Below are 288358 nucleotides of genomic sequence, written 5' to 3'. Positions count from 1 at the left end.
ATGTTAACGCAGAATCCAGCTCTTCTCAGTGCTGCATTTGATGGAGAGACCTAGCCTGGGGGACCTTTACCAGGATGTCAAAAGGTAGGTGCATGGTCTCTGACTTGACAAGCTGCAGTCTGTGTGGGCTGCTTTTGTACCACAAATGCATATGCCTTGGAACATTCTATGCCAGCATTTGCTATCACTGCTGTCTGTTCAGCAGCACACAGTACCAAACCGTAAGCCTGGAGAGTGAGAGAGAGAGAGAGGATGCACTATTGTCTCTGCACCATCCTTACAAACTAGAGTCACGCTCAGCTAAAGGAATCCATCCCGAGCGCTAGACTGAAAGCTAGGCTGATGGCAGCAGCACATCATTCAAGGAGTTCTGCCTCCAAGTGCAGATGTTCATTTCCAAATGGAAAAAAAGAATCGTCATACTATTCTGAAACTATTCAGAGTAGATTCCTCATGGAAAGAGCAACTGGAGTAATTTCCTGAAATAAAATAAGTTTAGGTTTATAAGGTTGACACTCCGGAGGTGTTCTTCCCCTCCCTTAGTTTACTATTTCTCTAAGTGAGGTACTAGGCCACCTATGTGGGACTCATATGCGGTTATTAATCAAAATGGAAATTTCTGTGCTGCCCTACCTTGTGCCGACTGAGTCAGAATCTCTAGGTGGACCTAGGAATCTTAATTTCTATTCTTGTCTGAGGTCATTCTTATGCATACTAACATGTGTGAGCCACTGATTTAGTAACTGCCTGGAAGTGTAGGAGGGGCACCACCAGGTGAGTAGTTTTGCCTGATCCACCAGATTTCCCATGGATGTGGCTTGCCAAGACTCTGAGAGACTCAGACAGCCACGAGGCCAGTGCCTGGTAGAAGGGTGCCACCAACTCAGCTCCTGATGCACTCCAGAGATCTACCCACAGCTCCATTTTCTCTCTCCTCCCTTGGTTCTTCGAAGTCACACCTTGGATGATCCCTCATTTAAAAAAAGAAGTGCCTAAAAGTTGTTTAATCCTGATATTACTCAACATTGATGATGGCGTGGTTAGTAGAAGGGAACTCTCACACCCAACTGCTGGGAGTGTAAACTGGGAGGATCCTTTCCAGAAGGCATTTTGGTAATCTATAGTGAGAAACTATGAATTCTATTTCTAGAAATGAGCCACAAGGGAAAAACTCTATTAAAGGAAAGATTCTATTGAAGATTTACATTCAGAATATTCATCAGAGCATCATTTATAATAGTGATACATGTTCAACAGACATGTAACTGGTCAAATTCAAAAAATTAAGATATTAGGAAGTCATCTAGGTTGTCACAAGTTACCTAGCAGGTGGAAAAATACATTTTATTGAGCTTTAAAAAAGGTTAAAACTCTATATATAATAATTTTAATTTTTTAAAAAATTATTTCTCTCTGAGGAGAAATGTACCCAGGCATTAAAAATGGCCATCACCAGTCAGGGGTTTCTACAGGGGAAAGGGCAAGAACCAGGAGGATGCCACGACCCAATTCTTCAGTAAAATCACATTAATTTGTTGCTCAGCCAGCTGGAGTGAATAGGAATTTGGATTTGGGGTGGAGGTCAAAGTATGCAATTAGAAACTAAAATTCCTGGGACAGTGGTTCTCAAACCTCAGTGTGTTAAAGGATCACCTGGGGGAATGGGTTAAAATGCAGATTTCTCATCCCCACTTCTAGAAATTTCTATTTATGAGATTGGGCTTAGTAGTCTTCATTTTAATAAGTTCCTGGGTGCCACCAACTTAGCTGCAGGTGGCCTGAAGTAGTAGTTCCTGAGGGAAGCACAGTCAGAGAGAGAACCCCAGGGGAGACCAAGGGAAACAAAGGGCTCTAGGAAGCTGGGTTGAGGGGCAGAGACAGGGGTGTCAAATTTCAAAATCTTTATTTTCTCTATACCCTTTATTAGGACTGAACAGTACCGTCTGAAAGCCTTTTGTAGGCTAAATTTGAAGGCATGGCTATTAATTTGAACATGAATTCCATTGGAAGTTATACTTCAAGTTTTAAACAACTATCTTGTAAACTTTTGAAATGCAGTGTGTTCCAATCTGCTATGGCCACCGAGTTGTAAGACTCCCAGCTGGAACATGGGCAACCACTCCATCCCTAATGTAACTGACTCTATTTGGAAATCCTTCAATTTTCAGATGACATTAGCTCATGTATTAAAATAAAATAGAGAAACCTGGTTTTGAGAAGAGAGGACAGGTGTCTGCTGTTAAATAGTGGATTACATTGCATCTCAAGCCCAAAAGTTAACATATGAGATTTGAGCCTCTACTTCTTTTCATAAAGACATTTGGATTCTTGCCTTTTGAAAGAGGGATGGTATGAGAAATAGGGGATTTATCTGTTTTGGTGAGCTTCTTTAGATTTAGTTTCGAATTTGGAATGGTCTCTTTAAATTTTATAAACTTCAAATTCAAAAAACCTAAAGAATAAATTATTGAACAAACCTCTTTTGACAGGCATGGAATAGAAAATAATAAAATTTGCTAACATTAAATATGTACACAAGCAAATGTGCCATTGTACATTTACAACTTGGTGACAATAAGTTTTTTTTGTTTTATTATTATACTTTAAGTTCTAGGGTACATGTGCACAACATGCAGGTTTGTTACATATGTATACATGTGCCATGTTGGTGTGCTGCATCCATTAACTCGTCATTTACATTAGGTATATCTCCTAATGCTATCCCTCCCCGCTCCGCCCACCCCACAACAGTCCCCGGTGTGTGATGTCCCCCTTCCTGTGTCCATGTGTTCTCATTGTTCAATTCCTACCTATGAGTGAGAACATGCGGTGTTTGGTTTTTTGTCCTTGTGATAGTTTGCGGAGAATGATGGTTTCCAGCTTCATCCATGTCCTTACACAGGACATGAACTCATCCTTTTTTATGGCTGCATAGTATTCCATGCTGTGTATGTGCCACATTTTCTTAATCCAGCCTATCATTGTTGGACATTTGGGTTGGTTTCAGGTCTTTGCTATTGTGAATAGTGCTGCAGTAAACAAATGTGTGCATGTGTCTTTATAGCAGCATGATTTATAATCCTTTGGGTATATACCCAGTAATGGGATGGCTGGGTCAAATGGTATTTCTAGTTCTAGATCCCTGAGGAATCGCCACACTGTCCTCCACAATGGTTGAACCAGTTTACAGTCCCACCAACAGTGTAAAAGTGTTCCTATTTCTCCACATCCTCTCCAGCACCTGTTGTTTCCTGACTTTTTGATGATCACCATTCTAACTGGTGTGAGATGGTATCTCATTGTGATTTTGATTTGCATTTCTCTGATGGCCAGTGATGATGAGCATTTTTTCATGTGTTTTTTGGCTGCATAAATGTCTTCTTTTGAGAAGTGTCTGTTCATATCCTTCACCCACTTGTTGATGGGCTTGTTTGTTTTTTCTTGTAAATTTGTTTGAGTTCATTGTAGATTCTGGATATTAGCCCTTTGTCAGATGAGTAGATTGCAAAAATTTTCTCCCATTCTGTAGGTTGCCTATTAACTCTGATGGTAGTTTCTTTTTCTGTGCAGAAGCTCTTTCGTTTCATTAGATCCCATTTGTCAATTTTGGCTTTTGTTGCCATTGCTTTTGCTGTTTTAGACATGAAGTCCTTGCCCATGCCTATGTCCTGAATGGTATTGCCTAGGTTTTCTTCTAGGGTTTTTATGGTTTTAAGTCTAACATTTAAGTCTTTAATCCATCTTGAATTAATTTTTGTATAAGGTGTGAAGAAGGGATCCAGTTTCAGCTTTCTACGTATGGCTAACCAGTTTTCCCAGCACCATTTATTAAATAGGGAATCCTTTCCCCATTTCTTATTTTTGTCAGGTTTGTCAAAGATCAGATGGTTGTAGATGTGTGGTATTATTTCTGAGGGCTCTGTTCTGTTCCATTGGTCTATATCTCTGTTTTGGTACCAGTACCACGCTATTTTGGTTACTGTAGCCTTGTAGTATAGTTTGAAGTCAGGTAGCATGATGCCTCCAGCTTTGTTCTTTTGGCTTAGGATTGACTTGGCAATGTGGGCTCTTTTTTGGTTCCATATGAACTTTAAAGTGGTTTTTTCCAATTCTGTGATGAAAGTCATTGGTAGCTTAATGGGGATGGCATTGAATCTATAAATTACCTTGGGCAGTATGGCCATTTTCATGATATTGATTCTTCCTATCCATGAGCATGGAATGTTCTTCATTTGTTTGTATCCTCTTTTATTTCATTGATCAGTGGTTTGTAGTTCTCCTTGAAGAGGTCCTTCACATCCCTTGTAAGTTGGATTCCTAGGTGTTTTATTCTCTTTGAAGCAGTTGTGAATGGTAGTTCACCCATGATTTGGCTCTCTGTTTGTCTGTTATTGGTGTAGAGGAATGCTTGTGATTTTTGCACATTAATTTTGTATCCTGAGACTTTGCTAAAGTTGCCTATCAGCTTAAGGAGATTTTGGGCTGAGATGATGGGGTTTTCTAGATATACAATCATGTCATCTGCAAACAGGGACAATTTGACTTCCTCTTTTCCTAATTGAATACCCTTTATTTCCTTCTCCTGCGTGATTGCCCTGGCCAGAACTTCCAACACTATGTTGAAAAGGAGTGGTGAGAGAGGTCATCCCTGTCTTGTGCCAGTTTTCAAAGGGAATGCTTCCAGTTTTTGCCCATTCAGTATGACATTGGCTGTGGGTTTGTCATAGACAGCTCTTATTATTTTGAGATACGTCCCATCAATACCTAGTTTATTGAGCGTTTTTAGCATGAAGGGCTGTTGAATTTTGTCAAAGGCCTTTTCTGCATCTATTGTGATAATCATGTGGTTTTTGTCGTTGGTTCTCTTTATATGCTGGATTACATTTATTGATTTGTGTATGTTGAACCAGCCTTGCATCCCAGGGATGAAGCCCACTTGATCATGGTGGATAAGCTTTTTGATGTGCTGTTTGATTTGATGTGCTGGTTTGCCAGTATTTTACTGAGGATTTTTGCATGGATGTTCATCAGGGATATTGGTCTAAAATTCTCTAAATACCTGCCAAGCTTTGGTATCAGGATGATGCTGGCCTCATAAAATGAGTTAGGGAGGATTCCCTCTTTTTCTATTGATTGGAATAGTTTCAGAAGGAATGGTACCAGCTCCTCCTTGTACCTCTGGTAGAATTCGGCTGTGAATCCATCTGGTCCTGGACTTTTTTCGGTTGGTAAGCTATTAATTATTGCCTCAATTTCAGAGCCTGTTATTGGTCTATTCAGAGATTCAACTTTTTCCTGGTTTAGTCTTGGGAGAGTGTATGTGTTGAGGAATTTATCCATTTCTTCTAGATTTCCTAGTTTATTTGCGTAGAGGTGTTTATAGGATTCTCTGATGGTAGTTTGTATTTCTGTGGGATTGGTGGTGATATCCCCTTTATCATTTTTTATTGAGTCTGTTTGATTCTTCTCTCTTTTCTTCTTTATTAGTCTTGCTACCAGTCTATCAATTTTGTTGATCTTTTCAAAAAACCAACTCCTGGATTCATTGATTTTTTTGAAGGGTTTTTTGTGTCTCTCTCTCCTTTAGTTCTGCTCTGATCTTAGTTATTTCTTGCCTTCTGCTAGCTTTTGAATGTGTTTGCTCTTGCTTCTCTAGTTCTTTTAATTGTGGTGTTAGGGTGTCAATTTTGGATCTTTCCTGCTTTCTCTTGTGGGCATTTAGTGCTATAAATTTCCCTCTACACACTGCTTTAAATGTGTCCCAGAGATTCTGGTATGTTGTGTCTTTGTTCTCGTTGATTTCAAAGAACATCCTTATTTCTGCCTTCGTTTCATTATGTACCCAGTAGTCATTCAGGAGCAGGTTGTTCAGTTTCCATGTAGTTGAGCGGTTTTGAGTGAGTTTCTCAATCCTGAGTTCCACTTTGATTGCACTGTGGTCTGAGAGACAGTTTGTTATACTTTCTGTTCTTTTACATTTGCTGAGGAGTGCTTTACTTCCAACTATGTGGTCAATTTTGGAGTAAGTGCAATGTGGTACTTAGAAGAATGTATATTCTGTTGATTTGGGGTGGAGAGTTCTGTAGATGTCTATTAGGTCAGCTTGGTGCAGAGCTGAGTTCAAGTCCTGGATATCCTTGTTAACTTTCTGTCTCAGTGATCTGTCTAATGTTGACAGTGGGGTGTTAAAGTCTCCCATTATTATTGTGTGGGAGTCTAAATCTCTTTGTAGGTCTCTAAGGACTTGCTTTATGAATCTGGGTTCTCCTGTATTGGGTGCATATATATTTAGGATAGTTAGCTCTTCTTGTTGAATTGATCCCTTTACCATTCTGTAATGGCCTTCTTTGTCTCTTTTGATCTTTGTTGGTTTAAAGTCTGTTTTATCAGAGACTAGGATTGCAACCCCTGCCTTTTTTTGTTTTCCATTTGCTTGGTAGATCTTCCTCCATCCCTTTATTTTGAGCCTGTGTGTGTCTCTGCACGTGAGATGGGTCTCCTGAATACAGCACACTGATGGGTCTTGACTCTTTAACCAATTTGCCAGTCTGTGTCTTTTAATTGGAGCATTTAGTCCATTTACATTTAAGATTAATATTGTTATGTGTGAATTTGATCCTGTCATTATGATGTTAGCTGGTTATTTTGCTCGTTAGTTGATGCAGTTTCTTCCTAGCCTTGATGGTCTTTACAATTTGGTATGTTTTTGCAGTGGCTGGTACCAGTTGTTCCTTTCCACGTTTAGTGCTTCCTTCAGGATCTCTTGTAAGGCAGGCCTGGTGGTGCCAAAATCTCTCAGCATTTGCTTGTCTGTAAAGTATTTTATTTCTTCTTCACTTATGAAGCTTAGTTTGGCTGGATATGAAATTCTGGGTTGAAAATTCTTTCCTTTAAGAATGTTGAATTTTGGCCCCCACTCTCTTCTGGCTTGTACAGTTTCTGCCGAGAGATCAGCTGTTGGTCTGATGGGCTTCCCTTTGTGGGTAACCTGACCTTTCTCTCTGGCTGCCCTTAACATTTTTTCCTTCATTTCAACTTTGGTGAATCTGACAGTTATGTGTCTTGGAGTTGCTCTTCTGGAGGAGTATCTTTGTGGTGTTCTCTGTATTTCCTGAATTTGACTGTTGGCCTGCCTTGCTAGGTTGGGGAAGTTCTCCTGGATAATATCCTGCAGAGTGTTTTCCAACTTGGTTCCATTCTCCCCGTCACTTTCAGGTACACCAATTAAGCGTAGATTTGGTCTTTTCACATAGTCCCATATTTCTTGGAGGCTTTGTTCGTTTCTTTTTGTTCTTCTTTCTCTAAACTTCTCTTCTTGCTTGATTTCATTCATTTGATCTTCCATCACTGATACCCTTTCTTTCATTTGATTGAATTGGCTACTGAAGCTTGTGCATTCATCATGTAGTTCTCCTGCCATGGTTTTCAGCTCCATCAGGTCCTTTAAGGACTTATCTGCATTGGTTATTCTAGTTAGCCATTCGTCTAATCTTTTTTCAAGGTTTTTAACTTCTTTGCGTTGGGTTCAAACTTCCTCCTTCAGCTCAAAGAAGTTTGACCATCTGAAGCCTTCTTCTCTCAGTTTGTCAAAGTCATTCTCCATCCAGCTTTGTTCCATTGCTGGTGAGGAGCTGTGTTCCTTTGGAGGAGGAGAGGTGCTCTGATTTTTAGAATTTTCAGTTTTTCTGCTCTGTTTTTTCCCCATCTTTGTGGTCTTATCTACCTTTGGTCTTTGATGATGGTAATGTACAGATGGGGTTTTGGTGTGGATGTCCTTTCTGATTTTTAGTTTTCCTTCTAACTGTCAGGACCCTCAGCTGCAGGTCTGTTGGAATTTGCTGGAGGTCCACTCCAGACCCTGTTTGCCTAGGTATCAGCAGCAGAGGCTGCAGAACAGTGAATATTGTTGAACAACAAATGTTGCTGCCTGATTGTTCCTCTGGAAGTTTCATCTCAGAGGGGTACCCGGCCATGTGAGGTGTCAGTCTGCCCCTACTGGGAGGTGCCTCCCAGATAGGCTACTTGGGGCGTCAGGGACCCACTTGAGGAGGCAGTCTGTCTGTCCTCAGATCTCAAACTCCATGCCGGGAGAACCATTACTCTCTTCGAAGCTGTCAGACAGGGACATTTAAATCTGCTGAGGTTTCTGCTGCCTTTTGTTCGGCTATGCCCTACCCCCAGAGGTGGAGTCTACAGAGGCAGGCAGGCCTCCTTGAGCTGTGGTGGGCTCCACCCCTTTTGAGCTTCTGTGCTGCTTTGTTTACCTAGTCAAGCTTCAGCAATTGTGGGTGCCCCTCCCCCAGCCTCGCTGCCGCCTTGCAGTTCGATCTCAGACTGCTGTGCTAGCAATGAGCGAGGCTCCGTGGGTGTAGGACCCTCTGAGCCAGGAGCAGGATATAATCTCCTGATATGCCATTTGCTAAGACTGTCCGAAAAGTGCAGTATTAGGGTGGGAGTGACCCAATTTTCCAGCTGCCATTTGTCCCCCCTTCCCTTGGCTAGGAAAGGGAATTCCCTGACCCCTTGCGCTTCCCAGGTGAGGCGATGCCTTGCCCTGCTTCGGCTCATGTTCGGTGCGCTGCACCCACTGTCCTGCACCCACTGTCCAACATGCCCCAGTGAGGTGAACCCAGTACCTCAGTTGTAAATGCAGAAATCACCTGTCTTCTGCATCGCTCACACTGGGAGCTGTAGACTGGAGCTGTTCCTATTCAGCCATCTTGGAACCTCCCTTCCCGGCCATATTGACAATAATAAGTTATCTAGGCTAGGTGCAGTGGCTCACGCCTGTAATCCCAGCAGTTTGGGAGGCTGAGGTGGGTGGATCATGAGGTCAGGAGTTCGAGACCAGCCTGGCCAACATGGCGAAACCCTGTCTCTAATAAAAATACAAAAATCAGCCAGGCATGGTGGTGGGTGCCTGTAATCCCAGCTACTTGGGAGGCTGAGGCAGGAGAATCGCTTGAACCTGGGAGGCGAAGGTTGCAGTGAGCTGAGATCATGCCATTGCACCCCAGCCTGGGTGACAAGAGCAAGACTACATCTCAAAAATAAATAAATAAGTTATTTAAAGGAAAGTTCAGATGTGATTTGGAAGTAGGTTTGAAAAAGTTGTCAATAGGTGAGTTCAGATGCCAATTATTTCCCAGTCTGTCTCTTGACTGGGTACAAATTGTTGGATAATTAAAGGGATTCCTTAGGTGTCATTTTCTCATTCTTGGCATTTTAGTTAATTTTCAAAATAAATTAGTATAAAAAACAAAATTAAAGGATCTAAGGGCTGGGCTGGATGATCATAATTTGAGCTACCGGAGACTGAGGGTGCTTGAACTAGATTAGTGACTTTTCAAGTTTTTCTTTAATAACAAAACCCTTGGTTCACACAGATCACTTTTGCCTAAGCAGAAATGGGGACCCAGTGTCTTGCTTATCTGGCTCATCAGCCCTATGAAGACCCCAGATTAGTCATTTGCATCAGTAAGGACCTTCACTTGCAAACAACAGAATCTGACTTTGGCCAGTTTTCAAAATTGCTAGGAAAGCTGAAGAATTAAGCTTCAGAAAGGAAACCAGAATCAGGGAAGCTCCTGGGTTTGGAGACACAGGAAATAAAAGGGCAGTCTCTTCAGGAATTGTCATCAGGACCAGACTTGGTGTTCCTCAGTGCTGATTGCCTTGCTTGGGTCACATGTCTGTCCCTTGGTCTGGGGGTGTGGGACGTTTTGATTGCTCATCTGATCAGGCAGGGGATGGTTAGCAGAAAAGAGGGATGTTAGGAGAATAAAAAATCAAGTGTCCAGTATAGTGCCTTTGAGGTCCCCTCCAAGCCCAGGATTCTATGGCTGTTCCATACTTCTACTGTTCCATCATTAAAGAATTCCCATTTGAGAACCAAAGTGATGCCTTGGCTCCAGAGAACTAGCTGCAGGCTCTGTTCTCATTTCAAGATTTAAACTTGTAAAATAGCAGCATTAGCACAGAAGACAAAAAAAATTAAGGATATAATGGCAGTTTCTTTTGTGGTTCTTTTTTATTCAGTATTTGTTAAGAGCCCAGGGTTCCAGTTAGATCACAATTAGATTATGTATGACCTCGATTAAATATCTTAATTTTCCTGAGCTTCTGTTTCCTCATCTGTAAAATATGACCAAAAATATTTTGTTGGGGGTTTTATTGGGTTGTTTTGTGGGAAATGCTTGTTTCAGTGCCTGGCCTTAATAAGTGGCAGTTATTACCATTTTTCTGTAAAGGAATTCTCTCTCACATGTTAATCATGGAAATTTATATGGTCATATTTTAATGAGCTCATTTTCATTAATTCACTGAAGCTTGGAGGCCTGGGAACAGATATATATTCTTGGGTTCTCAACAACCAAGCCCAGGAGACTAACAAAATGAACAGTGAAAATTCAATGAAGCTACAGGTTTTGCTCTGTGAGCCCAAAGGCATCTCACATGGATGTGTCCAGGTATGTAATTGGACACATTACATACCTGGACATTGCTGTATTCAACAGCAACTGGAGAACCATTATAGAAGACGCATTACAAGGCTCACTCTGAAGATTTACCCTAGCTTTTTCTGGAAAGGTTTCCTCCCTGGTGACTTCCATATAATGGCATGAATAGTATATTTCTGTAGAATTTTGATTATATCCTGTCTATTCTCTGTCCTTTGGCAAACTGGAGTGGTTGCTCTGACTCCCTGGTACATCATTGTGATGACTAAAGTAAAAACGAGTTTCAGGGCAAAAATGTGTACTGGGAATTGTGAAACCACATGCTTCCGCAAGCAACGCACTAAAGGAGGATTTTAAAACAGAGTGACTGAAGTCTGGGGAGAGAATTTCACTCAGTTCATCACAAGCACTTTATTAAGAAGGGAAATAGGGAAAAGAGCTGTTTCTAATGCAGATTTACAAATTATCCTCGTGTTACCAGAATTATATCTGAGAGGGGGAGATTCCTGCCCCTTTGTCAACAGAACATCCTTCCTGTGGAGATTGTGAGTTGGAAAGTCTATCTTTCCCTACCGGAAACAAATGCCAGTATTCAGAAATTGAGTCAATCCTTCAGAAGTCTTCCATCTTATTATTTCTTAAACCAATGAACCAAAAGCATTTATTTACCACCTACCTTCCTTTTTATTCATCACCATGCTGCCTGCCTGAGCTCTCAGAAGAGAAGAGTGATTCCAACGCTTATGGACTGTATATTCTACGTGGGGAGACAAGATGTAAACACACAAAATATTAACGCCAAATAGAAATCCATTTGAAATGAAAACTCATTCCTGTGGCTCCCAGGCCTGTTAGAGCAGGATAGCTGGCAAAAATCCCTTGCTCAGCTGGAGGAGTTTTCAATCAGTAAGCTTATCTGTACCTAAAGGAACAGAGTCCAAATTTGTCAACAGATCACGTTTGAAGGAACAGGCAATTTGTTGAAGTCATTTCGGATGCAGGAAATCCTGTGTTTACTACCTAGGAAATACTACATAAAAATTTGGATTTTTTTTCACCTTGTAACGCTCTTTTGAATTGAAATTTGGCAACAGAGCCACTGCTGATAAGAACGTGGCTCAGGAAATGACAACACAGTGATAGCAGATTATACACAATAGACCTTGCTTCTTTGTTTTCACTCTGGTTCTCAAAGATAGTTGATAGACTTCAATCCTTCCGGGAGTCCAGACACTCCCAGGTTCATTCCAAGCCCACATCTCTAGCACTAATGCTTCAGACAGGCATTGCCATCTCCCTGAAAATGTTTCAAGGACATAAAGAAATGTCTTGGAGTTGCTGGCATGATGGCCGAATAGGAACAGCTCCGGTCTGCAGCTCCCAGCAAGATCAGTGCAGAAGGTGGGTGATTTCTGCATTTCCAGCTGAGGTGCCTGGCTCATCTCATTGGGACTGGTTAGACAGTGGGTGCAGCCTATGGAAGGTGACCCAAAGCAAGGTGGGGGAGGTAGCCTCACCCAGGAAGTGCAAGGGGTCAGGGAACTCCCTCCCCTAGCCAGGGGAAGCCATGAGGGACTGTGCTGTGAAGAATGGTGCATTCTGGCCTAGATACTACATTTTTCCCACGGTCTTCACAACCTGCAGACCAGGAGATTCCCTCAGGTGCCTACACCACCAGGGCCCCGGGTTTCAAGCAAAAAACTGGGCTGCCATTTGGGCAGACACTGAGCTAGTTGCAGGAGTTTTTTTTTTTTCATTCCCCAGTGGTGCCTGGAATGCCAGTGAGACAGAACCACTCACTCCCTGGGAAAGGGGGCTGAAGCCAAGGAGCCAAGTGGTCTAGCTCAGCAGATCCCACCGTCATGGAGCCCAGCAAGCTAAGATCCATTGGCTTGAAATACTGTAGAACTTAAAGTATAATTAAAATAAAAAATAATAAAAAAAAATTCTCATTGTCAGCACAGCAGTCTGAAGTCGATCTGGGATGCTTCACCCAAGCTGGGATGCTTCACCCAAGTTGAAGCAGTGTGGGGCATTGCCTCACCCGGGAAGCACAAGGGGTCAGGGGATTTCCCTTTCTTAGCCAAGGGAAGCTGTGACTGTCTGTACCTGGGAAAATGGGACACTCCCGCCTGAATACTGTGCTTTTCCGATGGTCTTAGCAAATGGCACACCAGGAGATTATATCCCGTGCATGGCTCAGTGGGTCCCATGCCCATGGAGCCTTGCTCACTGCTAGTGCAGCATTCTGAGATCAACCTGGGAGGCAGCAGCCTGGCAGGGGGAGGGGCGTCCACCATTGCTGAGGCTTGAGTAGGTAAACAAAGCAGCTGGGGAAGTTCGAACTGAGTGGAGCCCACTGCAGCTCACCAAGGCTGGCTGCCTTTGTAGACTCCACCTCTGGGGGCAGGGCATAGCTGAACAAAAGGTGGCAGAAACTTCTGCAGACTTAAATGTCCCTGTCTGTCAGCTCTGAAGAGAGCAGCGGTTCTCCCAGCACAGTGTTTGAGCTCTGAGAACGGACAGACTGCCTCCTCAAGTGGGTCCCTGATCCCCATGTAGCCTGACTGGGAGACACCTTCCAATAGGGGCCAACTGACACCTCATACAGGTGTGTGCTTCTCTGGGACGAAGCTTCCAGAGGAAGGATCAGGCAGCAATATTTGCTGTTTTGCAATCCTTGTTGTTCTGCAGCTTCTGCTGGTGATACCCAGGCAAACAGCGTCTGGAGTGGACCTCCAGCAAACTCCAACAGACCTGCAGCTGAGGGACCTGACTGTTAGAAGGAAAACTAAAAAACAGAAAGGGATAGCATCAACATCAACAAGAAGGAAATCCACACCAAACCCCATCTGTAGGTCACCAACATTAAAGACCAAAGGTAGATAAAACCACAAAGATGGGGAGAAACCAGAGCAGAATAGCTGAAAATTCTAAACACCAGAGTGCCTCTTCTCCTCCAAAGTATCACAACTCCTTGCCAGCAATGGAATAAAGCTGGATGGAGAATGATTTGATGAGTTGACAGAAGTAGGCTTCAGAAGGTTGGTAATAACAAACTTCTCTGAGCTAAAGGAGAATGTTTGAACCCATTGCAAGGAAGCTAAAAACCTTGAAAAAAAGATTAGATGAATGGCTAACTAGAATAAACAGTGTAGAGAAGACCTTAAATGACCTGATGGAGCTGAAAACCATGGCATGAGAACTACATGATGCATGCACAAGCTTCAGTAGCCGATTCAATGAAGTGGAAGAAAGGGTATCAGTGATGGAAGATCAAATTAATGAAATAAAGTGAGAAGAGAAGTTTAGGAAAAAAAAAGAGTAAAAAGAACAAAGCCTCCAGGGAATATAGGACTATGTGAAAAGACCAAATCTACGTTTAATTGGTGTACCTGAAAGTGATGGGGAGAATGGAACCAAGTTGGAAAATATTCTGCAGGATATTATCCAGGAGAACCTCCCCAACCTAGCAAGGCAGGCCAACATTCAAATTCAGGAAATACAGAGAACACCACAAAGATACTCCTCCAGAAGAGCAACCCCAAGACACATAATTGTCAGATTCGCCAAGGTTGAAATGAAGGAAAAAATGTTAAGGGCAGCCAGAGAGAAAGGTCCGGTTACCCACAAAGGGAAGCCCATCAGACTAACAGCGGATTTCTCAGCAGAAACTGTATAAGCCAGAAAAGAGTGGGGGCCAATATTCAACATTGTTAAAGAAAATAATTTTCAACCCAGAATTTCATATCCAGCCAAACTAAGTTTCATAAGTGAAGAAGAAATAAAATCCTTTACAGACAAGCAAATGCTGAGAGATTTTTGTCACCACCAGGCCTGCCTTACAAGAGCTCCTGAAGGAAGCACTAAATACAGAAAGGAACAACCAGTACCAGCCACTGCAAAAACATGCCAAATTGTAAAGACCATCAATGCTAGAAAGAAACTGCATTAACTAACGGGCAAAATAACCAGCTAGCATCATAATGATAGGATCAAATTCACACATAACAATATTAATCTTAAATGTGAATGGGATAAATGCCCCAACTAAAAGACACAGACTGGCAAATTGGATAAAGAGTCAAGACCCATCAGTGTGCTGTATTCAGGAGACCCATCTCACGTGCAGAGACACACATAGGCTCAAAATAAAGGGATGGAGGAAGATCTACCAAGCAAATAAAAGCAAAAAAAAAAAAAAAAAAAAGCAGGGGTTGCAATCCTAGTCTCTGATAAAACAGACTTTAAACCAACAAAGATCAAAAGAGACAAAGAAGGCCACTACAAAATGGTAAAGGGATCAATGCAACAAGAAGAGCTAACTATCCTAAATATATATGCACCCAATACAGGAACATCCAGATTCATAAAACAAGTCCTTAGAGACCCACAAAGAGCTTAGACTCCCACACAATAATGGGAGGCTTTAACACCCCACTGTCAATATTAGACAAATGAACAAGACAGAAGGTTAACAAGGATATCCAGGACTTGAACTCAGCTCTGCATCAAGCGGACCTAATAGACATCTACAGCCAAATCAACAAAATATACATTCTCCTCAGCACCACATTGCACTTATTCCAAAATTGACCACATCACACAGTTGGAAGTAAAGCACTCCTCAGCAAATGTAAAAGAATAGAAATTACGACACACTGTCTCTCAGATCACAGTGCAATCAAATTAGAACTCAGGATTAAGAAACTCACTCAGAACTGCACAACTACATGGAAACTGAACAACCTGCTCCTGAATGACTACTGGGTAAATAACAAAATGAAGGCAGAAATAAAGAAGTTCTTTGAAACCAATGAGAACAAAGACAACTTACCAGAAACTCTGGGACACGTTTAAAGCAGTGTGTAGAGGGAAATTTATAGCACTAAATGCCCACAAGAGAAAGCAGGAGAGATCCAAAATTGACACCCTAACATCATAATTAAAAGAACTAGAGAAGCAAGAGCAAACAAATTCAAAAGCTAGCAGAAGGCAAGAAATAACTAAGATCAGAGCAGAACTGAAGGAGAGAGAGACACACAAAAAACCCTTCAAAAAATCAATGAATCCAGGAGCTGGTTTTTTGTAAAAATTGATAGACTGGTAGCAAGACTAATAAAGAAGAAAAGAGAGAAGAATCACACAGATGCAATAAAAAATGATAAAGGGGATATCACCACCAATCCCACAGAAATACAAACTACCATCAGAGAATACTATAAACACCTCTACACAAATAAAGTAGAAAATCTAGAAGAAAAGGATAAATTCCTTGACACATACACTCTCCCAAGACTAAACCAGGAAAAAGTTGAATCTCTGAATAGACCAATAACAGGCTCTGAAATTGAGGCAATAATTAATAGCCTACCAACAAAAAAAAGTCCAGGACCAGATGGATTCCCAGCCGAATTCTACCAGAGGTTCAAAGAGGAGCTGGTACCATTCCTTCTGAAACTATTCCAATCAATAGAAAAAGAGGGAATCTTCCCTAACTCATTTTATGAGGCCAGCATCATCCTGATATGAAAGGCTGGCAGAGACACAACAAAAAAAGAGAATTTTAGACCAATATCCCTGATGAACATCAATGTGAAAATCCTCAATAAAATACTGGCAAACTGAATCCAGCAGCATATCAAAAAGCTTATCCACCACGATCAAATTGGCTTCATCACTGGGATGCAAGGCTGGTTCAACATATGCAAATCAATAAACGTAATCCATCACATAAACAGAACCAACAATAAAAACCACATGATTATTTCAATAGATGCAGAAAAGGCCTTTGACAAAATTCAACAGCCCTTCATGCTAAAAACGCTCAATAAACTAGGTATTGATGGGACGTATCTCAAAATAATAAGAGCTATTTATGACAAACCCACAGCCAATATCATACTGAATGGGCAAAATCTGGAAGCATTCCCTTTGAAAACTTGCACAAGACAGGGATGCCCTCTCTCACCACTCCTTTTCAACCTAGTGTTGGAAGTTCTGGCCAGGGCAATCAGGCAGGAGAAAGAAATAAAGAGTATTTAATTAGGAAAAGAGGAAGTCAAATTGTCCCTGTTTGCAGATGACATGATTGTATATCTAGAAAACCCCATCATCTCAGCCCAAAATCTCCTTAAGGTGATAAGCAACTTCAGCAAAGTCTCAGGATACAAAATCAATGTGCAAAAATCACAAGCATTCCTCTACACCAATAACAGACAGAGAGCCAAATCATGAGTGAACTCCCATTCACAGTTGCTTCAAAGAGAATAAACTACTTAGGAATCCAACTTACAAGGGATGTGAAGGACCTCTTCAAGGAGAACTACAAACCACTGCTCAGTGAAATAAAAGAGGATACAAACAAATGGAAGAACATTCCATGCTCATGGATAGAAAGAATCAATATCATGAAAATGGCCATACTGCCCAAGGTAATTTATAGATTCAATGCCATCCCCATCAAGCTACCAATGACTTTCTTCACGGAATTGGAAAAAACTAGTTTAAAGTTCATATGGAACCAAAAAAAAATCCCGCATTGCCAAGTCAATCCTAAGCCAAAAGAACAAAGCTGGAGGCGTCATGCTACCTGACTTCAAACTATACTACAAGGCTACAGTAACCAAAATAGCGTGGTACTGGTACCAAAACAGAGATATAGACCAATGGAGCAGAACAGAGGCCTCAGAAATAACACCACACAGCTACAACCATCTGATCTTTGACAAACCTTACAAAAACAAACAATGGGGAAAGGACTCCCTATTTAATAAATGGTGTTGGGAAAACTGGCTAGCCTTATGCAGAAAACTGAAACTGGATCCCTTCCTTACACCTTATACAAAAATTAACTCAAGATGGATTAAAGACCTAAACGTAAAGCCTAAAACCATAAAAACTCTAGAAGTAACCATCATTACTGGTCTCTACTAAAAATACAAAAATTAGCTTGGCATGGTGGCAGGCGCCTGTAGTCCCAGCTACTCAGGAGGCTGAGGCAGGAGAATGGCGTGAACCCAGGAGGCGCAGGTTGCAGTGAGCCGAGATTGTGCCACTGCACTCCAGCCTGGGGGACAGAGCAAGACACTCTCAAAAAAAAAAAAAAAAAATCTTACTGACGTAACACAGCATGATGATCATGTGCAGTTACATATCTAAAGGAAAAAGACATCAACAGAAGACATTGATGGAGCATCTAGAGTGGTGAGTAAATGCTAAGCTTTATTAGAATGTATCCATCACTGTCCAAAGATCAAAGAACTTGGAATATTACAGTCCCATCAGCAAGGCTGTTACTAGAGTGGGCAAGGGTTTCTTCTGCAAATTAATTTAACTGTGGGAGAGTCCTTTAGATTATTTATATTTGTTTTCTTTCATTTTATTTTATCATTTTCTAAATTTTTCAGTTAAACTTTAGTTCATTTTTAGTCATTTCTCTTTTTAAGAAATGAAGGCATTGACAAACATACCTTTGTCTTAGTACGGTTTTGGCTGTGTTCTATAGGTAGTGGCTATTATTTTATATGTAGCAATCTTATACTTATTATTTTATAAACTGGAATTGCCAGATTTAGCAATTCTGGCAATTCTCCAGTTAAATTAGAATTTCAGATAAACAACAGATAAATGTCTGGTGTAAGTATGTCCTGAATGTTACATGAGACAGACTAAAAAATTACTCAATATTTATCTGAAATTTGAATTTAACTGGGTTCCTATATTTTATCTGGCAGCCTTATAAAAAATAGATCTTAGATGTTGTTTTGGTTAATTTTTGACCCAATATTTTTGGAGAATTTTTTTCCAATTGATTGTGATATTTTTTGTTTAAACTTTTCTTATTAAATTATATATTTTTGGTGTGTATATGTGGCTCAACTTTAGGTATTACCATAGGTGGCTAGTCTCCACTAGGCAATGTCTGGAGACATTTTTGGTTGTCATGACTTGAGAGTGGGAGAGTATTGATTGCACTAGCATCTAATTGGTAGAGGCAAGTGATGCTGCTAAACATCTTACAATGTACACTGTAATATGAAACCCCCACAACAAAGAACTATTTGACATAAAATATAATAGCTGTTGTTGAGAAACCCTGCCATAAACATTTGAAAACAGGGGTTTATCTTTTCAAATATATCTTTGTTTAAAATAGATCTATTAAGTCCATCTCATCAATTGTTTTATTCATATCTTCTCTATTTTTTTCATCTTTGGCCTATCAAAGAAAGAGAATGACATACTGAAGTCATTCATTCAATTTAATAAACATATATTGAGATACCCCAGTATGTCAGACCTTATTCTAACTGGGAATACTCAGTAAATGAAACAGACAAACATTTCTGAATTCATGGAGCTTATATTCTAGTGTGTGGGATAGGATCAGGAGATGTAATAAACAAATTATATGCAAAATATATGATGATAAGTGTTACACAGCAAAACAGAGCAGAAAATAGGGATGGGTTCTGGGATGGGGACATGAATTGTAATTATAAATTGGGTCATGGGGAAGTTATTACTGAGGTCACAGTAGAGCAAAGACCTGGAGGAGATGACAGAGAAAGTGATGTGATATTTAAGAGAAGTATGTTTCAGGCAAAGGAAACAGAAATGCCGAGCCTCTGATGTGGGTCGGTGCTTGGTATGTTCCAGGAAGAAGAGGAAGCCAGTGCGGCTGAAGAAAAGGGAGGAAGAGGGGAAGTGGTGGGGACAAGGTCAGAGGGCTGATGGTGCTACGCTGGTGTTCAGATCATTTAGGGTGGAGGAGGCCATTGTGAGAACTGTGGCATTTGCTTCTGTGTGAGATAAGGAGCCACTGGAGAGTTCAGAGTAACATGGTTTTGTATACATTTTGAAAGCCTCACTTTGGCTGTTGTGTTGAGAATAGACCATTGACAGGAGACAGGAGGGCAAGGCTGAAGCAGAGAGGCCAGTAAGGAGGCCACTGCAATAACCCAAAAAAGAGATGATGATGCTTTAATGAGGGAAGTAACAGTGGAGATTGTGAGGACAGATCAAATTCTGGATTGTAGGTAGAGCCACAAGAATTTGCTATAGGAATGTGTCTGGGCTGTGTGAAGACAGACGGAGTTAGTGATAACCTCAAGGTTTTAGACCAAAGGAAGTAGAAAGATGGAGTTGCTATCATTTAAAATCTAGCAGACTAGAGTAGGAGCAAGTTTAAGACAGATCAGTTCGATTTTGAATGTGTTGGGTTTGAGATATCCACTAGACTTTCTACTTCAGAAATTGAGTAGGAAGTTGGACATATAAATCCAGAGGTCTGGACTGGATACATAAATATGTGAGTTGTGAGTATACATATGAGATTTAAAACCTCCTATGTATAATTTTTTACTCTATAATATAAAAACTTCAAATAAAAATATTTGAAACTCAATTTTTCTGATTTCAAAATGAAAATGAAGCCAGGTGTGATGGCTCATGCCTGTAATCCCAGAACTTTGGGAGGCTGAGGCAGGTGGATCGCTTGAGCTCGGGAGTTCAAGATCAGCCAGGGTAACATGGCAAAACTCTATCTCTACAAAAAATGCAAAAAGTAGCTGGGCATGGTGACATACACCTGTGGTCCCAGCTACAAAGGATGCTTGAGGCAGGAAGACGGCTTAAGCCTTACCGGTTGAGGCTGCAGTGAACCATGATCCTGCCACTGCACTCCAGCCTTGATGACAGAGCAACACCCTGTCTAAAAAAAAAAAAAAAAGAAAAAAATTAAAAAAGTGACAACATATCTCCCAACTATGCCCTATAAAAAATTGGGAAATTGTCTTGCATTTACTTCAAGATTTATTCCTTGAGAGTTTTTTATTCCTTGAAAGTACCTATATTTATCCATTTCAGAATTCTTAAATTTTATTAATGTTTTGGTTGTCCAGAATATACAGAGTATATGTTTAAGAAACTTAGGAGGAAAGGGGCCAGGCATGGTGGCTCACGCCTGTAATCCCAGTACTTTGGGAGGCTGAGGTGGTTGGATCACCTGAGGTCAAGAGTTCAAGACCAGCCTGGCCAACATGGTGAAACCCTGTCTCTACTAAAAATACAAAAATTAGCCGGGCATGGTGGTATGCGCCTGTAATCCCAGCTACTCAGGAGGCTGAGGCAAGAGAATCACTTGAACCTGGGAGGCGGAGGTTGCAGTGAGCTGAGATTGTGCCACTGAACTTCAGCCTGGGCAACAGAGTTAGACTCAGTCTCAAAGAGAAAAAAAAAAAAAGAAAAAGAAACTTAGGAGGAAAGGGCATATGCAGGATTCTAGGGTCTCTAAGGGGATCCCCAATAAGTAACACCTCTTTTTCTCTCTTTCTCTTCTGGGTTTTGAACAAATTGAAGAAAGACAGATGGGAGATGTTATGGACCTAATTTTTTCCTCTCCAAATTCATGTATTGAAGCCCTAAGACCCAATATGACTATATTTGAAGGGAGGGTCTTTTGGGAGATAATTAAGGTTAAATGAAGTCAAAAGGGTGGAGCCTAATCCAACAGGATGGGTGTCCTAATAAGAAGAGGAAGAGACACTGGAGTGCAGTCTCTCTCTCTCTGCACGCACAGAGAAAAGGCCAGGTGAAGGCAGCAAGAAGGTGGTAGCCTGCAAGCGAGGAAGACAGTCCTCACTAGAAACCACCCTGATACCTTGACCTTAAACTGCTAACCTCCAGAACTGTGAGGAAGTAAATTTCTATTGTTTAAGCTGCCTAGTGTGTGGTATTTTTTTTTTTTAATCTTGAAAATCTTTTTTTTTTTAATATTATTATACTTTAAGTTTTAGGGTACATGTGCATAACGTGCAGGTTTGTTACATATGTATACATGTGCCATGTTGGTGTGCTGCACCCATTAACTCGTCATTTAGCATTAGATATATCTCCGAATGCTATCCCTCCCCCCTCCCCCCACCCCACAACAGTCCCCAGTGTGTGATGTTCCCCTTCCTGTGTCCATGTGTTCTCATTGTTCAATTCCTACCTATGGGTGAAAACATGCGGTGTTTGGTTTTTTGTCCTTGTGATAGTTTGCTGAGAATGATGGTTTCCAGTTTCATCCATGTCCCTACAAAGGACATGAACTCATCATTTTTTATGGCTGCATAGTATTCTGTGCTGTATATGTGCCACATTTTCTTAATCCAGTCTATCATTGTTGGACATTTGGGTTGGTTCCAAGACTTTGCTATTGTGAATAGTGCCACAATAAACATACATGTGCATGTGTCTTTATAGCAGCATGATTTATAATCCTTTGGGTATATACCCAGTAATGGGATGGCTGGGTCAAATGGTATTTCTAGTTCTAGATCCCTGAGGAATCGCTACACCGACTTCCACAATGGTTGCACTAGTTTACAGTTCCACCAACAGTGTAAAAGTGTTCCTATTTCTCCACATCCTCTCCAGCACCTGTTGTTTCCTGACTTTTTAATGATCACCCTTCTAACTGGTGTGAGATGGTATCTCATTGTGATTTTGATTTGCATTTCTCTGATGGCCAGTGATGATGAGCATTTTTTCATGTGTTTTTTGGCTGCATAAATGTCTTCTTTTGAGAAGTGTCTGTTCATATCCTTCGCCCACTTTTTGATGGGGTTGTTTGTTTTTTTCTTGTAAATTTGTTTGAATTCATTGTAGATTCTGGATATTAGCCCTTGTGTGTGGTATTTTGTTATGGCAGACAGCACACTAACACAGAAGATTTTTTTTAAATTGTACTTTTATTTGATAGAAGCCTGGTTGGAGGATGTAGCTTAAAATGAGAACAACTAAGCCTGCTAACTGTGCCCTAGAAAAAAGCAGCCCCCCCAGTGCAAGGGGTCATGGGCTCACAGCAGGCCTCTCCATGCGGCAGAGCCCTTCTGGGCATCTTGTTCTCAAGAGAAAAAGGTCAGAATGAGATTAGCGTAACCTGTTGTTATTCTGAAATTTACCAATCCCTAGGGTAGAGTGAGTAAATGGGTAGGGAGAGGTCAGAAGAAAACTCAATCCTCATGGGAACTGGGGGAAGGGAAAGAATTCTCCCTCTAAAAACGTGTGTGCTTTCTGAGCTCTTGTGTGTTTGTGTAACAGAGGACAAAGTCAAAAGGGTTTGGCGCTTCCTGGTGGGCTCCAACTTCTTTTCTTCTTCCAAGGGGAAGGAAACTGCGGGGAGGGCTGGCAGGGTGTTTAAAATCCCTTTAGGGCATAACAGTTTAGAGAACTTTTTTTATAAAGGGTTAGGTACTGAGGAGTATAATACTCGTTCAAATGGTTGTTTATTAGGGCATAAATACTAAGCCATAAGGGCCCCTTAGAGTACACTTGTTTCCATCAGTCATCATTCATATTTCTGTTGTCAGTTAAGTCTCATCCTTCTTCCCCTTCTCTTCTCTCCCCTCCTCACATCACTCATTCTTTCCCTTGGTCCCTCTCTCTCTCTCTCCCACTCCCCGTCCTTCTCCTTTGGAGTCAATCTCCTATAAATGTCTTGTTGTAATAAAAAAAATCAAGAGGTATTTTGGGGACCTTACTTTGCCACCCCCAAATCTTCTCAATTCCTATAAGCCACCCCAAGTATTACACGATTTAAGTACAATTAGTATGCTTGCTCTTCGTTTATTCAGGTATTCATCCATTCATTCCACACACATGGACTGAGGGCCCACACGTACTGGGTACTTTTTCCAAATACTGAATATTCCAATAAACAAAATAGGTTAAAAAAACTGCCTTTGTGAATCTTATACTCTAGTATGGGATGGGGGGACAGATAATACACAAAGTATACAAATTAGATGTGTGTGTTAGAAAGCAAGTCCTATGGCAAAATAGAGCTGCGTACGTGAGATTGGGATTGTGGGGACAGGGGAATTTTAAGTAGGGTGGACAGAGCAGGGTAGGCCTTACTGAGGAGTCTTTTGGATGAAGACCTGATGGAAGCAAGAAAGAGAGTCCCATGGAAAATGAGGGGAAAAGCATTCTAGTCCGAGGGAGATGCAGTGCAAAGGCTCTGAGGTACACACCTACAAACGAAAGTAAGGAAGGCTGGGCTCAGTGGCTCACACCTGTAATTCCAGCACTTTGGGAGGCCAAGGTGGGCGGATCACTTGAGGTCAGGAGTTTAAGACCAGCCTGGCCAACATGGTGAAACCCTGTCTCTACTAAAATTACAAAATTTAGCTGGGTGTGTTGGGAGGCACCAGTAATCCCAGCTACTCAGTCTCAAAAAAAAAAAAAAAAAAAAAAAGAAAGAAAAGAAAAGAAAAAGCAAGCAAGAAGCCCACGTGGCTGGCATCAATGAGCAGAAATGACTCAGGGATGACTTGAGAGAGGCATGGAGCGGGCGGCTAGCTCACGTAGGGTCTTGTTCATTGCAAAGTCTTTGGCTTTTACTCTAAAGTAAATGGGGACTATTGATTGATGAAATGGGAACCTTTGATTGCTATATCAACACATCATAAAGATAAATCCTCTAAGCCCAGTAACTTTCTCTCTCTCTCTCTCTTTCTCTCTCTCTCTCCCCCCACCCCTTTCCCTCTTGCAACCTGATTGCCACGTCTAAGCCTTATTAAATAGATGTGATTAAGCCATCTCTGCTTGGGTTTGAGTCAGAGTCCATGAGATGCTAGAATGGTCATAACCATGTATGCTGGGAGTTTTTGGTATAATAAACATAATCCTATCTGGTTACTAAATTTGTTTTAAAGTTTACATTTGATACTAAAAAGTTTCCTCAAAATATTTAGGTCTTGGTTTCTTTTTACTAATTTTACCTGTAACAGAGATATTTCATTTTATTTACAAACTTAGATCTTTGACTCACTAATAGGAGGAATAATGGCCTTCTAAAGATAACCATGCCCTAATCCCTGGGACCTGTGAATATGTTATTTTATATGGCAAAAGGGGCTTTGCAGATGTGGTTAAGGTTATGACCTTGAGATGGGGAGATTTTTTTAATGGATTTGCTCTAATGAGATGAGTCCTTAAAAGTAGAGAACTTTTTTTACATGTAGTCAGAGAGAGAGATGACCATAGAAGAAGGGTCAGAGAGATGCAATGTGAGAAGGGCTCATGGCTCACGTTGTGATTTATACTTCTTTTAAGCTGCTTAGTTATACTCTTTACCACTTCCAAAGCAGAATTTAATTCCATTATTTGGATTCTTAAACTCTTCACAATTTTTCTTCTTTTTACCAGCAGCTTTTATTTTTAGTTATCTTTCATCCAGATCCATTTTTATTCATCTGATTAGTTTATATTTCATCTGATTTTATGGAGATAATGTTTACTTGCATTTCAGAAAGAATGCAACATAGAAGCCTCTTAAAATTTACGTCTATTTCCTATGGCAGACCCTCTTCAAGAGATGGGCTTTCCCTTTGCATCTCAGTTTTAATACTCCCAATAGTTTATGGTACACAGAATATTTTTCTAGGTCCCAATACTACATTATGAGAATAGTATACCACGATCAAGGGAAGTTTATAACAGGAATACAAAGATGATTCAATGTTGTTAGGAAATGTATTAACATAATTCACTGCATTAATAGGTTATGGAGAACAACCACATGCCTATTTTCATATATAGTAAAAAAGACTTTGACAAAAAATTGATACCTATCCTGAATAAGAACTCTTGGAAAATAGGAATGAATGGTTATTTCTTTAATATAACAATATGCATATTTCAATCCAAAATCTTATATGATGGGGTAACACTGAAAGCATTCACTAAGGCCAAAAACAAGGCAAGGATCCCAACCGTCTCCACTACTATTTAACATTGTTAAATAGCAATTAGACTAGGAAAACTTAGAGGCAAAAGAATAGGAAAAAAATAATAAAATGATTTGTACCATGTTGAGTAGCTGGATTAAAAAAATTATATTTGCAGATGATACGATCATATACCTGGAAAACTCTAGAACTGGGGTCAGCAGACTATGACCTGCAGCCCAAATCTGGCCCACTGCTTGCTTTTATAAGTAAAGTTATATTGGAACATAGTCATACCCAATCACTTATATATTGACTATGACTGCTTTTGTGCATAAATGACAGAGTGAATAATTGTGACAGAGACTCCTTAGCACTCAAAGCTGAAAATATGTTCTATCTAGCCTATTATATAAAAAGTTTGTCAACTCCAACCTAGAAGAGAAATGATAAAAATAATTCAAATAATAACAAAATCCAGCAAGGTATCAGGATATAAAATTAACGTGCAAAAATCAAGCTCTCATATATTCAAATAATGGCCAGGTAGGAGATATAATGAATGAGACAACTTTTATAATAACAACAAAAATGATAACACACATAGGAATAAACTTAACAAAGAATTTTCAAAACCTATATGAAGAAAACTATTTAAGACTTGTGAAAGACAGAACAGAAGAACTGAACAATTGAAAAGATGTCTCTTATTCTTGGTTAGGATGTCTCAACATTATTTAGTCATAAGTTAACTTATAAATCTAATGAGATCTCAATACAAATGCTAGTAAGCTTTTTAATATAGCTAGACAAGTTGATTCTAAGTTCTATATGGAAAAGTAAACACATAAGAATAACTAGGAATGCACTTAAGAGAGGTGGTCACCAGATATTACAACATATTACAAAACATCTTTAAGTACAAGAGTATGATACTGGAGCATAAATAGATTAATGGAATAGAACAGAAAATCCAGAAATAGATCCAACTACATATAAAAATCTAATATATGATAAAAGTGGTCTCTCAAATCACTGGAACAAAAATTGTATTTTTAGTAAACAGTGTTGGGACTACTAGTTTGTTGTATATTTTTCTGAAAAATATAAAATTAGGCACATCCCACAGACCTTATTCAAGAATAAACTCCAGCCTGGGCACGGTGGCTCATGCCTGTAATCCCAACATTTTAGGAGGCCGAGGCGGGTGGATCACTTGAAGTCAGGAGTTCAAGACCAGCTTGGCCAACAAGGTGAAACCCTGTTTCTACTTAAAAAAAACAAAAAAACTAGCTGGGCATGGTGGCAGGCGTCTGTAATCCCAGCTACTAGGGAGGCTAAGGCAAGAAAATCGCTTGAATCCAGGAGGCAGAGGTTGCAGTAAGCAGAGACAGTGCCACTGCACTCCAGCCTGGATGACAAAGCAAGACTTCATCTCAAAAAATAAATAAATAAATAAATAAATAAATAAACTCCAAATGAATTATATATATAAATTTGAAAAATACAACCATATAATAACTAGAAGAAAACCTGGGTGAATTCCTCTTTAACCTCAGTATAAGAATTAGCTTTCCAAGTACAGCAAAAGAGATTAGTAAACCCTTTTTGAGGTGACAAAAAAAAAAAAAGATTGATAAACCTGACTACACAAAACTACCAAATTTTTATATGGGAAAAAACAACCTAAACAAAGTCAAAGGCAAATGACAAACTGGGAAGAAAGTCTTCACTATATATATTAAAGTAAAAAGATCTAATACATTATTTATAAAGAACTCTTAAAAAATGAAAGAAAAAAATACCAAAAATCCCATAGAAAAGTAGGAAACAGGTACAAAGAGACACTTTTTAAATTAAGAGATGTTAAAAATGGTCCTTAAACATAAAAATATACTTAATTCACTTATAAAAAAGAATTGCAAATTAAAACTTCATTGAGATATGTCTTATCCATCAAATTGACAAAAATTCGCAAGCTTAGCAAGGCTATGAGGAAAGGTACACTTATACATTGATAGTGGGTATGCAAAATTGTACAATGGTACCTATGAGGAGAATGTAGCAATATTTAAAAAGAGGACATGTGTACCCATCTACTCTTTGACCTAGTGATCTCACCTCTAGAAATTTATACTGGAAATATACCTCCACCTATAATAAATAGATATGCACAAAGTTGCTCATTGCAAAGTTGTATGTAATTGGAAAATATTGAAGAATGATTGAATAGACTATGAAAATACTATGAAGTACTATGCAACCTTAAAGAGGAATGAGGATGAAGATCTTTATGATTGAATGTGGGCTGATTTCCAGCAGATATTATAAAATATAAAAGCTCACTGCAAAAGAATATATGTAATATGCTACCTTTTGTACAAAAGCATAGGAAGGCTAAGAAAACATATATATTCATTTATATTAATATAAACATATACATATATACATACATACATGCATTCATCATTACACAAGAAACAGGAAGAAAGAAACAGAAAATACTGAGGTTGGATACTTATAAGGCAGGATGGTAGAGTGGGGATGAGGGTAATGGAGAGGAAGAAAGACAAGAAAGAATGAAAGTTCTTTGAGTATACCTTTTCATGCAGTTTTGACTTTGAAAGTACAATCATGTGCCGCATAATGACATTTCAATCAATGCATATACAATGGTGGTCTCATAAGTTTATAATGAAGCTGAAAAACTGCTATTACCTAGTGATATTATAGCTGTTGTAACATAGTAGTGCAGTTACTTTATTTTTTATAAATGTAATGTAGCCTAGATATACAGTGTTTATAAACTCTACAGTAGTGTACAGTAGTGTCTGAGGCCTTCACATTCACTCACCACTTACTCACTGACTTGCCCAGAGCAATTTCCTGTCCTGCAAGCTCAATTCATGGTCTTACTATGTTTCCCAGGCTGGTCTGGAACACTTGGCCTCAAGCAATTTTCCTGAATCAGCCCAACAAAACACTGGGATTATAGATATGAGCCACTGTGCCTGGCCCCAGTTATCTTGTATATCATATTTTTTACTATGCCTTTTCTATGTTTAGATACACAGATACCATTGTGTTACAGTTGCTTCCAATACTCAATATGGTAACATGCTGTACAGGTTTGTAGCCTAGGAACAATAGATTATACCATATAGCCTAGGTGTATAGTAGATTACACCACCTAGGTGTGTGTAAGTATATGCTATGATGTTTGCACAATGATGAAATCACTTAAAGACCCATTTCTCAGAATGTATCTCTGTCATTAAGGGATGCATGACTGTATGTTACTAGCCTACATATTTTAAAAAATCAAATCAATCAATAAGAATGGGAAGAGGTGGAACAATATGGCCAAATAGAAGCCTCCTCCAATTGTCCTCCCCACAGGGACACCAAATTGAATGACTGTCCACACAGAAAATTGTCTTCATAAGAACCAAAATCAAAAACAATAACAACAACAACAACAACAACAACAAGAACCAAAACCCAGGTGAGCAATCATAGTACCTGATTCTAATTTCATATCACTGAAAGAGGCACTGAAAAGGGTAGAAAAGACAGCCATGAATTGCTAATGCCATCTGTCTCCCATCCCTTGGCAGCATTTGCACGGTGCAGAGAGAGAATCTGCGCACCGGGGAGAAAGAGTGCAGTGGTTTTGGGGCATTGTATTTCAGCTTAGTGCTGCCCTGTCTCAGCAGAAAGCAACACAAGGCAGAACTCAGCTGGCACTCATGGAGGAAGCATTTAGACCACCGCTAGCCAGAGGGGAATCTCCCATCCCAATTGTCGGAACCTGAGTTCCAGCAAGCCTCACCACTGTGGGCTAAAGTGCTCTGGGGTCCTAAATAAACTTGAAAGGCAATGTAGGCCACAAGGACTGCAATTCCTGGTTAAGTGTTGGTGCTGTGCTGGATCTGAAGCCTGTGGGCTTGGAGGGCACATGAATTAGTAAGACAACAGTGGGGGCAGCCAAGAGGGTGCTTGCTCCACCCCTTCCCTAACTGCAGGCAATGCAGTTCACAGCTCCAGGGGAGACTCCTTCCCTCTGCTTGAGGAGAAGAGAGGGAAGAGTAAAAAGGAGTTTGTCTTGCAACTTGGATATCACCTCAGCCACAGTAGGATAGAGCACTAGGTAGAGTCCTGAGGCCCCCATTCCAGGCCCTAGCTGCCAGATGACATTTCTAGACATACTTGGGCTGAAAGGGAACCTGCTACCTTGAAGGGAAGGACCCAGGCCTGGCAGGATTATCTGCTTACTAAGGAGCCCTTGGGCTCTGAATATTCAGCAGTGGTACCCAGGCAGTACTTGCTGTGGACCTTGGACAAGATTCAGAGAGGTACTGGCTTCAGGTGTGAAACTACATTCCTAGCTATGGTGGCTCTGAGGAGGGACCCCTTCTGTGGAGAAAAGGAGAGGTAAGAGTAAAGGAGAATTTGTCTTGCAGCATAGGTACCAGCTGGGCCACAGTTGGATAGAGCACCAAGTGGGCTGTTGGGGTACCCAATTCTAGCCCTTTGCTCTTGGACAGCATTTCTAGACCTGCCCTGGGCCAAAGGGAAGCTCACTGCCCTGAAGGGAGAGTCCTTGGCCTTGCAGCATTTATCATAAGCTGGCTAAAGAGCTCTTGGACCTTGAATGAACATTGGTGGTAGCTAGGCAGTACTTGCCATGGGACTGGAATAGTACTGGCCACAGGGAGAGACTCCTCTGCTTGTGAAAGAAGAGGAAGGACTTTCTCTTGTGGCTTGGGTGCCAACTCAGCAGTAGTAGAATAGAGCACCAGGTAGATTCCTAAGGTTCCCAACTTCAGGCCCTGGCTCTGGGATGGCATCTCTGGATCCACCTGGGAGCAGGGGAAACTGACTGCACAAAAAGGAAGGACACAAGCCTGGCTGGCTTCATCACCTGCTGATTGTAGAGCCTTAAGGCCTTGAATGAACATAGGTGATGACCAGGTAGTGGTTACTATAAGCCTTGGGTGATATATGCTGGCTGCAGGTCTGACCCAGCACAGTCCCAGTGGTGGTAGACCACAAGGGGTGCTTGTGTCATTCCTCCCCCAGTTCCAGGCAGCTCAGCGCGCGCGCGCACACACACACACACACACACACACAGAGAGAGAGAAAGAGAGACAGAGTCACTCCATTTGTTGTTTGGGAGAAAGGAAGGAAAGAGAACAAGAGTCTCTGCCTGGTAATCCAGAGAATTCTTCCAGACTTTATCCAACACCACCAAGGTGGTGCCTCTACAAATCTATAAGAGCCACAGCATTATTGGGCTTGGGGTGCCCCCTGAGGCATATATGGATACAGTGCCCCCTGAGGGGCACTTATATCTCACTTAGACTTAGATCACAACACTCACTTCCCTTTGAATAATTGGAAAGCCTTCCCAAGAAGGACAGGAACAAAAAAGCCCAGACTGTGAAGAGTACAAAAAATGCCTAACTCTCCAATGTCCAGAAACTGATGAACATGCACAACCATGAAGACCATCCAGGAAAATATGACCTCACTTAACAAACTAAATAAGGCACCAGTGACCAATCCTGAAGAGACCAAGAAGTGTAGTCCTTCCGACAGAGAATTCAAAATGACTGTTTTAAGGAAGCTCAGTGAAATTTACGATAACACAGGGAAGGAGTTCAGAATCCTATCAGAAAAGTTTAACATTGAAAATAATTTAAAAGAATAAGGCAGAAATTCTAAAATTGAAAAATGCAATTGACATCCTGAAGAATGTATAAGTCTCTTAACAGCAGAATTGATCAAATAGAAGAAAGAATTACTGAGCCTGAAGATAGGCTATTTGAAAATATGCAGTCAGATGAGACAAAATAAAAACTAAAAAAGAATGAAGCACTCCTGCAAGGTCTAAAACATAGCCTCAAATGGGCAAACCTAAGAATTATTGGCCTTAAAGAGGAGGTAGAGAGATAGATAGGGCTGGAAAGTTTATTCAAAGGGATAATAACAGATAACTTCTCAAACCTAGAGACAAATATCAATATTCAAGTATAAGAAGGTTACAGAACACCAAGCAGACTTAACCCAAATAAGACTACCTCAAGACATTTAGTAATCAAACTCCCAAAAAACCAACAATAAAGAATCATATAAGCAGAAAGATAAAAGAAACACATAACCTATAATGGAGCTCCAATACATTTGGCAGCAGACTGTTCAGTAGAGACCTTATAGGCCAAGACAGGATAGTAGCATGACCTATTTAAAGTGCTGGGAAAAAAACCTTTAATCCTAGAATAGTATATCCAGCAAAAATATCCTTCAAACATAAAGGAGAATGACTTTCTCAGACATACAAAAGACTTGTCCTACAAAAAATGCTAAATGGAGTTCTGCAATCTGAAAGAAAAAGACATTGATGGGCAATAAGAAATCATCTGAAGGTACAAAACTCACTGGTGTTAGTACATGCCAGTATACAGAATATTATAACAATGTAATTGTGGTGGGTAAATTACCCTTATCTTGAGTAGAAAGACTAAAACATGAACCAATAAAAATAATAATTATGACAACTTTTCAAGATGTAGGCATGCAAATAGAAACAACAAAAAGTTAAAAAGCAGGGGTACAAAGTTAAAGCGTAGAGTTTTTATTAGTTTTGTCTTTGCTTGTTTATTTCTTTATGTAATCAGTATTATGTTGTCATCAGTTTAAAATAATAGGTGATATTATTTGCAAGCCTCATGGTAATCTCAAATTAAAAAAACATACAATAGATACACAAAAAATAAAAAGCAAGAAATTAAAACATACCATCAGAGATAATCACCTTCACTAAAAGGAAGATAAGAAGAGAGGAAAGAAGAAAGAGAAGACCACAAAACAACCAGAAAACAAATAACAAAAAGGAAGGAGCACGTTGTTACTTATCAATAATAACATTGAATGTAAATGGACTAAATTCTCCAACAGAAAGACAGAGTGACTGAATGAAAAGAAAAAAAAAAGACCCAACAATTTGTTGCCTACAAGAAACACACTTTACCTATAAAGACATACGTAGATTGAAAATGAAGGAATGGAAAAAGATATTCCATGCAAATAGAAACCAAAAAACCAGCAGTAGTTGCTATACTTACATCAGACAAAATAGATTTTACAACAAAAACTATAAAAAGAGACAAAGAAAGTTATTACGTAATCACAACAAGGTCAATTCTGCAAGAGGATATAGCAATTGTAAATATATATATATGCACCCAACACTGAAGCACCCAGATATATAAAGCAAATATTACTAGAATTAAGGGGAGAGAGACCCCAATACAATAATAGCTGGAGGCCAGGTATGGTGGCTCAAGCCTGTAATCCCAGCATTTTGGGAGGCCAAGGCAGGTGGATCACTTGAGGCCAGAAGTTTGAGACCCACTTGGCCAACATGGCAAAACCCTGGGTCTACTAAAAATACAAAAATTAGCCAAGCGTGGTGGTGCGCACCTGTAGTCCCAGCTACTGAGGAGGCTGAGGTATCAGAATTGCTTGAAACCGGGAGGCAGAAGTTGAAGTGAGTTGAGATCACACTACTGCACTCCAGCCTGGGCAACAGAACAAGACTTCATCTCAAAATAATAATAATAATAATAATAGTAATAATAATAATATAATAATAGCTGGAGACTTCAACCCCTCACTTTCATCATTGGACAGATCATCCATATAGAAAATCAGCAAAGAATCATTGAATTTAATCTGCACTGTAGATCAAATGAACCTAACAGATATTTACAGAACATTTCATTCAATGGCTCTAGAATACACATTCCTCTCCTCAACGCATGGATCATTCTGAAGGACAAGACAATATGTTAGGCCACAAAACACATCTTACATTTTTTTAATTTAAATTATATCAAATGTCTCATCTGACCACAATGGAATAAAACTAGAAATCAGTAACAGCAGGAACTTTGGAAACTATGCAAACACATGGAAATTAAACAATATGTTCCCAAATGACCAGTGGGTTAATGAAGAAATTAAGAAGGAAATTAAAAATTTCTTGAAACAAATGATAATAGAAACACAACATACCAAAACCAATGGGATGCAATGAAAGCAGTACTAAGAGGAAAGTTTTTAGCAATAAGCACCTATATCCAAAAAGTAGAAAAACTTCAAATAAACAACCTAACAATGCATCTTAAAGAACTAGAAAATCAAGAGGAAACCAAACTCAATCTTAGTAGAAGAAAAGGCATAATAAAGTCTAGAACAGAAATAAAAAAATTGAAGTGAAGAAAAGAATATGAAAGGTCAATGAGACAAAAAAAATGGTGTTCTGAAAAGATAAAATTCACAAATCTTTTGTGAGACAAAGAAAAAAAGAGAGAAGACCCAAATAAGTAAAATCAGAGATGTCAAAGGAGACATTAAAACTGATGCTGCAGAAATTCAAAGAATCACTGAGTTTAGAGGCTATTATGAGCAACTATATGCCAATAAATTGGAAAACATAGAATAAATGGATAAGTTTCTAGACACATGCAACCTACCAAGATGAAGAAATACAAAACATAAACAGACCAATAACAAGTAAGGAGATTGAAGTCATAATAAAAAGTCTCCCAGAAAGGCAAAGTCCAGGACCTGATGGCTTCACTGCTGAATTTTACCAAACATTTAAAGAATAATTAATACCAATTCTAGTCAAACTATTCTGAAAAATACAGGAGGTGAGATATTTTCAAATTTAGTATGACCCTGACACCAAAATCAAACAAAGACACATGAAAGAAAGAAGGAGAGACAGAGGAAAGAAAGAAAGAAAGAGAGAGAGAAAGAAAGAAAGAAAGAAAGAAAAAAGGCGAGGGGAGGGGAGGGAAGGGAGACAGGAAGACAGGAAGGAAAAAGGGCCAGGTGTGGTGGCTCACGCCTGTAATCCCAGCACTTTGGGAGGCCAAGGCAGATGGATCACCTGAGGTCAGGAGTTCGAGACTAGCCTGGCTAACATGGCGAAACCCTGTCTCTACTAAAAATACAAAAATTAGCTGGGCTTGGTGGCACACACCTATAATGCTAGTTATTCGGGAGAATCACTTAAAATTGGAAGGTGGTCGTGCCACTGCACTCTAGCCTGGGTGACAGAGTGAGATTCCATCTCAAAACAACAACAACAACAACAACAAAAACCATATGATCATTTCAACTGATGCTGAAAAAGAATTTTATAAAATTCAACATCCCTTCATGGGGAAAGCCCTCAGAAAAGTGGGCATAGAAAGAATATACCTCAACATAATCAAAGCCATGTATGACAGACCAACAGATAGTATCATATAGAACAGGGAAACATTGAAAGCCTTTTCTCTAAGATCTGGAACATGACAAGAAAGTCCACTTTAACCATTGTTATTCAGCATAGTACTGGAAGTTCTAGCTAGAGCAATCCAACAACAACAAAAAAGAAATAAAGGGCATTCAAATTGGAAAGGAAGAAGTCAAATCATCGTTTTTGCAGATAATATGATCTTATATTTGGAAAAACCTAAAGATACAATGAAAAGACTATTAGAACTGATAGATACAGTAAAGTTGCAGGATTTAAAATCAACATACAAAATCAGTAGTGCTTACATATGCTAACAGCAAACAATCTGAAAAGATATCAAGAAAATAATCCCATTTACAATAGCTACAAATACAATTAAATACCTAGAAATTAACCAAAGAAATTAAAGATCTCTACAGTGAAAACTGTAAAACATTGATAAAGAAATTGAAGAGTGCACACACACACAAAAGGAAAGATTCCATGTTGATGGATTGGAAGAATCAATATTGTTAAAATGTCCAAACTACCCTAAGTAATCTACAGACTCAATGCAATCCCTTTCAAAATACCAATGGCGTTCCTCACAAAAATGGAAAAAATAATCCTAAAATTTATATGGAACCACAAAAGACCCAGAATGGCCAAAGCTATCCTGAATAAAAAGAACAAAACTGGAGAAATCACTTTCCCTGACTTCAAATTATACTACAGAGCTCAGGTAACCAAAACAGCATGGTACTGACATAAAAACAGACACATAAAAACAGAGGGAACAGAGTAGAGAACCCAGAAACAAATACATACATCTACATTGAACTCATTTTCGACAAAGATGCCAAGAACATATATTAGGGAAAGGACCATCTCGTCAATCAGTGGTGCTGGGAAAACTGGATATTCATATGCAGAAGAGTAAAACTAGACTCTTGTCTCTTGCCATATACACAAATCAAATCAAAATTGATTAAAGATTTAAATCTAAGACCTCAAACTATGAAACCACTAAAATAAAACATTGGGGAAACTTTCCAAGACATTGGTCTGAGCAAAGATTTCTTGAGTAATACCCCACAAGCACAGGCAACCAAAGCAAAAATGGACAAATAGGATCAATCACATCAAATTAAAAAGCTTCTGCACAGCAAAGGAAATAATCAACAAAATGAAGTAACAACCCGCAGAATGGGAGAAAATATTTGCAAAATATCCATCTGACAATGGGTTAATAAGCAAAATATATAAGAAGCTCAAATAACTCCATAGGAAAAAATCTAATAATCTGATTAAAACATGGGCAAGAGATCTGAATAGACATTTCTCAAAAGAAGGCATACAAATGGCAACAGGTGTATGGAAAAGTGCTGAACATCTTTGATCATAAGAAAAATGCAAATCAAAACTGCGATGAGATATCATCTCACCCCGGTTAAAATTGCTTACATCCAAAATACATGCAGTAATGAATGCTGGTGAGAATTTGGAGAAAAGGGAACCCTTGTATATTGTTGGTGGGAATGAAAATTAGCACACTCACTATGGTAAACAGTATAGAGGTTCCTCAAAAAACCAAAAATTGAACCACTATATGATCCAGCAATCCCACTGCAAGGTATATACCCAACAGAAGGGAAATCAGTATATCAAAGAGATATCTGCACTTCCACGTTTATAGCAGCACTATTCACAATAGCCAAGACATGGAATCAACCTAAGTATCCATCAGTAGATGAATGGATAAAGAAAATATGGTGGCCAGTAGCAGTGGCTCACGCCTGTAATCCCAGCACTTTGGGAGGCTGAGGCTGGTGGATCACGAGGTCAGGAATTCAAGACCAGCCTGGCGAAGATGGGGAAACTCTGTCTCTACTAAAAATACAAAAATAAGCCATACGCAGTGGCAGGCACCTGTAATCCTAGCTACCTGGGAGGCTAAGGCAGGAGAATGACTTGAACATGGGAGGTGGAGGTTGCAGTGAGCTGACATCATGCTACTGCACTCTAGTCTGGGCGACAGAGCAAGATTCTGTCTCAAAAAAAAAAATGTGGTACATATACACATTGGAGTACTATTCAGCCATGAAATAGCCATGTCATTTGCAACAACATGGTTGAAGTGGAGATCATTATGTTAACTAAAATAAAGCAGCCACATTTTGGAGATAGAGAGTAGTATGCTGGTCACCAGAGGTTGGGGAGGGTAGTCTGAGGGGAGGGGAGTGGGGATGGCTAATGGATACAAAAATACAATTAGATAGAATGAACAAGATCTAGTATTTGATAGCACAACAGGGTGACTACCGTCAACAATAATTGTATATTTAAAAATAACTAAAAGTATAATTGGATTGTAACACAAAGGAAGGATACATGCTTCAGGTGATGGATACCTCATTTACCCTGATGTGTTTATTATGTATTGTATGCCTGTATCAGAATATCTCAAATACCCCATAAGTACATACACCTACCATGTCCCTGCAAAAATTAAAAATTAAAAAAATCTATAAGAATTAGGAGGGAAAACCTGACTAAATCTGAAAGCAAATGGAAGTAAATTAATCTAACTGCATTTTTTTATGGTTACTATAACCATACTGAAGAGGGAGGACAAAGAAGAAAGAACAAATCCAAGTAACTTATGAAGAGTTGTTAATTATATAATCCTTGTTCTGGACCAGAGTGGGATGTGGGGAGGGGATGCAGAAAGGGGAAGAAGTATGAACAAATTCTGAACTTTTTTTAGTAGGTTAGTTTTTAGTAGTGTTACACAAGAAACAATTTTGAAACTCTTTTAGATTAATATAGAACTGAGCAAATGACTACATGTGTCGATGTGTTGGGAGTTAGGATTCTCGCTGCGAAAGAAGGAACATACAAACATGGAATGGGGTAAGGCAAGGAAGAATGCTGTAGGGATGGGGTAGAATTTGAGGTATCAATGTGAACTCATCATTCCTAAAACGTGTATGCGTATGTGCATGTATATATGTGTGTGTTTATATTTGTGTGTACATTATGTGTATATCTACATATATACATTTTCTTCCTCTGTGGAAAATGTTAGAAGCAAAGTTAATCTTGATCTTTAATACCATTTTCCACTAAAAGGCATCAGAGTTCCTTGGAGAAGTGGCTGACTCCACTACCCTGTAGCAGGGTAGTTATAAGATAAACCTGGAACCTTTTGTTATGCCAGACAGTGAGAAAACGCTTTTCTAAAGATGGGGCATATTATGAGGACACAGGAGAAAGCTTGAAAGGGCTCTGCCTGGTCAAATCTGGAAGCATTTGAGCATAAAATAATTAAGAACATGAATGAATTATAAACTCCTGGGGGAGAAATTCACAAGCTGAGGAATTCATGAGCCCGTACTCATAATAGGTAAATTAATTAACGAAGGAGGTGAGCGGGAACTTGCTTACTGTAGAATGCTGAGGACCAACTGGTAATTGTGGAGAGTGTTGGAGCTAAACAATCATGATTTGCAGCCATCATAGTAAAGATTGGTTTAGACAAGAATCATCGGTGGATGCTAAATCTAGGATAAATTTTAGGTGAGGAGCAGACCACGTGTTAATTGTAAGAATGAAAAAAAAATCATGTAAATCTACACAAAAGAAATTGGGCAACACCTTGACGGAGTGATCAAAATTTATATCACCTATGGGAGACAGATGAAAATTGTGTGTCCCAAGATAGGACACCCTGATACCACCTATGCTATATTCCAGCGGAGAATGTGTAACTTCAAACTAATGAAAAGAAACATCAGACAAACACTAAACAAGGAAAATTAGAGTTTAAAAAAAGATGGGAGGGAGGACTTGTATTCCTTGGCTTGTGGTCCCTTCGCATCTTCAAAGACAGCACTCACATTACTCTCACCTCTGTTTCCATCCTCGCGTCTCCTTCTCTCCTTCTCTCCTTCTCTCCCTCTCTCCTTCTCTCCTCTCCCTCTCTCCCTCTGACTCTCCTGTCTCTTTCTCATAAGGCTCCTTGTGATTACACCGGGCCCACCTGGATAATCCAGGAGAATTAATCTTCCTTTCTCAAAATCCTTACCTTTGTCACATCTGCAAAGTCCTCTTTGCCATATAAGGTAATATATTCACAGGTTCTGGGGATTAGGACATGAACATTTTTGGGGGGCCATTATTCTGCTTACATTGGACTATAATTCAAAAATGTCAATATCATGAAAGACAAAGCCTAGAGAGCATGAGAGGTTACAGAAATATGACAACTAGATGCAATACCTGATTTTGATTAGATCTTTTTCTGGAGCAGGGGAAACGCTATAAAGAATATGCGTTAGTATATCAACTGACATAATTGGAACATGGATGGTATGATTAGATAAATGTATCAATATAAATTTATGAAGTTGATACATGTACTGAAGTTGTATAAGAGCATATCTTTATTCTTAGGAAATGTACACTGGAGTATTTAGGAATTGAGAGCCGTGATGTGTGTAACTTACTCTCAGATGGTTCAGAAAAAAATTATGTGTACACGTACACACAAAGGAAGAGCAAGAGAACAAACGATGAAGTAAATGAATACAAGTTTAAAAATCAGTTTTATCTATAGAACAAAAAAGTGTATCTGGAAAAGTAAAAGGTGTTTGTTGTGCTATTTTTATTTTTGAAATGTTTTGTGAGTTTGAAATTATAAATAAAAAGGTTTTTTTTTAAAATTGTGTATTCAAACTTCTACATACCCCTGAACTTTGTACAACATCCCTGATGTGATAGATGGTCACCCCATCTTGGGCATCCAGTCTAGAGATGTGGATGTCTCTAAGGAAAGGGTACTCAGTATCTTATTAGGCAGCCTGTTCAATCGCTAATTTTAGGAGTTTGAAATTTCTCTATGGGTTAAAAAAATGAAATCAATTGGTTGGTGACTTTTACCCATTGATTATCACCCTGGCTTCTGGTGAAATACATAATACGTTTTCTTTCTTTTTGAATATTTGAGAACAGCTGCTATATCTTTGTAATAATTTATTTTGCAGGCTAAAAGTTTCTTGTCAGTAGATGCTTCTGAATCTGTCTATAAACCTGCTCACCAGGATGCAGTTTCATTTGTCAGCGCTGCTCTTAGAACACGGTATCCATGAGAACACAACACTCCAGCTGTGCTCACGCCAGTGAGGACAGCAGTGGGCCCATCCATTTAGTTTGATTTGTTCCTTCCTCCTCTTCCAACCACACTCTTCCTAGGTCACCACAACGGCCTTTACAGGGTGAAGCCATGTTAATGTTATACATTGATTTTATGACAAAATCAAGGCATTGTGGTTTTAGTGCAGCCCAGATGAGTCCCCGAGGATCAGCGTTACCACAGCTACCTAGTAAAAGGAAACCCTGGAATGAGCCTCATTACTGCTGTAATATAATGTGCTCTAAGCAATTGCCCTTCCACCTTTCCCCTTCCCAAACAGCCAGGGCAAGAAGCCCGAGTTCTTGGCTGTAACTGATAAACAGTGTGATGAGAACAGTTTGTTTAATTCTCATTAATGAGTTGGCTGCAGTAAATTCCCAGCAACTAAGGACTGAGAACCTCAGAGGCAGGGCTATAGCATCCTTCAATGGGAAGTTTTAGGGCTGCTCTGTCCAGCTTCTAAAGTGTGAAGCCAAGATGTGTGGGAGACTGACTGAGGGTCACAGCTCGTGTCTGATAGCAATACAGACAACTCTGGAACTTGGGTCCTAGTGTGTTGCTTAGCTGTTGGTGCAAGACAACAGAATAGGCAGATGGGAATTTGGGAGCCACCTTTTGTGGTGTGTACTTTAATGGCTGTAGATAGTTTCCGGATTGGTCAGGGTCTCCTTTACACAGTCCAGTGGGGGAGAATTCAATGCCAATTGTCCTACAAGCATTACGTGACAGAGGATTCTCTCCCTATTGCATTAATTCTTTAGCAGTGAGCCGGGAAAGATAGTAGGGCCCGCATGACCCCCTCCTAGCAGTGCCTCTAGCAGACATTGGAAGCCAGCTTTTAGTGTGAACTCACCAGCCATAAAAATGTCAGGCCACTGAACAGCTGCGGCTCTTCAGGGTCAAATAGCTCACATTCAAGGCAGAAAGAGAGGACTGTTTTCTGTAAAAGGCATTTTAAGAGAATTCCTAATAATGAGGTCTTCTGATGGGAGAGTAACTAATGAAGGTGGTTTGAGGGAAGGAAGAAAGAGAGGTCGGGAAGGAAGGAAGTTGAGAAGGAGGGAGCAAAGTCTTTTCCTGTGAGCCTTGTAATGACAGTCAGCTTGCAAAAATTATCTTAAAACTTGAAATCCAAAAGGCTTATAATCTGAACTGCTTGAGAGTGACTAGCTCACTAGTGACAAGCCCTCCTTATTATTTCTGCCCTCTGGATCCTCAAAAGTTAAGATATGAATATTAACGTCCTATTAGTCTAAGAGTTAATCAGAGTGTTTTAGGGATGGGGCTGATGTCTTGAATGGTGGCAGTCTGCATGGAAGTCCAAGGAAGTATTGAGAAAAGCCATCCCATAGAGCTGTTTTATCGAGATATATCCAGATGTGAATAAACTGGAAAAGTAGAAAGCATGGAAAGTTACCAGAGGGAGTTTACCTGAGGCAGCCGGTATGTGCAAAGGAGTAGGATGACTTGGCCTGATTGGGTGGGAAGGTTTCTTGGCTATGTATATTGGGACTTTTCTTTCTTAAGTAGACTTTATATTTTAGAGCAGTTTCAGGGTCATAGCAAAACTGAACAGATGGTACAGAGATTTCCCGCATACCTCCCGCCCCCATACATGTGCAGCCTCCCCTATTATCAACATCCCCAACCACAGCTGTCTATTTGTTACAATTGATGGACCGACACCAACACCTCATTATCACCCAGAGTTCATAGTTTACATCAGGGTTCACTCTTGGTGTTATATATTTTATGGGTTTGGACAAATGTAAGATGACATGTAGAGAGTATTTTCACTGCCCTGAAAGTCCTCTGTGCTCTTCATACTCATCTCTTCCTCCTCCTGACCCCTGGTAACCACTAATATTTTCCCTGCCTCCCTAGTTTTACCTTTTCCAGAGTGGAATCATACACTATGCAGCCTTTCCATACTGGCTTCTTTCACTTGGTAAGATGCATTTAAGACTCCCATGTCTTTTCACGGCTTGATAGGTCATTTCTTTTTAGCACTGAATAATATTCCATTGTCTAGATGTACCACAATTTATCAGTTCACCTACTGAAAGACATTTTGGTTGCTTCCAAGTTTTGGCAATTATTAATAAAGCTGCTATAAACATCTATGTGCACATGTTTGTGTTGACATGAATTTTCAACCCATTTGAATAAATTGCTGGATTGTATAGTAAGAGTATGTTTAGTTTGATAAGAAACTTCCAAACTGTCTTTTAAAGTAGCTGTACCATTATGCATTCTTACTAGTAATGAATGAGAGTTCCTGTGGCTGCACATCCTCTCTGGCGTTTGGTGTTGTCAGTGTAGTGGGTTTTGGCCCCTCTAATGAGTGTGTAGTGATATCTTGTTGTTGTTTTAATTTGCATTTCCTTGATGACACATAATGTGGAGCATTTTTTCATATGCTTATTTGCCATCTGTATATCTTCTTTGGTGAGGAGGCTGTTCAGATCTTTGGCCCATTTTAAAAAATTGAGTTGTGTTCTCATTGGGTTTCAAGAGTCTTTTGTATATTTTGGATGACAGTCCTTTACCTGGTATGTCTTTAGCAAATATTTTTTTAACAGTCTGTGGCTTGTTTTATCATTTTCTTGACTGTGTCTTTTGCAGGCCATAAAAGTTTAATGAAGTCCAGCTTATCAATTCTTTCATGGATTGTGCATTTGGCGTTGCATCTAAAAAGTCACTGTCAAACACAGATGACACTGCCAATGTCATCTAAATTTTCAATTTTCTCTTATCTCCAGGAGTTTTGTCATTCTGTTTAAGTCTGTGATCCATTTTGAGTTAATTTTTTGTAAAGAATGTGAGGTCTTTGTCTAGCTTTATTGTGTTTGCATATGGATGTTCAGTTGGTCCAGTATTATTTTTTGAAAAGACTATATTTGCTCCATTGTCTTACCTTTGCTCCTTTGTAAAAAAAATCAATTAATTATATTTATGTGGTTCTATTTGTGGGTTATATTTATTAGTCTATTTTTTTCACCACTACCACACTGTCTTGATCACTGTAGTTTTATACTATGTCTTGAAGTAGGGTAGAATCAGTTCCCCAACTTTGTTCTTTTCCTTCGATATTGTGTTGGCTTTTCTGTATCTTTTGCCTATTTATATAAACTTTAGAATCAGTTTGTCAATAAAAACAAAGTAACTTGCTGGGATTTTATTGGAATTGCATTGAATCTATAGATTAAGTTGAAAAGATCTTGACAATATCATATCTTCCTATCCATGAATATGAACTATCTCACCATTTACTTGGCTCTTCCTTGATTTCTCCCATTAGAGGTTTGTTGTTTTCCTCATATAGATCTTGTACGTATTTTGTTAGATTTATACCTAAGTATTTCATTTTGGTGGTGTGCTCATATGAATGGTATTGTATGTTTAATTTTCAATTCTACTTTTTCTTTGCTGGTAAATAGGAAAACAATAGACTTTTATGTATTAACTTTGTATCCGGCACACTGATTTTCCTAAGCTGCTGGTAGTCACTCCTTTCCTCCCCCGTTTTTTTTGTTTTTGTTTTTGTTTTTGGGACAGAGTCTCGCTCTGTCGCCCAGGCTGGAGTGCAGTGGCACGATCTCGGCTCACTGCACGCTCCGCCTCCCAGGTTCACGCCATTCTCCTGCCTCAGCCTCCCGGGTAGCTGGGACTACAGGCTCCCGCCACCACACCCGGCTAATTTTTTTGTATTTTTAGTAGAGATGGGGTTTCACCGTGTTAGCCAGGATGGTCTCAATCTCCTGACCTCGTGATCCGCCTGTCTTGGCCTCCCAAAGTGCTAGGATTACAGGCTCCTCCCCTGTTTTTGTCTTCCCGTGTCCTTGCTCAGCATCACAGTCATCTCTTCAGACACCTCCTCCCATCCTGGAAGAGTCAGGGTAGCTCTCAACTTAATTTAACTTAGGAAAGGTTTTCTACGCTGGAAGTGATGGTGAGGATATTAACAAGAAATGCTCATGATTACATGAGGGATTGCAGAGTCCTTTGCCCAGAAACGTCCTCACATGACCATAATGGGTGCGAATGAGATAGGATAATGATACTGAAATCAGTACCATTAAACCATTTCCTTTCTTCCTTCTCCCAGCAAAAGAGCAAGAGAATCAGAAAAAACAAATGCTTTATTCAAACAAAATAGAAAAAACTCATATGTAGGAAACTTTTTCCCACGAAAAACGAAAACATATTAAGGTTTGATACAAATAAGGATCTCCTTTGTCTGAAAACCCTGGGGCGCAGTCCTGTGCTCATTTGTTTGTTTGATACCATGGAAACATGCAGTTGATTGCAGTAGATAAAAGCATGTTAGGGAAGAGACCAAAGGGCAGGTCTGACATTTTCCACAGGATTCAGATAAAAAATAATTCTGATTGGTATTTGCTATGGAAAACACAAAATCCTTATAAACAAGAAACTTGTTCCTCCATGGGCCCCAAATTTTCTCAAACATAAATAATTCATAGGCAGGACACGATGGCCCATGCTTGTAATTCCAGCACTTTGGGAGGCCAAGGTTGGAGGATTGCTTGAAGCCAGGAGTCTGAGAACAGCCTGGGCAATAATATAGCGAGGCACTGTCTCTGAAAACATTTTAAAAATGAAAATAATAATAAAAAAGAATTCAGATTTTAAGTCATCTCTTAATTATAGGCTCAACAGGTTTTTAGACTTCAGTTATTATCAATAGGGGCAACAGGGATATAGAGACTTAAAACAGTATATAGACCACACAGAAAATAAGCACATAACTCAACACAGTGATGGTTTATAAACACCCCATGTGAGAAGCCCTAGACCCCCGAATTTAATTCTCTCTATATAGTCTAGTGGTTCTCAAAGATATTGTTTATGGAACTAAATGGTATCAAGTAGCTGTTAAGCCTTGGAAGTTGCTAAATTTAGGTTTTCCACTTGATAGGAAACAGCTGATGTTATTAAAAAACAAAAACAGTCACAGAAAGTTTTACCTTCCAGAACTCAGCCTTTTGAACACAGTAATGCGTCACATAATGACGTTTTAATCAACCATGAACTGCATATATGGCGGTGGTCTCATAAAATTACAGTGGAGCTGAAAAATTCCCCATCACCTAGTGACACTGTAGTGCATTGCATTACTCATGTGTTTGAGGTGATGCTGGCATAAAACAAGCTATTGAGCTGCCCGTTTTATAAAACTATAGCACATCCACATGAACAGTACATAATACTTGACAATGATATGTGTTACTAGTTTATTTACTACAAATGTGTTATTTTGAAGTATACTCATTTTTTTTTAAAAGTTAACTGTAAAACAACCTCAGGCAGGTCCTTCAGGAGGTACTCCAGAAGGCATTGTTATCACAGATGACAGCTCCATGCGGGTTATTGCTCCTGAAGCCTTCCAGTGGGACAAGATGCGTAGGTGAAGACAGCCTCATTCATGATCCTGATCCCATGTAGGCATAGGCTAATATGTCTTAGTTTTTAACAAAAAAAAGTTTAAAAAGTTAAAGTTAAAAACCAAAAAAAGCTAATAGAGTAAGGATGTGAAGAAAATACCTTTGTACAGCTGTGTTTTAAACAGTTATTATAAATCAAAACACTAAATGTTAATAAAGTAAAAGTTATAGTAAGCTGTTTTATTAAATAATTTAAAAAATAAATTTAGTCTAGCATAGATGTACAATGTTGATAAAGCCCACAGTAGTGTATGTCCTAGGCCTTCACACATTCACTCACCACTCACTGACTAACCTGGAGCAACTTCCAGTTCTGCAAGCTCCATTCATGGTAAGTGTCCCATATAGATGCACCATCTTCAATGTTTTATATGGTATTTTTACTGTATCTTTTCTATAGATATGTTTAGATACACAAAAATCATTGTTAAAATTGCCTACACTATTCAGTGCAGTAACATGCTGTGCAGTTTGTAGCCTAGGAGCAATAGGCTTTGTATACCATATAGCCTAGGTGTGTGGTAGGCTATGCTATCTACATTTGTGTAAGTATACTCTATGATGTATGCACAACAATGAAATCAGCTTTTGGCACAATTTCTCAGAATGTGTCCTTGTTAAATGACACATGACTGTAATTGTGTCGAAGGCACAGTATTTTAATAAAGGTTATCCCTTGCCTAACAAAAAAAATGCACATTAGGTTATAGAAAAGGGGCAAAGTTCTGGATGGATCACATAACTTCACCCCTCTGTCAGAAGCACATTTCCTTCAGTGATCATTGTTTTGGGGAAACTGAAGACACTGAAGCATATGATCTGAAAATTTCACATTCTCCCCCCTTTCTATTAATACACCAAGGTCAACTGAAGATCTAGGTGGTTCTGTACATAATTCCATTCCCAAACATACAAATAGGCAGTGGCTGAGTTTGTGGGTGGGAATATAACATTTGTCTAACATGCAGAAGGGTCTCTCCTATCTGAGTGTCAGCTCCACAGAACGTTGTTACTATGAAGCCATGCAGTGAGTTGATAAAAAACAAGATGGTCAGCTATTACAAGAACATCATGAGTTCATTCCAAAGATGATAAGAATTAGTGTTTGGACTGCTTGGGTATTTTATCAGTCAGTGGGGCAGTTTGTTTCCAGCGTGAACTTAAATTGAGCTAAGGGTGGCTAGGCAGCAAATGTGATGTAGGACAAAGGGAAAGCTTCAACTTTCAGAGGATACTGATAAACAAATTTCTTGATCTGTATGGGTGCCATTTCCCATACTGACCCATATCAAATTAATTTTTAATAAGAAAAACATGCCTCAAAACAAAAAAGGCTTTGATTCTAGGAACTAGAGATATTTTCTCTACTCCAGTTGAATAATTTCACCAGTAGCCCTACCATACATGGGTTATAACAAGAAATTGTATAACTCATACATAAACCAAGTATAGAAAGAGGTGGCATATGATAACCTGAACATACTGAATGCTGCCATAATGGAAAACTATATTCTTCTAGGTCCAGTAAGTACAAGTTTAAAAACAGGTATATATTTCTGATTCAGTGAAAAATTTGCAAAACTGAAATTCAATGGTGGAAACTGCAAAGCAGTTTGATGACACTGTTTTAATAATTCATAGAAAGCATATATGTACACCCAATGAATTCATCTCTTTATTGCATATTGCTATTTTTAAAAAAATGTACAGTCTCATAACACATACATTTTTTTTTCTCAGTACTATCTAACAACAGTCTTGCACCTAAAGACTAAGTGGTTCCCACTACTAAGCTAATAAGATACAAGACATATAATTAAGTTTACAAATTATGCATTTTCTTTTTGGCATTAATTTAAAAAAACAAAAAAAGTTTAAAATACACACCCAAGAGAGAAAAGTGGCTACTTACACCAGCACCAATCTAAAAAGTAGGTTTTTTTTTTTTTTTTTTCTTTTCAACAATGGCACATGGAATTACCTGCACACAGTTTTCAGGGAAAGAAACCAAAAATGGAAATGGCAAAGGAGGCCCACCAGGATGGCCATATCAAAGGAGGATGATTAAAAGGGGCAAGAGGGACAGCTACACAAACTTGCTCCTTTATGTGACTTTCCCTCCACCTGTCTATTCCTTAAACTGTAAGACAAAGCCATTTTCAAAATACAGTTCCAAAACTGAGCCAGACCAAATTTATCCTGCTACAAATAGAAAAGAATATACATAGAGGCACTTTAGTTAAGGAACAGACAAAACCATCATTATATTCCAATCTTCCTCATCTCCAAGCCTTTTTGAGCCAAGTCTCTATCTGCACCTTTAACATGGTGTTATTGCAGACCTGGGTTAACTCGGGATTGGGAGAGTGCAACCTCTGCTTTGTATTTATGACTGTTTTATTTGCTAGTCATTTATTTCCATACAGTGTGTAGAAAGTCACTAAATTTGCAATGAGGAAAAGATGTAAAACCACAGCTCTTGACAACTCTTAGAGCACTATTTCACAGCTTTCACATAGCGCAGATACCTCGCCATCTGTGCTAAGCATTAGAGTTTATACAAATTATTTTTAAATAGTATGATTCCTGTACAGTGCACACATTGGTATTCTATTCATCCCTTAATATCCCCATTAGAATATAAGCTCTTTGGGGGCAGGGACTCTGTCTTGCTTACCACTGTAGCCCTACTATGCCTGGTACATAGTAGGAACTTAATAAATATTTGTTAATTGACTGAAAAACTCAATTTAGTGAGTAAATAATGTTCTAGTGCAACAGGACAAACTACTCTCTCCACAGGAAACCCAACCACAACAGGATCGATAGAAAGAAAAGAGAAAACGTTAGCCCCCAACTACAAATAAATAAAGCAAAGCCAAAAAAAAAAAAAAAAAAGTAAAAAAAAAAAGTAACAGTCCTCTTTATATATCACATAATTTAAGGATATTAAGAGTTGGTAGGTTAATGGTAAGCATCTATATTTTATTTTCTAATGTTCATTGTTTTTATTCATGTCTCCCTGAGAGCTTTATTTTTTTGGACTGAAATTTTACAGGTAGCTTTACTGACACACAATTTTAAAATGACAACATATAAACAGCAATCACTTCAAATATACTTAGAGATAAATAGATCTGGGCATCTCTGCTGATGTTGACATTTTGTGCATTCTTTATGTATCCTTTAGTCCAGACCTATATTTACAGAAAATGCAGCTTGTCCTACAAAACAGAAAATAGAAACTATAACAAAAAGGCACCCCATTAATTTTTTTTTTTTTTTTTTTTTTTAGTAATCTTTATCCCTTCAGAGAATTCTTCCTTTAAGTCTTGGGTGAGATATTTTATTATTTTTAAGGTTTATATATCTATATTGTTAGAACAAGCATACTCTGGCAATGTTGTTCTTTAAAAAAAGCATGGATTGCATTTATATAGTGTTATATAGTGTTTTTTTCCAAAAATCTGAAGAAATTATCAAGAGCACTTGGCAGAGACAACTTGATGAAATCAGGGGAAAAAATTGATGTCCAACTTTTAAATATACAAAAAAATTGATTGACATTCTACATAATTCAAAGTGTGTGCAAGATGTTCTCAATAAACATTTACAGACTGTATCCCCACACCAATGTCAGAAATTCGAAGCTGGTCCTTTTACTGATGTGATACATCAACATCACAATGTCAGCTATCAAAAACCATTTTAAATCTATATTTTTCCAACTCCAGTTCCATCAATGAAAATAATTTTAAAGGATATCAAGCTTGGAAACCATAAAATATTTTGCAAGCTTTTTTTGTTTGTTTGTTTGTTTGTTTCTTCTGTTTTGCCTTTGAATCTAGGGAATGTCTCTGTCATCTCTTTCAGGAGATAGTATTGTGCTTCTGAACAGTCATGGCGTTCAGGGAAAGAAAATGAGCCACACTCAATATGAATGCATACACGAAAGGTTTTGGAGAACATACATTAACATAAATCTTTTTAACCATACGTATAGGTCTCCAGACAACACTCAGACATCTATATACATTTTTAATATATACACACATACATTTACATACACACATTCACGCATTCACTCACAGATGAAGGAAAAAATTGCCACTGTTTGGATTGCAAGGCAGTGTAATGAAACGTTCTAGTCACTTTAGAGGGCTGCTAATGAGCTTTCTAAAAAAAAGTATTCATGGAAAATTAGAAATTAAGTTTTGTGATTGGTCTCTCTCTGCTGCCGTCAGTCATCTGGTTGGTAATACGTTTGCGATTCCGTTTCAATTTAGAAAGGTCTTTGTCAAACACTTCTCCTGAGCGTAAAGCTGAAACAAGGTCATCAAACTCTCCGCTTTCTTCACTATTCTCTTTAGCTTTTCTCATTTTACGTTCCCTTTCACGTTGTTCTTTGAGCTGCAAATAGAAAGAAATAACCTCTTCGAGACATGTCAAAATGTTGCATTTTGTTTTCAGTAGAGGTCAATTCCTTGAAATATGGTAATGCTCCAGACACCAAGCTATGCTCATCCTATAACCCCCTTTGGATATCACAAGAAAGGGGGAATTGGAACATGGGGTCTCCATTGCAGGAGCAATGGACAACAAAAAACAACCACTCCCTTGTGGTTAGACCCTCACCACCTAGATTCTAGGTAAACTGCATGATATTCTAGTTAAAATAAGAGCAATTGAGGCGATTTGTGTTTCTGCTAATGAAAATTAAAAAAAAAGGTATCACTATTACATAGACCCCAAATAACTAAAGCAAATGGTCATCAGGCCATTTTCCTTATATCAAAGGCTTAGCTTGTGTCTACTGTGGAAGCCTGAAACCTGATACACAACAGTTACTGTTATTAAAAGCCAACTAATACATACACATTGTAGACAATTTGGATAATTCAGATAAAAGGAAGGTGGGGGAAACATCTTTAATTCTACTACTGTGAACTTTTTAAAGGTTTATCACACCACTATTATTTTCTATATGTATTAACACATCTTAAAAAACAGAAAAAGATTTCATGTAGAAATCACTTTGTAAACTTTTCTGTATCATTATTCTTTGAATACATGTCTTTCAAGGACTGCATAAATATTCCATTATATGGCTGTTATATCATTTAGAACTCATCCCATTTTGGTAAACATTTAGGTTGTCTTTAGCTTGGCGCTATTATAAAGAATGCTGCCCTTTTTTGTGTAAATTTATGATTATTTCTTTAAAATAATTGCTAAGAAATGGAATTCCAGAGCAAAGGATGTGGATAGATTTTTTTTTTTTAAGGCTTTGAATATACACTGTTAAATAGCCCAAGAGCAACAACACCAATGTAAAGTCCCACAGCATTCTAGAGAGTACATTGAAGCCTTCCTTCCTGCCAGGTCAGAGTGCTCTCTAAATACCTTTGACTGGGCTGCAGTCATAGAACTTCTAGGAGGTGGAATTGGTCAATTAATCATCCTCTCACCTGAGCTTCCATGCGAGCTCGACGTTCTTCTTCCTCCTTTTTCTTTCTCATATTTTCGTTTTCTTGTTTGGCTTCTGACACAGCTTGAAGAAATTGATCAAAAATGCCAAAGAACTCATCTGGTTGTATTTTGCCAGCCTCTTCCCCAAAGTGCTTCACTGCTTTAGTAAACTAGGAAAAAGATGGTTTTAAGAAGTCAATGTTTCATGAGAATTCCACAATCAAATATAAATCACTTGAGAAAGACCAAAGCCCAGATTGAGTCAAACACAAGTTTTGTTTGCTCATTTATTTTTATTTCTTTCTTTCTTTTGGAGATGGAGTTTCGCCATCACCCAGGCTGGAGTGCAGTGGCATGATCCCAGCTCACTGCAACCTCTGTCTCTCGGGTTCAAGCGATTCTCCAGCCTCAACCTCCCAAGTAGCTGGGATTACAGGCACATACCACCATGCCTGGCTAATTTTTGTATTTTTAGTAGAGTCAGGATTTTACCATGTTGGCCGGGCTGGTCTCAACTTCTGACCTCAGGTGATCTGCCCACCTTGGCCTCCCAAAGTGCTGGGATTACAGGTGTCAGCCACCACACCCGGCAGTTTTTTTTTGTTGTTTTGTTTTTGTTTTAAGAGATGGGGTCTTACATGTTGCCCAGGCTGGAGTTTAGTGGCTATTCAGAGGTATGATCACAGCAAAATACAGCTATAAACTCCTGGGCAATCCTTCCTCTTAAGCCTCACGAGTAGCTGGGACTACAGGCATGTGCCGCTGCACCCGGCTGAGTCAAATATAACTGATGGATTTTAGTGAGCCTATATTTATCTTCAGCTGCTGAACATGTCTATTAATCATTTCTAAAGTAAAAACTGTAATACTCCTCAGCTTTTGAAACCATTTATTCCTGTCTACCTCATTTGAGCTTAACATGTATGATGACCTCCTATGACTTTTTATTAACTAAACAGTAGTAAAAACAAAATATTGTAGGGTATAGCACCCTAGACATAAAACTAATAGCAAACTCAGCAGGGGGAGGGAAACTTGTACTTTTAACTTTTCTTTGAAGTAGTTTAATATCATTTACTGGTGCCATATGGTCAATATAGAAAGCAAATGGGAGCCAGTGCCTCTTAGCTGCTTTTCCCAATCACAAATAATGCTGCTATTGTTAAGATATTTTCAGGGTCTCAATGAGAAAACAGCAACTGAGTATGGAATCTTTAATGCAACCCAAAGTGTATGACTGAGAATACAATTTTATTCCAAATTCTTTGCTTTAGAACCCCTTTCAATGCCAATCTTTAAAAATATATGGGGTATTGCAATGTTACATTGCCCAGGCTGGACTCAAACACCTAGGCACAAGTGATCCTCCTGCCACAGCCTCCTGAGTAGCTCGGACTATAGGTACATGCCACCATGCCCAGTGTCAATCTTTTTAAATGGCCAAAATGCAAAATACCAAGAAATTTTTAAAGTTAAATAAAAATATATGTATACAGTAACAATAGTATATCCAGTCTCTTTTTAGTTCTTCCAGGGGTTATCTCCATAACTCAAGATAGTATGTTTTCAATAGTCTTAGCATTATTGTAACTACCCAAATAATATTCAATGTCAAATTGTTTGTTAAAATTATACTTCCTTCTGTAAGGATCTAATGTTATTACTCCTAAGCTACTAAGGAGAGTGTTCCTAGCTTCAAAGTCAAATACATTTTTCCCTACGCCCAATCAACTACTTAACATTTTCCAGATTTTAAGTTTTCTTCATATTTGGACCATGCTGTGTTTATGCAGTGCCCCCAAACAGCTTATAATTGGTTTTATTTTTATTGCTTTACTTGCCTTTGTTATATTGTTAGATTCTTCTGATATCTCAGTAATACCATCTACCTTAAATATTTTCAACATTTATTTTTAAATAAAACAAGTATTGGCTTATATTTATATATATTTTACAGTTACTATTTCATATCTTTAAACTTGTAATAAAAGTGTCCTTTTTACCATTTCTGTCTTCATTGAGGAGTTGTTTTCAATGTTTTACTTATTTGGAAATATTCTATTAGAAAAGAGTTCTTTGGGCAAAAACATAACATTCTTCAGACGCCATATATAGTGCTCTAGCTTGCTCCATGGTTTTATACGCTAACTTATAAAAGTTCTGGTATGAACAAAATAGCAATAGCCAGTCTACAACTGGATTTCTAAAACATTCAAGTTCACATACTTCAAGCCATCCTGAGTGATCTTTTTATCAAGGAATTCTAGTGATCATGACGTCATGTATATCAAAATCTTAGAAATCTAAAGAAAACCAGGCCCAGATTAAAGTTCCACCCCCTACACACACACACCCCAGTCAGTGTGCAAGGGGAAAATTTACCAGGTCTTTATGTTCTGCTAGAAGATCTTCAACATCAGAGAAGCGCAGTGCTGGCTACTGTGATGAACAAGCTGACAACAGCCAGTTCACACACAAAAATGTTTGAGCCCCTTGATGAAGTAGGTGCTATATTGCTCAGGTGGGTATTGCTCAGGTGGGATATCAGAACAGGGGGAGTCTCTTCCTTTATGAAGCACAAACTCTAAAGTGGTGAGGCATACATAAAACATGGATGGGGACTTTCACAGTGGAGGTCTGAATGGTGGTTGCTGACATGAGTTGACTGATTTCCACTGTGGGATATCAGAGGTTGGACCTCTGACAGCAGCCATTTTAACATATATTGCCATTTATTTTATAAGGTTAGAGAGAAGGTTTAATGCTGAGATTAGCTAATGCATGTGAACAGCCTACTTTTGAACTTTAACTGGTATGTGTGTACATTTACATAAACAATCATCCATATCTACAACCAAACAGGTGACCAGAGAAAAATAACATCCATTTACAGAAGTTTTGAAACAAAAGACTCGACTCAAGTAAAAGCAAAAGAGTGTTGTGGCAACTGAGAGATGGGTAGAGTAAAAGAACCAATGGGGTGGGGAAGAGTGTTAATATCATTTATAAAGAAAGAACGAGAAGAGGATAGAAATTGAGAGACTGTGTACCTCTCTTGTATATGAATGTGAATGCATTTTGGAAGAGGAAACAACCTGAGATAGAGAGGAGTGAGGTGAAGCTGAGGAGCTAAGAGGTCGTGGTTATTAACCAACAAAAATTTCTCTTCTAAGGGAACACAAAATGTGAAATAGCAGAAATCATAAAAATAAATGTCTTACTAAAAAAAAAAACCTCTTGTAATGAGACTGTGAATTAAAATGCATCTCTTTTAGCAAGTTCTGCTGGAGATTTATACAGGTAGTATCCTGTCCTCCAAGGCTGTATCTCAGATGAGCATACTACAACATAGAGGTAATTTAGGCACATGGCTTTAGTAACACCTGATTGCACATTTGATTCTGCCCCTGGTTTTCATCATCTACTCTTTTCTGGTTCCCAGAGATAAGTACTTCAAGCCAGTTTCGACCAAGAGAAAACTGTCGAAGTATTTGCTGGTCTTATACCATTCAGAGCCTTCAAGGTCTTGCTAACCTAAAGGCAACATAGGCCAGTCAGACAAAAAGGGTGTGTTCAGATTAATCACAGTCTTGGAAATGAAAATACACCTATGTCATGCAAAACAATGGAATCTGGAAAGTAATTATCTACTACTTTATTTCCTGCACCACGAAGTTTGGATCTCACTCCTGCTATTTCCCGTACAGAATAATAACTGAAAGTATCACACTGAAGCCCAGCCTGGTCAAACAACACTCAGTGCACAAGGGGGAAACTTACCAGGTCTTTAGCTTCTGCCAGAAGGTCTTCAACATCAGAGAAGCTGAAGCTGGCTACTGTGATGAACTGGCTGACAACAGACACAAACTTATCTCCGGGCTGTGGGGGCTGAGACTTCTGATATTCCAGCTCCTTAAACACAGGAAATGAATAATGTCAATGCAGGTTTCAAATACAGACATGAGACACACCTTGTCTCATATTTCACATGCCTTAAATTTAATAAATTAGAATGGCAAACACATCAAAACTTGTTCTAAAACATTTTGTTATACTCTAGTGCCCCTGCCCTTCCTCCCACCATGCCAAAGCCATGCCCATGTGCACACGCATATTTGCAAATAGCAATTTACCAACAATCTAAGTACTTGATCTATGTGATTTCTCTTTCAGGCTTTAGAAAGCAAGCAGGTTTGCATCTGGATAAAATTAATAGAAGTTAAACAAATAATGGGGGCAAACTGAATTTTAAGGGTTTGTGAGTGAAAACAAGAGACTCTGCTTGTCAATATTCCATGCTTAGAATTCTGGTGCCTTGATTTTTTTCTTTCCCTCTCAGCCAAGTCTATTTACTTCTTAAACTGTGGGATATGGGTAGTAGAATTTTGGCTGTAGCATTTGGCACCATAATCTACCATTTTTCTCTTGTCCATACCATATTGGTTTTTGTGAACAGGCCTGTAGGGGAATTAGTCTCTTGTTAATTATCCATATTTCCATTATCACAGCAATGAACGCAGATGATTCGAATCTAATGTTAGTAGTTAATTTAATCATTGCCAGATGCACATTCTTATTTAAAGCTCACAACATCCCTATGAGTGAGGGATCACTATTCCCATTATACAAACATATAAATTAAGGTTTGGAGGGATATATTACTTGCCCTGAAGTAGTGCTGACCAGTGACAGAGCCAGAATTTGAACTCAGGCCTGCCTGACTCCAGAGTCTTGGTAATAACTATGTTGTATACCAATTGACTTAAACTGGATTCTCCCTTATTTTCTTGCATTGGCAGAGATCTTCACAAGCAGGAGCGTAGTCATCACAGTTTATCGGTTCTGACTCAGCTCTACCACTGATTTGGTTCTTAACCATGGCATGTTGCTCTGGGCCTCAGTTTATTGATTTTTTTTTTTTTTTTTAAGAGGGCAACATCCACATCATCACTACACTCAAATGAAATAACGGAAGTGAAAACTCATCAATTATGGAGCTGGCACTGATTGGAAGAAATTGCCATGATTCCAGTACTTTAGCTTGGAAAGTGAGTGTATCTGTGTTCAGTGTGGGGACGGGAAAGGCATTTGAAAGTGTTTCATTAATGTATAATTTCATAAATATTCATCTTTGATATCTTCAAACAATATAATTAATTTGTGTAAAGCACAATTAGAACACATATATATTTGGCCAGGCGAAGCTCTGCCCCCCACTATTTTCTTACAATACTACATCACCTCCAAGGGTAGGGGAGGCTTCTATAGCCCCTCTCCTATAAAAAGTGTGATGCAGTGTATATGACCCAAGAGATAGAGTGATTTCAGCAAAACTATCCTTTAATAAAGCAACAACACAAAATTTCCCCGGAAGCCCCCACCCCAGGCCTTGCTCTGACCTGGCTCAGAAGCAGGGGTCAGAGCCAGGCTTTAGGGCCATCATAATGACCATGGACCCTCTGGGGCTGGGAGAAAAAGTTCAATCAGTAGATTTTTTTTTTTTAATACTGCCCCCTACATTAAAAAAAAAAAAAGGAAAAAAACCTCACATGCTCCTTAATTTATTGAAAACAAAAAATTAGACATTGTGACTTTAATTTTTATTAGAGGTATGTCTTTAATTAATTCAACTACTTTCTATGGCAGTTTTGTGATTCAAAAAAGAAAAGAAGGGAGAGTCCTCACAGCATTACTGATAAATGATCTGAAGGATACTTATGAGAGGCACCTTTCCAAGCTGCCTGCAAATCCGTCTCCTTGACCCAGAGCAGGCCCAAGCTATGGCTGCTTTGAGCACAGTCACCAGGGACGCTACTCTGCCAGCCTGTTCTCATCCCTGCCCCCTCTCTCGCTGGCAGCTGCATCTGCAGAGTACCCACAGGGCACTGTGCCAACAGGCACGTTTCATCCTACCAGGTCCAGTCTGCCAGCCTGACTGGTTTTCCTTCCTCAGAGGCCTGGGCCCAGGTTGTCTTGTATGCCTGGGATAACCTCCCTCTATGCACCTAAGTTTACCCTATCCTCTTAAGCCATAGCTCAAACAACTTCTTTTCCAAAAGAGAAGCTTCCTCCAATAGGGGCCAATTGTTCCTCATGCCTCCAAAGCACCCTCAACCCGCTGCCTTCCTTAAGGCACCTCTGTAATCACTCTGCTTATCTGGATGCGGCCAAGCTGAGGGAAGTGGCTGCTCCGATTATTACAACACCTGGAGGACAAGGATTCTGAGTTATCGTGACCCTCAGCTAGAGCATGTACTACAGTGTCTGCTTAGTAAATACTCCCCAAAGGACCAAGTCAAAAACAACAGAGAAGTTCTACTGCTCTACCGAAAGTGAACACCATATATTAGCAGCACTTGGAAACTGAGAGCGTCCCTGAAGATCATCTAGCCCAGCCCACTCATCCTGATGAATCCTGCCTTACAGATAAATTGGTGGCACACTAGGTCCAGTTTCCAGTTCCTGCTGCAGTGACTCACCCACGACCCCTGCTGCCTGCAATCAAGTTGCCAGGCTGAACATAACCTGCCTTTGCTTCTTGTGGTGGTGGTTCTTATTTTTTAATCAATAAATGTTTATCCCGGGCATACCACATGCCAACACAACCCATCTGCTGAAAACCACCAGCACTAGAGATAGTGAAGAGACCAGGAATTAGAACAACAACAAAAAAATACTCACTGTCTCTACTGCTTTCAAGCCACTTCTCAAGGTACTTATTTCTTTGTCCAGCTCAGTCATGCTGTTGTAAATAGCAATGTTTTAGCAATCAACATGTGACTTACACATATTAAATATAAGATGGGTTTAAATATTTCACGCTTGGAAGTCCATACTAGTTTAATTTAAATGTTTAAAATTCCCTTCCATGCTCAGATCTCAAAGAAAGACAACAGTATTTTAAACTCATGAAATGTAGGTATAAAATTATGTTTGTTTTCTGTAGCCAGCAGGTATATTTTAGAGGTTAAAAATAGAATAGAAATATCTTCCATCTGTACAAAAATATTTTATGTTTCAAACTCAAAAAAATCTCACTTCAGCAAATTACTTCATGTAGAAATAAATCTCTTGCCATACTTGGCTCCCTTTGAAAACAGAAAGAAAACAAGTTCATCTGCAATCATGTTCACATTGTACTCTGTATAATCAGTGTTCTGCTTTTCACTAAGGCCCCAATAATATGAATATTACAAGGTAATGGCTTAAGTTGCAATCAAAAATGATTTTTCTTAAAGTTGTATTAACTAGCTTTTATTTTCATCTTTTTTTTTAATAGAGAAAGGTTCTTGGGCTTCTCCCATACACAACACTTTCTATTTCATGGCTTTTAAACATTAGAGATTGAAACTTAATTCTCCCAGATAATTTACAACATATAAAGAAACTCACCAATACTTCATTTAATTTCATGCCTTATATAGTATATTTCCACCAGATTCCATGAACAGAGGGAAAAAATGAGACTGCTCATTATACTTTTCAAATTCACTGCAAAAAGATGCAGTTTATGTTTTAAAAAAAGAGCCAAAAGAGGGAGGGAAAAACAGCAAGGAAAATTGCCTGCTTCTCAGTCTCTGAAACGTGGTGTGAAGTTTGTGGTAAAAGTTTGGCAACTTTCCATTTTATTTTTAGTTTCTTCATTTGCATAAAGACTGCTTCCCATTAAAGAGCCACCTTGGTTTCTGGGAGTATGTGTGCATATGTGAAAATTATTGCAATGTTCTGACACTTAGGTCTTCTATTTGCTTAGCCATGCATCTTTATTTAACTAAGGTGCTCCTACCTGTATTTAAAACACCTGCCCTTTAAAAGTATGAAAGTTAAAAATTGCATGCAGTATTCCAAAGAAGCTAGAACAAACATATATTCAAAACCTTGTAATACATTTGAGTGACTTGGATGAGATTCAAACTTTATTTCATACAATGATCAGGGGAAAACAAATAGAAGGACTGACTTCATGCAGTGCAAACTACCTCAATGGCTAACACACAATCCAAGTGATTCAAGAAACTAACACTCACTGTAAGTACTTACTTTACTTTCGCAGCTTGAGGAATATCTCGCAATTCTTCATTTAGATTGAGAACACTGGGGTACTTATTTTCCACAATAGTGATGAGATAGTGCAAAAGGGTAATGTTTCTACAATTGAAGAAGGGAAGAGTATTAAACATTCAAATTATTTTCATTTAAACTACATAAATATATGAATAGTTAATATCTGCATATGATTTATATGCTCAAATGGTAGAACCTACAATAATGCTATATTACCTGCATTAACTTCAAAATTTGGAGGATCATGTAAGGCAGGGATTCTCAAGAGACAGGAATAATGGGAGAGCCTCCATGGGGATTGCATAGATAGATATATGTCAAAAAGCACACAATTTCTAAAAAGAGGATAAGAATTACATTTGTGGCCCATAATGAGCATCTTTCAAAATCTGGGTAATGTGATGGGTGATCTAAGTGAATCTGAACCACTGCCAGTGGAGACAAGCTCAAGTTTACCTTCCCAGTCGATCCACCCTAAAATGGGGTGTGCCCTGCAGGTTTATAACTAGTAGGCTTGGGTGGAGTGGAGTGGGGTGGGGTGGAGAGTGAGGGATGTTTATTCCACCGAAAAGGGAAGCTATTCTTAAGTCTAAAGTACAGAGCAGCAACTCACTGATGACAATTATTGATACTTTTTTTTTTTTTTTTGAGATGGAGTCTGTTGCCCAGGCTGGAGTGCAGTGGTGCAATCTCAGCTCACTGCAACCTCCGCCTCCTGGGTTCAAGTGATTATCCTGCCTCAGCCTCCCGAGTAGCTGGGATTACAGGCGCCAGCCACCATGCCCGGCTAATTTTCATGTTTTCAGTAGAGACAGGGTTTCACCATGTTGGTCAGGTTGGTCTCCAACTCCTGACCTCAGGTGATCCACCCGCCTCGGCCTCCCAAAGTGCTGGGATTATAGGTGTGAGCCACTGTGTCTGGCCTATTGATAGTTTTTAATAAGGTTTCACCCAAAGGGTGGTCAGAAAGTTAGAAAGCCCCCTTTCTCTGGGCTGAACCTGGAAGTGGGCCATAACTGCCACCATGTGATATCCTAGCAGCCCTGAATCCACTTCCTAATTTAGCAACACTTCAGCTCCAAACTGCATAACTCTTAGTAGTTAAAACAGTTGGTTGTGCCAGCTCCCTCTCTGGTGGTGACAGGGCTGAACTCTGACTGACCTGGATGGAAAAGGCCAGCACGTAGGATAACAGTATCTATTAGGCAACACTGTGTTGGTCTGATCCCATTGTCACTGACTGCTACACATTACAATCACCTGGACTCCAGATGCCTGGGCTAACCCCAGAGATTCATTCAATTGGAATGAGGTGGAGTCAGGCATGGGCATTCATTAAAACTCCCTGTTGATTTTATCAAGCAACCAGGATCAAGAACTACTTATCTGTTGAAGTTAGAATTAGGAGGGTAAAAATACATTCCTTTAAAAAACATTTCCATAATTTAGGCAGTTTGCTAATTCACAATGCTAAACCCCAGTACTCCAACTCACCTCTAACCAAAATGAATCAGAGTTTTCAAACAATTTTCTTTACCCTTGCATTTCATAGAAACAATGCAATCCTATAAATCCTTATTTTTCTCACAGTCTCTCAATAGTTAGAAAACAATTGCCCACCAAAGCAAAACAGTGGCCAACAATTTTGGCCACTTATTTTTCATATGTTCAGCTGCGTCCTTCCATTTCATTTTTTTTTTTCTCTTTTGAGATGGAGTCTCACTCTGTCACCCAGGCTGGAGTACAGTGGTGCGATCTTGGCTCACTGCAACCTCTGCCTTCTGGGTTCAAGCGATTCTCCTGCTCCAGCCTCCTGAGTAGCTGGGACTACAAGCGCATGACACCACGCCCGGATAACTTTTTCTATTTGTAGTAGAGACGAGGTTTCACCATGTTAGCCAGGATGGTCTCCATCTCCTGACCTCATGATCCTCCGGCCTCGGCCTCCCAAAGTGCTGGGATTACAGGTGTGAGCCACTGCACCCAGCCTCCATTTCAATTTTGCTCTTCACAGAATCTACCTGTCATCTGCCCATGTGATTCTTACCAAAGGGGTACAAGGAGTGAGCAAAATGCCAGCCACCATCACAAGGAAGAGTGAGGCTATTTTTTTCATTTTTTAAAAGAAATGCTTTGCTATTGAGAGACTTCTTACCTAAGGCGTACAAGGAGTGAGCAAAATGCCAGCCACCATCACAAGGAAGAGTGAGGCTATTTTTTTCACTTTTTAAAAGAAATGCTTTGCTATTGACAGACATTTCAATTAATTGCATTAACCATACACATCTTTCTTGCTATAGAAAGGTTTAAAACCACGCCTGAGCTTCATTTGTTTGCGATCCAAATAATACCTCATTTGACTAAATGCAAATTCTTAAAAGAAGGAACAGCAACAGCCACACATTTGATTCTTCCCTGCTCATTACCAGTAACTGAGCCTTCAATGCTGAGTGAATGCACCCTTCCTGCTGACTGTCCCACCACCTACACTATCTGATTAGATTCAACTGAACAACGTTCATGGGTGACTGCTTATAGGCAAAGCACTTTGCTAGGCATGCAGGTATATAAGGTGTGGGTGCTGCATTTGGGGACCAAATATTAAAGGCAGAAAAAAAAAGAGGAAACAGAAAGATCAGAAATATTTGCAGATTGTTCTTTTGAAAAGGCTTGTACTTTATATAAATTCTGTAGTAACCTCAGTAAATAAGCAGATAATCACGTAAGTGCCAGGTTATTGGTAAGTATTGGGGATGGGTGATTGCTTTTGTGTGTGTACAGTTGAAGAGAATGCCCTTCCTTAAAAAGGCTCTTTAGACACAAATAAGATCTTCCATTCCCTACTTCAACCTCCAAATAAGATCCTTCTGCTGCTAATAGAGCTGTGGATGGACCAACAACACAGGTGTCAAATACCTGTAAGGCCGAATACCTTGCTTGTTGTAACCACAGGCAAGCTGAATGAGCCACCTGACCCTGAGTCAGTTTCTTACCTGACAACAGGTGACAACAGTATTTGGCTTGTGTACTTCACAGGCTAGTGGGACAATCAAATGTGAAAGTGCTCTGAAAAGGATCAAGTGTTTACATTAAAAATAAGGTGGCAGGGCTATAACAACAGCTGCTCTTCATTAATCTATCTCTACACGATGCAAAAACAACAAATTAACACATTGCTTATTTCTTCTTGGATGGATTTAAGGTTGCCAGAATACTATGCTTCACGAACCCTACAGAAAATATAGGGTAAAAGCCCCTATTAGTTAGAAATAATTAGGGTGAACAGCCCATATTTCTAAAAAGAATTTGGGTATGAAGAAGCTTACCTTAGAAACAATTGTGCAAGTTTCTTTGAAGTCAGTGTGAACCTCAGAGAAACAGAGCTCTCAAGGAAACTCAAGTTAATATGCCTAATGACCCTACCCTGTTAATGACACAACGTTTTCACATCTTGGTGTCTTTAATGAGAATCTGTTCACCTAAAATGCAGCATTGAACACTTTCTCGGAAGCATTTTAATGAGACCTGCAATGAGCAACTAAGTATCAATAGCCAAAATGCATTTATACGTAAGTTTTTAATATAGTTGCTACCTCCACTGTATAAATAAAAACATAACCTAAAAACCCCAAAAGCTTCATATTCTAACACCAACTATCGGTTTTTTTCTTTTCTGTTGAAAAGTTTTCTGTAGAGGGGTCATGGGGAGATGTCGAGTGCTGGTAACATTCTGTCCTTGATCTGGGCGCTGGTTATGCAGGTGTGTTTTATTTGTGAAAAATCATCAAGCCCAACATTTGTGATGACTGACCTCTTCTTAGTATATTATAATAAAAAGTTTACAAAAAATAATTTTTTAAAAAGGCAGGACAAAACAAAAACAACAGCAAAACTTAGAACAGATGATGTCCCAGTGGACCAAAAATGGATGAAGGATAATTGGTCCAACAGGAATGTGGGAGATGCCTGCGGTCATGAGAGAGGTTTAGAGAAGAGTCAGTGTCAGAGAAGGGAAGAAGGTAATGAGAAAGAGAAGTTCCAACTGAAGAATGCAGTGTCATGAAGGCTGAGGAGGACCAGAGAGGCATAAATCTGAGCCTGGACCTACACACCTGGCTCCCCCAAGTGTTGGAAGATCTCATACTTACTTGTCGATGCTGGATTTTGTGTCAGCAATTTTGTTTAGGCTAGATATCTTGAATCCATATGCATTCCCTCTTTGACCTTTATTCATATAATTTCCAAATGCCAAAACCACCTCCAGCAACTGCTTGAGGGCACCACTCCTAAACACCTCTTCTGAGCCAGAACGAATTGCTTCAAAACAAAACACATAAAAACATGATTACCAAGTGTTTCGTTGTTTGAAATCAAGATGTTTCAGTGATACCCATTCTAAATTCACACACTTAATAACAGATATTGAAGATGTAAGACTGAGTTATTGGGTTACCGAGAGCACTTTCAAAACGCTTACACCAGAAGCAAAGAACAAGGACAGGGAGAGCCAACTCAAGTTGTTACCAACACCCATAGACAGCTGCAAAATCCTATCCTTTCTCAGGCCTTTCTTGGCTGACTCATCAGTCATAAGCACTGAGGAATATCTAGAACAGCAATCCCATCTCCAAGATTTCTTTACAAACACTTACTTGTCTGGTGTGAGTCAGGTTAACAGGAGTATTGATCAATTCCACTGACAGAAAACTAGTTAAATGTGTTACATGTCATAGCTTGCAGGTGTCATAACAGGGATCAGAGCTTAGGCAGATGCCTGATTCCAGCCTGCGTTCCGTGGCTGTGCTCTTCAGTTGCCTTGCCCACATTTCAAACATTTACAAATTTTAAAAATCAAACCATACAACAGCCTCAAATCTTCCCTTTAAAAAATCTACTAAGGCTCTGTTGTGAGGAAGCTAATTACAGGTTTAATGCTAGTAGCAGTGAGATTAACTCCTCACCAACACCCTCGTAGTCAAAAGCCCAACCCTGTAGAGGAGCCCAGGAGGCGTGCTGTGAGCTCCGAGACTAGGGCAGTGCATCAAGCACTGACCTTAAGTAATCACCCCTCAGAATTTTAAAAGACTTTGAGCCAAAAAATAAAATAAAAAATCACCAGGCCAGGCGCAGTGGCTCACGCCTGTAATCCCAGCACTTTGGGAGGCCAAGGTGGGCAGATCATGAGGTCAGGAGATCGAGACCATCCTGGCTAACATGGTGAAACCCCGTCTCTACTAAAAGTACAAAAAATTAGCCAGGCGTGGTGGCAGGCAACTGTAGTCCCAGCTACTCAGGAAGCTGAGGCAGGAGAATGGCATGAACCTGGGAGGCGGAGCTTGCACTGAGCCAAGATCACACTACTTCACTCCAGCCTGGGCAACTGTGCAAGACTCCGTCTCAAAAAAAAAAAAATCACCAAGGGGATCTTGTTTACTATATGCACTTGGATTGCACTTTTAAATGGGTTGTAATGATGAACATCATTTCCAATCTAGACAGCTTGACTTTACCTTCCACTTTAGGTTTCACTTCTGCCACACGCTCTGCAAACTTCTTTTTGAAGTACAGCGATTGCAACCTTTGCTGATAGTGATTAATTCTGTAAGAGCAAACATGTACTAATTGATATTCATTTAATATATCTAGGTTCACTTAATAACAGATATGGAGGTGGAGGTACCTAGAAGCACCTCCCCCAATACCCACCCACTCCCCCGACACACATACATTAGTTGTTCTCATGGACAGGAACACAGGACATTAAGCCAGCTTTGCCTGGAGAGCCCATTTTGGTCTGACCTACAGGGGCTACTTGGCCAACTGCAGCAGAGTCCTTAGCGCCCATCAAGGCAACTGCTAAAAGAAAGTGGGAGCCTGCTGCTGCTGCTGTTGACTGAAGCGCATCTCTCCTCCCTCAGAGTCCCAGGAACTCTTTTGAGCATAGAAGAGATAAAAGGGAATGAAAATGTAAAGAACACCCTACTGCAAATAAAGGACAGTTCCCTACACTTCTCCCAAATTCCAAATTTCTTAACTTTCCATTTTACTTTCCAAAGTAAAAACTGGTCTCCAACATCCGCTTCCCACATTGTCCTCTCCTCAGTCCCATCTGCAAACCTCCCTCTGTCTTCATAGTGAGCACCCTCTCTACACCCCTAAAGGAGAAAACTGTGCCCTGAGGTTCACTGAAAGTTTCAGGACCACTGGTCCTTCTCTAATGCGGAATCAATTTTCTAGGCCTGAGATAGCAGATCGACTTAGCTCATATGCCAATCCCAATTACGAAGCTGTGGCTGCCTCAGGGCTTTCTGGAGAAGGGTTCAGAGAGCTTGCCGAGGCTCCGTGGGAAGAGTGCCATGATTGATTAGTGATGTCTGCATGTGTCATGATCTGACATCTAGACCCTGGTTGTTCAGTTATGTGGGCTTGAGGCTGACATTGTCAGAGTCTGTCCATATATTTTTTTTTCTTTTTTTTTTTTTGTTTTACAGCCACCTTGCCATGCTAAGCTACTTGGAAGTATGAGACACTATCCCAAGAAATCAGACTGGTGAGGAGAATGATACTGACTGGAATCAAGAAAAGTTATTACTTGATAAGGCCAAAGGGGCCCAGAAATAGAGATAATTGTGAAAAAACCCTCACCCTGGCTCATCCATAGACAAGAAGTGACATAAACAGAACAAATTCCACATCACTCAGACTTGAGAAGATTTTTAGAATGAAAAAGCTTTCAAGTTAAGCCAGGTTAATTGGCCCAAACAATTCAACATGAATTGAAAATTCATGAAGCTTAGAAAGGGAAGTGACATCTTCACATTCCCAGCATTTTCAAACTCACCGGCTCATCTCAAAAAGGAACCTATCAGCCTTGGCCATCCGATCCAGTTCGTGTTTATGTTCCTCCAATAGGTCAATGTCACTTTTTTCAGGAACAAATTTCAAGAGCTGAAAAGTACACACGAATATTAAAACTGAGGTTTATCACTTAAATCCATGTTTTTCACCCTTTCAGTTAATTTGTCCCAAGATAAAATGTTAACTCTTGTTGAATGTATAAGCTCTGCTCACAGGTTAAGATACAATAGAAATGATTAAATATTTTCATTTTTACTTGGAAGTAGTTAAATGGGTATAAGATTCATTCCTGGCACCTTTCTATTCTCTACTGCCTCTCAAATCAGAATTGTGGGAGTTCTCTACTGGAACCTCTTTTTCACAGACCACTAGAAGGACCTTAGAGAGTCAATGCTCTCATCAGAATATGATACAACTGAGGTCCAGGGAGAGTAAGCCACTCACCCAGGATTACAAAGCAAGTTTGGGGAGTGATTAGAAATAGAACCTAGGTCTCTTGACTCCCAGCTCTATGCCTTTTTCTGTTACATCATGCTGGAATGAATAATTCCATTTGTAGTTTCCATTCCATTTTCTTATTTTTCTGGTTTATCTAATTCAATCTTTTTTTTTTCCCCTTCCATGCAGAGCTGGGTGAGAGGAACACAGTGGGATTTGATGTTTTTAATTTCGTATTTTATTTTGAAGGAAGAAATGAGCATGGGATGTGGAAGAAATAGTAATAATATTTAAAACTGAAACAGTGCTTCTGTACATGTCTGATTTCCTTTCAAGGTACACATGTTTTGGATGTATATGCAAGACCTGTGGACTCATGCTATTTTCTAGATCAAATGCCCTTAACTTTTTTTTTTTTTAAACATTGACCTTCTTGACTTTGAGGCTCTCCCCAGAATTTGATGCTGGAATTAGATGATCCATTTAGTAGGTTTTCAAATGTTTGTTGGATTTAACTGAGGGACCTCAGAAAAGGCAGTTAGTCTGGGTGTCATCAGCAGAGAGAGGGAATTGGAATTACAGGCAGGTGTTGTGTGAGGCTGGAATACATTCCAGGCAGAGTGTATACTATGTGCCGGGGCCTGGAACGGGCAGCACAGCACTTATGCAGGTGGAAGGGCAGTGGTAACATCAGTGGGAGAGGGCAGGGCAGGGTAGGCAAAAGCAGGGAGTAGCAAGGCCTTATAAGAAGTTCTGTCTTTACTTTGAGGGCACTGGGACATACCTTAAAAATCTCATGTAGGAGAGTGAGTTTACATTTTTTAAAAAAATCGCCGTGCTTGCAGGATGGAAAAAGAATTAGAAGAGATTAAAAATGATTAGATAGTGGTATAGTAAGTAATCTAGGTGAGAGATGATGGTGGCCTGGATAGGGTGGAGCTAGTGGACAGATTCTAGAGCTATTTATGAGACTAAAATGGAACTGGCTTGACTTGATGGATTGTGGTATATGAGAGAGGAAGAGTCAAAGATGACGCCTGGACTTCTGGCTTTGGCAACAACGTAACAGGGAACATGAATTGAAGGAAGAGAAGGCTGGAGGTAGGGTGGGCCGGGATGGGGAGGAGAAGGTGAGTTTAATGTTCAAAATGTTTGCATGGAAGCAAGTAATGATTTCTAGTAGGCAGTTGGACAAATGGGTCTGAAGCCCTAGGAAGATGTGTTTGGAAGCTGAAGCATGGCATTGGTTTTAACAGGTAGGTTACTGAAGGCACAGGTGTCAGTGAGATTAGAAGAGGTGCCATCAAGAGAAAAAAAGCAGGGCTGAAGAGAACCAGCATTCAAGGGGCCAGGACAAGAAAAGGAAAAACCTTTAAAAGGAGGCCAAGGAGATGCAGCCAGAGAGGCCTGCGTGGCTCACAGGGCCATGGGAAGACAGCATTTCAGCATGCAGCCATGGGTGCCAACACCCCCAAGAAACTAAGAAAAATGAGGGCCCCGTAGTGTCCCCTGGCTCTGGCAACAGGGAAGTTGCAAGTGCCCCTGAGAAGAGCTCTAGGGAGGGGAGGAGGACAGTGCAGCAGAGTGGGTAGAAAGTGAGCGTGGATGGCTTTCAAGACTCTGGCTGCGTCAGAGAGAAGACAGTAGCTAGATGGGGATGTGGAGTCTTGAGAGGGGCATGTGCATAAGACTGTGTGTGTGTAAGGGGCGTGTGCATGAGGGTGTGCATGCAGGGGTGTATGCACACTGTGTGTAGGTGTGTGTGTGTGGGGTGTGTATGTGTGGTATATGTGTGCAGATGCTGTATGTAGGGGTGTGTTTATGTGCTAAAGGCTGACACTTGAATGAGCTAAGAGTAGAGAGGGCGAGGTTGCAGATCTAGAGAAGGGGGCAGTCAATCCAGCTGGGGTCCTGACTAGAAGAAAGGAATGGGGTCAGAGCGAAGGGAAGAGACATCCCCTCCATCCTAATGGGACGGAAGTGGGGGAAGACAGAAGTAGATGCCAGGGAGTTCATAGGTCTGGGGGCCTGATAGCTTCTAGGCATTTCTGTTCCTGAGTTCAAACGGTGACACTGTTCAGGATGTATCTTGTTCTTTCTCAGTGCAGGGAAGTAAGGGAGGAAGGCAAGAAGAAGGGAAGAAAAAGAGAGAGGAAAGCATCACCCCAGCCTCCCTCAGCTTGGATTTTTACCCATTGGGCAAGGAAACTGAGTTCTAGCCTCAAGGATCCTTTCACTACTTTGCTCAGTCCCCTCTCTCCCTGCAAACTTGTGCGGAGCCCACTTGTCCCCTGTTCAGAATAACACAGTCACTACATCTCTTTTGTTACCTAAAAGTGCACAGTAGGAGCCACACTAAAAACTCAGTCCCCTCTCAAAGGAGAGTTGTGTAAAGGACTGTGCGTGGGTAGTTTTAAGAGAGGATCAGGAGTCAGGCAAATATCTGGGAATAAGGATAAAGATATGTGTTCCGAGAAAGAAGAGCGTATAGCTCTCTCTCATCTGAGATCAGAGCTCAGCAGCTGCAAGCAGCAAGAGAGGAAGGGATGAAAGCAGCCACCAGGCACATCCTAAATTGGAGTAAGGAAATGCTGGCATCAACACTTGTCTGGGAAGAGTGTTGTATAGAGGAAACGGAAGTAAAGAACAAATAGTAAAATGGGGAGGAAAAGAAAGAGCGTGGGAGATGACCAGAGAGCAAGACACACACAGAATTATCAGGACAGGCCAGGTCAAAAAATATCCTACTTGTCCAGATTCTGCTTCAGTAGACTGGTTTTATTTCTTGCATTTATTTGAAGTACACTCTATTTGCACTGTAGGCCCTTTTGGCAAGATTTTGAAATCCTTTCCCTCAAGGAGGAATTTTGCTGGATGCAATTCCACAGTAAACAGATCTTGTGGAATTTTAAAACATACAACCTTGTCAATAGGAGCTGAAGGCAGGAGGACTAAAGTGGCTTTACACATAGTCCTTCACTTTGGGTTAGCACATTGGGTGCAGCAACTCGAAGGCAGGGTCACCTGGGAGGGGCAGAGCACTGCCTAGACCTCCACTGTCCCAGAGCAAAGACTCTGTGTGACTGGTCTACAGCAAGGGAGGGAAGGGTATGTGAAGGAGCTAGAAAATGCTCTCAAAATAAATTTTGGGTTCAGGAGATACTTTTAAACCGTTCATACACAGAGAACCCCAAGAGACTTGAGAACATAATCATTAACTATTTTGATAATTAAATAAAACCTTTAAAGGACAGCATGAAGAGTTTTTCCATGGCAAATGTGAGGGATTTCCCCCAGTACTATTCCAGCCACAGAGGTTGCAGGGACGGGGCTGGTCCATTAGGGAGTGACTCTGCAAACATCATTCCTCCCTGCATGGTGTCTGAGACCTTCGAGGACATCAGTGAGAACCATGGAAAACACACTTGCAAATAGACAGGCACTCTACCCAGAGCAACTTCACCACTCAGGATTACTGTTAGCAACACAAAATACCCTTATTCTCTGCTCTTGGAGCTGGGCACACCTACAGATGCAACCTGGAGTTCAGTCTAGAATCATAGTTGCTTGTGCCCACAGCTGACCTTAGGTAGACCTGGCTCTAACAAACGTGGACTTATTGACCAAAACCACTCAAAATGTGAGCCCATCCCCAAAACAATGAGACAGAAGGATGGAACGATCTTATAGCATTCGGAGACTATCACCACAGAGCACAGAAAAGTTAAGGCCCAGACCAAGGGGCAGGGGGCAGAGACAGGTGAAAATCCCTAGAATATGTGCGAGATCAACAACATTGTTATTTGGGGACAACTAGACAAAGATGCCAAACAGCCCATGATCCCGTTGGAGAGGCTACAAAGAAATGCTATAGAAATACTGGCTGCTTGGTCATGGATAATAAAAATTATATCAAGATACCATGGGCAAAGATGTATACTGACTGGGTGTAAATCCCATTCTTGCTACCCCTGGCATTTAAATTTACTGCTATTTATGACACAAGAGGGTGCTGTACAATGTACGGAGGTTAAGACTTAGCCCCAAGACATTTACAACCTGTCTTGTGACATGTATGTGTATTTAGATACAGATGACAGTGTTAGGGGTTTAAAGGTCATTTTCATGGTTGTGGGTCTGGTGACCAAGACACAAATTATATTTAGAGTTTAGTAATGAATCAGTTTTTGTAGTATGGTTTGCAATCTCACAGTGCTAGTGAGATTCTCGATATTCCTGTGAAACACAGATTTTCTTCTAGAGCTAGATTTATATGATTTACTGAGGTATAATGACTTAATTGCAGCTTGAGGGATGCTGTGGGTCCCAGGCATTTGACAAACTTGATCTTCTTTCTCACCCATCAGTTTGGGAGGCAATGAGAGAATAAGGTCATTAAGTTTCCTAACAGAGTCACATGGGAACTTGGTTCAGCCTCAATTCATAGATGAGGAAATGATCCACTAGCAACAACCGGATGTTCTCAACATCCCTCTCCCTGTTGATGGTCGCTTTTCACTTCTGCTCTCAGATACATCTGGTAGCTCACCTGTTCCAACATGTCCTTGGGCAGATCTTCCTGTTCATCCATTGTTAGAATTGCCCGTTTGATTTCATCATTGGATAATTTCAACCTGGAGAAAGAATATTGTGTTATTAACCATATTGGTTTGAGTATTAAAATTTAACATAATTCACTTTGCTACCCCAGCTGCTGATTTTCAAGTACTTTTTTCTCAAAATCTCTCAGTGAAAGCTTATTTCCTGACAATATTGCACCTAAAAATAGGACTTTAAAACTGCTTTAACATTCTTTCAGGGCTTTGTAATGCTCTGCTGACACAGAGGACAAAGCTGCTATGTTCTATGATTTAGTTTCCTTAAGCAAGGGATTGGAAGATTAGAATTAGGGAAAATACCCATACACAATTGTTTTCTTTCACATTTAGGATCCATGAATTGCAGGCGGGAGGACAGAATTAAGTTTCTGACCTGTTTATACGTCAGGAGTGTTTAAAGTTTGCTATCAAGTAAAGAATGGATTTTGAGAAGTTTATAAACTACATGTTATTGTTAAAAAGTTGAGCAACAGATAACATGCAAAGTAAAATCTGCAAGTACTTCATAGTTAAGGCTTTTTTTTAATAGATGGAGAAACTGGGGCCCAGAATGGCCAAGTGATTTGTCCAAGGTCAAACATAAAAAACGACAGTAACCACAAACCCACGACTCTTGATTGCTAATCTCAAACTCTTTATACAAATATTCCTTATCTAGTTAATGTCTCATAGGGAAGGATTTAAGCAAAAATACAAATCTGTTTTCTCTTTTTCTGTCTACCACCAACATATATGATTTACTAATTTAATCAGGAATATGTGTCTTGATTGTCAGAACAACAAAGTATTGACTGTAAAATATAAAATACAATGTTAAAATGTATTTTTATTAGATATAACAATAGTCTTACCCAGGGGAAAAAATCTTGATCACATTATTAGCTGCAACAAGAGACTCACTCCTTTGTTTAATTTGTAAGCATTAGACCCAGACTTTTCCTTTTCTTTGATGGAAATGGGGTCTCACTATGCTGCCCAGGTTGGTCTTGAATTCCTGGCCTCAAGTAATCCTCCCACCTTAGCCTCCCAAAGTGCTGGGATTACAGGCGTGAGTCACCATGCCTGGTCTAGACTTATTTTTAAAATCTTACTTCCTTACAACCTATAACTAATGTGGCATATTAACATGACTTGATTTGTTCTTTTAGTCTATGCTCTTGAAAAAGCATCACATTTAAGACTGGAGATAAAGATGTAAACACACAAATATAGAGCAAGCTGTACACATGTCACATGCAACTTTTGAAGTAGGGGCTTTGGTGTAAGACAGGCTGGGCCCCAGTCCTGTCTCCGATACTTCCTGGTCAGTGTGACTAGAGCAAAAAATTTTTTATAAAGCCTTAGTTTCCTCATCTGTAAAACAAGGATAGTAATAACTACATAACTGCATCCCTCCAGGCCACCCCCCCAAAAAAAGGGATTGTGTTTGTATGTGTGCACATGAGGATTAAGCAAATGAATGCATGTAAAGTGCTTAGCAAAGTTCCTGGCCATAGAAAGAACACAATAAACTATATGTACGTTCTGCAAGGCAGACTTTTTTATACTAGAAAAACAAAGTAGCAGTACCTGTGTATCCTTAATGGTCATATGCAGCTAAGAACCCATTAAACAGTGCTTAGTATGGTAATTATGATCACTTTCCAAAGCACTGTCATACCCACTATTTCACCAGTGTTTCCTCTCTGTGTATGACACCCATGAGGCCTGGGAGTACTAAGAAGGAAATAGAAGATGAGGTCCTTATTTTAACAATGATTACAGTCATTGGGAGAACCAGATGATACGCTGAAATCCTCAAGACACAAAGGTGTGTAAAGCACACACTCACCCACGGGCTTGCAGATGAAGATGAGGGCTGAACAACTGAAAGCGCGCACTCAAAGGCAGCAAAGAAGAGAAGCCGCAGGTGAAGCTGGATGAGGCACCCCACCAAGGATGCCTCTGGCTTGTCTTTTTCTCTAGATTTGGGACCTGATTATGTTAAAACCATCCACCTTGCTATTTAAACTGAATGTTATTTCATGTGCCATTAAGTAGGGAAGAGAAGGAAAAAATTTGGGAATCCTACTGTACTAATACCATTCTCTTCTATTTCATGTTCTCAAACCCAAATAAAGCATCTAGGCAAAATGCAAAATTGTTTAAGCTGACAAATAAGGCCCGTTCTATCACCTTATGTGAGCTGTGTTGCCATTATAACCCCTACGCCGTTACAGCAGCCCTTGTCCTGGCAGACTTCTTCAGATGGTTTTCGTCATTCTTGGGACAATCATTGCCTCATGAACATGTTCCCAGAATATCGTGTTAGAAAATTCCCCCTACTTAAATGGAACAATTTAGCTAAGTTGGCATGGGTAAAGTATACAACAGGGAAAAACCGACTCGCAGCATCAGAGCCTCAACTGGGTAGCCTTAGACTCCAGGACACTAGAGGCCCTTGAGTCAATTTAAGTCCAAACACCATTGTGTGGCCATGCAAGGCCAAGGAACAGTAACAATAGGGAGGGCTGAAACTGCCACTAATGAAAACCAACTGGCTGTGAAAACATCTATAATCACGAGGAGAGCTCTGCTTGTAAGAAAAAAAAATAAATTAGTTCTGTGTCCTTTTCACACCGAGTTGAAGAAACCATTTTATGGTGTAGTTCTGCTGAGTCCTTCTGTTTTGCATTTAAAAGAAAAGGAGTTGAAAATCAGAGCGAGAACAATACTTGAAGTATCAGATTTGCATTTCATTAGCTCCCCATATGGAGCACAGAACTTCTTGCTTTTGAAATTGTATATATTTATGCTCCTCAACCCCCAGAGGCTGTCTGGACTAAACACTAGCTCTAATTCAAAACAATTTTGGTTTCTCTTAATGTGGCCCACAAAGAGACTGGAGACTTTAATGGCTAGCACTTAAGAAAATCTACCTGTCAACATAATGCCATGCACGCGTCCTGTTGGATCAAAGAAACCCTACCTTAAGGGAAAGGGGAGAAAGGTACCCCGCCCTCAGGGATGGTTCTATAGGTTGCAGAGTTCTTAGTATCATCTGTCTTCCACAGAATCAGTCTCTAATCTCTGTAATTAATTGCTTTTAAAGCTTGGCAGTGTTCTGAAGTGCCAGAGGGTGGCAACTTTTGAGATATCTACTCCAACTTTCTTTACAAGGCAGGAAACAAACCAGCCATCTTAAAACAGTATTCAAAACTCCAGGTTGCTCTACTCAAGTATTTCAAAAATTTGCCAAGAGAATTGGAACATCCAGGCGTAATTAAAATAAGTTAAGGATGGATGGCTAGATCAGCCTTAGCTCTGCTTCAGTGGATTTAGGCCAAATCCCCCTACTTTAGAGTAGCTTTTTGTGGTTTACTACACCCAGGCTGCTGTGCTAAGTGAGCATCTGGAAAAAAAGAACGGCAGAACACTTCATAAAATTGTGTTTTAGGTGGGTTCATTTTGCAATATAAACCTGCTTCCAAGTTTCTGTCTCCCCCGCTGCCACCCCCAGGCCTTTGGCAGCGAGGTCTGTTTTAGGGAATAAAACAGAGTAAATTTTAAATTGCTACATGTCACCCATGCACACATACCAGTAGAAAAGCTGCTTATTCCCTGAGGACCTGAGGAACGTCTCTAAGACGTGCCCATTCTACTCTCTTCCCATGAAAGGTACGGTCCCTGGTGCCCTGGAGCTCCCCATTCAAATGCACACCTTTTAGGCCATCTCTTTCTGAGAGCTTCGAATGATTTGGTCACTCATGCTGCAAATATCCTACTCACTCAGGCATGGGGAGTGCTGGCACCTCCTCCCTGCCTTGGCCTCTTTCCAACTGCCTGCTTGGCTCCAGAGAAAGCTGTGGCAGGTGCCCCTGACCAAAAGGTCCACTGACATTTGTAAAATATGAAGAAGACCTTTAAGGTATAATCTTAAATACTGTGAACACAAGCGTTCATTAAAATACAGCCCATGGAATATGCCACAGGCTTTCACTGTGGTGAACTTTGGTGTAATGATGGCATTGCCAGGAAATAAATCCTAGACAGCAAGATAAGAAATAGAGAAGTTCACCAGTCTCTGGGAATGAAATAATCAGGAAAGAAAGATAGTAAGTGTGAGAAGGTAGGAAATGCTGACATAGAAACATTCCTATTCATTGTCCCCAAGCATAAAATCAGCCTTCAAGGGCTTCTTCATCTCTCTCCAGGCTGTCATTAGTCATCAGGTCTCACCTGGACAACAGAGGCCCTTATCTGATGGCTGCCCTGGTCCAGCTGTTAACCCCTTCTAACCTGTCCTGCGAAACCAAAAGACCAAACTAAAAAAACCTTATTAAACAAACACACAGTGTCCTCCTACTGAACAAACGGCACCAGTTCTGATCCCATGGATACATAAATAGGTCACTGACTGGGCAGCTCCCATGCAGGCACCCTTCCCGGGGCTGCACACATCCTAGGAGGAATTCTCACAAGCCGCTGCAGGGTTGCTACCCTAATGATCTTCATTTTACAGACGAGGAGGTTATGATGTGATTCTGGGCTGACTCATGCCCTTATAAATGCACAATGCCTGAATTTCGGGCTCTCCTGCCTGGTTTCATTCAATCCAATTGATAATTTTCTGCCGGGATTGCAGGGCTCTCTTTACTAACTGTGCTTATGTCCCTCCCACATCTTTGCTGCTGCACGCCTCCTTGACACCACCTTCCCGGCCCCTCCTCTTGTCATATAACAGTCCTTGCCTTTGAGGCCTACTTTCTACAATAAGTCCTGCTGGTGCCCCTCCTACATGGCCGGGCTCCATGTCCTTCAGTCAGACCAGTGTAAGCCCTGAACTGCACACAAATCTTCTCACAGGTGTCATTTTTCTTCTCCAATTAGCCATGTGCTTTCAAAGGCAGCAATGTTATCTTAACTTTTGGTACGTCCTATGGCACTCAGCACAGTGCTGGGCAAAAAAATGCTCCAAAGTGGTGACTAAGAGAAAAAGTATTGAACACGTTTTCCTACTTCTTTCTCCTTTTATGTCCCCAGCTCCTTTTGTGCATAGTAATAAATTGCCAACAAAAAAGGAAGAATGAAAAGTAAACTGCTGATTGGTTAAAAAACTAAATAAAACACAAATTATAATTAAATCTGCTTAATTTTTTCACTTTTACCACAACATTTAACATGTCATTCTGTGCTTTCCTGATGAGAGAGTAAAACAACTGACCAGTGAGCACAAAAGTACGGGGCACTGAATCATCCATGGGAGAGAGGGCTTCAGATCCTTATCAATGCAGCCCAATGGCCAGCAGGTCAAACGGGACTCAAAATTACTTTGTCACACACACTTTTAAATTGTGCTCACTGTAATAAACTTATACACTAAACTGGATTTTAATTGATAATCTGACAGATACGAGGCCAGTTCTTAAAACTGTCTTAAGAGAGTTTAGATACATTCAAGTTCTAAGTCACCTCAAAAGTGTCAGGGCCTAGGGCAACAAGGGAATGTACATACCACAAATATGAACTAATTCCCTCAATAACAGAATGGGAAATTTGCCAGAAAGAGATGTAACCTTATCTATATCTAGTGTAATTACCCTGGTTGGTACTTAGTACTACTGAATAATCTGTCAATAAGGAACGAGGTCACAGTTTTTACTCCAAAGGCATTTCAACACTATAGAAATTCTGTGACAGCTCCTTTCACCAAGTGTTTTAAAGCATTCATCTGGATGGCACAAGCATAAAATATAGAGAGAAATTCCAGGGTGTAAAAAAAACTCCACAACTTTCCCCAAGTTAATTTAATTTTGCTACTAGGAATACTACTTATAAAAAGGTAACAAAATAAATTGTTTACACTGTACAGCAGTCTTCCCTTATTGGAGGGGAATATGTTCCATGACCCCCAGTGGATGCCTGAAACTGTGGACAGTATTGATCCTTACATAGACTATGTTTTTCTATACATACATACCTAGGGTAAAGTTTAATTTATAAATCAGGCACAGTGAGAGATCAACAATAACTAAAAATAAAATAGAACAATTAAAACAATATATTGTAATAAAAGTTATGTGAATGCAGTTTACCTCCAAATATCTTGTTGTACTGGACCGTGAGTAACTGAAAACGCAGAAAGTGAAACTGTGGATAAGGGGGGGACTACTGTAGAAGAAAAATAAGTAGACCTTCAAGTTATTTTAAGTGGTGGCTTCCTGAGGCAGATAGATATTTTATCTAACCTGAGCATAGTTCATGGAACAAAAGTCAGAATAAACACAGGGTATGGCCATTTACACAGCTTTCAGCCAGAGGCAGAAATAAAATGTTAACAGGATGGTTCAGGTTACCTTACTAGTTGCATTACAATTCAAAGATCTCACTAAGGTTAAATTTCTCTTCATTAAAAGAAACATTTGCTCCCTGAAGTAATACATATCTGGCTAAGAATCAACTTCCATGAAAACCAAGCACTAGCTCTTTGTGTTAAAAGAAATTCATTCTAAGAGCATCTAAATAATAAGGACTACTACTTTCCCTCTCTTCATAGTCCCTGAAAAAGAAGTCACCTTATACCAGCCTCAATGCATATACAACATTCCTTCCAGAATGTAACTTATCTTTAAAGCCCCAAACTCGGGATTCTTTACATCTTCACTCACTCCATAAGCATTAGGTGTCTTTGCCTAATATGAAAGTTCCTTTTACAGAAAAGAAGAAACTAGATACAGAAAAGCTATTTGAAATGCCCAGAAAAACCTGACAACATTGCCTGAAGCTGCAATCAGATTCCAGGCTCCCAAATTTCCTTTCTTCTTTTCAAGTTCCAAGGCTGTGATGGTTCACTAATTATGAGAAAGATTTCTGAACAGGGCTGAACTGGATAAATTAGCATTTCACGGAGGTTTGAGATTTACAGATCCTTTTAGCTATAAAAATGCTCAAAAAGCACATGAAATCATATAACCTTGAAATGAAAAAAGGTGACATTAGAAAGCAAAATAAAACAAAGAGCCTTCATCTGTTGGTCCTGATTCTGTGACAATGCTACTAAATGACCAAAATATCTCTAAGGCCAAGAAGTGTAAATAAAAGTCAAGTCGATGTTACAGGCTTTCTGGGAAGAAAAGATTGACTCAGGGTGTTCTGCCTTTACATTTAGAGGTCTGTGGAAATTAAACTTTGAGAAAGAAGGCATCCAGCTCTGATATGTTCCACTAGGGAAAGTAAGCACCAAGAGCTGTTCTCATTTTAACAGAAGGGGATCCAAAGAACTGTACCTCAGCAGAGTACAATTAAAACAAAATCACTAACATGTGGTTTTGAGCCACAGAATGGAAATGTTGGTCCTACTAGAAATGTTTATTCAACATCAACAATACCTCGATAGAAGGATGTTGCAATTCTGAGCTCTCCGACCATCAATCACCGAAAGCTCTTTGACTTTAAGTTTGGAACTCAGAGTGTCATCAATGGCATCTGCTTCTTTCTGTAAAGAGCACGAAAGAAATCCATCAAAGTCCAACAGGGACATTCAGACTTCAGATACACACTTTCCTTTACATTGTTGTTCATACACACATACACACACTCATATACACATGGGCAAGGCTGAAATGGTGGGAAGTGTGGAGAATGATGGAATTGAAACAAAGGCTACAGTCTAGTTGGTAAAGGGAAATAATAAGAAAAGCTGACCACCCACATTTGAAAAAGCATTATTTGGAAGAACAAAGTGCTTCTAAGTTGAAGATGCTAAGTGTGCATAAATTATCAGTGAGTGGTGCCCTCCTTTTGTCCCCCAAATTCCTATGGATTGCAGACAGAAGAACTGTCACTATGAATCAGGCTCAGCTGAGGCTTGCCATTGCCGGTCCAGCCACTTGCAAGGCCCATTCACCCCAGAACCATTTGCATTGTGAGCACTCAAAAAAGCTAAACGATAAAACCTCCCAAACATCTTCATGTACAACAGGAAGCTCCCAAAGCCAGATGGTACCTTTCATTACTCCAGAGCCTGATGGACAATGGGAAGGGGCAGTTTGAGGCATGAGTTCAGTTACCTGAACTAACAATAAAAGGCTACTTGCATATTCTGTTGCTGTATAGAAATCTGTAAGCTATGATGGCCAGTTATAATTTCAGGTGGAACAGACAAAAAAGATGTATAATATACTGTTAGAGTGAACTGAGCATCAGGAGTATTGGTAATAATAAAAAGTTCAAGGCTAACTTGATAAATAGCAAGTTTGATTTCATTAGCAGTGAGAATCAATTAAAAACGTTACAGTGTTTTAAAAATGTAAGAAAACTGATTAAGTAGCTCTTTCTTTTGCAAAGTTGTATCTACATTTTACACAAAGATAAAGAATCTTAGCTGAATTATTCATTCAACTTACCTACAGAGTTTCCTCATTTGATGAGGGGGCTGAATTAAAGTAGTACCTCTAAAGTCTGTTTAAGTTCTAAAAATTCTACGTACTTTCCTACTAAGCCTCGTGAATTTATGGAGCACATCAAACATTATCAGTTCTACAAACTACAAAATCTTGGATCAGACTGCTGTTTTTAACATGAGTCTGTACTACTGTTTAAATTTTTGCAGCTTAAAAAGAAAATGAATTTGTAGTGACGTGACTGCAATCTGGCTTGCTCAGACACTAAGCATATCAAGCATCTAAATTCAACTGCAGCCTATGCAATCTATAAAAAGTACTTGATAACTATCAGAAGACAATAGTCCAAGTCTTATATACACCATCAAGCCTTTTTCATATATTTCCCACTCAGGAATTAGGAGGAAAAAACAATTATATAAATTATACCAATAACGGTAGCATTAAAAAAAAAGTAAAGAAACCAAAGAACTCTAGAACTGTGTAACAGTTTAGAAAACAAAGGCAATATGGAATTTATACTGTGAGGCACTAGGTGATCAAATGTCAACTGTCTCATGCTAAAATTTCAGGCGAACCTCTAGATACTCATTTAAGAGTTGAAATCCAAAGTGGAGTTACCTAGGCATTAGATTACACTATGTAAAAAACAAAAACAAAAACAAAACCCTGGATAACGAAGAGATTTCAAGCTTACAGTGAGCCAAGGAGTTATATTAAGCAAGCTTTAGGTAGTAGCTCACTTACCTGCTTGGAGTTACTGTTCACAAAGAAATCCTACAGCCATGGCAGAGGCATGGAAAAGGCAAATCAGATATATGCAGTTCAGAAGTCACAGCAACAAACGGGGGAAAGTCAAAGCAGTCAAGGAAACAAGTGATGTAGGGTAAGAGATGATTTATGCCCCTGGGATCATCAATGAGAGTTGATGAAGATGAGAAAATTTGGCTGAATACCATGAAGAGCACAATACTAAGCATTCAGGGTAGAGAAAGACGATGACATTTGCTGTACCCAATTTTCAATGGTGGAAAATCAAATTCGGAAAAGACAGGGCTTAAAACACCTGAGAAAGACCCAAGCTGGGAAAGGAACAAATCCTCTTTGAAATGACCACTGGCTCCATTTATTCAACATGATGATTTTACTTGAAGCAGGAGAATATCAATCAATCCCATTAACTTGAGGAAACTATTCCTACTGTTAATAGGAAAACCAAAAATACATACATAAATAAACTTTTTTTGATGAAAATAATCTCCTGTCATCTTGTGTTGTAAGGAAGGATTGAGAAAAGACAGGTTGAACAACTCAGGTCAGTAATACTAACCCTCAGCACCCCTATAAAGTGCAAATAATGCCTGTAGGTGCTACAGGTAGGTATGAGGAAAAAGAACATGCAATTAAGAGAAAATCAGTGATACGTGTGTTGTGCAGCCATTTGTGGCCCTGTCCTAACTGCCCCAGGACTGTTCAAGCATACAAGGTCAACAGTCTCTTCTGGAAATAGTTTTTGGAAAAGACTTGGAATGAAAAAGGGAACGAGGAAGAGGTAACTGACATGCTGTGAGAAAGTTACAGCATACGTTGCATATTTTTGCAATGCTGAAATGAATAAGGCTTTGGTGTGCAAAACACGCCCCAGTTTTCGGGCCAACAGCTTGCACAACCAGCATTTGCTCAGCAGATTCCTTAAGGTCTCACTGGTCTCAGCAGCACTGCCAAGGCCAATTTTACACAGATGAGCTGTTTCACATAATTCCTCTAGTGAGAAACAGAATGTGTCCTCCCCTTGCTCTAGCCATACAAGGGGGGACTGCTTTTCTAGAATGGCATTTAAAAAACAATGGATACTCCTCTGATATCCCAGTTTTCTTTTGTCTCTGTTATAACTGCCAAGTTGTCTACTCTGAAGCTCCTTAGGACTCTTCCTGTAAAAGCAGTTTCCTTTCAAGGGCAAAAAAGACTATGGCGAAGTGAACTCCATGAAGTCATCTTAACCTATTTTTTTTCTCTTAAAGAGAGAGTTGCTAGTTGAACTTAGATTCTGCTCTTACTGTCTGACCCTCAAAGAAGAAACTTTTTTGAAGTTCACTGGCAACTCATCCTATTTTATGAGTTCCCAGTGTCAGGCAATTAAGACTTCTGACCTCTAGTGTAGAGGCCTGCGGAATCAGGCAACTGTTATTTACCGGGTGTGTGGCTTGGGGCTCAGTCTATCTGTCTGTAAAATGTGGTTAATTAACAACTGATTGGTGTGAAGATTAAACATGACAATCATGTAATTCGTTGTGTATAGTACCTGACACATAGGTATCTGACACATATGTATGAGCTCAGTACTTGGAAGCTACAATAATACAATTATTTCATCTTTCAAGCTGATGATCAAGTCCACTTATTCCCCTTTGGCTCTGCTTTCAGTTGAGCTGAAAAAACAGCTGGTCAAGATCTCCAATTTGTGACCATCATCAGCAATAAGTGTAATAGTTAATAACTATGTAATACATTTTCTTTCTAGAGGTGAGGATGAAGAATGCCAAGCAAGAGTTTCTTCAATTATTACCCTAAAGATTCCACTTCTTTTAAAAGTCCTTTACTTGGCACATTAGAAATAAAATCATAAAGCTTATGAGTTTCATTCAAAGGGGCATGTTAGAAATAATGATGCTTCCAGGCCTATTTCAAGTAGGTTAACATTCTTTTTGAAAGCTTATTCACTGAAAAATCAGAGAGAAGTAACAAAAGATACTTCTAATTGGCTTGGGTCAAATGTGGTAGAATCACTTATATTTGGCTTCACCTAACAGGATGTCTGGTTTTTCCAGGCAATTTCTGGCATAAAGCTTAGGGCTTGGAGTATAAATAGGAAGTTGGGACTTGCATTTTCAGGAAGCAGTGCTGATAGTGCTATAGATTGAATTCCACAATGGGATAATGACTCAACACTTCACAGATAATCATAACTTTTACATGAATGGTTTTTAATCTTTTTGAGACTTTTGTAAATCTGGTAAAAATTATGAATCTCTATCCAGGAAAATTCATACACTATATTTATATAAAACCCCACATATGATTAACTCTTATCATGAAGCTCAGTTACAGAACTTACATTTGGTCTTAAGAAAAAAAAAAACAACACCACTATTTATATTTCTCTCTTCTGTTTTCATGTGCCATGGCTAAGGATCAAGCCTACTGAAATAAATCTCTTAAATCATAACATTTTTCAATGTGAAAATTATATCTATAGAATAAAAATTGTAAAGAGAATAAAAAAGGAAAATTCTTTGATAATTTATAAAAAATCAGAAGGTATCATTGAATGCTCTAAATGGAGCCCCCAAAATGTCTTGTGTATTACATATAAGCAGGAGAGGTTGGATTCTGGAGCCTGAGACCACCGTTATTCTTTGTTCCTAATCCAGAGTAGAGGCTTTGAAAAGTTTTACAATGTGATGACAATAGGATCCTTAAGGAAGGGCTGTCCTCAAGCAAAGACCAGGGGGAAGGAAGAGATAGTGAGCTGTGAATTTGTTGCTACAGAGATATGACTCCCTTTAGGTAAATGTAGTGCCTTTAGCTCATTTCCCCTCTATTCAATTGTATGGATAGAGAGAAATGAATTTATAGCATCTAGGGATGAAAATTTCCCATAAAACGGAGATGAATATTGTTTAATTGTATCTGAAAAGTACTGCTATGCAATGTGCTACCATTTAAATCAGTCTTTTGTGGCTGACCTGGAAATCACGTATAATGTAGTTTCAATGAGAAAAAGAGGACCTGAGATTCAAGACATTGACTTTCAAATGAACTTTTGGAATGTGAGTGGAGAAATAACTGCCTGCTATTAGATCCCATTTCATGTGGCACATAAGCTTACGTAATCAGCTCTGCACACCTTTGATATTTACACTGAAAAAAAAATTATGAATAGGAGTAGTCTTGTTCTTAAAGCTGGAGTTAAAGAAAATCCTATACAAAGTCTGACATTTATAATGAGTAAAAACCATGGGGAAGAGCAAAGTGAAATTGGGAATTATGTCCCTTTGGAGTTACTAAATGCACACCAAGCCATGTTTTTATTATCTATAAAATATGAATATCTACTCATAGAGTTGGGGGTGAGCATTAAGGAAGAAAATAAGTATAAGAGCTCCTTGAGAACTAAATCTTAAGGTTGATGAAATTGGGAACTGTGCATATCATACTTGGCATCAGGAATGTAATGGATGTTTAATATTATCATCTTGTAGTCCATATTATAGTTATTTACAGCTTTTTCTCATCTCTGCTTTTATACTGTAAGTTACACTGTGGGCCTGTGCAAAAATTTAACACATTTTCATCCTTTGAAGTACTTTGTATACAAAGCAGACAATATAAGTTCTGATTTTAATGATTCCTCACATCAACTGGATATATTTTATGCAGATATGTGTAAGCATATATGTGTGTGCATATACACTTATGTTTGTATATATCCCCTAAGTGTCATTTCTCAGTATTCATCTAAATTATACTAATCCGACATTACTGAGATTTTTCCAAAATCTTACTCTGTGCAGGGTTCCTGTTGCATGCATACAGGTAATGGTATTCATGCCATTACCTTTGTAATGTTCCTTTGCCTCTCTGAGAATTGTATCTAGCCAAACAACTGGCTGAAGTCCAGAGAGTTTGAACAGGGTGTCATGACTCTGGAGGGAGGAAAAAGGAGACATCATGGAAAAAAATAGATCCCGAGTATTCATTTGGGAGTGGAAAAGAGAGCAGTTCAAGTGAATTATATAATGCACTGCCAAGACTGAAATGAAAATGCACAGGTCTTGAGTATTTCCATTGGTCATGAGATAAGGGGACATTCAATGACAGGCAACCCATTTTCTTTACTGTGTCCTATATATTCCAACTAAAGTGTCCACATCTTTGGATTTTCTATCAGAATTCAGTAATTTCAATAAAATGGCTCAAATTATCCTTATTTAGAAAATATATTTACAGTTAAAAAATTCTCATTTCAAATTCTTGCACCAAAAGAGAAAACCTACTTGAATTACTCAAGCTGATCAGGTATGCTGAAATTTTTCTCCAGGAAGTGCTATTGAAAATATGGTCACAACTGATTCTACTTACTGGTCTACTTAGTGTTAAGTATAACTGAAATGTTCTGGACTCTCCTGACTGGAATGCCTACTGATTACTTAAACAGTGTTGGTTGCTAGGAGACAATTACCCAATTGCTAGGCTTTCTGCAATCTTGTCTCCCAGAGCTCTTGAGAACTGTCCACATATTTGTCCCAGAGCATTTTGGCAGTATCCTTCTGCACTTTCTGCTGAAAGCCAGTTAATTATGAGTCTTGTAAACTTAGGTCTTTCAACCACCTGCCTTTATAATAAATGCAACCCACATGCTCAGACTTGAATAGCATCATTTGGAACAACTGCTGCTTTTCCTTCCTTTAATTTACTTCTCTACGTTCTCAAATCTTCATATTAGGCAACCAGCATGGAACAGTATCAGCGATCAAAACTGAAGTGGGAAAGCAATGGGACATGTAGCCAGGTTAGAAGATTATTTGAATTATCAGGAAATTTGCTAAAAGGGATCAAGATTCCATGTCAAGGCCAAGGAGACACCTTCTCAGGACAGCAGACAGAGAAAGAGGCAGCATGTTGCAGCCAATCACGAATGAGTCTGGTCACAGTCCCTGCCACGTGAGGACTCTAGACAACTTTTGTCCTTTGAAAGATAAATTGTTTTGCTTTCTATTGGCCAATGCCTTATCTTCATTGTGTTTTTTTCATCTTCCCTTATTTGGTGTGTATAGCATTGCCCAAGTTTGCCTTTCTACTTACAGTAGGGGTGGGCAGCTGTGGGCTCCTGTTTTAAGGGTTCATGTCACTATGGCAGGCAACCGCCTCTATTTTTGTATTTTATTAAAGTAGCATAAAAGGCATTGCAGAAAAGCTTTCCCTTTCTTAAGGAAAAATATTCATTTAAATATTGGCTTTTTCCCCATTTCAGATGTATCAAAGGCCATTGTGAAAAACAAAACAAAATGAAACAAGAAACCCTTAGTTTTTGTTTCTCCCCCTAGCCTGAGTCCATCTACTCTTTTGGTGCTCAGTATTTCTTTTCTGATACGCTCTTTCTTGGGGACTAAGCCAAGGAAACCAACTAGGAAGTCTGCTGCTTGTTTAAGGATGCTCCACCCATGATTCATCTGGGAGTTAAGGGCCTCTCAGTAAAGCCCAAGGAAAGCCCCGTAAGAGGCCCAGCATTCGTGTGTTCCTGTTTAGGATGAACTCTGCTCTCTCCATCATTCCACCTCTTCAGTCATACTTAAGAATCTTTCTTCTCACACCACTGGACTCAAGTTTTCTCTTCTCAAGGCTTTGATTATTTGGGATCCTACTCCACCTTTTCTTTTTTCTTCTGAAACTCTTCAGACCTGGCCACCTTGCTGTGTTCTCTTCTGGTCTAACTTTAAGAGGCTCTATCACAATGCCCTCTTGAAGAGCAAGAGGTACCACACAGATGTGACTGGGGCTCACATAGTGATGCCTTGTCAATGTGGAGTGCCAGCAGGCACCAAATCACATGTTTTTGCTACTATTACAAAAGCTTTGCTCACTTTTCAGTAGCGTCTCTGGTCCTATTTGCACCATTACCATCTCCCCACTTGCTCGGTCTTTACAACCCCACTTCTGTTCACGACATATAGTAAAAACTCCTAAGTTCCATCTACTGGCCAAATTATAGTCATTTAAAAACCTCCGTACTTCTAAAAATTCCATCCATTTCACAAAGAATTCTGCTTCAAATGGTAACCATTTGATATGTATTTTTAAAAAATTCAGATGAACCAAAATAGCTTTAGATACAAACATTATGGGGTGACAATTTAAGTTATTTAACTCTTCTACTTTCTCCTGGTGAACCATTTTGACTAAATACAAGTGACAGCATACAAAACTCTTTACACCAATAGAGACAAGGTCTTAGACATATACCAGATATGAAACTCCCTAACAAGGAGCTTATATATCTTCGACTGTTCACATACAACTAACAGGCACTTGGACGGAGACATGGACATGCACAGGGTAGATCCAACAGCCTAGAATTCATATGCCGGTCACATCACGGCCATGGCTGATGGGCCAGAGATCATGCATAAGACATGATTTTTCTACCTTTTTGGTGTCTGGAGGGCATATGCTGTTACCTGCTGTCTTTGATAGGCAGAGAAGGTTCTTTCCAGGTCTTCAAGATCTAGAATTTTGAAGACTTTTGTATCATCAATTTCGGTCCATACTGTTCCTTCCAGTTTGTTCTAGAAACATCAATGTAATAAGTGCTATAGTTTACAGTTATACATAAAAAGAACAGGCATGGTTATTTAAAAAGTGCTTCTATCCCAAATTTTTCAGTCTACCAGACACTCAAAGTGACGGGTTTCAAACAATGTGTCATTTATTTCAGAAGCTTTATCACTTAAATATCTGAGCTAGTGAGAACTCTGGGTCCACATTAGAAAATGAAATCATTTAACAGCCAGGGCTGTTTTCCCTTTCAGTGATAACACAATGAGCTGCTAATGCTATCCATTAGAGGGAAAACTGGAACAAATGGCTCACCTCGGGCAGTTTAGACCAGTTGAAGGATTTCAGGGCATTTGTGGGCTGAGGAATGCTTTTCTTCTTCAGTGCTAGGCCCATTGGAGCACCAGGAGGTGGCATGATTGCCCCTAAGGGAGGAGGCCCTGGGGGAGGAGGAGGGCCACCTGGAGGGAGGGGAGGCGGTGGAGGGGGAAGCATCCCACCTGGTAGAGGTGGGGGTGGTGGGGGAGGAAGGAGAGATCCAGGCACAGAGGAAGGAAAGGGCCCTCCTGGTGCTCCAGGCGAGGGTCCACCTGGGATTGAAGCACAGACGGCCCTCTGAAAAGATAAAAATAGGAAAAGAAAGATCAATGGAAGAAGTAAATTCATTGAATGATTTAAGAGTCTGTAACTTTGCCTAAAATGTATATTATAGAGAAATTCACCCTTCTGAGAATGTTTAAAGGATCGGTAAAGTCGAATGGACTCTTTTGGGCCTTCATGGACTCCAGTGCATCAACCTTTTGTACCTGACACTCAAGTACTTGTCTGGGATGCATTCATATCTCTCTCACTTCTTGCACCATCACAGACAGTCTGGTTTTCATGAAGTCAGTTTTCACTTTAAGAAGCTAATGCAATTTCCTTTGTTCTTAGATTTGTACAGTATTTAAAAATGCACCCCCAAACAGCCTCTGCTGCCTACATGATAGCAGAGGGAGTGAGTCTCCTAATTGTGATGAATCATGAGCCATTTCAGATTTTATTCCCCCAGTATGAAGTTCTCTACTTAAGGGTGAGGGGCTCTAGGGTCAGTGAGGCCTTGGCAGCTGCCCGTGAGCTGAGCGGAAGACCTCACCCTGCTGAGCTCATGGAGCTGTGCTGTGAGGTCCGCCACCTGCTGCTTGACTTGCTTATGCTCAGTAGTCTCCTTTTCAAGTTTCTCTTTCATTTTATTTAAGGTCTGCATCATCTCTTCCTTCTCTTGAGTCTTGGCATCACATTCTCGTTCTTTCTTTTCCAGTTTCTGTTGTAGCTCATTGTGCTCTACACGAGAAAACAATTGGACATGAAAACAGGAGAGTCTTCAAAGCTGAAGCATTTTCTCTAAAAGAAAATTGACTGAGAATGATGGCAGAGATTATGAAGATCTTTATTAGGTAAATATTCCTCTTCTCCATCAAAGGGAGCAACTCAAAGGCTAAATGATGTTTGTGCTTGGAGTGGGCTTCGGATGAACAATGTTATTATTAACTACGTTCTGTAAGAGACTGAAGAAGAGAGCCTACACTCACAGTTCTAAATACAGAACAAAAGTTTGAGTGACTTCTTGTGGAGGAGAATGGTAACTGTTTGGTAGTTGATTCAGAATCTTGTCATTAAAATGGTCCTTTAGCAATACGAGGAAAAAAATAAATATTCAAATGGCCTCTTTTCACAAATTAGAAATGAGACAAAGAGTAGTTCAGCTTTTATGAGTTAGGTTTGCCAGCTCACATCCAACCAGCCGAAGGGCTGGAAGGGAGGGTCTCACCTGTGAGGAAGAGCTGCTGTCAGACCCAGGGTTTGTCCCCAGAGGGAATCACTTCTCCCATCTCCCCTCAGAAGGCTACTTGAAGTATTTTATGCTTTCAGTAAACAATTATTAAGGCATATGAAAGCAAATGTTATCATCTCAGTATTAAATATCTTAAGGGGAGTGGGGTCAGTAGAACGCGAAAATCATGGTAACACAGGGGAGAAAAATATTGACTCTTAGCTGTAGTTTTACTGACTTCCTCAATCCTGCTATAATAAAACAGGGCATCCAATTCAGCATAATGCATATTCACATTGCCAATGAATACAAGCTTGCTGAAAGGAGTGATGAGTTTTGGAAAAGAGAACTAACAAAGTTTAGGCTGCGGATTTTTATTTCAAATACATGTCCCCAATTCCTATTCTTTTTATATCAATAAATCCACTAGAGGTATAACCCACTGGGGCAGAGCTATACTAATAGAGCTGGTCTCTATTTCTGAATTTGGTAACACATTTAAATTCTTGTTTTCTCTGTCTCTGACCTTCTCTCTCCTGAGTTCCCCCAAATTAGAGTTTACAGAGAGGAGTTCAAGCCACTAAAATCCCTGGATTTTGTCAGCAATCCACTTCTACCACTCTGTTGTTGCCTCCCTAACTTCTCCAGAAATACACCCAAAAATGACCTCTCTATATCCCATTTTCCTTCTTTTATCTCCATTTCATTCTTCTTTCACAATTTCAGGACTAGAAACTTGCCTTCCTCTCACTGGTCATTAGCTTTTGATGAAGCTGGCTGTGTCTCAGAATTACATGAGAACTTTCAGCATTTCAAGACTCCCCAGACACTATTCCAAGAAGTCTATTTTGTAGGTAGACTACAGGGCTTAGATGATCCTGATGTATGCCAGGTTTGGGAAGCTCCAGCCTAAATGACTCTCTCCACAAATGGTATCTATTTACCACTCAGTCACTAAGCTTTCATTGAGCACTTCCTGGGTGTGCTGCCCTAAAGAGAATTCTCCCCAAATATTATCTACCTTTTAGGTCCACAGAACTTCTGTCTCCTTATCACTTCTACGCTTGGACTATTTTAACAAAATATGCCCTCTTTAATACAATTTTGCCACCTGAAGCTTCTAGAAAAAAACTAACGTTTAACTATAATCTTTCCTCTTTTAGACTCTACCCATCATTTCACTTTAAAACACTAAAACAACCTGTTCCTCCCACTGACATTGGTGATTTTCTTTTGCACCATCTCAGCCACCTAAATCCTGCAACAGTGGCTATCATTTATTGTGCAACTAGTATGTGCCAGACACTATGCTAATGATCTTATATTTGTTTTGTCATTTAATCTTCACAACCACGCTGTGAGTCAGGATTAATCCTCAGGTTGCAAAGGTCGAGACTGGGGGGAGAAGAGAGGAAATCACTTAGCCCATCCACACAGTGAGAAAGGGGGAGAGTTGAGACTCAGACCCAGAGCTCAGCACAGTGCCTGACACATACGGGCATTCAACAGGTATTCACTGAATGAACGAATGAATGAATGACTCGAAAGCTTACATCCTAAGTGCTCTCCTCAACCTGCACACTTGAGTCTCCATGCTCTAGAGTGTATTCCTAAAATATCCACTCATTGACTATTTTCTCTTTGGTTTAATCTCTTTACCCTGATTTTTAGTCAATGTTTCTATTATTTTTGTAGCAGTTTCTGAAATTTATTTTTTAAAATGCATGTGCAATATCACTTATTTGGGAGCAATCTGAATACATATGAGGAACTCGTAACATAACAGTAGTTAGTTCACAATTGGTATTTTCTGATATCAGTTATGGCCCTGCTTTTCTGCTCAGTGGAAATGTGATGAGAGAAAAGGAAATGCTTAGGCATCTCTTGGACCTGCTTTTCAGCACATTAAATATTGGGGTGAATGCTATTGTATTTCATTGGCTGTGAGTGAATAACTTGGACAAGGAAAAGGAAGTCAGTTAACCAGTATGGTGAGAGCATGGTAGCTGGCAGTATGATTATTTCCACAAAGAGGCCAACTTCAATTTGTTAATATTTTAAAACAGGAAGGAAAATTACATACATTTCTCTGTATGGCTGGTACACTGATGGACATAAATGTCTCTCCTATCATTTGATACTAAGAGATAATATCAAAGACATATTCAAATACACACTAATAGCTGGCCAGCTAATGTTTCATAACACATATCTCAGCAATGGTCACTGATTTTCTGAATGACTTCTCTTTTTATAACTGGTACCAAATCAAGGTCATGGACAGAATTGGGTTATTGAAACCAAGTAGGCCGGGCGCGGTGGCTCACGCCTGCAATCCCAGCACTTTGGGTGGCCAAGGCGGGTGGATCACGAGGTCAGGAGATTGAGACCATCCTGACTAACATGGTGAAACCCCATCTCTAATAAAAATACAAAAAATTAGCCGGATGTGATGGCGGGCGCCGGTAGTCCCAGCTACTCGGGAGGCTGAGGCAGGAGAATGACGTGAACCTGGGAGGCAGAACTTGCAGTGAGCCGAGATGGCGCCACTGACTCCAGCCTGGGTGACAGAGCAAGACTCCATCTCAAAAAAAAAAAAAAAAGAAAAAAAAGAAACCAAGTGACCTGTTCTTCTCTTTTAAAATTTTGGATAATTCCTCAAGTCCCTTATTACATTTCTTAAAACCCAGTATGATTTAAAGAGCCATGACGGAGTAGGGGAAGGGTTTGAATTATTAGTAGTTAAGAAAATTTGATTTAAGGAATACTGAACAGCAAATGCTATAAGCTTTTCAAAACATTTACATGATTATAATAAAAGGATAAAATATTTGAGAATCAGTATGACAACTAAAATAGCTCAATTTAAGAAACTCAGTGCAAAATGCCCTTAAAAGATGGAAAAAGAAAGGCTGCTTGCACCAAGCTAACAAGAAACATCAATGTAAATTTCCAAAATATATGGAAATCAAGGTCACCCAATAACCAATAACACAGCCTCTTATCAGGGCCCATTATTTACCTTTTCTCATTTTTTCTGCTTGTTCTTTCCACTGCTTAACTTCATTTTCATTAACCAACCTGTGTAAGAGTTCAAGGAGCATTTATTACAAAAAATATAAAAGGTCCCCTGCTAACTGCATTCTCCCCAGGTACAAAAATAGCCTACTGCAGAGAAAATCCTCAGTGCATGCTTGAAACCCATTTAAGACCAGATGTTACTTAGCTACAGTGCATGTGTACAGTAACTCATATTTGACTCCTAGAACATTCAGCTCTCCCAGCTGTTACTCTGAAGTAGGATAAAATAAATATCTTACATTGTCACCATTATCTCACAGCAGCAGAATAAGAAGAGACTTACATTCGTACGACATTCTTAATATTAAAGTTTTCCAAAGGTGTGGAGTCAGGGTCCTGTCCTTTGTCATTCTGGATAACTATCTGCTGTATAATTCTATCTAGTAGTAGCCAGTACTGAACAGTGTTGCCACTCCTCTTGTCTAAAAAAGAAAAGAATAGTGAAAAAAAATCTTCAAGTTGTTTCTAAGCTAGGATGAATATTTGTCAATGGTGGTCACCCTTTAGAGCCACCAAACCAGAGAGATGTTTATAACATCTGCACCAATGCTTCCCAAAGTTATGGAATTTTGACATGCAATGATCATTTATTTGATTGAGAGGTACCCTCTACCCCTTTCTGAACAGGTTGTAAGGCGTATTTTTTATTTTTAAAATCAAAATTTTAATTTGTTTCATTTACAAAATTTTGTAACACCCCTTAAGCCATGTAGACACACATACTTGGCTGTCATAAAACCAAGACTTGGAATCCCTGGTGTGCACCCAGTGTAATCAGCACTGTGCAGGAGCCAGAACCCATTAGGACAATGTCCAAACATTCAGAAGCACACATGTGAGTCACGAACACACTTACAAGGCATTTGGAGGCAGTGGTGCAGGATGGACATGAAATGTGGGTAAGCTTCACTATGTGTCAGCCTCTTCCTGGTCAGCTCAAACATCTGAGTTGCACTTTTTGTGTCTATGTGAACCTATTTTATAGGAAAAAGAAATCAAATCAAACATCTAAGTTCCTCAATTTCCCCAGTGTAAAGTAAACTCAAAGCAAACAGAAGCTAATCCTGCCACTTAGGAAACAAAATAGAGCTTTGAGTTTGCTTTTAGGTTGCCCTAAAGTCCATGTGGACTGTACAACACACATTACAAACAGAAATAATGTGAACTGATGAATCAAACCACAATAATTGTAAGCATACGTACCAGTTCAAATCTTTTGGCAAATTCTAGTTCATCTTCATTTCGGAGCATTTCAAAAAAGTCCAAATGCCTGAAAAATAATGAAAGAAAAGTTATTAAGTAGAACATCCTATAAACACAGGTGCATAAGACTGAGGACATTAATATCATGGTTTTTCCTGACTTTTCAGAGATATCTCAAAAAGGAACAATGTAACAAAATTTGAAAGCTTCAACTTTGTTCTTTCTAAGAAAAAAAGACATCACCTGAGCGAAACAGATCACAATATGAGAAAAATTTAAAAGTCTAGGATGCCTAGCATACAGTAGGCAATTATTAAATTAAAACTAAATCTAAAAACAATCAAGTTCAGATTCCACTATGGATTCCCTTTATGGAAAAACATGCCCATATACCTACACTTAACTTCCAGCTGAATTAAAGATCACAAAAGAAATGATCATGCCATTCATTTATTCAGTCACGTATGTATTGAGCTTCTACTATGTATTCTACACACCCAGGATACATTTTATGAAGACAAACACAACAGGGTAAAGGAAATAGAAAATGATGGCAGATGAGGTGAATAATGTACACACAGTGGTTAGAACAGGTCTCTCTCCAGGGAACTAGGGAACAAACAATTTGGACATCTGTGAAAGATCTTTCGAAGCTGAGGAAACAGCAAGTGCAAAGGCCCTGATGCAAGAGTGTTTTTGACATGTTCACAGAATATCAAGGAGAAGAGCATGCTGGAGTATATGAATATACAGGAGAGGAGAGCCGTGGTAGAGAAAAGCTCTGAAAGCAAGTTGGGATAGCTTAGACTCAGTGAAATGATAGCAAACGAGGAAATGAACAGGTAGTGGAAATTAACATTCACAGAATGCCTATCAAAGGGGCTAAGTAATTCCATAGGTTTTATAGTCAATTTTTACATCATTCCTGGAAAATCACTGTCATTATCATCATCACCACCAGCACTATCTTTTGCAGTTATAAAAACAGCAAAATTCAGGAAAATTGAGTAACTTCACCAGGATACACAGGAATAAGAGGCAGGACTAGGATAGGATATGAATTCAGGTCTAATGCTAAAACCCACATTAAGTTCTCTACATAATGTGCTGCTTCCCTCATCAACAGAGTCTTACTATGAAAACATCATTAGCTGAACTAACATTCTGATACAAGCTCTTTATGTTACAGACAGGGCACAAGTAATCACAGGCCAGCACTTGATGAGGTATTGCATTACACAGATGGGAAACACAGAAACTTTCTCACATCATAATAGTCTGACTTACCTATCTAATGTTGAATTTTCGTGTTCCCTTAATTTATCTATTACAGGTTGAATTCCTAACATCAGAAATTCATAGCGAAGATGAAGTCTAAAGTCCAAACTCTCCTGAAAGTAAAATGGCAATAAAATACATATTTGTGGTTTTTAGACTACGTAATAATCACTTTTTATAAATTATTATTTACTAATATATTTTTAATTTGTAGAAGGTTCTTACCACTCCTGCACCTTGGCTGAGCACTGCATTAATGAAGGACATGATGGCAGTCTTGAGACTCACTTCATCTCGATACCGCCCAGTGCTTTTATCCAAGTCGTTAATTAATGTCTATCAAAAATATAAAAACAAAGGACTGAAACATTACTAACCTTATGCTCATTTTATGAATTTTTTTAATACTCAAAAGTTAACTTTTTTTTTTTTTTTTTGAGACGGAGTCTTGCTCTGTTGCCCAGGCTGGAGTGCGGTGGCATGATCTCAGCTCACGGCAACCTCCACCTCCCGGGTTCACGCCATTCTCTTGCCTCAGCCTCCCGAGTAGCTGGGACTACAGGCGCCCACCACCACACCCAGCTAATTTTTTGTATTTTTAGTAGAGACGGGGTTTCACCATGTTAGCCAGGATGGTCTCGATCTCCTGACCTTGCGATCTGCCTGCCTCAGCCTCCCAAAGTGCTGGGATTACAGGTGTGAGCCACCAAAAAGTTAACTTTTAAAATCTTACGTTTAGTCAGGATTACACTGACCCACAGAAAGCCACCCTTTTTCTCCTTAAGAACAGTCCTAAAAACTCTAATTTCAAAATTCTTACATCATACATACATGTATACAAAAGCCTTTGCTTCATTATCTCTGCTTGCTTTTTACATCCAAGTAATATAGTGAAATATGAAAAATTATTCATATTGATCCTAATTCAAGAATGGCAAGCTGTAAAATTTTCAGGGAACACCCAGTTTGGTGGGTTCAAAAGATGTGTGCTATATGACATATAGGATGCAAGACCACATTTTCAAGTTCTGCAAATCTAAATGCCCAGATTCATCAACTATTGAAAGTATACTCTATTCTCTGGTTCTTAAACCTAAGAAGAAGGGAATGTTTAAAGTCACACTGTGAGTAATCACCACAAGAGGACATCTCAAGTAACATTCCCCTTTCAGGGACAGGAAAAGCACGTGTTTGAGCAGACTTTAAAGAAGGGGTGAGTGAAGAAGGCTGAGGGAACACCCACCTGAAAGCGGGTCCTTTCGCTGGCATACTTCTGGTAGTGCAGCATGGCCTGCAGAACCTTCTTGTGGCCCCCGGGAACCAGGCACACGGCGCCCAAGATTTCCAGCACGGCCACCTTCGTTTTAATGTTCTCTGTGCTCAGACTCTGAGCAATTACATTAATACTCTCAGAATGAGCCAGGACGTGAGCCCGGCCTTGAGAGTTGTTCATTAACGCCTTTATACAGCCAATAAGAGAAGTATGTATTCGAGACTCTGAGGTCTCGTAGTCCATGGTCTTTAGAAAGTTGAGGATACATGATAGGCCATCCAAGTCGATGAATCTGGTTACAAACCTGTCATGAAGAGAAATGCACCACGCTTAAGTGCCTTTGGGGTTTTATAATAGCCCCTAACAGAAAAGTCTAGAGGGCAGGGGAAAGAAAGATTTAGTTCCTAAAGTGCCAAAAGGCTTACATTGATGAAGTCTTTTTAATTCTTTGCCTCTTCCTTGGCACAGACCCAATAGTCAGGTCTAACCAAAAGTGTGAAAAAAAAAAAAACCCTCCATTTGTGATAAACATATCTCAATGGGTACAAAGAACCAAACAACAGATCATATATTCATAAAAAATTAGAAGCAAGAGAATACTCGGAATACATATCTTGTCTTAGATTAAAACCATCTGCTGCTCCTGTGTTATTTAGCATACAGTTCCCATGCCCCCACCCCAATCCTTTTTTTTTTTTCTTTAAGAGAGACAGGGTCTTGCTCTGTCATAGCTCACTGCAGCCTTGAACTCTTGGGCTCAAGTGATTCTTCCACCTCAGCCTCCCAAGTAGCCGGGACTACAGGTGCGTGCCACCATTCCCAGTCAATTTTTTCTTTTTAACTTTTTTTTTAAGAGATGGAGACTTGCTATGTTGCCCAGACTGGTCTTGAACTTGTGGCCTCAAGCAAACCTCCTGTCTCAGCCTCCCAAGTAGCTGGGATAGTGAGTGACCATGTCTGGCCCATGCGCTTTTATACGTTGATTGCTGATGCACTTTTAAGTGCTGATCACTGACCCAAACACCCTATCAATGAAAGTCAAAAGCTTCCTTAAATTCCAGGATATTTGCTTGTTGAACAAATGATAATCTACATCCCTAAGGTTTTGTGACAAAATTCTTCTCTTATATGACATGCTACATGGAATCTCAATATTCCATGTACACTGAATACAATAATAAAGCAATACTTTATTGTTGCATATTAACGTTATTAATATTTCTTACACTTAAGTTAATCAATGAGACTAACTCACAATGCACATGTACATATTAAAGCCACTGAAAAGTTCAGAAGTAACATAACCTGTTTATGTGATAAATTTTCCAAACTTGTTTAGGCTTGGATATCGATTAACATCTGAGAGTGCAGAACATATTGAGAGAAATGCTGATACAGTTAGGATAGTCTAGATCTCTGTCATATAACTACACAGTATTTTTCATGAGTCAGACTTTTTTTAGTTTGCATTTTATAGTCAAATAAAGAAAGGGAATCTTTATTTTCTAGGCTTTTCACCCAACCACATGACCCAGATGTAGCCAAGCTCGTTAAACCAGTTGGCTTCATTCATAGCACCTGTGCTCATGTAATGTACTTATAAGAACCTCAACATCTCAGCAAATCCTAGAGGCATTAAAGGAATGAAAGTGCAGGAGGCACAACATAGAAGCTGATTATCAGAGAGGAAATGAATCACTGTTGCCAGAAAGTGTACCCATCTTTAAAGAAAAGTAATACTTGTATTGAGAAATAATTCACATGCCATAAAATTCACCCTTTTAAAGTGTACAATTCAGTAGCTTTTAGTATATCCACAGAGCTGTGTGACCAACAACACTAGCTAATTTTAGAACAGTTTAATCACCCAAAGAGAACATTTTCCCCACTTCCTCAGCTCCTGGCAACCACTAATCTACTTTCTGTTTCTATGGATTGGCCTATTCTGGAAATTTCTTATAAATAGAATCATACAGTGTGTGGTCTCCTTTGTTACTGGCTTCTCCCACTTAGCATATTTCAAGGTCATTTCATGTTGTAGCATGTATCAGTACTTCATTCCTTTTTTTGTAGCCAAATTATATTCCATTATGTGGATATATAACATTTCATTTATCCATTCATCAGCTGATCAATATACGGGTTATTTCCACTTCTTGGCTATCACGAATAATGCCGATATGAACATCTGCATACGTGTTTTTGGGAGACATGTCTTCATTTCCCTTGGCTACATTCCGAGGAGCAGAATTATTGAGTCATATGGCAACACTATATTTAACATTCTGAGAAACTGTTAAAACCCTTTTCCAAAGTGGCTTCACAATTTTACATTCCTAGCAGCAATGAATGAGGGTCCCAATTTTTCTACATTCTTGTCTACTAACTTACCATTGTTAAAGTCTCTCTCTGTTTTTTTTTTTTTTTAGCCATCCTAGTGGCTGCCTACATACCTTTTCACAGAAGAAAATAACTTTATTAAATGTTAATGATTAAAGTGTGTTACGGTTTAATTTTATGGTTTTAACTTAAGACTTCCTAGAAGGTTTGACTATTGCAAAAAAAGGAAGGAAGGAGAGAAAAAAAAAAAACATGCCATCCAGGGGAAAATTACCTCATTGGTTTTGTCCTCAGTGCTGTCTTTAAACTCTCTATAGTTTTACTTCTTTCTTCTTCTTCTTCCTTCTCTAAAGCCAGCAGAGATTTTCTCTATGCAAAGAAAACAGAAGTTACTTCTTCAAATTCTATTTTTTAATTACAGTACAAACAAGACAAACCTACAGATTATTTGTTACTATCACTTTAAATATAAACAACAAATCTATGATTAAGTAAGTTAGGTCTTTCAAATTTTAAATAAAGCTTTAGGGAAAAGTTTAGAAATCTTCGTAGAGATGACGTTGCCCAAATGCTTGTTTAACTATTCTATAATTACACTTTGATGTAGATACTACTATTTGTATTTGATAGAAATAAGACTGAACCTGTAGTTGAATACAACATTCTGGCAATTAAAGATAATAATACCATCACATTATCAAAAACAGGAGGTGGGCAGCAGTCCTCCTATGCTACCATTCCTATTCCTCAGCCAAAAAGTGTAATCAAGACCAAAGGGATTTTGTTACATCTAATTATTTTTTAAGAGGAAAAATTAATTTGGAGCTATTACTAGGATAGACAGTTCCTTCAGAGTAAATGCGTAACTTCTAGAAATTATTCAACATCATCTAGAAATCAGGATATGGAGTGTGTGTGTGTGTGTGTGTTTCTACCCAGGGATCTGCTAGAGCAGTGCTTCTCAAACTTTAATGTGGATATGAAAATCACCTGAGGATAGTGTTAAACTATGGAGCCTGGTTTGGTATGTCTGGGGTGAGGTCTGAGATGTTGCATTCCTGACAAATTTCTAGGCAATGCTGATGCCGCAGAAGCAAGGTTCCATGTAAGATTGCAGTTGTTATTATAAAATTGTGAAGCCAGTAAGGTGTCTAGACCTTTCCATTCCCTTTCACTCTGTGATCACCTGGTTGCACTAAAGTACCCCAAGTCTTATGACTCCAGGATCCTCCATCCATGGAGCTCCTGGTCCCTTTTCTTCATCCTATTCTAAACATGCTTGTCTAGTTTAATCTTTTTACCTATTACAAATTCTGATAGAAATGCTTGGCTGGGAAACAGATTGGGGTGACTGTACTGAAAAAGAAAAGCTTGACTCATATCCATGGGTCTCAATGACCTAGTCTCAGCCTTTCTCTCAGGACCATAACTCATCAAGGGTGACAATCAATAGTATCAGCATTAAGTAACTAATGTTAACTAAAAGCTAAATATGATTTCATAATGAGAAGGGTAAAGATCAAAGCAAAATAAATATAATACATCAGTATCATTTATGGCAACCGAAATAAAACCCAGTAGTTTTTTTGGTCTTTAAAATCTTGTTATTGTTTCTGCAAAGTTGTCCTCTTGCTGGTGATGCTCACAGACAGCTGTCACCAGGGGATGGTGAGTAAGGAAGCTGGGTGCAGAGACAGCCAATGAATTCTCCCAAAGCTCCCTGAGACCCATCCCCTGGGAAACTCACACAAATCCAGCCAAGAACGTTTAATCTCCAATGACATAGTTGAACTCGTTTGGACTCTTACGCAATCACTTTGAATCTGTAGCTCAGAATCCAGCCTTTTATGAAGATCATTCCTTGTTCCTAAGCTTAATGACACAAAACTATCCCCAAATTAATGACTACACATTTTACTGCGGGTCACTAGTACAAATAAAACTGCATGTATTTATCCTTTTAAAAATCCTGGAGAGGGTGGCACATTTGAATAGCACCAGTCTATATTAAGTTTCTCCATACTAGAGTTGGGAGATTTATGAAATGTCAAAGAAAATTAAGTTGGAAATTCCTTTCCCAATACTGTGTAAGGAACATAACCTTTCAAAACAGAAGAGACTACAACATTTTCTATGTGTGATTTTTCAGATTTGGTTCTGAGATTATATTTATCGTGCTGAGATAACTGAGGATATGTAGCTGAACTTGATGTTCTAAATGTGACTTTTCAAAATAAAATAATTTCTACAAAGTTTAAAGCTTTCAAGCCTCACATTTAGGAAGAAGGTTTAATTTGCAACTTTTAGTAGATAAGGGAGATGCCTAGATTTCTGAAGATGACTACTATGCCAAATATCTAGTATGCACAGGCCTTGTGGAGGCTTCTTTGAATGCTCTATGCACTTACTAAATACCTGCTCACATGAGAAGCAGGCAAAGGACAAAGCGCATTCTTGCAGAGGGTCTTTCTGTCAAAGCTGCTAAGGTGTACATTGGAACACACGGGTCTGACAGAGAGGCACAAATGTGGCCCAGAAGTCATTCCTGCTGGGAGTCTGGAACTTAGCTCCCGTTTGAATCGTTTCTTTGGTGGGAAATCAATAAGCCAGCCCACTAAGCATACTGAACTTCACCTCACAGTCTTCCTCCTTGAGAAAGCATGGAGAAACCACATATAAAGAAAGCCCAGGTCCTTCTAGATGTTAGGCCACACTCTTTATTATACTATTTTTCACTCTTTAAAAGCCAACAGATCACTCAGGGGTCCTTTAAAGAACAAAGCATTCTTGTAATGAGGCTTACATAAAGTAATTGAACTTGTTCCACAAAAGGCTGGCTTCACAGACTAGTAAGTGCTGCAGTTCTCCACCTGGACTGTTTATCAGACTCTTAAGACATTAAAGAAAACAGAAGCCTATCCCATCTCAGAAAAGTCCGACTTGCTAGGCCTGGGGGTGGGGAGAAGGTGGGATAACCAGGGCTCTTTCACATGCCACAGGGTTTCAAAAACTGAATTAGTGAGAGGCAAATTGGAAAGGAGTCTTTGGGCTTAGACGGATACATTTAAATTCCCAATTAGATGACCACCTCCTAATTAGATAACCTTGGGCAAGGTAACCTTTCTGGAGTCTCAGACTCCTTATCTATAAATAGCACTTACAGCATAGGATGCTGGTGGGACCACAAACAACATATGAAGTGCCTGTTACCCTGCTTGTCATGTAGTAGTTGCTGCTGATTCTGCAGACAATGGGTGATGACAATGTGGACAAACACTCCTTCAAGAATGCCCTAAGCAGAGAACCAAAGAGTCTAGCTGCTGGGCCATGAAAGGATTTGGAGAACTTGTGTGCCTTTCCACTGCTCCAGGTACAATATCTCAGGATTTCTGCTGTGTGTTATCAAGAATTCTCCAGTACAGACATCATAGTGATTAGCCAGAACTATGCAAGGCGGTGGTGGCAATCAGAATGTTGAGAAAAACAGAAAACTCAGCATAGGGTTTCTGGTCTCATCAGATCTCCTTATTCCCTGAAGTATGCAGGAATTTTGAGGCCTCACTAATTCATGGACTATTAATGCCTTTTACCTTTGACCCTGGAAAGATGTTGGCTCAGTCCTAAAAGGAACATTAGAAAGCTTTCTTAGGTGTTTGACACAAAAAGTATAGCAAAGTCACTGACAATTTAATAGACTTGTGGTGCTCTTGGGAAGGATTTTGGATTGGGAACCAAACACACAGCAGTTAAAATGTAGATCACTCAAGAATGTGGCAAAGAATTGTCCAAGGAGCTGGATGGAGGAGAGAGGAGGCCCTTAAAGAAGGGCCACATGTTGGCACATCACAGACCCTGTAGCACACAAATGAACCAGGTCTACTTCAGACAAGGCAGGGATTAAGTCACTAAAGGACAAATTAATCTAACTGTCCTATACTTGAAGAAAGGAAAAATCCATACAGTACTTAGTATTTCCCCATTTATAGAAGGGAATTCATTAACAAATAAGCAACTTCTCTTGTTAGATAACAAACATGCAGATTTAATTAGAAAGAGAAACAATTCTTTTTTTCCTAACAGCCAGGAGCAAGAATTCAGAAAATAGCCTTTATATGCAGGAAATATAAATGGCTCCAAATTATTATTGCTTAGGCAGATGCACAGAAAATCCCTGGTGGTCATCACAAATCTCACATTCTGTTAGCATATTCATACAAATGCTGAGATCACCCTTTTCTCATCTTTGGCATTGTGTGAGATGCCTTGAATAAGAAGGATTTGGTGGTTATTTTCTGTCCATTTCTGCTATGCTTTTAGACTAGAAACCCTTGGGGAAAAACTTATGTAGTTTCTTCTATAATTTATATATATAGGCTGTTTATTATTCATTGTATGACAACAGAAGAAGCATCTTGTAAGAAAAAAGCTAAAAAAGAGGAAGTTACTAAAAGTCAAGACCTCTAAAAGTTTAGGAAACATGTGAACGACTCACATATTCTAATCAGTTTTTAACTACTCCAGCAGCAAGAAAATGTTATGAGACCATTTAAAATGCCTGTTTTGAGTGATAAGAAATTTATTCTCCATAAAGAGAGAAGGCAGGAAGGAGGTAGAAGAAAGTATTCTAGAAGCTATCATCTACTTGCATGTTATAAACATGAATATAACAGATTGACTCTTAAAACCATAAGTGTGCCCACTGAGACAAAGACTGCATTCTACTATGGGCAACCTCTAATTCTTATCAACAGGGATGGGATTTAAGCTACTAAGGCTCAAAGGTTGATGACTTATTTTCTGCTGTGAATTTTAGCTGTGATGAATAGGTGTCCCTCAAGCTGCTGGCAATGCTGACATCACAGACATCCATGTGATTAGAATTCATATTTTAGGCATTGAGAATACATATTAAGCAATTACTGAACCAACAATCCATGTACTAAAGATTTTCCAAGGACATCTCAGCACTATTATTATGATGCCTTTTCATTAAACCACTTGCTTTATGAATTCCTGATCTATTATATGAGTAAAGAGTACTTGGTCCCCTGCAAAATCATGATGCCAGGAAATAACCAAGTTCTCAGTAAGAAAGAGAATGGGAGGGATATAGTAAAGAAATCACTTAATCATATTATTTTAAAATGGTATTAACTTTTAAAATAGTGCTGCCATAACCAAGCTCCGAGTGACTGGTAAGAGCAATTGCAAGTTAAAGTTGAACACAAGCCAGATTTCAAACTACATTTTCACTTACAACATTAAACTCAATTATATTTCAGTGTGTGCTGATTTTATTTAAAACATACTGGAAAAATCACTTTGCCAAGTATCCCTCCTACCCTCTTTCCTTTCCCCAGCATTGAATGTTTAGGATGGAGTTTGGAAAGGTACTGACATTTGGTAGGTCATACTCAATCGAATTTATTGTGCAACTGTGTACTTTGTACTACACTTGCATTTTAAACAGTGTGTCAAAGAACATAAAAGTCTACTTACAGCAGCCATGGAATTGAGCTGATCAATGTAGAATTCAGGCCAACTTGTAGCTCCCTTGTTTTCTTCCTGGTCCTAAAAAGGGGGGGAAAAAAGTGACATACCACCCAACATACACATACAGCACCTAGAAACACATCCGACTTCCAGAGCACCCAGACAATGACCCACTCAACCCTTTAGAAGACACGAAGGTACAACGTATTTATTTTTAAATGTTGGCTTTAAATGATCAGACTGCCTACTTGACTAGGGTGGTCTTCCCAGCTCAATTTCCACAGAGAATGCTGAAGTGTGAGTTAGGTATAACAAGGAGACATTTTCTGAAGCGTGGATCAAGAAGAATTTAAGTGGTGTAAAGTTGTTTTCCTTCAGGGGCTATGTCACACTGGACAGTACTGTTAGACTACACACCTGGATGGAATCCATGAGAGAAGGAAACTTGCCTTAGGTGACCATAGGATTCAGCCAGTTATTAACCAAACTTTTCCAGTTACTGTATTCAGACTCCATCAGACAGTAAAAACTTGAAGAAGGGTTTCATTTGATGTGGCAAAAATTAAGTACTGCTTCAGATGAAGAGGTAGAAGAATAAAGCCTGACACTGAATGGAAGGTAGTAAAATGAACTCACATTAGTTCCAGGCGCAGCCCTCATGCTGTGACAGCTCAGGAGTTTTGATAGAAAAGGTAGTGCCTCTGAGTGGAAAAGAACTGAAACCCAAAGAATTCAGGCACCGATTCCTAAACTGTCCCAGCCAGCCTTGCTTCTTACAGAGCAGGGTGACCTGGAGCCAGCCCCTAAGCCCCCCAGGGCTTCTGTGGATGGGAGATCTGTGCCAACCTGAAGCCAAATCTCGGAAAAAAAAAAAAAATCAGTTATCAGTTGACTGTGGCCTCTGCTCCACCTGAACACTGAGCCCAGCAGAAGATGGCACTGTGGTCAGGGATTTCTATGCGTATTTGCACATCTATGTGAGTCACTTGTGTGATAAAACAGACCTGAAAAGGAAAATTTTGGTTCTTTAGCTTCACATTCAAAGACCACCTGAGGACAATGGATATCCCACCCTAGTGGAGAAGATGTTATGCCATGTACACACAGCTACTGTCTTATAATGAAGCGGTGACTACCTACTAGGTTTTAACATCTCTTTTAGTAGAGCTCAATATCCTGATGTCAGAATCCCAACCTTCAGGAGAGTGGTTTCAAGGTGGGGCATTTAATTTCAGTCCTATACTGTGCCTCGAAAAAATACTTTCTGTAAGCAAATCTTTCCAGACAGGTCTACACAGGTGGAATAAAAGAAATGCAATTTCAAAACTATTTTTTAAGTAGTCACAACAAGGGGGCAAAGTAACTATTGCTTACAGTGCCTTAAAAGCTGGCAGTAACTGATATCTCAACTCAGGCAGTTGTGTGAATTTCATCTGGAGATTGAACAAGCCAGATGATGGGGACTAAGGCTACAGCAGAGGCTTTGAAGTTAGACTGGATTACACTCCCATAGTTTCACAACGTTTAGGAAATCTGATGAGTTTTTAAAAACAGGCCTTGGTTATACTTTAACATGTTAATAAAATAGCTATAGTGGTAGTATAAATGCTAAACCCTTCTTTCCTCTTAAAAGGGAGTATTAAAATTAGCAAAACCCCACTCTTACCAATGTATTTAACAAGCCAAAACTCACAGTGATGTTCAATGGTATTTGAACCTATAAAATGAAGCAGAAGGTGCCAGATCTCTCCATTCCCCCAAAGTAGGGCAAATTTCCAAAACTAAAACAAAATCAAGTCCCATGACTGAGGTCCCACAAGAGCCTGTCTGTTGTAAGCTTAATATTTAACAGTTACAGAAGAGAGACCATTCTTGAAACTGAAGATTGGTACACAGAGAGAAGTCTTTACAGTTTGGAAATGTTTTAATAATGCGAATAGATTAACAGCACACGTAGACATTGTCATCACAATAAGGGGAAGAAGGCTTCATTTTCATTTCACATGCCTCAGTGCTGAGACGACCAAACAAGCTAAAGTATGTGAAAGTTTCTTGTAAACGTACTAACGTGATCCTCAGAGTTCTTAATTTGGGTAATGTATCTCCAGTTTCCCCTGTGTAATACTGGTCCCTGCATGCAGATGTGTGCTGCAGGAGCCATGTGAAACTCCCATCTCTGAACCAAAACTCTCTCTCCTCCTCCTTTGTGAGGCATTAAGAGTCTGGTGCTCTGTAGAAACATAGGCCAGAAGGAGATGAATGCAATTGTTCTCTGGCAGGAGGAGATGGGGGATCTGAACGTTAATTTTATTATTTCTCTAATCCAACTCTTCCCTTTTTCTTAGGAGGTTAATAGACATCTATAAGAGAATATTCATGGACAAGATTTCCTGCTGGATGCAATTCACCTTGACACTTCTTGCTCTCAGCCTGCACTGACTACTGTTTTAACTTCTGTTCTAGATTGTATATACTTTGCTCCCATTATCCCAAATTCTGTGGATGGGGGAGCCCTTCACTAGGAAAGAGAACTTGTACAGTACAAAGTGCCTTCAAGAACACTGACTTTTGTTTTTTTAAACATCCAACTCTTTTAAAAGATAAAGAAATATACAATCTTTCTAGTTTCACCTTATTTCCAAATAGCACATTTTTCATTCCAAATTTCTGGTCAGTGGCTAGTAAAAAATTCTAAGAGATCTTCTCCCATCCTCTTTAAATGTACAAGGATGCATTTATTTTTCTCAACATCACTTTGTTGAGAATAAATTTTACATTGTTTCTTCATTCTCCTTCTTACTGAGGTAGACATTCACAGCTATATCTGGGACTTCACTATCATCTCTATTCACCTTGAAGATGACTGTGATACACTTCTCTCACCACCAACAGAATTTGAATCCTTAGTCTCTCACTAGCTATGTGACTCTTAAGTAACCTCTTTGTGACTCAGTTTTCGTTTCCTTACCTGTGAAATAGGTGCCTGCCTCCTCATAGCATCTTTGTGAGAACTTAAAAAGTTGATACAAATAAAGCAAGCACTGGGAAGAGTATACACAAAACACGCTCAATAAATGCTAGCTCTGACAATAATGATACTGTTCTAGAATCTCCAGTTATGTCCATTCAGTGTCCTTGTAACTGGGACTGTAAAAATTACAGCAACCAGTTTGGAAGTAAATTTTGCTAGTAATTGTTCACATTTAAAATCCAGATAGCCTTTGACCCTGTAAGTTTACTTTCAGGAATTTAGCCTATAATTACATGTTCACACTTGCACAGATATATAATCACGAAAATTTTTCACTATAGCACTGTTTGAATTAACAAACAATACAAAGGGGAATAAATATATATAGAGGGGCTAGGTACAGTGGCTCACACCTGTAATCCCGGCACTTTGGGAGGCCAAGGTGGGAGGATCACTTGAGGCCAGGAGTTCAAGATCAGCCTGGGCAACATAGCAAGACCCCATCTCTCCAAAATAAATAAATAAATAAATAAATAAAACAATTAGCCAGGCTTGTTGACACATGCCTGTAGCCCTAGCTACTCAGGAGGCTGAGGTGGGAGGATCGCTTGAGCCTAGGAGTTCACCAGCCAGGGTGACATAGCAAGATCCTATCTCACAAACAATAAAGAAAAGACAAGCAAATATATTGTCGGGGAGAGAATGCTTCAGAATATCATCTTTCCCATCTGTAGGGAAAAATATGTATACACTACACACAAACATTTCCAGAAATATAAATAAAACTTAACAATGGCTACCTCTGGATAACAGAAGGGAAGGTTTTCTTTTTTTTTAACTTATAAACTTCTATACCATGCAAATTTTTATTTTACCAAGAACATACACTATTTTTACAATTAAAATAGAAGTAAGTTCTAAAGCATTATGCATTGTCAGGACAAGAGCTTTGCTTTGTCTGACGTTTGGGGTGACATGGAATGCATCAAGACCCTTCGGCATCTGGAATGTCTCTGTCCTCCACTCCTGGGGCACCCCTCCACCTCCCACAGCAAATAATTTAAACCATTTCTCTACTAATTGTCTTCTCTTACTGGATTTCTATTTTTAAAACTCACCATAATCTCAATATCAGCTGTTTATGCAGAGAGAGAATCTCTGATTTGGGACAAGATTTGTACACCCAAAGCATGCTAAAATTTTCAAAATTTCTATACTCATATATTTAGAAATTTGTGTGACAAAAATTTCTTGGTAGCAGCTGAAGTCTTCTGTTGATATAGGTGAGACTCAAAATGCAGTTAGAAAATTAAGTCTTTAAGGAAGAATAACTTCTTCTGAAGTTAGTTAGCACAGGACACTTTCTTAATAGGATCATTTCCCAAATAATAATACATAAGTATGTCAGAGTTTTTTTGTTTGTTTGTTTTGTTTTTTTTTCAGTTTAAGATGTTCTTAGTAAGGCCCAAAATAAGCTATGCAAAGGTCAATCAATTGTAAAGGACATGCTCTGCGGTTGTTCGCTAGACCACAAATCACAGGCTGAAGCAACATTCATTTAGTCAGCTAAAGCCATAAATCTCTATGTGTGTTGTTACGAATTGAGGAGGTTCTTAGATAATATCTGTCAAGGAAGAAAGACACACTCTTTAACTGTCTAGACTGGCTGAAACTCTTCTAGCAATGTATACTAATACCATCATCTCAAATATAGTGGAGATATAGTAAGGCTTAACCAAACAAATGTCAACAGCAGAAGAATACTGTTTCAGTATGACACAAAGTAAATTTTATTGTGATCATTTTCATTACGGGGAAAGGCAAATAATTGCTAATAAAAACCTGCTCTCTTTGCAAAGAACCTGCTTTTAGAAATTTCAAGTGAACTGTAATCATATATAGAATGAAAAAATACTATCCATTGTTAATAAGCGAAATAGTCACCTTGTTCATTAATTTGTCACTACTGGCCAGGCACGGTGGCTCACACCTGTAATCCCAGCACTTTGGGAGACTGAGGTGGGTGGATCACTTGAGGCCGGGAGTTCGATACCAGCCTGGCCAATATGGTGAAACCCCATCTCTACTAAAAATAAAAATAAAATAATGATAATTTAAAAAAAGTTAGCTGGACATGGTGGCGCATGCCTGTAATCCTAGCTACTCAGGAGGCTGAGGCATGAGAATCGCTTGAACCGGGAGGCGGAGGTTGCAGTAAGCCGAGATCGCACCACTGCACTCCAGCCTGGGCCACAGAGCAAGACCCTGTCTCAAAAAAAAAAAAAAAAAAAAAAGGAAAAAATTTGTCACTACTATTCTAGGTAACACCAGTCCAATCCCATACACTAATGAATACAACAAACATTAAACAAATTCACTCTACACCTAAAATTTATACAGAAACCTAGGCAGAAAAGGGCAGATAGGCCAAAATAGTTTATTCTGTTAGGTTATATCTCCATGATGTGTGGCATCCAAAAGAACTCTTATGTTAGAGAATAGGTGCCAACATGAGACCAGGTCCAAACAACAGAGAAAGAGAAGCACAGAGGATGGAAGATGTAAAAATATTTGTGGGCGGCCTTGCTAGTAATTTCTGCTAACTTCCCCCTCTGGCTCATAACGGTGTAAGCAGCATCTTCTCGAAGATGGCTATGATAAAGTGTGGAACAATCTGGAACAACCAAGGGTCGCAAACTTTTCCTGTAAAGAGCCAGACAGAAAATATTTTAGGCTTTGCAGACCACACAGTCTGTTGTAGCTATTCAACTCTGCTGTTGTGTAGTACAAAATCAGCCACAGAGAACACTTGAATGAATAGGCAATGCCACATTTCAGCAACACTTTATTTACTAAAACAAGTGACTGGCCAAATTAGCCCATGGGCCATAGTTTGTCAACCCCTGTGTGCTAGATTAAGCTTGGCTCTCAAGAGGGCTGGATTACATCAAAATCCTAACTTGGTCATCAACTATTTTTCATGCATCAAGCTGCCGCTATAAATTAAGATAAGCTCATAAAGTGTTTGGAATTTGCCCAGTAACCTGAACTTTTTCTAGAGAAGCAGTGACCTACCATGCCTGTGAAGTGTACCTTCTTGCCAAGCTCCCTGCTCCCTGAATCTATATTTAATCCTACTTTTTGAAAATAGCATAGCATAATTAGGTCCTTTAAATCCTGATATTTGCCCCCAACTCTTTCCATCTGGCTCTTCCTTTTTGGGGGCAAAAAAGTAGTAGGAGATTTAAAACTTGGAGTTTGGAGATTGTTGCTTTCCTCATTCCCTCCAATAACTAACTTTAACCCCTGGTGGTGAGCAAAACTATATTCTATATGTGAAGCTTGCCAAAAGAAGGGCAATTGGTTTCAGAAAATAATTCCTGTGTTGTCACATTCCAAGATAGCCATGTGGTCCCTGGGACTGCCAATCCTGGTTACATTTTTTGGCCACTGCCACAATTATATATCAAGTACATCTGTTGCCAAAATCCGGTTGGGCCCACACAAAGAATGATTACAGAACAGTGGCTTCTTCATCTGCCAGGAAATCCAACACCTCCTCCTAAGCCTCAGAATGTCAGTCATTTTTCTGGAAAGACTGAATGATGACTTGCAATAACAGTGGCTTTCACATGTAGCAGGAGAAATTATGGAAGAAAGAGTAAACCTTCTCCATTTTTCCTAATGTTTTAATAAAACATGTGCATGTTTTTAACCAAAGCCATCATAGGATTATATAACTGGTCTTTGACCCTAGAGACAACCTGGGCTGAGTTTCCTCTCACAGGGGTCCCTTATAAGGTTACCAGCAGGTGATCCATCATCTGCTCTTGAGAAGGCTTCCAGAGGTCCACAATCTTCTGGAACTAGCACTCTCATGAACTGTTAAAAAATTCACCGGACACTGAATTGACAGATGTCTCCTTGTAACTTCAAGCACTTGTTGGCTTTAGTTTGGTCCCTGGGAACTGCATGGAATAAGTTTAATCTCTCCTATGAACAATGACCCAGTAAATATTTAAACAATTTGAATAAAGTGATTATATCCTCCCCAAATCTTCCCTTTTACAAGCCAGAAATTCTCTACTGGCCATATAACACAAGTTTATCTTCCTCAATTCATAAACAAATCTCAAATTTTCTATAAGTTCATCATACCCTCATGTCCATTAATTGCAGGGATAACTTTAACAAACATAACTAAGCTCCTATAAAAGGACTATTTTCACATATTTGTATTAGTCATTCACAGTTCTATACAAACTCTACTGAGAGGGAAGATTTCTATCCAAAATGTGTCTCCAAGAAGCAACAGAACAAGCTCTCACTCTCCTGATAGTCCTCACAAATAACATTTATGACTTAGAATAAAAGACATGTCATATTAAGTGGAGGGAAACTTGTTTAGTTCTTGCTTTATTAAGTATACATATTTTAACAAAGTTGGCCATAAACTAAATAGCAAAATGGGTTTTCTCATTATAAGACTGAGGATGCTTCACATCTAAAACATAAATCTAAGTTAACAAAATTGAAACTACACGAATAGGACCTTGACTCGCCAGCTGTCAAGAAATTTGGGGGGACATTTAAGTCCCTTTAGAGCATTGTTTTTTACACCTCCAGATGACTTTTGCTATCTCTGCTATTCTCCTGTATAACCATCTGTTCACATATCATAGGAATTTTTTCCATGTATGCATATGAAGCCTGATACCTCCTCTGACCCCCCAGGGCTCTGCTCCTTCCTTTTCTTTGGTTTATGCAGGTAGAAAGACTAGTTGAGCCAATACAAAATGCCACGTTTTCCCAGAGAAAGCCTCTTGCTACCATATCACGTATTCAAAAATAAAATATACTTGAAGATTTCAGATCACTTAGAATCAGTTAGCTCCCTCTTTATCAATTCTCTAAGTTTAAAATTCTGTATTGGTAAAGAATAATTTTTTAAAAGCATGGCATGAATCCATGTCAAATATTTTTTACTAAACTTGCTAATAAATGAGAGAACTAGGAAGATGTTACAACTGGTTCAAAGGAGAACCCAAAGAGTAGACTTATGATAAGCATCATGATGTTTGAAAGAGTTTACAAACAGATGCAAAACTGGCCAAGAGGGCAACAGTCAATTGTATCAGACTCAATTTGCATTTCATGGATAAGAACCATTGGAAGTGCTATCAGGTTTTTAAAAAAATAATTTACAGATTTGTGAAATAAGCTTGAGACAAAAGTAGAGATGACTCTTAAGAGTGCTATAGACAGGATATTTAGTCTATCTGATATTTACTCCATTTCACTATAACTGCAGCTTAGCAAAACAAAAGATGCATGACTAGTACTTCCTGCTTGAAGAAAACACAGTCTATAAAGGTATAATGCAGAGGCCACACTGCATGACTAATACTCTGCTCCAGGCTCCTCGCATCTAAATTACCTAAATGCCCAGGCTCGCCCAAAGCTCTTGCTCAAGAACACCTACCCCATTTTGACCATTACACCACAATTCTGTGTATTTCTGTTGCCTTGCCTAGGCTGCATGGTATGGTTTCTATCTGTGCATCACTGAGTCTCAAACTTCAGACCACTAAGCTCCTGACCATTCCATTCCACCTCCCTTGGAAGGGAGCACTTGGTCCTCTATCCCCCTCAGGAATTTGTTGGTTAAGTATTTGGGGTATTACTAAGTCTTCCTGCACTATTGGTTAAAAAAAAAAAAAGCTGTGAACTCAGTGAGGTTAGACCCTCCAACCAGAAAAGAGGCTATACTCAACTGCTGCTCCCTAACAGTTTGGTTTAGAGCTGGATGCCATGTTAGAGTAACACACAGTCTACTAAATCTCCCAAAGACACGGCAGCATTTTAAAATCTAAATACTTGTGTAGACAGCCAAACTCTGTGACAGTATTAATACTATACTGCTAAACATAAGGCTTCTCAAGGGCAGGATAGGAGCAGAATTATTTTCACTAAGCTCATATCTACAATGCTGAATGGAATCTAAAAAGGCATTTGCTTTCCTTCTCATTCCTTTACTCATCTAACAAATATTTATTGAATTCTATTATATAATGAGCTAAGCACTATTCTGGGTGTTGGAATACATGAATAAAAGAACAAAGTTCCCTGCTCTCCTTGTGAGTGATCTCTGAGACAGACTTAGCAGTTCCTAGACTTACACATTTCTGAACTTTAGAGTTGAGAGGTTCTGAGAAGATTCCAAGTTTACTCCAACAATAGGTTCTAAGTCTTTGCAAGTATACCTACAAAAAAGTATGCCTATTTAAATACTTCACTCTCTCTGGTCATCATGTTAAAAAAAAAACAACAGTCAAGTGTTCATTAACTCTCCTGCCTTTTAACTAAGCCCTGGTTTTTATCAATGGATCTCTAACTTCAAAGTAAAGATACAGTGCAAGCATTCCTGAACTCCCCTGGGAAAAAATCCTTTGAGACATTTCCTTGAGAGCACAAAATGTCACATTAATATTTTCCATATATCACAAACTTTATTTACACTGGTAAAAATCAGAGTTTCTGAATGGCCTGAATGAAATAGCACACAGCTATTATTTATGTCCTCCCCAAAATCACACACCCAGAAAAGCAAGAAAAGCAAGAAAAGAGTGCCACTTTACAGAGACCTAGTCACCCTGTGGGGAAGAGCAGCAAAGAGAAGAGCAACAATATCACCGCATTTCTGTAAGAGTTCAGGAGCCCTCTGCTCCAACACCCTCTTCTTTCCTGAACAAGCCTCAGCTGACTTTACAAGGAGTTGGGGGGTGGTTAGAGGGGATGTGGGGGAATACATTTTATGTGCACCTGGTATATCTAAGAAAGCAGCCACAACACTTACCTAGAACTAAGAACTGAGATTTTACAGTCCACTTCCCAAACTATGAGACACTTACTTTATTTATCTTAACAAGTCATTATTTTGGCAAAGCACTTCACAGCATGGCATATGACTGAAACCTAAAATTCTCAATCAGTACAACTCCAACATCTGAAACCAATTTATATGACAACTCCCCCTCAGTTTCATGGCAAAGAAAAAGAAATATTCTCCAATTATTAGTTTCAGAAATGATACAACCCCACATTCCCCTGCAGGCAGGCACTGTGCCTATGACACAACAGTGTGCAATGACATAAAACAAATTATTCCTACATAGCTTGTTAAGAGCCAAATCTTTGATCCACATGTCACCATGGAGTGCTAAAGACCCAGGTACAATGTGGTCCAGTTGGTTTGTAAATTAACATATTTGGACACACAATGCTAAACCCTTATGTAGCGTGCAAATTCAGTCAGTGGTGTCAATGGCCTTTGCTGCCTCACATCTTGCTACCACATTTGTAGCTACCAGACCCACCTTTCAGAATGTCATAAAGCAGGTTTTGATGTTCTGTAACCAGCCCTTGGGAAAACAATCGAAGTGTGTTTATGATTTGCAATATAATGTTTAACACAAGGCTATAACAAGAGAGGACCCTTTGGAAAAGGGTAATTAAGCTAAAAGGAGAATCAGGGGTAACAGTAAGCACATAAAGGCATATTCCATTCAGGGATGCATCCTCAGAATGAGAAAAAAGTGCTAATGCAAGGTTAACTGTCCCTGAGGACAGTCAGAACTGTATTCCTAATTTTAGACCACCATAAACTCTACAATGTATTCCTGAATTAATGACAGCATTTTTGGCAAAAGAAAGAAACAAAAGCACTAGTTAGAAGATACCACTGTATCAGAAACATCTCAATATGGAGACATAGGGAAGTACCTCTCAGAAACTGAACAAAATGCTTTTCCTTATGTATGGGGACAGATAAAAGGATACTACACAAGTCAATATTGCTCTGTACCACGCTGAAGAATAACAGAATTTAAGACACTGTAACTTAAGGGTGGTATTCTTTGGTAGACTCTACTGTAACCCATTTCTAGTGCCACAAGTTACCAGGTTCCTAAAGTGTAAGGAATTTTGAGAATCCCAAATTATTAGTGGCACATTCTAACATACTAGAAGCTCAAAGCTTCTCCCTACTCTACAAAGAGGAGAAATTCTGAAATGCGCAATGAATGGGATGATTCAATAGTACTAGGTGTGCTGGAGCTATTAGTGAAAAAATATATACAGGAAAGACAGGAAACGTGTTTTTTGTTCCTCTTTGATATAGCTTCTAAAGGGGCCATTTCTTTCCATATTGATATCTTTCATAATCCTATCTTCTGGAGTTGGAGTTGGTGAAGTCAGGCAGCCTTGGGGCAGTCTTTCTGTGAAAGTATGGGCCATACCATTTGGAGAGTCAGCCAAGAACCAGAGAGAAGCTCAAAGGAAAGACAGCATGGAATATGTTACTTGAATCTGACTATAATCTAGTGGTAAGAGGAGCTTTCAAGGACAGGGATAACAAATATTTCCCACATAAGCCACATTCTCCATCATGTGTCACGGCAGATGCTGTTATTTATTTTATTTTATTTTATTTATTTTATTTTTGAGACATAGTTTCACTCTGTCACTTAGGCTGGAGTACAGTCGTGCAATTTTGGCTCACTGCAACCTCCGCCTCCTGGGTTCAAGCAATTCTCGTGCCTCAACCTCTCGAGTAGCTGGGATTACAGGCACACGCCACCATGCCCAGCTAATTTTTGTATTTTTAGTAGAGATGGGGTTTCGCCATGTTGGGTCCCAGGCTGGTTTCGAACTCCTGAACTCAAATGATCCACCCACCTCGGCCCCCCAAAGTGCTGGGATTACAGGCGTTAGCCATCGCACCTGGCCCTATTTCTTATTGAGATCATTCATAACCTCTGAATGCTTCCCAAAGTGCTCCAGGCATCCACCCCCAATTGTTCAGAGCTAGCAATCAAAATAAACCTTTATGCCAGTTTTGCCTGAGGTTATTAGTACGCCATCGCTAACCAGGGCAGGAAGCCACAGTTCTAAGGAATGCTGTAACAAAAGGTATGCATCAGTCTAGCACAACTACTGTGTTGTATGTCCCTCGGGGGACCACTGGGGTGGTGGTAACCAGAATGAATAGCTACTTATGGATTCTCAGACGTGAGATACACATCAGAGACTATTTACTCAGATTACTGAAACTATTTGCTCAGACTCTGCAAAGAAACTCACTCTGAGTTTCACAGGACACTATAGGAGTCCATTTTCATGCCTAGTGAAATTCTGCATTTGCAGATTGAAGAATTTTGGAAATGAAATGGAGCTATGCCCTTGTTCCTTAACACACACAGGCAAGGGGTTCAAAGGGCCTCGCATAGTCACATTTACAATCTTGGTTCCACCATATCACTGTTGATAAACATTCTGTGACAACCATGGAGGGCTCAAAGATAGTCACGGACTCCTACCTTGGCAACTGACACACAGCCAAATTTGACTTGCACCAGAGCTGTTAAAAGGAACCTGCTTAAGAATAACTTAGAGGCTGGCTGGGCACAGTGGCTCATGCCTGTAATCCTAGCACTTTGGGAGGCCAAGGCGGGCAGATCACCTGAGGTCAGGACTTCGAGACCAGCCTGACCAACATGGTGAAACCCCATCTCTACTAAAAACACAAAAATTAGCCAGGCGTGGTGATGGACACCTGTAATCCCACCTACTCGGGAGGCTGAGGCAGGAGAATTACATGAACCCAGAAGGCGGAGTTTCCAGTGAGCTGAAATTGCACCATTGCACTCCAGTGTGGGTGACAGAGTGAGACTCCATCTCAAAAATAAAAAAATAAAAAATAAAGAAGAACTTGGGGGCCAAAGATTGCTGTTCTGTGGGAGTCGAGAACCACTGTCCTCCAGGACTGCCATTCAGAGCTTATGTTCCAAGTCTCCTCCAGGGATTGGAGCCAAGACAGGAGCATTCTTCCCATGGTGCAGCACCAATGCAGGCGTGAGTGACAAGCCCTGAATGAATGCTGAGGGAGTTGCTTCTCTAACCCCCACTTGAGAGGGAAAAAGAGAGCTCCACAGGACACACTACCTTCATGCTCCCCATGACTCCCCATTAATTGGGTTGTCCAACCAATCTGTCTTACTTTTTCTCAGCTGTATATTGCTAACTTATTTTTGTTATTGTTGGATTACAAGTGAACACAAACACAAGGACATTCTCTTCTACTCTCTTCCAGCCCGGTGTTCCCCAGTTACAGGGAGTGCAAGACCTTCAGTAAAAGGTTCTTCACTAAAGAAATGCAAGTTTGGGTTAACTAAAGTGCTTCGATATTCCGGAATTGTTTCAAATTTTGGATTTTCTTCTTTCAGATTTTGGAATATTTGCAGTATATCTACCTGTTCATCTTTCCTAATCCCAAAATCTGAAAATCTAAAATCCAAAATGCTCCAATGAGCATTTCTTTTGAGAGTCATGTTGGCACTCTCTTGAAAAGTTTTAGATTTTAAAGTTTCAGATATGGGATACTCAACATGTATTACAAAGCACAAGGAGAGATGGTATCCACAAAGCACACACATTTTTCACTGCTTTTACAATTCTGTGAAGAACAAAGTATTTTCAGGCTAAGGAATCAACAAACCCCAAATCCATAAATTGACTTGTCTGTAGAAACGAGCTCAAAATTTAGGAATGGGGGATAGACAGCAAGTTAGACCTCTCAACTTCTGAATATCCAAAGGAATCGAGGAAGAGGAGAGAATCTCAAAATTTTTATAAAGAAATGCTCGAGATAAAGTTGCTTTGGCTAGAGGAAGAAGGGGCTGATTGCGTGAGCCCCAGCAACAGTCCATCTGCTCGCTTGTGCAGATGTGCTGATTCTGCACCTGCACTTTAGTCACCAACCAGGGAAGTGGCAAATGTCTCAGAGGAACTTCCTGTGTTCAGTGATGGCAAATATCAGTCAAGAGCTTGCTAAAGATGGAAACACAATTTGCCTGGTCTGGAAATCAGGGTGCAAACAGGTCTAGATGAAAGGAAGAGTGAACTGTACACAGAGCAAACCAAATAAATATTGAGCAAATTGTTCATTTGAACAATATGAACAATTCGTTCAATATTTATTTGGTTTGCTCTGTGTAGGGTTCACTCATCTAGACCTCAATATACTTCTAATATTTTGTACTTTCGTATGGCTTTGTATGTATTTGAATAGAATACTTTTCATTTTCTAAACCTTGAGTTTTTGTTTTTAATGAGCACTTTATATTACAGTAATTTTTACATCAATTTGATTTGTGAGACATATGGGAAAAAACTGAAAAACTTTAATGACAGTTTCTTATGCTGGAAACATTTAAACGTTCATAAAATGATTGATCGAGCAATGAGATATTAGTTTCCTTCCCTCAGACAGTATCTTCACATGGTTGACAACTAATTCACTGCAGGTATAAGTTATTATAACCACTTTGAAGAGCAATTAAAGGTGAAAATGTTCATATCAAACAACTCAATAACTACATGTCTAGGTGTCTATTCTAGATAAACTCTTGAACATATGCACAAACATGTTCATCACAATATTTTTTAAATAGTAAGAAAAACTGAAAATAAGCATGGTCTAATGGGGATAAAAATAAACTGTGGCATGTTCATAAAATGCAATACTATAAACCAGTTAAAATGGAGAAACAGTATACATTGTTTAGGAATAAATGCGCACGGAGTTAGGCTATAAATATATGGGTAAGTAAAAGACAGAAACACAAACCACTTTCAGAAGAGCAGTCACCTTTAGGCTTCAACTATATTTATGTTTTATTTCTTTTTTTAAAAAAATCTGAGGTGAATACGGTAAAATGTTATTAGCATTTGTTAAATATGGGTATTTATTATATTCTGTACTTTTTTGTATATTTAACGTTTTCACAATAAAAATTAATCAAACAGAAAGCAATAGTTTACCTCATGACTTGAGAGGAAAGTTATCAGAGGTTAGTTTTTTCTTTTAGAAATTTTGAGAGTGTCAACTTATTGGAATCTAGAATGATTGCTCTGGTAATTAGGTTTAAGACTTCTAATAATAACATTATCTGCAAATGTGCTGAAACGTTATTATCTTTCCATCACTGAAGTTTTGTTTTGTTCACTTCAGAAATAACACAGCTAGAATGCTCTATTGAATTACAATGCTGCAACTTTGAGCAAATTTTGTGGCTTAACAGGGCATCTGTAAATCTGGCTCACTCCAACCTAATAACTTACTTATTTGTAAAAATTGGCTTACTTAATGAATTCTCTTTGTGTTGGGTCCTATAAAGGGATTTTCCCCCATTGCAAACAACAGCAGCAGCAATGTTTTCATCAAAAAATACTCTTATTTCAAAACTTAAGATATTCATCAACCACCTACCTTTTCTAGGCAGCAGAGTAGGAATTTAATTTTTATTTAAAAAGTGGCTAAACTCACACATACCCACTTTTCCAGACTTGACTTCAGTTGGTGTTGACAACTGCTTGCCAAGCAAACCCACTTGTGTGAGCTCCTCCATGGGCTACACCTGGTCAGTAGCATGCTGAAGCACTGTGGAGGGCACGTGGCTAAGAGGAAAAAAAGTGCGGTGCAGGCTGACTTTCTCTAGACCAGAGACTTCCCAAATAAAAATTAAGGGTGTTCCTTAATTCTGGAAATCAGGTCCAGCGTCCCACCCAGAAGCCAACAGACTGCATTTTGTTCACCACTGCCCTAGAACTTTTGCCAAATAAGTCCTCCTTTTACCAGCTTCTGGTGCTGAGCATAGTGACTTTCTCAGTCTCTTCCCTTATCTATAATAGAACCTCCTAACTTACTATTTCTGCCTCTGAAATATCCTGCAGTTCAACACTTTTGAAATTATCACTATTATTCTGAGAAAACCAGACATCAACATCACTCAAGAAAATGGAGATTAATCCCAGGTCAGCATATGGGTGAACAAGCAGAAACTCAGTTCATACTATTACAAGCATAGTCACCATTGTTACCATTGACTATGACAACAGCTAATGTTACCATGCCTCCAAGCTCTCTGATAAGTACTAAACCATATTATTACATTTAATTTTCACTAAAACCCCATAAAGTTAATCTCATTTTACAGAGGAGCGAGAAATTACAAAGGTTAACATGCCCCAGGTCATACAACTAGTAAATGGTATCCTCCCTTCTAAGATTACCTTTTAGATGGCTTTTAACTATGCAAAGTATTTATTTGGCTTCTATTTATCTTAGAAAAAATTGTATTACACATACATCATACTATAGTTTGGAACAATTATGAGGGACAAACGTAATTCAGGAAAGCTACATGCAGATACCTAGATTGAAAGGCTTTTGGAGAAGATCCATCCCTAAGGAGGACTCTACAGAACCAGAATGTTATACCCCAACAGATGGCTCCAAAAGTTTGTCCACAATATTGCAGATTTATTCAATTCTCCAAGCACCAAAGAGAAAAGACAGCTAATGTTTTGGTTCAACCTATGAGTACATTTACTTACTGCTGCCTTGTTAAGGAGAATGGCCATCTACTGAGAAGCAACATTTATGAAAATGCACACTGTGAGCACAAGACCATTCTGGATACACAAGGCAGGGGTGGTTGTAGGGACACAGCTGGAATGACCCAAGTGGTAAAGCTGACAGGAAAACAAAAATAATACCCAACACTGGTATCATTAAACAAAGGAATTAGAGGAAGAGGAGGCAAATAAATATTCAAAAACCAATTGCCTTTTGTTAGACTATAACCTAACATTGATTTGACTGTCAGAGGCAGAGAATCTTTGAATGAACAGTATTTCACACTTCAAATCTAAAATTTGGTGTTCATTTTAATAGTGCTGACTTTTTTGCAATAAAAAGGAAATAAAGAAAGGAAATGGATCACTAGCTTTGAGATTATAGCATTTAGGAATGCAAGGACAATGAGAAACATGCCCTCAGTGGGTTTCTGGGCAGAAAACCGAGGGCATCTCATCAGGGCCACATCACTATGTTTTCAGAGTCATTGACTAAACAGGTAAACGGTGCTAAAAAAACTGGGTGGTATATGGATTAATCTTTGTTTTACTCCCTCCGGGGAAGAGTAAAAAGTGAGAGACAATGAGAGAGAGAGATTGAGCTGGACAAAGAAAAAATATGCCAACATTGTCTTGACAACACAAGCACTGGCTGCATTTTAAATATTTATTTTTTCCTCCTAATTTTAACGGAAATATGTGGTGGCTTTGTAAGGTTCAAGTTGGCTAAGCTGACCCACAACCATTGAGACAGAGAAAAAGACCATGTCCCAGTGGTCCCGCTTCTCTGGCTAAAACCTAATATAAAATACATTGCACGAATTTTTAAACAGAGCAATTTTATTTTTTGCAACCAGGAAAAACTATTTTAAGGTAAGAGGGAAAATAACATGCTTCATAAAATTTGGAATCACCCACAATCCAAGCTCACAATTATTTTTCTGTCCACCTACCTCTTTATATACACTTTGGCAGATATTTGATTGTACTAATTACAAAGTTTTACACAGTAGTCTCCCCTTATCTATGGGGGATACATTCTAAGACCCCCAGTAGATGCCTGAAACTTCAGATTGGATAGTGCTGAACCCTATATACACTGTTTTTTTCCATACATACATACCTATGATAAAATTTAATTTATAAATTAGGCACAGTAAGAGATTATCAACAATAATAATAAAAGAGAACAATAATGACAATAGACTGTAATACAAGTTATGTGAGTGCGGTCTCTCTCTTTGTCAAAATATCTTATTGTCCTGTAGTCACTTATTTTTGGATCTCAGTTGACTGCAGATAAGTGAAACCACGGAAAGCAAAACCACGGAGGCAGGGGAGGAGACTACTGTATCTTTTTAAAAATCTTGCCATTACATACTGAGCAGATTCCCATGTGATTAAAATTTCTTTAGAAACATGACTTTTCACTGGCTGCAAGATGCTCTGCTGTCTGTATACATAGTATGACTATGGCTATAGTGTAGCTATCCTCCTCTAAGTTGTTTACAGTCATTGGCTTTTAGAGACAAACATTGCCAAAAACATTCTCGCACATAATTCCTCTTCTGCATCTCTTATCACTTTCTGGAACAGGAATGTTCCAAGCTCTGGACACACGTTACCAAATGGCTTTGGTAAACATCTGCAGATCAATGTTCAAAATGTTGGTCAACCAGTACAACAAGGGCATCCATGAATAAGAACCAGTGATGCAATGTGGGAACAGGGCAGCAAAGTTCCTGGCTGTGCCATGCCAGGAGTTAGCCCTTCAGTCCTAGAATCATGGGGGAAGAACGGTGGGCCCTTGGGAGAAGGGCCAGAATGGCAGGGTGGTTTTTACTGGGAGGGCTTGGGGCAGCTCCTGTTGACCAACTGGCATTTGGTAATATTTTGACCAGTAATACAGTTTCACTGGAGCGTATCCACTGAACATCAGCCAGTGTTGGAGTTTCCATCTTACGCTCTCTTTCTCAGACTAAACAAGCCTCGATTATTTTAGTCTTCCCCTGCACTGACTTCATTGTTCAAAAGTTCAAGCCTTTTACAGATTTCCTAACAGGCTCTACAAATTGTGTTTAGTAAAGATTAGATTTGGTCAATCGTCCAAACTTGACCTTTTAAGCAATGGCAAAAGCGACAGAAACAAAATAGAAATCAAAGAGGAAAGTGTACAGTGCATGTGAACACAGCTCAAATGTTGAAAAAGGAGCCAGTTTCTAGATCACGGGATCAAAGCACAACATCAACTCTCACTGCTGTAACCAATGGTGGGTTAAAGTGGTAAAAGAATGGTTGTCTCAGTCAAACACACACACTCCTAGAGGTTGGTTTCTCCTTCCTCTGTGCCCCAGAGCCTGTCTGCTTACCCTTTTATGGAGCTTATGACAACATTTGATTACTATTTGATTCTATCTGCTTCTCCTACCAGGACCATCCACTCCAAGAAATTTGGCTTATTTTTTAATCCTCAGAATCTAACCAAGAGTCTAGATTCTCTGTCTAGTTTTCTCTGCCCCAGAGAAGATACTCGATACACATCAAACAAAGCACACACTAACTTGCCTTGCCCTTCACCAACTGCATTGCTTTGGTGAGTGAAACACCAGATACTCCAAGCTTGTTATTTCTTACTGTTTCAATCTGGGCTTATACACAAATCCTCATCTCTCAATGCCAGGGACTATGTAGATAAGACAGATAATTTCAGAGCCTGCGGAGTCTAGAAAGCTGGTTGTCCTGCAGCTACTGTGCTTCCCTTATATAGTCTTTAGAGAGGTAGGGAGGAAAGGCAGACAAATTTCTTTCTAATCATTGCTACTTCTGCCACTTTCTGTAAGCTCTTATCACATAAGAGCAGAAATGCCAGTTTGAACCCATCACTGGAGTTGAAAACTCAATTGCAGAAGACTAAACCAGGTACTTCTGAAGAAGTCTAGTAATACTGTCACTGAAGTCTAGTTTTTTTACTTTTACTGGTTCCCTCTCCCAAATCTTAACACCTAGCAAAGTGGGTCCCTGGAAATCCAATGCTCACTCTACTGTATATTTAATCAACCACAGTAAAAGAAAGAAGACATCTAACTTCTCTTCCCTCTCACATCTTCAGGCCCAGTGCCCAGCCACTGCTTCCCTTCCCAGTTTACCCCTTTTCTCACAAAGATATTGGGAAGAACTAGAAGACCGATGTCCCATCTCGTCTCCTCCTTTTCCAGCTACTTTGTGTAGAAAATGGATGGTTTCTTTTGACTTTAATTCCACTACTTTAACACGTGTTTCTTTAAATCTGTGTAAATCTGTGTTTTGATCAAGCTACTGCCTCTCCAGCACTGGAAACACAGGAGGGCTTCAGCTCTCCAGGAACTGAAAGAACTGCATCCCAATGGCCATACACAATACAACTTTAATCTTTTTGTACATGTGGTGAACGAATTTCTTTTTGTGGGGAAGAGTCAGGAATTGATCCAATCAGGGTATACAAACCAAATTAATGAATAAATGAAAAGTACTAGCTGAACTTCCAGCCACTTTCCTTAGATGTCTTCAGTATGTACCTAGCACCAGATCAACAGTTTGCAGAAATCATGATAGCTGAGCTGCAGCCATGACAGGCAAGATTACTGAATGATTTAATTAAGTTAGAATCAAACACACACTCAGCAGCAGAGTAAAAATTCACCTTCCCCAAAGTAGACCTCAACACATACAGAAATGTAATATGAACAATCTAATACCATTTATTTAAGCCTTGGCTTTAGAGATCAGAAACAAAGCAGGAAAAATTAGGCACAATCATCAAATCCTGATCTTTGCCTCAAATATCTGCTGTCATCACAGCTAGCAGTGTCTATATTCCCATTTACTTACTTGGCAAACTCTGAAGCCCAAGAAGGGGTACAAGTATTTTTCTGGATACTAATAAGGACTGGTTAAGTGATACAACTTGTACATTTGCTTCTGAGCAGAACAGCAATTAAAGATGATTTCTTCCTGTGCTGATAAGATTGCTGTCAGCATAATACATGTATACACCCACTTTATTTTCTCCTCTCTGAAGACTTACTCCTTACTGTTCCCAGGATTTAAAAATCATGTTAACAATAAGCAAATACAGCATGGCCAGATGCCTTTTTGTGGTCAGATGGTTCATTGTTTAAAAAGCTTCAGTTTAAAATCCAAAAGATTGTTAACAGATGCAGTTTCTGGCTAGAGACTGGGAAAAACCTCATTTAAACAAAAGAGTATGTTGTGATTGGAACTAAAAAAGGGAATTACCTTTAAAGATAAGAACCACAAACATTTCCTATTTGAAAATACCCCATCACAACTAACAGAACCCTTTTTGGACCTTTCATGAAAGTTAAAAAAAAAAATGACAGTGGATTGCTGTCTATGACAAAGCAAGGATGACCAACCAGTCCGGTAAGTTTTAGATTTGTTTGGACTTTCAAAAAGGCCTCAACATCCATCTCTTACGCTCCCCCAAGATTACTCAATTAGACAAAATTCCAATTAACTTCTTTTGAATCGTTTTAGTCTGAGAAATATTTTCTGCTTTGATTTTGGCTCTGGAAATAGGTTTTCAACCAGAGATATAGATAGAGAAGTTTCATAAATGAACAGAGCTTGATAAGCAGATAGCTGCTGCCGGGGCTCAAGTCGCTGTTGGACAGGGAAACAGACACTGGGCTGAGCCAAGCTTGGCCCTGTCTGTAGGTCCCAGGCTCATTGGCCTTCACAACTTCTGTTCATTTTTACATGGAAAGTTTGCTTTTCACCAACTCACGCCATCTGTTTCGGTTGGCTTCAGTGGCCCCTTACTCTATGACTTTACTATGTGTGAGAATGTCTGTAATGCCCTGTGTTCTAATCTTGAAAGACAGGAAATGTGACAGAGCCCTGGGAGTGTAGCTTTCCTCCAGCCTGAGAAATGGATGTGGCTTGGCTTGCTGGTGATAAGCCTGATTTGAAAAGGCTAGGCGAGAGATGTTCCAAGGAAAATAATCTGTTCTTAATATTAACGATGGCCACTACGGGGCTCTATTCTGAGAATGGGCAACCTGTCCTTCAAAAAATTACATTCTCTGAAGAGAGGTAAACATAATATCCTCCTCCTGGTTCAGTTTTCATGTTCTCATATTCATTGTGTATTTTCCAATTTATTGCAGTGCCCAAAAATTCAGTTTCAGACCAAAGGCACAGTAGAGTTTTAACAGTGTTAGAAGCTCAAATTAAAATCTTTGGTGAAGCAATGCTACCATCCACTTTAAAGTGAGGCAAATCTAGAACACATGGGATTCCCTAAAGAGTCAAAATGGCTTTCCCACTGATTGCTAAGTCATATAAGGAAGCCAAGCTGTTGGAATGAAGCTAGTAGGAGAAGTGCATTCTCAAAGGTCTGTGCAATCCAGCCAGGTACTAATAAGAAAGGCCTAGCTGTCAAAAAGTGGGATTCTGAGGCCAGTGACCACATCCATATCCATCCTCCTACAAGAAGCAAACCCCCCATCATGCATACTTGAGATGAGGTTTTCAAGGGGATTCGATAGGTGTGGACATTGAAAAATGAGCAGCAGCTGCAAGCCCGAGGGCATTACTATTCTCCAGGGTTTGCCTTTTCTAATCTAAGGGGCAGTAGTTTCCATGATTAACTTTCTATTGCTGTCAAGGGTGTAATAAAATCTGGGAAAGAAGAAAACTTTCCCTTCAGTAAGCTGCTCCTATTTTCCTGCCCTTTGCTTTCCTCTAGTGAACATTCTCAATCCCTCCTTTGTATTGTTTCCTTATTTTCAGAAAGAATCTACACTAGGATGAGCCAAAATAGACAAAGTCCTCTGTGTATACCCGCAACTTGAGGATTTCTCTTTCTCGGTTCTAGCAGCAGATTTTTAAGATGGCAGTGCGAAAAGTTTCCTTCTTTCCAAAGGCTATATAATACCGGTTTCAGAACTGAGCACATTTTATTCCATTTTAAAATTCCTCCTCAGTGTATTATATTTGTTTCTTGAGCCATGACAATCAATTCAATAAAAAAGAGGTTTTCTAGTTGGTTCAATGTATACAAAGAGAAACAGCAGAAGAGGAGAGGAAGACATTTATTTCACAATGACATTTTACTGGTTACTACTGGATTAAGAATTCTTAAGGCTTTAGTTTGGAAATAATCTGATAGAGGCTCAGAGATCATACTGAGGGGTTAAGGCTGACCACATTTCTCAGAAAAGGCCACCAGAACCGAATCTGACACATAGTTCTACCAATTACAATTGCCCAGCTGGAAAATTAATGTGCTTTAAATTTTTTGACAGTATTCAGTGTAACACTAATGACAATGCAGTGATTCAGTCATCATGCATTCATTTCAAAGTATCAGATGCTGGAGTTACAAAGATGGGTAAGACATGGTGCCTCTTCATCAGAGGCATAAAGTCAGGTGGAGAGCCACTCACATAGGCTCACTGCTAGAGAGAGTCCCTTTATTGAGTAATGTAAGATGCTCCCAGGAGAGTGGCACAGGGCTATTACACAAGATAGCAAAGGGGGGCAGATGTGCTGAGAGATGCCACATGGGCCAATGGAGGTCCCAAGCTGCATATCGGTTTCACCTAGTAAAAGGCTTCCCTGACAGTGGTGTCTTGAAAAAATATTATTGTATAGTTTGTTCCTGTTTCCCTGGGTCGAGAGTGAGTCATCAAAGTGTCCACTGCCTGATGGAGAGCTAGGTGCTAGCCTTGACCTTCCCACTACCCCATCCTGGTTTCAATCTCTGTTGGAACAGAAGAGAAAGTGGCAAAAGGTGGCCATGAACAGAATTAGTCCCCAAAATGGGTGTAGGGATATCCTCAGAATCTGCTACAGGGTTTAAAAGTTGGCAGAGTGCACTCTGTTTCAGGAGATACAGTCACAATGGAGTGATGCCTGGTGCCACAGATACTAGGGAATAAGAAGAGCTTTGGTGTTTCACTGTCCCCTATATCCATTCTCCCCATCTCTTGAGGTAATAGAACCCCTAGATCTTAAATGGGAAGTGACTGCCCAGAATAAAGACTTTAGTCCTTTCAGTGGATGTGGCCATGCAACCAGCAGTGGGATACGAGAGAGAGTCAGCCATGTAACTCCAGGAATGTGTCCCTCAAAGTGGGAGTGGAGGAGCCTGTGCTTCCTTTCCTTTCTTCCATCGTTGGTTTGGAACATGAAGGGGCTGGAGAGTCAACTTGGTGCATGGGATGGGGCTACACCAGAGAGATGATGAAATGGAAAGTTGTCAGAAGGTGGTTTTAGAGGGCTGTGACCCCATACCTGGTTCTAGACCACCTAGAACCTAGCAGTATACAGCAGTATACAGTATACAGTACACCTAGCAGTATACAGACTGCTATGTAAAGAGCAGGGTTGGGGGGAATTTGTCTTGTGTAAGCAAACGTTATTTTGGGTCTCAGTTACACATGATTATGAATGATAGTTACAGGTGGAAAAGAGCCCAATGAAGTACTGACAAAAACAACATCCAGAGAATTGACACTGGCTACATGTAGCACCACAGCCACAACATAACACATTCAATCTGGTTTTCATATTACAAAGAGCTGTCCAATTCTAGTGGAAGAGCAAATGGAATCAATGATTATTTTCCAGTTAACCATAATCACAATGAAAATCTTACCTTTTTCTTGCTACAGTATATTTGCCATTTTTTCTCAGCTGGAAGTGCAAACATGGCTTCTCTGTGTTTGTCTGTGAGGTCCAGTTCATCCTGAGAAGAAAGAAAATAATTAGTGTTTCATAGGATAAACATTATTCCTGTAGAGAACGTTATCAGTATCATCAAGGAAGAAAAAAAACAAAAACACGAACACATATTTAAATGAACTTGAAAAAGATCAAGAAGCTAAGTTAGGTATGTTTTTCCATCACGAAGAAAGCATGTCCCTGGCAGGGGGCTAGACATGGGGCACAGCAAGAGGGATGAGGCACAGCCCTACAGTCACAAAGGTCAGGGGAGAGTGGACCAAGCACGGACAGAATTATCCTGAGCTACTGTCTACTGCTGAGTATGGTCCATTGAGCAGCAAAAGCTGTCAAACTTCAGGAGTTTAGAAATATTGGTCATGTTGCCCTCTCCCTCCCCCTCCCCCTCCCCCTCTCCCCACGGTCTCCCTCTCCCTCTCTTTCCACGGTCTCCCTCTGATGCCGAGCTGAAGCTGGAGGGTACTGCTGCCATCTCAGCTCACTGCAACCTCCCTGCCTGATTCTCCTGCCTCAGCCTGCCGAGTGTCTGCGATTGCAGGCGCGCGCTGCCACGCCTGACTGGTTTTCGTATTTTTTTGGCGGAGACGGGGTTTCGCTGTGTTGGCCGGGCTGGTCTCCAGCTCCTAACCGCCAGTGATCCTCCAGCCTCGGCCTCCCGAGGTGCCGGGATTGCAGACGGAGTCTCGTTCACTCAGTGCTCAATGGTGCCCAGGCTGGAGTGCAGTGGCGTGATCTCGGCCCGCTACAACCACCTCCCAGCCGCCTGCCTTGGCCTCCCAAAGTGCCGAGATTGCAGCCTCTGCCTGGCTGCCACCCCGTCTGGGAAGTGAGGAGCGTCTCCGCCTGGCCGCCCATCATCTGGGATGTGAGGAGCCCCTCTGCCTGGCTGCCCAGTCTGGAAAGTGAGGAGCGTCTCTGCCCGGCCGCCATCCCATCTAGGAAACGAGGAGCGCCTCTTCCGGGCCGCCATCACATCTGGGAAGTGAGGAGCGTCTCTGCCCGGCCGCCCATCGTCTGAGATGTGGGGAGCACCTCTGCCCTGCCGCCCCGTCCGGGATGTGAGGAGCGTCTCTGCCCGGCCGCCCCGTCTGAGAAGTGAGGAGCCCCTCCGCCCGGCAGCCGCCCCGTCCGAGAAGTGAGGAGCCCCTCCGCCCAGCAGCCACCCCGTCTGGGAAGTGAGGAGCGTCTCCGCCCGGCAGCCACCTCGTCCGGGAGGGAGGTGGGGGGGTCAGCCCCCCGCCCGGCCAGCCGCCCCGTCTGGGAGGGAGGTGGGGGGGTTAGGCCCCCGCCCGGCCAGCCGCCCGGTCCGGGAGGTGAGGGGTGCCTCTGCCCGGCCGCCCCTACTGGGAAGTGAGGAGCCCCCCGGCCTGGCCAGCCGCCCCGTCCGGGAGGGAGGTGGGGGGGTCAGCCCCCAACCCGGCCAGCCGCCCCGTCCGGGAGGGAGGCGGGGGGTTAGCCCCCCGCCTGGCCAGCCGCCCCGTCCGGGAGGTGAGGGGCGCCTCTGCCCGGCCACCCCTACTGGGAAGTGAGGAGCCCCTCTGCCCGGCCAGCCGCTCCGTCCGGGAGGGAGGTGGGGGGGTCAGCCCCCCGCCCGGCCAGCCGCCCTGTCCGGGAGGGAGGTGGGGGGGTCAGCCCCCCGCCCGGCCAGCCGCCCCGTCCGGGAGGGAGGTGGGGGGGGTAGCCCCCCACCTGGCCAGCCACCCCGTCCGGGAGGTGAGGGGCGCCTCTGCCCGGCCGCCCCTACTGGGAAGTGAGGAGCCCCTCTGCCCGGCCAGCTGCTCCGTCCGGGAGGGAGGTGGGGGGCTCAGCCCCCCGCCCGGCCAGCCGCCCCGTCCGGGAGGTGAGGGGCGCCTCTGCCCGGCCGCCCCTACTGGGAAGTGAGGAGCCCCTCAGCCCGGCCAGCCGCCCCGTCCGCGAGGGAGGTGGGAGGGTCAGCCCACCGTCCAGCCAGCCGCCCTGTCCGGGAGGGAGGTGGGGGGTCAGCCCCCCGCCCAGCCAGCCGCCCCGTCCGGGAGGGAGGTGGGGGGGTCAGCCCCCCGCTGGCCAGCCGCCCCGTCCGCGAGGGAGGTGGGGGTTCAGCCCCCCACCCGGCCAGCCGCCCCATCCGGGAGGTGAGGGGCGCCTCTGCCCGGCCGCCCCTACTGGGAAGTGAGGAGCTCCTCTGCCCTGCCAGCCGCCCCGTCCAGGAGGGAGGTGGGGGGGGTCAGCCCCCTGCCCGGCCAGCCGCCCTGTCCGGGAGGTGAGGGGCGCCTCCGCCCGGCCGCCCCTACTGGGAAGTGAGGAGCCCCTCTGCCCGGCCACCACCCCGTCTGGGAGGTGTACCCAACAGCTCATTGAGAACGGACCATGATGACAATGGCGGTTTTGTGGAATAGAAAGGGGGGAAAGGTGGGGAAAAGATTGAGAAATCGGATGGTTGCCGTGTCTGTGTAGAAAGAGGTAGACATGGGAGACTTTTCATTTTGTTCTGTACTAGGAAAAAATTCTTCTGCCTTGGGATCCTGTTGATCTGTGACCCTACCCCCAACCCTGTGCTCTCTGAAACATGTGCTATATCCACTCAGGGTTGAATGGATTAAGGGCGGTGCAAGATGTGCTTTGTTAAACAGATGCTTGAAGGCAGCATGCTCGTTAAGAGCCATCACCACTCCCTAATCTCAAGTACCCAGGGACACAAACACTGCGGAAGGCCGCAGGGTCCTCTGCCTAGGAAAACCAGAGAACTTTGTTCACTTGTTTATCTGCTGACCTTCCCTCCACTATTGTCCTGTAACCCTGCCAAATCCCCCTCTGCGAGAAACACCCAAGAATGATCAATAAAAAAGAAAAAAAAAAAAAATCATGTAATGGGCAGGGCGCCGGGGCTCACGCCTGTAATCCGAGCACTTTGGGAGGCCAAGGCGGGCGGAGCACGAGGTCAGGAGATGGAGACCATCTTGGCTAACAGAATGAAACCCCGTCTCTACTAAAAATACAAAAAATTAGCCGGGCATGGTGGCGGGCGCCTGTAGTCCCAGCTACTCGGGAGGCTGAGGCAGGAGAATGGCGTGAACCCGGGAGGCGGAGCTTGCAGTGAGCCGAGATCGCGCCACTGCACTCCAGGCTGGGCGACAGAGCAAGACTCCGTCTCAAAAAAAAAAAAAAAAAAAAAGTAATGTTCCTTTAAAAGATTAAAAAGGGGTAGTTAAAAGAGGGGTAGTTGTTCAATGCAGAAAATTTGAAAAACACAGAAAAATAAATGAAAATAAAATTTACTGTAACTCTACCACTCATAACTGTTATAAACATATGCAAATATTGAAAATTAGGCTGGGCACAGTGTGGTGTGCCTATAGTCTTGCCTATTAAGATGGCTGAGGCAGGAGGATTACTTGAGCCCATGACTTTGAAGCCAGCCTGGGCAATATAGCAAGACCCCTGTCTCTAAAATAATTTTTAAAAAAGACATAAAATTAGAATAATATTATATATAGTTTTGCAATATGGTTCTTTGATTTCATTTTATAGAGTATATGTGTTCCTGTGTCAAATATTATATGATATCACTTCCACTGGTTATATTATATTCCGATGGATGTACTTGAATTTATTTAACAAATTGGCTTATTCGGGATGTTTAGGTTTTACTAATGTTTCAGTACTGTAATTAATGTTGTAATGAATATCTTTGTTGATAAAAAAAAAAAAGAAATATTGGTCATGTTAAAGATGAGGATTTGCTGGGGATGGCTTCACAAACACTAACAGGCAGGGCCCTGAAGAACTTGGACATGAGGAGGGGAGAAACAGACAAAGGCCGAGTGTTGTGACAGACAGTGTGTATGTGGGACAATGGTCAGCTTACAGGAAGCACTGGGTTTCTGCAAAGGATCATCAGTTTAAAGGCTGGAGAGGTAGGGAGTGAATAGCGGAAAGCTTTAAATGCCAGAGTAAGGAGGTTATTTTCTTGAATGAATTGAGGCAATGAAGTTTTGGGCAAGGCAGTGACTCCCTCATTGCATAAACACTAACTGATATTTACTCAGTACATTATGTGCAGGCATGTTCTCATTTACTGTAGTTCTCACAACAACCCCAAGTGGTCTACTCATTACTACATCCACACTGATATAGCTTGCAAAAATTTAGGCTGAAGATTGGCCACATCAGTTATTCAAGACTGCACACCTAGCAAATAGTGGAGTCGTGTTTTAAGCTTAGAACTGTTGAACTCCAGAGTCCAGATGTTTATTTAGCCTTTCAGATCAGTGTTTGGAAATGTTAACTTTATAGTGGTGTACTGCTTAGACTGAACCCTAAAGGAAGGTAATTTATAAATGTTAATAACTAATGGATAACCATAATGGAATCATGAATATAAAGAGCTTAGAAAAAAGTTATTGGTGTTTAACAAGAACTTAATTCACAGTCTTTTATTTTTTTTCTACTTTTACTTTATGTTCAGGGGTACATGTGCAGGTTTGTTACATAGGTAACTCGCATGTCACTGAGGCTTTGTGTACAAGTGATCCCATCACCAAGGTAGTGAGCACAGTACCTGAAAGGTAGCATTCCTGCCAACACCCCCACCACCTTCCCTGTTCAAGTCCCCAGGTTCTATTTTCCCCATCTTTGTGTCCACGTGTCTTCAAAGTTTAGCTCTTACTTATAAGTGAGAACATGCGATATTTCGTTTTCTGTTCTGGGCTGGTTCACTAAGGATGCTGGCCTCCAGCGGCATACGTGTTGCTGCAAGGGACATGATCTTGTTCCTTTTATGATTGCATAGCATTCCATTATATATATATACATATATCACATTTTCTTGATCCAGTCCACTGTTGATGAACATCTTGGTTGATTCCATGTCTTTGCTATTGTGAATAGTGCTGCAATGAACATACAAGTGCATATGTCTTTTTGGGAGAACAATTTATTTTGCTTTGTATATATACCCAATAGTGGGATTGTTGGGTCAAATGCTAGTTCTATTTTAAATTATTTAAGAAATCTTCACACTGCTTTCCACAGTAGCTGAACTAATTTGCATTCTTACCAACAGTGTATAACTGTTCCCTCTTCTCTGTAACCTCACTAGCATCTGTTGTTCTTTGACTTTTAAATAATAGCCATTCTGATGGTATGATATCTCATTGTGGTTTTGATTTGCATTTCTCTAATAATTAGTAATTGATGTGATTGGGCTCTGCAACCCCACCCAAATCTCATGTCAAACTGTAATCCCCATGTGTCAGGGGAGGGGCCTGGTGGGAGGTTATTGGATTATGGGGGTGGATTCCCCCTCACTGTTTTTGTGATGAGTGAGTGAGTTCCTATTAGATCTGATGGTTTAAAAGTGTGTGGTTGGGCCGGGTGTGGTGGCTCATGCCTGTAATCCCAGCACTTTAGGAGGCTGAGGCGGGCAGATCACGAGGTCAGGAGATCAAGACCAGCCTGGACAACATGGTGAAACCCTGTCTCTACTAAAAATACAAAAGATTAGCTGGGTGTGGTGGCACACGCCTGTAGTCCCAGCTACTCAGGAGGCTGAGGAAGGAGAATCGCTTGAACCTGGAGGTGGAGGTTGCAGTGAGCCGAGATCGTGCCACTGCACTCCAGCCTGGGTGACAGAGCAAGGCTTCATCTCAAAAACAAAAACAACAACAAAACAAACAAACAAACAAAAACAACAACAATGTGTGGTACTGCCCCCTTTGCTCTCTCTCTCTCTCTCTCTCTCTCTCTCTCTCTCTCTCTCCTGCTATCATAGGAAAATGTGCTTGCTTCCCCTTCTGCCATGATTGTAAGTTTCCTGAGGCCTCCCAGTCATGCTTCCTGTTAAGCCTGCAGAACTGTGAGTCAATTAAACCTCTTTTCTTAGTAAATTGCCCAGTCTCAGGTAGTTCTTTGCAGTAGTATGAAAACAGAGTAGTACAGTGATTAGCATTTTTTCATATTGGTTGCATGCATGCCTTCTTTTCAGAAGTGTCTCTTAATGTCTTTTGCCCATTTTTTCATTGGGTTGTTTTTTGCTTGCTGATTTCTTGTAGATTCTGGATATTAGACCTTTGTCAGATGCATACTTTGCAAGTATTTTCTCTGATTCTGCAGGGTGTCTATTTACTCTCTTGACAGTTTTTTTTGCTGTGGAGAAACTGTTTAATCAGGTCCCACTTGTCAATTTTTGTTTTTGTTCCCATTTCTTTTAGAGACTTAGTCAGAAATTCTTTGCCAAAGCTGATGTGCAGAATGGTATTTCCTAGGTTTTCCTCTAGGGTTTTCATTGTTTTAGGTCTTACAGTTAAGTCTTCAATCTATCTTGAGTTAATTTTTGCTTATGTGAAAGAAAGGGGTCCAGTTTCAATCTTCTGCCTATGGCTAGACAGTTATCCTACCACCATTTATTGAATAGGATGTCCTTTCTTTACTGTTTGTTATTGTCAACTTTGTTAGAGATCAGGTGGTTGTAGGTGTGTGGCTTCATTTCTGGGTTCTCCATGCTGTTCCATTGGTTTATGTGTCTGTTTTTATACCAGTACCATGATGTTTTGGTTTTTGTAGCCTTGCTGTATAGTTTGAAGTTGGTTGGTGTGATGCCCCTGGCTTTGTTCTTTTTGCTTAGGATTGCTTTGATGGTCCGTGCTCCTTTTTGGTTCTATACGAATTTTAGGTTACTTTTTTCTAATTCTGTGAAAAATGACATTGGCAGTTTGACAGGAATAGCATTGACTCTGTAAATTGCTTTGGGCAGTATGGTCATTTTAACAATATTGATTCTTCCTATCCATGAGCAGGGAATGTTTTTCCATTTGTTTATGTTGCCTCTGATTTATTTCTGCAGTGTAATTCTCATTGTAGAGATCTTTCACTTCTTTGATAAGCATATTCCTGGGTATTTTATTCTTTTTGAAGCTATTGTAAGTGGAATTTTGTTCTTTATGTAGGTCTGAACTTGAATGTTATTGGTGTATAAAAATGCTACTGATTTTTTCATATTGGTTTTGCATCCTGTAACTGTACTAAAGTTGTTTATCAGTTCTAGAAACCTTCTGGCAGAGTCTGTGGGGTTTTCTAGGTATAGAAACACATCATAAAGAGACACAGTTTGACTTCCTCTCTTATTTTGAAGGCTTTTATTTCTTTCTCTTGCTTATTTGCTCTGGCTAGCAATTCCAGTAGCACGTTGCATAGAAGTGGTGAGAATGGGCATTCTTGTCTTATTCTAGTTCTCAAAGGGAAGGCTTCCAGCTTTTGTCCATTCAGTATGATGCTGGCTGTGGGTTTGTCATAGATGGCTCTTGCTATTTTGAGGTATGTTCCTTTGATGCCTAATTTGTTGAGGATTTTTTTAAACATGAAGGGATGCTGAATTTTATCAAAGGCCTCTTCTGCATCTATAGAGATGATTACAAGGTTTTTATTATTCTGTTTATGTGGTGAATCACGTTTATTGATTGGCATATGTTAAACCAACTTTGCATATCACGAATAAAGCCTACTTGATTGTGGTGAATTAACTTTTTGATGTGCTGCTGGATTTGGTTAGCTAGTAATTTGCTGAGGATTCTTGCATCTATCTTCATCAGAGATATTAGCCTGAAGTTTTCTCTTTTTTTCTTGTGTCTCTGCCAGTCTTTGGTATCAGGGTGATGCTGGTTTTAGAGAGTTAGGGAGGAGTCCCTTCTCCTTGAATTTTTGGAATAATTTCAGTAGGATTGGTACTAGCTCTTCTTCATATATCTGGTAGAATTCAGCTGTGAATCTATCTAGTCCAGGGCTTTTTTCTGGTTGGTAGGTATTTTTTTGTATTACTGTTTAATTTCAGAACTCATTATTGGTCTGTTCGTGACTTAAATTTCTTCCTGGCTCAAACTTGGGAGGCTGTGTGTTTCTAGGAATGTATCCATTTTTTAAAAACCTTGTTTGTGTGCACAGAGGTGTTCGTAACAGTCTCTAAGGATTTTTTTGTTTGTTTCCGTGGGGTCAGTTGTAATGTTACCTTTGTCATTTCTGACTGTGTTTATTTAGATTTTCTCTGCTTTTTCCTTTATTAATCTAGCTAGCAGTCTATAAATCTTGTTTAATCTTTCCAAGAAAGATTAAATTTTTGGTTTGCTGACTTTTTGTATGAATTTTCACATCTCAATTTCATTCAGTTTAGCTCTGATTTTGGTTATTTCTTTTCTTCTGCTAGCTTTGGAGTTGGCTTGCTCTTGTTTTTCTAGTTCCTGTAGGTGCATCATTAGGTTAATTTGAGATCTAACTTTTTGATGTAGGTGTTTAGCACAACAGACTTTCTTCTTAACCCTGCTTTAGCTATGTCCCAAAAATTCTGGTATATTTTGTCTTTGTCGTCATTAATTTCAAGGATTTAAAAAAAAATTTTTATATTTTTGCCTTAATTTCATTCTTTACCCAAAAGTCTTTCAGGAGCAGGTTGTTTAACTTCCATGTGATTTTTATGGTTTTGATAGATCTTCTTGATATTGATTTCCATTTTTTTTCCACTGTGGTCAAAGAGTGTGACTGGTATGATTTTGATTTTTCTGAATTTGCTGAGATTTGTTTTATGGCTGAATATGTGGTTGATCTTAGAGTATGTGCCATGTGAGATGAGCAAAATATATATTCTATTGTTGTTGGATGGAGTGTTCTGTAGATGTCTATTAGGTCCAATTGGCCGAGCATTGAGTTTAAGTCTAGAATATCTCTGTTAGTTTTCTGCCTCAATGATCTGTTTAACACTGTTGGTAGGATGTTGAAGTCCCCCAGTATCACTGTTTGGTTCTCTAAATCTCTTGTAGGTCTCTAAAATCCTGTTTTATGAATCTGGGTGCTCCAATATTGGGTATGTATATATTTAGGATAGTTAAGTCTTCTTGTTGGCTTGGGCCCTTTATCATTATGCAATGCCTTTCTTTGTCCTTTTTGATCATTGTTGGTTTAAAATCTGTTTTATCAGATACAAGAATAGCAACCCGTGTTCTTTTTTGTTTTCCACTTTCCTGACACTTCTTTTACTTTGAGCCTATCAGCACCATTACTTGTGAGATGGGTCTCTTGAAGGCAGCAGACAGTGGGTCTTGCTTCTTTATCCAAATTGCTACTCCATGCCTTTTGAGCAGGACATATAGCCTGTTTACATTCAGAATCCATATTAATATGTGAGGATTTGATCCTTTCATTGTGCTGTTAGCTGGTTGTTATGTAGACTTGATTGTATGTGCATATGTTGACTTCACTATCATGGCAGGTATTGTTCTTTCATTTCCATATTTAGCACTCTCTTTAGTAGATCTTGTAACACAGGTCTAATTGCAACAAGTTCCCTTAGCATTTGCTTGTCTGAAAACGATTTTGTTTCTCCTTCACTTTATGAAGCTTAGTTTGGCAGGATATGAAATTCTTGGTTGGAATTTCTTTTCTTTAAGGATACTGAAAATAGTCCCTGAATCTCTTCTGGCTTATAAGGTTTCTGCCGAAAGGTCCACTGTTAGCCTGATGGGGTTTCCTTTCTAAGTGACCTTCCCCTTCTCTCTAGCTGCCTTTAAGATTTTTCTTTTTCATTGACCTTGGAGAATCTGATGACTATGTGTCTTAGGGATGGTTACCCTGCATAGTTTCTCATAGGAGTTCTCTGAATTTCTTGAATTTGCACGTCAATCCCTCTAGTGAGACTGGGGAAATTTTTGTTGACTACATCCTCAAATATATTTTCCAAGTTGCTTGATCTCTCTTTTCTTTCTGAAATGCCAATAAATACAGGCATTCACATAATCCCATATTTTTGAAGTTTCATTCTTTTTTTACATTCTTTCATTCTTTATTTTTGTCTGCCTGTGTTACTTCAAAGGAATGGTATTCAAGCTCTGAGATTCCTTCCTCAATTTGGTCTATTCTGTTGTTAATGCTTCCAATTGTATTTTGAAATTCCTGTAGTGATTTTTTTATTTCCAGAAGTTCAGTTTGGTTCTTTCTTAAAAATGGTTATTTCATCTTTCAACTCCAGGATCATTTTACTGTTTTCCTTGGATTGGGTTTCAACCTTCTCTTGTATCTAAATGAGCTTCCTTGCCATCAGATTCTGAAATTCTACATCTGACATTTTAGCCATTTCAATAAAATATGTAAATTAAACACAGTAAGATTTAGATCTCCAAGGAATATTTTAAAAGTCCCCCTCTGAATGGCTCTTGCATATATCTGCAGTTCTATAATACTCATGGACATGTAGGCTTAGGATACTGACTTCACATCTTATATTTCCACCTCTATTTAGTCATCAAGTCCTGTTATTTCTTCCCTGAAAAACCTCATTTTTTTCCCCTTTGATTTTCCCTTTCATTCTCACTGAAACCACAAACACTTATGTCCTAATAACCTCTCCTTGGCTTCTGGCTATAGCCTCCCAGTGTTCCTCTTTGTCTTTCCAATTCTGCTGAACATGGCCAGATTTCTCCTAAAGAAGTGGTTCTCAAACATGAGCAAGCATCAGAATCACCAGGAAAGTTCCTTAAATCACTTATCATCCAGCATTTAGGATTGAACAGGGAGGAAAAGGTACAAGACACTGCATTTTCAGTAAGTTCCCAGGTGTTGCTGCTGGTCCTAAGACCACATTTTAGAACCACTGCCTTAAAAATGGAGCACCTGTGCTGTTTTGAGCTCCCAGTTCAAAAAACTTTATTAGTTCCACATTGCCTGCAAAATTAATTCTCCACTCATCAGCCTGTCTTTGATGTCTTCCATTTATAATCCCAACTGAGTTTGCCAGGCTTGCTTCTAGTTATCACCTTACACAGTATCTTGTTAACATCTCCAGTGCCTAGTCATGGCCTAAAATATGCTAGTTCCTTTGGGAAGTTCATGATCTTTTTAAGCCTCTATATCCTCATCTCCAGGAGAGGTACATCATTTCTCTTGCAAGGCTGTTGTGAGGATTGGCAAATCAACTAAGCATGCAGTAATGCCTGACACAGAGGTGGCAACTGTACTGTTGTTATTTCATCATTTAAACACAAATCAATTGCTACTTTCAAGGGCAAGGTAAACACTTACGTCACGAAAACACACACAGACAGTATTACTCCCTGACCACAAAAACTAGCTATTAAGAATTTCAACACAATGAACAACCAGAGAAGTAATGAGGGATTTTTTACAGAAAATTCCATTATGAGGGAACATGTTTAAAATGTTAGAATTTTGGCATACAGCTATTATATATGTGAAGTAATTATTTTTCTTCCTTTTTAATTTCCTGTTATTCATACCTGCACTTAACTATTGATGAATGGGAAAATAATGGTGACATAAATCACTTCTCAACAATCAGGTCAATTATTCAAACAGTTCAATAGTAACTTGCTTAGTTTTGGGGGTAACGTTTGGTTTGTATGAGAGAGAACTGTACTATTAAGAGTGCATCCTTTACTCCACTACAGCACAGTTTTTGTTAACTGAGCAGAGGTGTGAAGAAACATGTGATTCCTAAAACCTAGAAATTCAAAGCAAAGGGTTTTAATATTATATGTTTTGCTGTCACAGGTAGATAACTTCTGCTTCTGCTGAGATGCAGAAATGACCAATTCTGAATTGAAAGAACACATATGAACTAGGAATTAGGGGCAGGTATTTCATGCAGGAAGATAATTTTCATTGAGCAAAAAAAAATTACTGTAGGGTCTCTGCATATGATTTTGGATTACAGTAAGAAAATGGAAAGGAATAAATGGGTACTGCTAATAGTAACAGCTAACAATTATTGAGCACTTTCTATGTTCTTAATAGTAGTGTTTTATATTGATGAATATACTGTATCCTTACAACAATCCTATAAAGTAGGTCATATTATTATACTGTTTTCTAGAAAACTGAGTCAGAGAGGATTAAGTAGCTTGCTCAAGGCAACAAAGCTGGTAAACAGTGGAGGAAGAACTCAAGTCTAGACTGTCTGGTTACACAGCCCGCGTTCTTAACCACCACACTGTTCATTCTGTCAACACAGGTAGGCAAAATCATGACACTGATACAAACATCAAAATGCATCCATCTACTGAGTGTCTCTTAGCAAAAAGAGTGGGGTTTGTTATCAGATATCCCTGAGTTCCACATCTGGCTTTATGGCTTATATAACCTTGCACAAGTGACTCAGCCTCTGAACTTCAATTTCTTCATCTGAAGACAGAATAGTCATATATTCCTGATAGTCATCTATCAAAAAAATGTCATTGAATATCTATCCATTAAATTCCAGGCACTGTGATAGGTACAGGGTTCAAAAAGCTATCATGGAGCTCAATCCTCATGCAGATGGAGGGGAAATCAAATAGTCACACTAACTCAAGAATGATCAACACAATGAACAATCAGGGAAGCAATGAGGGTTTTTTACGGAAAATTCCATTATGAGGGAACATGTTACACACTAAGTTGAGTTCTGAGAGCCCACTTGTTATGGGGAAAGGTGGGACAGTGAAGGCTTTCCCCAGGAAATATACAGAGCTTAGAGGTACATAAGAAGTAAAGAGGTAGAAAGCACTGCAGACAATGAACAGCAGCCTTGAAAGCCACTGTGAACTTAATTCTTTATCCTATGAGCAATCTGGATTAGTGGATTCTGAGTGAGGAGAGTTACACAGATTAAACTCGATAATAACTGGGAGAGCCTAGGCACAATGACCAGGGTATAATAATACTAAGATCCCTACCCCTCCATTCCAAAAGTATCTCTGCTCTGACTCATTTTGATTTCATAATATGGCTGAATCAAGCAGGCAGGACTCTAAGAAACTATCACAGCCTTACAAGATCAATCAACACTTACTCACTGTCCTACCCATTCCAGGACCAGGGCCAGACATTATAAAGAATACAAAGATGAATAACAGATCCTGATTTCAAGGAATTTATAATCTAGTTAGGAAGACAAGGTGATAGAAAGCTTTACAGGTTCCCATTCTTTCCAAGATAAAGTCCAAATTCCTTAGCAGGTAAAGGTCCCTTCATGACATGGCTTTTGCTGACCTTCCCACCTCCCCTCCTCCTCCTCCTCCTCCAACAGCAGCACCTTCTAGTGTATCCAAAAAGCAGGTTAATTGCTCACTGCATGCAAAGTCCAATTAACAAGAGTGAGGTCTGATACAAGGCAAGTGAATTTACTCCAAAGCTAGCTTGGGGAAGGGGCACAAAGCGTCCTGCCTTTAAATATGCCACTTCACCTTTGGAGCAGAAAACAGACATCTTTATAAGGTAAGGGGGTAGTGAGCAAGGGCAAGGGGTCCCCCTGCTAGCCTGGTGTCTTATCTACTGAACAGTTGAGTTGGTGCCTTTCTGAGCAGAAATAAGTTGTAAAAGTGGCCAAGCCGGCATACTTTTGATATGTCCTCCTGGTAGATGAAAGTCCTGAGGCAACCCCCCGAGGGTGGAAGATCTAACGCTATTCCCTAGAGGTGAACGTTCCATAGCGGGTATGTTTTGGTTTGCAAGTCGACTGTCAACTCTTGCAGAGAAATCTGTCTTGGGACAGACAGTAAGAAGAACTCATCCTGCAGGAAATGTCTGGTGAGGGGAAGGTGACAGGTTATATTTGCATTCTGAAGGGCTAATAGGAAACAGGGAACAGAGGGAAAGGGGAGAGGAGGAGAGAAAATAAAAAAAATAACAGTAACTCATGCCCTTTTTCTTAGAAAAAATGATAGCACTTAAAACTATTACCTCTGATCACAAGTTGCCAACTTCTGAAAGTTTGCACATGCTGTTCCCCTTTTCCAAGGGCCCACCATGTCTAAGAGGCAATCCTATTCATGCAAGCTTTTACAAGGCATCAGCTATTCCCTCCAGGTAGCCTATCCTGCCTTTCTGGGGATGAGTAGCTCCTCTGTACTTTGTAGAATTTATCACATTGCTATATGTTATTGGTATGTCTGACTCTCATTGTGAACTCGTTCCCAAAAGACGCGAACTCAATTTGTTCTATTTATCTTTGCATTAGTTGCCAGTACTTAAAAGCAGTCTGACATAGCAGAAATGAAAAAAAAAAAAAAAAAAAAAAAAGGTGTGCAGAAAGTAGAGAAGATGGGGAAGCTGGGAGGGAGGAAGGGAAGGGATATTTCAAGATATAGTGAGGATTATTTGATTATTTTATTGTTTAGAGATAGGGTCTCTCTCTGTCATCCAGGCTGGAGTGCAGTGGTGTGATCATAGCTCACTGTAACCTTGACCTCCTGTGCTCAAGCCATCCTCCAGCCTCAGCCTCCCAAAGTGCTGAGATTACAGGCATGGGCCATGGCACATGCCCAATGCATTTTGAAGATTAAAGCCTATTATTTGAGGTGAAACGCACATACAGTGAAATGTACAGATATTAAGTATACAGTTTTTGAGTTTGGCAAAGGTATACATTGAAGTAACACTTAACACCTTAGAATCTAGTGGTACCATCTTATACTCATGTCAGCAATACATGGCAGTTCCAGTTACTCCACATTCTCATCAACACTTGGTGCTGTTTTTTTTAATTTTAGCTCTTCTAGTTTCTGTTAAGTACGATCTCAATGCAGTTTTAGTTTACGTTTTCCTAATGACAACTGGTGCTAAATATAACTTTTCACATGTTTACTGGCCATTCATACATGTTCTTTTGTGAAGTGTTTGTTCAAATCTTTTGCCCATTTTTATTGAGTTACCTGTCTTATTTTTACTGATTTAAAGTAATTCTTTATATATCCTGGAAACATGTTCTTTGCCAGAGGTATATATTAAGAATATTTCTCCTAGCCTGTGGCTTGCCTTCTCATTTTGTTAATATTTTGATCACCAAGTGTTTTTTAAAATTTTAATGAAGTCTAATTTATCAATTTTTAAAATACAGTTAATGATTGTAAATCTTCTCTAAGAAATTCTACAACTTACAGGTAAAAAAAAAAAATTGTATGGTTTCTTCTGGAAGCTGTACGGTTTTAGTTTTAGCTTCTATGTTTGAATCTCCAGTTCCTCTCACAGACCCTACTTCTGGATAACACACAGTATTTCTTTAGTTACAAAACAGCTGGATTGTTCTTGCCTTGTCTCTTCTAACTATGCATATTCATTTAGATAGGCTGCCGGGCAAGAAGGGCAATGAAAGCAAAGTTGATGGGAGAAGGAAAAAATAATGGATACAAAACAATTTGAAAATCATTCTTCAAATTACTTCAAGGTAATATTTCAGGAGATTTTTCATTTTGGTAATTAAATACTAAAGGAAGCATTCATGAAAAATAAAGCAATTAGTATCACTGTATCTCAATAGTATCTCTTAATATGAATTTCTTAGAAAAAGTAGATCTACAGAGGCAGAAAGCAGATGATTGTCTGGGGCCTAGAGGCAAGGGCAGGGATGACTGCAAATGGGCACAAGGAGAGATGGGATGCTGGAAGTGTTATAAACTATGGCGGTGATGGTTAACAACTATAAACATTTATTAAAACTCAAACTGTACAATTACAAGAGGTGAATTCTATAACATATAAATTATCCCTCAATAAAGCTGTCAAAAAAAAAATCAAGCCTGCTTGTTGGAGCCCCAGGAAAACAAACAAAAAATTCTATATAGACAAAGTAGAAAAAATACAGCCTTGTATATACATAGTAAGAAAAGAAAATTCTGTTTGAACATTAGATAAACCAACGAGTTGGCTTCAAAGAGAAACTGGAAAGAAGTGTATGAAGAAGGAGGAAAGAAAACTGTGTACTCCTTTAAAGTAAGTAGCTCAATCTGGGAAATGTTACAATTTCAGACACAGCATTCCTTTGAAATCAAAGATCACTTCCTTAAAATATCCTTATCCTTTCTTTGAAAGTTACATAAATTATATTAGTGTGTATTCCATTTAGGCCAGGCAACAGGCAATGTTTCCCCCAAGGTCCCTTTGTAATTAAGTGATATGTTAATATTAACAAGAAGTCCTTAAGAACCTTTTCAGTTTTTTGTTTTTCCCCCTAATACTGGCTCTACAGAAAAGTATAGTAGTGTCCTCTTATTCTCTGAATTCTGAATTCACTTTCTGCCATTTCAGTTACCTCTAGCCAACTGTGGTCCAAAAGTATAAATTAAGAATTCTAAAAGAATAAATTCCAGAAATAAAAAATTCCTAAGTTTAAAATTGTGTGTCATTCTGGGTATTGCGATGAAATCTCACTTAGTCCTGTGCAGGCCATGAATCACCCTTTGTCCAGCATATTCAGGCTGTATACATTCCTTGCTCGTTAGTCATGAATATCTAACCATCAGCATCCTCATGGTTCCATGATCCAGGTTCACCCGCAGCAGATGATCTTCCTCCTGACATTTCATCTCAAGGTCAATAGTAGGCTAACACTACCTCGTGATGCCTATGTCATTCACCTCACTTCATCTGATCACACAGGCATTTTATCATTTCACATCATCACCAAAAGAAGGGTGAGTACAGTAAGATATTTTAGGAGAGGAGGAGACCACATTCACATTAACATTTATTACAACCTATTGTTACAACTGTTCTATTTTATTATTAGTTATTGTTGTTAATCCCTTACTATGCCTAATTTATAAAGTTTAACATAGATATATATGTATAGGAAAAAAACATAGTATATATAGCGTTCAGTACTATCTGTGGTTTCAGGCATCCACAGGGGAGGGGAGGGTTTTAGATGGGCCATATCCCCTGCTGGTAAGGGAGGACTACTGTACCAGATCATCTGTGAGTTAACAGCCAGGTTTTTCACTATGATTACAAACAGATGTAATTACTCAAACCCCAGGAAGCACCCTAGTTGAGTACAGAATCTAAATCTTACTACATCTTAGACTTGGGTGGCCGAGCTCCTTTCATTGGTCAGAGAATTTTTTTTTCATGTTATTCTCTATGGATAGAGTTTTAAAAGTCAAAGGAAAATGATTAAGCAAGAGATAAAAGGAGAAACCTTTGCATCAAGCATCATGCCTCTCCAGAGAAAGTTTTAGTTTCTCAAAAACTAAAACCAACAGATTAAAAGGCTTTTCTTCTTGGAGATGATATTAATTATACTTTTATATATTTATATATTTTACATATTTATAATATTTTGGAGAAAAGATTTTTTTTATTATTAAGAAGAAAGGACCTCTGAGGGAAGGCCAGCTGTGGGAACTAAAGTTCTAGGTTTCATCCGTAACAAAGTGCATTATTAAGCCCCACTTCTAAGAGATTCTGTACAAAGAAACCTTACCAATTCCACACTGTAGAATAAGCAGGCAGTTCTGTAGAGAAACCTACATAAATCAGAAAACAACTGGCATGCTACAAATCAATCGAAGGAAATGGATTCATTTGCTAGATAAAGCAAGGGAAGGAATTTTGAAATAATATACAATAAGGGTCTTGAATGAGTTGAAAGACTAACACTTTGGAAGAAAAAGCTCTTTTCAGAGATTTTAGCTAAACTGAAATATGGGATCATTTATAAAACCTCTAAAGCAATATCTAAAGCATTTATTATTTGAAAATCTACCTAATCAATAGATTTCAATGAGATAAAATACAAGTTTTTGGCTAATAAGAGAAGTCACTAAGAAATTCAGGATATCTATTTCTAATGAGTTAACTAACTCTTTACATACATACAAATATATATTTAGATAAGGTCTGAGGACATTCAAATAATGATTGAGGTGGGGGAATGGGCAGGAGGACTAAGAAAAACAAGAGAAAGAAGCTAAGACAGGCCCTTGAGGTTAGCCTGCCAATCAACTCGCTATTTGTATGTGATTGTGTTTGGGGGTTTTGTTTTTTGCTTTCTTTTGTTTTGCTTTTTAATGGTCCTTGATAAGGTACCTGTCCATCTGACTCAATGTACAGAGTTCACAGAATTACCAACCATTTTCTTACTCAGACAAGTCTAACTTTTATTTTTCAAATTAGATACCTCAGATATTTGTCCAGAATAAACAGCCCCAATTCACCTATCCTAACTCCACCCAGAAAGGGTTTCCCACAAGCCCAGCAGGCTGCAAGCCTTCAGTTCATCTCAAGGATACACTCAACATTAGCAGTGCCTTTTCTGAGTTTAACCCTCTCCTCCCACCCCACAACTCAACACTACCAGAAATAAGTTAAGCCCCTGAGAGGCACCTAAGCAGACCTCAAGTCACATGACATGGTGATAGTACAACATCAAGGGGAAGAAGCTGTGACCTAAAGACACATGACATGGTGATAATAAGTACAACATCAAGAGGAAGAAGCTAATGGCAGATTGAAGGGTGATGCTTTGGCAGCAAACAAACAGAAAACATTTTTATAAAATGCATGGAGAAAATGTACTATTAAGCTATGATAATTCATTAAATATATAAACATCCAGCCCCATTACAGCAAATGACCATCTCATCTGGGAATCATGAATTGCCAAAGAAGCACCTAAAATTTAACCGCAATGACCCTGAGAATAATATTTTATATGATGGTGGTTAGAAATCTGAAAGCTAGATAAGATTTTTGTCAGTTTCCATAGAGGTGCATTCAGTGAATTATTACCTGCTCCCAACCAGTCAGGAAAAACATAAACGGAAAACAAGAGAGAGCTTTAAGCCCTAAAAGGGATTGGTAAACACAGAGAACAAACCTTGGAGAGGTTTTCAGCCTGTACAATTTCTGCCAATATTCTTAGTCATTACATGAAATACCACAATATGACTCACCACCACCTACACAGTAATATTCTCTGTGTCTGATAGACATGTTTTCATTTGATACATAAAAATAAGAAGTGAGAAACACCACAAGCAAAGGCTAATAGAAATAATTTCTAGTTTCTTACTATCAATGGTTAAGTATTTTTTACACTATTTCCTTTTTTCTCTTAATAGCAAGCAATGCAAACTATATTCAGTTGGCTAGACAAAGTCTGCAGCTAAACACATAGGCTTTTTATTCAGCTTTTTTACTGTTAAACTAGAAACTCATTAGAGTGACTTCAAGTTTTAACAGTCTGCATCACCAGCAGTTTTCTGGTAATCTAAAATAAACTTTTTTCTAAACATGTTAGAATCATCTCCAAATATCCACCCAAATTTCCAGTATTTACACCTATAATCTAGTACAACTTCAGCTGACAAGTCTTACTAGATAAATTTTTTTTTTAACTTTTAAGTTCGGGGTACACGTGCAGGTTTGTTGTATAGGTAAACTTGTATTACACGGTTTGTTGTACAGATGATTTCATCACCCAGCTACTAAACCTAGTACCCATAGTTATTTTTTCTGATCCTCTCCCTCCTCCCACCCTCCACCCTCTGACAGGCCCCATTGCCTGTTGTTCTTGAAAGAGAGAATTTCTAAGCATGTTTTCCTAATTGAATGGAAGTACTTCATCTCCGGGGATACAGCACCAGCTGTAAAGTGACAGACAAGAAAGGTACCCTAAGTCCCTGTGGGCAACGAACCATGAAGCCAAGTTCCACACATGGCCACCTCCTTCGATAGCACCAGCACTGCTCTTGCCGGCCCAGGCCCCTCCCACACCCTCAAGAGGCTTGTTTGGCTGCTCATCTGACACTTTAAAGCTTTAATTGGGTCAAAAGACAATCTAGCAGAATAAGTCTTCCCACATTGGAGCTATTTATTTTACCACGTAATATACAGTACAGAGACTTTTAAAGAGAAATAATATTTCTTAAACATTATCACCCTTATCCTTTTAATCTGCTAACTTTCATGCCAACCACTTTGGTGTCCCCATTGTAACTAACATTTTAATGAGAAGGAAGAGTAAAACAGGATGACAGCAGGTGGATAGGGTGCAGGCAGAGTATAAGAATCAGCCCAAACTTATCACCACTATGAGAATATTAAAATACAAACCCAACTGCTGCAGGATTCCACAGTTATTAATTCATGCATGCATGCATACATTCACTCAAATACTTATTGTGCATCTCATGTGTTATGCTTCAGTAATTAGTTATACATCCATTCACTCAAGCCACAAACATTCACTGAGCACCTACTCTGGACCAAGCACTGCCCTAGGCCCCCAGGATCCTAAGTGTGAGAAAGTCAGATGTAACACCTGAGCCATTCTGCTCTCTGAAGGTGCAAAGGTGCATATATATAGTGGATTAACACAATGAGTTATTCATATGAGAAAAAACTCAAACTATCTGACTGTTGAAAAGATGGCAAAAGATTCTGACTTTTCCTTCTACATCCAAGAAAAGCCCATTTTTTCCTGAAAACAATTCATATTTATGTTATATATACATAACATAAATACATATACATGTCATATATATATTCTGAGTTTTTAATTATTTGGTTTAATTTAGTTCTTAAATATTGCACTGAGTAATGAAATAAACAGCTAGCTGCTTTCGGATCTTGCCAACAAATTCATTTAAAACTCAACACAAGAAAAAATATTGCAACTTTTTCAGGAATCTGGTTTGCCAAGGAACAAAAATTCTAGCTCTTCACCCATAAGCCCGAAAATCGTAACTAAAAGATATAGCTGGTCACTGAGCTCTTTAACACGCACCAAGAACAGCTTGAAATTCCAGAGGAATTCTGGGAATTGAAGGTTGGAGTGGGGAAGATTCCAGACACAGCAAGTAAAAATATTCAAGGACTGTTCAGACCTGAAAAACACCATCCATGGTATTGAGCAATTACCTCCCAAAGGCCATGTCACACGTGTTTTCTGAGAGCAAACGATGGTGACTAGATAATTCCCAGAGCATCAAGATATATTCTTATGTACAGTTAATTGCACAAACTACCAGATCCTTCTAGCCATTACTGAAACACATTTTTAAAATTACGCTTAAAAGCTTACCTAAACCACACTACTTGTAAAGATCAAATTATTCCTCCAGCCTTTTGACACCTGTATTGGCTTATATGAGGACACATAGAGAATGGGAATGTCAGTATACTATAACGACTTTGTATAATTTGTATATGGTAGTATAAGGACTAAGTTAAATAGTCAGATTTTAAATTGTAGCCAAAAGCTAAGTAGGTCCATACTATCCAGGGTCTCTTTGGGATTCATTTTAATAAAAATCATCAGGACCAAGAGGATCCATAGCCATTTTGTCAACAGCATTATTAATTCAGAGATAGTTTTATAGTATAGTATTTCTATTTAAAAACAACATTTTCATGTTTCTTTCCTCCACCTCTTCATGCCCCCTCATTTCAGTCTCCTTGATCTAATATTAAGATATAAGAAGCATCCAGAAATAAATGATAATTGAAATGGTAACAAAATATTTAATATGAAGTTGAAGTCCAAATTTAACAGCCTGTAGGAAAGGACATTTGGAATGATCTTGGTAAGATACAACATACATTTAGAATTAGAAGGAACAAAATGGTTTTATGGTCGTATCTTAAGCTTTACTGGATGTGTTTAATGAATCAGAGGATTAGAAGGAAACTTAAGAAATCATTTTGACCATCTTACTGTCTCTAAGCAGACAGGACTTCAACCAGTACAAAGAAATGTATAATGCCACTGAAATGAGAGTCTACTGCCAACCCTACTGTTTTAGGAACAAAGCAATGTTCTATTCAGAAGTACAGCAGATATCAGCAAGCAAAACCACTTATGTCAATATCAGCCTATATCATAAACCATCAGTTGTTCTCAGGGCCAAAATAACTGATCAAGTCCTGGATATGAGATCATTTTCTGTCACCTTTAAATTGACTGTATCTTGGCAGCAGTTCACATTTACTCTGTAGGAATTTTAGCACTGCACACATTTAAGCCCATATCTACATTCCAACTATTCTTTGTGATATATTGCATATCTTCACACTGTTCTGAGCATTTTCCTACAGCATCAAGTTATCAAAAAATGCTACACTGTCAAAGGAAGATCTCTCTCCCTCCCTCCCTCTCTCCTACATACATACATACATACATACATATATATGTGTATGTGTGTGTGTGTGTGTATATATTTGTTTGTTTGTTTTTTGAGACAGTCTTGCTCTGCTGCCCAGGCTGGAGTGCAGTGGCCCGACCTCAGCTCACTGCAACCTCCATCTCCCAAGGTTCAAGCGATTCTTGTGCCTCAGCCTCCTAAGTAGCTGGGGTTACAGGCATGTGCCACCACATCCGGCTAATTTTATTAATAGTAAAGATGGGGTTTCACCATGTTGGCCAGGCTGGTCTCGAACTCCTGGCCTCAAGTGATCTGCCCGCCTTAGTCTCCCAAAGTGCTGGGATTACAGGTGTGAGCCACTGTGCCTGGCCAGCCACTGCACCCAGCCAATATATTTTAATTCTCTGTCAACTGATTGTTTCCTTTAGCTAAACAAAACTTTTCTCTTTTTAAGCTTTATAGGTTTGTCAAATAAAACCAACTTTTAATCTCATGGAAACAGAAAAATTTTAGTATCAATTCCCTCATTAGATTCTGAATTTTGGCTTCCAGATAACTGAATACTTTGACACTATTGTAGACACGTATCTTTGAAGTCTTATACAGTCCTATTTTCTCTGCATTAACTACAGAGCAATCCTTTATACTCTAATAAAGAAACAATAGATTAAAACTATGACTCTTTACAACCAGTTTTTTTTCCTTCTATCAGTTTAAAATGGAATGTTCCTATTACGCAATTTTTTCATCTTTCTTGGGGACAGGCAACTGAATAGCTCCTGTAGGTTACTTTCTATTGTTAGTCATGGTCTTCACTTATAAGGCAAGTTTTAAAAATAAAGAGATAAAAAATGTTGAAACTTTTCATTGATTTTGGTAACAACAGAAGTACTTTATTATTAAAGGCAGCTTAAAATAAGCCTCGGTCACAAGAGAAATTATGCTGACAGCCTGAGAAAAGGAGTAACAATTCACAAGGCTGGTAGAAGAACAAAATGTGTACCCTGGTAAATCCTTAGGACTCATTTGGGTTCCTGTAGCTCCTTTCATATCAAAATGACTTCAGAATATATGAAAAATGAAGAGATTACTGATGTAGGTTCCCAAGTGAATTCATTTGGCACAACTTACCTTGACTGTGAATTTATCTAAATCTGATATATCATCTAAATTCTTTCATTTCTACTATCTTCATTTCTCCTATCTTCATTTCTCAGATTCTATGCTGATGACTAATCCTGCGAATGTCCTCAGTACTTAATGATATAGGCCTATAGTAATTATATTTATGATTATATTTTGATGGTATAAATCTTATCATCCTACAGTATCCACCATCACTACCTTCTCATTGGGATTTTAGTTTTCCTTTTAAATTTTCTCGGTAGTATAAATAGTGGTTTTGTGACCAGTGATGAATTTCACAACAAGTTTCTTTAAAATATTTTACATTTTCTGGAAGGCACAGCACTCTATTATCCTCAAACATTAGACCCACTGGCCTAATAAATGGAAGTCTAAGAATTGGATTTGAAAGAAGGCAGATTAACCAGAAAATAGTATAAAATGGAATTGGAAACATTTCAGGCTTAGAAAAACTTGGGTTCATACTGCATATTATTTCCAACTAGCCATAAATTCACAGTGATGTAGTGTATTAGAAATGAAAGCTCTCCTCTAAAACTATGAAATGGATTCCAAATATGTGTGCTGTAAGAGGTGAGACTGACTATAATACACTTCAAAAATAATAACCAGACTTGTTTTAAACCTGGATTTTTTACATAAAATCTCACACAGGAAAAGCAGTTGGACATTTTACATGTTTCACGCATTAAAAAAGCTGTGAGGGTCACAGAAACAGAAACTGTGAGAAAGACACCCCAATTCCAATACCACTGTTGCTGTGAAATATTCTGTAGGAAACCCTTATTCTTGGGGTATGCAGAAGTCTATTGCAGGGGGGCTCCTGGTAATTCTCTTTTCCTTTTCTATTTCAAAATTAAAGTAGCCAGAGGAGGTGCATGTTGTAACAAAGAGGCACCTCACCTCAACTACTGAGCTCAAAGGAAAACATATTCAGAATTGCTATGGTTTGGATGTGTGTTCCCCTCCAAATCTCATGTTGAAATCTGATCCCCAATATTGGAGGTGGGGCCAAATGGGAAGTGTTTGGGTCATGGGGGAGGATCCGTCATGAATAGATTAATTTCCTCCCTCCGGGTTACTGAGTTCTAGCTTCATTAGTTCCCTGGAGAGCTGGTTGTTAAAAAGAGCCTAGCACCTGCCACCCCACCACCATTGCTTCTCTGGCCACGTGATCTCTGCACATGCAGGCTTTTCTTTGCCTCCACCATTAGTGGAAGCAGGCTGAGGCCCTCACCAGATGAAGATGCTCAATCTTGAGCCTTCCAACCATGAGAACAATGAGCTATAATTTTTTTCTTTATAAATTACCCAGCCTCAGGTATTCCCTTTATAGCAACATAAAATGGATTAAGATAAGAATCTACTCAGGGATACATGACACCTATCACAAAACTTACCAACACCTCACAAATACTGAACAGAACCATGGTTATTTCTGTAAATTTAACCAGATAGCAAAATATTTTTATGTACTTCATTATATTTGGTTCACTGAAAAAATCTGTAAGCAAACAGAGGCACTTTTCTCTGGTTCAAGGAAGAATTTGATATATATGTTTAAGTCAACAATATAACCATCCCAAACACACCTTTCCCAGGCTCGTCTCTCAGAATCTCCAATCCCTCTAGCTTCCTGTTTTTTTATGCGTCATCTAAACTGAACTTCTTTCAGTTATCTGAGCCTTCCATGCCTTCTCTCACTCTCTAGCACTTATACATGCTCTTCTCACTGTCTGTAACACTCTTTTCTTTCCTTTGTGCCTGGATGATTCCTTCTTGTTTTTCATGACTCACATTAAATGTCACTTCCCCAAGGAAGGCTTCCAAGACCCTTCACACTAGGTTAGGCAATCATGGGGGTAGGTGTTAGTGAACAGCACCCTCCTTCCCCAGCAAGATTAGAATTCACTGAGACCTAAGCTAAGGAATCAAGCCACTAGAAATCAAAATGCCCTTCGTTTTACTCATGTAAGCTGCACTGGAGAACCCAACTTTCATCGGCAGATAAGTGGGGTCTGCAGAAATTTAATGCTGAGTTATGTAGATATTTATCCACTGTCCCACAGGGGCAGCTGGACAACTGTAGAGCTCCCCAAAGGGGCTCACTCCTATGTAATGTATGGCACCAAGAAACAATGTGTTTTCTCAAAGCACGTTGACTGTTTACAGAGAGGGACTGAGCTGTGCATGTTCCCAAGAGGAGTAAGGAGCTGGAAGAGAGGCCGGGAATGTGATTCCAGTGAAACTCCCTCCTCATGAAAAAGGGAATAAAGCTTCCTCCCAGACAAAATGTACTGCTTGAGCAGCACTCCCATAGCACTTGATCACTTTGATAAGATTGCACATTTAGTTGCCTGTCTTTTCTGCTAGACCTTCAGCTCCACAACATCATCAAGGACAGGACCATGTGTCTTTTGCTCACCAGTTACCTCAGGATTAGCAGAGACAGGCTCTTAACATGCACACATCAAAATAAACCATCAGTCGATTAATGACTGATTCTTCTGTTCATTCCAAGGGAAATCGTCTATTGTTAATATAAAAAAGTTACTTGAATAAGGACGATTTATAGAGTTGTCATGCTTAGGACTCTTCGGATAGGTTGGTTGAGATAATTTAAGACTTTTAAAAACCTGTAGAAAAGAATATTACTGAATCTTATTTCAATAGGTGAGTGATATTCATATTGGTTATATTTCTTTATTTTGACTGAGGCAGAGAGCACAGAGGAAGACTGGGAGAGGGGAGGAGGTAGAGGTGAGAGGGGGAGGAAAAAGTAAAAAAGAATTGATTCTCGAAAGGTATAAAATATATGGTTAGCAGAGATTAAACAGACTCTTAACTTAGGTTTTATTTGTAAATATCCCAAATAACTTGAAAATTGTTAGCAGGGAGACTTTATTTCTATTTGACAACTCACGCACACACAATTCCCGAGTTATTTTGTCCTCAGTTCTTCAGGAGATATAGAACAGCTTTAAAAGCAGTTGTCTTATCAGTTGGTAGGGGGTGAATAAGAACAAGTGTTGGCAAAGACGTGGAGAAACTGGAACCCTCATACATTGCTGGTGGAGACGTAAAATGGTGCAGTCATTTTGAAACAGTCTGAAAGTTTCTCAAAAGTTCAACACAGTGTTACCATATGACCCAGTTAATTCTGCTCCTACATATATACTTGCAAGAATTAAAACATATATCTATGCAAAAACTTACATATGGATATTTATAGCAGCTTTATTCACAGGAGCCAAAAACTGGCAACAGCCCAAATGTCCATCAATGATGAATGGATAAAATGATGAATGGATAAAAAATGTGGCAGGGGCCGGGCGCGGTGACTCACGCCTGTCATCCCAGCACTTTGGGAGGCTGAGGTGGGTGGATCACAAGGTCAGGAGTTCGAGACCAGCCTGACCAACATGGCAAAACCCCATCTCTAAAAAAAAATACAAAAATAGCTGGGCGCAGTGGTGCGTGCTTGTAGTCCCAGCTACTCAGGAGGCTGAGGCAAAATAATCGCTTGAACCCGGGAAGCGGAGGTTGCAGTGAGCCGAGATCACGCCACTGCACTCCAGCCTGGGTAACAGAATGAGACTCTGTCTCAAAAAAAGAAAAAAAAAAGGGGGGGGGGGGCAGTGTATATCCACATAACGGAATATTATTAGGCAAGAAAAAGGAATGAAGTACTGGTACATGCTCTAAGGGTGAACCTTGAAAACACTCTGTGAAGTCAAAGAAGACAGTCACAGAGGACCACATATTGTATAATTCCATTTATATGAGCTATCCAGAGTAGCCAAATTCTCAGAGACACAAAGAAGATTATTGTTTGTTAGGGGATGTTGGGGTTAGGCATGAATGAGGAGTGATGGTTTATGGATTTAGAGGTCACATGCTAGGGTGATTGCTAGAAGTGATTTCGGTAATGGTTGCACAATTCTATTAATATACTAAAAGCCACTGAATTGCACACTTTACATAGGTGAATTATATATGAATTATTTCTCAATAAAGCTGTTTTTGTTTTTTGTTTTTTTTTTAAGTTAAGCAGGATGAGACTAGAAAGACAATGCTAAGTCCTGAGGTAGGACTAATTCTGGTTCCCCTGCCTACAGCAGGGAGCCTACTAGAGAACAAGGTGCTCCATGCTGCCCACCTTCTTTAAAGATTCACATGGCTGACCTCCCATTGAGGCTTGCTTTATTAATGAGATGATACGGTTGCAGTAACCAATTCTGAAAGAAATCTACTTGGTATCACTTTTAAAAACATCAAATGAGTGACTCATGAGATGAGGCAAAGGAAACTAGCTTACAACAACCAGCTCTGATGAGATGTTTTCTAACAGATACAGAGGTAAGATGGTCTGCAAGTTAGGACCCACATTGGCCCGCTCACACCAGGGCAGATTTGCTTTCAAGAAAAGGAAAAACTGAAATATTTGCTTAGAGTGTTGTGTCTAGAAGACACTAGAATTATCTCTCATCCCTCTTGAAGTATTAGTCTGTGGGGTGTAAATCATCTATTAGGTGCCAGACTTTTTAAAGGTTATCTTCTTTCACCTCTACACCAACCCTACCAGCAAGATGGTATTATCTCCATTTTATAGGTAAGGAAACAACTAAAATTCAAACAGAAATAATCTTAAAGGGAGATTTCCTAGGCTACAGAGCTGGCATTTGGGAAAAGTGTTTGACTCCAGAGACCAGGCACTGTCCACCACCACATGTGGCCTCCCTCTGCTGTACCAGACCAGAGGCAGAATTGCTTCAGCTATTACTCAAGAGAACCTGGGGCAGAGGTTTGCAGCAGCTTTGAGCCTACCTCTCTTGGCCAGGCCACCCCTGACAATTGGATAGATTTGTGGTCTTAGTCCCTGAAGTCAAGAGTAGACAAAAATTCATCCTTCACTTACCAGGACAGATACAAACCTCAAGATAATTTGTTCTCCAATGGTTTCAGCTTAAAGTTCTGGTTTGGCATTGGCTTTCTCACAACTAGCAGCTGTAGGCAATTTTCACACAGAATGGAGACATCAATAAGGCAGAGAGAGTGGAATTTTCTCCCTTATGAATACAGAACAATGAGCTGTCTTCAAGATGTACATGAAGCTGCCACCACACGGGCTCCTCGCTCTCATTTTGGGAGACTGACAGAATATAACTGTAGATGTGGAATGCTTTGAGGGTGCCAGCTCTGCCTACCAGCTCTACTACCACTGAGGGCAGTCATTAGCTATCAGCAACACCTATGTCCTTTGGTTGACTTTTTTTTTTTCCTTTTTTTAATCCAAACACCAACTTGAACAAGAGACTTTCAGTTTTAAAACATTTTAAGTGGGAAACCCTGCCTGTCGATGCATCATTATTGCCCTTCTTGATTGCTGTCTTGGTAGATGATTCACTGCCCCTCCCTAGAAGAGGACTATGTGTCATCTGCCTGCCCCATGACCTCAGGCTTGGCCACATGACTTGTGGTACCAGTCTCTACAGAAGAATGATGCCTCCTTATATGCAAACTCAGGTGTGGCCACGTGATCTGCACTGGCCAATGAAATGTGGGCATAAGTGACACCTGTTATTTCCAAGCATAAGCTTAGAGCCTATGAGTGGTTTGCCAGGTTTGCCTTTCCTCCTCCACCCTGCCTGGGTATTGGACAGAAGACAGGAAGGAACAGAACTATAGCAGACCCACAGTAGACACACAGCACAGCAAGCAATAAGCCTCTGCTGTTGCAACCACTGGGGTTTTGCTATCACAGCATAACCTAGTTTAAGATGACTGAGACAGTCATTAACATGGATCCCCCCAACTTTTCTTCTCACCTTCAATTCCTGTTGACAGCTCACTTCCTCCATAAAGTCTTCCCTAACCACCTTCCTCATCTCCTTGACCCACACCACACAACACATATTACACACACAGGTAATTTGTGATTATTCTTTTGTTGCCATTATACCTTCTTCATAATGGATCTCCTTCTACTACTGTCAGATCTTTGGGGGGCAGGTTCTGGCTCTCTATTTCAAACTTCCTTGTTAACACCTGCAACAGAGTTCTTCATGCAGTGGAGATCAAAGAAGGAAGAGATTCCTTAAACATTGAAAATATTCAAGATCATAAAGCGTAAGTACACTGGTAGGAGTCATCTTTCCTTTTTCCCGACCAACTCTGGTTGGCAATAGGCCCATCGCTCCACGCAGGAGACCAGAAATCAAACATCAGCTTCATAACCTCTCTCATATTGGCTTATCTTTCTGCTTTATAAATGAATTCTGGTCTATAAGAGTTGGAGTGACATGGTCAGTTCAGATATTAACCAAGGAGAACACTAACGCAGCCTACAGTATGTCCTTGACCAAAGAATCATGCAAAATGAATAGTATTCTTTAGTGTCTGTTGAACAATATAAATGGTCCGTTTAGAACTAACTCCATTACAAATGAGATCATGTCCTTTACAGGAACATGGATGGAGCTGGAAGCCGTTATCCTCAGCAAACTAATGCACGAACAGAAAACCAAACACCAGGTGTTCTCACTAATAAGTGGGAGCTGAATGATGAGAACACATGGACACATGGGGGGAAACAACACACACTGGGGCATGTGGCAGGAGGCAGGGGGATGGTGGAGTGGGGAGAGTATCAGGAAGAACAGCTAATGGATGCCGGGCTTAATACCTAGGTGATGGAATGGATGACCTGTGCAGCAAACCACCATGGCACATGTTCACTTATGTAACAAACCTGCACATCCTGCATATGTACCCCAGAACTTAAAATAAAAGTTGAAGAAAAAAAAAAAGAACTAATTCCATTACAAAATGCCAGTGGTGATCAAAGCAGGATACAGTATTCATGTAACATTTATTAAGCATGTTTAAAGGCCAGGCACTGGGCCACTCCCACTGTGTACTGTTCTCACTGAAACATTATATCAAACCTAGAAGAAGATGTTTTTTTCCTTCAGAAAACAGGAACAGAAAAATAACATGATTTTTTACAATTATGAAGATAAAGTCAAAGCAGTGATTTGAAAAAAAGTCTTCCTAATTCCTATGCTAGCACCCCTTTAAACTATGCCATAATATCTTCTGAAATACAGAATAGAAACACCACTTGATGCCTGAAAAGCTAAGCTGAAGAATGTACTTACATCTCTTGATGAATGGGACCTGCACTAGATGCATCCTTCATTTCAGTATATTTGATTCTAAAATATGATAGTACCTATAAAAAGATTCCCACAGCAGTTATTATTCTAATCCTATCATTAGGCTAAATAATGATGCTGTACTGAAGTAATAATGTCTTTAACCAAAGGATCAATGACAGGATGGGAAGTATGACTAATTTTTTAAAAATACATTAATACTGTACATTCGGTGTGGGGGTAGGGGAGCATTAGGGAATCCCAATAGGTGTGAAGTAAATGAAGGAATTATTTAGCATAATGTATAGACTAAGGATTGGGATGGAGACAAATTAGGAAGGGCAACTTAAGATGCAGTACTGCCACATATTTGAAGAACTGAAGGTCTAAATCCCTCCACCCACTTAAAGCACAAGCAAAGCACTTGGATGTAGTAATACTACCCTCTTCTAACTCTTCCTTCTCCACAGGTTTAGTGCTGACAGTGAGGGTGCAGACATAAAGGTGAATGGGGGCCATTTCACTGAAAAGGAAAAGTCCATGTCAAACCAAACCAACTCATTCACATCCTCTCCTCTTCTCCTTCTCTGGCTCCCCACCAATGCCAGGATAGAAAACTGGGACTCACCACCAGTTCACTGAACATGACATCCAGCTCCTCCACAGGGGGCATGGGCAATGCTGGTTCCATGGTCTGAAGCGCAAAGTTGCTATCGTTTCGCAGCCGATACGTGATTTCTGGGTGATCATTATTTCGGAAACAGCAAAAGATGAATGAAATACCTCGTCCACCTCTCTTTCTTGGGGCCATGGCTGAATTCTGTTCTATTTCTTGATGTGACTAAACTCTGCAAAAAGAGGATATGACACGGTTAAGAGTACAGGAACAGATAAAATGATTTTTAAAAGGCCAGACCAACTCAAGAAAGAGCTCCGTGTGCTGACGACATTGTGTGCGCCCTGCAGGGCACAGAGAGAACACCACCGAGTGGGTTTGGAGTCTACCTGGACAGAGAACACGCACCCTTCTATTCATTTGTTGACTGTTTCCTGCAATAACTGCTGAGCAAACAGTACAACTCCAGCCACTCTCCCGACAACATACACTCTAATCACACTGAGCTACTGTCTGTTCTTTGTACATCACATTCCCTTTCCTGCCGACCTAGTTTGTTCTTGTTACTCTTCTTGGAAGAGTGACCTTCTCTTCCTTGCCCCCTAGGAGATCTCTTCCTTATCTTTTAAAGTCTGATTCCAGACTGATTTAAAAGTCTCTTCCCTAAATAGAATAACATATATGCTATGACATATATATCCACTTTAGCATGATCACATTCTAAGCTCTTTATGAGTGTGTCTTCCTGTTAGACTGTGGTAACTGAAGTGAGGGGAAGCGGCTGTGCATCAAGTATTTTGTGGGCCTAGTGCCCTGCACAATCCCAGGAAGAGAGAAGACACTCCATAAATGTTCACTGTATTAACTAATTCAAATTTACAATAAAGCCAGGACTTGAGCTAGATGGGCCAGAAATTTTCAAACTGAAAAGAGAAAATGAATTCACCAGCAAGGAAAGGAAATGGTTAAATTACACACACACACACACACACACACACACACACACACACACACACACAAATAGAATATTATACACTCATTTAAAAGAACCAAGGCATTTGTATATGTAGATATGGGAAAATGTTGAAAATGCTATAGGAGTACATGATTTAAAGAATGTATGTATTTATAAATATATGAAAGAAATTACTAATAGCAGTAATCCTCAAAATAAAAACAGAGGGTTGGAGAACTATTCATTTTCATTTTTACCCTTTTGAATCCAAATTTTCACCACAAAAACATGTTTTTAATGATGATAGAGGGTATGTTTTAAGTTACAACTGTATATATTGCCTTGGAAAGATTTCCAGTTGATACTGTCTATTGAAAAAACCAAGTCAAAGAAGAACAATAGGCATAGCATGACGCCATTGCGTCTTTTTAAAAACGTCATACAAAAAGCCATACATGTAAATTAATTTCCACCAAATGGTCCAGAAGGATAGACAGCAAATCCCTAATTCCTCTCTTCTGAGAGTAGAATAAGATTAGAAAAAGGCAAGAAAAAGAATGTTCTTTTCATGCTTTTTTAAGAATAGTGGATACATTTAGATGTATAACTGTTATAAGTCTTCAATGTTTAAAAAGAGATGAGGTTAAAAGAAAAAAAAAAGGTGGGATGAGAATTGGTCCTTCAAGAGATGGAAAGGCAGGGGAGGAGAAACATATCTTGGTCAGGGAAGGTGGTAGAATAAGGCTGTGAATGCATTATTTATATACGTAAATATAAAAGTATACACATAGAAGAAAGACTAGGGTCAAGTTTGTCAACATTTAACAAATGTGGACAGTGAGAAAACAGATGCCTTCCTTGAACTTTTTTTTGTTCTTAAGTTTTAAAAGTAAACTCCAACCCATCGACTTATGGCATCTTCCAAATCAGATAATCCAACTCCAAAATCTGTAGCCAATTTCTTGATTTTGTAATTAACACTACTACGTAAATAAGTAAAAGCACTCATAAACAACTATAATTTCCAGAGACTTCCACAGTCTAGTCCTCAGCTGACTTCAAGGCAAAGTGGTGTCTACAGTCAGGAACTGGGAGGTTCTGTGACGGGAAGAGAGGGAAAGGTTAAAAGCAGGGTGTCTATCACAGAGTCCACAATGATGCTCTAACTGGCTCTTAAATAAAGACTAAGCCAAACATCCAACATCCTGTTCTGTTGAAGCATATGTCTCCTGGCCTAGGGTGTACTTGTGAAAGGTCATACTGAGACATATGTCATAATTGGTATTCCTTTGGCATATGTGCATTAATACCCACTATGTACCAGGAATGACAGTAGTCACCTAAGCATATGGAAATGAACAGGTCACTCACTAGAAGCTCACAATCTAGTGAGAGACAGTAGTTCACCAGATAGTTATAATAAAGGTAATATGCCAGTAAGTGCCATGTAAACTGAGCAGGAATTACCTAAGAATCTGGGGGTGGTCCCTGATGGATGAGTGGAGTTTTGACAGAATATGGAAAACAGGGTCTTTAGGCAGAGGGAACAGTACAAGCAAAGGCATGAGGTAGGAAGGGGCATGAAGGGTACAGGGAATGAGTGGTATAGTAGACTGTGCTGTATATGCCACCATCTTCTCAGAGCAGAGCCCTGGCTCTCATCTCCCTGCTGAAAAATCTGCCAATGGCTCCCCAATACCATTCTAAATTGGCTTTCAGTGGATTTCAGCTCAACTTTTCTGTCTTTCCTACTTCCTCAAAAATATCCTACACTTTACTCAACAGGCCATTTTCCATGCCCCATAAACATCTTGCACTCCTCTCACCTTCCACCCAAGTAGACTACTCATTCCTTCTCGCTCTTGCCTTTGTCTAGCAACATCCTCCCACCCTGAAAGTACCAATCCTGAGAGTACACCCACTGCTACTGATAGCTGAAATTCAGTTCTACATTTCTGAAGGGCAATTTATCAAAGTCTTAAAATGGTCACACATTTTGACCTAGTATTTCTACTTCTGAAAATGTATGCTTAGGAAATATTCAGAGATATTATCAAAAATGTTTTCACAGAAATTTCCAAAGCATTATCTGCAAGAGCAAATAAGGGCATAGAATAAGTGCTTGTAATGAAGGACTATACAGAAAAGGTAAATAAATTATGGTACAACTAGATAACAGACTACCAAGCAGCCCTTTGTGAAATAATATTTAATGACATGCAAACACATAAAAAATAAACAATACAGTGTCCCATTTTTGTGAGAAAAAATTTACATATATGAGCAGGATAAAAGGACAAAATAAATATAACAAAATGCAGGCAGCAGTTAGTTCTGTGACAAATGTAGAGATTACCTTGTTTGTTTTAACAAACAGACTCTTCTGCACTTCCTAAGTTTGCATATTGAAGACATACTATTTTCACAATTAATAAAGTGAGATTTTAAAAACCCACTGATATGATTATCTGCTTATATTAGAGGGGGAAATGAGCATGAGTATGCAAAAATGTTCCTATCAAAAATATCCAAGTTAGGTTAATCTACATACCAGCTTTTCAAACTATCTGTGGTAAAGGACTAGTTGTTTTCATCCAATCTGTTATAAACTGAAAGATCTCAGCAATGTCAAATTGCTATAAAAGTTTAAATGCTTAATCTCAATTTTTTTTTTTTTTTTTTTTGAGACGGAATCTCTCGCTCTGTTGCCCAGGCTAGAGTGCAGTGGCGCAATCTCGGCTCACTGCAAGCTCCGCCTCCCGGGTTCACGCCATTCTCCTGCCTCAGCCTCCCCAGTAGCTGGGACTACAGACGCCCGCCACCACGTCCAGCTAATTTTTTGTATTTTTAGTAGAGATGGGGTTTCACCATGTTAGCCAAGATGGTCTCGATCTCCTGACCTCGTGATCTGCCTGCCTCAGCCTCCCAAAGTGCTGGGATTACAGGCGTGAGCCACCACGCCCGGCCTAATCTCAATTCTTGTACCCAACACAGGTAGGCAGCAGCAGCGCTGATGTACATTAGGACATGGGAGTCATTACTTATCTCATTAAAATATAACTGTTAATATTTGTCTCTGGTATGTGTCCTCAGGGCAGGGACCACATCCCACTCAGAAGCCAGGCCAGTGTCCCATATCTTATCCTCGGTAAACTGAAGAGAGATCATTCTGGGACTACCGACAAGGTCTGTATGACTGTGGGGGATGGGGAAGTGTTCCCCAGGAAGACAGGGCAGGAAGGCAGTGTTCAGGCTACCAGGAAATGAGGGCAAGAAAATAAAGTAGGCTAAAATAGGCAAGGACCAGCTCATGGAGGGTCCTACGGCCCACATTCAGCCTTCAAAGCTCATTTCCAGCTATCTCTTTCAGGCAGTCTTGTTAATCTGCCTAGCTAGACATGGTCTGGGCTCTCTTAGCATTTTGTGACCTCCATCATGTACAGCCAACAGTTAACTGTAAATCTAGGTCTGGGTCTTTATTCCCTCATTGAAGAATCGGGAGGAAAAGTGACATGGCACATGTCATTTAGTGTTTTGCACATAGAGGTACAATCAAAGTATTTACGGAATAAATAAACACCAATAGTTTTCCTTTTGCATGTTACAAGTTTCACTTAAACCCAAGTTATATTACATTCTGGCTGTACTGAGGAGGGGCGAGAAGTCGGGGGTAACATTAAGATCTAAAAATCAGTCCAGAGCATTTTTCAAGTCTTAAAAAGAAAATCCCAAGTTCTATAAACAAAAGAATATGAAGTTCTTGGCTAGTTTCGGAGATGGGTAATAAGACACAGAGTCTACTATACTTAAGAACCTAATTGAAATCCTTTTAATAAGTACCAAAATATTGCCTTTGACAGGTAATTTGTATGTGGAAGCCTCAATGAAACCCAAAGGCCAAGTTTTTATGCTGGCTCCTCCATGGATCCCCAAATACAAGGTCCTTTATTAAACCCATCCCTAAACTCTAGATGATGGCATGTGTTGGAGATTTCCAACAGGCATCCATTTTTTCCCCATATATGGAGCTCCACTATTCAGAGCCTAGTCTTTTAGATACAGACCAAAACAGGAAACAAAAGGAATCATTCCGCTGGACCCCTCAGAAGCACCTGCCCACCTTAACTTCCCTAGCACTTCACTGACTAGTGATCCCAACAACTGCCCAGTATATATGATTTAATATGCATATTCGCACCCATCACTTCATTTCATCATTCCCATTTCACAGGTAAGACTTAAGAGGAGACCATCACTTCATTTCATCACCCCCATTTCATAGGTGAGACTTAAGATGGAAGGAGGTGGGCCATCAGGAAGACAGAAGTTTGAGGGGCCACACACTGGAGAGGTCTCTGCACTGGCCCTTAACAACTTGATTTTCCAGCCCCCATCTCCCAATACCCTGAATGCTGTCCATGCCCAAACACACTTGATTTGCTGGTAAAGGTAGAGATGTTTATGCGGAGAAGCCCATACATCATAAAAGTAACAACAGCTGCCCCAGCCCATCATATCCATCCATTTCATCATTAAGTCAAATGTTTATCAAGTAAAAATTATGAGCCAAATATTCCAAACACTGTGCTGGGCACTAAGGGAAGAGGGATGAAAATGAGAAAAGATGCCTGTGTGCTTTGGGGAAGGCAGGAAAAAAATCAAGAAAACTAAAACATTATTCCTGAAGTTGGCTCATGTTACAGGGGATGCAAGGAAGAACGTGAAGGGCAATGGTGGTAGTGGTGGGAGGGCGGTCCTTCAGATAGTATGATCAGGGATGGCCTCTCCTGACCACATGCATTTAAGCTGAGACCTGATGGATAAAATGGGACCAGCCCTGCAAAGTGTTGGGGAAGAGGATTCTGGGTTAAAGGAGGTGTATGTGAAGACCAGGGCGGGTGGGGAGCCGGCACGTTTGAGTCACTAGGGAAGACCAATGTGGCTGAAGCCTAATGAGCCATGGTGGATGCTGAGTCGTGGGGGCGCTAGGAAGGAAGAGGCTGAAGATGGCAGGGCCCAGACCAGAGGAGTTACGTGCTGGAAGGAGGTCTCTGCCCTGACCCTTGCCAACTTTATTTTCCGGCCCACATCTCCCAATACCCTAAACATGCCTCATACGCAGGCACGTGCGTGCACTCATCAGTCCTTGGCAATGGTCGCACTTTTCAGCCCACACGTCTACAGTGTCCTCAGCCTCCGGTGTCTTCCTTATCTGGCTCTCTTCCACTCACCATTCAAGATTCTGCTCAAATACTGCTGCTTTGTAGGCCTTCAGTTTCCCAGGACAGTTACACATTTCTTTCTACACCTCTAGCATGATATACATACTTGAGTGCCTTTTTTTTTTTTTAATGTCCATTTCCCCCACTAGACTATGAGATCCTGATGGCAGGGATTAAGTTTTAGTCAATCCCTGGCACGTAGTATATTCTCAACAAATGTTTGTTGAATGCAAAAGTACAAATTCCTAAGTGAACAGATGGTCTCACCTCTGAATGTCAGAGATACGTGACTGGGTGTTCTTCCCATAGTTGCCTGCAGATCCGTTTTCAAACCCACCAAGACATTTGAAGCCAATCAGATCATCAAGTTCTCCTTAGGCACTTGTCAAGCTTTCTGATGCTGACAGAAGCCTCATAAATGAATTCCATCCTTGGGATATTTGCAGCTTTCCAGCTTCCCAAGAGCGAGGAGTTTCTGGCCAAACTAGCTGGTGCGTGGTTTTTCAACTCATTCCCAAGTAAGTGCCATTGAAAAGAGACTCACTGATAAAATCTTTTAGACATTTCCCCAATATCTTATATTCAGTCAACATTTTGCCCAAGAAAATATTCACTGACTCAGCCATCATGATCTGAACTTCCTCAATACACCCAGAGAGTGTTAGGTACTGGAGACACAGATGAAGAAAACTCAAAATGCCATTTGGGGAGATCATAGCCTAGTGCAGACATACAGCAGGGAGAGGAGTTGATCCTTTTCCTGTCCGATGAAGAAGGAATGCATGGCTTCTGAAACTAGGGACCTAGGTTTCCATATCGGTCTCTTTTTAATCAGATCAGCCTGAGGAAGAGGACTAATTCCACCATGACAGCTGGGCCCTGAACCAGAGCACATCTTCTAATCTCAGCTTCTGGCATTGTTGCAGAGGAAGAAGTCACTTCTGGGACATCCAAACTGAAATCCATCTATAACATTACAGATAACTATTGCTATGCTATACACAAGGAAACAATTTAAAAAGCTTCTTAAGATTCTGGAGCAGGTGCATTTTCCTTAGCAAAGAGTAAGAAATCCAATCCATCTGTGGCCTAGCTAGAAGTCGGAGTCATTTGTACTGCTCTTCAACAAAACAAGCAAGACTCTCAATGTAGCAACAGTCAAAAACTGAGGCCAAATTTTAGGGAATGTGGATGATGACAATTATGATGGTAAAACATTGGAGAACAACCTACAGTCCACAAGAAAACCCTCCCTAATACTTTCCCTTTGATAATGTCAAGTCACAATATATGTGATACGTAAAGTTTGTTTTCCACAAACCAAGACACAATCAGTATTTAATACATGAGTGAAATGTTAAGGTCGTCATAAACAAAACAGATTTTTGCTGATATGCAGACTATTTTAATTGATCCGTCAGGACTTCTGCCACACATTTATAAGATGACTGTCCAGACTGAGGAATCCAATTGCCAAGGTTTTCCTCTAGCTAGAGGGGTTTAGTGGAAATGGCAGTCAAGATATGCTGGAGGAAGGGAGGGAGGGACAATTAGTTCCTGAGAGCCACCAACTTGGTTAGAAGTTGCAAGAGTTTTTACATCCACTTGCAAAGTGCAGTGGGGACCATAATTGTTCTTCCCCACTTCTATTATATGAATCAAGATAGACAGCATTTGAAATTGAATTTTCCTAAGAATTATAATCTCAACACTAAAATATAGTCATTGTTCTGGTACTATAAATGGTCTCTGGAATTTCTGAAACAATAGAATTCATGTCACAACCATAAAAAGAAGGACAAGAAAACAGAGTTATGCAGTAAGAGCAACTTTAAAGAGAAAGGTTGGGGGACTCTCCACTTTAGTTGCCACACCCATGTTTTCAGAACTGCAGTTTACCTCACATTTTGCAATTTTCCAGAGGGCTCTGATGTGTAATTTGCATTGCAACAACACAACAATGTTAACCCAAATTGTCTTATCAAGAAAAATGTGAAAGTTAAAAAACTACTTTGCTTCTCTTCTTGGCCATCCCTCTCCTCTCTCACATTCCTCATGTCTGGTTTCATTTCCCAAATACACCAGATGCCAAATACTGTTTGGAGCTTAAAAAAAAAAATCACGGGATATAGTCTAAAGCTTATAGGAGAAACGTCTGAAAGGGAATTGTGTGTTCCCCGCAGGTTTCAACATCCTCTCCACCAGGAAACGGAAAGGGCGTTTCTCAGTCAGTGTGTGCAGCGGAGGGACAGCCCTGCCCATACACTTGGTCACAAAAGGATGTTCCAATAGGGCACTTCTTGGAGTGGCTCCTGGAACTTCACCCAGCAGTCGGTCCTCTAGACCCAGTAACTTTTCTGAGGCAAGAGGAAAATAATGAGAGCATCTATGCACAGGGAAACCAATATGCAAATGTTCAAAAAAGCCATTAGCACCCTGAAAACACTTTCTACTTCTGTCTGCTCTCTCTGCCTCAGCATAGGCAGGGGATACAGAGTGGAAGCCAGAACTGCCCACTTCCTTCCCCACTTTCTCCCTGGATAAGGGAGGAGGGCACCCAGGTGAAGTCCATGCATACCCTCAGGCCAAACCAGGCCTCAACCAGCATGTAATTAACAGCCTTTCTCCAAGCCCTGCCAGAAACACTATGCCCAACCCTGCATGTAAGCAGCAAAGAAGAGGACCTCCAAGTTTTGATCCTAAAAAGCTGGCAACAACTGTTCTGTGTCACGTAATACCATAACCATGGGTTTAGGGTATAAATCCCTAAAGCCAATATAACAAGGTTCTCGAGTTAGGAAGTTTGTGCTGTTCACGTGACAGAAACCAGAGTCTGGAAGCCAAGACATCTCGTCTAGATCATCTGGGAGAGGAGCCAAACCCAAAGTGTCCTTGGAGCACCCGAAGACATCACAGCTCACAGAGAGCTGTGCCCTCCCCCTGCTGACCTGTTGCTAGTCTGTGAGTTAAGTCAATAAACAAATGTAAGCTGAAGTCAAAAGAAATGCAAATAATTTTCTCCCTCTGGGTTCCAATCTGTCTCTAAGGGATCCACTCAGATACCGTACAAAGACAAATTTAAATTGTGGAGGCTACAAAAACATAAAATATTACAACTCCACAGCCAGCTTTGTCACATCAAAGCTCTCCCTCATCTAAGAGGCCAAGTTTTGTTCTTTACAAATATACAAAAGAATGCAACTTTCCTGAATCACCAGTAGTTCTTTCAAAAATCTGAGACTAAGGCCAGCAGTCATGGAAAAGAATACTTGTATGTTGCAAGATACCAGCAATCACCTGTACTCTACACACTCTGGTCCTCTGTGATCCAAGTGTAATGACCCCTAAAGTCAGTCTTCACAAATACAGGTAAATGTGGCTGCCTCTGAAAATGTCCCCCAACCACAAGGACCACACTTTTGGTATTTAAGGCTTCAGATCTTCCCAAACAAGCAGTCCACCCTTTGGTGCCATCCACACAGAAAATGCAAATAATATTAAAAGACATTGTTTAAAAAAGAAATATATTATTAGGCATTTTTTAACTTCCTCACAATTGAAATAATGCAGGCGAATTTTGAGAGATGCGAAGTTGAATAGATATATACTTAATTTCAACAATTATGTTTACCATATCTTGAAGCAAAGTTTACTATGGATTAAAGAAGATACTGGAGGTACTCTGGGCTGAGGGCTCATGGTCACACTAAGTCCCTCTCCCTGGTGAGGCCTAGACAGGGTCCCCTGGGGAAGTGAGTACTGCTCCCAGTCCTCACAGCCCCAAACCAGATGTTGTTCAATCTTGTTCCTTCTCAAATATTATAACTGTATTTTATCATGGAGGCATTTTATTGCCAAAGAGGTATAATTTTTATTTCTACACAGGCTTCTGTGGAGAAAAATGGCTCTTGGCATACTTGGTAAATGACAGTTTGCTGAACTGAAAATAAAGAAACAAAATTTTGCCCAGAGGTCTTTATATGTTCATGTTTACACTGAAAGCAAATTTTAAAACTCACTAATTACCTTCCTCTTTTTATGTTCTGCTACTTTTATGCCAAGATTACTTTAATACAATTTCAACAGGAGAAAATGAAACATCACAAAGAACAAAGATTCTTGGTTAAAATTAGCCTCACTCTCTGGTAACAATTAAGAAACCTCCAACTTTCTCACGAAGATGCCTGTGCTTTCCAGTTAGGGAAAAACTGATAGACACAATATCACATAGGCAGCTGCAGAATTGCAACACAAGTTCAAATAACAGCTCCACCACTTCTTTCTTGGAATGACTTTAGGAAACACACTTACATCCTCTGAAACTCAGTTTTATCATCTGTAAAAATAAAGTTGTACATATTTTTGCCTCCCCTCTGTTGTAAGAAAGTGAATTAAGATGGTTTACAATGAAAACACAATGAGACCAACATTTCAACACAGAATGAAACACAGAAAGTCAAGGTGGGAGAAACCCAGGGGGCTGTACATGAAAAAAATCTAAGACTAGGAAAGCTAGAGCACAACACTTTGGTGTGAGCTTCCAAGCAGCCCATGCAAAAAAAGAAAATGGATGCATCATGTAGCTCTTACCCACTAATTAAAAGAAACATGCCAATTCATGTTTCACGCCAAGGGGAAGATTGCTTCTTAGCCCAGGGAGAAACTGTTCACAGGCATAGTCTAAAGGTTAAATGAGATGCTCTGTCTCCTCACACCATCTAGCACCCCGAAGTACTCAAGAAATGTTTGATGGCTTTTGAGTGGACACTATAAAGGGAAGTGGGAACTACATTAAAAAGTTGGGGGTGAGGATTTATTTGTTAACTACTGTTTGGTGGAAATATGTTAACCAGATTCCTTTCTCTGACATTCCTGTGTGTATCAGCAGAGTAAATTCCTGGCATGAGACTGGTTTAATCTCTATAGGGCAGTTGTCATCACTAAATCAAGGGCTCTGCAGGTTGGTCAGCTTATCTGCAAATTGTGGGAAATTCTCTGAGGGTTTCTGGAGCAGGATGGGAAAAGGCATTTTTTTAAAAAAGCTTTCCTGTATATTTTGAAGAATTCAGCAGGTTTAATATTCCAATCCAAACAACTGTACAAAAACTCTCACATTTGCATACCAAATTTAGTTACTGCAAGGACACTGACATTTGTAATACTGATATGATTCCCCTTGATATCCTCAGTCACTGATCACATCTACTTATCCTTCTACTTTCTAAGTCTGAAGGTTATCTTCTCTGGCCAAGAAGTGGTTGTGAACTGATTACCAAGATGGAAAATCTACTGCAAACCCTCAAGATATAAGCACCCAGGGCCGCTGGCTTTCACACTTTTTCCTCAGAAAGATCATTCTGAACACATGTGGACACTGCCACAGTTTGCCATTACAAATGTAAAAAAATGTTTAGAGAGAGCTAAGTATATGGTGAGTCCTGAGCTTAAAATTACAGTGTGGCAAGCTGTTAATTAGAGCTTGAGTCTCTCCACAATGCCTGCTGCTCAGAGGGACTCATTTGGGGCAGCACGCTGAGCTTTGCATCATGGCCAGCACTACACCACACCTCGGCTCCAGCTTTTCTTAATGCGTCCTGCTGATGATGCGGCAAGGAGAAGCCACCCAGAAACAATGACAGAATCACATTATAAAAACTGGAACTCCCTTCAAAAGCAGCACTCTGACCTTTGTAAAGATTCTACTTACAAATTTTACATAATGGATGTTCAAAAGAGGCATATGGAAAGATGATGAATGCTTCAACTGTATGCAAGATGAAGTATAGAAATAAGGCAGTAGAGACGACAGTCGCCTCTAACACTGCCCTGTTTCAGGTACTGTGTGGCTCTAGGAGGTATTGCTACACATCTTCTCTGATGATTAAAGGCATTAAGTTGGTATGTCAGCTATAAAACTTCCAAAGACATGACATTAAAAAGACTTAGAGAAATAACGCCTTGACTCAGAACTTGCCCAACCTCCCTTCATGTTGAGAACTTTCATAAGCATTTAGATATACAATCCTCTAAAAATACAACAAACTTAAAGGAAAAAAAAAAAAAACACGGCGGAGCGAAAGATGACTGAGGGAAGAACCTCAGCCCCACAATGGGCAGTCTCGTAACCTGTGGATGGGAAAGTCAATTGCACCACCTCACTGGAAGGCAATCTGACAGTGTCTGTTATTATTTTAATGCACGGGCCCTTTGATCCACATCTTACATTTTCTAGATTGCATATCTAAGAATTTGACCTGCAGATACATTCATACACAGGCACCAAGATGTATCAACAAAGGTGTTCATTATGACCGTGAAATAGAAAACAGGTTTCCTAACTTGTAATAGAGAATCATGTGTCTTTTAGTAGGGGAATGTTTTAATAAATGTTGTCTCATACTTCAATAACAATGCTGTACCACACACCAATAAATCGGAATCTCTGGTGCTGGGGCCCAGGCATGGGTATTTTTCCAAGCTCCATAGGTGATTCCAATGTGCAGCAAAGTTTGAGAAATAGTGCTAAAGAACCCTATGCCCAGGGTTACAAAGAAAGTACTAGGTCCACGGGACTGACATGAAAAAAATGAACATATTCAGAATAAAAGACAGAGAAGAAGAAAGGTTTATAACAATATATATGTAGCACCATTATGTTTAAAAACTGTATTTGTAGCAATATGTATGTGCATACCTATATATGGGATGCATATACTTCCAGAATTGTTTCAAGTATTAACTGAAAGACAGCTAAGGTATTTAACCAAGTGCTTAGCACGCACAAGATGCTCAATAAATATTAACTATTATTTCCATATGTACCTAAGTTTGTCTCTGTGGAATCTATATGGATTTTCAAGTGGCTAATGAACTCTCCTGAGTGCATGATGCAGGTGACAGTATCCTACTGAAAAAAGGATGTTTGCAAGCCTTCTCAATAACCCCATTAAAACTCTAAGTATACATCTCAATAACTCCTTAGTTGTTATATTGACTCTTTCATTTAAAATTACAGCTTGCTTTTTTTGCATACTTGAAACCCATGCCCATAAATGCAGACGGTTTCACTGTCAGTATTTTACTCATTTGTACATCCACAAAAATAGTCCATTTAAAAGTTTTTCTATGTTAGCCAACAAATTTAAAAACTTCAATGTAATGTTAGATGCAAACTTCATGAAATACAGAGAGGAAGAATGTTCCCAAGGTTGCAGGGACCAGCTACAGGGATAACAATGGGACAAACTTTTAAACAATGATTTGTTTTGTTTTAAATTCTGTATGTTCCCAGATGTAATTTTAAGAGACTCTCTTCACTAAAGCCATTATGTCAGAAGTTCTTCAAACGGTCTCAGGGCCAGTTAGAAGAGAACATGGGGAGTTCTACTAATTTTTTCTTTTATTGGACTTTGTTTCAATTATAGTTCTATTGTGGATCAGAAATCATAGGGGTATCACAAATATACCCAAGAACAAGAGATTTTAGTATGTTCATAAATGAATGAAACTTACTACTTGGTACATTTTAAAGATACAATCAAATATATTTAAAGTTTATATTTTTATAAGACTGAATTCAATATAATTTCCAAAACTCTCCTCTACTTCCAGGTACTGTAAAAAAAAAGTGCATATAAGCCACATTTTATCCTACTTAGACACTGAATGTGTGGCTGCAGCAATTTTAAAGCTGGTTTCCAGTAATTTTCTCAAGTACATGTTCCTGAAATTCTATCTTTAAAGGGTAAAATGTTTGGGGTCCTCCTTATCAGTGAATAAAAAAGTCATCACACTGTTTATGGAATAAAATGAAAAATGGTGACTGAATTTACAAGGGGAAAGAGATGGTCTTGAGAATGAGAATAAAGTTATGATTTTTATCAAGAAATATTATGAAATTGAGGTCTGAATGCTAACAATAGTCCTATAAGATCTCTAATTACTTCCTGAATACACTTCCCAAGTTTACTTAGTTGCAACCTAATTCCCTCAAATATGGCCACTTAATATTCATTACAGACAGCTGAAAAGGAAATCAATGATTTTGAGAACAGCAAAATGATTAGCAGTTTCGTGGTATCAGTCCCAGTGAAATAAAATTGCCATTATTTTGGAAGCAAATATCCACTGGAAAAGAACAATGGATTTTTCTGAAATTGTTACAGACTTCTAGAACATAAGTACACAGGGCTCCCAGGACAAGGATGCCAATGGAACATGCCTATGAAGCTTTGGGAAAATACCTAAGATGCCAGGAATTTGTTCTGCTGTGTTAATAGGCTCCTTTGGCAATTGAATTACAAGTGACTTCCGGAATGACCTAGGAAGAACTGGGTAATGATGTCATTTCCAGGTAAGAGGAAGCCACACAAAAGTAGAGCCTTGAAGAAGTACAAAACTGAGGGATGGGCCAGGCGCGGTGGCTCACACCTGTAATCCCAGCACTTTGGGAGGCCGAGGCAGGCAGATCAGGAGGTCAGGAGATCGAGACCATCCTGGCTAACACGGTGAAACCCCGTCTCTACCAAAAATACAAACAATTAGCCAGGCGTGGTGGCGGGCGCCTGTAGTTCCAGCTACTTGGGAGGCTGAGGCAGGAGAATGGCGTGAACCCGGGAGGCAGGCAGAAGTTGCAGTGAGCCGAGATCGCACCACTGCACTCCAGCCTGTGCGACAGAGCGAGACTCCATCTCAAAACAAAACAAAACAAACAAAACAAAACAAAAAAATGAGGGATGGACTCTCAGGAAAACAAAGGAGTTTCCTTTTAATCTGCACTTTAAACCTGCCTGCCCTATACAAAATAAAAATAATGCACAGACCTTGAGGATGGAGAAAGGGTAGAGGAAATTATAAGACTAGCAGCCAAGAACACAAAAGCACATGTGTTGAGTGTGTGAACTGGTCACATATATAATCTCTTTTCATTAAACAAAGCTAATCATCAACCAAAATAGAAATTACCAGCGGCGGCAAGAAAGAGTGTGTTTTCTCACTGGGGATTCCTCTCCATGTGCTAAATATCCTTGGGAAGTTATTCACATAGCTAAACAAACACTTCTGAAGCTGCAGGAGACAAACAATAAGCAAAGAAAGATCTTTACTGAATTTTAATTACTGTAAGTGGATTACTACACTCTTTACTTAAGCCTTAGTCAAACAAAACAAAACAAAACATCATTCCACAGTCATCAAGAGGGAAATGTGAAGGAAGCTGATACTACCCAACATGTCCTCTCCACCCAACTCTGTAATTTTCTAAATAATTAGGTGTGAACACTAATTGCTTTATTGGATAATTCAAGACAACTAAACACTAAAGAGACTGCCTCTCTTGCAAAATTTTTTCTAAGTGAAGTAACATGGAAAGTTCTATTTTAAATTATTACTCCTACTCACTTACCAAGCCAGAGTATTTGGACAGAAGTTAATATTTAGACTTCAGATTCTGAGGAATATTGTTAAACAGGCAAAAGTCATCAGTGGCTAAATAAGGGAAGCTTTCAATACAGTACTGCTTAAATGATTTAGGGTACACTCAATTAAAAAATCTTTTCTGGTATGTTAAAGGAGTAACAATATTAAATAACCATCCAAGTTGCATAACATGGTATATGATAAATGTAAAATGGATATACTTGTTTAAACATGCAAAGAAATTATTGAGCATGTGATAAAATAAGATACCAAAACCCATTAAGAGTGGCTCCTTCTAGAGAAGGAAATGGAAATTGCTTTCATTGTAATTCCTTGTTTTTTTTAACATGAGCTTGGATTACATTTTTTCTCCTTAATTATCAACCTGTCTCTGAAAGTTTAGAGTGGTTTAGCTATTATTTGTTTGTAAAACTAGTCTTTTTAAAAATTAAATTAACTTTCAACCAAGAAGGTGAAAAGCTTGTACACTGAAAACTAAAAAACATTTCTGAAAGTAATTAAAGAAGACACAAATAACATCCCATGTTCATAGACTGGAAGACAATATTGTTACAATGACAACACTATCTAAAGCAATCTACAGATTGAAAGCAATCCCTATCAAAATCCCACCGGCATCTTTGGCAGAAACAGAAAAATCCATCCAGGAAGCCATATGGAATCTCAAGGATTTTGAATAGCCAAAACAATCTTGAAAAAGAAGAACAAAGCTGGAGGTCTTGTACTTTCTGATTTCAAAACAGTACAAAAGTACAGTAATCAAAACAGCATGGTACTAGCATAAAGACAGACATAGAGACCAATGGAATAGAACAGAGAGCCCAGAAATAAACTCTCAAATATATGATTAAATGATCTTTGACAAGGGAGACTAGACCATTTAATGGGGAAAGGGGTCTCTTCAACAAATGGTGCTGGGAAACCTGAATATCTGCATGCAAAAGAATGAGGCTGGACCCTTATCTTACATCATACATAAAAATTAACTTAAAATGGATTAAAGACTTAAACATAAGACCCCAAACTATAAAACTTATGAAAGAAAATATAAATAAAAGTTTTATGACATTGGATTTGAAAATTATTTCTGCTAAGGAATTAATATCCAGAACCCCTACAATCCAACAACAAAAAACCAAATAACTCCATTAAAAAATGAGCAAAGGGCTTGACTAGACATTTCTCCAAAGATGACATACAAATGACCAACATGCATATAAAGACCCTCAGCATTACTAATCATTAGAGCAACGCAAGTCAAAACCACAATAATATATCTTCTCACATCCGTTAAGATGACTACTATCAAAACAAAAAACCAGAAAATAACAAGTGTTGGCAAGGATGTGGAGAAACTGGAACCCTGTACAGTTGCTGGGATCATGAAGTGGAACAACCATTATGGAAAACAGTATGGTTGTTTCTCAAAAAATTAATAATATAATTCTGCATGCTCCAGCAACCATACTTCTGGGAATATATCCAAAATAATTAAAAGCAGGGTTCTGAACAGATATTTGCATGCCCATGTTTATCACAGCATTATTCACAATAGCAGAGAGGTGGAAGGAACCCAAATGTCATCAATAGATAAATAAATAAAATGTGGTATATACATACAATGGGATATTATTCAGCCTTAAAAAGGAAGGAAAACTTGTCACATGCTACATGGGTAAATGTTGAAGACATTATGCTGAGTGAAATAAGCCAGACACAAAAAGACAAATACCGTATGATTCCATTTATATGAGGTATCTAAAGTACTCAAATACACAGAAACAAAGTAGAGTGGTGGTTACCAGGGGATAGGGGAGCAGGAAATGGGGAGTTTTTGTTTAGTGGGTATGGAGTTTCAGTTTTGCAAGATGAAAAATTCTCAAGGTATGTTTCACAACAATGTGAATATGCTTTGAACTGTACACATAAAAATGGCTAAATGGTAAATTTGAAAAATAATTTAAATAACTTTAATTTATCAACCCTCTTCAACATGCTAGGCACTTTCAATGCACTTTAAGTCCATTAATTATCTCAATTAATCAGAGATAAGCAATGAGTTCCTCAGCGTCTCATTTTGTCTTTCTAGAAACACAGGCCACCGTCAATGAATAGCCATGCTCTGAAAGTAATTAAAGAATGGTTTATAGAATGCTTTCATTTCTGCAATTTTCCAGTTTACTACACTCAACTCTACAATTGTTAGTCCTCAAAATGAAAACAGTCTGTTCAACTGTACAACACTAATATGAGCAATGACTTTCTTCTTTTAAATTTGTCATCAATTTACAACGGGGCGATGGGGGAAAAGCTACCAAACCATTCACTAGAGACAATTCTGTACATTAATGTCACCCCAATTCATTGCTTAGTGACAGAATGCTAGCTGCTCACTTTCACCTAAATGGTATAATTTAGAATTTTCTTAAATCCATTGTATTTTTTTTGCTACAGAAGTAGATATTACTATCCTTATCTTTAGAACATCTACTTGCTGGGTGGTGGCCCCAGGAATATTATATAAAAGACTAAAAGTGTCTAATTAGGTAATATTTTGTTGGATATTTATTAGAAAGTTTGACTCCACAGGAATAAATTCACTTGGTAATCTCAAGGTCCTGCTACCTAAAGGCAGATTCTAAAGCTACTGAAATAGCAATACATTGTATCCTGTCACATTCATGGCTTCTGACCCAAACTTAAACAAGCAAGCAATACAGTATTGAAAGTATAAATTACAAAAGGGCACCAAATGGAAACACGGCAGCTGATCACAAATGATAAAGGCAAAGGACATGAAAGTTAATGCCAAAATAAGAGGTGGTATGACATCAAAAGAGACCCCAAAATAACAAAGGGAGGAAAATTAGTCTTTGCATTTGAAGGATGCATTTGATCCACGTGAAGACACAGTAGAAAAAATGCTTAACTCCTATACATTCATTTCATGATTTCTACATACATCACCTTTCCCCTGGCCCCCCCACTCCCCCGTCCTTTTCCCTTCCCTGAGATCATCAGTTATCTTACAGGTGCCACTTTCCATTCCACAAAAATCATCAACCAGGACAGCCAGTCTTCACTGGTTCTCCTCCTACTCATCACCAGCAAGCAGAGCTGTGACAAATGTTCTTGCTAACCTGGCTACTAGCCTTTATGGATACTCCTCTTAAAAACGCTGCCCCACCTCACTGGGTAGTGTCACGTAAAAGCCAGTCCCTTTGTGGAAAAACATGCTGTTAACAACTGTACTTGCTCATACTGGAAAAGCAACCAGGACAGTGATGCCAGATACTTCACCAACCTAAATACACACACACACACCACACGTACACATTCACACAGCTGTCAAACTGGTTTTTCCTCAAAAAGGTACAATTGACAGGCAGTTAAGAATCTCTCCCTGCCCCCAACACACACTCCCAGATTCACAATTCTGCATGTGTTTACTAATTTGTATATTTCCATTCATTCATTCAAGAAGCCAGTGGTGTCCACTCCCCTGTTCATTCTTGGTATATAAGGATGAACAAAAGAGACGTGTGCTTTGCCCTCACAGAGCTTATAATCAGTTCACATCCACATACACCCCTGGCTTCTCAAGGCATCTCAGCATTCCAGGAGCTATGTGAGAAAAGAAACAGCATGGGAGTGAGTGTATGTTGTAGAGGGGGTGGTCTGTTTTTCCATCTCGTCTTCAACAAGCAAGAGTGAATATTCTGCTTGCTTCAAATAGTGTACTAGTCTGTTCTCTGGCTGCTGATAAAGACATAACCAAGACTGGGCAATTTATTAAAAAAAAAAAAATAGGTTTAGTGGACTCACAGTGCCACATAGCTGGGGAGGCCTTACAATCATGGCAGAAGATGAAAGGCATGTCTTACATGGTGGCGGGCAAGAGAGAATTAGAGAGCCAAGTGAAAGGGGAAATCGCCCCCATGATTCAATTATCTCCCACTGGGACCCTCCCCCAACACATGGGAACTATGGGAGCTACAATTCAAGATGACATTTGAGTGGGGACACAGCCAAACCATATCAAATAGCAATTTAGTCTACCAGTAACTTCCATGTTCCCTTAAATAGGGAGCATCAAATAGAAAGAAGTAAAAGGAAGCAGAGGGTGATATCTGTGCTCTTGAGAAACAGGGACATACAGGTATCCCTGGGATGCTAATGTTTGGAACTTCAAACAAGATGCCAGATTTCCACTTCCATTCCATGAAGGACTAACTACTATAGGAATTGTTCTCCCACTACAAATAACTAATAAACAGGCAAAATATATGAAACAGCTGTATTCAGTCACTGGACAAAGGTACTACAGACCAGTGATTGCTGAGAGAAAGGAAACATCCAGTAAGGCAAGCCCTAGGATTGCCCTTACTCCAGGCTGTTGTGCAGAAAGAGGAAATCCAAACCAAGTTCAAGGGTCTTGTTGAATTGAGGGATCAGAAATAAAAGTTCAGAGAATCAGAGGCAGCCATAGCTCTTGATATCTGTAAAGGAGTCACCTCAAATTATAGGCTGAGTACTGATCTGCACATGGATGTGGGGCTCACTCAGGGCTGGAAATGACTGGCATTTCCACCAGCCTGAGTACAAGAACCTTGTAATACATAAACATCAGGAAGAGTATTCAAAAGGGTCCTAGACTCAGGCTGCTCTAGAAAAAGCTTAAAGGCAGTCTAAAAAGGATCTGTGCACCAGAACAAAGTCCAACACTCTTTAAAGAAAGTTCTTCAGGCAGAAAGAAATTGAGACCAAACAGAAATCTGGACCTACACAAAGCAGTGAAGAAAGCTGGAATGGCTGATCTGTGGGTAAATACAAAAGCAGATACTGCCTGGACTCTGAATTTCCCTAGCCACTTACCTTTTGGATGTGCTTTTATAGGAATCCACCGATGACACTAACAAGGTCACAGCCCAGGATCAAAGTAGTTCCCAGCCCTACCACTAACTATCCCCCTAACTTTGGTGAGTCTCCTTAAACTCTCTGAGCTGCGGTTTCCTCAGAAAAATACCATCCCTTATTGTCATCACATTATATAATGAATATGAAAGTGCTTTGAACTTCAAGGATTCGTTCTTTCATCAAATATTTACTGAGTACCTTCTACATATATTTCTAGGCTCTATATTCTGGCAGCCCAATTTTCTCATCTGTAAAATGAAAATAATAATAGTACCCAGCGGCTGGGCGCGATGGCTCACACCTGTAATCCCAGCACTTTGGGAGGCCGAGGCAGATCACGAGGTCAGGAGATCGAGACCATCCTGGCTAACACGGTGAAACCCTGTTTCTACTAAAAATACAAAAAATTAGCCAGGCATGGTGGCGGGCGCCTGTAGTCCCAGCTACTCGGGAGGCTGAGGCAGGAGAATGGCGTGAACCCGGGAGGCAGAGCTTGCAGTGAGCCGAGATCGCCACTGCACTCCAGCCTGGGCGATAGAGCGAGACTCTGTCTCAAAAAATAATAATAATAGTACCCAGCACACAGCGTTTTTGTTCAGATTAAATAAATATCTGTAAAGTACAAATAATAATGTCTGGCCATAGTAAGCTCTTCTATAAGAGATCAGTCACTGTCCAGGGGATGGAGTGACTTGATTGGCAAAGCCAATGCCATGTGCCCATCTCTGGTTGTGACATGTGCCCATGTCTGTTGTTGTTGTTACTATTATTATTATTCTACCCCTGCTGCTGCTTCTAACACTGCTACTAGGCATATAATAATGGAAAAGACCAATTTGGTTCTTGCCTTTAGAGAGATTATATTTGAGATCTATCATAAAGAAAATAAAGCTTTTGGGATAATTTGTTAAATTTTTTCCTGAGAAAATGTGGGATAGCTGGAAAAAAATATTACTAGTCTAAAGGGAAACCTAGGCTCTAGTCCCAACTCTGTTCCTCTTAGTAGCTCTGTGACTTTAGTTAAGATACATAGCCTGTTTGAACCTGTTTATCCTTAAAGAGGCAGGATGAGAATCTTCAAGGTCTCTTCCAGTTTTAACACCTAATGAAATAAAAGATAATCCATTTTAGAAGCACATTGTTCCTGCCTTGATTTGAGCAATTTAATCCTTACAGCATCATATCCTTGTATAGGTAACAACAAATTTTGAGGAAGAGGGGGAAAAAAGAGAGAGAGAGAGACAGTTTGTGATTTAAGAAAGCCAGAAGAAATAAGCCCCGGATCTAGGATTAGTATAAAAGTCTACACGTAACTCCCAAGTCTAGAACGAAGGTCACATGATTTATCCCTCTTAAAACAAAGAGTGCCATAGCCCAATTGTTTTTATCCAGTGCTGAGTAAACCAATTTGATCTTTGATAAGTTAAATAATATAATTAGAAGACACAGGGAAGCTCTTCCTTCTGCTTCCGATGTTTGAATTGGGTGCAGTAAAGCAGAATTAAGGAGCAAAATGGCAGTACACAGTAGAAGTTCCTCATGCAGAAGAAATAACAAGAAATATGTAAACAGCTAGTTTCTTCTATCCTTTGTTTATACTAGCATGCACCACAACTGGTAAGCTATCAACTACAAACACAAAAGCTCCCACAAAGTAATTAGTTCAAACTTTAAAAAACACAGATAATTTTAGCCAAGTCTCAAAAACCAATGTTTTCCTTTTCACTCTACTTAATTCAGAAAGAGGTCCCACTGGAAGAAATAGGAAGTATCTGAACCATATGGCTGATGTTCCAAAAATAGTTGTGAAAGGACCTTTTCTAAAGTTTTCCCAACACTTTGCAGAAGACAAGCCAGACCTTGCAGAATTTTATAAAGTAAAAATCCCCTAGTAATTTTATTGGAGAGAACATGTTGTATAACATTAACTCAAAAAAATGTTTTTCCTGTACATACATACAAAATGCAGTATATGATTTCAGGAAGTTCTCACTCCCCCTGCAGTACACCACAGGCCTCAGCAGAAGCACACTGAGATTAAAGTAATACACAACCATAACATACTGAAGACATCTTTGAAGCACATATGCATGTACACACATATACACACACACAGTAAAATGTTACAGCCAGCTGTATCTGTCTTTGGGAACTCTGATCACTAGCTCTAATGGACATGTCTCTTACCTATTTGCCTACTTCGCATACCTATGGGAACTAGTCCATCTCCTTCACCATGTGATTCAGTAAAGTGGTTAACCAAATGGTTCTGCCTCTCCATCCAGAGATGGACACATGGCATTGGCTTCGCCAATCAAGTCACTCCATCCCCTGGACAGTGACTGATCTAGGGATGGCACACAACACAAAGACGATCAGAGGTCTTTATGTGGCTGGATGCCGCCAGATGAGAGGGTGCCTCTTTTTTGCCTGGAATCATGACATATAAGCACCATATAACACCAGAAATTTACAATAGTTGCTTTTTCCACCATGTGTTAGAAGCTACCCCAAAATGAAGCCAGCATAGATAAAAGCAGAACTGAGAGATGAGACAAGGGAGATGGGGAGTGAGGAGGTTTTGATGACATCATTTAACTACTAGATATACTGGGCCTCAGTCAAATACCCCTTGAACTTTCCATTGAGTGATTCAGTGAACTTTTTTCCCCTTTAAGCCAATTTCAATGGGATTTCTGTCCCATAAAGATTTGAAGAACCCTGATTCATGGTCCACTTGACTAAATGAGATGGGAACTAACATTTACTGAGTACCTCTCAAAGGTCAGAGACTATGTGGGACCTTCTGCAAGCATCATTTCAGCTAATTTGTATATGCATGATAGGAAGATATCATAGTTTTACAATAAAGAAAGATCTCGAGAGATGAAGTAATAATAAAAATCCACAGAACTAGGAGCGGTCAGCAAGGACACAAACCCTACCTGTCTCATCTCAAGCCATACCCACCTCTAGCCACAATCTCACATCTTTCAAGCCACAGCATTATTATTTTCCAACAATCAAATTAACAGTGAACTGAAAAATCGAGCCATAAATCCAAACACAAATGTCTTGTTTTACAGAAGGCTGTATTGGTTTTACTGTTCACAAATTGACATGAGTAATATAATACCTCCTTTCTCAAAGGGTTCCCATTTTGGAAACAAATTTTGCCAGATTGACTTTCCAGGAGTCTTAAATAAGCCTATCAGGGAATCATTCCTTGGAGCTTGGAAGTAATTCAAGTTTCGGTATGTATGGTGCTAAAAAGATAAAGAAAAGTTGCTAGAATGTAAAAGTCATTATTGTTGCTGAGCAGGGAGCTTTTAGAAATAACATTACTCCTCGTCCTGGCCCCCGCCCTGTCATTTTCTCAAAGATGGCCACAATCTGAAACTTTAGCCATTCATGTCCAACTCCATCCACAGCAGAATTTGAGGGAGACAGACTGTGTGGTAGGGAAGGAACATAACAAGGATGGGGGGTCGGGGCGCGGTGGGGAAGCATACAACAAAACACAACGTAAGAAAATGTCAAGAATCTAAAAATTCTACCATTGAATTTGTCAAAGAAAAAGCGCACAGGTAAAAGAATCAAGCTAGTTGGGGCGGGGGAGGAAGAAACCGATGGAGAACCTGGACTAGGTAAGAGCGTGGTGAATAAAACTGAGTGTTCTGCTCTTGACTTAAAATTCACTAGCTACACCTCTCTCTTTTTCCATCTAGAAAAAAACTAGAGTGACAATAAGGAGACTGTGTTTAAGCATTATAATCATTTTTTGCAAGATTTGGGTGTGACAGGTGGAACTTGAGGCCCTATTTGGGTAGCAGCCAATTGTCCTAATTATAGGTTGGATTACTTATTTTATATAACCACAAAAAAAGTAAGTGTTAGCACCATAGGGCATTACCCTGTTTCACAACAGCATAATAGTATATTACCTTCATAAAGTAATTTATGGGTTTCTAAGTACTTTTGTATGCACAGTATCATTTTATTTTCCCAACAGCCCTGAGAGAAAAAGAGAGAGGCACAGGCAATCAGATATTGCTTTTATTTCTACTTTACAGCTGAGTAACTACCTGAGCACTTAAGTGACCTGCATAGGGTCACCCACTCCTAAGCAGCAGAGCAGGGACAAATTCATGCTGTCCTTTTTTCGATATTCTGCATTGCCTGCCAGCCAGCCCATCTTAGAATTATCTAATAAAGGGTAGCCTTAGGCTCCTTCTCTGAAAGTCTCTGATGCAAGAATACCATTCAAATAATCTTTGAAATAAATGATTACCATGTGTCAGCGATACATTTAATGGTTTTAAGAACAATACGTTATACTTCCAGGAGGTGTCTAGAGAAGCAAAAAAAAATATTCAAAAGTAATATTATAGTGTTTCATTAGGTCAGTTACAGCTTTACTCACTCTGTTCATCTGAACAGTCAGTAAGCCGCACATGTCAGGGGTTATACGTGAAGGGTTAGGAATACAAAATTGAATAAGCTATACTGTTCCTTTCAAAAATCAAGAACATAAGAAGAGGCTGACCTGCCCCTGATCACAGTAAGTACAAGTGCTATGGGAACACACAGGAGGAGGAACTGATGCTATCCAGGACTGTCTCCAGAGGGTGGGAAACAAAAGAAATCACACTTAGTTTCAGTTACTGTGGAGCTGACGACCTAGCTGAGGAGAGACTCATGAACAAGGCCACCGTACAGAGCAGTAACTACAAATGCCACAAAAGAGTGTTCAGTACCGTAAGCGTTCAGAGGACATAAGGGCACTTCCAATTAGGATGATCTCAGATGTTTTTTTTGAAAAGAGGGAAATATGAATGAGGCTTTAGAGGACTGCTAGGTCTTAGTGGAGCGGAAGGCAAGGGATTTGAAAAGCCACAAAGCCAACCAGCCACTCCCTATCTCTACTGAGAAACATCCTGAGAAATTCTTGAGTTGTCTGTGGATCTGGGACAGACATTTACCTCGGATCCCCTTGAACTTTCTCTCATTTACAAGGTCATGAAGACATCTCATTTAAAAAAAACACAAAACACAGAGGAAACACATCCAAGACACTCATTTTACCATGACCTGAGCCATTACAGTGACCTGAATCATTTGTGCCTCTACTATTGCTCTCTAAATGGCTTCAATGATGGAAATATCTGAGGGAGCAAATATCCTACTCTTCAAAATTATCATTTATATCCCCAAGAGCCATTCTAAATAGAACATTTAATTTTGAAGGAGAAGCAAGTTATGAATACATCATCTAAAAACATGCCAAGAGCTTCAAAGGAATATATGGGACTCACTGGAAAAGTGAGTCGAGAGACTGTTCCCACTGACCTACTGGCTCCTGCTTTGGTGAGTGTTGTGGAAAGTAGGGAGAAGATCCAGGGACTAGCAGTTTTTTTGGCTAACAGGAAAGCTCAGACATGTGGTAGTGTCTTATTAGACGCAATAAGGCCTATATCAATTCTGGCACAAAATATTTTATAAATTCAAGTTTTCAAATGTAGGCCCAATAGCATAAATATCCTTGAGTTTATTCTTCCTTCATTAGAAAAAAGTATATGACAAAATGCTCTATGAGGTCAGATCACTTCATTTTCTAAATTCACTGCTTATGTAAATTATTCCACATTAGCCTAAATGCAATCCTATATTGTTTAGCTTGCTCAGGGGTGGTCAAAATACTCTTTTTCAACTTTCAGTTCTTAGAACTATTTCTCTTGGTATTTCCACAATCCTGCAGTACTTAAGTGCTTGATCAGTATTTAATTTTTCAACAGCCTCTAATATGTATTCCACCACCTGGCGGGATGTCTCTCTTCTGGAATGTTTCTATCTCCATCATGCTACAAATAGTTTTCACTACACATTCTCTTCTGACAGAACAAGAATAGATGTTCACATTTCCCTGGCTGAAAACTAAATGAACTGAGCTTGTAATCAAGACAACCACTCTTCCAATCCACCCTTTCCACATATATTCCACCACGTGTAGGTTAAAACTGACTCTATGCTAGGGGTGTGCAAATTGCGGCCCAAGGGCTAAATGCTAAGTGCCCCCTCACCAACAGTTTTGGTAAATACAGTTTTATTGGATAACAGCTAGGCTCCTGTTTACATATTGTCTGTGGCTGCTTTCCGAGTAGTTGTCTCAGAGATCTTTTAGCCCCCAAAGCCTAATAAATGTACTACATAGCCCCTTACAGAAAAAAATTGCTGATCCCTGCTCTCCATTAAGTACATGAAATAAGAGAAGTTTGGGAAAGTTTTCAAAACCACTTATATTACAAATAAATTAATTAATTTATTCTACAAACATACACTGAACACCTTTGGGCACTGTTCTAGGTGTTGGAGGCCCAGCAATGAACCAGACAGATGAGCGTTACCCACCCTGAGTCATCACAGAGGTCACAGTTTAGTGAGAGGAGACAGACAAAGATAATCACCCTAATTTCAGATGGATAAAACAGGATATTTAGACAGCTTGGCCAGAGATGCTAAAGGAAGAGTGATTCTTTAGAAAATGCAAAGTCATGAAGATAACATCTGGGAAGATGGCACTGAAAATAATATTTAAACGACGACAAGAAGACAGCCATGTAAAAATCTAAGAAAAGAGTGTTCCAGCCAGAGAGCAAATGCTTGAAGGGAGAAAAGGTGAGGCATGCTCAAAAACAAAAAGGCGGCGAATGTACCTGAAGCACAGTGGATAAGAGGAAGAGGCAAGAAGCCAGGTCACAGGGCTTAGCAAGAGCCAGACCATGTGTGATGAGTAGCAGAGAGCATTATAATTCTAATGATTTCCCATCTTCAGGTCCTTAGTTATTAAACAAAACAAAACAACACCTACTACATAGAAAACTAGTCATTCTGCTACAACTTCTTCCCTTTGATCTGCTAAAAATTACCTGAAGATTCAAATGCCTAGCAGCTCAGGAAAGAACACTATTAATGACACTTCATACTAAAGAGGCAATTCTCCAAAAATAAATAAATGAATAAATAAATAAGTAAATAAATAAAGTGGGTTGGGGGAACAAAATTTAGGGCTCTTCTCATTATAAAGCCATGGAGTAACCATTTAATATGGGATTTTTTTTAAGAAAGGGAATTTCCCATTATTAAGCATATCAAGTCTATTTTCCTAAGTATATCAAGCTATTCATTTGACGAAGTGAGGTCTGTCTCCGCTCCACCTCTGTGCACCAGCTGCATGCGTGTTCCACCATAACTCTTTCAAAGCAATTGGCTGGTTTGGATGAAATGCAATATATTCACATACCAGAATCTTTGGGACACAGCTAAAGCAGTGTTGAAAGGGAAATTTATATAACTAAATGCCCACATCAGAAAGCTAGAAAGATCTCAAATCAACACCCTAACATCACAATTAAAAGAACTAGAGAAACAAGAGCAAAGAATTCAAAAACTAGCAGAAAACAAGAAATAACTAAGATCAGAGCAAAACTGAAGGAGACAGAGACATGAAAAACCCTTCAAAAAAATCAATGAATCCAGGAGCTGGTTTTTTGAAAAAATTTAAAAAATAGACAGACCACTAGCTAGACTAATAAAGAAGAGAGAAAAATCAAATACACACAATAAAAAATGATAAAGGGGATATTACCACTGATCCCACAGAAATGCAAACTACCATTAGAGAATACTATAAACACCTCCATGCAAATAAACAAGAAAACCTAGAAGAAATGGATAAATTCCTGGACACATACACCCTCCCAAGACTAAACTAGGAAGAAGTCGAATCCCTGAATAGACCAATAACAAGTTCTGAAATTGAGGTAGTAATTAATAGCCTACCAACCAAAAAAAGCTCAGGACCAGAGGGATTCACAGCTGAATTCTACCAGAGGTACAAAGAGGAGCTGGTGCCATTCCTTCTGAAACTATTCCAAACAACTGAAAAGGAAAGACTCCTCCCTAACTCATCCTATGAGGCCCATATCATCCTGATACCAAAACCTGGCAGAGACACAACAAAAAAAGAAAACTTCAGGCCAATATCCCTGATGAACATCGAGACAAAAATCCTCAATAAAATACTGGCAAACCAAATCCAGCAGCACATCAAAAAGCTTATCCACTGTGATCAAGTCGACTTCATCCCTGGGATGCAAGGTTGGTTCAACATACACAAATCAATAAATGTAACCCATCACATAAACAGAACCAAGGAAAAAAACCACATGATTATCTCAATAGATGCAGAAAAGGCCTCTGATAAAATTCAACATCCATTCATGCTAAAAACTCTCAATAAAGTAGGTATTGATGGAACACATCTCAAAATAATAACAGCTATTTATGACAAACCCATACCAATATCATACTGAATGGGCAAAAGCTAGACGCTTCCCTTTGAAAACCAGCACAAGACAAGGATGCCCTCTCTCACCACTCCCGTTTAACACAGTATTGGGAGTTCTGGCCATGGCAATCAGGCAAGAGAAAGAAATAAAGGGTATTCAAATAGGAAGAGAGGAAGTCAAATTGTCTCTGTTTGCAGATGACATGATTCTACATTTAGAAAACCCCACCATCTCAGCCCAAAAACTCCTTAAGCTGATAAGCAACTTCAGCAAAGTCTCAGGATACAAAATCAATGTGCAAAAATCACAAGCATTCCTATACACCAATAGACAAGCAGAGAGCCAAATCTTGAATAAACTGCCATTCACAATTGCTACAAAGAGAATAAAATACCTAGGAATACAGCTTACAAAGGACGTGAAGGACTTCTTCAAGGAGAACTACAAACCACTCTGCTCAAGGAAATGAGAGGACACAAACAAAAGGGAAAACATTCCATGCTCATGGATAGGAATAATTAACATGAAAATGGCCATACCGTCCAGAGTAATTTATAGATTCAATGCTATTCCCATCAAACTACCATTGACATTCTTCACAGAATTAGAAAAAAACTACTTTAAATTTCATATGGAACCAAAAAAGGGCCCACACAGCCAAGACAATCCTAAGCAAGAAGAACAAAGCTGGAGGCATCATGCTACCTGACCTCAAACTATATTTCAAGGCTACAGTAACCAAAACAGCACAGTACCGGTACCAAAAGAGACATATAGACCAATGGAGCAGAACAGAGACCTCAGAAATAACACCACACATCTACAACCATCTGATCTTCGGCAAACTGGACAAAAACAAGCAATGGGAAAAGCATTCTCTATTTGATAAATTGTGCTGGGAAAACCGACTGGCCATATGCAGAAAACTGAAACTGGACCCCTTTCTTACATCTTATACAAAAATTAAGATGGAGTAAAGACTTAAATGTAAAACTCAAAACCATAAAAACCCTAGAAGACTACCTAGGCAATGCCATTTAGGACATGGACATGAGCAAAGACTTCATGATTAAAACACCAAAAGCAATTGCAGCAAAAGCCAAAATTGATAAATGGGATCTAATTAAACGAAAGAGCTTCTGCATAGCAAAAGAAACTAGCCTCAGAATGAACACGCAACCTACAGAATGAGAGAAAATGTTTGCAATCTACCCATTTGACAAAGGTCTAATATCCAGAAAATACAAGGAACTTAAACAAATTTACAAGAAAAACACAAACGACCCCATCAAAAAGTGGGCAAAGGATATGAACAGACACTTCTCAAAAGAAGACATTTATGCAGCCAACAAATATAGGAAAAAAATCGCATCATCACTGATCATTAGAGAAATGCAAATCAAACCCACAATGAGATACCATCTCATGCCAGTTAGAATGGCGATTATTAAAAAATCAGGAAACAATAGATGCTGGCAAGGCTGAGGAGAAATAGGAACGCTTTTACACTGTTAGTGGGAATATAAATTAGTTCAACCATTGTGGAATAAAGCATGGTGATTCCTCAAGGATCTAGAACCAGAAATACCATTTGACCCAGCAATCCCATTAATGGGTATATACCCAAAGGAATATAAATCATTCTACTATAAAGACACATGCACATGTATGTTTATTGCAGCACCATTTACAATACCAAAGACATGGAACCAACCCTAATGCCCATCAATAATAGACTAGATAAAGAAAATGTGGTACATACACACCATGGAATACTATGCAGCCATAAGAATGAGCTCATGTCCTTTGCAGGGACATGGATGAAGCCAGAAGCCACCATCCTCAACAAACTAACACAGGAACAGAAAACCAAACACCACATGTTCTCACTCGTAAGTGGGAGCTGAGCAATGAGAATACGTGACACGGGGAGGGGAACAACATACACCAGGGGCTGTTGTGGGGTGAGGGGCAAGGGGAGGGAGAGCATTTGGACAAACACTAGTGCATGCAGGACTCAAAACCTAGATGACGGGTTGATAGGTGCAGCAAACCACCATGGCACATGTATACCTATGTAACAAACCTGCACATTCTGCACATGTATCCCAGAACTTAAAAGAAAAAAAAAGAGAAAATTTTAAAAAAGAAAGAAAAAAAAAGAAATGCAATATATTCCTCTAAAACCTGTAGAGACATACTACATAGCTTATTTTATCATTCCAAACTAAACAGAAGACTGTTTCAGGGTACAGAATTTCAACATGTTGGTGAACAGCCACCATATCCATCTCCTTTGTTAACGTCCTTGCCCCTCTGATTTTTTAGGGGATTTATGAATCTGAAAAGACAACTTTGCATTTTTAGATTCAAGAATAAAGGAAGTCAAAGGTCTTCTGCAGGAAGGCTAAGACAGAGGTTCTCTGATAAAACCATGACTCTCAGTGACCAGTATACATTTAGGAAGAACCAGTAGTTTCGATATTCTCTGGAGGTGTGACATCCAACTGGCCTTGACAATGCTTGGATCTGCAGAACAAGCTCTCCTCATGGTAAATGCTGTGTGGTGACAGGTATGGGTGTTTATAACCAGACTTGAATAGGCTATAGAAAAACAAGGTGAGAAATATGCGGAAGTGCCAACCTTTAAGCAGCAGCACTGCTGGAGAAATCCAGCACACAACTTCCCAAGAGAATTAACTTGCTATCTGTTTCCTCTCTGTAAAGTGGTGATAAAATAGTACTAGCTCTCAGGCTGGAGCATACTTTACTAAGTTCTCAACAAATAGTATATTTCTCAAATGTGCCCACCACTTCACATGCTGAGTCCTCATAAAATTACCTCCCAAAGACTCCACCTCCAAATACCATCACACTGGGATTAGGATTTTGACATAGGCATTTTGAAAGGACACATTTAGTCCACTGCAGAGGTCCACTTATATGCTTTGGTAGACCTCCTCGGTGTTGACCAACAATATCGTAGCTAAAGTTTGTTAAGCACATACTGTATGCCAGGCACTGAGTTCTTCTAATGGATTCCTCATCAAGTTCTAACTACAAGCCGGTGATGTGAGTTTTATTACTGGCAAGTTATACAGTGAGGATTCGAGGCCCAAAGATTAAGTATACTGCCAAGGTTGCACAGATAATGAATGGTACAACTGAGATCTGAACCCTGGCTGTCTGACTCTAGAGCCAACGTCTTAATCACTAAACAAAATACTTCCCTTAAAAAATAATAACGTGTTTTTAAATGTGGTTTTATTAATTGCCAAATAGCTAGACTTTCATTCGCAAGCATCAACAAATCTGATGCTGAGTTTGCCATGGTCCCCACTACTCCCTACCCTTTCTTAACTTCAAGGGTAGGGCTCATTCACCATTTTTCATCATTATTGCTTGCACTTTTCCTACTTAGAAAAATTAGAAGTAAAATATTTCTTGTGCTTACATTTGTATCAAAGGTGGGGAAATATAAGATGTTAGTTTGATTTAATCGTTCTACATTGTATACATAAATCAAAACATCACATTGAACCCCATAAATATATACAATTATGATTTGTCAATTAAAAATATTAAGTGGGAAAATAATATGCTGTGCCATATGTTTGAAGAAAAAGGAAGTGGAAATGAATATATTCTTGTGTGTTTAATAAACAAAGTAATATGTACTTTCCTTCCCATGCTCAGTACATCACCTGCTTGCTTGAAATATCTGAATTTGATCTGTCTTAGTGTCTACATAATTTTAAGCAGCAAAAGACATTGACAGCAAGTGCACAGTTGTTCAACAGAGAACATTTTTAATTCTGGCAACAAAGATAGTGGAACGAATCCCACATGCCATATAATAATGCTTACAAACTTTTTATTTTTAATTTTTATGGGTACATAGGTGTACATATCTGTGAGGTGCATTAGATGTTTTGATACAGGCATGCACTGTGAAATAATCACATCATGAAGAATAGAGTACCCCTCCCACCCCTCCCCTCAAGCATTTATCCTTTGTGTTACAAACAATTCAATTACATTCTTTCAGTTATTTTAAAATGCACAATTAAGTTATCATTGACTACAGTCACCCTGTTATGCTGTCAAATAGTAGGTCTCATTCATTCTGAGTTTTTCTGTACCCATTAACTTTCCCCACTTCCTCCAAGCCCCCCACTACCCTTCCCAGCCTCTGGTAATCATCCTTCTACTACTTTCTAAGTCCATGAGTTCAACTGTTTTGATTTTTAGATCCCACAAATAAGAGAGAACTTGCAATGAATAATGCTTTTTATATTTACATAACTTAGTAGTCTCTGGTGAATTTAATTAGTATCTGTTATATTTTTTAAGTATTTAATTTGTTTGGATAAAAAGAAACCCAGCCCAGGAAGAGGCTCCATGTTAACCCCGTGGCATACCAATGCCTCCTGGGTAAGGGAATCCTAGCTTGTGGGGGGAAAAAAAAAAAAAAGCCTCTAAGCATCACCCCCCTCGGCTGCAGTGTTTGCTTCCAGTTACAGGAGTTTCTGTGCTGCCCCAATCAGACTTCCAAGTAACAAAGGCTACTGGGAGTCTAGTTCCATTGCAGCCACCTGAGGGGACCCATTTGCAAGGAAGTGGTAAGAGGCACACCCAGGTACCCGCTGTTTCACAAAGAGAAATGACGGATCTGTTGTGTGGTTTGTCTCAACTACATCATAGCTGAAATTCAATTTGCAAGGGTAAGAGAGTTAATAGTGGGCCTTAAATTTAAAATCAGCTAAGGTTTATGCTGGTAGGTTGACAGTGCTAAATTTATTTACCCTTATCACTGTTCCATTATCTCAAACATTCTACTATTAAGATGGGTGGTGGTGGGACAAGCTTATTTGGCATTCATTTCAACCTGGTGAACAGTTATTTATAGACAGGAAAATAGCCATGGCCACCTATCAGGAAGGAAACCACCAGCCAGAGCCATGCCTTCACTGAAGTGCCTCTGAGGGCTTGCTAAAAGCAGAAACTAACCCACAAGGTGGGATTAAGCCTCCTTCTACTTAATTTCAACCAAGAAGTTTAATCAACCAGGTTTTACACTACTTTATTTACTCTTACCATGTTTTTGGAACTTAGAACTCCACTGTTGGCCATCTCTTAGGAAGTAAAGAAAGAAGAAATCTTTCTACTGGATTTACTTCAAAAATGAGAGTAGAATAAATACACAAAGGGCCAGGACAGATAGTAAGTCAGTGTGGGTCTTCATTTTAATCTTGTTTGTATGTTTATTCTTGGTTTTACCTACACCTTCTCTTAAGAGCAATGTGAAGTGAATTTATAAATCAAGGGTATTATATAGGCTTTTAAAAGATATCAGTATGTCATAAAGACGAATTAGTAAATACCTGACATGCAATGCTACATCATTTAGGGTGATGCTTAGGGTTAAATGCTTGCACGATGAAGTTACAGTTTAGGACTAAAGAGGTAACAACTCACAAAAATCAAAAGCCAAATGACACACTGGTCTCAAGGAAGATCTCCTCTAACCATAATGAAAAACACACTACAAAATGCATCATTCGCTCAATGAGAAGTGGGAGTGTCTTTGGTAAAAACATACTAAATCAATATCTTCCACTGCTGACATGTAGGGCTGGGCAAAATGGCACACATGGAAGAAACACCCTGCGAGGAGTCTTCAAAATCAGCCCATTAAATGCTTTTTAGTTTTAATACTTGCTTGTTAATCAGAACTACAATATTCATAACCAAATCCTCATTAAAAGGAATTTGTTAGACTATTTCTCTAACATTTTCTAAATATAATGTAACTTTTAAAAGTCAATCAAAAATTGAAGTGTTTTAGAACTCAGGAAAAAGACGGAAACAGAGTATTCATTCTACCAATGGACTGCCACTAGAATCCAGGTGAAATAAATTATTTAAAACCATAGCTAAGTCCAAAACAAAGTAACCTTTTGATCTACAACACTTGGGGGAAAGGCAGAGGGAAAAGGTAGGCAAGGAAAATACATGATTTATTCAGATTATAAATGGACATGTGGACTAAGTGTGCTGGCCTCCAGGTGGTTCTGAGTGGAGAATAAGAAAAAGCCATCAAGCACAGAACACACAAATACGACTCTCTGGCCCTGAGGGAAAAGAATCTGAGTGATGAAACCCAAACATATGAGTGAAATCTAAAAATAGCCCTGTTTCTACAGAGGTATTTTCCTTTTAACATTCATTCGAAATGTGTGGGAAGACAAAGCAGTTGGAGTTAAGTGAATTTCCAGATTTCATTAAAAGTCAAGTGATACTCCGAACCATTTTCAACCAATAGCAAAAATACAATTTCCCCTTCCTTTAGTTTTCTTCTTGGAAGTTGGGGAGCGGAGGAGGGAGACACAATACTGGGCAAGAGTATCATTTCTAAATTTTCTGAGAAGCTGATATTACCTATAGGTTACACATCTTTAACATCTAACTTATGTCATGGGAAACCATTAGATCCTTGGAACTTTGTCAGTGAAAACCACCATAATTATTTTTTTCCATAAAGAAAGATGAATAGAGAATGACAGAATGTTGACACTGTGATTACATTTTCCCATCATGCCACAAATTTAAAAGATTTCATTATTACAGCCTACGATTTTTTTTCTTCCCTTAAGATTTAGAAGAAAAAAAAAGTGGTAGGAAAAAACAACTTGTGGGTTGAAACATGTAATTCCAGCACTTCTTCAAAAAAGTTCAAAGGGTTTCTACTAGTAACCAAGTTCTATGCTCTAAGTTGTCTTTACTTGCAGGTAAACCTTTTCTAGAAGACTCCTGCCTCAACTGTTTCGGTGTGTGGCAGAGATACAAATCGGTAGCAATGACTAGGGGTAAGAAATCCCCGCGTCTCACTGGGATAGCCTGCCTGTGGAACAAGGAGTACCGTCCATTCATTAGTCCTGGGTGACCCTATGGGTGCTCTATGAACTCAAACACATTTGGACTACGTGTCCTCTGTGTGCCCAGCACTGATGGAAACACAACCTATCCCTACCCTCAAAAGAATCAAGTTTAGTGAAAGAGCTTACAATGTGAACAGCTTCTCCTAATCATGTTCTGGAGCACCAGATCTGGTCTGGAAAACTGGAAAAAGTGGAACAAGCACGAGGTTACAGATAATTGAGATAATGAGATGTGGGGAGAATCCAAGCCTATATGTGAATCCTCCCATTTTTCTGCATATTTTATGCAGCACAAGATAAACACTGTAGGAATATTAGGTGTTGGAACAAATTAAACTTGCAAATCATACTTCTAGTACCTGGCCATCCCAAACAAGTCCTTCAGGACCTTCACACAAACACAGGTCTCACAATCTCATGGCCGTCTCAGTGAAACTACGTTAAGATAACAAGAAGGTGACCTACATAGTCAGTCTGTAATGGGGAACCAGAGACTTTTCCCCTCCTATTCCCTGAAAGCATACTTTCAGGAGTAAGGGGCAAAGAAAAGGAAATGAAAAGGTACACCACACCATCCTTGTTCACATGTAAGCCCATTTCTGTACAGCAAGTCACTTTATGAAAGCACCAACAGTATTTGTAAGAGAGTCTGTAGAGAACCAGAAGCTTAAATTGGAATGTAAAAGAAGCACTTTAAAGGTATACCATATAATCATTTTATTCTGGGCAACTCAATATTTTAATTCAAAACAGTCAGTTTTACTGGAAATTCTACAGATGTATGCTAGGCATTTTAATTAAAGTAGAAAACAAGGTGGGGGGAAAATCTGACAAACAGTCAGAGACGTGGAAAGGTGGAAACTATAACTTGTACAACTCCAGACGCACTATTCATGCTGCGCTTTATGTGACTGGAGTTGGGCAATGCCAGCCTATGTAGCCATCCACAGGACTTTAAAATAGTACAGGGATGCTACTTAGTGTCCCAGTCCATTCCCAGGTTCTAATGAAAGGGCCCTCCTATTGCATTTGCAGGGCAAATGTTTCCCGATCTAATGATGATCCTTCCCTCTTCCATCTTTCTAAACTTCTACTTCAGCAAAAATGAAAAGGCAGCTTAACCCATGTTAGTGAATAAGCATGTTAAATTGCTTCTAGTTTCAGACAACTGAGAATCCTACTGAAATCTGTTGCTGTTTTTGCCTGCCTAGCATACAGAGATTGACTTTACAAGGAATGACCCACCTCCATTCCCTGCACTCTTGGTATCATGTCAGGCCCATCCCACCCCCAATCCTGCTAGAAATGTGATGCTGAGCAGACCTAAGATGCGAGAAATTGACTTTCTTCCTGGAACCCTAAATGCCCAAAGTCTCCTATGCTTTCCAGTCTTCCTTACAGATACAAAGACTGCCCCATATTCTTCTGCTATGTACGTGTGTGTGTGTGTGTGTTTGTCTTAAATTTAGTTTCTCTTGCTTGCAACCAAAATAATTCTGATATATCAACTAAAAGGAAAAGAACAAAGAAATATCCCCTTTGGTGCTACTTGGTGCCTTCTCTATGCTCTTACAGAGGTACAAACCAAGTCAGTAAACAGAGCAATATACTAAGGAAGTAGGTATCTGTTCAATACCCCTCCATCAAGCTGAAAGTCCCAGGGGACATTCTACCAAATGCATTCCAGTGAAAAGTATCCTAAGTTCCAGTCTGAAACTACTTGAAAATAATAAGAGGTCTCAGGTTGACTACTCAAATATAAAAAAAAAAAATTATCATCAGGCAACTGAAACACATTTCGAGTATATGTTGCATTAGACTCCTTAGAGTTGTTCTTAGTTGCCCCAATGTCGTAGGGCTTGAGTTTCTTGCCACATTAGTAAGAGGGTTCAATTAATATATATATCAATTCATAGATATACATGGGCAACCTATTATTATTTTTAATAGCATGATCTTACATTTTATAGTGCTATGCAAAGTGATTCCATGTACTATTTCTCCTTTGATCTTCACAAGCACCCTCTCAGTAGTCAGGGACAACAGGCATCTTAATACTTTACAAAAAAGGAAACTAGATCAAACCTTGCCCAGAATCAGTACCAGCAGGGCTAAAGCTGGCCCAAGGACAGCCTCAAATCAAGACCTCTGTCCGCCAGATCTCTGTGAGCACTCTACTGCACCACCCTGACAAATCCAGAATCCCAGAGCCCACATTGTACCTAGCCTCAGGTGTCCTCACCAGCTAATGAAAGAAGTGGTACTAAACAAATTCATGGAGTAGGATGGAGGAGAGGCAAATCAAAGGCACAGAAAGAGGAGGCTCAAGTCCCAACTTGCTTTAGACGGGGAAACACTTGCTTCAGTGTTGCCTCACTAATCACATTTATTTTTGGCTTCATTGTGAGAGCTATTAACTATCAACAACAGACTCATAGTCTTAGGCAATTAAGGCTGCTACAACAAATTACCTTAGACTGGGTAACTTTTTAAAAACACAAATTTATGGCTGGGCACGGTGGCTTATGCCTGTAATCCCAGCACTTTGGGAGGCAGAGGTGGGCAGATCACAAGGTCAAGAGATTGAGACCATTCTGTCCAACATGGTGAAACCCCGTCTCTACTAAAAATACAAAAATTAGCTGGGCCTGGTGGCGCACGCCTGTAGTCCCAGCTACTCGGGAGGCTGAGGCAGGAGAATCGCTTGAACCCAGGAGGCAGAGGTTGCAGTGGGCCAAGATTACGCCACTGCACTCCAGCCTGGTAACAGAAAGAGACTCCGTCTCAAAAAAAAAAAAAAAAAAAAAACCCCACACAGATTTATTTCTTACAGTCCTAGAGGTTGTAGAGGTTGGGAAGTGTGAGGTGAAGGTGCCAGCATACTCGATGTCTGGTATGGGGCTGCTTTCTGGTTCATGGAATGGTGCCTTCGCACTGTTCCCTCACACAGTGGAAGGGGCAAGGAAGTACACTAATCCCATTCATGAGGGCAGAGCCATCATGACCCAATGACCTCCTAAAGACACCACCTTCTAATAGCATCACCTTGGTGATTAAGATTTAACATACAGATTTGGGAAAACAAATTCAGACCATGGCATTCTGCCCCTGCCCCTCCAAAATTCATGTTTTTCTCACGTGCAAAATACATTAATTCTACCTCAATAGCCCCAAAAGTCTTAACTCAATCCAGTACCAACTCAAAAGTCTAAAGTCCATAGTCTCATCTAAATGCCATCTAAATCAGATATAGGGAAGACTCAAATGTATGATTCATCTGAGGCAAATTCCCTTGCAGCTATAAGCCTGTAAAATCAAACAAGTTACGTGCTTCCAAAGTATTATAGTGGGAAAGGCCAAATGGACATTAGAACTGCCTCTACCTAGGAAAACAGTAAATCCAAAGCAATACTGCATTCCTAGAGGGTTTACAGAGATGTGCCACCATCAAGGATTTGAAAGTTGCAGGGGTGATGATTCCCACCATATCTTCCAATTCAGCTCTCCCATTTGACCTGTGCAGAAGACAAATGGATCTTGGAAAAGGACAGTGGACTATCATAAGCTTAACAAACCAGTGATTCCAATTGCAGCTGCTGTACCAGATGGGGTCTCATTGCTTAAGCAAATCAACATATCACCTGGTACCTGGTATGCTGCTATTGATCTAGCAAATGCCGTTTTCTCCATACCTGTCCACAAGGCCAGCCAAAATCAGTTTGCTGTCACCTGACAAGGCCAACAATATAACTTTTACCATCCTGCCTCAGAGGTACATCAACTTTCCAGCCCCACATCATAATTTAGTGTGCAGGGATCTTGATCACCTTTCCCTTCCACAAGACATCACACTGGACCATTACATTGATGACATTATGCTGACTGAATCTAGTGAGTGAGAAGCAGCAACTACTCCAGACTTACTGGTAAGACATTTGTGTGTTAGAATGCAGGAAACAAATCTGATAAAATGCAGGTCTTCCACCTCAGTGAAATGCCTATGGGTCCAGAGGTGTGGGGCATGTTAAGACATCCCTTCCAAGATGAAGTACAAGTTGTTATATTTGGCCCCTCCTACCATCAAAAAGTGCAATGACTAGTGGACCCATCTGGATTTTGGAGGCAACATATTCTTCATTTGGGCGTGTTACTCTAGCCCACTTACTGAGTGACCCAAAGAGCTGCTAGTTTTGAATGAGGCCCAGAATGGGATAAAGCTCTGCAATAGATCCAGGCTTCCGTGCAAGTTGCTCTTCCACTGGGGCCATATGATCCAGCAGATTCCAACACTGCCTGAAGTGTCTATCAGTGGCAGACAGAGATGCCATTTAGATTCTTCAGCAGGATCCTACAAATGAATTGCAGCACCGGCTTTTAGGATTTTACAATAAGGTGTTGCCATCACCTACAGATGGCTACTCTCCTTCTGAGAGACAGCTCTTGGGCTGGGCCTTGATAGAAAATGAGTGCTTAATCATGGGCTACCAAGTTACCATATGACCCAAACTGCCCATCATGAATTGGGTATTATATGATCAACCAAGCCACAAAGTTGGGCATGCACAGCAGCACTCCAGCATCAAATGGAAGTGGTACATACACGATCAGGCGAAAGCAGATCCTGAAGGCACAAGTAAGTTAAATGTCATCATGGCTCAAATGCCCACAGTCCCCACTCCTGCTACACCGTCTTCTCTAGTCCCAGCCTGCACCTATGGCCTCATGGGCAATTCCCTACAATCAGCTGACACAGGAAGAGAAGACTTGGGCCTAGTTTGCAGATGATTCTGCACTACATGCAGGCATCACCTGAAAGTGGACAGTTGCAGTATTATAGCCATTCCCTGTGACATCCTCAAAGGACAGTGGTGAAGGGAAATCCTCCCAGTGGGCAGAACTTCAGCAGTCCACCTGGTTGTGCACTTTGCTTGAAAGAAGAAATGGCCAGACATGCAATTATATACCCATTCATGGGCTGTAGCCAATGGCATGGCTGGATGTCCACAGACATGACTGGAAAATCGGTCACAAAGAAATTTGGGGGAGAGGTATGTTGACAGACCATTCTGAATGGGCTAAAAACATGAAGATATTAGTTTCCTATGTGAATGCTTACCAAAGAGTAACCTCAGCAGAGGAGGATTTCAAGTGGATAGAATGACCTATTCTATGGATGCCAGTCAGCCTCTTTTCCCAGCCACTTGTCATCGCCCAGTGGCTCATGAACAAAGTGGCTATGGTGGCAGGGATGGAGGTTAGGCATGGGCTCAGCAACACAGACTTCAACTCGCCAAGGCTGACCTGGCTACAGCCACTGCTGAGTGCCCAATCTGCCAGCAGCAAAGACCAACACTGAGCCCCCTTTATGGCACCATTCCCCAGGGTCATCAGCCAGCTAACTGGTGGCAGGTTGATTACACTGGACCTCTTCCATCAAGGAAGGCACAGTGTTTTATCCTTACTGGAATGGATATTGACTCTGGAGATGAATTCGCCTTTCCTGCATGCAATGCCTCTGCCAAAACTACCAACCATGGACTTCCAGAATGCCTTATTCACCATCACGGTGAATAAGAAGCATTGCTTCTGACCAAGCAACTCACTTCACAGACCACAAAATGAGGAAAGGGGCCCGAACTCACGGAATTCACTAGTCTTACCATGTTCCCTACCATCATAAAGCACATCCTAAAGTAGCTGATTTGATTGTACAATGGAACAACCTTCTGAAGACTCAGTTACATGCTATGTAGCTGACAACACCTTGCAGGGCTTGGAGCAAGGTTAGCCAGAAGACTGTATATGCTCTGAATCAGCATCTGCTATATGGTAGTGCTTCTCTGACAGCCAAGATTCACAGGTATAGGAATCAGGAGTGGAAATGGGAGTGGGTGGCACCACTCACCATTACGCCTAGTGGGTCACTGGCAAAATGTTTGCTTCCTATTCCCACAACTTTATGCTCTGCTGGCCTTAGTTCCAGAGGGAAGAATGCTTCCAGCAGGAGACACAACAATAATTCCACTGAAATGCAAGTTAAGGACATCAGGCCACTTTGGGCTCCTCATGCCTCTGAGTCAGCAGGACAAGAAAGGAGTTACAGTGTTGGCTGGAGTGACCCATCCAGATTACCAAGGAGAAACTGGACTACTATTCCACAGTGGAGGTAAGGAAAAGTATGTCTGGAATACAAGAGATCATTTAGAGCTTCTCTTAGTATTACCATGCCCAGCAACTAAGGCCAATGAAAAATGACAACAACCCAATCCAGGCAGAACTGCCAATGATCCAGACCCTTCAGAAATGAAGGTTTAAGCCACCCGACCAGGTAAAGAATCATAACCAGCTGAAGGCAAAGGGAATACAGAATGAGTAGTAGGAAAGCTAGTTATGAATACCATCTGTGACCATGTGACCAGTTACAGAAAGGAAGATTGTAATTACCATGAGTATTTCCTCCCCATTTTGTTATGAATACGTTTGTGTGTATATAAACATATATTAAGTAAATATCTTTGTTTTCCTTCCTCTCTTATTCCCTTATCACACAAGATGGTAATGACTTTATGTCAGTATTTCAGTAATGATAATTTTCTATACTATTTAAGTTACAGAGTCTCAGGAGAGAAGTAAACATAAACATCACTCAAGGACTTCACCTCCACTTCCAGAGAAGGGATTAGTGCACTTTCAGTTGTACACAGGATCATTGTACCTTGATAGGTGGAATTATGACCTTGTCATTGTCTTTATTTGGAGGTTAGGTGTGGTTTAAGGGGATGTGTATGGATGTTAAGTTGACAAGGTAGACTTGTGTAATTTGACTGGGTTAAAGGGTACCCAGATAGCTGGTAGAACATTATTTGTGGGTGTGTCTGTGAGAGTGTTTCTAGAAGAGATTAGCATTTAATCTGTAGATTCAGGAAAGATACTCTCTCACCAATGTGCGTGGGCGTCATCCAATCGGTTTAGGGCCCGGGTAGAACAAAAAGGCAGAGGAAGGATGAATTCACTCTCCTAGAGCTGAAACATCTATCCTCTCCTTCCATTGCACACTGGAGATCCCCTAGTTCTTAGGTCTTTGGCTCTGGTACTCACACCAGCAGTAAGTCATCCCCATCCCCCTCTGCCAGCACCACCATTGGCTATTGGCTCTCCTGGTCCTCAGGCCTTTAGACCCAGCTAAATTACACCATCACCTTCCCTAGTTCTCCAGCTTGCCGATGGCAGATGGCGGGACTCCTCGGCCTTCCTACAATAAATCCCCCTGACAGATTTCCTATTGGTCCTGTTTCCTTGAGAAAACCAAGACTAATAAAGTAAGTATTGTTGGGGCAATAATTGTGGCTATTGAGGAAACCATGTCATAAGCCAGTTCATTCTTCAAAACTAGGCAAAACTTATTTCTAATACAGAATATTTAACTTCTACCTCCCTTAAATGTTGGCAAAAATAAGACCAAACAACAATCCACTCAGCAAACATTGAGCATGTTTGCTCTAGAGTTAATCCATGTGCCACTTATAGGTTAAGTATAGGTAACAAAGTAAAACATATCACGCTTGCCTTTTAGGAGCTTAAAGTTTAATTAAGTTCCATTACACCTGAGAATAGAGCCGCCAGTTCTCTGACTTCTGTGTATCTCTTCCTTTATCATTCTATTTCCTGCCAGAAGCTTCTGGCAAAACAAAATCTTGGGATGAGAGACCTTGAAATTTGGTCAAATGCTTAAAATCAAGAACTGAAGCCAAGACAACACTTTTCACTGTAGTTCAGTGACAGGCAATGGATGCCATCCTGGAAAAAAAAAAAATCTGTATTTTTTGAAACTAATAGCTACATCCATAGTAGGAACCACTCTTGAATTCAAACATAATCTATAGCTGGCACCCAGACAAGGTAAATGTGAGCCTTTGGAGCAAGATGTTGGACCACAGCTAAGAATGAATAAAGGCATGTCCAGAAGCGGCACCAAAGTCCTCAAGGCAAAGGAGCAGACACCAAAGGGATATTAGACAAGCAGGATCCTACAGTAAGAAGACAAGAAATAAGGAAAGGCTGAAGGACTCAGAATACAGGTTGGCCAAGCTCATGTTCAAATCAAGTATTGCATGTTTATATGATGTTTATGAACACATAAAAGACACTGGCACTAAGTCTTGACTATACCTAAGATCCAATTCTAGAAAGCAGAAATTCCAGTTTTCTAGACTTTACTCTTGGAGGAAAGAGTACCGTATAATAGTCTACATACAAATTTACCATGGACTAAGAAAAAAGCACCACCAATTATAAGCAGATATGAAACAGAAGAATAAATAATATAAAGGAAAGAATGTATAAGCCATCTCTTGAAGTGCTATGCCAAGAATAAAAAGTGTTCTTGCTATACCCAGAAGAAACCAGGGAACAAGAATCAGGATACTGACTACAACATGCCGATGTCCCCCCAGAGGTTTATGCACAAGTCCTGGCTAATCATCATAGAGTAAGTTTTCCTAGCCCTCGAGAAAAGACTATTTAAAAAAAAGAAAAAACCTCACACAATTTTACCTACAAAGTTTCTGAGGACAGGCTGGTGATGGGGTGGTGGTGGAAGGTAATAAGTTCCTCTTCAGTATTACACACTGGCTGTAGAACAGGCTTAAGTTTGGGGAAGACTTTAGATAAAATTTCAGTGTAGACACCATCACCACCAAATGCCAACATTAGAAAGAACACAGGTATACATTCCCAAGGCATTAAGAATTATTCAAGTTAATGGAAATGAGAGAAACAATGCTCACATAAACTAGAAAGGGTCTTTCCAATAACTGCCACTCCTCTGTCCTTTTACCTGAAACTTCCTAGAGCACTAACAGGTTATGTGTCCGTCATATGGCTTGTAATACAGTCCCAGCCCTTGCATATCAGTCATATAAAAACATTAATAGCTTGGCAGTCATGTGTGGAGGGCTGGGGAAAGGGAATATTTGTGCTCCATTCCTGTATTTATAAATTTATAACTTGTGAATTCAAATTTCAGGGTAAAGATAGCTAACAAATGCCGAGACTTAAAAATATCTCCAAAGAATCAGAAACCAACAGACAGACATTAAAGCCAAAATAAACTCTAGCTCCCCCAAAGGACAAAGCCTACACAAGATGAAACTCATACGTGTGTGTGCCATCAGAAAATAATAGTGATAATCTAATCTTATTGTAATTTTAATTTATCTTGATTTCACTCTTGGACATGGAAGTATCAGTTCTAATGTCAAGGAATGGTAGATAATAACTATTTACATACTGTTTCAGATTATTTAACTTGCATTTGAATATGAGCAAGTCTTATTACTGAATATTCACACCCCTTTAGAAACAAATGAAATCACAGCAAGGAAACACTACTCAGAGAAAATTGGAGCAAAATGGCACATCTATTTCTCTCTCTCTAGGCTAGGAACAGGCAACAGCAATTTTCCAGTACCTGAACTCATCTAAGCAAAGCTTCTGTTTTGCTGTGATTAATGTCTTGCTTGGACCCTCTGGGGCAGAAAAAAGTTTACAGTCAGCATTGTCCAGTAAAAGTTTCTGTGATGATGGAAATGTTTTATCCCTGCACCATCTACTACAGTAGCCACTAGCCTGCACGTGGCTAGTGAGCATATATGAGATGGCTAGTTTGACGGAGGAAATTAATCTTGAATTTTTTTTTTTTTTTTGGAGATGGGATCTTCCTCTGTCACCCAGGCTGAAGTACAGTGGCCCAATCATAGTTCACTGCAGCCTCCAACTCCTGGGCCCAAGTGATGCTCCTTCCTCAGCCTCCCAAATAGCTGGGACTACATGCACATGCCAGTATACCTGATTCTTTTTTTTTTTTTTTTTTTGAGACGGAGTCTTGCTCTGTCACCCAGGCTGGAGTGCAGTGGCGTGCAACCTCCGCCTCCTGGGTTCAAGTGATTTTCCTGCCTCAGTCTCCCAAGTAGCTGGGACTACAGGTGCCCACCACCACGCCTGGCTAATTTTTGTTTTTGTTTTTTGTGTTTTTTTTTAGTACAGACAGAGTTTCACCATATTGGCCAGGCTGGTCTCAAACTCCTGACCTTGTGATCCGCCCATGTTGGCCTCTCAAAGTGCTGGGATTACAGGCATGAGCCACCGTGCCTGGCTCATTTTTGTATTTTTTTGTAGAGACAGGGTCTCACTATTTTGCCCAGGTTGGTCTCGAACTTCTGGCCTCAAGCAATCCTCCTTCCTCGGCCTCCCAAAGTGCTGAGATTACAGGCATGAGCCACCATGCCTAGCCTTTAACTTTAATTAATTATAATTTAAATAGCTACATACGGCTAAGCAATACCATAACAACAGCATAGACATGTTATATTTTAAAAAATCAAATGTCAAACTTTTACCAACTCTGGTTACACCACACTGATATAATCAGAAGCCCATCTACAGTGAAAATCTCAAAAGACACAAAAGGAAGATTTTCAGTAGTAAAATTGTAATGCAGATAATCTATTCACAGTACTCAAGTTGAAGGTGGGTACATGAAGTGTTATGGTGATGGTGCTTGATAAATTCTAAATCCTTACTGCCCTTAAGAAATCAGTCACAGACACACACAGGGAGCAGTCCTGAGGTTTGGCAGGACAAGCAGGCTGCCTCTCCAAGCCCACTGTGGTCAGTAACAAAAAAGGCCCAGATTCAGACTAGGAAGAGCCAGGTTACCCTACTTCACCCCTGCCTCCATGAAAACCAGCCCATTTCAGACAGTTTCTTTTTCTCCCAAGACCAGGTCAAACACAATGCAAGACAAATAAACGTGGATCAAATATCTGTTTTAAAAAACTAAAAACTGCTGGAAACTCCTATATTGGGGTGTTTGGGGAGGTATTGTCTCTCAACTTTCAAGCATCACTGGGCTACAAACAAGTAAAAAAAAAAAACTATATATACATACATATAGTATATACTTAAAATTCAATTCTTTATAGTTCCAATTGAGGTAACTAAGCCAAACACCTTAATTAGTACAGAAATCACACAAACGGTTAGTCAACAGGAAACACATCAAGTGTTACTCTAATCTTAAAGAATTCCAATACTTCATGGTGACATGAAATTGACTTTTTTTTTTTTTTCTTTTGAGACAGAGTCTCACTCTGTCCCTCAGGCTGGAGTGTAGTGGTGCAATATCAGCTCACTGCAACCTCTGCCTCCCAGTTCAAGGTATTCTCCGGCCTCAGCCTCCCAAATACCTGGGATTACAGGCACATGCCACAACGCCCAACTAGTTTTTGTACTTTTAGTAGAGAAGAGCTTTCACCATGTTGGCCAGGCTGGTCTCGAACTCCTGACTTCCAGTGATTCACCTGCCTCGGCCTCCCAAAGTGCTGGTATTACAGGCATGAGCCACTGCGTCCTGCCTGAAATTGACTCTTGAAATTGATTAAAATCCTTTTTTTGCCTACTCTATGAAATACAGACAATGTGCATGAGTATAATAAACAGGCAGCTGTCCAAAAATATCACACACACACAAAGTCATTTTAATAAAAGCATGATACTGACTTGACAGAAATACAGAAATAACACAGTACATTGAAAAACTGTGCCTGAGACAGGCAGCATTAATGGAGAGGAGGTCAGAATGCGGGGTCCTCTCCTCATGTGAATAAGGCATTTTAGTGGGGGACCCTGGGAAGTCAGAGGAGGTATGGCTGGACAAGACTCAAGGAAGAGAAAATCAGCTCAAACAGGGCTGGGAGGCCCTGGGGACCTCACCTTCTAGACTCCACCTGTGTGTAGCAAACTCCACCCACAAGAAGAGTGACTGGGTCTGCAAGGTGCGTGAATGGAACGGAAATCTACCCTCGCGAACAAGCCTGTCATTCATATGGTCCCGCTCAGCAAGAATAAAAATGAGAGGAACGTGAGAAAGGCTGTCCTAAGAGGCTGACCTCTCATGCTATAGTGTCATTTCAGCAGGCAAATAATCAAATTGCTTACTGTCAATATATGACCCAAAGCAATCAATTGCAGTGAGAAGGCACTTGGAGTTATCAATTTATGTAACACAAATGACATTCCTTGGTGTTTCCTTCCTTATCTACCTCAACCCCCACCCTAGCCTACTCCCCACGGCTGTGACACAGGGCAAAGGAGCTGGGATTTTGCCTTTGGCTGGTATACTGGGACATTTCCAGAGCCACCGGACTTGCCTGCTTACTACTGTGGTGGATTATGAAAGGCCTTGTTATCCTGAGCTCCCACAGGGCAAATGCAAACACTTCGGCCTGGTGCAGGCCTTTAACAAGCCTGCAGCGGCTGCCGCCTGCAGAAAGCATGGTCGGTGGCGAGCTTGCCAACAGCCCAAGCCAGCTGACCAGCATCCAGCCACCACTTCTTTTCCAAACACTGACTGAACAAGCCTTGATTCAGCTCTTACGTTACACTCTGGTGAAGAACAGTGCAGAAGCACCAAGAGAATCATTTGAAAGGAACTATTCTGGGCATACACCAAGCACATGTTCCCATGGAATTGTTAATAACTCAGGGGTCCTTTATATTTGTTTGAACCTTCCATGTCTAGCTGTGGAAAAGACATATTTCTTTTTTCTCTCCAGGGACAATAAAGGCAGGAAAGTAAAACTCCTGGTAATGTCATATCCAGTCAAACAGGAAGGTTTGTAGGCTCAGGGCTGAAAGGTTTCCACAGCTACACTGAGCCAATATGAAAATAATTTATTTCACTTTCATCTGTTTCATTTCCTCCAAAATTATCATTCAGGTCCCTGACTCCCTCATCTATGAAGACAAGAGGAAACGTTTTGTAAACACAACAGAATACAGTGTTTAAAAAACACACGAGATATGGAGAAACCTGAACTTTCACTCATTGCTGGTGGAAATATAAAATAGTGCAGTCACTTCAGAAAACCGTTTGGCATTTCCTCAAATTGTTAAACACCAAGTCTCTATATGACCCAGCAACTCCATACTTAGGTATTTACTCAAGAGAAGTGAAAACGCATGTTCGCACAAATACTTAAACACAAATGTTGACGGCAGCATTATTCATGATAGCTGAAGAGTGGAAACAACCCAAATGTCCATGAATTAAAAAAAATGTGGTATATCTATAAAACAGAATATTATTTTGCAATAAAAAAGAATGAAGTACCAATACATGCCATGACATGGATGAACCTTTGAAAACATTACACTAGATGAGAGAAGTCAATCAAAAAAGACCACATATTACATGACTTCATTTATATTAAATGTCCAGAATTGGTTGATCCATACAGACAGAAAGCAGATTAGTAGTTGTCTGGGTCAGGGTTGAGGTCGATCTGTTAAACTACATGGGAAGAAACGAAGTTGAAACTATTGCCTAAAGTGAGACATCTGGCTTTTCCACAGTTAACAGAAAAGTATCTCTTCAAATAGGATGACCTTCCTGAGGACAGCAAGGAAGAAAGAAGCACGTCAGGGGTCTGCGGTAGCAGCCAGGCCTGCCTTGCACCTGCCAACTTGGAAGAATCTAAATGCAAAACATTTAACATCCCTCATAGTGATCCACATGAACTTAAACCAACGTATACAAGAAAGACAAAGAGGTTTCTCATGCCAGGCACAGAACTTAGGTCTACAAAGCACCCTTTGCAAACTGTCACCAGACACCTGCTCCAGTTATCTTGAATCACCTACAGCCCCAATCTTCCAAAGTAAACTGAAGCAAAGATCCTCGGAATCACAGTGAACTTTAAAGGGAAATTTAGCTTTGTGCTAACGCCTCAGATTAAAAAAGGCAGGCCGAATCAAACCAGGTACGTTAAGTGTGATATCTGCCTGATAGCTTGGTAGCAAGTTGATTTAATAATGGAAATAGGTGACCACTGCTGAGAAACAAGCTCTGAGGTTGCCCTTTGATAGATGGTGAAATCCAGGAAAGATGGCAGATTCTGCTTGCCCAATGCTTAAAATCAGGACAAGACAAAGTATGTCACAAACACAACAGGGAAGGGGTCCAGCTCTGGGAGAAAAATAAACTGTCTTCCGACTGCAGCATCAGCTCTTCTGTGTTTTAAAATAAAATTTATAAAAGTAAGCTTCACCTTCCCTCCACCCACCGTAAATAGTGAGAGAAGGCCACACATAGGCAAGACAAGCATTTACACATACGTATACCCTGCAACCCTTTATTTAAGGGCTGAAACAGATTTGAGTCCCCTGGTATTACAATGTAAACAATTTTTCTTTCCATATAAGTACGTGCTGCACTCACAGCTGGTGGTGGTGTCAGTTTACATCCTCCTTTAGTTTTAGGAATAGCAGTGGGTAGAGGGATAGTGGCCTGCAAGTCAGACAATCAGAGTCCTCAACCTGGCTTCAACATTAACTAACAGGATAACCCCAAAATACTCTGGGCATTGCATTTAATCATGTGTGAAACAAGGTGGGATTATCAGTGGTTTTCTCTTTCCTTTTTTTTTTTTTTTTGGTAAGCTGTGAAATCATTTACACAAATGAAATCTCATGGAGAATCTCAATATATATAAGAGCTTAAAGCAGACAAGCTGCTTAAAGCTGGAAGGGATACGGGGGAAGGGAGGGGTCTCCCTTGAGGCATCTTCTGGAATCCTGGGACTCCACGGCACATAATATGAAAACCACTGACAAGTTCCCCTGAATACAAAAAGTCAATTCCACTTTTAGTAAAATACTTCTTTAGAACTTTAACTGAAACCACATAAGACAAAATGGAAAGACTAACGGTTTCTAATCCCTACTCCTGGGGAGGGGGTGGTGTGTGGAATGGGTGGCAGGGGCAGAAGTATTACAAGGGGTCCTTCATTCATAAGCATGTGAATGTCTGATACATATACATATGCCTATTTTTCCAATGAATTTATATGCTGCGATTGATAAAAGTAAAATTCATTTAAAGTGTTAAAGAAATTCAAGGTCATATGAAAATCTGATTCTTTTTTATTAAAAAGGAACATTCTAATAGATTGGGAGCCACTGCGACAGAGAAATAAACAATATTCCATCTGAAATAAATGATGTAAATTGACCTCTTAAAAATACTAACAATGGCCTTTAAAAAAAAATTTAAAGATTCTACTACCTACACTGACAAACTAGTTAGATCCCTTGTTTACTAGCTGTGGCTATTAGAATGCTGCTTGGGCAGGATTATGAGGCATGTCCAAGCTGGGTAGGAAAGAATGTCACATTTGACAAGCATTGTCTAGCATGGCAGTGGAAGGAATAGGAAGTGGGGGAAGAACATGTCTCCTGTATTGGTACTCCAAGCTATGCCAGACAATCATCTTTATCAGGCAATCATCTAAGATATGACAATTAGCAGAGACCTGAGTTCTAACTTGACTCGGACATTACGCTAAAACACTGGAGAGTTTTCAACAGCATAAGCCATAATATGTGCTTTGAAACTTTGACTTAATTACTTATATTTGTTCACCTTGTGACAACTGATAGTATAAGAACTTCCCATTTAATACTATTTAAAAAAACAAACAAACAAGTCTGACTTCAAAAAAGTTTATACCTCCCGACCAGATGACTATACTAAATGAATTATGGCATTATTATGATCACATACTTTGTCATATATTTTTAAGCCTAAATAGTAGAAACATGAGAACCTCAGTAAACGCAAGCCAATAGCAGCTACCAGTCATGGTAAAAATTAATGTTTTATCTTAGAAACTATGTATCAAAGTTTTATCCGTTTAGAATCAGCCCCATTAAAAAATGAAACCTACATAAAGAAAGTTACAAAATGTGAATCTAGCAATCACATATTTCACTTAAAATAAGAATTAAGGAGGAATGGCTAAATCAGAAAATAACAGGAGTGTTTTATATTTCTTAAAATTTATCTTTCAGAAGTTCATAAAATAATATGGAACTCATCTTTAATGAGAAAAATATGTTTGAATATTTTTAGTCCACAACTTTACTAGTCATAGCAGGGGAGAGGCTGTTTAAAATCATTATTCTGTGTTATATTAAAGATTGTTCACAAGATTTTTTTCAGTGCAAATTCAAGAAATATAGAAAATTAAGATAAAACATCTCATAATCCATTTTACACTGGAGGTGTTATTTATTCATAGAATGTGAGTGAAGTGTCTGATTATTTTACTCAGAAAGGCAACTGGCACTCTTGGAAATTCTGTTCCTTCGGTCAATTGTGTAGAGTCCAATCATCTGGCATTTGAATGATGCAAGAAATTAACAAATCAACTGGGGAGAAATATTCATTTTTGCAAGCTAGGAAGACAATGAGTTGATGTTTTGGGAGAAGACAAATGTGACTTCCTCCTCTGCAGCAGCATCCTTCCTCCAGAGAATCCTCTTGTAACAACTATTACACCACTGGGTCAAACATGTCCCCCAAACAAATGCACAGGGACCTACCCACCAACACCTGCCCTAGAAGAGAGTGCCACAGGATGTATGTGCATGCATGTGTTTTATTTCTTAAAGACAGATGGAGCACTTTAAAACAGAGTCCCAGAAAATAAAATCTGAACAGAACCATAATACTCAATATGTCTTCTCTAAAGTGTGCTGGGAAACACTTCATTATATTCTGTTACTGGGATTATTACAATCATCTAAAATTTTAAACATGAAGCTCTCTATGCTTGGAAGAAGATTTATTTCTCTGTTTAAATTACCTAAAACAAACCTAAAGTGCTTTACCAAACCTAAAGCATTTAAAAGAAAAACCATTTCTCCTACAATATTGGTTTATGATATATTGACAAAAAGGCAATTGGACCATAAGTACAGCATTTTGTAAAATTTAGGTGCTGTACAGGCAATGCTGCAAATATTTTAGACAAGCATTTGGATCTGTTTTACAACACCATGTATAAACAAAATGTACTGGGCATAACATTTCTTTTATCACATAAATCATTATAATATAAACTTCTCCCTCTCTCCTCATAATATTTGGATTACTTCATTGTTCTACCTCCTTATTTTCCAAACAAGTTTAGTCCAGTGGAAAAACTATGTATCATTTCCCTGGTTTTTATGCCTTCAGAAAAGCCTTCTTTGTAGCAGTCACACCTTCAACAGAAAACTACTAAGATTAAGAAAACACTAAGGCAAACTCCAGGAAATGCAAACTGGCAAGAAAATGACAGAAGCTAGCCTGAGGTTTCCCTCCAGATAATGAGGAGAGGGTATGTTAAGATAATTAATTATGCAAAACTGAAGCAAGAGACCCTTAATCACAGAGAAATATTTTAGATCATTTAAAATGTACCTGGAGATATCGTAAGTTTCCTTCCAAAGGGTTTAATGATTGCTTATTATATTTAGGAAAAGTGTTGGCTTATTTGCATTGCTAATTATTCCCATTTCTGGTCATTTCAAAAACATTGAGATTTAAACAGATAAATTCTCAAACAGGCCATTTAAGAAAGGAAAAATATAAATGACCTAGGGAGGAAAGTTATATTTAATAAATTTTTAAAATGCAAAAATACCATGTGATAGCTTTTGCTAGTTGTCCAATCACAGATAATTGTAATATAATAATACTCATTGTAGGCAATGGTGAAGTGAAAAATGCTTTAATGCTCTTTCATTGTCAAGAGCGTCAATTTGCAAAACTTTGTTGTTGTTTTGGTTTTGGTTGGTTTTTTTCGTTTTGTTTTAGAGACAGGGTCTCATTCAGACCCTCGGGCTGGGGTGCACTGGCTGTATCATAGCTCACTGCAGCCTCAAATTCCTGGGCGCAAGCAATCCTCCCCTCAGCCCACACACCCCAAGTAGCTGGGACTACAGGTGTGTACCACCATGCCCATCTACTTTTTTTCCTATTTTTTTTTCTTTAATTTTTGTAGAGATGGGGGTCTCCCTATGTTGCCCAGGCTACTCTCAAACTCCTGGGCTCAAGTGATCCTCCTGCCTTGGCCTCCCAAAGTGTTGTAATTACAGGCATGAGTCACTGTGCCTGGCCCCTGCAAAACCTTCATTGAGGATGACTTGGTCGTATAGATGTTCCTTGACTTACAACATGGTTACATCTTGATAAAGCCATTGTATGTTGATAACACTGTAAGTTGAAAATACATTTAATACACCAACCTGCTGAACACTATAGCTTAGCCTAGCCTACCTTAAACATGCTCAAAAACACTTACATTACCCTACAATTGGGCAAAATTACCTAACACAAAGCCTATTGTAAAATAAAGTGTGGAATATCTCATGGAATTTGTTAGATACTATACTGAAAATGAAAAACAGAATGGTTGTATGGGTATTCAAAGTACAATTTCTACTGAATGCATATTGGTTTCCCACGGTGGTAATATCAAAAAACTGCAAGTGGAACCATCGTAAGTCGGGGACCATCTGTCCTTTTAGAAAAACGAAAATTACATACCTTTTGTTTCATTTATTTCTATGAATTTATCCTAAGAAAATAATCTAAAACATGGAAAAGATGTTCATAATTTTAATGGAAAAACAAAAATGGTTATCTTGTACTGTGAACTGAAGAATCATAAGGTTCATAAATTTGGAAAGGAGAGCTTTATTTCTCATAAAAGGTAACAGCCTGCAGGCTGGCCATCCTGCAAGCACTTGGAGGGAGGAGTAAAGGGAACAGAAATGTATGCCAAGAGGGATGGTCAAATATAAGTATTTAACAGATTATAGGAGGAGTCCTGAATATTTACGAAAGGAGAAACATGCACATGCGCAACTAAGCTTCATGCCTGTATTGGGACTTTTTTTGTGTTATAAAGAAATATCTGAGGCTGGATAATTTATAAAGAAGAGAGGTTTAATTTGCTCCTGGTTCTGCAGGCTGTACATGGATGGCAGCAACAGTGCTGGACTTCTGGTGAGGACCAGGAAGCTTACAATCACAGCAGAAGGTGAAGAGGGAAGCCGGTACATCACATGGCCAGAGAAGGAGCAAGAGAAAGATGGGGGAAGGTCCTAAACTCTTTTAAACAACCATATCTTGCCTGAACTGAGCGAGAACCCACTCGTCACCAAGGGGATGGTGCTGAGCCATTCATGAGGGATCTACCCTCATGACCCAAACACCTCCCACCAGACCCCACATCTAACATTGGGGATTACATTTCAACATGAGATTTGCAGGGGACAAACATCCAAATGATATTGATGCCTATTCATGGGTCATATGTTCAAAAAATGGTGGCATTAGCATGATCTGAGGGTTGAGTTTTCAGCCCTCTGATGTCAAAAGGCAAAGCAGAGGACATGAAAACCCTCACTGGACCTCCTGGGAGAGTTGGCCAAAACCTGCCTAGAGATGGTGGTCAGTTTTTAGGAAGGGATGCATGTGAGACTGGTGAGCTGCCACATCGAAACTGCAAAGATGGGGAGTCCGGCCATGGCCTCAGATGATTGGCTGAAGGCGATGAAGTTATGACTCATTCGTTTCTTGTTTTCTGGAGTTGGCTTCTGCTTACTCCTTAGGAAGGAATGCTGGTTAAAGGCTCATAAGGAAGGGGCATACTAAGATGTGTCAAATCTCCCATTCCATCATGGCCAGGAATTCAATTTTTAAGGTTTCTCTGGGAGTCCCCTTGGACAACAGGGTGTCTGTTCGGTCAACTGGGAGGCTTAGGATTTTATTTTTATTTCTCAGTACCATGTATAAAATGAAAATAAATGCAGCCATCTAAGAGTTTTAAGAGTTTTAATTACATGAAAAATGCTTATGACAACATTTAATTGGGGGCAGAATGCAAAAGAGTGCAGGTAATGTATAATCAAAAGCATTTTTAAAACTTCATTAAGATTTTTATCTATTTCTATGTACTTTTCTGTGTTTTTTCCCCACAGTGAACCTAAATTAATATTATAACCAAAAAATAAGTTTCTGACTTAATAGTTTCAGAATGGCCTTGAAAATTCCCCATGCTAGGCACGGCAAAATTTCTCAGAGAAGGGACTGCTGTCAGGAAAAAACCCAAGATTTAGAAGTGGGCAAAAGAGATTACTGGGTATCCTCTCAATGGAGTGTGATTTGTGGTCTAAGAGGCCCTCCAGGGATGATCTTTGACTTTTTTGTTTGTAATTAGGCCAGTGGTTCTCAAAGTATGATCTGAGGAGTCCTGGAGAGCCAGAGGACTTTTCAGTGTGTTCGTGAGTTCAAAACTAATTTCATTGTAACACTAGGATGTTGTCATTTTCACTCTTACTCTCTCAACAAGCAAAGAGTAGAATTTTTGAGGCGCTTTAATACCCACGATGAAGTCATCATTCACATAACATGAAATAGGTTTCATTATTGATATGTTTTAAATGAAATGAATAGTTTTAAAGCTTCTTAATTCTAATTTCTAAAATGATAAATATATTACACAGTAAAATCTCTTTGGGATCTTCAATTTGTAATAGAGTCAAAGGGTCCTGAAATCGAAAAGTTTGAGAACCTGTTGGACTAGACTATCTCACAGCTCTGTAGAGGCAGAAACTCACTTGCCAAAAACACACAGTAATGTAATGCCTCTTGTCCACAGCAAAACAAATGAATTTTGTCTGGTAGTGATATAATTGCCTTACATGCCTATAGAAAAGATAAGCAAACATTGCATTTTACGGCCCTTGAAAATATTAACCAGTGCTGTATACACTAGCAAATTTATTTCAGCATTTCTGATTGTGGATAGATGACAGATACACAGGCAGACATATAGATACCTGTTCTTCAAATTCTCCTGTGAACGACCCTTAACATCTTACTGGTTCCCTCACTAATTAATGAATTAAAATTGTTGGCATGTGTTTATAATTTTCAGAATCTTATTTTTAAACTCTTTGAGAATTATTCTTTAGCACCAACTATCTACCAATAGATCAGTTCCTGCATACAGGCCACAACACTGATTAAAAATAAATTAATAATTAATCAAAATATGTTTTAAAACAAATGCAAGCTATGATAAATAAGTTTTACTAGTTCAACAAAACAAACCCAGTCAAGACTCTACTTTAGTTCCTAAATCTACTAGAGTATTTTTTGCTAAATGTAGCTGGAGATAACACAAACTGATTTGTCAAAACTTCAGAAAAGTAGACTTGATTTCCAATATTTCTTACTACTTTCCTCCTCAAAATAGTTTGATCCTAATGAGTATCTACTGTTTACACCCTGCATTCTAGAAGCTCTAATCTTTTTTCCAATGAATTTTAAACATTGGAATAAGAGTGGGATAAGTATATCTTATTTTATAGATGAAATATCTGGCCGGGCTCAGTGGCTTACGCCAGCAATCCCAGCACTTTGGGAGGCCGCAGCAGGCAGATTACGAGGTTAGGAGATCAAGACCATCCTGGCTAACACGGTAAAACCCTGTCTCTACTAAAAATACAAAAAATTAGCCGGGCATGGTGGCAGGCACCTGTAGTCCCAGCTATACAGGAGGCTGAGGCAGGAGAATGGCGTGAACCGGGAGGCGGAGCTTGCAGTGAGCCGAGATCGCACCACTGCACTCCAGACTGGGCGACAGAGCAAGACTCCGTCTCAAAAAAAAATAAAATAAAATAAAATAAATACCTGAGCCCCAGAATGATCAAGTGAATTACACAATCTTACATGTATCAAGAGAGGTTAAGGAAAAATCTCTTCAGGTTCTCCATTTGCACGTAGTTTAGAACACTTTGAGGGCCAGGTGCAGTAGCTCATGCTGGTAATCCTAGCAACTTTGGGAGGCCACAGTGGGAGAACTGCTTGAGCCCAGGAGTTCGAGACCAGCCTGGGCAACATAGTGAGATCCCTGTCTTTATGAAAATTTTTCAAAATTTAGACAGGCATAGTAGTCCCAGCTACTCAGGAGGCTGAGGTGGGAGGATCACCTGAGCTTGGGGAGGTCTACCCTGGACCCTGTCTCAAAAAAACAAAAACAAAAACAAAAACAAAAAAACTTACCACCCGAACCTTTACAGAAAAAGTTGGCCATCCTCTCTTCTAACCTACTGTATTCTTATTTATCTCATCCCAAGGGTATCTTTTCCTACAAAATGAAGTTTAAGTTAGATAACTGCTTCTATTTTCTTTCAGTGACAACCATATAAAATTATTGTCTTAACACAATATAAAGTGTTGCGTTTTTAAAAATAGAATATTCCAACGTCAAGATTTTAAATATAGTACATCATGTCTTTAAGGACAAAAGACCTGTCTTTGGAGAACATACAGATATGAAATAACTAGCAAAGGCTCACTGTAAAAAAGCAATTATTTCATGACCTCAATTTTTAAATCTGGTCATTTTCCAAAACTCAAAACTCAAATGTCTTTCTCCTTTAAGAATTTTTTTTCCTTTTAAAGAAGCTAAAACCTGATTCAACAAACACACTCAGGTCAAAGATCTCAGCAAATCCAAACATCACTTAATATTTTTAAATGTTACCTATTTTCTGTAAGAACTTTAACTGAACTAAACTTAAACTGTTCTCAATAATAGGAATCTGGAAAACCTGACATTTGCTTCACTGCTAAATGTATATGCTTCTTGAAATATCTCTATATACATGAACCTAATAAATTTTGCCAATACACACTGTTTATCACATAGTTTTTCTACCTCTAGTGACCAGATAGTATAAGACATCAATTATTTTCACTTTAACAAATTTACAGGAACTAGAGTAAACAGAAAATCATGCTGTAACAAGAGTTCCAGACTGTGGAAAATTCTACAGGACAAAATAACATGGAGGATTCTCATACTAGCTGTATTAGTTTCTCTATGTATATGTGTAGGAAATGTTCAATAATAAAATGTTTTTAAAATCTTCATTTTCACTCCACATAAAACAAAAAAAGTAGCAACAGGAAGCAATAAATCTGATGAGGGGATCATTTTAGGAAGACAGAGGAAGTCGTGAAGCATATTTGTGAGTTGCCATTCATTCTGATGATTTTTATTTACTTATTTTTTTATTTTTTTAAGAGAGAGGTTTTTGCCATGTTGGCCAGGCTGGTCTCGAACTCCTGACCTCAAGTGACCCGCCTGCCTCGGCCTCCCAAAGTGCTGGAATTACAGGCGTGAGCCATTGCACCAGCTCCATTCTGATGATTTTTTGGATTTTGTGTTTTCATTTTAATAATCAAGAGTATAATGGCATAAATGTATGTTACCTGATATGACAGGCAGAACTTTAAATGATACCCCATTACCCTTGCCCTCATATAATTCCCTTCCCCACTTTAAATGTGGATGGAACCAGTCACTATGATGAGATACCACTCTCATGATTATGTTTCATTATATGGTCAAAAGAAGATTACCCTGGGTGGGCTTGGCCTAATCAGGCGAGCCCTTTAATATCAGCCTCTTCTCCAGCTGATTGCAGGGAAAAAAATCAGAGAGATGTTCTCCACGTGGCATGGAAGAAAGCAAACATCCACATTGTGAACTGCCAATGTGGGCCATGTGGAACAGAATGTGGGTGGCCTCTAGAAGCTAAAAGCAGTCCCTGGCCCACAGCTAGTGGTCCTCAGTCCCATGGTCACAGGAAATAAATTCTGCCAACACTTCATGAGCTTGGAAGAAGCCCCTGAGCCCCAGCTGAAGACTACAGCATGTTGGCTGACACCTGGATTTTTGCCTGCTAAGACCCTGGGCAGAGAATCTAGCCACAGCATGTGCAGACTACTAAGCCACCAAGTTTGTGGTAATTTATTATGCAGTAATAAAACTAATACACCTTCATAAGCATTTTATAACCAAATAACACCACAGTATCTCAAGGCCTACCTTTACACATGGGTTTATGATCCCATCAACACCAAGTGAGTACCTAAACATTTGGCAATTTAACTTTTAATACAGTGTTTCACAGATGATCATGAATCCAAATTTGAGAAACCTTGAGCTACATAATCCCTGTTAAATAAAACATTTCTAATCCAACACAGTTAGTTTTATAGGCAAGAGTTCATACTTGAATGCTTTTTACAATATGAAGACTTCTACAGCAGAAACATGCTGCAAAATAATCAAATGAACACACTGAAAGCACGTTGTGACCAAGCCAAAGGCATCACCAAAACCTTAGCTTGTCATCACAGCAGGTATAAAGTACAAGAAAGCTTTTTATCCTCTAATACCCTAGCTCATGATTAGGATGTATGAGAAAAACATGGATCAGATTCCACTACAACAAAAATTTCTTTATAACAAAGATTCTCATATCTCAAGTGGTCCATAAATATTAAGGAATTACCACATCTATCCTTTGTGCATGTCATACTCTGTTTATTTAGAGGAAAAAACGAGATGTACATGAAGATAACAAATGGGAAAGTAGTATTATCCCTAAGGCCTAAAAATCGAAGATTCTACTTAGTCTGATTCTTTTAAATGTTTTTTAATAATAGCTTTATTTTGAGATATAGTTTGTGTACCATAAAATTCATCCATATGCACTGTACAATTTGGTGGGTTTTAGGAGATTCACAAATATGTCACTATTACCACTACTTTTAGGACATCTTCATCATCTCCAAAAGAAAGCTATTCATGCCTGTAATCCCAGCACTTTGGGAGGCCGAGGCGGGCAGATCATGAGGTCAGGAGATCGAGACCGTGCTGGCTAATATGGTGAAACCCCATCTCTACTAAAAATACAAAAAAAAAAAAAAAATTAGCCAGAAGTGGTGGCGAGTGCCTGTAGTCCTAACTACTCGGGAGGCTGAGGCAGGAGAATGGCGTGAACCCAGGAGGCAGAGCTTGCAGTGAGTGGAGATCGAATCACTGCACTCCAGCCTGGGTGACAGAGCGAGGTTCCGTCACAAAAAAAAAAAAGAAAGCTCATGCTCTGTCTTTAACTGTCCTTCTTTCTTCAATATTATGCTATGCTAATACATTTCCCTAGTAGTAGAAAGGCTTGGGCATTCAAGACTCAAAATCAACATTTAGGAAAGAAAAGAACAGGAGGTAGAAGATTTGACCATAGGCATAACAAATATCTTAAAAACTCATTTGGGATTGTAGAACTTCCATAACTGATGTTGTAAACATTCCTTTGAAAAAAATGAAAATGCTCCAAATAAGCAAAACATGAAAGCACCTGCCAGGGAAAGCAAAGAGCATTTCATTGGGGAAACTCTTCACCTATTGCACAGGTAATGTTTATTTCAGAAGCTGAAGACAGAGGATAATCTGAGCTTTACTTAAGTAAAACAAGACTTCTGTACTACAAAGGAAAAAACTGGGGATTTCTCTAAGAACATACAGCATTCTGAAATGTATATGCTCAACACTAAAAACATTTTTTAAATGGCAAATGAACAAATGAATGATGTTTTAAGGTGTTGCTTTTATGGTTTATGGGATAGTCCATAAAATGCCAAGTATATTTTCCCCTAAAAATCAGCCATTTTCCTTGCTTCTGCTATGCTTGCTAGAAGCCTGGATCTGAAATTCTGTCTAAATGTTTTTTAAAGCCATTTTATTTGATCTCCCACCCCCTTGGGTCATTATAACTCTCGGCCAAAGACAAGGTCCTCCATGAGATGTAGTGCTGGCAACATGAAACAGACTGAGAGAAACTTGAAACGGACCTGCCCACGTCTATGACGCCAGAGGAGGGTCTCACAGGAAGCTCACAGAGGTAGCTGTGAAAGAACCTAGATCCTTTCTAGATTATTTTAGATCCTTCTCTAGAAGGAAGGCTAAAAAAAGCATTTACTACTACTCTCCCACTGAATTTTTATCTCAAGGATGCTCATGGTACTGATTATTTGTAAATGGGTAGTTTGTTTCCTTCTTTTACATAGTAGATTAAAATGTAAATTGATTCATCTACAGATTTAGAGGTTTTTCAGTAAAACCTGCCAAAATATAATGGAGCTTCAATATCATTAGAAGCATTAGGTTCAGTGTATTAGGTAGTGCACACTATATGACAGGTAAAAGACCCTTCCTTTTCACAAATTCAAAATTCTAAAACAAATCTTTTTAAATAGTCACACCAAAATGGACATGAATTTTTTTTTTTTTTTTTTTTGAGACAGAATCTCGCACTGTTGCCCAGGCTGGAGTAGAGTGACACCATCTTGGCTCACTGCAACCTCTGCCTCCTGGGTTCAAGTGATTTCGCCTCAGCCTTCCAAGTAGCTGAGACTACAGATGTGTACCACTATGCTCAGCTACTTTTTTTTAGAAGGGGGGTGAGGCAGGGCGTGGAGATGGAGTCTCATTCTGTCGCCCAGGCTGGAGTGCAGGAACACAATCTTGGTTCACTGCAACCTCCACCTCCCAGGTTCAAGCGAATTCTCCTGCCTCAGCCTCCCGAGTAGCTGGGATTACAGGCAACAGCCACCACACCCAGCTAATTTTTAGTAGAGACAGGGTTTCGCCATGTTGGCCAGGCTGGTCTCGAGCTCCTGACCTCAGGTGGTCCACCCACCTCAGCCTCCCAAGGTAATGGGATTACAGGCATGAGCTACCATGCCCAGCCAGACATGGAATTTTTAAAAACAAAGCTGTGCACTTAACCAGCTAGGCAGCCAGACCCAGCCAACATCTGCAACTATAACTACATTTCCCGAACCCAAGATCTTTCACTCTTCTCACCTATTTTCCCCTTTTGTTGAATGTCAGAATCACCTGAGGATTTTTTCTTTTTTTTTTTTTTTTTTTTTTTTTTGAGACGGAGTCTCACTCTGTCGCCCAGGCTGGAGTGCAGTGTCACAATCTCCGCTCACTGCAAGCTCCGCCTCCCAGGTTCACACCATTCTCCTGCCTCAGACTCCCGAGTAGCTGGGACTACAGGCACCCCCCACCACGCCTGGCTAATTTTTTGTATTTTTAGTGGAGACAGGATTTCACCATATTAGCCAGGATGGTCTCGATCTCCTGACCTCGTGATCTGCCCGCCTTGGCCTCCCAAAGTGCTGGGACTACAGGCGTGAGCCACCGCGCCCCACCTACCTGGGGATCTTTAAGAATCCTGTAGAATGGGCCCCAACTCCACATCTACTGAGTCAGCATCCCTAAACATCTCTTTTTTAAAATCCACTGCGAACATTCTGATGCATATCCAAGGCGGAGAACTACAAGACCAGACAGAACAGAAGAAGCTTGGATATCCTCAGAAGTCCCACCTATTCAACTGCGAAGGAACGTTGTTTTACATTTTATACGAAAATATATGCTTCCTTAAGCATTATCTTTGCATTAGTTGCTCAAGAAAGGAACTTGGGTTGGTTTTTAAAACCTTATAACATTTTCATTTTGTACCCTGAAAATCTTATCAATGTTTTTTCTAAAAGGCAAGGCAAGTTTCAGTGTTGCTAAAGCCCAAGTTTTAGAGTCAAGTTTAAAAAACATTCTTGTTTGGGGGAGGAAAAAAAAAATAGAACATCACTGTGCTAATCCTCTTCAGAGCCCTTCCCAGACTGCTGATTTGAGATAAGCTGTCATTTTTAAAGCTAAAGGTTTTTTTTCTAAAGCATTTTGGCATTTGACAATAATGACAGAGTTGGCCTTCCCTTTCCCCAAAGCCTCATCCTCCTTACCCACAGATAGCATTACTGACCTACCAACACAGGCCATGGGCTTCAAAGCTGTTTACCTACTAGATCTGCTGGGCTTACCCTAACCCAGCATCAGTGTCTCACAAAGTCTCCTGTTGTGACCAAAGACATGTCCTTAAAATGTGGCTGGCCTCCCAGGCTGTGGTCATGGAAGAATGGAGAAGTGACCCTAAAGGGTCTAATCCACTGACCTTTACTTTGCTCTAACCAACTGCCCAAATAAATAAAAACAGCAGGGTGGCGCAGTTTCCCAGATGAATTCCAATTTATCCCTAAATATCCAGGCTTGGTTCAATGATTAAAGTCTTCAGACCATCCAAAACTCTGTCAAATGGCTCTCAACCAGGGGTGATTTTGCCCCCAGGGGACATTTGGCAATGTCTGGAGACATTTTGGGCTGTCACAACTGGAGGAGGGGATGTTACTGGCATCTAGTGGGTAGAGGCCAGGGATGCTGTTAAACATCCTACAGTGCACAGCACAATCTGCCTCACAACAAATAATTATCCAGTTCCAAATTTCAAGAGTGCTGATGTTGGGAAACCCTGGGTTAGAGTACAAAAATGGGTCATCTGCCAGCCCACTACTAGATAAACCTTTGAAGAGACATTCATCCCAATTTAATTTAGTTGAAAATAGGAATCACAAACTCAATGCCTTCAAGGGCCAAGGAGATAAATATCACATAAACTAAGTGGCTGTGCATTAGGCACTAGAGTGTGGTAAGGTCTGTGACAAATCAGAACATAAATGCTCACTAAAATATCACTCCTTTTTAAAAATAATACTGTGCTGGCCAAGCAAAACATGGACAGCTGGCTACATTCACTCTGTGGACCCCCTGGTGGTCAGACTCCAGTTTAAAGTGATGATCAGCCCTGCACGGTTGCACGCGCCTGTAATCCCAGCAACTCGGGAGGCTGAGGCGGGAGGACTGCTTCAGGCCAGGAGTTCAAGACCTCATGTCAAATTTAAAAAAAGAAAAACAATTAAGTAGAAACTAAAAAGTGATGATCAATTTAAACAGAACTGTATGATCACCAAAAGACTCTGTCGAGTTTCATCCCTTATATCCTACAAAACTCCTGAGTTGTACAGTTGAGAAGAGACTGGGGATCAGATCATGGGGCTTAGCTCCAGCCAAGAACAGGATCTCAGGACACCATGCCAAGGCAGGGGCAGCCAAGGCTGAAAACTGGAGGCGAAAAATTGGAGTTCTCCCTCACTGATCTCCATTTTAGGGAAACTCAATGGATATTACTTTGATGAGTACACAGTGCCACATAAGTGAGGTCATTATTTTAAGAGGATACTGTCTTCCCAAAAATTTAGAATTTTTATCCAGAAGATAGCTTATTCTATGTGAATACACCGTGAATGAGGAAAGAGAGGTCCGGAAAGTTTAAAGGAATTGCCACGATTACCCAAACTGAACCTAAAATCAAAGAGTGTGTCTTTTCCTCTGTGCAATTGCAAAGCACCAAAAGACAGGTGAAGAGATTTCATTCAAGGTGTCAAACATGTGTGATTAAACACTCTACCAAACAGAAGTTACATGTAAATTGAATCTACATTTACTCAGCATTATCCTCCTTCCTCATTAGAAAAGTCATCCACATGTTTGCCCCACATCACTATTTTAAAATCTCTTTATCCCCTAACAGAAGCATTAAAAGCAGGTTAAGTATTTCCACCCTTCCTTCAGGATCAGGCTGTAGAGAAGAAAGGCAAATCAGCAAATGGGGCCTGGCACGGTGGCTCATGCCTGTAATCCTAGCACTTTGGGAAGCCGAGGCAGGCGGATCATGAGGTCAGGAGTTCAGGCGGATCACAAGGTCAGGAGTTTGAGACCAGCCTGACCAATATGTTGAAACCCTGTCTCTACTAAAAATAGAAAAATTAGCTGGGCATGGTGGTGGGTACCTGTAATCCCAGCTACTTGGGAGGCTGAGGCAGGAGAATCGTTTGAACCCAGGAGGCGGAGGTTGCAGTGAGCCGAGATTGCGCCACTGTACTCCAGCCTGGGCAACAGTGCAAGACTACGTCTCAAAAAAAAAAAAAAAGAAAGAAAGAAAGAAAGAAAAGAAAAGAAAGGCAAATCAGCAAATGGAAACACAAGAAGGAAGCCCCGATATGAATGTCCCTGAGTGTACGCACGATTTCTGTTGGAGGAATTCCTGGCCTGAAGAGACAGCATAAACAAAGGCCATCCAGAGGGAAACAAATGATAAGATAAGTGAAACCCAGCAACTCTCTCTGTCCTCCCCTCTACCTACTTCCCTCAACCTGTTCGTCAGAAAAACAATCTGAGCTTGACAGAATTACAATGTAAGCCTTCCTCTCCCAGCTGCCTCACAGCTCTCATTCTAAGTTAGAGGGTTAAGGGGGGAAGACATGCTTTTCTGTAAGGTCAGTGATGGGGCTCCCAAGATATGGAACTTGGCAGACTGGAGACAGCCATCTCACCCTGCCCACAGAGAAGCCAAAGGAGCAGAACTGTCAAATTGCAGTGCAGGGAGTATAGAAAGAAAAGGGAAGGTATGGAAGAAACGTAACTTCAGACACAGCCTGAAAAGAAATTGGGTTAAATGTAAAACTATATACATTTTTAAAAACATTTTAACCAGCCCTTAGCAGAAAATATCATAGGCAAGGCAGTTTCCTGCCACAGTTCCTAGAACTTCTATAGTTGGAAGTGTTACCTACTCACAGAATCTCAAGCCTTAAATGGGTCATAGAGTATTTCCAGTTTAATCTCTATTCTTGATTTTTAAAATACGAAAATATAATAGCAGGCCTGTTCATTTAACCTTCTGAGAACATGGTGCGGTCAGTCTCAGCCATTGGCTTCAATTCCAGCATTTATTTATTGCATGTCCTCCAACTTTTAGTTCACATTACCAACAGTGCTGAGCAAAGTACCTCTAACGCAGAAATGACTGCCACACAAACAGGATGGGGAAACCAAACAGACATGGTATTGTTGTTTCTTTTCCACCATCAGCCTAAATCAAATAGCAGCCACTAATAATGAGTTAACTGTAGTTGCATTTGAAAAAATAATTCCCGCGGTGGCTCACGCCTGTAATCCCAGCACTTTGGGAGGCTGAGTCGGGCGGATCACGAGGTCAGGAGATCGAGACCATCCTGGCTAACACGGTGAAACCCCGTCTCTACTAAAAATACAAAAAATTAGCCAGGCGTGGTGGTGGGCGCCTGTAGTCCCAGCTACCTGGGAGGCCGAGGCAGGAGAATGGCAGGAACTTGGAAGGCGGAGCTTGCCGTGAGCCGAGATCGCGCCACTGCACTCCAGCCTGGGCGACAGAGCGAGACTCCGTCTCAAAAAACAAAAAAGAATTCCAAATGGGTTGCCTTGAACAGAAATGTATGACATTTTCCATATTCACAATTTCACCAACTTTCAAGAATAGAGAATGCAGCAAGTTTCTTCAAACAGTTTAAGCTGTCCGTTTCATTTCCTTTAATTTCTTACAATTAGTTTTTTTGTGGTTTTTTTGTTTTTTTTTTGTTTGTTTGTTTGTTTTTGAGACGGAATCTCGCTCTGTCACCCAGGCTGGAGTGCAGTGGCAGGATCTCAGCTCACTGCAAGCTCCGCCTCCCGGGTTCACGCCATTCTCCTGCCTCAGCCTCCGGAGTAGCTGGGACTACAGGCGCCCGCCACCACGCCCGGCTAATTTTTTGTAATTTTAGTAGAGATGGGGTTTCACCGTGTTAGCCAGAATGGTCTCGACTTCCTGACCTTCTGATATGCCCGCCTCGTCCTCCCAAAGTGCTGGGATTACAGGCGTGAGCCACCGCACCCGGCCCATTGCTTACAATTAATTTTGTAGTAAATTCTGGGGATTTAGAAGGGTCCCTGGTCTAAATCTCTTGTTACAGAACTGCGGGTTCTAACTTGTGTCTAAACATTTCACTGCTTGGTTTTACCAAATCTCTATGAAACTAATACAAATTTAAGCTTAGGCACATATAAACAATCTATCTCATCTGGTGAATAATGTTGACCACCATCCTTTACTCTTCTTCTTGGGCACAAATATCCAGAACTTTATTTAAGAGTAAGCCCAGAAGTAGCACCCAAACACACATTGATGGCATCTGTCATTCTGCCAAGAAAGGAAAAAGATCAAGGCTATTGGCTTTGGCAAACTTTCAAGAAGCTGCCCCTAGTCCTGACCTAATCTTCACAGGAGGACAACTGTCAGAAGCATACGGTTCCTTAGCAAGCTGCTGGCAGTCTTGCCTCTCACTTACAGGGTTTCCCTACCAGTTCGCTTTAAAATATGGCACCTTTTTTTTGCCCTTAGTAGTGATAGCTGTGCACTGATATGTCCACAATGTACAGTCTAGTCCCCAAAAGCATGATTAATTAAAAAAAAAAAAAAAAAAGAAACAGAAAAAATCTGACTAGAATTACAGGTACAGTTTGTGGCTCCAAAACAAGGCAAAGCTAACCCATGCCCTTGACCTGGTTTGTACGTCACTAACCGACTAGCCAACAAGCCAGAATATAAGAACCTATCTCAGAAAATAAAAGATGGGCATCTGTATTACTCCAACAATGCCCAAAGCTAGGATCTGGGCTATCTACTCTTGTAAGTCTAAATTCAGGAAGTCTATCAGATAGGCAACATTTTCCAATCACACTGCAGGTATTTTTTTTAGACATAAAAATGACAAAGACCAGTTTAATAGGTGACCTTAATTGTGTGCCAGCAGAAATACAGGTAGCCTTAAAACCCCAATCCTGGTGTAATTTATAGAACAGAATAAACCCAGGTTATTACTAAAGGTGAATGACATACTTAAAAAGTATAACAAGATGAGGCCAGGCGCGGTGGCTCACGCCTGTAATCCCAGCACTTTGGGAGGCCGAGGCAGGCGGATCACGAGATCAGGAGATCGAGACCATCCTGGCTAACACGGTGAAACCCCGTCTCTACTAAAAATACAAAAAATTAGCTAGGCGTGGTGGTGGACACCTGTAGTCCCAGCTACTCAGGAGGCTGAGGCAGGAGAATGGCGTGAACCTGGGAGGCGGAGCTTGCAGTGAGCTGAGATCGCACCACTGCACTCCAGCCTGGGCGACAGAGCAAGATTGTACCAAAAAAAAAAAAAAAAAAAAGTATAACAAGATGAATGATTAAGAAAAAAGAAAAACCTTCTGAAATCAATGTCTGTTCAAAAAATTGTATGATTGTGTAGCCTAATAGCTAACAAGCCTTTTGTTTTCATGTTTCCCTTCCTGGCAATATGCCGTTAAGGCATAGCTTTCCTATTATTTCCTTGTGTTTTAGTCAATTGTCTTCATTAAATATTGTCTAAGTGGCACAATATCTAGTTTTAAGCCAAAAGGAAAAGATCTATTGTAAGTCACGAAATCACACCAAGTGCATTGGAAATTGAACTTGCTTCCCTAGTTTTCCCCATTTAATTCACAACTGTGGCTATGGTTTAAAAGAATAGAAATTGTTTATTTGGCACCAAATTTGCTCCACTGTAAAAATAAATAAAAGTATCTCTTCTGAGGTGGGGGGAAAAAGTTTATTTTAATATCTAAGGCTATCCAATATTAGATTACATGTTTGACTACTGCTCAAGTGTTCATTATTTTCTTTTCAAAAGAGCTTTCACAATTTATGTTAAAAGACTACAGGGAAGAGGGAAGCTGAGAAATTATGGGCCCTCTTAACTCTCAACACAGGCTTCTGTGGCCCTGTTCAGGGTGAGAAGATCTTTTATCAGATGAGGGATTCAACCCAGTGAAAAGTTACCTCACTTAACAAATAAGGTCTAATGCTGGACAGGCTCCAAACAGATTTAGAGTTGTAATATAAGAGCATTTCCTTTTTCAAATAATTTGTCTATCGTTCATACAGCAAAAGAGAGCTCCAAAGTTTTATCATTTAAATACTCAAAAACAACATTTTTAATCTCACACAACATTTTCTGTTCCAGAAAATCAGGCTGTAAGAACCTATGACATGAAGAAGTCATTTTACTCTCAATTAATCCAGGACTTACTGACCCAGCACTGTCTGAGAATTAAGAGACTCAAAGGAAGCTGTGATTCCCCCAACTCAAGTTGCAGAGAAAAGAATAACGTGCCGGAAAGCAGAAACCAGGCAACATCAGGATGTATAAAGAACTAGACTGCTTGAGTCCCTAACCTGGTCTGCCACTTACAGGCTGTGTGGCCTAAGCTAGGCAAGTTCTTTAACTTCTCTGTGCCTCAGTTTCCTCATCTAGAACATGGCAATAAAAGTATCTATCTTGTATAATTACGTGCAGGCAATGACGTAGCCCATGGAAAGTATTAGAAAGGGCTTGGCATGAGGTAGGCACCTCACATACAATATCAGTATCAAATTAGCTGTAAGTGTTGTGTGGTCAAGCTAAGTGCTTTAAGGAGGAAGGGCAGGGAACGCTTCGTGGAAGCTGTGGCACCTGAGCTAGATATGAAAGCACAAGATAATCCAGACACTCAGAGGGAAGCACATTCCAGACGTGGACAGCCATTACTGCAGAAAGTCACACAGAGTAAAAACCAGGAACGCTTAAACATCAATGAGGAAAACAAGCTCACCAAAGCTGAGGGTGTATTTGGTAACCCCAGATTAATTGGGAGTGATGGGGAAGGCTCTGTACACTTGTTGGTGTGCTTCTAGGACTTAACATTCAGTTCATTTTTAGACACATGTTCTATGTATGCAAACTTGTGGACTATGAATGCAAACTCTCCCTGAAATGCTCTGTTCTCCCCCTGCTCCTAGAACAGTGGAAAGGATACTAAAAAATTAAAAGGTAACCTTTTATTTCTGAAAAAAAAAATCTGCTGGATGAAATATAGGTCACTAAAATCAACTTGAATCTCATGTTCGTCTGTCCCTGTTTCAGTGGGGCTACAAACAAGGTGACAGCTCAGAGAAAGGGGGTGAACTTCAGATCCACACTTCAACACTGGTCTCTATCAGCAGCCTCAGCCACTCTAAATAATATAATCTACATAAAAGACAGTACACTTGCTAAGTGAATGCATCTTCAAGAGGGGTATCATCCACCCTAGCCTGATCTGTCAACCAGACATTACCTCCAAGCCACATACAGAAATAGAGAAAATGCTCTGAGTACCAGTATCTTAAATAGTACCTGTGCAATCAATTTCCTCTAAACTTTGAGGGTTTTGTTGTTGTTGTTGTTGTTGTTTTGAGACGGAGTTTCGCTCTGTAGTCCAGGCTGGAGTTCAGTGGCGCGATCTCCGTTCACTGCAAGCTCCGCCTCCCTGGTTCAGGACATTCTCCTGCCTCAGCCTCCTGAGTAACTGGGACTACAGGCACCCGCCACCACACCCGGCTAATTTTTTGTATTTTTAGTAGAGACGGGGTTTCCCCGTGTTAGCCAGGATGGTCTCGATGTCCTTACCTCGTGATCCGCCCGACTTGGCCTCCCAAAGTGCTGGGATTACAGGCTTGAGCCACCGCGCCCGGCCTAAACTTTGAGGTCTTGAAACCACTACAACAGATGCTGTGCGTACTTAAGATTGGTATTCACTTAGAATATTACCTCTATTACCAAGTTAGAAATTGTAATACCAAAATAAGTCACCATATTCCTCATCCAAAGAGGAAAAAATCACAACAGAATATAGAACTTTTATTTTGACTGGTGTCCCCTCTAGAGGGAAAACAAGTTTGCTAACCCAAGTTGGACACCTTGCTTTGTTTCCGGCAATATAAGGATAGACTTAACACTGGAAATACCAGAGCACGGCTTGAAGCCAGGGAGGGCCCCACAGCAGTTACAAGCTCTGTGATTATTTCCTGAACCAAACACCTAGGGCACTCAAGGATACCAAGCTTTGTTGGAAAAGCATGTTTCCTCTGGTCCAACAGCTGCAACTTTAAAGTGTTTTCACACGAGACCTCAAGTTTCTCTTTATGCCATCTCCCAAATATTTACAAAATGAAACACTTTCAATCAGAACTTTTGCTTGTAAACACCTTATTTGTTTTAAGGACTATAGTGCCAACACTAAAAGCAGCCTTTTAAACAAAGTAGCTCAAAACCACACACACACACACACACACACACACACACACACACACACACACACACACACCCCTTAACACGCAGAACATGTACACAAAACAAGAAAGCCAGGATTCAAATTCCTTAGCACCTATTCATGGAGCTCCTGTAAGCACCACCCAAGGATGTGACCCACCACACCCTCTTCATTATCACACCTTCTCAATAATTTACTAATTTATGCTCCTGAAAACCCACAGAATCAGACTACTGGATGGTAACATGCTACCAATATTAGGCAAATGTTCTTTCACATTTCTTTCACATCAACCAGCCTGAAACAACTGATCCTGTTTACGGAACGGCTCTGCCTCAGGTGAGAGGACTATTGTCTCCCAGCTCTTCTGGGAGACACTGGTGGCCTGGCAAAGGCTTCTGGTTATCTTTCCCTTGGTGTCTCTCCCTATTCACGTGTCACACACCTCCTGGGAAGATTATCTGGGCCAAGGATAGTGCAACTGAGAGAAATCTAGAAATGCCTGGTTCAGAAGTAATAAGAAATTGTAACTACAAAGAAACAGTCGATGTGAGTGAATGTATTCTAAAAGCAAATAATTAGGAAATATGTCTATTTCAAATACAGAGAAGGCCTTTTATGCCAGACAAGTTTTGGTTTATGATGAAATGAAACTGCTTGATAGAAAGCTAAGGGGAATATTACCACGGATGACAGAACTATCAGTGGAAATAATAGACCTTGGATCTCCAATCATAGTTCTGCTAGTTAATATTCATTTAACATATATTTATTAAAGACCTACAAATGAACAAACTGCTCTAAATGCTGGGGGGACATAAAAGGACAAAACAAAGACACTGCCCTCAAGGAGCTTATAATCTAGTAGGGTAGACAAGCAGAAGAATGAAGGAAATTTTCATTTAATGGTAAGTTCCAGGAAAAAAGTGACAACTTCTGATCCTGTTTCCTCATGGGGATGTAGCTACCTACTTAAAATAAGATCGTAAGTGTCAACCACCAAGCACACAGCAATCCCAAGCATTTACCTGACTATGGATACACATGCATAGACACTCTCATATACACACTTTCCCCCATAACTGCAACATCTGTGATAATGCACATTGGTATAAAATGCAAGCAGAAGGGAAACAAAATATTTATATAAGTCAATTACACTTAACGCAATTACAAATAACTGCATTCATTAGGAATCTATAAAAAGGCAAAACCTAAACAATTAGTTATAATACTAAAGTATAATTAGAAGGGTCCAGATACTGGAATAATAGTAGTGGTAGTATAAACAGTATTATAAACAGTCACATAGCTGCCTTATCCATATAACCTGATGGCACAGTATCAGAAGCCAAGTTTAAACCCTTAACTTCAGATTACTTTGGGGTCGGGGACGAAAAAGGACAATGACCAAGTCTATCTTGGAATCATAGGCCATTGCGCCTAGAATTAACGTTAGGAAACCCTCTCTACCCTTTCCTCACATTACCAAAGAGAAGACTGAGGTCCCCAGAGGTAAAGGGTTAATCCCAGCGTGGAGTAGCCAGTGACTGACAGAGCCAGAGTAGGACCCAAGGCTCCTGGTTATGGCCCTGCATGCTTCACCCTCAAGGACCTGCACCCTCTAGCCTGGCTTTAGATTTTATGAGAACCACAAGGGACTGCAGTGTCTTCCAGCCGTTATTAATTGTCCTTAATCACTTCCAATCAGCTGCACCTAGAGCAAATTGAGGGCCTTTGCTGGTGACCAGAGAGCTCTCTTTATGCACAACAGGGGAGGGCGCCTTTCATGACAAAGCTGCCTCCAACACCATAAACTACCTTATTGGGGAAATGATGCGGCTAGCCCGAAAGGGGGAAGAGATTTTTCAAATTATAATTTTCAGAGTTTGCCTCAGGAAAAAGGCGCCAAACAATTAGTTTCAGGGAGAGAGGTGGCGTGATGAGGTGTGGTACAGGGAAGGGAAAGGGGTTTAGAACTGTGTCCAAGCTATTTAGGAGAGAAAGGGGAGAGTCCCGGGGCTGTGAAAGGGGCGAGGAGGAGAGAGCAGCTGGGCCAGGGCGAGCGTTTGACCACACCCACTAGCCACTCCCTCCCAGCTGCCCGCAGAGCCACATCGAATCGAAACAGCAGTGGCAGCGGCTAAGATTCCGAAGGCAGGAGTCGCCATGGCAACGGGATTCATCTTGCAGGCAACTCCGCTTCGATTCACTGGGTCCTGCTCGAATCTCAAGAAATTACCAGCAAAACGGTCACGGTGGCATTTGCTCTTGATGCTCTCCAGAAAGTGGAGATGAAGGAGAGGGGAATGGAGTTCAGGCATCACTAAATATGTTATGGGGCGAGAGGTAGCTCCGCAAAGCCAGGCCGTGAACAACTTGAGACCTTAGCAGGGTTTGATGAATGAGTAAACAAACAAATGAAGGTACTAGGAAAGGCAAAGAACATCCAGAGGACTGAGAGCTCTGGGCCTCCTGCACGTCTCCAGTCAGAGGGCAAGCCGATCACAAGCAGTTGGCTTTCAGAACCAGCTGGGTAAACCCGATTATCCAGCCTTCCTGCCCCACAGCGAGCCTAATCATTAGATTATCCGACACCTCCACCCCCGCGCTACCACCTCCTGGCCCAGGGCTTCAGGGCAGGCGCTTCGCCCCAGCCCAGGTGCTCTATACCAAGGGACCGTGGAGACTGAGATGCGCCCTCCCGAGAGGGACGGGCGGCAAGAGCCCTCTGCGGTGCCTCACAACCGGGTCCGCAGGCGGCGCAGCCTCCCCAGCCGCCAACACCCTGCTCTCCCTCCGCAACGCCCGATTTCCCTTCTCTCTGTTTTGAAACATTTAGGTCCAACTTAGTCTGAATTACAGGCGCTCCGTCCCTTTCGAATGGGGCTGGAAGTGAGGGTGCCAGGGGCACTGGGGGCTCTGCTCGGACGCGAACGGGTATACGAGTCCCTCCTTCCCTGTCGCCACCGCCGTGTCCACCAAGCCTGCCTCGGGGTTCTCCCTCTCGGAGCCGCCGGGCCGGGAGCTCCCGGACGCCGCTGCAGTACGCGCGGCCCCAGCCCCGGGGAGCCTTCAGCAAGGCGGCGAGTGTTACCCCGCCAGCTCCCCGGCCAGCCGGGCGCCTTAGAAAGAAAGGGAGGGACCCCAGTCCTTGGGGGCGTCTTCCTCCCTGCTGCCTCGGTTTGCTTTGCGCTGCAGCCATTTTCCCACCCCCAGCTAGGCAGCCGAGAGCTGTCTCGGTCCCGTTCCCACCCAGACCCAACCTGAAGGACGGGTTTAATATTTACCTACTGGCCCGGGAGCTCCGGGGAGGCAGCAGGAGGGCGCGCCGCGAACCCAGCGCCCAGCCCACGGAAGCACGCCCACCCCCGCACCACTGAGCGGTGCCACTTAATGAATGAGTGCGGCGGGCAAGGAGGAGCGTCCCCCTTACCTGAGCAGCCCCTGCATGCTGGAAAGGCAGCTCTGCACTCTGGGTACAATGGGATCCGGTTAAACAGTTTCCTTCACAGCCGCTCGTAGGTTACTAACTCGCAGGTGACATCACCCTCTCCTCGCCTGATAGGATACAAAGTGGCTCCCACTGCGCATGGACGCTCCGGTCGGGCGCGCAGACTCCTGGGAGTAGTAGTCCCAAGCTATTAGCGGAGCCGGGACAGCTTTGCTGTCGGGACTCGTGGAACTACATCTCCCGACACACTCCTCGGCCCTTCTGCCCCGCCCCTTATTCCCGCCCCCTTGAGGACCCGCCCCCTCCCAGCCTTACAGCCTTGCAGTGTTAGCGGTGGTCGTTCCGAAGCCTAGCTGCGGACAGCACGGGAGAGTGGGAGGGCTGCCCTGCGGTCGTGCCTGTTGACTTGACCTCTACTTTGCCCGGCGCGGGCTCTGAAGGATCGGAGAGGTCCGGGGCTCGCGTGGTCCGGCCAGGCTCGCTCTAACTGGTCTTTCTTGGTCCCTGCTGGGAAGAGACGATTAAGACTTTTCTGCCTTCCCCAGGCGTAGCAGCTAATTCAGAGGGCTTACTGTTTTCTGGGTTAAATACGGTCCTCGAATTCTCCCCGCTCAACACTTCCAGAGGATGGGGCGACGCCGGTCCCAAGGCGGAGGAATCTCCTTGTACCCCCTCAATTCACCTTTCTCTTTTCTGCTTCCCGTTTAACGGAGACAAGGTGACCAGGCAGAACGCGGGGAACCACTTAGTCGGCTGAGCTGACAGAATAACGGAGGTTGTCACTACCAGAAATGCGGTGTGATAGACTAGACAGTCGCCGCAACCCTCCGTCAGGGCGCCTGCTGCTGCTGCAAAGATAATACTATCATGCAGCCATGCTTTTGTTCATCCCTGCAGCAGACTTCCCGCCCTGGTGGCTCTCCACTCCCAGGAAGAAAACGTCCTTGTCTAAAGTTTTAATAATTGTGTATCTATGTATACACATGTTTTTAAATCCACAACACTCTCACCTCATTTTCCATACCTTTTCAAATATTTTTATAAAGACATTAAACCAAACAACATCGTGCCGTTCAAGAACTGCCCTGCTGTTAACACACCTAAATATTTATTTAAAGGTAAGCAAAAGGTGTGTAGCAGAATTCTGACCCTTTAGGCAGGTTGTATTGTTAATACATAATTTTTTCCGTGGCATTTTTCATTATTCAGTGAATACCAAGTGTCTTTTAATATGAAAAGAATCAATGCATTTAGTTACTCGAGTTGTAAATTTTAATGGTATTTGATGTGTCTCAATTCCATATAATGATCAGCTCACACACCCGTTCCACTAGCAAAATCTCTAGAAGACTGTGCATCTTGTGAAAAAAAGGTTCACAATTAAGATTTCAGACAACTCCCTACTGAAGTGTTGGTGGAACTCTTCTTATCATTCGTTTTCTCCTTTCATTCTGCAACACTAAGTTGGGTTCAAGTGAAAAAATATTTATGAAATTAGTTGAGGATCTCAGGGGAGAGGAAATGCTTTGTTTTGCTCAGAGAGATGTTTAGCGATGAATTCTGATTTTCTTTTAACAAGCCTGTTCTTTATAGACAAGACCCACTTTTCTCCCCCGAAAGAAGATAGCTTTGAATGTTGCTCTTCTGTCCTCAGCTACTTCTTCCGTTTCAAATATTATCTAAAATGAACTCTGACAATATAAATTTTCCCCTGGCCATCAGATCAAGGATATAATCACTGATATTCTAACTAATGGGTAGACTTAATGTAATGCAGTTCATGGTGGAAAAATATTCAGAGAGAAACTTGACCTGGGATGATTCTAAAGGCTCTTCTAATTTTGTAACTGTGTAAAGCTTTTAGATTGAAACATAATCAGTGAGCCTGAAATTTATTGAGTCAATAAATTGAATGTGGAGCCTTTCTGTTAAGACAGGGCTTATCCTTGTAGATAAAAGTATGTTACTGAGGCACACTCTGAGGAGTAATTTTAATGGAGAAATCACCTTACAACAAGTTCTCTTGGCTCTTCAGTAATGAAGGAGAAGATGCAGTCTGTCTGAAAACAAAAATTCCATTCTCTTTAACAATATTATAGGGATGTGCCATGTGACATAGTCATCTCCATATAAAGGACAGCATACACAATAGACTGTAAGCACATAAATGTGGAGAAATGCACATGTGAACTGCTCTTCCTATCTAATAGCTATAAATATAGATAATAGATGTAGAAAGAGGGCATTGTGTTTGGAAAAATTCTCTGCAAGTGCTGATGGATTTGAACTGATCCCTGCACAGTTTCATTGGTAACCAAGGGAAACAAAGATGGCTCTTTAACATGAGAAATACAGTCTGTAGAACTAGCAGCAGAGGAAGCTTAACCACTTCTTTGGAGACAGAAGGAAACTCACACACACACTCTCTCTCACTCACTTTCATACACAATCATTGTGTATGTTTGCATTTAATTTTTTCTAGGTGGCCAAGTAGTCTCATAAATCATCAAAAACACCCACTCTGTCTAGCTAATTGATATTCTCAGTCAAAATGGGTTTCTTTACTTCTATCTTTTCATTTTACATAACTGCTGCTGTTCTGAAGACCTTATGAAAAGCCCTGCCTCATCCCATAATCGTGGCCTATTAATTAGGAACCTGTGAGACCACTAAGAATAGATTTAATTGACAGTCTATACAGGTAGGGGATGAGGAGAAGGCACCACGAAGCATTTTGATGATCTTTTAAAATCACCTCTCTCAGTGCTGGTTACAAGGTTTTACTCTAGATACTGGATTTTAGATAAAGGAGGAAATGAGTTATCAACAGAGAGAAAGAATTGAAAGTTTGTAGCCTTGCGTGTACTTTCATGCAATAGCTTGGTGTTTTGCAACAATCAAGGTTGTGTGCTAAGCCCAGGTTTGGGATTGTGCCATTCCATTATTTGTGATCCACGTTACTTTGCATATTTGTGTTATTTATTCTCTCTGAGCCTCAGTTTCCTTATTTATAAAATAGGGTTAACAATAATATATATTTCATGAGGTTTTTGAGGATTAAATTAAATGAAGCATGTAAAAATATTTTTCAAACTGAAAAGCACTATACAAATGTTAGTTCTTGATATCATTTGCAATTTTTCACAAAAGATTATCTCAGAAATGTCAGGCCTAATTATGGAACAAGGTAATAAAAACCCATTTAAATTAAAAATTCTGATTCTTAACAGAGACTATTAGAAAGAATATAGCATGCACATATTATCTCACTCTAATTGCTAAGTAGGCAAAATGTACTTTGAAGACTAAAATGAGAAATTCAGGGTTGAACAGTGCCAGTCCTTGACTTGTTCTCAGACCTATATGTTCTTCCTCAGGATCCCCTGCTGTCCTCAGTAACATAGGGAGCTTTTCCCAAGCTTCCCAGCATGGAGAGGCACTGCTGGGGGATTGTAGGCAGGAGGAAGGGAGAAGCTAGGGAATTTCTTCACTTCCTCAGAGGTGCATTGGGTGATGTTTCTGGCAGTGGCAGCAGCATTTTCCTTGTCGGACTGGTCTGTCATGGTTCCAGCTTCTTCCAGGTCACCCTGACCTTGTAACACCACCTTCTCCCTTTGTCCCTCTTGCCTAGCGGTAGAGATAGCTTCCTGCTGTTGCTAATCTCTGCGTTGCGTGTTTGGCTTCACAGATCTTCTATCACAATATGGCCAATTCTCTGGACCACATTATCTCTGTTTTAAATACTACTTAGAATCGTTTCTGTTTTTTTGGTGGAACACTTTAACTGACATACTCACACTTTAGTTAAAGTTCTTTTAGGGGCAGACAACAAAAACTTTCTATGGCCAGTTTATGCAAAACAAAGAATGTAATGGGATTTATTCAAAGGATTAGACAACCAAGGCTCAAGACAAACAGGAACTGGACAAACTAGGAACCTAAGCAGTGGTAGTTTTCAGACCTTCTCTCCCGAGCACTGGTCTACTAGCACTCAGACTCCGAGCTCTTTGTTCCAAATTTCAAATTTCTGAGAGAAGCTTATTGTCCTATGTCAGGCAACAGTCCCTGACTTAATTATCTTAAAGTACAATCCCCAGACCAGCAACATCAGTATCACCTGAGAACTTGTTAGATATGCAGATACTTGGGCCACACCTACACACCTACTGGAAAAGAAGCTTTAGGGATGGGTCCTACCACATGTGTCTTCACAAGTCCTCCAGCTGATTCAGACACACTTGAATGTTTTTGAACCATGGATCTACAGCAAGCATAACAAGATTGTGTGGCTCAAATATGATCACTCAGGACCTATCCCCGTGTGTCTGGGAGTCTTCTCAAAAAGGAGAAAGTGTGAATCTGGAAGCCACCCCAAGAGGTGTCAGTTAAAGCTGATAAATCTATCAGGATCTTAATGGTAAAACTTGGTTCTTCCTGAGGGAGAGGACTTTGTAGCATTCTGAGCCAATTACTTTTTAGTGACTATTCAATTTAGTCACTAAAAAGGCACTTGGAGGAGATTCATTTCACTGTGTTTAATTGAGAGCTCAGAAAAACTGAAAAACCAGCATCGGAACAGAACAAGGGAGATGGAGTCATACAGAAATGTGAGAATGGCAACAATACTAAGGTTAGGCACAGTAAGTGGAGGGGTGAAAATACCTCCAGCCACCCGAAACTCTCTCCAGACCAATCTTATTTGAACAGCTCCTCGGAGTTCAGAAAGAGAAACTCTCCTTTGACATATTTTAGCCGGTCTTCCTGTATCAGCTTCTTCATAACTGGCTTACTCTTAGCCCATCTGTGAGACCTGTGCTGTTCAATTCTGTAGTCACTGGCCTCATGTGGCTATTTAAATTTCAATTAATTAAAATTGATGAAATTTTAAAACTCAATTACTCAGTCACAGTAGCCACATTTCAAGTGCTCAAGAGCTGTGTGAGGCCAGTGGCTACCATACAGGACATCACAGATACAGAGTATTCCCATTACTTCTTCAGAAAGTTCTGTTGGACAGCACTGCTACACATTTGTTCACTAATGACTGTTTAGATTCTTTCATGCTGAAATCCACCTTCTTTTCTTCTTCTTCCCCAAGTCAAATTCTGAAGAGAGAGAAAATGAAGAGACAAAGAGAAAGGATATATAATTGTTCTAGTTCACCAACTGAAGCTAGAACATATAATAAATCACTGGCCATCATGAAAAAGACAGCCCAACTAATGCTTAAATTCATTTGTCAGCAGGAAAATATAAATTAAGACTATAATGGGATACCACTACATACCCATCACATTGGTTAAAATTAAAAGGACCAACTATATTAAGCATTGCCAAAGATAAGAAACAAATCTTACACTGCTAGTGAAACTGTAAACTGGTAAAACTCCTTTGGAAAAAGCTTTGTTAGTATTTGCTAAGCATGAGCATACACTTCCTTTATGGCTGAGCAATTTCACTGCTAGCAATATACCTAACAGAGTTGTGTATATGTGTTCACCAAAAGTTACCTATTCAAATGTTCATAGTTATGCTATTCATATATTCATATATGTATTCATATAGCCTAGGGTTGCCATGCAATATTTGGGATATACTTACACTAAAAATATTTATTGTTTGTCTGAAATTCAAATTTAAGGAGACATTATGTATTTTTATTTGCTAAATCTGGCAACTCCATGATAGCCCCAAACTAAAATCAACACAGTTGCTCATCAACGGTACAGTGGATAAATAGATTGTGGCATAGGCACATAATACTATATCGCAGGGGTTGGCAAACTTTTTTCTGTAAGGGGCCAGATAGTAAATATTTTAAGCTTTGAGGGCCATATGATCTCTGTTACAATTACTCAGTGCTGCCATTGTAGCACGAAAGCAGTCATAGACATAAAGGAATGAGTATGGCTGTGTTCCAATAAAGCTTTATTTACAAAACAGTCAGCTGGCCTGTAAGCCTGTAAGCCATAGTTTGCCAACCCGTGCTATCTGGCTATGAGAATTAACAAGCTATGTCTACGTGTGAAAATATGAGGAACCGCACCAAAAAACATTGAGTAAAAAGAGTGTATACTGTATGATTCCACTTATGTAACATTTTTTTAAAGAGGTAAAGCCATTGATAGTGTTAGAAGACAGAGTAACAGTTACCTTTAGGGGATAGTAATAGAAGAGAACATGAGAGGTCTCTGGGATGCTGGTATTTTTTATCTGGGTGCTGTTTATGTGGCTACTTTATTTTGTGAAAATTTATCATGCTGTACACTTAAGATTTGTGTCCACTTATGTATATACATATTAAAATAAAATATTTATATGAATTAAATACTAGGCCAAATTATCTCAAGATCATTCCCATAAGAAATTGTTTTATGTATTCTGGTACCCAAGTTTTTTAATATATTTTTCTAATTATAATGGTTATTCATGTCTTTTGTAAAGAATTTAGAAAATATTGCTACTTAAGGCCATAAAAATCACCCATGAGCCAACAAACGAGGGAGAAATATTAACATTTCTCCCTCCACTCCCCACCATCTTCCCTCTCATTGGATTTTTTTTACATCATTAGCATTTTGAGTGCTATGTGATATTTTATTTTGGGAAGATAACCATTTGCTCTTGTTATTTATTTTTTATTTCATAATTATAAACTTAACTCTGTAATCCAGCTAGACTTAGAGAATAAGGAAAATATGGAACCCAAAGAATTGCAACAAGAGCACAAAGATAATGGACATTGCAAGCAGATGGGATGGAGGGATACTCTCTTGAGCTACAGAAAGAACAGTGTGGTGGCTAAGATAAAACACAAGCCAAATTTATTAGAGTTGTCCACAGTTAGCAATGGCGATCTTCTTGTTGGTCTTGCCATTTCTGGACCCAAAGCACTCTGTGCCTTCCAAGATATTCCTTCTGTCTTTACCTTGCCAAAAAACCACATGCTTGCCATCCAACCACTCAGGCCCAGCTGTGCGGATGATAGACTGGAACTGTTTATGTTGGGTTCAGAATTTGCCATGGACAAGATGCCAGGACCTGTATGTGTCAGGATGAAGTTCTCATCCTCAAATTTCTCCCCATAGATGGGCTTGTGTCAGTACCACTATGGCATATGAAGTCACCACCCTGGCATAAAACCCCTGGAATAATTCTGTGAAAGCAGGAATACTCCTTTTCTCTCCAGTGGTCAAAGATCTAGGGGGTTAGGACTCCAGCATATGAATCAACATATGAATTGGGTGTGGGGGAATACAGTTCAACCCGTAATAGTCAGAATACAAAAGTTGTCTGCTATCTCTGGAACTGTCTGCAAACAGCTCAAGGAAGGAGATGTGGCCCCAGGGCTTGCCATCCACTGTGACGTGGAAGCACAATGTGGCTCTATAGCAAATGTTAGGTGTATTGGTTTGCTAGGGCTGCTGTAACAAAGTACCACAGAAATGTATTGTCTCACAGTTCTGGGGGCTACAAGTCCAAAATCAAGCCCTGTCTGTAGGGTTGGCTCCTTCTGAGGGCTGTAGGGGAAGGATGTGTTCCAGGCCTCTCTCCTTGGCTTGTAGATGGCCATCTACTTTCTATTATCCTCCTTCTATGCATGTCTATCTCTGTGACCAAATTTACCCTTTTTATAAAGATACCAGTCATATTGGATTAAGACCCACCCTGGCCAGGGGCAATGGTCCATGCCTGTAGTCCCAGTGCTTTGGGAGGCCGAGGCGGGAGAATTGCTTGAGTTCAGAAGTTCAAGACTAGCCTGGGCAACATAGCAAGACCCTGTCTCTACAAAAAAATACAAAAATTAGTCAGGTTCGGTGGTCATGCTTGTGGTCCCAGCTATTTGGGAGACTGAGGTGGGAGGATCACTTGAGCCTGGGAGGTTGAGGCTGCAGTGAGCTGAGATCATGCCACTGCACTCCAGCCTGGGTGACTCAGTAAAACCCCGTCTCAAGAAAAAACCAAACCAAACCAAACCAAATAAAAAAAACAGCAAAAGACCCACCCTAATGACCTCACTTTAATTTGACTGCCTCTGCAAAGACCCTTTTTCCAAATAAAGTCACACTCTAAGATCCTGGGGGTTAAGACTTCAGCATATGAGTCAACATATGAATTGAGTGTGGGGGAATACAATTCAACCCATAATACTCAGTAAACACAAATAAGGGAAAACTGACTTTCTAGGTCTCAGCACCAGTGTTTTGCGTGTCATAGTCACATAGATGTTAAAGCTGTTGAACATCTGATTAGGAAATATAGATAGGATCAAAAAACTGAATATAGCAACCTGAAACTTTTCAAAAATAACGGAAACAAAAAACAGAGGGTGTTTCCTGAGTTATGTGGAAGCCATGGTGCTGTTTTGGGGTGTGAAGGCTGAGGTCTTGCCTCTAGGTATCCAGCCCTGTCACTCTTGATCAGGAATTCTCAGATGAAGACTCTGCTGACCTTCCATTGGTAAAAATTCCCTGGTCATACATTTTAGACAAACCATCCCAAGTTAGCTTTCAAAATATCCCCTATTGAGGGTGTCATACAATTTTCATTTTCTTTTTCTCTTTAAAGGTCAAATCTCTGCATGGGCTCTTTAACCCTAAAATGGGCAGTCCATGTGTGGCAAAACCTTGTCTACAAGTAAAAGATGGGCTGAGTGGACAGAAAGAATTCTGTTTACTCTTTTGGTTTCTGTAACTTTCTTTGCCGGGAGTTATCCTGGCCCATGTGTTCTGTTTCGTGGCAGAAATATTACAGCGTGTAGGATTTATTTAAGAGGCTTGTTTCACAGCAGGTTGTGCTGGCACTTAGACATTGGATTTTAAGATTAGGGATGACTTTAGTCCCGTATTACATGAGAACCTTGTGATGTGGAATTTCTCATGGAAAGCCACACTTCAATACAATATGTCATGGCATATTATCTTTGAGAGTATTTTCTCTTCACCAAACTGTGATTGTAACCTTTTCTCTCGGGTTGTCTGTGCCCTCTCCCTGTGTCTCAAGCTCCTAAAATAATATTTTGGGTTGTCAGAAGACTAACCACCCAGTTAAAGGGGAAAGGGAGATATTGGAATGCTTCTTTCTGGCTTTGCTTTCTTGCAAGTGACAGGTTTTCTTCTCTGGGATTTATGTTATTGTTTTAGAAAATTATACTCATTTAAATCTAAACATAGTTAACGCAAGCAAAATATAACCCCATTACTTTTCACACACGTGTAACAGTGATTCTGAATAACAGGGTCAACTCCCTCTTGACTTAGGCATGTAAGTTAACTATGCTTGAAGCTACACTACCTCTGGCTACAAGCACGCTAGAATTTGCAAGTTGAGCAGCTTTGAGTAAGGTCAATGCTAGGATGGGAATCTCTAACAAAAACCCAGACGTATCAGAGATGAACATAGGATTTTAAGTGTTTGGTTGTGTCCCAATTCACTTGTGGCAGATCCTTACAGCCATCATTTCAGAAAGCCTTGTCACAAGGCACATCCCTACTTAACGTGCAGGTGAAGAGTTCCCTGCTCAAGGTAGATGCACATCGGTGGTATGCTGGGAACCCACCGCCCCGCCTCACAAAACCCATTGTCAAATTTGGGAAATTTTGTGAGCCAATTGTTAAATACAGCTGATATTAAAAATTAAATTGTATAAACATAATTATATTATATTGAAAACAAAGGTAATAAATACTTTAAGGTCATCACTTGTTAATTGTTACTCATTTTACTATTATTTGTGCTCTTGTGGTCCCTCTGAATCTGAGTGCTGGAAGTACTGTCATGATGTGTTACTGTACATCTCTCCCCAACCTCACATTCAGTGATGTCACACTGGTAGCAAGACATCAGTCATAATGGGAGTATTTCCAACAAAGAAATCTGCAAATGCTACAAATTAGGGCTTCCCTCACAGATCCAGTTGTTAAATGCTTACTGGCATCCCCATCCCCTTGTATTTGTTTTTTTGTTGTTATTTAAATAATTTCAACTTTTATTTTGGATGCAGGGGGTACAGGTGCAGGCTTGTTACATTTATAATAGAAGAGAATAACTGCTATGCAATGCTCTGCATTTTTCCCTTGTGATTTCATTTTGCTGTTGGGTTCTAGAAATGGAGATGCTAAGCATATGTCACTGTACTCAACTTGGGCAGAAGTAAGGGTGATACTGTATCATGAGCTGAGAAGAGCCCAGTTCCTTAGTGGGTTCAAGAGCTGAGCATTTTCCCTCAAACAGGAAAGAGGCATTTGGTGATAGGTTTCACAGTGGGTAGTGGTTTTGAACCAGGAAGAAAAGGAAGTCAGCCTGGGACTGCTGTAGGTATCAGATGGAACACAGAGAAAATTCCCAGATGGCTGCACTAGCACTGAGGCTGCCTGACCACACAGGACCCCACATACTATCTATAAAAACATTTTCATGAATCTGCAAAATAATGATGAAAATAATCTTAAAAAGACAATGTCGAGAATTTTTTATGAAATGAAATGTTTTTATATAAAGGACTATCTTTATGCTGGGATCATAGGTTAATTATGTCAAGAGTTATAAACACTACTGTATTAGAAGCCTGAGGCAATTAAGAGGATGCAAATTATATACAGCCATGTGCCACATAATGATGGACCACCTATATGATGGTACCATAAGATTCAAATACCATACTTTATATGATGGTCCATTTATGGTGATCACATAAGATTATAATACCATCCCAGAAGATTATAATACTGTACCTTCTCTGTTTAGATGTGTTTAGATACACACATACTGTTGTATTACAATTGCCTGTAGTATTCAGTACCATAACATGCTGCACAGCAGAGTCACGTGCTCCCAATGCCTAGAAGCAACAGGCTATACCATATAGCCTAGGTGTGTAGTGGGTGAAACCATCTAGGTTTGTATAAGTACACTCCATGATGTTCACACAATGAAATCGCCTAATGATGTATTTCTCAGGACATATCTTGTCGTTAAATGATACATGACTGTATATGGGTTGTTTACATCTTAAGAATTATTTTGTCCTAAAAGTCCATTTTGTCCCCATTTCCCCCACTTGCATTAGGGAATATCTCTTTTTTCTTAAAAAAAAAAAAAAAAGATCAGTGATCAAGTTTCCAGGCTAGACAACAAAAGCAAATGCATCCTAGAAAAGAGTTGAGTCATAGCATTGATCTTGTTTGCCTGAGGTCTGAATGGTTGGGGAAGGGAGAAGTCCTTGCAGGAATGAGAGGCGTGAGGGAGGAAACAGCATGTATTATCCTTCTTCTAAGCCAATGGATGGTGCCCTAGGAAAACTGGAACCACTTGGAGTTTGTCCTCAACATTCCCCTCACCTCCGTTTATGGCTTGCTCTCAGTAACTGGTATGCCTTCTCACAAGGCCCTCATTCCCTCCTGGCACTCTGCATTCTCCACCATGACACCTTGCAGGTCTGTCTGAATTCCTAAAGTGCTACAGATTCCAAAAATTACTTGCTCCCTTCTCCTCGCAGTCAGCCCATCCATTTATTTTTCCAGCACAGCATCTCAGGTGTTATTGAACAGATGTACACAATTACGTGAAGGACTGATGGCCCCTACATTCACAGAATTATTTTTATTTTTAGGAAACTTATAATTCAGATTATCTCCAATTGGCAGTATATTATGAAATTTAAAAAACACACACACACAAGACAGAGTAAGAGTTTGGGAGCAAAGAATATTGGAACAGGGAGGAACAGGGCAGGTCCCACAGAGAGGAACATTGTTAATGAATTGCTTAATCCCTCAAAATGTGTTTATGATTTTCAAAAACTCCTCCCTTTGACCCATAGATTTTCCTGAACTGGCAAAAGCTGGATTTTAGCTAATCCTTGTTTTGATAATTGCTCACTGGTACAAGCAGCCCCAGAAAAACAAATGTCTCAAGATTAAACATTACAATCCTCTAAACTTTTTCAGATTCATACTTGAAAATCTTCACATTTCCCATAACAGGTTCTTATGGGAATGGTGATGCCTCCAGCTATAAACGGAGGGTGGTGTCAGGTGAACTCTGCCTGTGTGTGTGTGTGACTGCACATGTGCACATATATGTGCTGGGGTATGTTGCAGATGTATGGGTACATGCGCAAGCTATTTCTCATTTTATAAGAAGCGCTCAATATGTAATTAAACACATAGAGTCACAGTGGGTTCTAGCTTTCCCCAGTCTGGAAGATACGTCTTAGCTCTAAAATCCATACTCACCTCTGAAATTCCTTCTGTCCAGCTATTACCTTCCTAGATCAAGTTCTTCCCTCTACGATTACTGAATGTGTATTCTATTTGTAAATTCTATTTGTAAATCTCATTGCTTCTTTTTTTCTAGTTAAATATATTCTGGCTGGCGTGGTGGCTCATGCCTGTAATCCCAGCATTTTAAAAGGCTGAGGCAGGTGGATCACCTGAGGTCAGGAGTTCAAGACCAGCCTGGCTAACATGGTGAAACCCCGTTTCTATTAAAAATACAAAAAATTAGCCGGGTGCAGTGGTGCCTGCCTGTAATCCCAGCTACTTGGGAGGCTGAGGCAGGAGAATCGCTTGAACCCAGGAGGCAGAGGTTGCAGTGAGCCAAGATTGCACCATTGCACTCCAGCTTGGGCAACAAGAGTGAAACTCTTGTCTCGAATATATATACATATATATATGTGTATATATATCTTATATATTATATATTATATATATCATATATATCTTATATATATATCATATATATCTTATATATAAGATATATATGATATATATAATACGTATTATATATAATATAATACGTATTATATATATAATAATGTTATATATATACATATTCATATATATATATACATATATTCTTATTCCCCAAGCTTTCTACAAAACAGGTGTCTTTTGGTGCTTGAGCTGCCTTGAGCGCTCTTGTTCGGTGTTAACCAGAATTCTAGTACCATCTGTAGATCAGCATTTACTCATTAGTAATAAATGCTCATCAACAAGCAATAATTCTTCATCTACAAATGTGAACACTAATGAAAAACCACAAATACTGATGAGCAACCATCTGGTGGAACCAATAGAAGAGAGTGTGCACTGATGGTGATCATTGTGGTTCGTCTCTGATGTATGGCAGATCTTTATCTTACAGGCATAGTGGGTGAGCAGCCATGCAACGAGTGCATAGAGTGCAACACGTTCCCCGATCTTGAGGAACTGAGAGACTGAAAACTAAAAATAAGAGTGCATCTCTCATTTCACCACAGAAAACTTCAGCAGAGAAAAGGAGGGGAATCTTTTAGCAACTTCAGTGCAAGTCAGACAGAGACATTTTCAAAAGCAAACCATGTTTCTGTTTGGGCTAGGTTAAATGGCAATGGAGTGGCCACTGTCTATTATATTTTTTGCTAGGCAGCACCTGCTTACTTTTCAATCGAGAGGATTGCTGTCAGAAATATAATACAAGCCGCCACATGTGTACTTCAAGATTCTCTAGTAGTCATGTTTAAAAAGTACAAAGAAACAGAAGAAATCTATTTTAATAATATATTTAAACAGATACATAAAAATATTACTTCAACACACAATCAATTTTAAAATAATGAAATCATTTACACTTTTTTTTTCTAAGTCTTCAACATCAGTTTGTTTTTTATACTTGTAGCACATATCAGTTAGACTAGCCACATTTCAAGTGCCCAATAACTTTATGTGGCCAGTGGGTACCAGACGGAGCAATGCAAGTCTAGAACATTCCACCCCAGAGGGTGCTCCGTGTGTACCTCTGCTCACATTTACTGAGGATGGAGCACTTCACTTTCTTGTTCTATCACCACCTCTTATAGCCAGAAATTGGCTGCAGGCAGGAAAGGGATAGTGAAAACCTTTTTTTGTTTGTTTGTTTTTTGAGACTGAGTTTCACTCTCGTTGCCCAGGCTGGAGTTTAATGGCGCGATCTTGGCTCACTGCAACCTCGGCCTCCCAGGTTCAAGCGATTCTCCTGTCTCAGCCTCCCTAGTAGCTGGGATTACAGGCACATACTACCATGACTGGCTAATTTTTGTATTTTTAGTAGAGACGGGGTTTCATCATATTGGTCAGGCTGGTCTCAAACTCCTGACCTCAGGTGATCCACCTGCCTCGGCCTCCCAAAGTTCTGGGGTTACAGGTGTGAGCCACCATGCCCAGCTGGGAAAACCATTTAAAACGTCTTCATAGAGGCCATTTAGCCATGCTTGTTATCATCTTAAGGTGTGTAAGACTGAAGAGGGTCCTTTGTCAGAAGCAGACTTTCTTTATGATGGATCAGAGGCATTCTCTGCATTCTAGGGAGTTTGATCCATGTCCTAGCATGCTCATCACCCATTTGATGGGCCTAGGCCTGGCGTTTCACACAGCGTTTCAAATTTTAGTGTGCATAGGAATCTGTGTGTGCCAGGGCCTAGCACATCCTGAGAGTCAGGCCCCATGTGAAGCTTTATTTTTAACAAGCACTCTAGGTCATTCTGGGGAAGGAGGTCTGGCTCTCTGTCATTTAGAAATAACTGGTGAGGACTAGAACTCAGGTTCCTATACCTGGAACTTGTTGCCCTGTGTTGTCAGTTGTCTCATATGAGGAGGTAGCACAACAAATCACTTGCATTTTAGTAGGAAATTTTGTCTCAAATTATTTTTGCTCCTCAGAAAGTTCCATTTGGCAACATGAAATTCTGTGTCTCCATGGGAAAAGCCGCTGCTAGACAGGTTTTTAAAATGATAATGAAAGGAATTTACAGAAGCTAAATTAAAACACTGAATATCACCTAGGGTGATACTAGGTTTAATATTGACTTCTCTTTTTTCCCTATTCTCGATAGACTGTTTATTTCTTTGATTAACTTTATTACTTAATTAGTGAGGCTCTCTTCAGAGAAGCCCTTGAAATGTGGCTAGTCTGAACTATGTGCTGCAAGTATATGCAAAAAGGAAGTTACCCACGGGCTCATCACTTGGAAACGTTTGCTTTTCACAAAAATGGACTCCTAATATAAATTCTGTTTGCACTTGCTTTTTTAAACTTTAATAATTATGTTAAACTTTGCTTTAGTTTTTAAATGTCTGCGTCTATATTATTTATTTATTTATTTATTTTTGAGACGGAGTCTTGCTCTGTCACCAGGCTGGAGTGCAGAGGTGAAATCTCGGCTCACTGCAACTTCCGCCTCCCGGGTTCAAGCAATTCCCCTGCCTCAGCCTCCCAAGTAGCTGGGTCTACAGGCGCGCACCATCATGCCAGGCTAATTTTTTGTATTTTAGTAGAGACAGGGTTTCACCATGTTGGCCAGGCTAGTCTCCATCTCCTGACCTCACGATCTGCCGCCTCAGCCTCCCAAAGTGCTGGGATTACAGGCATGAGCCACTGTGCCTGGCCCATTATTTTTAATAATAGTTTCTTCTACGGTATAAAATAATTTAATTAACATTCTATTTTGGAACCTTTAAGTTGTTTTAAATTTTCTTTTGTTTTCTTTTTTTATAGAGACAGGGTCTCACTGTGTTGCCCAGACTGCTCTCGAACCCCTGGGCTCAAGCAAAAGTGCTGGGATTATAGGCGTGAGCCACTGCATCTGGCCTTCTTTTCTTTTTATTAACAAGGCTGTGGTAAAGATTCTTCATATGCATCTCTTTGGGTGATGAGCTTGGATTTTTAATAAACAAAAATGTAGAAGCAGAAACTAACAACACTCATTTTCCACTACCCAGAATTAATGACTGCCAATGTTTCAACACATCATTTCCCAGTCTTTTCATATATAAAAATATACAAATATTCTTCTTTTAAAAAACATAAAAATATACAAATATTTTTTCTTTTTCTTTTTTTTTTAAAAAAGGTGAGACTGTTCCAGGTAAAATGAAAATTCCCTTTGGCCACCACTTACTATTCTGGTCCCCTCCCTTCTCTCTTCAGAGGAAATAACTGAGTCAGTACATAGTGCAACCCACTTTTATACATTTATATTATATATGTATCAAAAACATTTACTAATGCCTTGTGTTTTTTACATAAGTGATGTTGTTCTGCAAATATGATCCTGCAGTTTGCTTTTCCCATTCAGAAATTTTTTTGAGATCCATTCCCATGTAGTTAGACATATATGTAATTCATTCCTTTATCGTATGACTTCATATCTCTTATTTATCTCTTACATGTGGAAATTTAGGCTGCCCCCTGTTTTTTTCCATTACAAATAATACATGAACATGCATGTGTTTATATGCTTTTCTTTGTGAGTGTGTATATTTTTTTCTAGGTTAGACACCCAAAAGTAGAATTATTGAGTTACAGAGTATATATAGTATTTTTTTAATAGGCAGTGTCAAATTTGTCTTCCAAAGGGAGTAAAGTCATCCCCCCTTATCTGTGGTTTCATTTTCTGTGGTTTCAGTTACCCACAGTCAACCTCAGTCTGAAAATATTAAGTGGAAAATTCCAGAAATAATTCATAAGTTTTAAATTGTGCATCGTTCTGAGTAGCATGATAAAATCTTGCACTGTCCCACTCCTTCCCACCTGAGACATGAATCGTCTCTTTGTCCAGTGTATCCATGCTGTATAGTATGTACATAGAGGAAAAAACAGTATATATAGGATTTGGTATGATCAAAGGTTTCAGGCATCCACTGAGGGTCTTGGAACATATCCCGCACAGATAAAGGGGGACTACTGTATACCAATTTAGCTTTCAAACACCAAAATATATCTGTATTTTCAGAATCTTGCCGGTGCTTGACATTGGAAAAACTTATAATTTTTGACAGTCTTATGGATGAAAGATAGCATATTGTTTTGATTGGAGTTTCTCAGATTAGTAGTGTAGGGAAGCATCTTTTCAATCTTTGTTAGCTAAACATACACTATGTACAATTATCTGATTGTATTCTTAGAAAAAAATTCTCAACTGGTCAAAGGCTATATTTTAAGGCTTTCAGAATATAGTTGGAAATTTCTATCCCAAAATTTTGTAACCCTTTATACTGTATTTATCTTGTCAAAACCATGATAAATAATCCATTTTCCAGACTCTCACACAACTCTGGATTATTCACTTTAATCTTTGCTCATCCAACAAGTACAAAGTGTAAATTGCTTTAATTTTTTCATGTCTTTGAGTACTGGCAAGGTTAAGTAGTTTTTCTATTAAAAAATACCTTCACATTTATTCTTTTATATATATCACAGTTCATTACTTTAGCCAACTTTTATATTGGGGTATTCTTTTTCTTATTTACCCACTGTCATATAATTTATGAATATCTTTCCAGTTTGACTCCTCTTTCAACTTTGTTTTTGGAAGTTTTGTTATATCTATATATTTTTAAATTTTTAGGTATTTAAATATTAATATAGTTCCATAATATTTTCTTTCTCTTTTATTTTAAAGAACTTTTATTTCTAATCTCAAAATGCATTTTTATTGTAAAAAAAAAGTTAAAGGCCTGTAATCCCAGTACTTTAGGAGGCCAAGACGGGCAGATCACGAGGTCAGGAGATTGAGACCAGCCTGGCCAATATGGTGAAACCCCGTCTCTACTAAAAATACAAAAATTAGCTGGGCATGGTGGCGCACACCTGTAGTCCCAGCAACTCAGGAGGCTGAGGAAGGAGAATCGCTTGAACCCGGGAGGTGGAGGTTGCAGTGAGCCGAGATTGCGCCACTACACTCCTGCCTGGTGACAGAGCAAGACTCTGTCTCAAAAAAAAGAAAGAAAGGCGTGTGTTTATTATTACATATTATCATGATACATATTGTATGTACATATATTTAGCTTTATTGAGATATATTTTGCATACCTTAAAATTCATCCATTTAAAGTGTATCATTTAGTGAATTTTAGCATATTCCTAGTTATGCAACTCTCACCACAAGCTAATTTTAGAACATTTCATCACTCCTAAAAAATACCCTATACCCCTTAGCAGTCAGTCCCCATTGTCCATTCCCCTTAACTCCTAGCAACTACTAATTTACTTTTTTTGTCTACAGTTTTGGCTATTCTGGACATTTCACATAAATGGAAACATACAATATGTGGTCTTTGTGACTGGCTTCTTTCATTTAGCATAATGTTTTCAAGTTTCATCCATATTTTAGCATGTATCAATACTTTATCCCTTTTTATGGCTGAATAATATTCTGCTGTATGGATATACTACATTACTTTTATCCACTCATCAGTTGATGGACATTGGGGAGGTTTCTACTTTTTAACTATTATGAACAATGCTGGGGCCAGGTGCGGTGGCTCACACTTATAATCCCAGCACTTTGGGAGGCTGAGACAGGCAGATCACCTGAGGTCAGGAGTTCGAGACCAGCCTAGACAACATAGGGAAACCCCATCTCTACTAAAAATACAAAAATCAGCCAGGCATGGTGGTGTGCACCTGTAATCCCAGCTACTCAGGAGGCTAAGGCAGGAGAATCACTTGAATCCGGGAGGCAGACGCTGCAATGACCTGAAATTGCACCACTGCACTCCAGCTTGGGCAGCAGAGCAAGACCTGTCTCAAACAAAACAAAACAAAACAAACAAACAAAAAACAATGCTGGTATAAACACATGTACAAGTTTGTGTGTAGACATATGTTTTCATTTTTTTGGAGATGGAATTTCTGGGTCATATAGTCACTCTATGCTTAAGTGCCAAACTGTTTTCCAAAGTGGCTGTACCATTTTACACTCCTATCAGCAGTGTATGAGGGTTCCAATTTTTCCATATCCTCCCCAACAGTTGTTTATATTATTTTTAAATAACAATTTTTTAAATTGTATTTTTAAAATTGTAGCTATCTTAGATTGTGTGATAAGGTATCTCATTAGGGTTTTGATTTGCATTTCCCTAATGATTTAAGAAGGTTAAGCATCTTTTCTTATATTTAGTGGCCATTTGTATGTCTTTGGAGAAATGTCTATTCAAAAGTTCTTTATATATTCTGGATACAAGTCCCTTCTCAGATATATGATTTTCAAATATCTTCTCCCATTGCTTGGGTTATCTTTCACTTTCTTGATGGCGTTTTTTGAAGCACAAAAATATTTAATTTTGGTGAAGTCCAATTTACCTATTTTTCTTTGGTTGCATATGCTTTTGGTGTTGTATATCTAAATCATTGCTGAACCCAAGGTATATTAGTCTGCTCTGGCTGCCACAACAAAATACTACATACTATGTGGCTTAAACAACAGAAATTTATTTTTTCACAGTTCTGGAGGCTAAAAGTCCAAGAACTAAAGTGCCAGCAGAATTGGTTTCTGGTAAGGCCTCTCTTTTGGACTTCTAGATGGTTACCTTCTCACATGACATTTCCTCTGTGTGTGTGATGAGAGAGATAGCTCTCATGCCCTTTCTTCTTCTTATAAAGATGTCAGTCCTATTAGATAAGGGCCCTACCTTCATGACTTCATTTAACTTTAATCACCTCCTTCAAGACCCTATCTCCAAATATAGTCATATTGGGAATCAAGGCTTCAACATACAAAGTTGGAGGGGAACACAATTAAGTCTATAACACAAGGTAATGAAGATTTACTTCATGGTTTCTTCTAAGAGTTGTATAGTGTTAGCTCTTACATTTAGGTCTTTGATTAATTTTTAGTTAATTTTTGTGTGTGGTGTGAGGTAGGGGTCCAACTTCATTCTTCTCCTTCATTCTTCTGAATGTGAATATTCAGTTGTCCTAGTACCATTTCTTGATAACACTATTATTTCCCCCATTGAATTGTCTTGACACCATTGTTGAAATCAATTGAATATCAAGTTAAGGAGTTCTGGGACTTTAATTTTTTTTTTTTTTTTTTTTTTGTAGAGACAGGATCTTGCTCTGTTGCCCAGGCTGGAGTGCTGTGGCATGATTTTGGCTCACTGCAGCCTGTAACTCCTGGGCTCAGTGATCTTCCCACCTCAGCCTCCTGAGTAGCTAGGACTACAGGTGCATACCACTATGCTCAGCTAATTTTCATTTTTTGTTTTGTTTGTACAGAAGGGGCCACACTATGCTGCCTGGGCTGCTCTTGAACTACTGGCCTCAAGCAATCCTTCTGCCTTGGCCTCCCAAAGTGCTGGAATTATAGGCATGAGCCACTGCACCCTGAGGAGACTTTATAATGTTACTATAGCAATTATTGTGTTGACTTAATGTAATAGAATGTAAGCTTCCTGAATCCAGAAATTGACCATGTATGATGATGGAGGTAGAGCATAATGCCCAACATAAAATGGTACTCAATATGTGCTCAATATTTAAATATATATTATGTTTTCACTGTTAAAATGCAAATTATACCTGGGAAAGGACATAATTCTGTAACATGAAATAGGTTTCAGATTAAAAGATAATAAATTCTAGGAAAGGAGACACAGGATAGATGGGTTTGATGGATGAGAAGAAAATATCTTTAGCATTTGGTTTTGCTTGGCTAAAAGAATACCTTGGCCAATTAGCCATGCACGTTCTGGTGTTGGGTCTTTGAGAGGGGCTGTGACACTAGAAAAAATACAAATTAGGATATGACAAGAAGGAGCTGAAGAATAATTTACCTAATTGACAGCCTTATCAAGGGATCGTCCATTTTGGGGGAAGGCAAAAATCAGAAAGTTGTCAAAGGAGATTTGCCCTTTTCTTTCTTTCTTTCTTTCTTTCTTTCTTTCTTTCTTTCTTTCTTTCTTTCTTTCCTTTCTTTCTTTCTTTCTTTCTTTCTTTCTTTCTTTCTTTCTTTCTGTCTGAGTGTCTGTCTGTCTTACTCTGTCACCCAGCTGAAGTGCAGTGGTGCAATCATGGCTCACTGCAGCCTTGACCTCCCCAGGTTCAGGTGATCCTCCCCTATCAGCCTCCCGAATAGCTGGAACTATAGGCATGCACCACCACATCCAACTAATTTTTGTATTTTTAGTAGAGTTATGTTGCCCAGGCTGGTCTTGAACTCCTGGGCTCAAGCAATCTGCCACCTCAACCTCCCAGAGTGCTAGGATTACAGGTGTGAGCCACTGTGCCTGGCCTTGGCTTTTCAATTAAGATGGGATCATGAATACTTGAGAAACAACCCTTGAGTATTTACTTAATTGAAGTGAATATGATGGTTAATTGTATGTGTCAAATGGACCGGGCCAAGTATTTGGTTAAACATTATTTTGTGTGTCTGTGAAGATATGTTTGGATGAGATTAACATTTGAATTGATAGACTGAATAAAACAAATTACCCTCCCAAATGTGGATGGGCCTCATTCAATTTATTGGAGCCCTGAATAGAATAAAAGGGGGGTAAAGGCAAATTCATTCTCTTAGCCTGACTGTTTTTGAGCTAGGACATTAATCTTCTCCTACACTCAGACTGGAACATACACCATGGATTCTCCTAGTTCTTAGACCTTTGGATTCAGACTTGAACTATACCAGCAGCTCTCCTGTGTCTCTAGCTTGCAGACCACAGGTTGTGGGACTTCTCACCTCTGTAACTGTGTGAGCAAATTCCTTATAATAAATCTCTTTCTATACATATGTGTATGTGTGTATATAGTCTATTGGTTATGTTTCTTTGGTGAGCCCTGACTAATATAGACAATAACAAGTTTAAAAATAAACATAGAGGTAATACAATTAAGAATCACAGCTCTATTGTAAGTGCAAACACTAATACAATTTTAACATACTTTATAGCTTCATTTAAGATTCAGGTATTATAAATCAAGGGAAACAAAATCCACTTGCCAAGTTTTGTTTTTCAAAATCATTTCAGCATTTCTTACCTCACTGTTAATGTGTGGTACTTTAAATTGTCTTCAGAATCAGTTGTAATCTCTTATTGGTTGACTCTTAATGAGTTGAATAAAATTTTTTAGTCTGGGCTTGGTGGCTTATGCCTGTAATCCCAGCACCTTGGGAGGCTAAGGCGGGAAGATTACGAGATCAGGAGATCAAGACAATCCTGGCTAACACGGTGAAACCCCATCTCTACTAAAAATACAAAAAAAAAAAAAAAAAAATTAGCCAGGCGTGGTGGCGGGTGCCTGTAGTCCCAGCTACTCGGCAGGCTGAGGCAGGAGAATGGCGTGAACCCATGAGACAGAGCTTGCAGTGAACCGAGATGGTGCCACTGCATTCCAGCCTGGACAACAGAGCGAGACTATGTCTCAAACAAACAAACCAAAAAATTTTTGTGTTAATTTTATATTTCTTTGAAAGTCATGATTTTATCTTTTCTTTCTTTCCTTCTTTCTTTCTCTTTCTTTTTTCCTTTCCTTTTCCTTCCTTCCTTCCATCTCTCTTTCTTTCCTTTTTCTTTCTTTCTTTCTTTCTTTTTCTCTCTTTCTTTCTTTTTCTCTCTTTCTTTCTTTTCTTTTTCTTTCTTTCTTTCCTTCTTTCTCTCTCTTTCTTTTTTTCTTTTTGATGGAGTTTCGCTCTTGTTGCCCAGGCTGGAGTGCAATGGCATGATCTTGGCTCGCCGCAACTTCTGCCTTCCAGGTTCAAGTGATTCTCCTGCCTCAGCCTCCCAAGTAGCTGGGATTACAGGCATGCAACACCACGCCTGGCTAATTTTATATTTTTTAGTAGAGACGGGGTTTCTCCATGTTGGTCAGGCTGTTCTCGAACTCCTGACCTCAGGTGATCCGCCTGCCTCAGCCTCCCAAAGTGCTGGGATTACAGGCATAAGCCACTGCACCCAGATGATTTTATTTTCTTTCAAAAATTATTCTTGGCCAGGTGCCGTGGCTCATGCCTATAATCTCATCACTCTGGAAGACTGAGATGGGTGGATTGTTTGACACCAGCCTAGGCAACGTAGTAAGATCCCATCTCTATAAAAAATAAAAATTAGCCAGGTGTCAGGATGTGTGCCTATAATCCTAGCTACTTGGGAGGCTGAGGTAGGAGGATTGCTTGAGCCTGGGAGGTGAGTGAGCCATGATTGCACCACTGTACTCCAGCCTGAGTGAGAGAGCAAGACCCTGTCTCCAATATATATTCATTCTTTAACACATGCAACACTAGGAATAGAGTCTCCCTACTTTATGTCATATGATTTTTGTGCACTGACAGCACTCACAGGATGGGAAACAATAATTTTTCTAAACTGCAGAATAAAAATTCATTTTTATCTTTTCACTCTTTTCAGCACCTCCTCTTCCGAAGGGTATCATTAATTATCTCACAGTCACCTGCTTTAGGTACTGGAAATAATTCCTGTCTGTAAACCTTTAAAAGGGAAATTAAAATTTTTAACATAGTAACAGATTTCAGTTTTGTCCATCTTAAAAGTAAGATTATTTTATCTCCTTAGTCTTTTTCTCTTCATGTCTCAACTCTCTTGGCTTTGCTCTTAAGATTTTAATTTCCAATTTTTTTTTTTGAGACGGAGTCTCGCTCTGTCGCCCAGGCTGTAGTGCAGTGGCGCCATCTCGGCTCACTGCAAGCTCCACCTCCGGGGTTCACGCCATTCTCCTGCCTCAGCCTCCTGAATAGCTGGGATTACAGGTGCCTGCCACCACGCCCGGCTAATTTTTTGTATTTTTAGTAGAGACAGTGTTTCACCGTGTTAGCCAGGATGATCTCAATCTTCCTGACTTCGTGATCCGCCCGCCTCAGCCTCCCAAAGCGCTGGGATTACAGGCATGAGCCACCGCGCCTGGCCATTCTCTAAAATTTTTATAGCATTCTGTTCTTGTTTCATGGGTATGGTATCTTCCGTAATCTCAGTTATAATATTAATCATGATTTTTAAAGAGTTCTCTTTGCCCTATTTGTATCTCCTTAAATTTTTTTTTTTTTTGGTATGTTTTTATGTTTGGGGCTCAGTCTTTCATGTTGGGAGCTTTCCTCAGAGGGTGGCAATCACTGGGTGCTTACCTTTGAGAGCAGGGAACTGAAAGGTGCTTTAGAAGCTCTAGGTATGTTGTATTTACCTGGCACTTCTTCCCTTCCCACCCCTATCCAACCCCTTAACACACTTTCCACTCTCCCCTACTCCTAATCTGGTTGATTTGTCTTTCTCTCAAGATTCAACTCGAGCATTGGCTCTTTTTGGAAAGCATTTTTGGTGTCCCACTCTGCTGCAATACTTTAATATACCCCTGTTACCACTCCACATAGATTGTGAACTGCTTGAATGTAGGGACCCAATTCTAGCTCTCCTTTGTGCCCCACTATGTATGGCATAGTCACATACATATTGCCAGTGCTCAGTAATTGTTTGTGGAGAGAATGGATGTATGAATGTTCACCTCCACCATGCACTTTATGTGCATTACCTATTTTTATCCTCACAATAACTCCATGCCATTCTGCTTTTTTCATGGTTTGTCTTCAAATGCGGAAATATGGGAAGAAAAGACAAACAACTGATAAAATGTTGAGTTAAGTGAATGTATTGATATGCAAACGAACAGCCTTTATATTGCCATGTAGGTTTAAAACAGAGATGTAGGCTGGGCGCGGTGGATCATGTCTGTAATCCCAGGACTTTGGGAGGCCGAGGTGGGCAGATCACGAGGTCAGGAGATCGAGACTATCCTGGCTAACACAGTGAAACCCCGTCTCTACTAAAAATACAAAAATTAGTCGGGCGTGGTGGTGGGTGACTGTAGTCCCAGCTACTCAGGAGGCTGAGGCAGGGGAATAGCTTGAACCTGGGAGGTGGAGCTTGCAGTGAGCCGAGATCGTTCCACTGCACTCCAGCCTGGGCGATGGAGTGAGACTCCGTCTCAAAAACAAAAAACAAAACAAAACAAAAGAAACAGAGATATAAATAAGGGAATGAAATTGATGAGATAGAGAAAAGGCTTAATATGTACCTGGCACTGTGCTAAGTAAGCAATTTGTATACTTTACCTGTTATTTCTCAAAAAATCCATTAATTTATAGATGAGAAGTTGAGGTTCAGAGAGATTGAGTACTTTGTGCAGTTCACACAATTATGTTTTAACATCAGATCTCTTTGGATCCCAAGCCTATGCTTGTCGGTGGATCAAGACAGGGAGGGTGTTCACTTTGGTGGGAATTTTGGTACCCTAACAGGAGGAACCCCTCTCCAGCTCACCCAAGTCCCTTGTGCCTGCACTTAGTGCCCTTATGTACTTTTTATTTATAATGTTGCTCTGCTTCTGGACCAAGGCTGTCAGAAGAGCCAGACAAGCAGCCTAAGTCACTTGTAGTGGAAACTCCTGATTTGGTTCTCTGTTTCCACCCTGGTGAATATCTGAACTGCTCAAGGCATAATGCCTTATAAATGCCAACTTTGTATTTATCAGCGTGCTTCTTAGCTATAGCAATCAATAAGACATACCCTTCTTTTGCTAATGGCTACATTAAGAGGCATCTGTCCCTTTGCATTAAGGAATCACGTTATACTTGTCTGCCAATTGACCGAAATAAAGTATTTCCAGTAGCTGTATCTCTTAAAATGCTGCTGCTTTTCCTTTGGATTTGATACTAAAAATGCAGGTAAGATCAACAGAATGAGACTCCTAGTTCGCTAACCTCACCCGCTACTTACATTGGCACTGACCATGGGTCGAAACTAATAAATAAGCTTTTCTGGTATAAATGTCATGTGCAGCACTTCAGACATCTAGGAAAGTTCTAGAACTGTTTTCTACAAGCCATTTCTCCACTTAGCACTGTCAAAGAACTCATCCAAATATGTGATTGAACCCGGGAGCCCGAGGAAATGGAGCATCTGTGTTATGGATAATAATTTTTTATATTTTTTATCCCCACATCATTGGATGTAGGTCCAACTTAATCTGAGTAGGTCCAAGGCTAGACTACAGTTACGATCTTCATTAGCAAAGCAATATTGTATATACTCCTCATCGCTGATTAATGGATTGTTTCCTTACATATATTGTAACTTTCTCTTTTTTTTTTAAGCCATTAATCATTTAACCTTACCCTCAGGCATGAGACAGGGTTTTATTTTTGTGCTTCTTAAGAGTATTCTTTAAACAGAATAAGTCATAAAAGCTCAAGTGCATTCATTCTTTTTTCAATTTGTGGATTTAATCCACCATAAAGCATTCTGACTATATAAAGGAATGAACCGTGTTAAAAGCAAGTATTATTAATGTGATACTTCCTCTGGGCACATTTGCCAACCAAAATATTAAACTTCCTTTAAAGAAATTCTTGAGAATTATTAGTTTGTCATTCAATTAAGGGTTTACATGTGTAAAAATATTCCAACCATGATAATATGCCCTGCAATGTAATGCCAGATGTAGTTTTCCAAAGGGATATTCAGGGGTCTATAATTTCCCATATTTTGGAGGTGGCCTAATTTTTCTCAACTAATAGAATACTAGAAAAGTGTGCTTTTAGCATTTTAGGCTAGTATTGGATACAATAGTCCATGTTCCTTTATGTTGAAAACATGAATGCCCAAATTGAATAGTTTCTATTTATCACTTTTCTGTTTGAACGTGTGGCCCACATCTGCTAGAATAATAAATGCAATACTAACTAAAATGTTTAAGCCCAAATAAAAATCACTACCCCAATTTGTTTTCTGTAAATGCTCAGAGTATTAATTCTAGCTCCCTCTCCCACCCTGTTCCCTTCCTCTTTCTTTACTTAGAACTAAACATGAAAAGTCATCTGTTCTTTTTTAGTCTAGAAATAGAAACCACCCTCCCACCCCATGCTCAGCCCAGGGAAGGTTACGGTGAGTTTGTGGCTGAGCAATGCAGGGTCTGACCCCATCTATGCTCCTGGAGGGGGATGGACAGGCACTGCCGACACAATGCAACAGCTGTTGCAGAACAGTCTCTTTCCCAGCAGAACACGGAGGGGACTGAGTCTCACTAGCTGCACTGGACATCTACATTTTAGTTTCTCTGAAAGGACAGGTGGTCCTAATACAGCCTGTCTCCAGCCCACCCTTTTCCCTTTTGTTCCTGTGAACATTGGTCTGCCCATCCCCAAGTGGTGCGTTAGTCATTCAAGGCTTTGGGGTGAAATATGATGCAAGAGGAGGAAGGGAAATCTTAGAAACAGAACAAAGCCATTTGAGAGCTGTCACATCAGCCTAGGACTTTGATTTTGTGTGTTTTTGTCTTAAACACTGGTTACTATAGCTACCGTGAGCAACACACATAAAGGAGCCAGGCAGTGGCTTTTCAGAATTGTGTAATACATTTTCTTTTTGAGCTCTTCTTGCACTGAATGTCAAGTCAAGGATACCTACTTTAATTAATGGTTAAATTGGAATTGAAGATGAATCGTAATTAAGTACCTGACACTGATCATCTACAACCTCAGAGTTAAGATTTTCAGTACTTCAGTTTTCTGCCAGATGTAGAAGTGTGCATGATACAGTTAATCAGGAAGAGTCTCGGAAACCCATTTAAAGCTTATTAACATTGATATTTATTCAGTTTTAAATACCCAATGTCAGATTTATTCTGTTAATTTCAAGAAACAATTGGTAGGAATCACCCTTTGCTGTTCTTAAATGATTAGATAAGTATTTTTTCCATATCATTAGACATTGCAAAGGTTTAAGAGTATGAACCGTGGAATCTTATGTAGAAGTTATAAAGACTCTTTATAAAAGCTGAAGATCAACCTGCAACTTTCGATATTTCTCTACTTTATAATCTACTTTCTCTTTAGTGGCCTGCACACTGACTAAATAGCCATTGCAAACTCTTAATTTCCCTTTTGCTGAATTACCCTGCTCTCTGATCAGAGGCCATACTATCTGTGAAATTTTGCTTCAGAAAAGCCTGCACTGCAAAACCAAACAATACAGAGATGTATAAAAGATCTCCTCAACCTTAACAGAGAAGCAAAAAGCAAAACATCTTCTTTGCTCCTGATGGAAATGATTACCAATTTAAGATTTCCCACAGAGAAGCCTCTCTCCATGATGCATGGAAAAATTTCCAGAACATAATCTAATAATAGCAAAATAAACAGAAATACTAAATAAATATGCCGACAAACCCATGGCTGATATCACTAATGGAAATCCAGAGTGCTGACAGTATGTGGGTTTTTCCTGTGACCCAGAGCATGTAAGAGGTATACACTCAATCTCAGTGATATCATATCGAGGTGTGGAATGTCACTGTGCTTTTCCATATGGAAAAAGTGAGGTACAGAAAAGGGATACGGCTTGTCCATGGTTATCTCGTACACAGGAGAGTTTATTACGGAGGTAAGCATCCTAGTGTTTGGCTGAGGCTTCTAATATATTGCCTGTTCTAGCACGTAAACTCTTTTTACTGTGAAGCCTTATTATGCTTTTCTTACATCTCACTGAACCTAGTGAGGTGATCAGGAAATAATTATTCTCATAATAGCTTTTAAAATGTATGCAAATAATACATATTCACGATAGAAAAAACTGAAATTATATTGTAGAAAAAAGAAAATAAAACTCAACTGTAATTCAATCTCTTGCATTTTAGTGCATATCCTTTTAGCTATTTTCCTTGGCATATTCATTGTCTATATGTATATATAATATAATATATAAACTTTTTTTGGCAAGAATGAGACTGTACAACATAATTTTATTCTTTTCTTTTTGGCACATTTAGACTGCTAATATGTAAATATGTTAATAAATGTATTTCTACAACTTCATTTTTAATAGCTAAATAGCGACCTATTATTACACATAAATTCAGTAACTAAGTTAACCAGTTCTTTAGGGGCTGTGCATTTAGTTTGTTTCTACCTTTTTTATGAAGTAGGAACACTAAAAAATACTAGAGTGAACATTTTTATAGTTAATGTTTGCAACCATGCTTAATTACAAATACATAATTATTGGTTGATTAGTATTAGTCTAATGATGTTTCCTCGCCCAGCAACTTATAGACCGCACATGACATAAAGTACATGCCTCTGAAGGATCCACATCCTACCTACCCGTGACACCATACCAATAGGTATCTGTTGAAAGCAATTTTGAACTTTGCAGTCATTCCTACCTTGGTAATATTGACAGGCAGGATTTTAGCACTGGGGAGAGGCGGAAAGAAGAGTTAAAAGTTCTGACTAAATAAAAAGATTTTTCATTAGTGGAAGAGTCCAGTTCCATTCCCTGCAGCAAATACTGAACAGGAATAGTCTCTAAATGTTCATGCGATAGAAAACACTATCTGTGCAAAGGGACAAATTGTGGGGAATAAACTGTGAAGGTCAGATTATCTTCTAAGAAGCCACATGGAGAAAGAAAACCCCTGATGACAGAATCCCATCAACCAGTAGTAGATCAGCCTTGAAATATGAACTTTCATGGGATATCATGAATCCTTCTAGGAACTGCAAATCTCCTTGATTTTTCTGCCTGCAGTGTTTTGAAGATGTTTACAGTAAAACTGTAACCTAAGACTTGCCTTTCAGGAAAAGAGTAACTGGTAATCTGATCCTAGAAAGCTTTCTGCACTGGGCTCTTTAAATAGTAAGCGAGTAGAGAGATTTTCCTCCCACTGTGCCCCCATGAAGGGAAAGAGATGGTAAGTAACATGCATTCAGTCACTTACTCTGGGCCAGGCACTATGGTAAACACTCTACATGCATCATTTCATTGCTTCCCTCCAACAACCTCATGAGTGCCTCATTATTATCCAATTTTATGTAAGAGGGAAACACATTCAGAGGGATAAAAAATGTGCCTCAAGTTATAAAGCTGGTTGGTGGCAAAGACTAGATTTGAACATAGTCCTGCCAAACTGTAAATCACATGTTTTGTTTTTCCTACCGTACATACGTGTTTTAAATACCTTCCCTATAACTTTCTTGCCTAGATCTTGTTAATTCCTCTTTGACATAAAGCACATGCCTTGGCTAGCCAGGTAAAGGCAACTTTGTGAATCTAGACCCTACTGTTTTTCATGGTAGCAGCCCTCAGAATACAGGCGCAAGGTCACCTTTGGCTTGAATAGAACTCCTCCTTCTCCAGATTCAGAGGGGGTCATAAGCCTGTGTATTTTGTAAGGGCACTTGTGTAGGAGCCTTTCAATTGGAGGCCGTTGATGGTTGTTGCTCATCTGAGGCAAGGCCTGCTGCTGTACTCGGTCTTCTTTGCTAACTTGGTAGGGACACAAGGCCCTCATGAATTATCAAACCTGAAGGGGTTATGAGAATCTCTGAATTTGTAGCCAGCCAGTCAGAACTGTGGGTATCCCAGGGACCCTTGAAGTGTGGCTGGCATCTGCAGTGAGAGTAGTCTTGTGGAGAGCTACTTTCTGTTTCTAGAAAGAAGCTTAGAGATAGCGACATGTTGAGGAAGACCCTTACAAAACTCTGATGAAAGGATTACAGAAAAATAGTTAAATATTATTTCAGTGGTTTATTTCACTAATTCAATCGAGTAATGATAACCCTAATAATAATAGTAATTAACAGCAATGGGCTGGGCATGGTGGCTCATGCCTGTAATCCTAGTACTTTGGAAGGCTGAGGTACGAGGATTGCTTAAAGACAGGAGTTCGAGACCAGCCTGGGCAACACAGCAAGACCACATTTCTTAAAAGAAAAAAAAATAGCCATGTGCAGTAGCATGTACCTGTTGTCCCAGCTACTTGGGAGGCAGAGGTGGGAGGATTGCTTGAGGCCAGGAGTTGGAGGCTGCAGTCAGCTATGATTGTGCCACTGCACTTCAGCCTGGGCAGAACAAGACCCTGTCTCTAAACAAAAATAAAAACAAAAATTTAAAGCAATAATAGCCCATAGCTTTTATTGAACTCTTACCCCATGTCAGGTACTCTTTAAGCATCGTATACATATTCCAAAATCATCTGGTCTATTGCCTCCAATTTAAAGGCTCCTACACAAGTGCCCTTACAAAATCCACAGGCTTATGACCCCCTCTGAATCTGAAGTGACTGGAGAAGGAGGAGTTCTATTCAAGCCAAAGGTGACCTTGTGCCTATATTCTGAGGGCTGCCACCATGAGGAAGAGTAGGCTCTGGACTCACAAAGTTGCCTTTACCTGGCTAGCCAAGGCATGTGTTTTACGTTAAAGAGGAATTAACAAGATTCAGTTCTGGCATTAACCTCCTAAAGTTGATGCAGACCCCACAAGTTGAGGGCTCAGCCCTCCACAAGACTACCCTCACTGCAGATGCCAGCCACACTTCAAGGGTCCCTGGGCTACCCACACTTCTGACTGACTGGCTACAAATTCAGAGATTCTCATAACCCCTTCAGGTGTGATAATTCATGAGAACAACTCACACAACTCAGAAAAGCACTACACTTATGATTAGAGTTTCATTATAAAGAATGGAAATCAAGACACTCTCAATGAAGACACACAGGGCAAGGTCTGGGAGGGTCTCGAATGCAGAGCTTCCATGCGTTCTCCTTCTGGGATCAGGATGTGTCACTCTCCTGGCACACTGATGTGTTGATCAACCCGGAAGATCCACTGAACTTCAGTGTCTAGAGTTTTTACTGAGGTTTCATTACATACTGAATCATTGGACACACAGCTGAACTCAATATCCAGCCCTCTTCCATCCCCAGAGATCAGGAGATTGGCTGATATCACAGGGCTTAAAGCCTCAACCATCTAATCACATGGTTGGTCTTTCTGATAACCAGTCCCCATCTTGGACCTTCTCTGTCTCATTGGCATAAACTCAGGTGTGACCCGAGGCGCTCATGAAAATAATAAAGACACTCTGACCACTGGGGAAATTCCAAGAATTTTAGGAGCTTCCTGCCAGGAATCCAGGACAAATTCTTTATTATACAACAATACACATTATTTAATTTTCCCCTCACACCAGTTTATGAGGTAAGAATTATCTTCATTTTATAGGTAAGAAAATGAATGCTTCCAAGATGTATAGACTTAGTCAGTTAGAGATGCAGGATGTAATCAAACTCAAGTCTTCTCAGCCTCAAAGTCTACCTTCGATACATCTTAGCCATTAAGGAATATTGCCTTACATATAAGCCCCTAATATGTCTTAAGAATGCTTGTGTATGACTATGTACACACACACACACACACACACACGCACACACACACACATTCTGAAGCTTGTCATCCTTAACTAATATGGGAGAGAATGCTAACTAAATCCCCAAATCCATTCTCCTTCGAGCAGGGAAACCCTTGTGTTTTAGATGGACACCTGACTGTTCAGTGTCAGAATGACATTTCCCAGCTCCTTTGTGTCTAGCTGTGAGCATATGTGATGTATGCAGTTTCCAGAGCATGTCCTTGAAAAAGAGATTGGTTGTCCTCTCCTTTTTCATTCCCTGCTTCTGAGTCTGGTGCTGCTAATGAACCACCATCAGTCATGAGGCTGAGGGCAACACTTTAACAGAAGGTGGATCAACAAAATAAAAGCAAACCTGCCTCCCTGTCTGTCCTTGAAACACAGCCACCTACTTGCCCCAGAATGCTCAACTATTATACCTCTGGGCAGTAATGTGTGAAAAAAGCAAACTCCCATCTTACTGAAGGCACTGGATTTGGGGGTCTCTTTGTTACAGTATTTTGGGCTCTATTCTAACCACCACAACTACTAAGATAAAGGCTTCCTACAGGCTTCTAGCATTGCATAGTAGTGGGAATACTTCAAATGTTCCTCTTATTCAGCATTGGGGTCAGGCTGCATTCCTACCTGTGGTCTCTCCAGTGCTTAGCTGTGGATTGCTCTTGATCTACCCTTGTTTTATCAGCTTGAAATGCTTATGTATTGAATTGTTTATCTTCAGGATGAAGCTCGTTATTTCTTCTGTATAAATGTAGTTTATCATATGACAGTTACATTCTTTTTCCCATTGTGAAAGTCTGCTGATAAACCTCAACATGGAGAAAAAAAAGGCTATAAACTTTTCTTCCCACAGTAATTCAGACTTACACTCAAAATGCTACTTTGTTAAATATTATTTGTGCAGTTATTGTTTTGTATCATGGCCCTGTCCCTAAACTGAGTTTGGCCTGACACTAAGTTAAGCCAGTTTGGTAACTTTTGGTCTTAGAGTTTAAAGTTTGCCTGGAACCAGTATCCTTGCCCTTCGTTTTTATCTCTTTTCTATAGGCTCAGACACACTTTAAAATAGAACCTATCCCAATGTATCTCATTGAAAAAGAAAGAAGAAATCTAAAGGACACTAGATCATAAATTTTTTTTTTGAGATGAAGTTTCACTCTGTCACCCAGGCTGGAGTGCAGTGGCGCAATCTCGGCTCACTGCAACCTCCGCCTCCTGGCTTCAAGTGATTCTCCTGCCTCAGCCTCCTGAGTAGCTGGGATTACACACGTGTGTCACCAAACCCAGCTAATTTTTTGTATTTTTAGTAGAGACGGCGTTTCGCCATGTTGGCCAGGCTGGCCTTGAACTCCTGACTTCAGGTGATCCACATGTGTTGGCCTCCCAAAGTGCTGGGATTATAGGCGTGAGCCACCGTGCCCAGCCGGCACAATTTTTAAATATATAAAGTTTGCAACACACACACACACACACACACACACACACACACACACACACACACACACACACAAAAGGATTACCTTGACCCCCAGCCTTCTTTTTTTTTTGAGACAGGGTCTCACTCTGCATCTAGGCTGAAGTCCAGTGGCACCATCATAGCTCGCTGCAGCCTCGAACTCCTGGGCCTGAGGGATCTTCCTGCCTCAGCCTCCCAAAGGGCTGGTATTATAGATATGAGCCACCAGGCCTAGCCTTGCCTTGGCCTTTTAAAAGTCAACTTTTGTTTGCCCCAGTGAATTCTTTTATAGCTGCACATTAAAAACAAATACTAACAACATGGTATGGGGCTATTTTTAAATTGAGTTCAAGGAAAAAACAGCACACATTTTCATGCTGGCCTTTTCTTTCCAAAAGGTCTTTTATGGAAGTAGTTTAGTTTGTGGATATTTGAAACTTAGAGAAGGGTGTGGTTATTTACATAGTTTGGGATTCCCAAATTACCTACAGTATCTAAAACCAGAAAGATTATTATATGTATAAGAGTAGACAAAATGAAGTAAAAATCAAAGCTTTTTTACATTCTGTTTGGGTTTCAGAGGGACCATTTCATGGGAGTAGATGAAAGAGTAACTCTTTCTGAGGTCTACATATAAGATCATCAAAGTACAGTCACATTCATATTAGAAAGGCTAAGATTAACCAGTCAGAAAGCGTATTGCAAAGTATGCAGTAAACAGGAAGGCGGGGAGGCATTCTTTCAAAGGTGGGGTGCCCAGTTGTTCTTCCTGTTTATCTGTCATGGGAAAGCAGATAACCATGGAGAGGGCCACTGAGAAGCCTATTTTATTCTTTTTCTTCCATATTTAATCTAATACTCTTTTACAATATAGCATTAACGTAAACTACTTTCATCAGCTAGATTTTATTCATTTCTAGCTAAGGAAAATGTTTTTGAAGTGGAGTAGGGAAAATGAGAATGGCAGTATTTATATATATTATTTTATAGGATACTTGGAGAGGGTGTGAAACCTGAATGGGGTTTCAATAAGAGGTTTTGCACAATGGATGATAAGTTGAAGCTCAGTATAGAAAGTGTTGTGTTGATGGTAGGCTCAGGGTCAAAAAAGAGGTGAGAAGGCAGGAAAGATAAGCCTCCTCTTATTCAAGTAAATTTTGTCAAGTCTCTGATGGTATCAGAGGTTCAACAACTTCTGGCTTTGCCTATTACTATAAAACACCCTCACCTTAGCATCAACGGTTTAAAGAAGGCAGAATAAACATCAAGAAAGGTTTTTTTTTTTTAATTATGAAGGTAGGCTTAAAAACAGATTAACAATGCATAGCAAATGTTGGTTGCATATAGGCTCCTTGTTGTTGCTATTAGAAATTCAAGTTTGGTGAATTAAAATTGCATGGAAGCATCTTTTTCTTTAAACAGTGTAATTATGGTGGGTTCATCTTTATAAAATGGGCAAATGAATAACAGCCCAATTTAACTAAAATATTCAGGACATATAATTGTAGACCAAATTGGTTTATTTTGGCTTAAACCATTTGAATAATTACGTTAGTTCTTCCATCAATTTAAATGTGAAATCAATCATTCTGTCAACCCATGCATTGTTCTGGAGTTTCCCGACTCTATTCTCCATACTGAAGGATTTACTTACATACAACTGGTAGGCATCTGCGCTTAGAAAACCCTCTACCATTACAACATATAACATTATTAACAAGTAAAAGTCTGAGAAGAGTTTTATGCATAAATAAAAGCAAACCACTGGGGAGATGATCATCTATACCTCCGTTGATGATACTCTCTCAGCCTTGGGCAAGAAAATGATCAACATCATCAAATATTTATTGGCACCCGTAGGAGTGCTGCTTCTGCACTGGGATTGCCGCCTGCTCTCTTCTGGGGGTTAAATAGAGTTGAAACTTCAACCCCTCAAAGAAAAACTAAAAATTTGTGTGTGAACTGAGCTTTAAAAATGAACATTTTTGCATACTTCTATCTATCATATACACACTCATACTGGAGTCAAACTCAAAACTCCAAATCCTTAAAACCATCAGAAGGTATATTTCCTTGTTTAAATATCAGATGATTGAGAACTTTCAGACTATGATTCTTTTGGATTAGAGTGATGATGAATGTTCAGGGTTGAGGGAAGCAGTCAGGGCTCTGGATAGTCTATCACTGCTATCAATTTTATGTTTTTATACATGTATAATATATATAATGTTATATATCATAATATTTTATACATATATACTTAATCATTATATGATTCTCCTGTTGATACCTTATCCAGTTTCAAATTTTTCTGGGCATTCTTTTTTTGAGATGGAGGCTCACTCTGTCGACCAGGCTGGAGTGCAGTGGCACGATCTCGGCTCACTGCAAGCTCTGCCTCCCAGGTTCACACGATTCTCCTGCCTCAGCCTCCCCAGTAGCGGGACTAGAATCGCCTGCCACCACGCCTGGCTAATTTTTTTGTATTTTTAGTAGAGATGGGGTTTCACTGTGTTAGCAAGGATAGTCTCGATCTCCTGACCTCATGATCTGCCCGCTTCGGCCTCCCAAACTCCTGGGATTACAGGTGTAAGCCACCTCATTTCTGGGCATTCTTAGAGCCCATCAATAAATAACTTTATTCTCACTGAATTTTCATCAGTTGTGTGTAATTACCTGCCCTCATCAGGTCAAGTGAAATTCCAATACTTGAGTCTTTTCTTCATAAGAATAATTTATTTCAAGACTATTCTTCCTCCTCTGGTTGTGAGATCCACGTTGGTGATTTGGAATGGTTAAACTTAACCAGGACAGCATGGGAAAGACTAGAAAGGGAGATGGGCCTGGGATGAGCCCTACTTACAGACACAGTGCCAACCCTGGGAGGCAGACCCTGCAGCAATGCTGGGAGGAAGCCAGGTAAGCAGAGTGAATAACCTGGAGTGTTCACAAAAACCACTAGCACAGCATGTTACAAACATGAATTCCCAGACCCCACAGCTAGAGAGAGATTCTGATTCAGTGGGGTTATGTGGATCATAATAAACCACATTTTAAACAATACTCCAGGGTGATTCTGCTGCAGGTGGTCTCTGGATTACACTTTGAGAAATACTGATCTAGTGGGTTACAAAATAGATGACAGCTGATAGGAAAGTCAATTGACAACAGGAATGTCACATCCTGGGAATGGGGTATTGTGGGGGCTGGACAGAGCCTTGGCTGAGGAATTCAGATACAAACAATATTTTGAGAGCTGAACTGGCAAGCAGTGGCAGTAGGAAAGTCCCAAGGATCCCATCTCTAGCCTTTGGAAGAAGGGCTGTGAAGAACCAGCCAGTGCCACATCACGGAGGACAAGGGCTCAGGCCCAGGGAACAAGGCATCCATCTGACCCAGAGCATCAGGGGAAAGATGGGGCTTGGACTAAAAAAGAACCCCTGTTATGGGTTGAATTTTGTCCCCCCAAAAGATATGTTGGAGTCCTAATCCCCAGGACCTCAGAAGTTAAGCATAAGATTACAGTGGTAATCAAGCTAAACTGAGGTCATTGGGGTGAGCCCAAATTCAATATAACTGGTGTCCTTATAAAAAGGAGAAATTTGGATATAGAGACAGACACCTGGAGGGAATGTGGATGTGAAGACACATAGGGAGGAGACAGCCATGTGAGTGGAATGGTGCGCCTGCAAACCCAGGAGAAACAAGGATGGCTGGCAAACACTGGAAGCTAGAAGAGGCAAAGAAAGCTTCACCCCAGAGTTGTCAGAGGAAGCATAGCCCTGCCGACATCTTAGTTTCAAGCTCCCAGCTTCCAGAACTGCGAGATTGTACATTTCTGTTGTTTTAAGCCACCCAATTTATGGCACTTTGTTACTGCAGCCCTTGCAAACTAATACAACCCCTGTACTTCTTCCCTTCCCCATCGCCACTACCCTGGCTCCAGCCACATTACTCTCTGTGGCAGCTTCCTGATGAATTCCTCCTCAAAAGCTTTGCCTACCTCCTCTCCATTCTCACTTCTGTGGCCGGAGTGGTCTTTTTAAACACAAACTGATCAGTTTATTTGCTTGCTTCAAACTTGGTTTCACTTCCCATTTGTCTAGTTAAGGATAGAGTCCAAACTGCATAGCATGGCTTATGGCCCTCTTTGGACTGGCCCTGCCCACTTCCCCATCCTTGTCTTTTGAGATTTACTCTGTTTCTCTTACCCTTCACTCCTCATATTTACCCTCCAAAACTAACAGTTTTTAGAATATGTCATATTTTCTTTCCTTCTGACCTTGGTAGATACTGAATCCTCTGCTTAGGAGTCTTCTCCCCTGCCTCTTTTGCTACCTAAGTCATACTGCGCTTTAGGTCTTGTATCTATCAGTGCTCTCCAGATAAACAATAGGTTAGATGGATGGAGAGATGGAGAGATTACATAGATCGGTAAGAGGAGATTTATTATGGGAATTGGTTCATGCGATTATGGAGGCTGAGACGTGCCACCATCTTCCATCTCCAAGCTGGAGAACCACGAAAGCTGATGGAGTAATTTGGCCCAAGTTCGAAGGCCTGAGAAACACAGAAGCTGATGGTATAAGTCCAAATCCAAGGCCAAAGGCTTGAGAACTGAGGGGGCTGCTGCTGCAAGTTCTGGAATCCAAAGGCCTGAGAACCAGGAGATCTAATGTCCAAGGGCAGGAGAAGATGGATTCCTCAGCCCAAGAAGAGAGAGAGAATTCACTCTTCCACTTCCTTCTTGTTCTATTCAGGCCTTCAGTGGATTAGATGATATCCACCCACATGGATGAGGGCAGATCTTCTTTACTCACTCTACTGATTCAAATTCTAATCTCTTCCAGAAACACCCTGACAGATGCACCTAGAAATAATGTTTTCAGCTATCTGGGCATTGCTTAACCTAATCGAGTTGCACAAAATTAACCACCACGGACCTCATTTTGGATGTCATTTCTGTGACACTTGGATTTGATGTCCTTCTTGAGCATTCACAGCACCATGTAATGCCATAGTCAGAGCTTGTGCAGTACTGGGTTGTCATTGACTGCTTACTTGTTGGTGCTTGACCCACTAAATCTAAGTTCCATGAGTACAAAAATCAGACCAGTGGTAGTTCCGATATCTCTACAGGAGAGAATTTGAGTGACAATCTAGTGAAAAGAAGGGCTAGGAGTGGCCAGGCACGGTAGCTCATACCTGTAATTCCAGCACTTTGGGAGCCCAAGGCAGGTGGATTGCTTGAGCTCAGGAGTTCAAAACCAGACTGGGCAACATGGTGAAACCTCATCTCTACAAAAAAGACAAAAATTAGCCAGGCATGGTGGCACACATCTGTAGTCCTGGCTACTTGGGGGTTTGAGGCAGGAGGATCGCTTGGGCAGGGGAGGTCAAGGCTGCAGTGAGCTGTGTTTGTGCCACTGCACTCCAGCCTGGGTGACAAAGTGAGACCCTGTCTCAGAAAACAAAAACAGAAACAAAGAAGGACAAGGAGTTTATTCGTGTTGAGGAAGGGGCTAATGGAGATGATGGTATATCTAAGGCCTCCCAAAACTATCCCTTGTATTGCCTCTAGCAGGCATTATGTCTATCTTGTTTACTGCTGTGTCTGGCACATAATGGATGCTCAAAATGTTAAGTACACAAATGACATTGAATACATGGGAAGTTTCCTGACCAGTTATGTCCAAGGTCAGAGCCAGATGAACTAATTTCAAATGGAACAGAAACATCTTAAAATTCTTCTTGCCTAAGCTCAGGATTGGTCGTAGGTAAGGTAGGCCACCGGAAGAAGAGAGAGGCCAAGACTAGGAGCCAGGCTAAGCTCCGTCATAAGAAAGGCTGACTAGCTGTTCCTCATCAGTTCCCCTGACCTTGGTCTTTTCTGTTGTTCATTGAAAGTGCAACTCTTATTATCTACTATTTACCAGCTGCTCACTTCTTTTGTAGCGAAATGAAAGAGCACCATTTCTCTAAGATAGATAGTCTATGTAAGAATGATTTTATTTCTCTCTAAAGATGCTTTACACAACACTCACACTCTTGCATGCTAATTTAATGGACTTGCCTCAGGCATGGCCATTCCAAATCCCATGAAACGGTATCTTTTTAGGGAATGGTAACAACAGCATTAAAAGGGGACATTAAAATAGAAAGGGATTGGAAGGGAGAATAAACATAACTGAATGATGGCTAGTGAGGGCAAACTTTGGAGGAAGGATTTATATGGATTTTGAAGAGAACTAGACTTACTAAGACCATAGAATCCTGACAATTACATTGTTAGATAGCCACAGGAATTTATTGAGTATCTTCAAGGAGTAGTATCTCAGAAATTAAGGAGGACATGGAAAAGGAGTGAGAACTTTCCTAAGCACATTGCATACATTAATGGAATATATACAATGGGAAAAATTTATGTGTAGCTAATACTGCATTTCTATGATGTATATTTGGGAGAGAAATAGATCAGAGGAAGAGACTAGCAGCCATGTAACATTGTACTGTTCCCTGCATTTATCTTTTCCTGTGGAAATGTAGGTTGCTCTCTGGGCCAGGAAGGCAAATTGGTTTCATCTTAAATGTCATCTAAGAGAGATAATAGCTCATATCAGCAGTAGTGGTGTGGGGAAGAATTCTGAGAGTACATCTAGGCTCACTGCGAAAATAGTGTCATGATTAATTAGTGATGTCTGCCAGTTAACGGAGGGAAAGGAGGGAGAACAAAGGCATTATATATTTGCATAAACTTGCCATCCCTGTTCTAGACCATTGGCAGAAATCTGAGTATCCTCAGGGGCTTTCAGTTCCTATTTTCTTCTTTAAGTATAAGCCAGAAGTTTGCTCTTCTAAGACACTTTTTTGATGAGATAAAAGATCTTGTCTTCAAGTTTGAAAAATACGAGATTCAATGAAAAATTCACATATACTTATCCTAATTCCCAATTCAATAAGATTGCCCATTAATAATACAATAAATTTTTAAAAATGCTTTAAAACACCTATCAAATATTAAAGATGAAAAAAGGGAAAGCAGCATTATTTGAGAAAGTTTAGGGAATTGTATAATCTCACACAATACTGACTAAAGTGTAATTTGGTATAACCTTTCTGGAAAGCCATCAGGTAATATATATTAAGAACCTAGAATATTCATATCCTTTCATTCAGTGATTTCAGTAACCAAAACTTATCTTAATCATGTAATCAATTAGAAACACAGACTCATATTTAAAGATATTTAATACACGTTGTTTTTTTAATAACAAATAGTTGAGAATAACCTAAATATCTAAAAAGATGGGATTGATTAAATAATATTATGTACAATTAGCATATTAATATGGCAGCCACCAAAAAGTCCTCAAAGATTATTTTTTAAAAAATGTTGATATTATCTATTAAGTGAAAAATACAAGCTAGAAAGTACAGTGTAGAGTATGATTGTAATTTACTAAACACATTTTTTTCTCTTTAAGAGTGTATGTATTAATAGTGTCACAAGCACATGCAGACACACACACACCACAGACTGAAGGGACATATCCTAAATATCAACAGGGATGATGGGTGAATTTTTATCTATTTTTGTTTTTTGTACTTTCTGATTTTTTCACAATAAAATGTAAAACAGGGAAAGAAGATAATTACTTGTTAAAAATTTACCAATGTTCCAAGTTACCTTTGGGTGGTCTAGCCTGTCCATTTATCTCCAGCTAGGACGAACAGAATGTTTTATCATAGTTTGCTATCTCAGCATACATTGTACAAAGCATGCTACAAATAATTTTCCCTGTGATTTCTATAGACAAAGGGATTGTAACATTGGAGGGAAAGAGGGGGCATAAATAATTAGGGTAAAGCCAGGCTGCGAGTCATTGGCAAAGCCTTAAAGAAAATTCAAGACTCCAGCTTTCTAGCCCCAAACTTGAATCCCTCCACCACACTCTGTTCTATTGTTCAAACTCATTTGGCTGTCACATGCCCTCTAATCAGTTAGAATTCAGTCTTTGCAGAATTGGAACGTGAATGAAAAGGTTTTTTTTTTCCTTCTGTTTCAACTGCTGTTGTTGAAGTCATCTCCTCTGAGGCCTTCAAACTATATGGCTTTCCAACTTTAAAGAGCCCTCCTATTTTGTGTGACTACAGATTGCTTGCATCTGGACTTGCTTCATGTGGCCATTTTATTTCCAGTCAACATCAATGTTAACTTTGTTAACATGTTAATATTGACCTATTACACATCATTGGCGTATGTAATTTTGAGGTAACAGATACTTCTAGATCTAGATTTTGTAAGATAGTTATCTTACTAGTTGCTGCAAGTGAAAATGACAAAATGAGGACTTCTTTTTATATATAAACAACTCAATCCCATCAAATTGGTAGAGCTGGTTATGGGTAGAAAGGCAGCCTATTTGTGGTGTAACAAAGAAGGAAATAATAGAGCTGGAAGCACAAAAATCTGTCCATTCTTTGTCTGATTTAATCTCTAACTTGCCCATAACTCAAGTTGTTCTTTTCAGTTTCTCAGAGACCGAGTGTCTCAACTGTAAAACAGCATAATTTATGTCCTTCACATAAAACACAGGATTGGGCTAGGCAGCTTTGTCAAAGTGAAGATTAGCTCAAAGTTAACACAAACGCCTTGCAAGCTCTATCAGCTTAGAAGAGTATATCAAATAGTAAGGTGTTATTAAGTGACTTCAACATTTTGATTAAAGATAATACTAATACGTCTTACATTTGAATAAAACTTGCTTTTGGCAAGGCTCAGTGGCTCACTCCTGTAATCCCGGCACTTTGGGAGGTCGAGGCGGGTGGATCATCTGAGGTCAGGAGTTGGAGACCAGCCTGGCCAACACGGTAAAACCCTGTCTCTACTAAAAAATACAAAAGTTAGCCGGGCATGGTGGCGGGTGCCTGTAATCTCAGCTACTTAGGAGGCTGAGGCAGGAGAATTGCTGGAACCTGGGAGGCGGAGGTTGCGGTGAGCCGAGATTGCGCCATTGCACTCCAGCCCCGGCTGACAACAGCGAGACTGTCTAAAAATCAATCAAACAAACAAACAAACCAACCAACCAAACCAAAACAAAAAAACCTTGTTTTTAAAGTAATATAGTAAAGTAAAAATGTGTTCTCTGTCAAATTTGTCAAATACTAACTTTTAAAAAGCCTTTCTAGGCATTTAACATATAAAGTAACATGAATTTAAACACTATGGGTGCGTTTTATGTGAATTTGAATTATTTCAATTTAAAATTGTACAGTATACAATAAACTTTTCTTTAATGCACAAAATTTTAGATCATGAGAATCCCCAAATTAAACATTAATCACAAATCACATAATTTAAAAACTGGCAGGCCCAGTGGGTCATTGATACTCTTTCATGGCATGTGATGGCTTCATTTTAGCTGATAAACAAAAATACGTTTTCTGTCCCATCAGGACTAGTTCTGAATGATGGAGCTCTTGAAATAATATGAGTACTAAATTAATCAAGGTGTCTGGACATATATTCTTTGTATATAACATGCTCCTATGGCTTATATAAAAACGACTATGGGATATCAAGCATTTATTATCTAAGATGTCTCACTTTAAGACTTTGAGTTAAAATTTAAAAAGGAAACAGATCAGGCAATGCCAGTGTCTGGAATCAGCTAACCACATAGTTCTGAATTTGTAGGAACACCAATTGTCTGGCCTATACTTTTTAAGAACCATAGTAAGACTCTGACAGCCTTCTTCCAGCACAAAAGTAGTTTATTTCTAATCCCAAACAGGCTCTGATGACTCTGAGATGACATTGACTTCCAATGCTCCATTTCTACTGTGCTAATGGCTTTTTAATGCCTAAATCCAAAGAGCTATATTGGATCCTCTTTTGCTTGGCTTCCCTGTACATTTCCTTCTTGAACTGCCTCCCTTTGCTTCCTGAGTACAGCACTCTCCACTTCTCCTACCACTCAGTCCTCTGCCTCTGTGAATCTCCTGCCTGCTCCTCTTTCTCCACCTGGGCCTTAAATGCTGGTGTTCCACAGGGTTCCAGCTACTACTTTTTTTTTTTTTTATCTTCTAACACTATAAACCCTCCCTGAGCGATTTCACCTGTTCCCTTGATTTTAACCTCTATCCACATGGTAATGACTCTTATGACTATCATTAGCTCTGCACACATAACTGAATGACCCCAGGCACCAAAACTAATTCATTGTCTCCACTGGCCTCCAGAGCTTGTTCTCAGCCTTTTCGTCTTCCTGTACTCTCCCTTCTGTCAATGATACCACTCAGGCTCCAAGCTAGAAGACACAGGGTCATCCTTAATAACTCCTTTTCCCTCACCTCTTACTATGCAGTTTCTCATCTACACTTACTAACATTATTATAAAAATATATTTAAAGTTGGTTCCTTTTCTGCATCTCCACTGCCCCTGCCTAAGTAGGGGTTTTTCTCACGTTTTGCCCAGACTGCTACAGTAGCATCCTAAGCAGTGTCCCTGATACCAATCTCTTCCTCTACATCATCCATTCCTTACTCCACTGCAAAGCTTTATGAAAAACAAATCTGATTACTTGTTAAAACTTCTGCTGGCTGTTTGATCAACAGAAGTGTTTGAATGAATGAACAATGGATTTCTTTAGTAGAAAGTTCACATTGTATAATAATGAAGAATTCATATTCTGGAGTCAGACATGGTTTGACGCAGGAGTTTTTTTGTTTATCATCTGAGTGACTGTGGACCATCTCTCTAAGCTTTAGTTAGACATCTATGAAAATGAAATAAAAATATTACGCACTTCATAAGTTATTGTGAAGATTAAATGGGATAATGTGTGTAAGGTACTTAGCACAGTAAGTGCTTTGTAAATGGCAACTATAATAGTTATTATTAGACTCTCAGACATGGGGGCTCAGTTGTTTTACTTAGCACTTTTCATGAATCCCAGTGTGACTAAGCTCAAACTATAAAACATTTGAATTTACCATTATTTCCCTCAGCCTTGTGACCCTAATGACTGTGTAATGTTTTTCCTGATGCTTATTCATTGGTAGAATTTTATGTAATATAGTTTATTTCATACAAGGTGATTTCATTACTGTGGTACTTTTCCCCCGATTTTTGAGTAGAACTGTATCTAATCCCTTAAAACTTTAATAAATCAGATTCTGGAATCTTTTTTTGGGCTCAATTTTGAAACAAAATGAATTTTTTTTAAATTCAAAGGATTAATTTACTCTATTTCCTTGTGTACATTTAATGGAAAAATATACCCAAACTACAAGACAAATGTGCTGCAAATATTTTTTTAAATTTAATAGTTAAAATACAGACATATTTTGCATATTACCTTAAAACAGTTTCTCCCGTGACCAAATTAGTTCAAATCCTTGTGAAGCAACATCCATAAAATCATCCAGACATTTTTCAAAAGCTCCTTTTCATTTCACTGTAATGTACATTTCACTGTAATGTACATTTCACTGTAATGTACAACTATAATGCAATAACACTTACAGGTAGAAAAATTTTAGAGCTGTTAAAATTGATAGCAGCCATTTCATGTTAGGGAAAAAGAAATGAAGTGGAAGGCCAAGGTGTGGCTCGTTATGCCATACCAGTGTATACTTGGATTTCCCAAGGAGCTGATTATATAGAGAAGGATGGGTAAAGCAGAAAAAGGCATTTTTAAGAGGGCTCATTGGCATCACCTATGCTTGATTTGCACTGGATGTACCATGCAAATACTTAATGATGTTTATTTATACAGAAAAGAAAAACCAAGTTTTCCAAATGGCCATCAGTCATGTAGACTCTTTTCCCCCAGGGTTATTATTTAGGAATGAAAGTCTGTTTCAGTCCCGTTTGGTTGCAAATACATCTATTTGATCAATTTGCCAATGCTGTCATTCTTTTGGGGGTGGGGAGGAGGTGAGGGTGGCGGGAAACATTGCAAACCCTGCAAAGGTGTTTTAGCAGTAGCCTTTGGGACTTCTTTTTTGTTTTGTTTTTGAGATAGAGTTTCGCTCCTGTTGCCCAGGCTGGAGTGCAGTGGCGAGATCTCAGCTCACTGCAACCTCCACCTCCTGGGTTCAAGCTATTCTCCCGCCTCAGGCTCCCAAGTAGCTGGGATTACAGGCATGTGCCACCATGACCGGCTAATTTTGTATTTTTAGTAGAGACAGGGTTTTTCCATGTTGGTCAGGCTGGTCTCGAACTCCCGATCTCAGGTGATCCGTCTGCCTTGGCCTCCCAAAGTGCTGGGATTATAGGTGTGAGCCACTGTGCCCAGCCTGCCTTTGGGACTTCTTTGGAAGCCACATGCACTGAGTAGCAGTCTCTAGTGAAGCAGCATGAGATTATGGGAAAGGGTACTAGATTTTGTTCAAGTCCTGGCTCTGTTCCTATCTGTGTGATGTTGGGCAAAGCACTTTCTCTTTTTGAGCTCCCATTTTATTCTACCCTATCTGTAGGACTTTGATGTCTGCCTTCTTAAGGCCATTCTTTAAAACATCTTTTCAGAAAATTTCTCTCTCGATTCTTGTATCCTCCTCCCCCCACTTTCCTTTCTTCCTTCTTTATTTTCTTCCCTTCTCTCTTTTCTTTCCATAGGTTTTATTAATTTAGCACAATTTAAGCTTTGTATCATTTGAGAACATGGTAAAGATTTTCATTCACTTTAGTCTTTCATAAGCATGGGTATGGTATTATATTTCTCGGGTAACCACTAAATTATAGAAACAAAAGGTACAACTTACTAAAGTAATAGAGGAAAAAAGTTCAAAAAATAAGAACCAAAATAGATTTGGGGGGGAAATTGTTTATTTTAGTAACTGTCTGATCTTTTTCAACTTTGGAGATGGAATAAGTTAATAATTTGCTTAACTTAAAAAACTTTTTTTTCTTCCTGCCTTCCTCCCTCCCTTCCTTCCTCCCTCCCTTCCTTCCTCCCTCCCTTCCTCCCATTCACTCTTCTTTCCCTTTTGTTGCTTTTTCTTCTTTCTCATATTGATCTCTTTTGCCACGTGCATGCAAAGCAGCCCTTTTGACTGCTGTGCAGATGAACAGTTATTAGAATGTAGTTCTGTGATTATACCATATAGTCAACTTGTAGAGTTCTTAGTTGATATAATGCCTAGCCAAATAAGTTTCAGAAATAAAAGATAAATTGTTAAAGGAATGCGATTAAGTGAAAACCACCATGATTCTGGTTGCATGTATTCCCACCCTATCTTTTCAGTCACAGTATGTACTCATTTCCAAAAGGTAATCAAGATCCGAAATGTTCATATATTTGTTATACATTTTAAAAGGACTTAGCTATTTCTCAGAGGATTACAAGCACTTATTGAGACACTAGCTCATCTTTCTTTGCTCCACTTCCAAATAAATTTCTTGCACACAGCTCTGCAGTCATAAATCATCCCGAGGATCTCAGGTCTGGAGTCTCCAGAGCTGTAGATCATCACCTGAACATAATTCTCAAATCTCTGGGCACCACTCTGCATATTCTAGCCCCATGTTACTTTGACCTTTCCTTTGATGTCCAGAATTTGTTGTCTCCATGTGAACATCCTCAGTGATTTTCTGTTTTCATTTTTGGAGAGGAAGGTGTATTAATGTATTCACAGACAATTACCTTTCTCTTTCCTTCTTTCTCTTTCCTTCCGTTTTTTTTTTTGTTTTTTGTTTTTGTTTGTTTTTTTCTGAGACAGTCTTTGTCACCCAGGCTGGGGTACAGTGGTGCAATCTTGGCTCACTGCAACCTCCACCTCCTGGGTTCAAGCGATTCTCCTGCCTCAGCCTCCTGAGTAGCTGGGATTACAGGCATGTGCCACCACGCCCGGCTAATTTTTGTATTTTTAGTAGAGATGGGGTTTCTCCATGTTGCTCAGACTGGTCTTGAACTCCCGACCTTGGCCTCCCAAAGTGCTGGGATTACAGGTATGACCGCCCTTGGCCCTCTTTTTCTTTTCTTTTCTTTTTTTTTTTTTTTTTTTGAGATGGAGCTCTGTCACCAGGCTGGAGTGCAGTGGTGCAATCTTGGCTCACTGCAAGCTCCGCCTCCTGGGTTCAACTGACTCTCCTGCCTCAGCCTCCCGAGTAGCTGGGACTACAGGCATGTGCCACCACACCCAGCTAATTTTTGTATTTTTAGTAGACATGGGGTTTCACCATGTTGGCCAGGATGGTATCGATCTCTTTACCTCATGATCTGCCTGCCTTGGCCTCCCAAAGTGCTGGGATTACAGGTGCAAGCCACCGCGCTCGGCCTACATTTCTTTTTCAGTAATAATTTCTATTCATGAATTACTATGAGGCATCCACTGTTTTGGCACAATCTTTTAATGAACTTAGAGTTATAAAACAGATGAGCTAGAAGGGGTCTTAAGAGACCCTCTGATCCAGCCCTCTGCCTTTTAGCAGTCGTCATAGCCTTTTCTCTTTGGGAAAATCGGATGATTTATTTGTTTCTGCCACACCTGATCAGCATGCAGTTTAGTGCAAAAAAAGTTCAAACTAGTTTAAGAAGAAGTGGGCTTTGGTCAGAGGAAAGGCCATATACTTTATGTCAAAGGAAATGGATGTTGGGAGTAGATGAGCATATATCACAGGTCTGAACAACATGTTTCCCCAGGGTGGACTGGAATTCCAGTGGTTCATGATCCTGTCAAACTCAAGTGGTTGAGAGAAATGGGCTCCAGATTTCCTCTGTTACAACAGAAACTTGCAGATACTAGTCTGTGTTAAAATGAGAAATAGTAGGACCTCGGTTTTCTCTCTTGTAAATTATTATTCAGGAAGGAAAATAAAGATTATTGATCATTGGGTTACAGCTTCAAAAGGAACAGGTGTTCTGTGGAGAAATCAGTTTGATTTTGTGTGGAAAAGCATACCATCCTGGGAGCGATGGTGCTAATACCTGCTAAGCCACGTGGTAAAAGAAAGCAAATTCGTTAGCCATATGGGATCAGTCAAGGGAATCTGATTGTTTATAAAGGTCTTGGTGTCAGTCCAGGACTATTTGATAGGGTCTCTAGTACCTGACGCTGAGGTCTTTTATGCATTTCTTGCACATTTACCATCTGCTTGAGCCTGTGTTTTTGGAGTTAATTTATTTCACATGCAAGAAACCTTAGAGATCATCTGGCCTCTTGTTGGCCTATTAATGTCCCTTTAAGGGCCAGAAACGGATGTAAATGTGTAACACTGCTAGGTATAGAAGAGAGAAAGTGGGGGACTAGGCTGGACTGGAGGGTGATACACCCACACACACACACACAAAATGCATGTCTAAGCTTGTATGGGGCCAGATTTGAACCATAGGCCACAACTTAGCAATGATTAAGCCTCTAACCCCCTTATTCTATAGACAGAGAAACTGAGGTCACCTGTATGGTTGATGGCAAAGCTGGGAATAGAATCTCTGTCTCCCAACCGGGAGGTTTAGGGGATTGTGTATAAGACATATGTACAAAACACAGTCATGAGAGCATGTTATCACCCAAAAATACTGTCACTTGGTGTGGCTGCTGTGCAGGCTTGAGAGAGACAGAGAAAAGTGATAGGAGAGGGGCTAGAGATGGAGCCAGCGGCTGGACCCTGAAGAGTCTTCTCTGCCATTGAGTTTGGACCCAATCCTGGGAAAAAAAACAAAACAAAACAAAGCTCGGGAAGCCACTAGATTTTAATATAGAAATTTGTCCCTGAGGGAATGCTACAAGGAGGGACTACTCCTTCACCATTGGCCAACCCCATAGAGTGTGACAGGCGAAGTCACCCTTAGGCCAGGCTAGGAGGCCAATTTTCAGAGGGTGTTCTCTTCACAGACTTTGTTCAGCCCCTCAGGCCAGTGTACAGACTCAGTCTCCACTACGCCAGTGGAGTTAGACACTGAACCCAACGCGCAAGCAATCTTCCTTGTTGGTAGTGTTGGGCAGAAGGGCTGCTGGGGGATGAGAATATCACAGATCATAGCTAATATTCTTGAAATTAGAAGCAGACAACCTTAAAGACTCATTGGTCTTAAAGAGATGATCTATCTAAATAATTTATTATCCAGAGGTGAAAATTCTCCGAATTCATTTTCTAAGGATCTCATTATTCAAAGTGTTCTTATTGCCTCCATCCTAGAATAACGTTCTTTTTTAGGGACAACTTTATTTACTATAAGGAGAATTATAAAAGTAAATTTACAGGAAAATGGCAAAGTATGAATTGTATAAGAATGTCACAACCTCTGTTTCTTATTTAGTGTTACTCTCTTGCAGTTTGGATGACAAGAAACCATGGCTTAAGGTAAAGTGATTAAAGGTTCCCCAGGAGCTCCAGCTGTCAGTGTAGGGACAGCCTTTCTCATCATGGATTTTCTCTTTCCATACTTAAAATGTGTTCTTCTTTTTATTCTTTGTCCACTGTGGGCAGACATCTGTGAATAATGGGGGAAATGCTTATAACCACCACGGGCAGCATTCTATGACCTAACCAATCTGCAGAAATTTCAGTGTTTAATTAATACCAAAGAAATAGCAAGCATATCTGGGCCATCATTTACAAGAAAACACTGCCTTTTTTTTTTGTTTGTTTGAGACAGAGTGTTGCTCTGTCGCCCAGGCTGGAGTGCAGTGACACAATCTCGGCTCACTGCAACCTCCGCCTCCCAGGTTCAAGCAATTCTCCTGCCTCGGCCTCCCGAGTAGCTGGGATTACAGGCACATGCCACCACGCCTGGCTAATGTTTTTGTATTTTTTGTATTTTTTTTTTTTTTTTTTGAGACGGAGTCCTGCTCTGTTGCCCAGGCTGGAGTGCAGTGGCATGATCTCTGCTCACTGCAAGCTCCACTTCCCGGATTCACACCATTCTCCTGCCTTGGCCTCCCTAGTAGCTGGGACTATGGGCGCCCACCAGCACGCCCGGGCTAAATTTTTTTGTGTTTTTAGTAGAGACGGGGTTTCACCGTGTTAGCCAGGATGGTCTCAATCTCCTGACCTCGTGATCTGCCCGCCTTGGCCTCCCAAAGTGCTGGGATTACAGGTGTGAGCCACCACGCCCGGCCCAAAAACACTGCTTTATGGGAGATTATAGGTTATTTTTTTCTTCTCCATAAAAAGTTATGATAAGAATAAAAATGTCTTCTAAATTTGCCTTTTTTTTTTTCTTGAGATGGAGTTTGGTCTTGTTGCCCAGGCTGGAGTGTAGTGGCACAATTTCAGCTCATTGCAACCTCCGCCTCCCGGGTCCAAGGGATTCCCCTGTCTCAGCCTCCCATGTAGCTGGGATTACAGGCACCCGCCACCATGCTGAGCTAATTTTTGTATTTTTAGTAGAGACGGGGTTTCACCATGTTGGCCAAGCTGGTCTCGAACTCCTGACCTCAGGTGATCTGCCCACCTCGGCCTCCCAAAGTGCAGGGATTACAGGCATAAGCCACCGTGCCCAGCCTAAATTTGCCCTTTCTAAGACTTGCTATAAGCACTCTTTCTATATAGGTCCTGTTATTTGACTTTATGGGATCTCCTACCTATTGATCTCTGCATTAACCCTACCTGTGAGACGCTGTGTCTTTACCTTTCTCTTGAATTTGGCTTAGATTTTACTGCCCATTGTTCCAATATCACTCTTGCTCACTCCCTTGTCAGTCTTCTTTAGTTGCACCTGAACTGATGAGTGGTTCCTAACTGCTGCTGCACATTACTGGGAAACTTCCTCAGAACACAAATGTCCTGGCCAACCAACAGGTTTATGGAGCCTGGAATCTCAGGGACATAGTCCATGCATGTGTGTGCATGTTCCCAAAAAATTCCCAGTGTGATTCTGACACAAATCCCAGTTAAATAACCACTGATCCTAACCAAACCCTCTGTTGGCTAATCTAGCTATTTTGTCATCTCTGTGACTGCATCAAGCAGCTGAGAAGTGCTGGGGGGCTATCACACACAGGTGCCCATTGTCACTACAGTTTCATAGTCACCAGCCTCAACTGGGCACTCCGTGCTGCCCGTGCATCCTACCAAGTTTCTTTAATTGACTGGCCCACCACTCTCTATAATTGCCATTTCAAACCTTCCACACTCTTTGGTTTCTCTTCTCTTCCTCTCAATTTCAGCAGATGATTTTTTGCTTCCTAAGTGGGAAATTCACAATTTATTGCAATACAATTTATAAACCTACTTGTATTAGCACCTATTCTCTTCTCTCCTGTTCCAGTGGAGGAGGAATCTCTTCCATCTAAAGTGAACCCTTTCATGTGTTCTCTGGATCCCATTCCTCCCCACCTCCCCTAATAGACAAGCAGCAGAATTCAACTAATCTATACATTTAGCTTATCATCTTGACTTCTTAGGGCATTTTACACAGTTTACTCTGTCCTTCTTGAGCTCGTCTGTCCTTTTTCCTTAGCTGTTGTGATAATATACACTCTCTTGGTGTCTTTTGTACCTTGCTGTCCTTCCTCCAAGTCTTTCTTTCTTTCTTTCTTTCTTTTTTTTTTTTTTTTGAGATAGAGTATCGCTCTGTCACTCAGGCTGGAGTGCAGTGGTGCAATCTCAGCTCACTGCAAGCTCCGCCTCCTGGGTTCATGCCATTCTCCTGCCTCAGCCTCTCAAGTAGCTGGGACTACAGGCACCCACCACCACGCCCAGCTAATTTTTTTGTATTTTTAGTAAAGATGGGGTTTCACTGTGTTAGCCAGGATGGTCTCGATCTCCTGACCTTGTGATCCGTCCGCCTTATCCTCCCAAAGTGCTGGGATTACTAGCATGAGCCACCATACCTGGCCTCTTCCAAGTCTTTCTTTACTGGTTTTTCCTACCTAATATTTAAATATTGAAGTTTCTGTGCATGTTTCTGGGAAGGGGTCTGGGAAGCACTGCATCCATGGCCAGCCACCTCATGCTCAACAATGGCACCAAGATGGCCATCCTGGGACTGGGCATCTGAATGTCCCCTCCAGGCCAGGTGACCAAGGCTGTGAAGGTGGCGATTGATATCAGGTACTGCCACATCCACTGAGCCCAGGTACGAGAATGAGAATGAGATAGGGGTGGCCATTCAGGAGAAGCTCAGGGGGCAGATGGTGAAGCGTGAGGAGCTCTTCATCATCAGCAAACTCTGGTGCACATACCATGGGAAGGGCCTGGTGAAAGGAGCCTGTCAGAAGATGCTCAGTGACCTTAAGCAGGGTTACCTGGACTACTACCTTTTTCACTGGCCAGCCAGCTTTAAGCCTGGGAAGGAATCCTTCCCATTGGATGAGTCAGGCAACGTGGTTCCCAGTGACACTGACATTGTGGACACATGGGTGGCCATGAAGAGCTGGTGGATGAAGGGCTGGTGAAAGCTACTGGCATCTCCACCTTCAACCATCTCCAGGTTGAGAGGATCTTAAACAAACCTGGGTTAAAGTATAAGCCGGCAGTTAACCAAATGGAGTGCCACCTGTGCCTCACACAGAAGTTAATCCAGCACTGCCACTCTAAAGGCATTATGGTGACTGCCTGTAGTCCCCTTGGCTCTCCTGACAGCCTCTGGGCCAAGGCTGAGGACCCTTCCCTCCTGGAGGATCCCAAGATCAAGGCAGTCATAGCCAGGTGATCATAGCCAGGCGATCCAGGTTGGGATCTGGTTCCCCAGGCAGAGGAACTTGATGGTGATCCCCAGGTCTGTGATACCAGAATGCATTGCTGAGTCACAGACTTTGAACCAAGCAGCCAGGATATTACCATCTTATTCAGCTACGACAAGAACTGGAGGGTCTGTGCCGTGGTCAGCTGTGCCTCTTATAAGGATTACCTCTTCCATGCTGAGTTTTGAAGGGGTGGATGCCTGCTCATCCCCAGTGACATACACTTGTTTTTCCTGCTCATTTTTTTCTTGCAAATGTAGCATAGCCTGTGTCACTCAGTGGTGGAACAACAACCACTAGACTGACCAGCCAGGGCTTTTCTAGCTTGATGTTGGGTCTGAGGAGCAGGGTCAGTAGAGTAGAAGTCTATTCCAGTTTCCTCTGCCCTTTTTTTTTGCCCAGCTGGGGAAAGTGTAGCGTGCATACCCTTTTTTTGACCAAGGAGAAGCAAAATCTACAAGGTCAAAATAGTGCCACTAACAGTCACGTTTTGACTGCTTGTAACTTTTCAGCAAGACTTCTCTTTGCCTAAAAAAACAAGTGCTGTTGTGAGCTTAAAAAAAAATTGACATTTCTTAGGCTGTGTACTACCATTTTAACTTCCACTCCCCCATTTTCTTCAAACCTCCATCTTTGTATTATTGTGTGTGTGTGTGTGTGTTCAGTTATAGGAATTTGGGTGTGCAAAAGTGTAAATTTCTTTTTAAAACATTTCTCATAGTCTCATTTCTGCTGATAGTAGTAACTCAGTTACTTTGGCTCAGGGTTTCTCAACCTCAACACTCTTCACATTTTGGACAGGATAATTCTTTGTTGTGAAGGTTGTCCTACATGTTTTGGGATGTTTAGCAGCATCCCTGGCCTCCACTCATAAGATGCCAGCAGCCTCCTGCCCTTCCTAGTTGTGCCAACTACAAAATGTCTCCAGATCATATCAAATGTCCCTGGAGGTGTAAAATTGTCCTTGGTTGAGAACCACTGCATTTACCTTAAACTCAGTCTCTTTGGGAGTACCTAGTCGTTTTGTTTCACCTCATCTTCCTTTTCCTTCCCATCTCCCTGGGAGTGGTCAGAGGCTCTGGAGGACTTATGCATAACCTTGACATTGGCAGAGAAACCTTTGATCTGCAATTACTTCTCCACTGGCATTCACTGTTGCTGTCACTCAAAGCCTGTTCTCACAACAGGCTCACTGCAGGACCATTGCTCTGCTGGGTTTTGGCGTCTCCCCTGTGGCTTTCCCATAGTTCCTGCCTCAACATTGGCAGGTGGCTGTCTAGCTTCTGAAACTCAGCAAAATTTTTCCATCTCAACTCTGACTGCCCATCCCACAGCCTCTACTGTGAGAATCTCTCTTCCTCTTCTGCAAGTTGATATCTTAGTTCCCTCTGTGCTCACTCAAGTCCCTGATCACTTGCAGGGGCTCCTTCAAGGTGGCATCTGTGTATGAGGTGGGGTCTCATCTCCTTTCTCCTTGAACCTGACTCATCCTTTCCATTTTAGTGCAGCTATTCCATGTTGGCATGGGGTGCCCTGGAAGGCAGCTTCCTCCCAGCAATTCAGACACAAAGTCCTCTGCTGTCTTGTCTTCCTGCATCTTTCTGAAGGTTTCCATCATCCTTTCTTTTCTAGGGTTTTGGACCCAGAGGGAGCAGCATGTGGAACCCTCTTACAGAGACCACATCACTAACTCCCTTTAGCTGGTTGACTCCCCATGTTCTCTCCAGCTCCCTCCCTCAAGTCTTCTTATCATCTCTCTATATTTTGGGACAAGTTCTTTTGCAATCAGAGATTAGACTTTGTTGTAAAACACTATGTTCTGAGTGCTTCATGTACTTTTCCTTCTGGAGCTTAAGAAACCTTCCCCCAACCTCCTTCAAATCTGTCTCTGCCATAGGCCTAAAACCTATTTTGGAACTCAACATAGGCTTTCGAGCCCATTATTCGATTCTTTCGTTCATGCTGGGATTTTTGGTGTTCCTTCTTCATTGGGATAATAAGCCCTAGTGTTAAGGTTCGGTAGAAACGACAGAAGTACTGGACAATAAAAAGAAATTACCAAGAAGAAAAAATATATAAACTATTATTCCACTACCTATGACTGATTGTTTAACTTTTGCACTTCCTTTTGCAAAAGCCCTGTTTAGGGCTCACCAAATATTTCATTTCCATCAGAGCTTAATCTTTGCAGAGGAAGAAGTTAATACTACCTATTGCTGACTTTGAATGGAAGTTTGGGGATATGAGGGTCACAGAGAGATGATTACTGCCCCCTTCCTCCAAACTGTGGAGCTGACCACGCCATAAAACAGTTTCAGTCATCAGGAATGAGCTTTGAGAGGAACCACTGGTGTAGAACTTTCAGTCTATGTGGACATAACCAATAAAAAATTTGGAGGGGGTGTAAAGTGTATGTATATGTGTTTAAAATGTTATTGGCAAAGCCTGGTTGTTTTACTGCCAGTAATGGTCATTCATTTTTCCCCCTATAATTCTATTCAGCTTCATTCTGGACTGATTCAAATAGGAAGCCGACACGATGTCAACCAAAAATC

At 40.0% G+C, this 288358-nt stretch overlaps 1 protein-coding gene and 1 pseudogene across 4 annotated transcripts; one reads left to right on the top strand and one right to left on the bottom strand.

The window, feature by feature from the left end:
- Positions 1 to 46796: 46796 nt before the first annotated feature.
- Positions 46797 to 232860, bottom strand: DAAM1 (dishevelled associated activator of morphogenesis 1). Of its 4 annotated transcripts, none has more exons than XM_004055237.5 (26): positions 232696 to 232835; positions 157785 to 158004; positions 126890 to 126979; positions 102786 to 102857; positions 97561 to 97655; positions 94917 to 95250; positions 93899 to 94009; positions 93683 to 93786; positions 92396 to 92462; positions 92049 to 92166; positions 91476 to 91614; positions 91134 to 91192; positions 87434 to 87621; positions 86614 to 86913; positions 86202 to 86309; positions 79711 to 79740; positions 77950 to 78056; positions 70513 to 70597; positions 65509 to 65615; positions 64178 to 64266; positions 62816 to 62984; positions 58644 to 58751; positions 57285 to 57345; positions 54384 to 54515; positions 50603 to 50773; positions 46797 to 49544 (listed from the first exon to the last, which is right to left on the bottom strand). In XM_004055237.5, exons 2-26 carry the CDS (start codon positions 157965 to 157967, stop codon positions 49335 to 49337), a joined length of 3237 nt encoding a protein of 1078 aa, XP_004055285.4. In that variant the 5' UTR covers positions 157968 to 158004; positions 232696 to 232835; the 3' UTR covers positions 46797 to 49334. The 4 variants fall into 4 exon arrangements, with proteins under 4 accessions (XP_004055285.4, XP_055217901.1, XP_004055284.4 ...); XM_055361926.2 differs by having other exon boundaries at positions 232550 to 232810; XM_004055236.5 differs by lacking the exon at positions 79711 to 79740 and having other exon boundaries at positions 232696 to 232860.
- Positions 232861 to 285055: 52195 nt separating this feature from the next.
- LOC101148638 (aldo-keto reductase family 1 member B1-like) lies at positions 285056 to 285991 on the top strand (annotated as a pseudogene).
- Positions 285992 to 288358: the final 2367 nt, after the last annotated feature.

The sequence above is a fragment of the Gorilla gorilla genome, chromosome 15, assembly GCF_029281585.2.
Source record: "Gorilla gorilla gorilla isolate KB3781 chromosome 15, NHGRI_mGorGor1-v2.1_pri, whole genome shotgun sequence".
Taxonomy (NCBI): Eukaryota; Metazoa; Chordata; class Mammalia; order Primates; family Hominidae; genus Gorilla; species Gorilla gorilla.
Note: the sequence above shows the minus strand (reverse complement) of the source record. Positions and strands in the feature narration are given on the sequence as shown.

Bases quoted from the DNA above. Each gene is read 5' to 3' on its own strand.
- DAAM1 (XM_004055237.5), bottom strand. From the start codon at position 157,967: ATGGCCCCAAGAAAGAGAGGTGGACGAGGTATTTCATTCATCTTTTGC. The intron at 91,615-92,048 runs GTAAGTGTGTTC...TTTCTTTTTTAG, and splicing joins CCACTGCCTCCAAATGCCTT to ACAAGAGGAGTGGCAACACT. The intron at 57,346-58,643 runs GTAAGTACTTAC...TATTTACAACAG, and splicing joins CCTCAAGCTGCGAAAGTAAA to CATGACTGAGCTGGACAAAG.